This window comes from Podarcis erhardii, assembly GCF_964252035.2.
Source record: "Podarcis erhardii genome assembly, chromosome: 6".
Lineage (NCBI taxonomy): Eukaryota > Metazoa > Chordata > Lepidosauria > Squamata > Lacertidae > Podarcis > Podarcis erhardii.
The window spans coordinates 90,835,683-91,124,040 of NC_138510.1; the positions used below are offsets into that span (position 1 = coordinate 90,835,683).

General features: G+C 43.9%; 1 protein-coding gene across 3 annotated transcripts; it reads left to right on the plus strand.

Annotated features, from left to right (window-relative positions):
- Positions 1-4,451: 4,451 nt before the first annotated feature.
- Positions 4,452-223,412, plus strand: PBX1 (PBX homeobox 1). 3 transcript variants are annotated; one of them, XM_081866051.1, is made up of 9 exons: positions 4,452-4,712; positions 8,477-8,550; positions 180,635-180,879; positions 191,600-191,790; positions 193,081-193,216; positions 200,050-200,098; positions 208,170-208,282; positions 209,480-209,569; positions 221,967-223,412. In XM_081866051.1, exons 1-9 carry the CDS (start codon positions 4,522-4,524, stop codon positions 222,057-222,059), a joined length of 1,182 nt encoding a protein of 393 aa, XP_081722177.1. In that variant the 5' UTR covers positions 4,452-4,521; the 3' UTR covers positions 222,060-223,412. The 3 variants fall into 3 exon arrangements, with proteins under 3 accessions (XP_081722177.1, XP_081722176.1, XP_081722178.1); XM_081866050.1 differs by having other exon boundaries at positions 4,453-4,712; positions 200,050-200,209; XM_081866052.1 differs by lacking the exon at positions 208,170-208,282 and having other exon boundaries at positions 4,454-4,712; positions 200,050-200,209.
- The last annotated feature ends 64,946 nt before the right edge of the window (positions 223,413-288,358 follow it).

Below are 288,358 nucleotides of genomic sequence, written 5' to 3' on the forward strand. Positions count from 1 at the left end.
AGAAAGAGCTGAGTTTGGGCAATGTCAGTATTTGGGGCTTCTGGCTGTGTCTCTCTTGAGATCTGATGCAAGGCAGTAAGATTAGGCTCTGCGAAGGGAATGTTTAAGCTGTGCCTGCATCTATGCTCAACCTTTACATTTGTGAATAAATGCAAATATTACAAAATGCAAATGAGCCTCCAGTGACGCCATTCAAAAGTAAATCAAACCTGGAATTTTGCCATTCGCCGCAATAAATGTGCACAGCACCAAGAGGAGTAGCCAAAAGGAAGTCCTTCAGATGCTGCTGGGACTATAACTTCCATCATTCCTGACCCTTGGCTGTACCACCTGGGGCTGAAGGGCATTTTAATTCAGCAACAACTGAAGGATAACACATTGGCTATCCCAGAAGTAAAGGTAAAGGTAAAGGGACCCCTGACCATTAGGTCCAGTTGTGACTCTGGGGTTGCGGCGCTCATCTCGCTTTATTGGCCGAAGGAGCCGGCGTACAGCTTCCTGGTCATGTGGCCAGCGTGACTAAGCTGCTTCTGGCGAACCAGAGCAGAGCACAGAAACACCATTTACCTTCCCCGCCAGAGTGGTACCTATTTATCTACTTGCACTTTGACATGCTTTCGAACTGCTAGGTTGGCAGGAGCAGTACCGAGCAACGGGAGCTCACCCCAGTTGCAGGGATTCGAACTGCCGACCTTCTGATCGGCAAGCCCTAGGCTCTGTGGTTTAACCCACAGTTCCACCCAGAAGTAGTAGATGGCAAAGCATCACTCAGCTCGTTCTTATATTTGTCTGTTACAAAGCAAGTTCCCACCGTGCTGAGCGATACTTCCTGCCAAGTGAACATGCATTGGACGGCAGCTATAAACGTTCCTCTATAAAATAGCAAACTCTTATTATAATGGCTAATATTAAGAGAAAATAAAACAATGCTAGTATTGAATCAATCATGCTTAAAATGCTGAAAGCAAGTTTTTTTTAAAAAAAAAATTGGCAGCAGTGGGGAAAGTTGCAGGTGTGCTAAGCTCGCATTCTTATTTATCCATATTTATCCATTTATTTATTAAACATTATTATCCCTATATTCATAATTATCCATATATTATCCATTATTATCCATATAAGATTATTATCCATATATTATCCATATATTATTATCCATTTATTTATTAAACAATGCATCTTAGAACCAGTGGCAGCGCTTCATGCTCCGGCACCAGGGTTGCAGAGAGCAGGCGGGGGCATGGCTGGCGTGCATCCCAGGGGCATGGCGCGCCACCCACAGGGGCGTGGCAGGCATCCTGGGTGCGTGGGTGCACCACCTGGGGGCGTGGCGCCCAGCGTGGGTGGGGAGCCAGCAGAGATGGCACCCCACTGGGGTCGCGCTGCCGGGGGTGGTGTGCTCCCCCCGTACTCCTCTTCCTCTGCCACTGCCTAGAACTGGAGCACCTATTTTCTACTGCCACCCAGAAACTCTGCCCTGAGGAAAAGTACTGCATGCCATCTCTTTTCCAGCTTTTTAAATACTGCACAGTATTGTTGTATACCCCTCTACAACAGCAAAATCTCTTGCTGAATTCAGAGAGAGCCAGTGTGGTGTAGTGGTTAAGAGCGGTAGTCTCGTAATCTGGGGAACCGGGTTTGCTTCCCCGCTCCTCCACCTGCAGCTACTGGGTGACCTTGGGCCAGTCACACTTCTCTGAAGTCTCTCAGCCCCACTCACTGCACAGAGTGTTTGTTGTGGGGGAGGAAGGGAAAGGAGAGTGTTAGCCGCTTTGAGACTCCTTCGGGTAGTGATAAAGCGGGACATCAAATCCAAACTCTTCTTCTCTTCTTCAGTGAAATTTACTGTCACGTAAATGGACGCAGGATTGTAGCCACAGATGACATGGCAGGACCAGGTCCTAATCTTGCGCAATCACTTGGGAATGAACCCAATTAGTATGTGCAGCACAATCCCCTGAATTTTTCCACAAAGTATGTTCCACTGAGTTTAGCAGGCCTTATTTCCAACTACGAATGCACAATATCACCGTCTAATTATTATTTTGAATAATTAACAATAGTTGTTATAGTTATAGCTTTTTTAAGATAAACAACAACACCGGCAGGCGGTAAGGGTGTTCTGCTCATTCCCCTCTCTTGCCAGATGCATATATTTTAGTACTTTAGTCTTTACTTACTTAAGTCCTTTAACAAAACTTATATACCGCTGGACCGAAACAAAAACAAAAAAAAAACCCCAAGCAGTTTCACAAGCAGTAGTCGAATGATAATTCAGAATACTTCGAAACAAGCAGTTTTAAAACACTAAAAAAGCAGCAAAATTCAGGAGTGAAGAAGTAACAAGGGATCGGTTTGCCCAAAGATGCTCATAGCAGATGGCCTGGCACCTGCCCGGAGTCCGTGGGCAGGGATGGAGATGGAGAAGAACCTGGCAGATTTCTACCACCCTCTCCGTGCCACGTCCAGCCACCTGAAGGTGAGTAGGTGAGCAGGAAGGTGTGGGTAAGGCAGCCCCGTGATGGGCTGCACTGATGGCAGCCAAGAGACCACCAGCAGCAGCTTTTTCTTTTGGTGATCACTCGCAGCCGAGTAAGATTGTCTTCCATGAACACGGTTTTAACAGTGAGTCTGTAAGTGACTGTGGAGGCCAATTCTGGATCCACACGTCCTTCCACAGTGGGGACATTGGTTTCCTGGTGGGAGTTGATCATGGTGAGGGTTTGCCAAGCATGCCTTCCTCTTAGCACATTTCTCCCTTTCGTTCTGAGTTCGAGCATCTTCAAAGCCCATGACACCTTTGGTAAAGGCTGTTCTCCAATTGGAGCGCTCGCAGGCCAGTGTTTCCCAGCTGTCGGTGTTTATACTACTTTTCTTTAGATTTGCCTTGAGTCTTTCCATTTTTAAGTTGGGAATAGAGTGGTTGCTTTGGAAGATGATAATCAGGCAAACGAACAACATGACCAATCGAACGAAGTTGATGTTGAAGAATCATTGCTTTGATACTGGTGATCTTTGCTACACCTGTCTTCCCTGGTGATGTTTCAAATTTTCTGGAGACACCGTTGATGGAATCTTTGGAAGAGTTGGAGATGGCGTTTATAAGTGGTCCATGTTTCACAAGCATATAGTACAGTGGTACCTTGGGTTAAATACTTAATTTGTTCCAGAGGTCTGTACTTAACCTGAAACTGTTCTTAATCCACAATTTTAGCTAATGGGGCCTCCTACTACCACTGCACGATTTCTGTTCTAATCTTGAAGCAAAGTTCTTAACCCAAGGTAATATTTCTGGGTTAGCGGAGTCTGTAACCTGAAGCGTATGTAACCTGAAGCATCTGTAACCTGAGGTACCACTGTACTGTATTTCACGCCTACTCTGATATTGACCCTTACTTTTGCAGCCTTTCATCATCTTTCGAGGAGCTGGAGGTGGCGTTTAGGAGTGGTCCGTATTTCACAAGCATACAGTAAAGTTGGTAGCAGTGGCGTAGCGTGGGGGGTGTAGGGGGGGCCGGCCGCACTGGGCGCAACATCTGGGGGTTAGGGTTAGGGGGCGCAAATCCACGGGTTAGGGGGCGCAAATCCACGGGTTAGGGGGCGCAAATTACTTGCCTTGCCCCGGGTGCTGACAACCCACGCTAAGCCACTGGTTGGTAGTACAACAGCTTTGCAAACAATAATTTTGGTTTCTCTACGAATGTCCCGGTCCTCAAACACTCTGCACTTTAATAGCAGCAGCAGCAGCAGCAGCTCTGCCCCTGTCCAGGGAAGCCCCACGCGGCAGCCCGGACCAGCCCGGGCGGTCTCCTTGGCCCCGCCCACGCCCCCTCCCTCCGGCGGCGCCTTCCCCCGCTTGCCTCTTTCAGGGCCGGCGCCTCCCGCGCGCGCGCGCGCGGGGCCCACCTCTGAGTGACAGGCAAGCGGGTGGGCGGGGCCCGCGACGCCGAAGCGAGCGGTGGGAGGCGCCGCCGCTTTCGTCCGCCGGCCAATGAGGGCTCAGCGGGCGGGCCTTCCCCCCCTGTGGCTCCTCCCCCTCCCGGCTCCCTCCCTCCCTCCTTCCCTCGCTCGCCTGGCGGCGCCTTCCCCGTGTCAGTTGGCGGAGTCCGGAGCCGGAGCCTGAAACAAAAGCGGGAGGCGGCGGCGGCGGCGTTGGCGGCGGGGCTCCTGCGAGTTCGCCCGGCTGAGGCGCGCGAGCGGCGGCGGCGTCGTCGTCCGAGAGAGAGAGAGAGGAGCGTCCGTGAGGGAAACTTTCTCGGCGCTTCCTTCCTCCTCACGCGGAGGCTCCGTCGGCGAGGGAGCCGGACCGGCCTCCGGCTCCAGGGCGCCCGGGAGGAGGGCTCGCCTCAGCCGCCGCCGCTGCTGCTGCTTCCGGAAGGCGGCTCCGCGGGCACCGCCGCCGGAGAACCGCGCTCTTTCTTTCTTTCCCCCGGTTGCTGGGGGGTCCCCTTCTCCGAGAAGGGGGCGAAGGCGGGCGGGCGGGCAGGGGCCGCCGGCCGCGCCTCTCGGGAGCGGGGCGCGATGGATGACCAGCCCCGTCTGATGCACTCGCACGCCGGCGTGGGCATGGCCGGCCACCCGGGCCTGTCCCAGCACATGCAGGACGGGGCCGGGGGCGCCGAAGGCGAGGGGGGCCGCAAGCAAGACATCGGGGACATTTTGCAGCAGATCATGACCATCACCGACCAGAGTTTGGACGAGGCGCAGGCCAGGTGAGCCCCCTCTCGTCGCCCCCATTATCATTATCATCATCATCATCATCATTATTATTATTATTATTATTATTGCACTACATTTCTTTCCGCGGCAGGATCCTGGTCCTCTCAAAGCCTGACTCGCAGCCGAGATCTCTCTCTCTCATTGCAGCAAACAAAAAAGTATAGCTCTCCAGGAAAAACAACATCCCATTATCATTATGATCGTCATTATTATTATTATTATTATCGCACCACATTTCTTTCCGCGGCAGGATCCTGGTCCTCTAAAAAGCCTGACTCTCAGCCGAGCTCTCTCTCTCAGTGCAGCAAACAAAAAGTATAGCTCTCCAGGAAAAACAACATCCCATTATCATTATGATCATCGTTATTATTATTATTATTATCACACCACATTTCTTTCCGCGGCAGGATCCTGGTCCTCTAAAAAGCCTGACTCGCAGCCGAGCTCTCTCTCTCAGTGCAGCAAACAAAAAAGTATAGCTCTCCAGGAAAAACAACATCCCGACTGGGTGTCTTCTGTGGCGCAACATGCCAGAATGGAATATTTAAGTGTACAGTATATAGGTGTGATTTCTAGTGGCGTGCGGGTAGGTGCAAATGTTTAGAGAGAGAAGGCTGCTGCTCTTCTGATCTTTCTCTCTCTTTTTTTGCCAAGTTAGGTAGGGCTGAATTGGCTCCTTTGGTCGCCTTGTGCAGCTGCACCTTCCAATCGTGTGTTTTGTGACACCTCAAGAGCTGAAAGGCTGGAGAAGCCACTTTCTTTGGCCAAAAGACCGAAATCTTGTCCTCCTTTTAGCTGAGCTTTGGGATATTTAGGGTCTTAAATGCTCGGCTCCTCCATTCCTGTCTGCTGAGTGGGGCACTGAATGGAGCATATCGGTGAACGTCACACCAAAAATTATCTGGAAGACCTTTTAAACTTTTTAATCCTTAGTTTTATAGATCCGTTTTGAAGGGATTTGGTGACCTGAACTCTGTTTTTGAATTAGGGAAAAGGAGCAGCCATAAAAGGCCTTGTTTGCTGTACTGCAAACTTGGTTACTCCAAGTTCATTGCCACTACCGTTCTTTAACCGCAATCTAAGGAAGTTAAACTCACTTAATTCCATTTAAATGGGAAGGCTTATTCATAGACGATGCTTCTAGGATTGTGGCCCTTGTGTACAAAAAGGGCACATTTTCCTGTCCTCTTATATTGGTGAATGTTGTGCTGCAACTGGAGTCTTGTGGCCGTTGTTTGTGTGTAAAGACACAAACAGGTTTTTTGTTGCTAAAATAATGAGTTGAACATATTAGCTGAGCACAGAGGCTCGTAGAGTCTAGCCACTAAATGCCGCTTCACATATAAACATACAGATTTCATTCACAGATCGTGCTTTCCATGTTGGAAATGGCATGAAATCTATGTATGTGTGTGACAATTGCACATGAGTATTTATCATTAATCACACATATTGGAACATTTGGCAATCTACACTTATATTTTATGTTACTCATAGCAAGTATGTTTCAATTCTTGATTTTATCACAGAAGCCAACACGCCGTTTTGTGCCTCACACAGCTGAATTTTGGGGCAGGGCGTAGTATTTTAAAATAATAATAATTATTGTGGTTACACAAATTTTGAAATATATAATATTTTTAATTTCAATGATTAAATGGTCTCATTGGTCAATATTGTGTGCACATTTGAAATTGTAAATACAATGATTCTTAAAAAGAAACATGCCAGATAAATAGACTGGAACGCTGCACAACACTCTTAACATAAATCTACAAAATCATTATTGAAGTTGGAAATGAATACATGGATTTACAGAAGAGAAGAATGGACAAGAAGGAAAAATAGCAAAACAAAAGAAGAAAAAGTTGCCCAGTGACCACTAGAATTTTATTACCTGAAGAAAAGCTTCTAGCACTTCACCTGCATTTTGTATCTTGTACTTACCACCGAGATTTTCATTCTCAACTGGAGTAGGCAGCGTCTGTGTGTCCCTCAAAAGCTACACACATTACTAAATAGCTTTGCAGCTGCTATCTTGGTACTTAATCCAAAAGGCCTTAAAAAACAAAAAAACACCTAGAATGAAAAATGCCAGTTGTATAAAACGCTTTTTGTAAAACACTTGGCCTTGATGAGGAATAGCGTCTGTTGAACGATGCCTCCCAGTATTGCCATTAGACAAAGGGGAAAGAAGCTGCTTCTGAAAGTTTAAGTTTATGTTTGGTGAAATGTTTTTTGTGTGTAAAGATCTATATACTGCACTAATTAAATTGGAAATCAATACAAATGTAAGGATTCTTTTTATAGCCAGTTACTCTTTACACACTCCTTTAGCCGCTCTGCTAGCAGGTCCCTTTAGTAATGCAGCTGTAGAAAGCAGTTTGTGCATTTCAGTTTTTCCTATGATTTTTAATCCTATATCTATAAGGAACTGTAGAGATGTTGCGGTGATGGCAAGGCTGTGAAAATGTGGCTGTGATCTTTTCAATGTCCTTTTACCCATTTTTGTGCTTGGTCAAAAAATATTTTGGAGGCAGAAAGAAGGTTTTGTGCACCAGATGCTCATACAGAGGGAGCCCAACTGTGAGAAGAAGAGAGGCAGGAACCTTAGGCAGTGATATGGGGTGTCATTTAAGGGGCAGGCCCCTTAAAATGACAGGAGCTGTCCAAAGTCTTCACAAGCCTTGTGAAGGAGACTTTCCTAGTGAGTTGTGTCCCATATTAATCAGTGGAAGGAGGGGGCTTCCTTAGATTTTTCTGCCTGAGGCATCAAAACACTCACATACTTATGTAAGCTTCATTCAAAAACCCATTTTGCAACAGATGCTGGATGAAATTAGTCCTTTTGTACATGACAACAAATCTTTACAAAGTGATTGCTTCTAATATTTAAGAAATTCTATTTCTTAGACATAAAAAATCTGAGCACCTGCTAGGACATGAAACTAATCAGCCTTATAAACAACAACTTGCTGGACCTCCAAGAAAAGAGGAGACTCAGAAAGATCCATTTGCATTCTGACCACTTGTGTAAATGCTAAATTAGCAAGGTTTTTTTTGTCATTCTGATTCATGTATCGGAGTGTTTATGAGATTTCTTTTGGGAAGCCGACTGATTCTAACACCTTCAAATAAGCAAGTAGAGCATAAAGGTAATAAGAGCATGGAAGTAATTATTTTCCCTCCCTCCCCATTGCATGTGTGCTTTCTCCTGGCAGTGCATTACTGCATTTCTGTGCTCTTTTCAACTCAGTGGCTAAAATTTCTGTACATCGGCTTTCCGTGATGAAGGACCTTGTTTATACTGTGGCATCTGCACAATGAATTGAACCACATGGGTGAATAAAATAACAACGTTCCCTACACTGCCACGAGATGGTGGTTCAGAAGGTGATTAATAAATTGAGTGTAATAATAATAACAATAATATCTGAAAAAGATCTTCATTGGACTTATGAATGGCTTATACATACTCCTATCAATGACCTACTCATAGCTTGGCCAGTAAACATGGTTTATGAAAGCTACTGAAATACTGCTATCAGACAGTTCCCTAAGCGGGTGGTATTTGTATTGCCATATGCGTTGGACAATCACCAAACTGGTGTCCCGTCAATATAAAACTGTAAGCTGTTTTTCACCCTTGCATAATTTTCAGTGATGACTTAACCTTCAATATTTCTGCCTAAAACATCTTTTTTTTTGAGGCCTCTGTGGCACACTCTAAATATAAACTATTTTGATCTTGTTGCAGAAAACATGCTTTAAACTGCCACAGAATGAAGCCAGCACTTTTTAATGTTTTGTGTGAAATCAAAGAAAAAACAGGTAAGGAGAAACGCATCGTCTTGCACCTTTTTCCTCTTTTGCTGCCTTTCACATTTCATGTATTTCTAAAACAACAAAAACAAAAGAAAACTTGTTTTGGTTTAAATATTTTATTTAAAGGGGAAAGCAGCTATTTTATTCTTTGGAGAATGCATTCTCCTATCATATAAATGTCTAAACAGCACAATGAAGTCATTTGTGTGCCTACAATTCAGGGAATATTTTTTCCTGGGCATTATATGCCTCATTACTTTTTTAAATATTACATTAGTTGAAAACAACCCATAACTGGATTAATTCAGCTGCAATACTTAATTTTTTTTTTTTTAAGGGAATATTTGTCTTAAGATTTTAAGAGCTACTGTCAAATACATGGCTCCTAATGTGAAAAACACACGGAAAAGCCTTCATTTAGCATACATTGAGTCCAGGTAATGCACACATAGACACTCAAAGAGGGCAGTGTGGGTGTGTACACACACACATCTATAGATATGAGATTGTTGGCTGTTTAAGGATCTTGTTACTTTTATATCAAACAGTGGTTTTTTTGGTTACAAAGGTGCTAATGGCATGAGGTTGTTGATTTGGTCTGTGTTTCCCACTTCGCAGGCCTCCTGCCGTGCACTAATACACTTATAAAATGTCTCAGGGGGGCATTTAAATTTTAAAAGCAACAATTAAAAATAGCTGTCATCAATCAAGGGTGATCTTAAACAGCAGATGCTCAGAGAAGAGTGTTCAGTGACATGCAACACTTATTTATTTCAATTTTTGAATGGTCTTCGGAAGGGGAAATCCTGGCTTACACCTTAGCCCACAGGAAAAGGTAGCTGGGAAGGCCACTGCTGAGTTTCAGCTCTTGAGTCGGGCTGATGTGCGTTGCAAACTATCTACTACTCCACACGCCTCCCCCCCACCCCACGCTTTTTTCCTAACAAGGATGTAACAGTCAGTAATTCAGATCTCAATCATATAAGTAAGGGGTATGACATGAATGAAAGTGACAACAAATATGATTGCAAACTCACTTGATATACATTGAAAAGTGATGCATAAAAGGGAAAGCAGCTTTCAGAAAATGTCTATGTGCCTTTAAACTATGGGTGACTATGTTTCATCGTGTGAACAGCTGAGTGAAATGGGATTATTTGACTCCAGCAATCTATATAAGATGACTAAGGAGGTCCTTTGTTAAATCTTGTTTGTGCAGCTTGTAACCTAGACAAAGCACCTAGCATTGGCATTCAAGCCTCTAAAGCCCTTAAGGCTGCGAAGCCGAATGCTGACCTTCTTTAGAAGCCATTCATTATGTGGCTCTTATAATATAATGTAAAGGGGTCTCTGAGGTCTTTCTATAATGCGATGTATTGCTGCTTGAATATATAAGTTTAATAGCAAGAACATCTGAATCTTCTAATCTTTTTCTGTTACTCTATGTGTGTTTTCTCTCTCTCTTAAAAAAAATTAATACTTTACATTGTCGTCTGTTTTCATATTCTCTTATTTGGGATTTTTTGTCTCTTGTGTGGCAATCTTCTTAATTGATTTCTCCCCTGATCTGAAATTGAAGTGCTTATGAAGTGGTAGCAGATGGTTAGTGAAAACTGAACCTCTTTAGAACCCCTCTTCCCAGTCTAATATTTGGAGAGGCTGGGATTTGGAGGAAGGTGAGAAAATCCGACTTTCACTACCAGTGGGCTAATTCTGGTTGTATTACTGGCACAACCAGTGAGCAGCAGCTTGTTCAGCACAGAGGGCCACATTAGAAATATTGTCAGCTGGAGGGGTGCAACTAATTTGCATACTATTTGCATGTCATTGTTATAATCTCTGTACCATTTGAACCTTGCATAATCAGCACCTGCAGTTGAAATATCTCTTAGACTTATTCTTGCTAAGACATTTTTGCACGTACAAATGGGGAACATTTGAATGGATCATTGCCAAATAGGGAGATGCCTGGAGTCTTTGGAATCGTAAATTTTGTGTTGAATTTCTCTCTCTGTTTGTACCTGATACTTTTGCATTTTTGCCATTACGTTTTCAAAAATCATCTCTGCATACACGGGAACAGGAAGGGGGTGGGGTGGGGGGAGATCCTATAATTCTCAGTTTTAGAATAATGCTGGCTGTTCAGAAGTGTTTGGGGAGATAGGGACGGACTGCATGTTGATTGTAGATTGTAAATTGTCCACCTGACCTGCCACTCCGATGCACTGTGCGCGAGGTTGCATACAAAAAACAAGTCATATGTAGGTTTTTCTTTTTCTTAATGCTTATTGTTGTGCTGTTAGAAGTGTTTGTGTGTTTTAACCAGGCTTACTTCTGCTGGGTATACCTAGACAACCATGCATTCACACACCTATATCCATAGCATTGAGAATCGAGGTGTGAGTGGTTGCGGTTGTTCTCTTTAGCACTTTCAGCATAAGGCAATGCAGCCCAAGGGGTGGGGGTTGTCGGTTCTGGCCTCAGGAATATTCCAGGCTGACATTTGCTTGCTGGATACATTCTATGCCATTGCTTAATTCAAAGTAAACCTTCTCCTGGATTGTTTGACAGGCATCTGGGCACTTTTTATTATTTTAACAATATTTAGCTTATTGAAATTATTTTCTGTGTGAAAGGCTAGTTCCCTCCTTGTGCATTCATAATGCCAGTGCCCCATGGCAAAATCTCTGGTTACGGGTTTACTATACGTTTTGTAATTTAAAACCAAACTGTCATGCTAAATAAGTAGATGCAATTATTTGGGGGGAAGAAATTCCATAAGCTGCCGGTCAGAAAGGAAAGAAGCAGTACAGAGTAATACAACTGATTCTTCCATCTTCTTCCAACAAAGATTGAAAGGGGAAATGTACTGATAGATCAAAATCTCGCTCTGCTGAAATCATTTGCAGCTTCTATTTGGTGTCTCTGTGTTTTTTGTTCATCTCTTTTCACTCCTGGTGTTCCAGCGTTCTGAAATGGGCATTCACTTTTCTACTACTTGATTTAAGTGACTCCAGAGTCTGCTGGAGACTTTACCACCATCCCTCGCAACAGTGCGGCTAATATTTCACAGTGTTAACATTGCCAGAACAAACCTAAAGTGTCTATAAACTTGTTGTAAAAAGAGGTCATCTTTACCGGCCAATGAGATCCCCCTTGTCTGCTGATGTTTCAATTTATTTTAAAGGAAAGGATTTATGGATGCTTTTTATGTAAGCTTGAAGTAGAATACGTTGAGCTGTATGAAATCTGAGCATGTTTATTTAAAAAGATAGAAGGCAAGATTTAATTTTGAAGTAAGGAGAGGGAAACAAATTTTGTTTACATGTTTCTCTGGATTGAATATGTGCTTTTTTGGCAGGAAGTGAGTACTGTTGCGTAATGAAGAATTGAATTGTGAGGCCAGCTTATAGTGATTAATTGACTATTTAATATTTTATTTGCAAAATGTGACAGATTTCAGATTTATTGTAATTTTAACTTGGGGGTTGTTTTGTAGAGCATAGTGAGTGTGAAGTTTAAAAGTCAACTATCTGTATAATCAGAATTTCTGAGAAGGAATGAGAGCTGGTGTCCTTTAATTGCATAGTAGGTGTTAAAAAGACTTCAGTCTGTCAGTTAGCATAGGTTTCTTTCTTTGGTGTAGAAGGGCAACACAGGGTCATTACCCAGTTTTGATGCCTCATTCATTCCTTCTTGAGAACTGTCTTTATTATTTAATTTTGCTTTCCAAGATCAGTTTTGGGATATAATGATCTTCCCTAGTGTTTTTTAAAGGAAAAATCTGTTAAACTTTCCAAAAGGAAAACGGAATTGTTGCACTACAAGACTATATTAATAAAATGGAAACAAATGTACAGTTTTTAAACATGAGGATCTGAATTCAGATTTAGAATTTGAGGAAACCTGAAGATAATCTTGAGTTTTGAAATCCTGATTATGTGTATTTAATTTCATTTAATTGCTTACCCCATCCATGTTTAAGTGGTTAAAATGTGTACACTTTATTCATGTTTTCAGCATTAAGATACTATTTTTTCCTATACAGTAAAACATACTAAAAATATTTATAGGCAGCATTGACCAGTTCTTTAACTGTTAAGATAATAGTTTATTGCTCTCTTACGCTCATCACCAATATACTGGTTCACACTACAAATATCTTCTGCTCTCATTCTGTACAATTATATCTGCTGCAAAGTTAACAGATATTTTGAGGAGGAGCAGGTTCTTCCTTTCATTTTCTTTCTTTCTGTATCCCACCTCAATACTACATTCCCTATTTTCTTTATAAATTCTTAGGTTGGATTTCACTTCCGACACCTTTGTTGTTGTTTCTGCCTGTCACTTAAAATACATAGTGATTTTGAATTTTTTTTTGGTTGCAGATTTAGCTATATACAGAAATCAAATGCTTCCTGGCTGCACTCTTTTTTCCTCTTGTGTCCAACCTTTGTCTTGTGTCCAACCTTCTTGAGCTTTGCCGTTGACCTTTGTGTTGATGTTCTCTTTAAAATGATATGATGATCTAGCTAAAATTAAGCATCTAAGTCTCATTAAACTTTCATGGGAGCCATGGAACTAATTCTGTTAACAGCAGAAGCTTACACTGTGGTAGCCCAAGAAAGAAATGAAGATTTATTTGTGCCGGGAGCTGTACAAATGCATAGAAGGGAGAACCTTGCTTTTTATGCAGCTGGTGTTTTGAACTGTACCTCTAACTTTTTTTTTGCCTGGTGCCAGAAGATATGTAATGAATGTGCCTGGGGAGCCTCTTTGGAGAGAGCATTCCACAAGTGGGGAGCCACTGCGGAAAAGGCCTATTTTCATGTTGCCACCCTCTGGACCTCTCGTGGAGGAGGCATACAAAGATGTGCCTCAGATGATGATTGCAGGCTCCAGATTGGTTCAAATGGGGAGAGTTGGTCCTTGAGGTATTGCAGTCCTGAGCTGTTTAAGGCTTTATAGGTAAAACCAGCACTTTGAATGGGGCCTGGAAACTAACTGGCAGCCAGGATCCACGTAATATGCTCAAACCATCTTTCCCCAGTGAGCAACCTAGCTGTCGAATTTTGCACAGGCAATGGCAGTGCCTTCCACAGCACATGAAGGCAACTTGCTAGCTTGGTGGGTGCAGGACACGCTTTGTAGCATAGGTTGCTCTGACAGTTCCCTTCCCCTCAGTGTCTGCTGTCTGAGGCAGCCTCCTTACTCAGCCTAATGGTAGAGCCAGTCATGTTGCCAGGTGGAACATGATTAAATTAGTTGGGACTTGGCATTTTTAATGAATTGAAAGAGCCATCTCAGGCAGCAAATACCAGATTCCCTGTCTCCATATCTGTGTGCAGCCGTTAGGTGCAGAAAATGTCCGGTACTGAAATTAACACAAAAACAGGGCTAAAGGGAGGGGAGAAGTCAAATAGAGCTCATATACTTTGTTTTTGATGTGCATTCATTGATGTGTATGGTGATATGACTGACACACACCGCCAAATTTGTAGTGTGCAGGTGTAGCTTCAAAATATTCAGTTTGAATTTCGAAGGGGCTTACGGCGACAACTGCTTCAACTTTTACCCACACCCACATTGCCACACCACAAAGTAGAACTGAAAGTATGTTAGTAAGTGTGGACCAATGTCCACAATGTGCATTGTCTGATTTTCAACACTGATATATCAGCAGTTAAAACATCACAATATTATGATATATTGCCATTGGAAATTGGGTGTTCGGATGAGGGAAGGAGCAGCCACAGAGATCACACGGGTGGGGGCATGGAGATTGAGCATGTGGGTGGGCGAAGGAGTGTGGAAATCAGGTTGGGGGGGGCCACACAGGGGCCCACTCCTCTCCTCCTTTGCGCCTCTTCCCGGAGACCCCTTGTGTTGGGAAGGCGAAGTCCTTCCACTCCTCCCTAGACAGAAAAAGGGAGAAGGAAGAAGCAGCCCAACCACAATTCTTGCTTGGGGTGGAGAGTTGGAAAGTGGAGGAGTGATCCGCTGAAGCAGCCCCCTCTGCTTGGGAAGGGCGGCTGGCTGAGGGTGAGCCACAGTGAATTGGCCGGAGAGGGAAGTCATGGAGCAGGGCATCACAGTTACGGGGAGGCGCTGAGGCTGGGGTGCAGTTGTGGGGTTTGAGACATGTGCTTGTGGGGAAAGGGGTGTACAATTGCTTCACAAACCCAAGCCAAGATGTCCTACATCCCTAATCCCATCCCTCCTGGTTGGTTGTGTGCAAAAGTGCTAAGATGCCTGCAGGGGTGTTTGGGACTGGGTGTCCATGTGCTCTCCCTCCCTCCATTGTGGAGGGTGCTTAGGGTAAGTAAACCTAATTGTTTCATTTGGAACTGAACTCTTGCAAGGGCTAAGCAGGCAGGCTTCCTGCCTCTAGGGTGTCCCAGGGAAGATACTGAACCCGCTCTGCACCCTTCTTCCTTGTTCGGATGCGTTTGTTCTGCTTGTGCCATTGATTCTGAAATGACGACGAGAACAGTTTGGGAAGGAAAGAGAGACTCTATTCTAAAAATAATAATAAAAGAAACCGGGACTTTATCTAGTCCTGATGTTAAGTAAACTTGAAAGGAACAACGCTGGTTAAGGAATTCTTACCTTGGCTAACCCTCACGGCCTCCCACTTCTTTGTATCTCAAAGGAATTGAATCAATGAGATCCGACTGCTTGTCTGAATAGCAGCCACCTCAGTGTGATAAGAGCTTTCCATTTGAACAGTAGCCCCCCACCCCTCACCGCTTTAGGCTTCGCTGGTTTAATACTTCAGGGGGTATTGGTGAATGAGGGAGAGTTTGGCATGTGTGACAATGTTTCTCAAGAGTGGCCACTTTCAGATGGGCCTCAGGGCTATATCCCACCCACCCTGCCTCCGCTTCCTGGCTTGCCAGCCCAACCCACCTACCAAGCTAGAGCCTTTTAGTTAGACCAGGTTCAGAAGGAAAGGAAGCCACCCTCTTCTAAGGGAAAAGGGCCTAAAAAGAGATAATATGTTAGCATTTCCTGTCTTTATTACAGGGAATAGAAAGGAGAGGGATAAGAAAGGAAAGCTGTTATAGGAAGAAGTAGTCAATGTAAAAGGACCAGGGAGGAATGATGCATTTTTCTTAGGGTTGTGTCTGTGTTCAATCGGAGTGTGAAAAAACTGGTGAAGAAATCCATAGTTCTTACATCATTTGGTTAAAAACACTTTGAGATGGTTAAAACACTTTGAGAGGCATGCAGGAAGAAAGCTTTTTTTTTTTTTAATAGCCTTCACGTAGGGCCTCTGGGCTAAACAATTTCTGAATAAAATGAGGAGGGTGATTCATAATACAGGGAACTCTCCATTTGTGCAGGGGTTGCGTTTTGACACAGCATATGCATCGACGGGGTGAGCATTAGCCCGTCCCCTTCCAGGGCCGAAAACTGTGTGCATTGGTGATCATGTTTGTGCTGAACACACACAAAAGTTAGTATCCCCATAGCAAATGCCATCTTAAGGAAAGTTCAGCTATGGAACTCCTTGCTACAAGGAAAATGTTGTGGTTCATAATTTAGCAGTTTCAGAAAGTGTATTATGTATCAGTAGAAATTGCTGCCAATAATAAAAATTACCAGCAGAGACTGTGCCAAAATTTGTCTGCATCTCTAGCATTTTATGACTTGATTTGGCCTCCTTAATTTTCAGCCATCTCAAATGAGCTCTTTTAGTAAAAGGTTTGGTAGTCCCTGCTCTGTGGTATTTTCTTTTTTCTTTCAGTAAAATGGTAGAGTTGGAAGGGATCCCAAGGGTCATCTAGCCCAACCCCCTACAACGCAGGAATCTCAACTAAAGCATCGATGACAGATGGCTATCCAACCTCTGCTTAAAACTGTCCAGGGACAGAGACTCCCCCACCTCTCTTGGGAGTCTGTTCCACTAGAGGCATAGCGTGGTGTGTGCTGTAGGGGCTGTGTCTCCAGACGCAGATTTTTGAGGGTGCATGAAATAGGTGTGCCAATGCAGGCAGCCCGGCCCTCCTCCCTGGCATTAGAGGAATCAACACCCAAAGAGAAGAGTGCTGGGCCACTCCAGCCGTGTGAGTGATGAGGACTGGAGTTCCATGACCAGTTCCTTCGGCCATGCACTGCCATCCCAGTGTGCATGACCCCCCCCCCGTTGTGTGCATACACCCCCCCCCGTGCCTTCCCTTCCACACTGGGCACTGGAATTCCCATTCTGCTGCTGCACACCACTTTCAAACAGCTCTTGCCATCCTAAAGTTCTTCCTGATCTTTAGTCGGAATCTCCTTTCTTGTAACTTGAAGCCAGGAGAAAACAAACTTGCTCCCTCTTCAATGTGACAGACGTTTAAATAACTTGCGGGGAGGGTGCTTTTCATTGGTGAGGTTGGAGGCAGGTTCATGGAGCTTTTCAAAAATCTTTTCAGGATTGCATTAAGAGTTGACTTTTCTTGCCTGCCCAATGAACATGTGTGGATTTTGTGCAAGGGAGAGGGGTTTCCTGTTAGCCAGTTTGGAAAATAAAAATATATATCTCACCCTTTTTAGTCTTGCATGTCAGGGTTTTGTTACGTGCATTTCCATGTGTAACATGTAGTTCCACTCCTGATCTAGCTTCTGTTAGACTAGTGTCTAGATAGCCTGACACTGCTTTCCACAAACTGGCATAGCTTTAGTTATAGACATTCCGGCTGGGAGTTGGCAGCCTTTGTGTCTGGCTTGCCAGAGCTCCTGCTTTCTGCCATTAGATCTATGTTGCCCTGCAACCTTTGCCTATGGATTGCACCCATCTGTGCTTGGGGTCCAGACAGCCCCCCCCCCCACAACTTCAACAGATGATTATTTTTAGGAAGGGAGGAGGATTTAGAGAGTCAACCAGAGCCAGGGCCAAATTGCACCAGCACCTTGAATTAATTATGATTTTAACTGACTTCACAAATTAATAAATTATCAACAAATAAACTCCAAAAATGCCCATCAGGGGAAAAATGCCTCCATTGTCTCACTGCTTCCATGGCTCCTAATTCCTCTCCCCACCCATTACTGGTCTCACAACTGAAAGCTTTAATTTATTCAGCATACAATCTCTTTACTCCACTGCTTTCTGTAATTTATACCTTATACTGCCTGCTGTCTCGAATTATTTAACTCCGTAAGGCATTTAGTGAGAGACTGGGTACAAAATCGCTATGCAGAATAAGGCTTGGTTAGACAGTCTGCCTTTCACATTATTAGCTGGATTTTAAAATATGGCCCTAATCAGATACTCCCAAAGGAACAGACGACAAGAAGAATTACACACCAAGGGCCAGTTCGCACAGTTATTTGCTTCTCCACGCGAATAGCCTGTTCCCAGTCACGTGTGTGCAGAGGACCTCATGGAGAAACAGAAGCATAAACTTTGCTTTACATGGTTATAAGGCAGATCAGTTTCTGTGACTATGGCAGTTGCAAAGAATGCTGCTGTGATCATGGAAATTGTTGCAGGACACAAATAGTTTAGTTCACACTTATGTTTCTTCATATAATCATGGGCATGTTTATGTTCAAGCATGTTCCATGTTGTGATGCGTCCGCTCACATCGATTAAGAATTGCTAATATGGACTGAATGTGCTGGCCTGGGCATACTGGTCTGTAATCCTTAGCAGTTTCCAGTCACCAATCTGCAACCATTACAAGAAGTGTGCAGGGATGTTGGGGACATTCAAATGTAGCTCTGCTGTGAAGCAAGATTACATGGCCATCTCTAGTTGGTGGTGGTTTTGGATGCTGTGAATAGCGGAAGACATGTAGACCAGGGGTCAGCAAACTTTTTCAGCAGGGAGCCGGTCCACTGTCCCTCAGACCTTGTGGGGGGGGCAGATTATATTTTGAAAAATAGTAATAAATGAACGAATTCCTATGCCCCACAAAAAACCCAGAGATGCATTTTAAATAAAAGCACACATTCTACTCGTGTAAAAACACGCTGCTTCCCAGACCATCCACAGGCTGGATTCAAAAGGTGATTGGGCCGGATCTGGCCCCTGGGCCTTAGTTTGCCTACCCATGGTGTAGACTGAAGCTTTGACTCACAGAGCGCAATCCACTTGCACATTCTTGCACATTTTCCTGCACATTCCTCATTGAAATGAGTAGTAGCTGCAAGATAATAGGTTGTTGCAAGAAAGTTTTGAAAACAGAGTTTATTTCAGTATGATGGTTTGACCAATTAGCAGAGATAGGTTTGCTGGGAAATCTTAATTATTGGGATGGAGTGGTGCAAATTTGCAGGATTGCAGCATGTTATGAGAAATTGATTTCATGTTGACATCATTTGCACTGGTTTCATTGTGGCCACTATGTTGGCTTGATACATCTAAATGATTAAAAAAAGAGGATGAAGGTGGGGTGGGTGGGACACCGGGAAGGAGAGACAGAAGGGTGCTTGTGTATTTGTCTTGTGCTTTTCATTCTCGCAGGGTGGTTTGGGGATCCAACCCTGGAGCTGACATTTGGCTTCTGCTAATTTCTTGCCCATACTCTTATTCTATGAATTCTTGATCAAATACCCTGCTTGAGGCATCCGGGGAGGATTAAGAATGGGTGTATCTACCAAAGCTTTCTCCTCTCCCTTCCTCAGCTGCTTCTTGCTATTTGCAGAGCCTGTTTTTCAATGTTGCTCAACATTTCCCGAGGTGTCTGGAATTTGCTTTCTGTCTATTTGGGCCTTCCTCTAACATTTGCACACCTTGAGTGCCTTAAGCTTTGCACACAGGACAACATTGTGAAGCCCCACAGCTTTTCGCTACCTCTTCAGCTGATGCAAGGAGCAAGCTCAGTTCCTTGTGCAAGTAGAGGACCCTCTTCGTTACCTGAAAGATTTCATAGAATAGAATGGTACCACAAGGTTCATCTAGTCCAGCCCCTTGCAATGCAGGAATCTTTCACCCAGTGTGGGCTCGAACCCACAACCCTCAGATTAAAAGTCTCATTCTCTGCCAACTGAGCTATCCCAGAAGGTTTCAAAAATGGCATGAACAGGCATCCACTGGGGATGGAATTGTATGAAGAATATTCTCTTTGCAGGCAGGAGGCTGACTTGATAGATTCATGCCATCTTAAGTTTAGCCTCTTATTTTCTCTCTTTGGTTCGGTGGTGCTCATCATAAGGTGTGTATGTATTGTGTGGGGTGCACGTTAGATTGGAGAGCAAAAAGATTTCGTTCTTAACTTAACGTGAGATGACTTTGAACATTCAGTTGCTAACACAGTTTATTGGATTTTAATACTTGATCGTAGAATATCACATTACCTATTTTGTGTCTTAGTATCCATGGCCATTTGACAGTTTTCTGTGGTCCCTGTTTGGTACTATAGGGTACCGTACAGAGCTGGGAGCATGACTTAGTCCCTGGACTAAGCAGGTATCATTTTCCTGGAATCTTTCTATGCTGATTAGGAAAGAAGGCTGCCAGTCAGACTGTCCAAACCACAAAGGGTCTGGTCGGTCAAGCTGAAGCACATTTCCATGTCTGCAGCACAGGTTTCATTTGTTGAAGCCACCTATGAATGTGATTTCTGCAAAACAGAGACTTTTATTTCCTGGGACCAACCAGGCAACAAGAGTTTTTCTTAAGCTGTCCTTGTAGGCAAATCTAAAAGTGCTGCTGACTTCCTACTGAGGCTAATTTTTAAAACAGAAAATTTAAGCAAGTGTTAGCTGTAGCTCCCCATTGAGAGTGTACATGGAAACACTGAGCCAAACAGCTTTTGAATCTGCCAAGACCCGTTTGCAACTTTGTAATAATAATAATAAATTTTATTTATATCCTGCCCTCCCCAGCCGAAGCCGGGCTCAGGGCGGCTAACAACAATCAACAATCAAACAATCAGATATTCACACATTCTAAAAATATTTCATTATAAAAATCAATTAAAATCAAATTAATGGCAACTAATTAAGCAAGATTCTAAGCAGGTTGCCAGAGGAGGGAGTCAGGCTGCGCCCTGACCAAAGGCCTGGTGGAACAACTCTGTCTTGCAGGCCCTGCGGAAGGATGTCAGGTCCCGCAGGGCCCTAGTCTCTTGTGACAGAGCGTTCCACCAGATTGGAGCCGCAGCCGAGAAGGCCCTGGCTCTAGTTGAGGCCAGCCTAACCTCTCTGAGGCCTGGGACCTTGAGGATGTTATTATTTGCAGACCGTAGGTTTCTCTGTGGGGCATACCAGGAGAGGCGGTCCCGTAGGTACGAGGGTCCTAGGCCGTATAGGGCTTTAAAGGTTAAAACCAGCACCTTAAACCTGATCCTGGTATAGCACCGGATGAATGTGATCTCGCAGCGAAGACCCCATAAGGAGTCTTGCTGCGGCATTCTGCACCCGCTGGAGTTTCTGGGTCAGTCTTAAGGGCAGCCCCACATAGAGCGAGTTACAATAATCCAGTCTGGAGGTGACCGTCGCATGGATCACAGTGGCTAGGTCAGGGCGAGAGAGATAAGGGGCCAACTGCTTAGCTTGGCGGAGATGAAAAAATGCCGCCTTTGTTATAGCTGTAATCTGCGCCTCCATAGAGAGGGAGGTATCAAAGATTACACCCAAACTCTTAACGGACGGTGCTGGCACTAATTGCACCCCCCGCAAGAGATGGGAGTTGCCCCTTCAATCCCATATCGTCCCGCCCCAGCCAGAGGACCTCTGTCTTTGAAGGATTTAACTTCAACCGGCTCCCACGTAACCATCCAGTCACAGCTTCCAGACATCTCGCCAGTGTATCGGGGGCCGAGTCAGGATGGCCATCCATCAACAGATAGAGTTGGGTGTCATCAGCATATTGATGGCAGCCCAGCCCAAAACTCCGGACAAGCTGGGCGAGGGGGCGCATAAAGATGTTAAAAAGCATCGGGGAGAGAATCGCACCCTGAGGCACTCCACACACCAAGGAGTGGCGCGATGACAATTCCCCCCCAAGCGCCACCCTCTGTCCCCGACCAGAGAGAAACGAGCACAGCCATTGAAGGACTGTGCCCTGGATCCCCACGTCGGCAATAGTGATCTCCTTCCGGCCCCTGGCCTGTTCTAGGCTTCAGTAAGGAGATACATAAACATACGACCTGTGGGTCCCAAATTCAGTAGTTCTAAGGTGCTCAGCTCCATATTTTATTTCTGAATTTGCAGCATTAGTTACTTTTACATATCACTAGTATCTGAGTTTGAGAGTGGGGATATTTAGAGGTTCTAGCTCTGTACCTCCTTGATCCAGGTTTGTGGTGGTGGTGAGGCATTCCTGTGGAATGTTATCAGAATGTACTGTGAGTTCTAAGAGCTGCATTTTCCTTCTGGAAAGGAACATGCTAGCATAGTGCCATACGCCCAGAGAACCTGTCATTGTGCTATCGGTGTGGTTGAGTCCACCGAACACATTCTCTTGACTTGCCCTTCTTATGCAGAGCTTAGACAAAATTTTATAGACCCACTCCTATGTCAACTTAGTTTCCTACCCGGAGAAAACCAAGTTTTATACTTGCTGAATAATGTTACTAGAGCTATACCTTTTTTGGTGGCCAAATTTCTTTTTTTAGCCTTTAAGCGTCACAAGACCATAATTGACTGTATTGATATGGGGCTATCTGTTTAGCCCTTTTTAGTGTTGGCTAAGCTCTAAAAGCTTTCTGGATGTTTTAACTGTGTATTGACAAATGTATTTGTATTTTTTTTCTGACTGACGGTCGAATAAAAAGGTTGAGACGCATATCCAGAGCAAAGTTTGCTCTGGTGTATTCTGGGAAGAATGTCATTTGCCATGTCTTGAACCCAGTAATCCAGACTTGCCAGACCATTCTGGAAGAAAGAACAAAAAAGACCCATATTAGACAAAGAAATTTTTGACTGTAAGGGACAAATCTGGACTACTTTGTTTTAAAAAGCTAAACAATCTCATTGGAAGAAGATAATTTAGTGCATGCTTCTAGCTAATGACCTTAATTGGTCATTATCACAAATTTTGGCCTTCTCTCTTCCCTTCTCCCTTGTATTCCTGCTTCCTTTTCCTTTACTGTTTTCAAAACATCTCTGCATCCAACAGCAACAATCTGCCCTCCCAGAAATGCCTGTCCCAAGATTCAGGTTACTACCTCTTCACACTTGTTCTCTTTCTAAACCTCTTTTTCCTGCTTTCTTGCCATTCGTCTTCTTTCTCCTCACTCATCAAAGCTCTCTTCTTGTTCCTCGGTCTTGGTAGGAAAGCAGCAGCAACAACATACTAGTTTTCCTCTCCCTGGTGTGTGTGTGTGTGTGTGTAGTTGAAGCAGGGGTTGGAGGGCAAGGTTAAGGCATGAGACTGAACTGGCTAAGAGTTTTTTTTTAAAATGGGGATCAGACATTGCTTCTTCATCCCAGAATCCTAGGACTAGGCGAGTCTACAGTCCAAGGCTTCAACATCCAGCCTGTGTTTTTTGCTATCCACGCTTATTGCATATCTCTTCCCACTGAAAGCTCATGTGCCGTTTTGCTGGTTTCTACTGTTTTCATGATTTATCCTGAAACAAGCAAAAAACAAAAACAAAGCTTAACCCGCTTGCGTTATGTGGATGGGGCTAAACAGTGTGTGAAATCTGTGAAACTGAGGAAAAGGCCAATCATTTTAGTTAGTCCTAGTAAAGGTCTGGCCAGTCCAACTGTGGATTTTGTCATTTTAAAAATAAAAAAAAAATCCTCTTTGGGTTTTGCAAAATGCAGTCCCTTCTGGCTGGCCCCTAGTTCTGCTGCTGATGGATTTGTTTGAGAAAAGAGCTGTGCTGGCATCCGCCTTTACTGACCGTGCCCCCCTGGGAAGGCAGCTCTTATTGGAGCATGGTACTTCGAGGGGCTTGTTGTGCTGAAGGGGACGGAGAAGGACCCCTCCCCTCCTGATCTCTCTCTCTCTCTCTCTCTCTCTCTCTGTTTCTGGAAAGCTGCGCCTGGTGTGTTTACCCTGTTCTCTTTCCTTCCCAACAGAGTTCATTGAAAGTTCGTCTCTAACCAACGAACAAAGTGGCTCAGAACTTTTCCTGACTTCTTACCCTTTGTCCCCATCACTCCATTTAAGACAGGAATCCAACACTACCAGGGGGTGGCAGGCGGGGCATGGTTTTTGCATGAAATTATACCCCCTAAAAAGAATATAGCAGCATACTTAAAAAAAATTAAAATGCTGATTGGCACACATTACCCAACACCCTCATTCTGAAACCGTAGTGTGAGGGGTAGGATGGTTTTGCGAGTTTTCAAAATGTTAAGATGGAAGAGATTTTAAGGTTGGAGCAGGAACTGAATACTACCTGGGAACTTCAGTTGGCAATGAAGTTTGTTTATATAATGATTTATCTTGAAGCAACCAAAGAAACTTAACTTGTTTATGTGGATAGGGTTAAATAGAGGGTGAAGTCTGTTGAAACTGAGTAAGATTCCCTGGATAATTGAGAGGCTCGTGATTTTCATCTTTCGGCAAGTAGTTTGAAATTGTGTAAAGAAAACCAATCAAACACCGCATGTAACCACGATGTTGGCAGTTCATAGTAAATGCACACTTGTTAGGGGAATCTGTTGGGGTGGGTTCAGGGCTAATGGGGCAGGGGAGCAGATACTTGTTTTTATCTGTAAGCTCCCTTAATTCAAGTCGGGGGAAAGGTGGGATAGAAATAAAAATATAATAATATATAACAAACAAACAAATAGCTATCTAGCAGTCAAACTTCTTTTACCACAGTCTGTTCTAAGCACCTGACTGCTGGAAAAAGCAGAGAGTAATTATATGAAAGTCAAGCACTACTTTGAATTATTTGTCTTCTACTAGAGCCCAGGTGCAGTTTAACTAGCATGGCTGCCACATTCTCCAAATTTCCAAAGTACATCCAAAATACAGATGTAGCAATTAATGTCTGCTTATACTGTATAGCCAAGTAAAATCCTGCTCATATACAGCATCTGGTGCAAGGTTTCTATTGTTCACTTTTGGGAGGAAAGAGATCTCTTTCAAGACATCCAAGCAATGACATAGGCCTCCGTTTGTTCATAAGTATGGATATGGACGATAGTCTTTTGACTCCTAAATATGTTGTTGTGTTGTATTGCTGTAACTATATCTGCAAGCCATTATTCACTTACCTAAATGTCCCTTCTCAGCCACCACTTTGCTCTTCACCAAAAGTTTAAAAACTTTCATAAATTAGTGCCAACGTGCTTTTAATAATGTGAAAAGACACACACTGATACCTTGATCCATAAGGGCTAGGGGCCACTCCTTACTAGAAAAGAGTCCCCATTTCCTTAAGTATCTTCCTACAGTTGCAATCACCATGGTCTGATTTACATGTGGTGGAAACCACTGAAGAGCACTTGCCTACATGGTCAGCACACTTTGAAAATCAAATTGAAATATTAGGATAAAGCGGGGTGGGAAGAAAAGAACCACAGACAGTTGAGGTGTAGTGAATAAGTGGGGAGAGCTAGGTTCAAATTTCCATGTTGCTAGGGCTGAGTGCTCTTGGGCCAATCAGCATCTATCAAAAGGCCTTGGCGTTGTTGGGCACCTGTCAAAATTTACACCTCTGTCGTTTGTGGTGGTGGTGGGTAGAGACTGATACCAACCCCCTAGCCTTGTTGTTTTTCATCTTTGCTACAGTTGCCTGTTCATCTATGCTCTCCAACTAAGCAAACAGTGAAAGGAGCAAAAAGCACTATCTTAGTCCACACACCCTCATTCATAGAATTGGAAGGGACATTTCTATGCAGGAATTTCAACTAAAGCATCCATGAGAGATGGGCATCCAACCATCATGTACCGGTATGTCCTCTTCCTCACCCCCCCCCCCAAATGCTGTGATAGGTTACCTCTTCCTTAGGTGGTATATTTTGCCTTGCTTGTCTGACAGACTTGTCCATTTACGTAACCCTTCTCCCTCATTTTAAATGAGGATCAAATAAGTGGTAATGTTTCTTGTTTTCCATCTGTAAATCTGCCCCTGCTTTCTTACTTTCTGCAGATTCCACACCCACCCACCCAGCACACACATGCTGCTTTCAAACGTGAGATGTACTTTCTGCCAACATTTCACCTCTAGCAGATAACTTGCTGACTGGAATACTGAGTGCCTTGGAGCTAAATATCAAACATTTCCCACCTGCCACAATTGTGGGCAAGGGGATCGAGAGGTTTGGGACAGACTGATTTGATGGTTTTAAAATAACTCTCTGGGCATTTATATACAGTGTGGCTCAAGACTTAAGCATTGCTTCCTGTCTCTTAATCTGTTTCTTGTAGTTCTCTTTGATATTTGAGGGAGTTTTGATGTCCCCACTGTGGAAGGACGTGTGGATCCAGAATTGGCCTCCACAGTCACTTATGGACTTACTGTTAAAACCGTGTTTATGGAAGACAATCTTAATCGGCTACGAGTGATCGCCAAAGAAGAAGAAGAAGAAGAAGAAGAAGAAGAAGAAGAAGAAGGGGGTCTAAAACAATGTCCTTTCCAATGTCCTTTATAATGGCTGCATTTTTAAAAGCTGATTTTATTCTTGTTACTTTGTTGTTGGCTTTTATTTGTGAATGGCCTTGGTTTTTCTTCTCAAAATGGTGTATATAAATTCTGATGGTGATGAGATGATTTAGCAGAAGTGCTGTGATTCTGCTGCTGCTTCCTTCTCCAGTAACTAATAGCTGGGCGCTATTCTAACATTTAACTTCACGTGGCTTGAAACCCATGTCAGGAATATATGGTTTCCACAAATAGTTTACGGTCCAGTTGGAGCACTGGCCAATCTTATTGAGCCACATTGTTGCTCTGAAGCAGAGGTTCTCAACCTGTGGGTCCCCAGATGTTGTTGGACTACAACTCCCATCATCCCTGAGCTCTGGCCTTGCTAGCTAGGGTTGATGGGAGTTGTGGTCCAACAACCTCTGGGGACCCACAGGTTGAGAACTGCTGCAAGGAACTAAGAACGTGCTCTCTTGCAGCTGCACATAGTGAAAGTTTCATAGTAACGAGGAAGCTTCCTTTCAAGAAAGCATGTCTGCCTTTATTGATCTTCTCATTTAGAAACTCCTGACAAGCTTCCAAGGACATTTGCTGACAAGTAATGGAACTGAAATTTGTATTTATTATGGATTGTTGTTGAACTTGTAATGCTTAACTGTATTATGAATTGAGCAGAATTTCCCCCCAAAGTTCTTCTCTAGCTCATAATGTTAGCTGAGAGTCTGCACATCTGCAGTGAAATTTCACCCTCATTTAAACCCCTCACATACTTCTGGATATAGCGTTTGGGAGGCCATTGGATTTAGCCAAGCTATAATTCTAAGGGAACAATATGATAACATGTGCACGGTGTCAAATTGCAAGCAGAAGAGAACTCTGAGAGAACAGATGTGCCCCCCACCCCAATTAATCTACCAATAAAGCTAGTAAAAATTAAACCAATTGTGCATCAGGCCAATGGGAAGTTGGCCCATTACTATTGCAAACCTTGTGCCAAACACCCCAAATGAGAAAATGCCATATTGCAACTAGAAATATTAACTACTGCTGTTACTACTGCTGCTGCTGCTTATGACAGCAGCTAACAAATTCCTGGTACGGATGTACTAACTATCAGAGCTAAGGAAATTGGAATAGTAATGGTAGAATAGCTGCAGTGTGAACAGGACTGATCAAGTATTGTTCCATCTTTCCTTTAGGGAGCTTGTCAGGTGAGTCTTCTCCATTATCTGTTTTTGTTGCTTCAGAGCTCCTGAATTATTTCTTTGTGCATTGCTCTCCATTCAAGCCAGTTCATCTCCATTTTTCACTGCAACACTAGGTAAACCTTTGCCTGCTGTTTTTACAGCGTTCCCATCTACAGGCTTATGTACAAACTTTTAATTCTGACTCCTCCTTGGGGTGGGGTTAATAGTTCAAACTCATCATTTTTCTTTGGGGTTGAAGTTGTACAAAAGCAGCCTGCTGTGAGATTGTTCTGGCGTCTTGGCCCTTGGCAGTTTGGGGGAGTAGGGCAAACAGAAGAAATGGAATCTGAAACTCTCTAGGGAAACTTGGGAAGGGTCTTATAGGCAGTAGGCTGACCTGAGAAGTCAGAGGAAGCCTGGTTTTTCATCCAAATTGCATTCCAGCACAACCCAAATAGCTTACCTTTTTGGGACCTTGTGAGCGGGAATTGTCTGTTTCTTTAGAAAGGACAGCTAGAGCCTTTGTAAAAATTTTGGTCATATATTAAAATATTATAAATAACATCAAATGGAAAGAATGGCCAGCTTAAACCACACAATGCTTTTTTATTGTAGAAATTACATAGCAAGGAACATCTTGGATGATTCCTGTAATTAGCCCACTCTTTGCATAAAAACTATCTGTAGTGAAGAGACACTCTAATGAGAAACATCCTTATACTTCCATATTAGTATTAATGGGACATATACTTGAGCACTGATGGAACCAATACAGAGGATTTTATTTTTCAGTTTTGGACACTTGCTGAATTGCACTGTAAATTTTTAATGTGAATTGTCAGGTTAATTAGAACTTTCTTAACAAGACTGATAAGAGTTGGTTCGAACAAGGAAGAAACACTGTATTACTAGATTACGGCAACTTACGCTGCAGTCCAATGTGAGTTTCTTCAGGGGAAGACAGACACTTTTTTTAAAAAGCACAATGGGGACTCTTGGAATCACCCTCATGGCTTTAAGCCAAACTATGCCTTTCAGCTCCAGCTCTGGGGGAAATGGTTTTGTAAATGGGAAGCACTAGCTGGATCAGTGCTGATATGCTGGGCCTATATGTTGTCATCCAAAATCAACTCCATCCCCCAATTTCTGTAGCATTTTTTTATAAAGCTCCCCCCAAATTATTATTAAAATAAATAAATTATTATTTATTATTAAAATGAGAAAGGGATAAACAAATGCATTAACATTATTTTGGAACTTAGCTTAATAAAAGCACAGCCTGAAGCATGGGGGGAGGCTATTGGCTGGGCCAAAATTTGATTTTTTTGGTATGCATGTAATTTCATTTGTGAAACTGGGAAGAAGTTGGGCTAATCTTGCAGCCAAGGGACTCGCTGTTAGCTTTCTTTTTATGTTACGCCTATCTTCACTCTTCAGTACTGAGCTGACATAGAGGCTAAGGTTATGCTGATTGGTAAGTTGGTGCATCTTTATTTTTAAGTTTTGCATAGTGTATTTCTAGAAGGGCATCTCCTTTAAAAAAATCAATTCCTTAAGAATACTAGATGACTGCAGTCTTCCCAGTTTGTTTCACCATCTTGCTTGTTTGAACTTTTAACAGTGGATTGGAAAACATACTGCCCGCACATCCTTTGCCCTTCATTGTCAGCTGTTCCTCAGCCTCCACATCTGTCTGCTTCTCCTTCTGCTTTTAGGAGTGCTACCCAAAGGAGAGTGCACTCACTTGGGCACTCAGGCCAGGCCCCAGGCCTCCCACCAGCCTTGATCCTCCTTTGTAGTCTCCTCCTTGCTCAGTGCTTGGGTAATTGTCGCCTCTTGTCGGCTAATGATTATAAATTAGTAGCTGAGTGTATAAAAAGTTAATGAAGTTCTTGTGAGTGGAACCATTATGAGTTCCCAGGACGGCACGTAAAGGTTGGCTGCTCCAGTAAAAGAAGCCAGTTGAAGTTTGGCCTTTCAAGGTATAGAGTTTCAGCTTCGCTTGTTCTGGATTTCCTGGAGGAAGCCAAGCCTGCAGAACTCCAGCGAGTTTGGAGCAATGTGATGCCTGCTAGTTTTGCTGCTGAAAGAGATGCCTGAAACGAGACCTGTGCCTTGCCCCTCCTCAGTGAAATTAAATTAAGTTAACAAAGCAATGAATAATAAGAAAATGGGCTTTGTTTCTAAAGTATTGAAATAACAAAATGAATGACAGTGGAAAACTATACACTTTATTAAGTCAGTTACTACAGAGAAGGCATGGATATTACAGCATTTTTCTTTTGCTTTCGTGAATTGCATGTAAGCTTTTACAGGGCTGATTCTGTCGTCTCCTCCCTCTCCCCCTCCCCTCCCCCCTCCTTGCTGTACCCCAGCAAGGAGCCATTTCCTCTCCGTCTCCCTCAAGAAATTTTTGATGCATTACTATCATGACTTCTTACCTCCCTGCTTTTGGTGCAGTGTTCTTCGTACCTCTCTCTCCTCCTGCAGCACCAGTGAGCATGTGTGAAGTATCTTTCTCTCGCCATTTTGTGGTGGTGATACCCATCCTCATATGTGGATGTCTGCATGTTGAAATGGCTCTTCCAGGTGGCATCAACAAGCTAAGCAGTGCTCTCATCTGTTTCAGCCTCAAGGCTCCACTTTACTCTCTTTGTGATTCTGTAAAATGTGCACAGACACACTGTGCCCTGGTTCAGACATCACAATAAAATAAGCTATGGTTTTGATGTGAGCAAGCAGGCATGCTGGTGCAGTTTTGGGAACTTCTCCCCTGCTTCTGCTGGGAAACCAGCTATGGTTTGGTTTAGTGTGATCAGACCTGAGATTCATGATTTGCTTCTCTCCAAACAAACAATGAGGGATAACTGAGGTTTGTTCTTGTCTCACTGCTCATGGTTTGTTTGGGGAAAACAAACCACGAGTCTGGCATCGGACACAACACTAAGCCAAACAGAGTGTATCTGAAGAAGTGTGCATGCACACGAAAGCTCATACCAAGAACTGACTTAGTTGGTCTTTAAGGTGCTACTGGAAGGAATTTGTTTTGTTTTAAGCCAAACCATGGCGTCTTTGCTGGCGGCATGGCAGTAACTGGAGCAGGATTGGAAGCAGGGTGCCAATTGTTTCAGCAGCATGCACTGACATGTTCACATCAAACTATTCTTTATTTTAACTATGTTTTAATATGATGGGCAAACTGTCACAGCTGAGCTTCTTAAACCATTATGGATTGAAATAGAAGTCTTTTCTTTTACCAATATAGGTTTCCCAGGACCTTACTTGAGAGATGATGCTTGCACCTTTAAATTACATGAACTGTTGAGCAAAACTGCAGCAGGTCACAGTGCCTTCCTTCACTTCTGCTCATCCTTCTACCTCACTTGCTGTGCTTAACAATATTCTAATTTTGCCCCACAGCAGCCTTGATGATGGGGGAAGCCATAGCTGTCTCCATCCTGCCTCAGTGTTTTGGAGTATTTTAAAGCATAGCGGGAACCGACTGCTAAGTGAAGTGACTGTAAAGGTTGCTTCCTTTTAATCTGTGTGTATTGTATAAACTTATATTTCTTATTTTTAAGCAAGGTACCAGTCCTTACGGATTCTTGTTAACATATGGAAAATGCCATTGAGACTTGGGAAGGGCTTCTCTCATTCAGGAGCCACAGTGTTTTACTTGGTCACTTCCTTGTTTACCTTGATGTAGAAAAATAGCTAAAGAAGCTGAAAACCAAGACCAAATAAACCAAATGAAGACAACCTAAGAGATATATATAAGCCTTTTCCTCAATTTGCCTTTAGTCTGCTCTCTTTTTAATTTGATTCTCCCCTTCTTCAAATCCTTTCTTTCTTTTCTGTCAAATAAAGCATTTTTCTTTCCTCCCTGCACTGCCCATTACCCTATTTCTTCAATTTACTTTATTTTTGTAATTGTATCCATGTATTCTTTTGTAATTGTAAGCAAGTGGTTTTTTTTATAATCTGTTACGGCAAAAATCTGGGTGCGAGGCTGCTCTGCCACCCAGCTCATCGGACTAAGTCCGTGGGTCCCTGCGGAGGAAAATGAGCTCAGCCGGAGACAGGAGCAAACTGCAGAAGATCCAAGTTTATTGCGCAACAGGTTCAAGGCGAGATTAAACAGTGAGAAAGGGGTGACATGAGTTTTTGAAACTCCCTCCATGTCCCAGAATACAGTGCAAAACACGTCATGAATACATCACAGAAAGGTGGGGTTACACAGATCAGCACTTCAGGAAGGTGGGGGGGGGTTACACAGATCAGCACTTCAGGAAGGTGGAGGGGTTACACAGATCAGCACTTCAGGAAGGTGGAGGGGTTACCCCCCCCCCTTCCGTAACAAATCGTATCCAGGTAATTTTCAATTGTATCTAGTTTTGTTTTTGTTTTTTCTCTTGTAATTGTGTCTTTGCTCCTTGTAAATGTGAATCCTTACTGTGACCCTTATGCAATTGCTACATTTGGCGCTTTTGCAAATGGCATTGACCCCTTTGTATCCTTGTGCCTTATCAGTGTTTGTTCAACTTCTCAATGATTGCAACTATTTTTAGGAAAATAAGAAATGGAACCCATGTATTCAGATTGCATCACTTTATTGTAACGATGAAAGTATAAATGTTATTTTTAGCCTCAACCTAATCACTTCCGCTCAGCTCCGCTTCCTTCTTTCGTAAAGTGCCAGACAACGAGATCCATCTCATTTGCCATCCCTTCCTGGATTTCTAGGCATGACCTTACTCGTGTAGATAGGATTTGCCTCCTACTTTGTATCTTGCACCCAAACCTCCCTTTTGCACCCTGCAAACCTGTACCCCCCCCTTGTAAATTGACAAACCTGTGATGAATAACACCACCCACAATTGTGACTGTATAAAATTCTGGACTTACCTCTGGGCGGGGTTCCTCATACCTTTTGTCACCTTTGCGTTGGGAACCCAGTTGCAACCGAATAAAGGATCTTTGCTCTTAAAAAGCCGCTTGTTTCGTTCTCTCCTTGCTTGGACATCACCCGTCTTCTTCAACCGTAGCGGACCCTTTTGGGGCTCCGAACCCAAATTCTAAGTGTTTTGCATCAACCTCATGTTTATTCTTTTGTGCATGTGAGTGATTCTGCTAATATAGAATCCAGTCTATAAGAACCCTTCTGTTATTAGTCTATTTGGGAGAATCTGAAACTCAAAAACAGTAATATTGCCTTTATTAATTTACACAGTTCTAGTATATATGTACTGTATATTCTCAACTATAAGCCGACCCAAATATAAACCGAGGCACCTAATTTTACCACAAAAAACTGGGGAAACTTATTGACCCTAGTATAAGCCGGTTCACCACACCACAAACCTGGTGGTGGCGGCAGCGGCGGAGGAAGAACAAGCAGCCCGAAAGGACCCTCACTCGAGGGGAGCTTTTTCAGCATAAAAAATGTGCTGAAAAAGTCGACTTATACTCAAGTATATATGGTAAGTTGCTAACCTCCTAAATCCCCAGTAGCAGATGGGGGTGTGGCATGGTGGGACTTACCTGACCTCCTGGCTGCTTACTGGGAGGGAGGTTAGTGCTGTGCAAACACATAGCTGGGTACACCTTATTGGCTCGGGAGGTGTGTTTGCGCAGCACAGTTCTCCCCACCATCATGGCCCTCCCACTCTTCCTCCTGGTAAGCAGTAGTGACTCAACTGCTGGGAGGTCAGGTGAGTATCACTGTCCTACCGCACCGTCCACTGCTGCCTATCATAAGAGTTCAGTCTGGGCAGCTGCTTCTTCTTTTTAAATGAAATACCATATCACATTTAAAAAAACTGCAGAATTTGGAAACCTTTTAAGACGGATCACACATTGCTCTGGTCACCATCCACATTTGACTTTTCTGAGACCCCCAAATATGCAAAGAAGAGAGAAAAGGGTTCTTTCACAGCCAAATCAAAGAGGGGAGTTCCTGTGTGTGTGTGTGTGTGTGTGTGTGTGTGTAGTTAGATGAGAGAACTGAAGTGTCTTGGTCAGGCCACATCACGCTAGCCTGGCTGCTTCCTGTGTAGTTTAGGGAGCTTTTGTTGAAAGTGGGCTTGGCTATTTTTATTAAAACTCATATACCAGGGGTAGAGAACTGCTGGCCTTTAGACTGGAATTGGCCTGCCCAGCCACCTACCAAATTTACCTGTGGTAGTGTTGATTGTGGCACTATTAATGGCAGAGATGCTTTTTAGCTAAAGGAAAACACAAGACGGGTTAGTACTGGGGTGGTTTTTTCCATATTGATGCTGGAGAAAAATAAACTAAGTCCAGTTGCACAGAGTCCAGCAGAGTACCGGTTTGTTTTTTTTGCAGAGACATGTCCAACAACCCTTACAAGTACATATACTAAATACCATGCAAAATACTACACCCACCCACCCACCCACAAATACTATACTAAATATTGGTGAGCAATTTCATTTGTGTTGGGGCAGGAATGATGAGAGTGTCTGAGGGCACAGTTATGAATTCATTTGATTTTACGTTAGTTTCTTGTCCAGTTAACATAAGTGTATTTTGTTCATCAAAAAAGCAAGCAAAACCTCATCTTTAAGTTAATGGGTGTGGTGTAAGTTTGTGTGTGGAGTGAATATTGGATCTCCTAATAATGAATATAATATTGAACTTGATTATGAATGTGATTTTTCAAAATTGCAAGCTGATGAGTTTTTAATGCAACTGCATTGGTTTCTGATAGGCATAGCTTGAAAAATGCAGCTGTTGGCTTTGGCCCCACCTACTTTTGGCATGTAACCACCAGAGGGTCTGCCAGAAAAGGCTTCCCCACCTCTGACATGAATTCCTCCATCAGTTAGCAGTGCCAACATTTTAATCTGGCCATTCCACACTGGGACGGTGTGAGTGTACAGCCTTGCCTCTGAGATATTAACCAGAGCAGTGGCACTTCTGCAAAACCAATACCTTGGCCAAATGCCAACTTCAATCTCCCCAATTTACTCTGTCAGTTTCCCACTGTTGCTTTCAGGTGGTTCTCCTACAGTTGTTCTAGCAACATTGCACATAGTTACACACAGCTGTCTTGCTTCTTCCCAGAGGTGGCTACAGTTGGACTCATTTTAGGTGGTTGTGTGGCAAAGAGATGGTTATGTTTCTCCAGCCCATGGACTTAATAAGAATGTGAGTTCAATTCCACAGTTACAAAAGGCGGTTCTCACAATGTTTGTTCTGTGCTCTAGTCAATAAAATGCAAGGATGATGGATAGAGAATCTGCCTTATATGCAGATGGTTCTAGGTTCAGTTCCTGGCATCTCCAGGTAGCTTTGAGGAAAACTCCTGCCTGAAACCCTGGAGAGTAACTGCCAGCCAGTGTAGACAGTGCTGAGCTAGATGGGCCAATAGTCTTACTTCCTTTGTTCCTATGGGGGGGCCTTGCTCCCTGTTTCTCCATAGTTTCTGACAACAGGGGTATGTTTAGTTTGCAGGACTCATTTACTAGGGGAAGTGAAAGGGTAAATTAGAAGCAATATGACATGAACTCACCTGAGTTGTTCTGAACTCTGAAGACACACTCTCTGGACTACCCCAAGCCATTTTGTCACCTGAGGCAAGCCACAAAATGGTACCCCCCTCCCCACCAGGGATGAAGGGGTGAGTGAAGATCTACATCAGGAACAAGGGAGTGGAGTGAAGATCTACATGAAGAACAAAGGAGGGGGAAATCAAATCAGCCTTATCCAAAGGTTGAAGTGGAAATCAGAGGCCATCACAGTGGGGGTGGGGGGAGAAGGGGCCTGCTCTGAATCATGATTGGTGGATGCAGAGCCCAGGAGGCCACCATTTCCTTCCTAGGGGTGGGAGGAGACCAGGAGTGCCTCCTGTTCACCGAGAAGCCACTGTGGATGCAGCCTGGGAGGGCTTCCGAGGAGGCAGCAGATCTGGCCGCCAAAGAGCGCACCACGGCTGTCGCTGCAGCAGCGGTAGCAGCAGCAGGTGCTGCATTCCTTGGAGGCTGGATCTGCTGCCCCTGTGGATCCTGCTGCTGAAGGAGGTTGCTTACCTTGCCTCATGGATGGGCCGGCCCTGAGCAGTATTTTACAGTTCAGAAAGAGACAAAGAGAGTACAGGTGAATACTTCCCCTGCACATTGTTTTCCTCCTCAATCCACTCTTTAAAGCTGTCATTCTCCTAGCAGGAGTTGCTTTTGGTTGCAGAGCCCCATCAAGTGTGTGTGGGGGGGATTAAAAAAGCATTTTCAGGAAGAAAAGAATGGGTAAGCTTGGCAAGGGATGGCTTCAGTTCCTTGCCACCAACTCTGCTTTAAATTTCCACTCTGCCATGTTAGGATTTGGTGGCACCCTGCTCCTGATTGCAGGGTCTTTTATTTTGCATAGGACTTCGTTGGAAAGGAGGTGGTTCCTGACCTCAGGCCTGCACCTTTGTAATAGGGGCTGTTCGTTTTATTGCACTGGAAGCCTACCAGTGTGTCTCTCATGTCTGTGGATAATCTTGTTTCATGCTATATGAAAGGATATCTCCAGTTACCCATGGTAGGAAGTGGGGGAGTGCAGTTGAGGTACCATAGGCCCACTTAGCACAGTCCTTTAGCCACATGGTGTTACTTCCCTGAGATGCAACCCTACACAGCTGTGGTTGACTTGGAAATAATGCAACCAGGTGGGCAGAGCTGCTTGCAAAGACCTTCCCCACTCTTTTGTACTTGTCTCTTGCTAGGTAGCAAAAGCTCTTGTAATTGGTTCCACCCAAGAGTTTGCAGCATTTGCACAATGTCACTCTAGTTGGCTCTAAAACTGCTTAGTAGTCTTATCAAACTGCTGTAGAAGTAGCGAAAAATGAGAACTTGAAGGGTTACAGTTAGATCCTTGAAACCCACATTCCACTATCAATTCATTCCTTTTTCCCTGCGCCTAATTTTCTGTTAAGTGCAAGTATTTCAGGAATTTGTAAGGAATTATGATGGGGGTGGGGTGGAGGGAGTGATGTTGATGGAGAATGGGAGGTAGGGAAGACTCATCCAATACAAACCATCTGTTCTCCAGCTTCCAGAGCTGCAGCGTCTGGGATGAAGGCACTGATCTAAACCAGACGTTGTTTCAGACAATAAAACCATATTACATGTTAATGAGAGTGTACATCTCAGAAGAAAAGGTGTGAGGCTCACTGGGTGTTCTCACCCTCTTGGGCCAGGTGTGGCTCCAAAGCCAATGCATTGTCACTTCTTGTCATCAGAGGGCTTTTACGGCCAGTTAATGGAACCGACTGCTTTCTCTATCGCCCTTATGTAGAAGAGATGTCCACAAGTTTTGTTTTAGTCTTAAAAAAGAAATCACAAATGACCACCACTCAGCGGCTTTTAGCCTGACGCTTCCTTTGAACTTTATGTAGGAATCTCTTACTCCCCAATAATTCATGGATTTGAAGACTAGGTGAGGTCGCTTTGACTTTTAGCATGAGAAATATTTTACTCCTGCTCTCCCAACATGTTTTAGGTTTGATCCATGATTTCTAAATGAACACGTTAAAAAATACAAAAGCTTGTTTGTTAGACCCATCGTTAGGAATAACCTGAGCTGAAAACAGACCACTTGCTAAGCAGTTTTGTGAACTCTCTTCTGCCATGAATTTTCTGTGTAACTTTAGTCAATGCTACGTGTGGCCTGGTTCACGTCATGCTAAGCCAAATCAGAGCTAAGCATGAACAGCCAGCATGTGGGGACATGGAGCAAAAATCATGATTGCTCCACTCCTCCCCCAGGCCTGCTGCTGTTTTGTTACCCAGAGCTAAGCCAGGATTTGGCTTAGCGTTACTTGACCATGACTTTTGCTCTGTGCTTGCTCATTCATGCTTAGCACTACATGTGAACTGAGTCATTATCGCTCAGTCACCATGCCATCTGCAATATGAAATGATACTACTAACTTATATGACAGGGTTCTTGTAAGGATTTCATCAGGACAATGTATGTGAAACACTTTGGACACTGTACAGTGCAATATGAATAATAAGTAGCAGCATTAGATATTAGGTTGGGATTTGCAAGGGCCATATGTGCTTCCATGTGGGATACAAGAAACAGGTTTAATAGGGACCACACTGGGCCACTTAGCTATTCTCCCTCCCCTGTACTTTTACATTTAACATTTTGAACATAACTCTGCCCATTTTGCTTGCCTTTATAGAAGTTTAAACCTCTCTGCTACTCCCAACACTTGCCTTCTCTTTTAATGGCACTCTAATAATTGCTGCTAAGCAGAGCTATCTATCTCCAAAGCCTTTGGCATGACCTTCCCCCTATTTGTTCCTCTGTGTTCTCCCGAAGAAGAGGGGCTTATGCCCCAGACATGCCACAACTGGCATGAATAAGATACTTTCCTTGGAGGGGAGGCTGCAAGAGATCGAGCTTGCTGATAAATTTGAAGTAGTGAGGCTTTGAGAGATGTGGGCTGAAGGCACAGTTCAGTGAAGGACCCATCTCTGGAGGCAAATGGCGTGCCCCCAGAACCACCTTTCTTTGCAAGAAGGTTTAAAAGGCTACAACAGCAGACACAGGAATAACTCATCAAATGCTCACTTTACTCTTGGGTGGATGTTTGTGGACTTGAGGTTTTGGCCAGTTCACATAATACGACTGTGTGAGGTCTGGGCCGTACATTACTGGTAGAGCATATGCTTTGTATGCAGTAACCCCCAAGTTCATGTTTTGCATCTCCAGTTAGAAAAGATCCGGGATGCGGATCCTGCCTCTGAGACCTTAGAGAGCTGCTCCCAGTTGGAATGCTGAATACTAGGTAGACCCAGTAGTCTGACTTTGTAGAAGGCAGCTTCTTGCATCATTTTCTCCATGGCAAGGAGGTTATGTGCACAATTTAGAACTATACAGATGGCTGTTAAGCATTAGGGAGGTTTAAATGAAGAAGAGTCTAAAATTGTGGTTTGTGCTTAAATTAAATGATTCAGATACACACCCCCCCCTTCAAGCATGGTGCAATTCATTGTGCTTCATTTCAATGAGGTATGTGTGTGTGTGAACTTGTGGATTGTGCCCCATGACTCAGATCTGTCTCCCATTCTTCTGTCTTTAATTGCACCCATAATCTGCCTCACCTTGATTCATGGTAGGGCCACTTCTGGCTTTTCCTGGGATTTCTGGGTTCATGGTGGGTACCATCCAAGTACTTGGCACATGCCTGAATTGTTCTAGTGCCAGCAGTGCCCTGGCTTTCTTTGTTGTACTGTATTTAACTGGAGTTGCAGCCTGCCTGTCGCTGCTCAGTTGGGCTCTCATTTGTGTTTCATTTCTTCCCTGAATCTTCTCTGGCAATAAATTTGGAACCCTTTCCTCCTCCTCCTTCTTATCCTGCCAGCATTCTACTTCTTTGGTGATTTTGTGCTTTGTGTATTTCTGGAGCACTGCCTCCAAAATACAGTATTGCCTTTCTCCTATTGCCTTTCAAAACTCAAAAGTCTTATTTTAGTTTGTTTGGTTTCTTTCTGTTTGCCTTTCCATTGATTGTTGCCTTTGTTTAGGCTTTTTACCAGTTGCTGCCTTATATTCTCATTTTAATTTTCTTTCCTGCTAAGCCAGTCTCCACCATTCCTGAAGTCTATTTCTGATGCCGATTTTAAAACTGTTATCCCATTGTGCCACAGAGAGCATCAGAATGTTTTATTCACAATACATTTTTTCCTCTCAGGATCCTGAACTGATTAATATATAAGTAATTACAAGACTGATATATCTATAAGATTATTCTGTGGGGCATCAGAATATAAGTGGCTCTAACATATACCCCAGGAGGCTCTGCCTCTTAAAGTACATAAGACATCATCAGATCCCTATCAATTGCTTTGACGGTGTCATGTTTTTCTTAGACTGTTTTGGGTTTGCTGGAATTTTGCAGCTGAATAGCAGCAAAGGAGTGGAATTATTTTTCATTTCTTCTGTTTATTATGCATTGAGGGCCCTGCACTGGGTCTGGAAAGGAAAGAGGTGTGAATTAGTTTGGGGAAGCTTGAAAAGCCACACTGGGGGATCAGGCAGCATAGATCCAAGGCAAGTTTCTGTCTCCAGTCTTGCCTCCCCCTCTCTGCCCCGAAACCTCTCTACTTAAAACAAGCAAAGAGAGCTGACAACCCACAACAATGGCTCCCTTTCTTCTCTGTTGCTGGTGTTTTGATAGTTTTATGTTACACCCCCCCCCACCCTCCGTTGTGGGTTGGAGCTATGGAGGGGGGCATGTAGAGAATCTGACATGAGCGACATGATGTAATGTTTTTTTTCCAGCCTAGAAACGAGGCAATTTTTCACCCAAGGTCAGCAAAATTTATGTCAAGCCCCCAGACTCCTAGCTGGCTGAGCCTTGAGGTGGAATGGGGGGAGAAGGAAAGAGCATTTGGGAAGGCAGGCACCTAGCCTGCCCTGGCTGCACTTTTGTAGTTGGAGGGGCCAGCCTCACTCCACAGCTTCAACTAAAAGCATTGCATCTGCAGCCTATGAGTGGGGAAGACCATTTTATACCCCGCGTTTTGTTGATCAGCCTTCACATCTGTTTCCTATTGAAAGCCTATTTGGAGGAGACAGACAGAGAGAGCGCCTTTTTATAGTTTAATAATCTTGGAGGCAATACGCCAGTCCCTTGCGGATTGTCCACTAATCGCTCCCCTCCCCCATCCCTTGTGGTTTTCATTTTAACTTCCACTAAAACAAAATAATCATAATAAACCAACTTGATTGTTAGAGTTCCACCGAAATTATCCTTTTCAGCACCACCTCTTCTCTTTCTTGGGGTTCTAGAATATACAACGCACTTCTATTCAATCCCTTCCCTTTACTCTTTCCATTTTGGAGGGTTTTTTTGTGTTGGCAGTTAAAAGTTACATATGATAAGCTATGAGTTGTCAGCTCTTTTTGCTTGCTTGGGGTAGAGGAAAAATGAGGAAAAATACTAGAGGGAGAAAGGATCCACCCGCCTTATTTCCCCCTGCCCCTATACAGTGGTACCTCGGGTTAAGTACTTAATTCGTTCCGGAGGTCCGTTCTTAACCTGAAATGCCACTTTAGCTAATGGGGCCTCCTGCTGCTGCTGTGCCGCCAGAGCACGATTTCTGTTCTCATCCTGAAGCACTATTTCTGGGTTAGCAGAGTCTGTAACCTGAAGCGTATGTAACCTGAGGTACCACTGTACCAGCTTTTCAAGCCTCTCTCAAACTAACTTACACCTCTCCTTCCTAGTCGAAGCACCACAACTGGATAAGATCCCCACCACCACTGAGGACAGACTAGTGTTTCTGAAAGATGACCTGGCTTTGCTGACTCTCAACATAAGCAATGCTCAGGGGTGGGCATGTGCTTGGGGAGTGTTAATGCGGCTTGCAAAGGAGAAACATGGGTGGATCTGAGGGGTGAAAATGGGGAGGAGGAAGTACGTTCACCCCAAACCACTTACGACTTCCAGCTTACGACCCAGCTTACGACACTTACGACCCAGCACCTTGAATTGTGCTGGGGAGATTATCTAATTATGTGGGGACCAGAAGAGGCTTGGCCTGCTCTTTTGTGATGGCTTCCTTAGCTTCTGGTTTTAGAAGGCTCCAGAGGAGCTAATGTCAGAGGAGAGCTTCTGGCTGAGTTTCATGACACATGCTGAATTTCCTCTCTCATCAGCACTGCACTGGAACATTTTTCAGGTGTGTAACCTCCCAATTTTTTTTTTAAGTGGGTTTCTGGAATGAGGTTGGTTGGTTGGGGGAGTGATACAGTTTTTAATAAACATGCATCCAATATGACAGAGTAGCACTACAACAAATGAAACCTCTTGAAAAGCCTCACCTCACTACAGATGGTGCAGGAATTCACAAAAGAGCATCCGGTGATCTTAATAGTCCCGTTCTGGGGGGTAGGCAAACTGACAAGGGAGAAGGTAAGTCTCTTCAGATTCCCCTTTCTGTTCTTGTCAGGGTTCTTTGCTTGGGCACAAGACAGATATATCCAAATCTCTGGTTTGGGGAGCCCTTTGCCTCTTTTCTTGGGTCCCAATCAAACTCCCCTGTATTTTTTGCAGGCTGTTTTATTTTACTGATTCAAACATGTCAGCTGCTCCTATAATGAGGATGCTAATACCTTGACTCTTAGAGCTGCAGACAAATAATTGAAATTCCTAACTATGCAAATTTATTGCAACCTTTTTATAGCCCCATGTAAACTTTGATTCTGTAAATGGCTGCATCAACAACTTCGTTTGTCAGAATATTCTTTCTTTACTGTTCCTGCTCTGCTCAAATCCATGAATGTTGGCATTAAGTGTAGGTCTTGCAATTAAAACTGCAGCCCTAATTTCCCAATTTCCCAAGGATCATGCATGAGCAAGTCCCACGTAAGAGAATGGGAGCTGCAGAAGAGCTTTTAATGTTCAACTTTTGCTCATTTCAGTAGCACTTGTTCATGAGAAGTTCCTCCTGGTTTGTGCCTTAGACTTACAGGGCTGAAAGGTGTAATTGGTGGGATTCTTCTGGGGCAAATGGCCAGTAAAAGACAACATGATTCTTTGGTCACATATGTCTTTCCCCTCTGACTTCTGCTTCCCCAAACTGGATGCACCCCAATCCTGAAGCTGTTCACTGCTGCTTCACTTCTTTTTCCAAGTGTATTCTTTTATCTCTACCCCCCTTTCCATTTTTGTTTAGCTTCATTGCTTTTGATGTTCCGAACCTCCTATCAGCACAGCTCCCATAATGCCAGCCCTGTGCCTTTCATTATCACGTTAACAAACTTGAGTCGTGCCTAACGAGGACGCCTCATACGTTATGCTAATGATCAAGAGACATGTTAATGATATTTTAGAAGCCTAATTAGTGGAATATATAACTATATGCAATTTGGTAATGGACTGTGACAACAAGTTGTTAAGAGGGGGCTTGACAAATCCGGTTGGATGTGGCCTCAGATAAACATTTGCTGAAAATGGATGAACAGGAACTGGTTGTGGGTGAGGGAAGAGAGATTTGTTGTGCATGTGTACATGCATGCATGTGCACATGCACACATGTTATCTGCATATGAATGCTATTCCAGCAAATCAGTTAGCTTTCCTTTTTCCCTTTTGACACTCAGATGCTGTTTTATAATGAAGTAAGTCCCCAGTGATTTCAGTGGAATTTGCTTTGCCATAACTGCATTATGATGCAATCTCTGATTGGGTTTTTTGCACACATACAACTAATTTTCAGTCTTTATTCCACAAACTAGTGTAAATCTACATAGAGTTTGGACTTGATATCCCACCCTTCACTCCCCTTAAGGCAAGCATGTCCAAAGTCCGTTTCCGGGGCCTAATCCGGCCCACTGGTTGATTTAATCCAGCCCCTGTGGCAGTATATGTCCTGGGGTAAAATCCTAAAAAGCTCAACAACTTCAATCCTAAAAAAAGCTCAAAAACTTTGGTAGGCCCTCATGCATTTTCACTTCATCAAATCTGGCCCTCTTTGAAAAAAGTTTGGGCAGCCCTGCCTTAAGAAGTCTCAAAGTGGCTAACATTCTCCTTTCCCTTCCTCCCCTACAACAAGCACTCTGTGAGGTGAGTGAGGCTGGGAGACTTCAGAGAAGTGTGACTAGCCCAAGGTCACCCAGCAGCTGCTTGTGGAGGAGCGGGGAAGCAAACCCGGTTCACCAGATTACGAGTCCACCGCTCTTAACCACTACACCACTCTCTCTCTCTCTCTATATATATATATTTAAAATCGCATAGAGACAGTGTTAGACAATGTCAGTAATGTACCAGTTTCACCATGTGTAAAATGGGCATCAGATGGACTTGCCTTAAAGGTTGTGTGGTATAACAGAGAAAATTGCTCTTGCTGCATCTCTAGCAAACTTGATCTTAAAGATGGGGTTGAATCAGTCTAAATAAATATTGACCTTCCTGTGAAGCAAGACTTGTTCAGCTTGCAGGTACTTCTAAATCCATCAAGTTCCCTGAATATGCTAGTATTGACAGGGTATTCTTTTTGCCACCTTTGCCAGCTGTGACCTTTCTTGGAGAAGGTATAGCTGGCATAGGTTTTCCAGGCCCTGGCTGTTAGACTAGACTACTAGACTAGATTACTACAGTGCTTGCTATCTAGACTTGCTTTTATAAAAGCAATCTGGAAACTTTGGTGAAAAATGCTTGTTTTCTGGCACTGGAAGGTCAGATCACATTCTGATCTTATACAAATATGCAGTTGTTGTCCATTTGTATCTGGATTTAAAGTGCTGGCGATTCTCAGAAATTGCCTGCTCCCATATGAACTTGCCCAGCCTCTGCAATTTGTCTCAGAGACCAGCAATGCTGCCCCCAACTGCTCCTGAGTGTTTTAATGCTTTAACTTACCCTAGGACCTTAGGGTAAAGGGTGGGTGATAAAGAAATAAACAAGTAAATAAATCATGTCACGTTAACTGGTCTTCTCCAATTATGGCTCTGTTTAGATTTAACACACAGGGCTGGTTTAGACATCTGTGTGCATCATTTGACTGGTAGATCAGTTGCTGACATGTAGACAGAACTTGCCTCACACCTCAAATGCAGTGCTTTTCATTGGAGTTGAGTTCATGCGTTCAGCAGCTGCCAATCACCAAGTGTAAAATGAGCAAGTTTAGAGAAATAAAGTGATGGGCATGCATGTATGGGCCAACTCACGCTCTTCCAGAGGCCCTAATGGGATGGATACTCTTATCCTGGGGCTTGCCTTGCTTGCCAGGCTTTCACCTCCTCTGGAGAGAGTTCACACTTTGTCTTGTATCACTGCCCTGGGAAGTACTATCACTGCTGTAGAGTGACCTTGATAATGAATTATTAACTATATTTGGTTCTATTTGGTTAAAAAACCCCCCAAGTTTTTTGCATTTCTCCGGTGGTGTCATTGACCCCAGCTTCTTGGCAAACTACAAAACTGGATGACTTCTCTTCATCTCATAGAGTGATTGGTGTTTTGACAGGAGCACACTAGCTATGCCAACTGGAAACTCAGTAAGGATTCTCATGAAGGACTGATTGACCCTACAGAGGGGTAGAGGTTACTGTGATCCTACATATTTTATTAGGGAAACTGAGGGTGAGGGACAAACTTGCTTAGGGACACCTAGTGGATTCATGGTTGAGATGGGATTTGGAACGCAGTTCAAAAATGAAGTGGCACTGAACTTTAGATGTGATGTTGATGTCAAGTGTAGAATTTGGTGGATGTTGGGTTGTGAGCAAGTGGGAGATGATCACTGTAAGAAAGTACATAGAGAATAAGGTACCTGCATTGGCAGGGGGTTAGATTGGGTGATGTATGAGGGATCTCAAACTTCAAGATTCCATGTGTGAACACCTCTTTTGTGATCCAAGATGGTATTGTGGCTTATATGTTCTGCAGTTTGGTGGCTATCTTAAAAACGGCTATGTTTGCTTTTGTTCAAGTATGAATTCTTTGGCTTCTGCAAAACGTGTACATTGCAAGCTGTTAGTTGCTATAAATTGCAAATGTGTACAAAATGAAAACGGAAATTGGTCCTGTTGCTTTGTGTTGCTTGAAGTTACACCATACCCACTTGTCCCCTTTCCCTACGTTTGACATGAGTGAGATGCACAAAATGAGTGGGGCTTGCACTATCATATTTGACATAAACCATGTCACGATGCGGCATGAGTAAAGTTTGAAGGAAAATGGGTCGGAGCTATAACCCGCTTGGTAAAGCAACAAATTAAAGAAATCTTTGGGACCTGACCATCTGTGTGCTTCTGATGCCTGTTGTGAAGGGGCCTCAGAAAAAAACATCTGGAAGCATTGCCCAGATGCTGTGTCCTCATTACCTGTAGCCGCTTGCAGCTTTTCAGCAGCAGCAGGTCCTAGGAGAACATTGACCATGTCCCCCCTTCAACCTCAACATCTCTCCCCCCACTCCACCCCAGCATGTCTGTCCTCCCCATCATTAAACAAGAACAGTAAAGCAGAAGAATCTTTACACACTGTGATTTTATACCATGGATCAAAGATCAAAGCAGAGCACAGTGACCATAAAAATAACTGCTTTTTCAATTTTACAATGCTTTCAGTGGTAAAGAATCAAATAAATTTAATATTAATTAAACACTTAGCTTTTAACCTCCTTCTGCATCCACATTTGGCTGCCTGTTGGAGAAAAATTAATTGGGCATCTTAAATCTTGCGTTACTAAATGCTTTGACAGAGGTTTCAGAAGCACTTATAACTTAAAGCTAAAGGCAATGGGACCATTTGTCCTTGCACTCACTTAATTGAAAAGTCTGAGATTGGAAGGTGGGGGGAGGGAGGAAAGTGCCATTTTATGGTTGAGTTTCATTCTTTCTTTTTTCCTTAAAAAAAAAGCATAACTTACAGTTCCAGTATTACAACCTCCGTTTTAATTCCATCTCTGTAAGTGACACCTTGCAGAATGGAAACGATTGATCTTCTGTTACATGCGCCCTATTGATCCTGCACCATGCTGGAATTTGGAAGAAATTTGATATTTGTAGTTTTATGAGATGATAACATTTAATACCTTTTTCTAGTATTCTTCTCTCTGCTTCACAGACTTGGATATGGAAAATAAAACCAGAACATAAACATAAACAATTAAGTATTAAGAATTTGCATTACTTTGTGAAATATTGAGCATTCATTTGAAAATGTAGCTGTTTTGGGAGCAAGATGCATCATGCCTCTAGTTGCATCAGCACACACTGGATTAAGAATGCCAGTTGCTGGGGAGGCCAGGTGCTGAGAGCATTGTTGCGCTCATGTCCAGCTTTCGGACTTCCTGCTGGCAAGAAGGACACTTCACGAAGGACACTGACAAACTGGAACGTGTCCAGAGGAGGGCAAGCAAAATGGTCAAAGGCCTGGAAACGATGCCTTATGAGGAACGGCTAAGGGAGCTGGGCAGGTTTAGCCTGGAGAAGAGGAGGTTAAGGGGTGATAATGATAGCCATGTACAAATATATAAAAGGATGTCACATAGAGGAGGGAGAAAGGTTGTTTTCTGCTGCTCCAGAGAAGCGGACACGGAGCAATGGTTCCAAACTACAAGAAAGAAGATTCCACCTAACTTCCTGACAGTAAGAGCTGTTCGACAGTGGAATTTGCTGCCAAGGAGTGTGGTGGAGTCTCCTTCTTTGGAGGTCTTTAAGCAGAGGCTTGACAACCATATGTCAGGAGTGCTCTGATGGTGTTTCCTGCTTGGCAGGGGGTTGGACTCGATGGCCCTTGTGGTCTCTTCCAACTCTATGATTCTATTCTATTCTATTCTATTCTATTCTATTCTATTCTATTCTATTCTATGTTTAGTCACTGTGAGCACAGGATGCTAGACTAGATGGTTCATTGCCCTGATCTAGCATGACTCTCCTTATGTTTAAGGCAGAATGTTAAGAGGAATGGAGTGTTACACAACAGAATACTAGATAGTAACTTTTTAAAGTAGGAGAAAGCATGGGAAAGCAGAAGGAGCTACAAACCTATTTGGAGAAGTGACAGGAGCTGGAAATCAGTTGGAGTGCTGGCTTGGATTGGCTCCTTCAGTGACCTGCACCAACCTTCCTGTCACCTTGCCTCTTCCCGTCTTCTTCTCAGTAAGTGACAGCAACACACCTACCAGGAACTGAATTTAACATGGCAAAATATGAGAAACTGAGAGAAATGAAACTTGACATTTTTGTCCATCCTTACCATATGTTCACCAGCCTTTGTGAAGGAAATTGTTGGGAGAATCCTCATACCAGTTGCATCCTATATTCAGGTCGTCCAGCATGCTGTGGTTTTGTTTCCGTTTACCTGTATATTGATAGGTAGAAAAGTCACAGTGACAATCTTCTATGATTAACTTTTTTGGTTTTTCTTGCAGCAAAAGCAGAAACGTACGTGTGTGTGTGTGTGTGTGAGAGAGAGAGAGAGAGAGAGAGAGAGAGAGAGAGAGAGAGACATCCTTACTGGACATCATAGAACATTGTAGGCACAGCTGACAGTTCAGGGGAGTCAGGGAAGGGGAGACATCTCCAGAACCAGAGATGCCCCCATCTTCACAGACACAACAGTCTCTGAGGTGTCATGAACAGCGGAAAGTGCACTTGGGGCATGCAAGAGAACACAATCCAGTTTAGTAGTTGATCAGGTGAAGACTGAGTGGAATAAAAAGAGAAGCCTGTGTCTGTTCAACTTCCACCATTGATGGACCATGGCTTGACTGTTTCAGGAGCTCCACTAGACTGCAGTTTTGGAACTGACCCTATGATTCCAACTGGTTCTTTTTCAGAGATAGGAAAGTGGCCTTATGGTTTGACTTTGAAGCTATATTTGATCATTGGACTCTAGCATTGCCCTTGGGAGTGTTGTCCCAATAGCACTTTCTTCTTAGACTACGCTGTTCACTGTGTGCACTACTGGGACTTAACTCAGAGTATGCTGGGGTTCAGAACAGGGTATGAGGAGCACCCTAAGCTGCAGAGGCCCTGCCTCTTCTCCCATAGTCTGGCCTCAATGGTTCCATTGCATGGACCACCATCTCCTCATCCCTAATCTACCTTCTCCAAGATGCTTATTATACGTGGTTAAGGGCTTGAGTAGGTGAATATCTTCATCTTACTCCTCCTGTCTCTCTCTGCCCTCTTCCATATCTTGACACTTTATATATCCTGGAAGCTCACAGGTACTTACATTAAGGTGGTGGTGGGATGTTAAAATATTTTTCTTTTAATTTACAAATGTATGTACTTCTGAGTGGAATCTCCCAAGTATGTAGAAACTACTACTTTATTGTTATTATTTGCATGGACACTTTGCTTGAAACTAACAAGCACTCAACCACCTGAGTTTGCTGTTCGAAAGAATGAGGATGATAACACCTGCGATATCTTTTGTTCTGGCATTGTCAAACCGATCTTCCTCCTCTACCTCTACCAGCCCTCCCCTCCTATGTCTTGTCTTTTCAACTGTAAGCATGAGGGACGGTGTCTCATTTCCATTCATTCACTACACTCCCCAGCAGCACTTTTGTGCTGAATGTTAATTGCTGTAAGCCACATTTTTTTGCTCACATGCTCTGGAACGTATTTCCACCAAATGTTTGTTCAGACCACTTTCCGCCATGCTTGTTACCTCTGCCTTCACCCCAAACTGGCAATTGTTTTAATTCAGCGGGGCTGCTTTCTTATAGAACTGTAAAGTGCGACCTTAGAGAGAGACCTGCTCTGGTTGTAAGCTTGCAGCTTGCCACCTTTTTCCTGACAGAGGCTCTTTTAGCTGGTTTCCTTTTAACAGGCACCTGCTTACAAGACATTAAACATATATGTCCTTTCCGATCATGGGCATGTGCTGTGGTGAGAAGATGGCACCCGTGGAATGTTTTGTTTGCAGGCAGCTGTTGTAGAGGGAAGAAGGGCTACTGTAGTTCAGATGGGTGAATCGAAGTGAAGTGAGATAAAATAACCTCTGGCAGGACTCTTTTGACCTGAAGGTTTTGCAGTCTGGATGGTTGTTCTTCAAACAATAGCAGGGCTGTTAGCTCAGGAGAGGAAGTGCTAGAGTTGTTAACCAGCATTGTTTGCTCAGATTATACATTGCCTAGACTTAAAAGAAATTCCCCATTGGTTAACCTATTTACTTCTGAGTCCAGTTTAAAATGTTGGTGCTTCCCTTTAAAGCCTTAGACAGCTTGAGAGACAAGTACCTTCTCTCATACCAAGTGGATGCTCTTCTCCAAACGGGAGTAGTGGAGGTATGCCTCCTGGTATCAGCATCCTTGCTGGTTTTTTTAGGCATTGTGCAAAAACTTTTCTTTCACCCAGGCAATTTTAAACATTTTTACTTTCTTGGGTCTTTATTTGTGCTTTTTTTCTGCTGGTTGTTTTGAGTGAATTTCTTATTTTCTATTTTTGTATATCTTCTTGAAATCTTTGATAAAAAGCAGAATACACATGGTTTAAATTATTAAATGGAGCTGCCAGCTTCTTAGACAACTGTCATGACTTGTGACTCTTGAATATAATCTTTCTTATCCGGCATAACACAATTGGATTAATTGTTCATGTATACAAAGCCTGTTATTTTCAACATTAACCCAAACTTTGCCTTAACCAGCAGTGAAAGTGAATTTTGATGTTGCGTATGGAGTACTACATCCTTTAGCAGTGACATAATATACTTCTTAACATAACCCTTTCTGACAATTTTTATGGACTGTGTTCAAAGAGTGGCTGGGTTTGCACATAATGAGAAGCCAGAGTTAAACCAAACTATGACTTAACAGGGAACAAACAAATGGGTCTGGTGCATGCTACTCAAATCCTGCTTCTCCCCATCCCTGTCTTCACCATGCTGGGTGGAAACAAGCAAGAATAACCCTAAGATGAACCATGGTTTTTCTCCTGGAGTGGTACTAGGGGTGTAGAGGCATGATTACACCAAGCAGCTTATACCAGCATATTTGTAAATTCCTGGTTAAGCCATTATTTAAGTCTGGCATACGTTTATGTGCGAGCCAGGACAACATGTCAAGGAAGAAAGTTCACTGCTGCATTGCTTATAGGACATGGGCCCGGTCCATCATTGTGTTCGGATATGCTGCAGTTGTTCAGTTTGGGGAGGAGGAGGGGAGAGTCAGAGACTCTCTGTACATGGGCAGAGATGCTTCTCTTTATTATGTGCTATTACTTGGTGGGGGGGGGGGGATATAGCCTGGGGCAGACCTTGGTAATTTGCTACCCTGTGGAAAAGTGGCAGGAGGATTTCATGGCCACACCAGGGTCCTCAGACCCTCATTTCCCAAAGCAGGACAAGTGCTTACGGGACTTTGAGAAGGCTCCCTTCTTGGCTGCACACCCGGTATGACTGCACTGCTCACCCTGCCCCCAATAGAGCCAAAGATCAGCATGGTAAGGCTGTTTGCACCACAAGGGCTAAGAGCCTGAGATATTCATGAAGCAGACCATTATGTTCAGAAGCAATTGCTTGTTCACCCTCTTGGTTTATCTGCTCATATTTTCAGATTTGTGGTAGTTTCGGTTAAATGTACGGCTCAGATATGTTGTAATGTTTGGATGGAATCCTTTAGGAGGGAAATGCTCCTCCCCGCCCCTATCTCAGGTGGGTTTTTTGGTAACATGTGAACTTGCAGGGGAATATAGTTTGATACATCCCAGCACATATGCCTCTTGGTACCCAGTCATGGACTACACCCATCAGCAAATCCTTTGCTCAATGTGATTTTAAGCAGCCCCACCTCCTGCAAGGCCTCTCCATCACGCTGGCAGATAAGGCTAACTGCAGTGTTTCTGTGTACCCCTTTTCGCCCCAATCCATTTTTTCCCAACCTTTGCAAGCATGCTTTCTTTTCCTGTTATCCAAGGGAGGGGAAGCAAAAAAGAGAGAAGAACAACTGTATAAAAATGTTAATTTATTAATCATTGCCTATATAGCAGTTCATCTGAAATGCTGTTGCTATGCCAACACCCTGGGAGTTTATTTTCTTAATCCAAGTGAGGAGCTCCCGGTCTCTTGGCCCCCTGCTGTGTCATTTGAATATGGTGCTGCTGCTGCTGCCGCCACCACTGCTGTAAGGGGGGGCGGGAAGAGAGGGAGAGGGAGGGAAAGAGATGGGGGGGGGGAGAGGAGGAAAAGGAGGCTAAACCACCAAAGCAGTCAAATGCAAAGCAGTAAGAGGCCTTTCTCAGTACGACTTAGTAAAAATGACACAAATTAATATACTCTACTTAAACCAGACCAAGATTAATGGTTCTCTATCAGAGCTGCTTAGTCCAACTGTCACTCGGCAAGCACGCGTCGGACAAAATCAACACTAATCAACATTTATTCCTCTCTTGCCCTTGGGTCCGAGGAGGGAGAGAGGGCTGCGGCGTTCTCCCGCTTGTCTCGCCACGCTTTTCACCCTCTATCCAGCTTTGCCATATATCACCCTTCCTCGCTGTGCCTCTCCTTGTACAGATCCACACACTCAGCTATCAGACAACATTAGAGGCATGATAGATTTTCTGTTTTAATTTACATCTATTATATTACAACATAACAGTTCTTGATTCAGGGGAGGCTAGTGTCTCCTATAGATGGCCTCAACGGGAGGATTTCTGCATTAACTTATTAGGGCTGGTTAGAATGGGCTTTCAAATAGACTCCCCGCCCCCCACCCCTGCCTCTCTCATGCTCTTCCTTGCATGGTGAGTGAAGACACTTTGCTGCTGCCGCCCGTCCAGGAGTACTTGGACTTGTGTGCAGTGCTTTTCTTCACAAAGCTGGTTGTTGTGCTTCGGCTGCCTTTTTAAAGGAGCACAGTGCCAAAGTGGAATTTGACACACGCAAAAGTGCATATTAATATCAGGGGAAATAATTTCAGAGGGTTGTGTGCAAGTCCTGGGGAAGTTCCTGGTGCCGTGTGCCCAATGGCACTTCCTGAGGCTTACTTTTTACTTCATCACTGTGTTTATCTAGATTGATAGCCCACCCATTTTAGCGTTTTTAACCCCTCCCCCCTGGATCGTTCCAGCACCCCCCAGGGGGCGGTATCACCCACTTTGGGAAACACTGATCTAAATCATATCTGTGGTTTTATTGATACTTTCATCCTTTTTACAGTGAATTGTTTTTTGTTTTGACTGTAAGTTACCTGAAATATATACCGTATATTGTAGAAACACAGTGTATAAATTTAAAAACTAAATACAATAACTAATAAACCAGCAACTAATAAATCAAGCACAGAACGCTCTCCAGCTGAGTAAGCAAGGCCCTGCTAGGAACAGACTATTTTTCTAAATGCCAAATGTGGTTTTTCTGGCTTTCTGAAATTTCATTGACGGCCTTACTGGTACTTGCCCAAGGTGGAATACAAACCTAAAAGTACCTTAAGATAACCAGAATTTTGCACAACCGTAATAAGTATTCATGCTGGCAGTGAAGCATAATCAAAAGCAACAATGAAAAAAACCAATTTAGAAGATTTGAGAAAAGATGGATTTTTATTTTATTTTTACTAGCTTGGCATACAGGAATTTGCCTTTCCCATTTTGCCCCCTCCCCTCTGGTTTGGGTAGGAGATTTTGGCTATTTTGCAAAAACTAAGCCTTTTGAGGAATGGTTGAGAGAGTTGGGTATGTTTAGCCTGGGAAAGAAGAAACCGAGGAGATAGGATGTTCAAATATCTAAAGGGCTGTCACATGGCAAATGGACAGAAGCCTATTAATGTTTCTTCTTCGTTGTGGATTGACCCCTGAATTCACCAGCAGAGGTGGGGGTCCGAGAGGCATAATTGGCGGGTTATGTGTGACAAACAGCAGTTACTGGAAAGAAGAGAGGTTGTGCTGAGAGCACCTTTAGGTATGCAGAGGTGCCTCTCTCTGGATATCTGTCACTGGGTAGTGAATCTATTGCCTTGCAGGAACACATTCTGTTTTCTTACACTCTGCCTGTATTTGTAAAGAAGGCAAATATTACAAAGATGTCCTAAGTATCATTTTCTCTCTTCTCCAAAGAAACATAAACCTGGGAAGTGCTTTGTTGGTTTGTCCTTGGGCATGATCTAGAGAAAGGTGGAAGGCACTGCTAGGTTCAGCCCAGTTAAGAGAAGATTGAGGGGAGGGTTGGAAAGTGTTTTTCAGATATTTAGAAGAGTCTTGTGAGGATGTTTACCACTAAAGATGGAATAAAAGGAGATGGATTTAAACTACAGGAAATCTGATTCAGGCAAAATGTCTGAACTTTCCAACTACATGGACAGTCTGGCAATGGGATAAGTTGCCCTGGGAAGCGGAGAAATGTGTTTTCTTGGAGGTTCTCAAGTGAGGCTGGGCCAGAAGGAGGGGGAGAGAGAATAGTTCTTGGCTGTGGGCCACCTGGAATTTGGCACCATGGCACCAGATTTAAAAACAGTTTCCCCTTCTCTTGGGTTATATGTGACACAGTCTAGAGTAAGGTGCCTACTTTTAAGTGTTAGTCTCATTTTAGTAAGGTAAAGGTAAAGGTACCCCTGCCCATACGGGCCAGTCTTGACAGACTCTAGGGTTGTGCGCTCATCTCACTCTAGAGGCCGGGAGCCAGCGCTGTCCGCAGACACCTCCGGGTCACGTGGCCAGCGTGACAAGCTGCATCTAGCGAGCCAGCGCAGCGCACGGAATGCCGTTTACCTTCCCGCTGGTAAGCGGTCCCTATTTATCTACTTGCACCCGGGGGTGCTTTCGAACTGCTAGGTTGGCAGGCACTGGGACCTAACGACGGGAGCGCACCCCGCCGCGGGATTCGAACCACCAACCATGCCATCGGCAAGTCCTAGGCGCTGAGGTTTTACCCGCAGCGCCACCCGCGTCCCATTTTAGTACGCCTGCACAAAAAGCATTTTGGAGCATGCAGTGGCTTCAGTTTGGGAAGAGGAATACTCTCTGGGACATAGGAGCCAGCTTCAAGGGGCCGAGGAGTCTCCCCCCCCCAAAAAAAATATCTTGAGCGCCGCCCCCGCCCCAAGTTGATGGGCATTGCCATTTAAATGGTGTGCATGCACAGCATCATGTGATCGATTATGTGGGGTGGGGCTTACCTGGGCCTCTCAATATTTTATTCAAGTTGGCATCCCTGCTCTGGCACAAGCTCCCATATTCACCTGAACTGCAGGGTTTTCCATCCCTCATCTGGAGACAGCTGATGGTGGCAGTTATCAGAGCTAGGCTATTGAACAGGATGTTCCCTTTGCCCCTAGGCTGATGTGGTCTGACAGTTTCTAAATCTTGCTATTAGAAATACAAACCAGAAATGATCAAAGAGGCCCAACAAAGAAGTATAATTCTAACGCACTGGTCCCTTCCAATGCTCTTTGCGCCTTACGGTTGCCAGGCTCGAAGAAAAGTACTCCTCTCTCTTCTGATTTGGCTTTCTTCCCAGCTGAGGACTGGATGACATCATGAGCAGCACATATCACAACAGGATTCAATAAGCGACCTTCTCCCTGGGTCAATAGTTGCCAGGGTCAGTTGGCTGCTAAGCTGCATATCAGCGATGCTTTTCTGTGCTGGTAAATAAAGAAAAAAGAGCAAAAGGAAGAGACTGCAGGAAGAGTCCAAGAAGGGAGGAGGGGCAAAATTATGTGCAAGTGTTTCTCTGTGCAAGGGCTGGTTTGAATGTCAGGGATGTAGTGCTCCAGAGCGGTGTTTTAACCCTTTTTTCTCCATACTCTGCCTGCTGCAAATCTCCATTGCTCATCACAAAGCTATGCAGTAGTAGTGGGTGGGGGGTAGTGAGTGTAGGCAGTGTTAGAAACTCAAATATATAAGCTAGGCTCCAAATGGCTACTTAAACCAGGGTTACAGATGCCGAAACGGAATGCCTAGTTGCCATTTTGTGGCCAGACGGCTCAAAGCTCGGATTTTTCAATAGGACTTTTGGGTTCCTGAAATTCATTCTGCTTGTGCAGATAAAATATACTGGATAGAATTCTACAGGTTGTGTTGCTAGTGTTAAACGGTCAAGATCCAAGGATCTCCAGACGTGCACCTCTGGGTGGTGGAGACATCACTGGCGCCTGGGCATCTACACTTGGTCACAGGTGGCCAACAGCCAGATGCAGAATGTGCCTGGTGCCTAGTGAATTTCAGGCGCTGAGTGTAGGAGAGAAAACAGAAACCCTCACTTTCCCTGTTGTTTTCTCTTGAGGGACTGATAGCAACTTTTTGGAAGGAGGAGATTTACACTGGGAGAAGGGCATGGAAGGAAAAGATTAAGCACCACCTCCCAGAGCTTCACATTCCTGGTGTTCAGACCAACCCTATGGACAAAATCATGGATGTTTGTTGTTATGTTTGTTGGCTTTCAGTCTAGGAACATATTTTTAAAAGCCACAAAGGACTCTTTGTGCATGTACAGAACACTCTTGTGCATGTACAGAATGCTTTCTATCACCACTTGTGTACATGCACTTTTGCTGCGATTAGACAGTTTACATTGGCTTCAAAGTCTAAGATCAGATGTGCTCTAACCAAAGTTTAGTGTACTTAAAAAGGCAAAGGACCCCTGACAGTTAAGTCCAGTTGTGAACAACTCTCGGGTTGCGGTGCTCACCTCGCTTTACTGGCCAAGGGAGCCAACGTTTGTCTGCAGACAGTTTTTCCGGGTCATATGGCCAGCATGACTAAGCCGCTTCTGGCAAAACCAGAGCAGCGCCGTTTACCTTCCCGCCGGAGTGTTACCTATTTATCTACTTGCACTTTGACGTGCTTTCGAACTGCTAGCTTGGCAGGAGCTGGGACCGAGCAACGGGAGCTCACCCTGTCGTGGGGATTCGAACCACCGACCTTCCGATTGGCAAGCCCTAGGCCCTAGTGTACTTAAGACCTGTTAAATGAACAAATGCTTTAAGCTGTCCTTTTATGATTAACATTGGATGGTCATTCTCCTGATTTCTAAGAAAAGAATGCCAAGACATTGCTGATCTTGCTTCTCCTGTATTTTTCATGTCCACATTTTCTTTTCTGAGCTCATTATGTATTAATTAATGAACCTTAGGGAAGTTGTTTGGCTGGGATTTGGATTTTTTTTCTTGCAGAGACTGTATGCTGAAGAGCCAAATATGGCAAGAAATCTCACATAGTACATAATCATAATAATAACTTAGGATTTATAAAATATGTAATAAAAAGCTAGTGTGTAATTACAGCATTTATATCTCACTAATCCTTGATGCAGCCTTGTGTGGTTTGCCAGTGTGCTTACTGCAAGCAATAAGAGGAATCTAAACAAATCTTACAAATGTACAGCAAAATGTGCCCCCAAAATATCTGCATAGGAAAAAACTATTCTTCCACCAAATGACAATGTATTTACTTATAATTTAAAATAAGACGGTTGAATTAACTTGCTTCCATCCTGATGTACAAGAAATATTCACCATAGATTTGTTTCTGAACTCATTACACTAGAGCTGTTCAAGACCACATCAAACATGATGACTAAAAGATGCAATTTTTTTTTGTCTGAGGCAGAGCTGAGGACCCTCTGACCTTCTACACCTTGATGGACTCACAACTCCCACCAGACCCAGCCAGCATGGCCAATGGTTAGGGGTGATGGGAATTATAAATCCAGCAATAGCTGAAGGGCTGCAGGTTTCCCACTCTGGTCGAAGGAGAAATATTAGACACCCCCCACAGTTCTGAAATGGTTCTCCAAGTGCACCCCACCCCTAGCAAACCACCTGTTTCTTCACACACACCCTTCAGCCTGGTTTAAGGTCTGGTGCGATGCGGTAGAGTGACTAAAAACAGACCAAATCTTGAATTGAGAAGTGAGTGATTGGAATCCAGCCTCTCCTTTGGCAGCCTTATGGGGTTGTTTTTATGGTGCCCATTCTCCCCCAGACACGTGTGCACACCCCGGGCTTCCCCCCATCCCAGGCACCTCCCATGCATGCCGGCACCACTGCTCACTCTTGAAAGTAGTTGCTTGTGCATCCTTTTCTCAGAGTGAGGAAGTGAATCCAGGCAGAATCTGAAAGCATAATAGAACAATAAAGTTGGAAGGGACCTCAGAGATCATCACCCCTTGCTGATGCACTGGCTTCAGCCTCCTTGAGAAGGGGCCATTTGACCTCGGCTTAAAAACCTCTAATGATTTTCATGTGTATATTCTGGCTCTAGCACTGCTATTTCCTAACGCCTAAATGGGTACCTCCTTCCTGCCTGCACCTTGCCCTACAGCTGATCAGTACTAACAGGGCAAGATAATCAATGGTCAGAGGTGCTACTTGCCACATATGACTCCTCACTTATCCAGCAAATAACTCTTTTTAAGCTGGACAAGCGGCAAATGCGCGCTAAGTTTATGGCCAGAAATGAACACATACAGGGAGATTGCATCCACGATGATGATTTAACCTTGATAAAACAGTGTTTTCACGAAGGATGATGTTCCCCCATCTATCTTCATCCATCATGTTGCGGTTGAAATATGCTAATAAGGCCCATGGCCAGGAGCGCAATGCAGTTAAATGGGCCGTTGCAGCCATTTTCTGTACCCCATGACAAGGTGATGCTAATTACTGTCCCAGTTTGGTGTGGGAATCAGTGTGTGCGTATGTGGGGGGGGGGCAGTTTCAGAATAGGTAGTGGGTCAGGGGAGTGGATCATCAGCGAAACAGTTTGTGTTGAAGTTGCTCAGAAAGAGTCTGAAATGTGGATTCAGTGATAATTTTCTGTGGTACTTAGTAGTCCTGACTCCTTGGAGTTTGTGCATGAGAAATTGCAGCATCTATAGAAAGGCATCCATGAATCTTGGACCCTCCCCCTTCCGGAGTCATTTACTAGAAGTGATATACTAGCGTGATTCCAGTTCATTTCAGTGAACATTCTCCAGTGTCCAGGAGAATTTCTCTCTAGATTGTGTCTATTGGCTACCATAACAGATGTTTGTACATTATTCAATCCGTCACCCTTTCAAGGAAGGACAGAATAATCAACTAGGTAAGGGTTTCCATCAATATTTCACCAGATGTGAAACTAACAGTGAGTTCCTCAGGTGAAATTGTGGTGGAATCTGAAAGGAACAAGCAAGTTTCCATATACTTAGTGAAATTTAAGGGGTCAGGTTTCAACCTATTTTCTAGTCTACACATAGTTATCTGACTCTTGACAGCAAAGTATTAATGGAAGATTGGGAAGAGGTAGCAGGAGAGTTAGGTACTAAATTTTCTACTCCGCTCTGAACTTGCTGGGCACATTGGTAATCAACAAAGACCCACATTTTAATTCTCAGCCCATATTTTTGGTCACTGGTGACAAAGTATGGCTAGAACTTGATTGGGTCCGCAATATTTTAGTTTCTGCCAGAACTGAACTCTGTGTGTGTGTGTGTGTGTTGAAATTTGCCTCTTCGTTGCGAAAGAACTGTTAATTAAGCAACTGCTCCAATCACACTGCCCCTCCAACATCAGAAGTGTTTCTCTGCTTTATTGTGGAAGTCTTAAAAACTAATTATAGCTCAATAAAAGTGGTAAAAAGCTTCCATAGCTGGTTTTAAGGCTTCCGGGATCCGTACAGTCTCCTGAGTGCCGGGCTAAGCTGAAATAGTCCTCTTAACTTCACAGCTTTGCTTGCAGACTGTAAGGAAACCTTTGCCCATTGTATATAACAGGAGTTGCTGAGGTCAGCAAAGCTCAAACTATCCCCATCCCACTTGAAAATTGCTGGTAGACGACTAAATAATTTTTTATTGCTGTCAGATACTTTAATGACATCTGTCTTGCCTTTCAAATGCAATGGATATGTCAGTTTTTGATAGAAAAAGTTATGTGTGGAGTCATTAAGGGGGAAAATAATCAGATGCAGAGCCAAGTACAGATATACTAAATACTATTTAAATAGTAATAATTCTTAAAAACCTATGACCCAATTGCTAGTAACATGTAGTTTCAGCTTCAGATCCAGCAGCCCTGCATAATATCCTTTTTAACCCATAATGGATGTAGGGCAGCCTCGTAGCAGACAGGCAGGATCTCTGTGCTGGGGAGGGGCACTCTGCATCAGCTATGTCACCAGCTGTGCTCAACTAGCTTTTTTATGTGGGGCCGGGAAGCATTGCTTTCCCAAGAACAATATACCGTATTTTTCGCTCTATAACACGCACCTGACCATAACATGCACATCGTTTTTAGAGGAGGAAAACAAGGGAAAAAACATTCTGAACGAAACAGTGGATGTATCATTTTTGTGCTTCATGCTGTGGCCACAGACATGTGATCTGATGGTGAATTTGGGGTGACCCAATGCAAAAATCCTGAGAATCCCTGTGGATCCATGCTTTGTAACCACATTTTTGCACCATTGCAGCCCCAGGCAACAGTGGGTGCGTGATTTTTGGGGGGCAGGCTGTAGCCATGGACATGCTATGTGCTCTGATGGTGAATTTGGGCTGACCCAATGCAAAGATCCTGAGGATCCATGTGGATCCATGTTTTGTAACCATGTTTTTGCACCATTGCAGCCCCAGGCAACAGTGGGTGCGTGATTTTGGGGGGGCAGGCTGTAGCCATGGACATGCTATGTGATCTGATGGTGAATTTGGGCTGACCGAATGCAAAGATCCTGAGGATCCATGTAGATCCATGCTTTTTAACCACGTTTTTGCACCATTGCAGCCCCAGGCAACAGTGGGTGCGTGATTTTTGGGGGGCAGGCTGTAGCCATGGACATGCTATGTGATCTGATGGTGAATTTGGGCTGACCCAATGCAAAGATCCTGAGGATCCATGTGGATCCATGCTTTTTAACCACATTTTAAGTGGGGAGGGAAGGAAAAACACAGAACGGACAAGGAGCACGAGAGGGGTGTGCAGAGAAGCAGCTGGCTAAGAATGCAGGAGAGGGGTATAACGGGAGGGAGGAAAGGAAGGCAAAAGTTTTCCCTCACCTACCCACCCAAGCCAGCCAGCCAGCGCGCGCGCGCTCTCTCTCTCTCTCTCTCTCCCTCCTGCATGTTTTCAGCAGCACGGAGCACAGAGACGACACTCTGCTTTCCCCCCTGCTTGCCTGGAGGGGAGGGGCTTTCCTTGCTCTTTGTTCTGTTTGAGCAAACACAGCAAGGAAACAGAGGTGGGTGGGCAGTAAGACCCTGAGGCAGAATGCAGGAAAGCAGCCGCTTCCTCTTTTCAGGTTTCCCTTCTCCGAGACGTGCGATTTGATTTTTGCCTGATTTTTTTTGCCTCCCCTTGCGCCATTTGGCTCCAGGGACCACACATTCGCTCAATAACATGCACAGACATTTCCCCTTCCTTTTTAGGAGAAAAAATCTGCGTGTTATAGAAGGAAAAATATGGTAGTATAGTCTGAGCATTAGTAAAATGGGAAGCTGGGGAACTATGTTCAGATCCTGCACAGCAAATGGGCAACAGCTCTGTGTTTGTTGCTTGATAAGCTTATTGTCTCTGCTTGGTCTCTGCTGAAATATCACACACATTTTGATTATTAAACTTTGAGCAAGATCTTGACAGTCTGGACGGATTTCAGAGGAAAAGCTCAAAGATGAAGTGCTTAGAACATCAGACCAAAGAGAAAAGTTTTGAGACAGGAGCTGGGGGTGTGTTCAGTTCTACAGAAGAGAAGAAGGCTGGAACAGAGGAAAGCAGATAGTGATCAGACTGTTTGAACATGTAAAATGCTTCCAGAATAGATGAAAGACGATTGTTCGGTGTGCAAGACAAACTGGATTTGAACTGCAGAAAGGGAAGGATTTGGTTCATATCATAAATGGGTTTCTACCCCCAAGAATGGAGACTGTAGGAGGGAAGTTTTCAAACAGGTGAGATAAGCCTTTGTCACTTCAAGCAGAAGCACCTGATGGCTAGCTCCCCACTTTAATCTTTATTGCTCTGGCAAGCTCACTTGGTTGTCTTTGTGGCTGGTCTGTTCTTGGGAAGAGAGCATGCTGATACCTCCCCCTAGTTTCTCAGTAATTCAGTTTCAGCTACATAGCCATCCATCAGCACTTGAGTTTCGGGTTCTCCCCCCCCCCCGACATACGTACATGGAATCTCCCAACAAAATGTTGCCGCGTGGAGTGATCCTGTTTCCAACCAGTCATTATACACGTACACACAGTTTTTGTTTTTCTCTATCAACACACCATATGTTTGCTGTGGCCTCTAATTAGTTCTCATTGGACAGTTTTTGTTCCTCCATTTGGATTCCCCCCCCCCCTTAAGGTTTTATTTATTCTTCTTTTGCAGACTTTTCTCAGACCTGCAGGTGCCTCTTTCTGGTGTATGGATTGTGCTGGTTTGGCTACATAAGGATCAACTATCATACAATGAGTTTGATCCTCCTATATACAATATCTCTGTAACAATTTTGCAAAGTTTTTTTTTTTCTTCTGATAAAATTGCTCAGATTCAGAAAGAGGTAGACTCCACCATGGTAGCCTTGCCAGGGCGGGAGAGTGCCAGAGCTCTGTCTAGTCAAGTTGTATGGGATCAGTTTAAACCTGTTACAGTGGTACCTCTGTTCGTTTGTGTGTGTGCAAGAGAGAGAGTCTGTCTGTGGATAAAGGAGCCATAAAAACAAAACTTTGTTTCATTGACAGAAGCTGCCATGCTGACTTTGGTTTTACTACATGTGCGAACTCCCCTCCCCCCTATTTTATTTTGTGAACCTTTAAAATTGCACCCAGTCTGCATGCAAGTCAATGGAGCATGAGACTTATGCTAGCAATTGATGGATGGATTTGGCCTGAGAGGAGGTCCAAGGAGGTGATATAAGTAGATTGACCTTTGCGGCAACCTGAGAAGTGTGAGGAATTTTTCACTGAGAATCCAAACCAGCTTCCAAACCCACTTCTAACCTGCCATGTTAGCAGCGGACTGCAGTTTCAGGGCTGCCATGAACTGCTTTCGTAGTGCAGCCCTTCCAGTCTGTAATAGGGGTACAACAATAAGGTTGTTATATACTACTCTGTCAACTCAACATGTAACATGAGGATTAAAGCAACGGTGAACAGTTCAGGGTTGTTGTATACTTCTTTCTCAGCTTCTGCTCAACCCCAACAAGCAGTTGAGGTTTCATACCTCCAGACAATACCTGCAGGGGTATTGTAAGCCACCTAGAGCCTATCCTATGGGACACGGGTGGTGCTGTGGTCTAAACCACTGAGCCTCTTGGGCTTGCCGATCAGAAGGTTGGTGGTTCAAATTCCTGCAACGGGATGAGCTCCCGTTGCTCGGTCCCAGCTCCTACCAACCAATCAGTTCGAAAGCACATCAAAGTGCAAGTAGATTAATAGGTACCGCTCCAGCGGGAAGGTAAACGGTGTTTCCATGTGCTGTTCTGGTTTCGCCAGAAGCGGCTTAGTCATGCTGGCCACATGACCCAGAAAAACTGTCTGTGGACAAATGTCGGCTCCTTTGGGAGTAAAGCAAGATGAGTGCCGCAACCCCAGAGTCGTTTGCGACTGGACGTAACTGTCAGGGGTCCTTTACCTTTACCTTTTTTAGAGCCTATCCTGCAGTATGCAGAGTGAATGACACTGTAAGGCTAGATCTCAGCAAGAGCCTAGCTGGCAGCAATAGGGGCTGTATTTGCTTTGGAATCTGCATTTGTGGGGCTAATTTTCAGCAAATAAGGTATCAGTTAAGAAACAGCAAGATCACTCTGCTGCTGTCTCGTGGGAGTTTGGTTGTTTGTTTTTGTTTTAGCAGTCGGATGGACAACACTGGGGATTCCCAATCCTGGCTACATCAACATTTGTTTCATTGATTTCTATGGTCATTTCTCCCTTTCATCTCTGGGGATATTTAAAAATAGTTTCTCAATGCAGTCCAGGAAATGATCTGTCCAGGCACTGATAAAGTTCTGTCTCTGCTCTGCTGCTAGTTTCTCTCAGTGAAGGAAAGAGAAAGAGAACAATGGCTTCTTAAACTTCTCCATGATATTTATGGGTTGCAAGAGGGGAGCATTTTGCAAAACATTTTTGGGAGGGTTGGGGGATGTAATTATTTGAAGAAAATTCTTTCTTGAGAAATCTTGGCTCACTTAATGTTGAATAACACTCTGCTGCTACTTGTAGTTGCTATTATATTTCTTTTTGACTTGCCTTTTCCCCAGATCAGGACTCTAGGTGGTTCATATTGGTGGATGAAAGAAGTACCGTATTTTTCGCCCTATAGGACGCACCTTTTCCCCTCCAAAAATGAAGGGGAAATCTGGGTGCGTCCTATGGGGCGAATGCAGGCTTTCACTGAAGCTTGGAGAGTGAGAGGGGTCGATGCGCACCGACCCCTCTCACTCTCCAGGCTTCAGGAAGACATTCGCAGCCTAGGCAGCCCTGCGGGAGTTCCCACAGGGCTGTCTAGGCTGTGGATAGCAGCCTGCTTCCTGGAGCGTCGGGCGCCCTGAAAGCAGTTCTCCGCAGGGCTCCCCACGCTGCGGATAGCAACCTGCCGCCCGGCAGGCGGGGCGCCCAGAAGCAGAGCGCCCCGTGCGCCGGGCAGATATCCGCAGCGTGGGGAGCCCTGCAGGAGTTCCCCGCAGGGTTCCCCACGCTGCGGATAGCAGCCTGCCGCCCGGCGGGTGGGGCACCCTGAAGCAGAGCGCCCCGCGCGCCGGACAGACATCTGCAGCATGGGGAGCCCTGCAGGAGTTCCCCGCAGGTCTCCCCACGCTGCGGATAGCAGCCTGCCGCCTGAGGCAGACATCGGCCAGCCCCACAAGCTCGGGGGACAGCAGGGAGGCGCAGCGCCATTCCTCGACCTGGTTCGGTTTCCCCGACCTGCTTTTGGGCGGGAAATAAAGGAAAATTTTTTTTCCTTTATTTCCCCCCCAAAAAACTAGGTGCGTCCTATGGGACGGAGCGTCCTATGGGACGAAAAATACGGTAGTGGGTTAAGGGAGGACAAATAGAATATGGAAGCCCATGACTTCCTTAAAATATCATTAAACAATATTAAAACTGGAGCTACAGTTGCACCAAAAAAATCATGGATGGTGAAACCAGAGAGGTTATATCACCAAATATTTTCCGGGGGATGGGATTTTCCAACCATTCAGGTGGAGCTCAAAAAAGAAAATGGTACCAAGTTTCCTATCCCTTCTTAAGGTCTCAAGGATCCTCAGGCCCCAGGGGATGCTGTCTGCACTCTGCAGCATTTCCCCCTTCCATTCTCCTCTGTCCTCCACCCCCCTCAGACTTTCCTTCCATCTGTCTTTCCTTAATGCCACAATCCAGGTCCCCACTTGCCTTGCATGGGACCAGCCTCCAATGAATGCATCAATGTATCAGCAACTTCCCTTTACTCTTTCTGGAGGCTCCTTCCCCACATGTTCCCCACGGCTCCGTTTTTAGCTGACCTGGCTCACCTACCAGCCAAGCTGGTAAGTGACCATGCAGTCTCCCAACACGCCCCCCCCCCAAAATGGCTAGAAAATTATTCTCTGAGAAATTTTTGTTTGGCCCTAGATTCTCGGCCTCATTTTTCCTAGAAAAGTCCTTGCACACTTGTGCAGGGGCATAGATCAGAGGGCTTTCTCGGTGTCTGCTCCCAATCTCTGGAACTCTTTCCCTAGAGCAGGGGTGGCCAACTCTCAAGAGACTGTGATCTACAGTGGTACCTTGGGTTACATATGCTTCAGGTTACATACGCTTCAGGTTACAGACTCCGCTAACCCAGAAATAGTACCTCGGGTTAAGAACTTTGCTTCAGGATGAGAACAGAAATCATGCTCTGGCGGCGCGGCAGCAGCGGGAGGCCCCATTAGCTAAAGTGGTGCTTCAGGTTAAGAACAGTTTCAGGTTAAGAACGGACCTCCGGAACGAATTAAGTACTTAACTCGAGGTACCACTGTACTTTCATAATTAAAAACTGGCAGTGATCTACTGCGAAGTAATTCACCAAAAGATCGCTATGGATCAAGACAGCATTACAGAGAAAGCTCCATCTTCCCTTCCGGAGATCATGCGACAATGGAGGGCGGGGCGAGGGGGCGGGGCAGGAGTCAGTTTTAGCGACACTAAGGAAAGGGAGCCAGAGATAGACCGCGAACTACCAAAACCTTGCGGGGATCTACCAGTAGATCCCAATCGACCTGTTGGACATCCCTGCCCTAGAGAAGCTAGCCTGGCTCCCTCCCTGTTGTCCTTCTGCCACCAGGCTTTTGGAAACTGACTGCTTTTAATGAAAGGACTAGTGCCTCCCTGTTGTTATAGTAATTGTCTGTATGTTTTTTAATATAACTTTTATATTTATATACATCTTTAATTTTCTCAATGTTTTGCCTTGTTTTTTAATGATACTTTTCTATGCTTTTAGCTGTTCCTATTTTATCTGTAAGCCACCTTGAGTCCCTGTCAGGGCAGAAGGTGGGGTTTAAATAAGTGTATAGTATATAGTTATCAGTGGCAGAGCATGTGCTTTGTATTCATAAGATCACGGGTTCAATCCCTGATATATGCAGCTGAAAGGAACTAATTGAGGGTGAGGAAGACTATGGAGAGCCACTACCAAGTCAGGGCCACACTGAGTTAGAATGGCAAGCTCAGAAGAAACAGCTTCAGGCATTCGGACTATTAAGCACTGTCAAAGGTCATTGTCCTTGCATACCTATGTGCCTTGTCTGTGTCCATCCCATGGCTGTTTGCAACACACACAGCCCAGCCAGGGGTCGGTCCACTGTCCCTCAGACCCCCAATTATTCTTTTTTTTGGGGGGATGAAAGAATTCCTATGCCCCACAAATAATCCAGAGATAAATAAATGAAATAAAAGCACACATTCTACTCATGTAAAAACACCAGGCAGGCCCCACAAATAACCCAGAGATGCATTTTAAATAAAAGGACACATTCTGCTCATGTAAAAACACCAGGCAGGCCTCACAAATAACCCAGAGATGCATTTTAAATGAAACGACACATTCTACTCATGTAAAAACACGCTGATTCCTGGACCATCCGCAGGCCGGATTTAGAAGACGATTGGGCCGGATCTGGCCCCCGGGCCTTAGTTTTCCTACCCATGGTCTATGCAATGCCTTCCCCAGCAAGGCCCATCCTGGCACCAGGGCCGCCCAATACATTTGGGCACCTGAGTCAAACTACAAAATGCCATCATCAGGGAAGAAGTGGTGAGTGATGATCTACACCAGGAGCAAATGGGGAATAAAGATCTGCATTGGGAGCAAGGGCGGGAGGAGACAAGCAGCACCTCCTATTTGCCCAGAGGCTGATGTAGAGGGGGCATTGAGGGACGCGTGCACATGGGGGGGGGCTGCTGAGGAAATCCAGCCTCCAATGAGTGTATGGCAGCTGTTGCCACTGCTGTGGCAGCAGTGGCGGGGGATACATTCCTTGGAGTCTGGATCTGCTGTCTCTGTGGATCCTGCCACCCGAGGTGGTTAGCTCACCTTGCCTCATGGGTCGGCCAGGCACAGACATTAACTTCCGACCAGGTTAAGGCATCCCTCTTCTCCCAGCCAGGGAATATGATTATCATGCTTATCTGTGCAAAGGGCCACTCCTTCCTCACCAACGCTTGCTCTGCTGTGAAGGAGAATGGAACAGGGCTTATGGAGTATCCCTTCACCTTTCCTGTCATAACCCTTCTCTCTTCTCTCTCTCCTCTCTCTCTCTCTCTCTCTCTCTCTCTCTCTCTCTCTCTCTCTCTCTCTCTGTATGTGTGTCTCCTGCAGCAAATTCCTTGCTGCTGGCCTGGGTGAGGAAGGAGATGTTTTGTTTGTTTGCTGGCTCCTTCCTGAGATGCCTTTGCCATTCTGTTGGATTTTTAAAGCTAATCCCAAGAGAAGCTACACTGTTATTTGCAAAAGAACTCCTGTTTTTCTCTCAAATAATGTTTCCCTAAGGGAGGAGAATGGGCCTGGTTCCCGCTGACATTTAAACTGATAAATGTAATTTGTATGGTAAGATGCTGCTAATTTAATTGCATTTCCTTTCCTTCATCTCCTCTGCCCCGCACCCCCACCCCTTTCTCCCCAAGAAGAGAGGATCGCAGTGAAAGGCCTTGGCAAGGTGTCGCTTTGCATTGTGCAGAATGGGAAAGGTCTCTACCTGACTTATTTTGTCCCCTTTGCTTCAGCTGTCACTGCTGACAGCCCTCATGTTTATTTCATCTTGCGCGGTGGCTGTCTCGTTTCCCTATCCTCCGATGTCATTAACGCACAGAGAGTGGGGCCTGCAGTGCCGAGCCTAATGAAATCCACTGTGGCTCTTCATGCTCCCCACCTCGTTACCAAGGCTCAAGGTGTCAAATTAAATGCAGCCTGGAAAAGGAGAGAGAAAGTGAGGGGGAGCCTGGGGGTGGGGTGAGGGGAGGGAGAGAGAGAGAGAGAGAGTCATTAGAAGAGAAGAACTCATGAAATGCCTGCCCCTCATCTGGGATAGTGGGGTGGTCTAACCCAATACCTGACCGTCTTTGCTTTGTGCTTCCCTTTCTGACGTTCACATTGGGGAAATCTCTGCACTTACACTGAACAAGTGGAGCCTGCCTGCTCCCACACATTTACAGAACGATGGCACAGCTCCCCAGTAGATGCAACCCTCGTGTCATCTCGGTTTAGAAATTAATAGTGAGCTCCATTGCCAGCAGAGCACATTAGTAACTTTACTGCGACTATTTTCTGTTTCCCCCTGACGAGACTCAAGGCAGCTTACATATAAAATTAAGAAACGCTAAAAGCATAGGGGGAGGGGAACACGATTAAAAATTGTTAAACTATACATACATACATACATACATACATACATACATATATACAGTTTATTAAAATACATTCTGCTCCATGCAAATTTACAATTCATTTCTCATCTTTCTTTTCCCCTTTCTAACCACTCTTCTCAAAAAGGGCTTCTTTTTCACACACACACACACACACACACACACACACACAGCCTTTCTTCCTGCAGACAATTTAATTTGTGTTCAGAACCCACTGAGAATATTCCTTTGCATTCAGTTCCTAGGTGGAATCCTGGAATATGGTAATAAAAATGCCTCTGAGCACACGCAAAGTGTATTTTAGCCATCATTTAATAGCTGCCTTCTCATGCTAGAATTCAGGAGCATCATATGCTTACACAGGATTTTTGGTATAAGTGCTGAGCTGACAATCTCCCCCACCACCACTCTCAAAAAATCGCATCTATTTTTCACCTCCCACTCCTGTCTTCCAGTGGTAAGTTCTTAAAAAAAAAAAAAAAACCCCAACCCCCCCCCCCAAACACTGGAAGAAGACACTTTACATTTTTAGTAATATTCATGTTGATGTCCGACCAATAAGTTAAACAAGGAGGTAGAAGCCAAAAGTGTTTCCAAAGCTCAAATTCCCGTCCTCGGTCCTTGGTCCCCAGCATTGGAAACTTCCATTGGAGCTCCAGCAAATTCAGGGGGCTGATGAAAGCAGGAAGACAGCTCACCAGTAGCAATGGAAGCATCAAATGTTCATTTAACTCTGAAGGCTTGGGGGAGGAAAGTTCAGGGGCAGGAAAGCCAGGGAATGCAATGCAGCAGAGCCAATTTCATGTCCATTTCTTGGCTTGCCTCAGATAATAATAATAATAATAATAATAATAATAATAATAATAAATAATAATAATTTTATTTATATCCCGCCCTCCCCAGCCGAAGCCGGGCTCAGAGTGGCTAACATCAAATGCATAACACATTAACATAAAATAAGATATTGCAAGTTTAAATCTGGCATCATACATAAAGAGGTATCTATGCAGTTTGTTTGTGATACATATAATGGGCTTCAGTTCCTATTGTCAGAACCATACAAATTGCCCAAAAGTTGTGGGTGGGGAATGGGAATGTACTTGATTCCTGAAATTTTAGGGAATGTACTTGATTCCTGAAATGAATGGGAATGTACTTGATTCCTGAAATATTAGATGATTTGAGAGGTCTTCAGGATAGAGCTCTGAAAAAACATGGCAGCCTCAGCTGATAAACACACAGCTGATAAACACACAGCTGAAGAAGTGTGCATGCACACGAAAGCTCATACCTAGAACTAACTCAGTTGGTCTTTAAGGTGCTACTGGAAGGAATTTTTTTATTTTGTTTCAGCTGATAAAGGATAATTGGAGAATATAATGTAAAGGGGGGGGGGATGTAATGAAGGGGAGACAAATAAGAGCAGGAGTTTATTAAATAGTTTTTTTAAATCATAATGCAGATTTTGTTCTGTCATACTGTTTTTTTAACTCTTGTGGTAAGTTATCAAATTCTGAGATTTCTATTTTTTTAATTGCAACAATTCCCTAAGCCATGGAATGGGTACTAATACCTTAAGTGGTGGCACAAACCTGTTGCAAGATGTGTTGTTGAAATGTCTGGGAGCAATAGATATGTAAGTGGGTAGTTGAAAGAAAGTGCAACACAGTCACATATAACTTTTTTTTGGAGTGTGTAAACCATTTAAGATTTTACAATCAAGTGTATATAAATTTTATGAAATACCATAATAAAAAAGAAAACTAACGAATGAGGGAACTGGTAAAAAGGAAGTTTAAAGGAAAGTAGAGAGGGTCAAATCTCTCCAGACAGATAGGTTTGGCTTTTGTTTGTTTTAATCTCATTAATAGAAGCTCCATGATATACTGCAGAACAGTAAAGGAACCATCAGAGCCAATAAGATGCCAGCAGGGTTAATGAATCAAGGAAGCTAATTAGAGGTTAGAAGACATCTAAAAGGGATGCAGGTGACATTGTGGTCTAAACCACTGAGCCTCTTGGGCTTGCCGATCACAAGGTGGGTGGTTCGAATCTGCACAACGGGGTGAGCTCCTGTTGCTCTGTCCTAGCTCCTGCCAACCTAACAGTTAAAAAGCATACCAGTGCAAGTAGATATATAGGTACCACTGCAGTGGGAAAGTGAACGGTGTTTCCGTGCACTCTGGCACTCGTCACGGTGTCCCATTGTGCCAGAAGCGGTTTAGTCCTACTGGCCACATGACTTGGAAAGCTGTCTGTGTACAAACACCAGCTCCCTTGGCTTGAAAAACGAGATGAGCGCCACAACCCCATAGTCCCCTTTGACTGGACTTAACTATCCAGGGGTCCTTTACCTTTTACATTAGAAGATGTATTTCAGGAAATGAAAGTCTTGTCCAAATGAGGAGTGCAAAAAAGTTCAAATTTTGGCAAAGAAGTACAAGTAGACAATAAGGAATGCGAAAGGGAAAAAATAATAATTTGCCATTAACATCATTAACAAAAATTCCACACCGTGAGATGCAATAATGGGCTTTAACTTGGAGGCTGTCAAAAGCGGTTAGAGAAAACTAACAATGGCTATGTGCTCCCTCCACTGTCAGGGGCAGTATTCCAGATGGTTGTTATATTTAGTCTTCTAGTCAAACTCAGTGCTGAATTGCTGGCTAATAATGATCAGAAGCAATGCAAGGAGCAGGATTAGGGATAAAAACCTAAAGTAGGTTCTTAAAACTTTTTTCCCCCAATTGACAAATGCAGTCAGAAATATTGCCACACAATTTGTTATATTCATTTTATTTTTATATATTAGTAGATCAGCAGATTAAATTTGGATTGTGATTAACTATTATCACAATCCAATTATTAATGATTACCAATGCAGTGTCCTTAGTGCGCATTAGATTTTACAACAACAAAAATGGGTTCCCCCTCTGAGGAACTTGAAGAATAATTACCTGTATGCAACAGAAGAATGAGTGGAAGAATGATTGGCAGCAGGGCAGTGTGATGGAATGGTGAGTGAGTTGAGTGACTGACAGGTGGGGGGAGCTGGTTGAGAAGGCGACTAAGAGGAGTTAGTGAGATTAGAGAGAGATGGGAGGCCAAGGAAATAGAATAGATGGAAAAGTCAGGTATGCTGTTTAGAACAGGGAAACTCCTTTTTTTATTACCGTATTGGCTTGAATATAAGCCTCACTTTCCCCCCAAATTCCAAATGTGAAAAGTTAAAAGTGCGGCTTATATTTGCGACCTTATGGCATGCAGCCAGGAGCGCAGAGAAGCGGTGCCTGCCTCGTGCGGCTTATATTCAGGCCAATACGGTATTATTAAAAAACTATGAGTGCTATTTTCCATAAATATATATAGATACTGATTCTTAGGCTGAAGAATTCACAGTCTGGGTGAATTATAGGAATAATATGCCTCACTCTACATGCCACCTTTGCTATTCTACATGATTAAGCTTATAAAAGGAGAATCCTCTTGTTCTTCATAATACAGTGGATGATGGAAGCAGGTTCTTTGGGGGGAAGGCTGGACTCGGCTGGGTGACTGAACCTTGTGTCCTCCAGGGGCCACGGCCTTTTGGGGACCCCTGAAACAGCACACCATACATTAGCAATGATTTTGAATTGAATACGTAGCTGTAGGGACAGCTCAAAAGTTCATCTCCTCCTATGCCGCTGTGTTTTTGAGATTGGTCAGTGAGTCAGTTTTTGATCTTGTGGTTTTAAGAAGTTTATTACACCTGAATTCCATGCAATGCATGCTGCGAATCAAAAGTGGCAGATGATAAATCCAAGCCAAGGGAACCAGTGTCTTATTTCATTTCGTTTCACTTTTAATTTGTATACCACCTTTCCATATTGCTATGCACAAGGTGGCTTACAAGCTGGAGAAACAACAACAAGCACAACAAAACTATAACCATCTTATAACAATCCAATCCACTTTACCACCTGCCATTTTATCTAACTTGATAGATTACTTGAACAGGGTTTGTTTGTGTGGGTTGTTGTTTTATTAATATTGGCTGCAATAAATGATATTTTGGGCTCCTAAATCGTAGTTGCTAACGTATTTTTTCCCACCATTCTTTTATATTACTGATATATTTCTCTTCGCAATTGCCTGAGATGCCACCTGTTCTGTGTCAAGTCACTCGGGAGTTTCTAGAGTTGCTAAAGATTTACATTTCTGAGAGTTCCTCAGCTGAGTTGTCTGGTTGTGAAATGTGGGTGCAATGGGTTGAGTTTTTGTTTTTGCTTTTCTCTGCGGGCTCTGCTGTACCATGCCTTAGCTGGGAGAGATGGGAGTGCTCTCTTTTTTCATAAGGGGCACTCCTGTTGCTGCAATCTCTCCATTAATGTTGTAAAACAGATGTGTTGGAAGGTGCTTTAAAAATGACTTAAGACTAAAGGTGACGGCCCTTCCTTTTCATTCCCTGACAGTTCCCAAGCCCCCCCCCCAAAAAAAAAGTGTACTGGAGGGCTGGGGGACCCTCTGAAGCAGATTTTGAGGGTGCATGCAGATACTATAGGGAAGAGGCGAGGAAGATGAAGTGCCATCACAAATGTGGAAATGGGTTGTGCAGTCAGGTGGATGGAATTGGATATTGTCCTTAAGGTGAAGCCTTTGCTAGCAAATATTTTGAAATCCAACAGATTTTCCTGTTTCACCATTCCACTTTTGAATAAGAATTTGCACTTTGAATATATTTTAACCTCTCCATGTTATTGGCATTTCTTGGTATTGGTATTGATTTGGCAGATTCCATATATGAAACACCGTAATAAACTCTCAGCTGTCAAATACCAACCACCATTGCATGTTATCTCTCAGATGTTGTAAGTTTTTAAAATACCTTTACTGTCAAATATTGTTATTAAAAGCTATCATGCCAATCACCCAATACTATCAAATGTGATATGCCAGCAGTCTCGAAACTGTTCTCCAGGGAACTCTTGAGTTCTTTGGAAGCTTGTTGTAATTTACTCAATGAGAATATCAGTGATCATGGTCAGGTTTCTTAAAAAAAAGTCCTCTGCAATGTGCAACCTCAGAAAGCTGGTGAGCTGTGGAGAAGTGGAGAAGGAACATGGGAGTGTGTGTCTCAGAGAAGGGGTGATAGTATCAACCACCAGGGAGCAGGGTGTCAGGAGGCATAATTAACAGGCCCTCCTCGCCCTGGGGAGTGAATGAGATGCTAACAAATCTTCAAGTTTTGCTGTTGTTTGTGCTGACTTAGCATAGAGGAAGTCAGAGTTGGAAGAAGATAATCAAGCAAAGGATAGAGTATACATCTTTTCTTTATTCATGGTAGCAATTGCAGTGGTATAACTTCTGTGCAAGGTGGTTTGCATTACTAATTAAAAGCTAAAGGTTGGATTTCAGCCGGCTGAAGATCTTTTCTTAAAAGGTCCATGTGTTTTTATAACTTAAACTTATGTGGCCTAAAGCAAGCACTGCTGTGTGTTCAATGGAGCTTCATTCCCGGGAAGTATACATTCAGGATTATATCCCGTGTACTGCTCTTCTGCGGGTGCCTTGTGTGTTTAATAATGGAGCAACACTGTCACCTGTATATTTGGATTTTTTTCATGGTTGCAGGAGCTCTCCTGAAAATATCACCTGAACTTCAAATTTTAACCACACCACCACGGATGGTGAAGCCTAAAGTTGCTCACATTAGCCTAGAGAAGTGGTTCTCAGCTAAGAACTGTGCACCCCCAGTTTTTCAAAAGTCAAGCCATGAACCCCCAACCTTTGAAAATTTTAATATCTCTATGGCAGTTTTTGTTATATGAATGGTGTCACGGACCCCCTGGGTGGGTTTTGCAGACCCCCTATAGTCCATGAACCACCGATTGGGAACCATTGCCCTAGAGCATTGTGGGGCTGGAAACAGGCAGAGTCACTCATCCCCTTTGAACAGCTGTCTTTCTTACACACTCCTTTCATCACCTGGAGAAACCTTGGAAAGTCTCCAGCATTGCTTGCCTAGTAACAGAAGCAGGAGGATAGCGGGAATAATAGTACTACCAGTCTCCTGTTTCAGACAATATGTTTAAAGAAGAGTAAATGTTAGAGCAGCAAACATTGTTTGATTAATCAGTGTCATTAATGGGGTAGAAAGAGAAAAGGTTTATTCATAGTTTATAATTTTGTTTCTCGTTTAAATAGGCAAGCAAAAAATCCTGATTTAAGGAGCTATAATAGGTTGCAGAGGCGTGCCAGTTGCCTGCTCAAGGATCGAATTGGATGACCACTTCTCCAAACCCCACAGAAAAGATATTTTTTCCTTCTTGCTTGTGTCCAAAGCTAGCCGACAGTTTGCCTTTCAGGGTAGAACTGCTGTGCCTTTTCCTTCAGCTATATAAGACCCACAGGCAACTGAAGCTGACAGTTCTCAAATGAAATCAGTGTCAATACATCTTTTAGAACTGGATCTTACACAACACTGATGGGCCTTTTACTGGAATGTTTTTTGAAGCCATTTAGGCTCTCCTGTGTTAACTGCTAATAGGAAAGGAAGAGAAGCTGACCACTTTTTTCCAAGACACCTCAAAACGTACATTCATTGTGGTATTGTGATATGTTCATTTTAATAAAAACTGCAAATTTAAATTAATTCATTAAATTCAAATATTTTAATGTCTCTCTCTCTCTCTCTCTCTCTCTCTCTCTCTCTCTGTGTGTGTGTGGGGGGGGGGGGGGTTGACCAGTAAAGATTGGATAAGGGTTTAGGTCCCCTCACTCTAAGAGGCAGGAATATGGGAGAGAGAGAAGGACAAGAGAGATGTTTTCAAATTATAAATGGTTGCAGTAAGGGAAGACCCACAAGGAAGGACAAGAAACAACAGGGTTAAGTTTGCAGCAAAGAAAAGTAAGAGATTGGAAATGTTTCCTAAATGGGCAGTGGAACAACTTGCCTAGGGAAGATGTAAAATCTTCCTCTCTGGTGGTTGTAAAGAAGAAATTGTTTCAGCACTGAGCATTGATGGGAAATACTTTGAGCTGTCTAGGAAATCCAGTTGTTTCAGGACTATGTGACACTAACTGGGACTATTCTGATTCTCTCTATTATTGGTAACTTGTAGGTCATTGATGACACTTCATATCTTTTATTTATTCATCTTTACTTAGTTTATTTTCAGTTCAATTAGTGTTTCCTGATTAAATAACGAGTGGCCAGTGAGGAACAATTATGCATGTGGCCTTGCCTTGCTTTTGCATCCTTTGGACTTCCTGCATCATTTGTACTGTCTCTACTCCTTTTTGCTCCTAGACTTGCTTTACGTTAGCATTTTGCTCGATGCTTTTCTTTTATAAAAAAAGGTGAAGTTGTTGCACTGGCAGTGCCTTGCCAGTATCAGCATGACTGAGAGACCATGAGTTGAACAATCCTCCAGTTGGGTTTTCAGTTGACACTTGTTTCTGAACAGAATCCTCAGACTTGTACACTTCCGGTGTTCCTTCTCCCCCCAGTTTCATGGCTGTTTTTGTCCTTGCTGGACTTCCCTCCATCACCTACTGCCCTTTCATGAGAAGGCGATGAAAAAGAGGTGATGGATGGCTTTGTCCTGTAGGTCATGCTCAGCCCTCGGGCGTCTGCCATTCCATGGCACCACTACCCTGTGATGAGTCCCTGTCTCTGTCCGGTGGCAGAAGGACACAGCTGTGAGGCTCTGTATGAGACGCTTCCCTGTACATTTTCTGCAGCACCGGTGTCTGGGCTGCCAAGGCATAATCCGTCAAAGCGCCCTCCATGAGGAGAAAGCAGAGCAGGGGGCCTCGTGTTAAAGTCAAAGGAAGAGCTGCCTGACTTTAGCCTCCAGCTGTGTATGGGGCTCTGCTCTGGGCTTGGCAGTAAATAAATAAAAGATGGGAATTGGGAGGGGTGAGGAGAGCTGCCATGTGTAACCCACCTTTCTTGCTTGTCAGACCTCTTTGCCCATTGTTTCTGACTGAGAAAATGGTCTTAGGATCAGGCAGAGAGGCAGTGATTTGTCCAAGGCTATGGTGATGGAGCTAGGCTTTGAATTAAGGTTCTCTCAAAGTCTAGATCTCAAGCCAATGCCACTGATTAGTGTTTATAGTTGTTTTTCATTACTCCATAATAGCTAAAATCTGCTTTTATGTCAGCATCACTGATTTTTTTGGTCTGCCATCATAAACCTTTTTTTTGAGATGCGTATCTGTATGCAAAAATTCTAATTGATGAAGACTATGCTAATAAAAATAAATAAATTTATATTTACAATTAGCTGAATCTGCAGTCCTAAACACTTGCCAGGGAGTAAGTCTCATTGAACTCAGTGAGGCTTACTTCTAAGTAAAGATTTAAAGATTAACACTATAGGGTTCTAAATCCCAAAACAGTCAGATGATTTTTTTTTTCTTTTTAGACAGCTTTGAGCTAAGTTTATGCATAAGAAAGCTTAGCTTCTACCATAGAATCTTCCTTTCAAGTCTCGTTTTAAAGACCCTTACCAAAACACTAGTATTGCAATGAAAATTTTGCAACTCATGTTCATGGCATCAGTAAATTTGTTTCATCTCTGCTACCAGTTATTTGTTTTAATGCAATTTCCAACAGAGTTGGTTCCATGTTTCACCATTTTGAGGTGAGAAGTTTTGGTAGCTGGATGTTGGACCATTTCACACATTCTCTCCCCACACCAAGAGTTCCTCGCAATTGCTTGTAGCTACATTAGCAAAAATCAAACATGTTAACCAGATGGTCATAGATATCACTGGTAGCAATTCTCATGATTACAGCTGATAGAAAAATGGTGCTGTGATCCTGGGAATTGTTACTGGCCATATTTGTTTGGATACACTCCCCTTATCAGAAGATGTAAGATGGGTGTAACTGACTACTGAACAAATTCCCCTGATGAACATCAGCGAAATGAATCAGGAATTTTTGATTTTTCTATTTATATTTAAGGAAGCAAGAACATATAACTCAATAACATACAAGAATAAAGAATGACTATATGGCTCAATTAAAATTAAATGAACACACACAAACAAAAAATACAAATGAATGAATGAAAAATAAAATCTGAGCCATTTACTTCATGTTCCAGGGTGCGGGGTGTGTGTGTGTTGTTATTGGTGTTGGGGAGGGGAAAACATTTTTAAAGAATAATTTTATATATAAAAATCAGGATGTTGTCTCCAGGTTTACTTATTTACTTACTGGTGCACCTTATTGTATTTGCATGTTTCATACTTTCATATTTTGCAATTAGCAATCATTTTGCATTCGTAACCAGGATTGCTAGAAAATGTAGTGTGTGAGCTAGCTCAAGATATCTCACACAGCTGGCACCAGAAAGTGTTTTCTGCAGGTCAGATTGGTTCTCAAATATGCCTGTTCTTCTCTTTTAGTATGTAGTTTGATTCACTTGCTTGAGCCATCTATTTTGCCTATCTGTTCCATCACTCATACATTTATCCCCAGCAATGGAGCGTATTGAGAAGGAGTGATCTCTATCATGACTGATATGTGATGCACTGTAGTGGGGTTTTCCCCACTAATGGGAAAGGCGTCACAGTTCCCATTAGTGGAATAATTCGCTTGATGCTGTTAGATTGTTTAAACTGGTCAGGTTTCTGCACGGTTGGTTCCTGGATAGTCAACTGGCCGGAAGCCCCACAGGAGCTATTCTGTGATTTCCAAAGAGGTGGGGGGGGGGTGTATGATAAATATGACAGATTTATTGTGTGAGAATATGTTTGACAATCCATTGAATGATAAAATAGCACTTAGTAAAACTTCATATTTTGATAGCACTAGAGTTGCTAACCCTTTTTGGTCTTGATCAGCCTTGGGGGGGTCACATGCCCCCAGACCTGTGCAGAGCTTGTCTGAGGCCTAGGGCGGGAGTCTTGTTAGAATAAAGTTATAAACGAAAAAGCAGCTGGTCCCTGGCAGGGCCCTCAGCCAACTTAGCCCTCCAAGGCCCAGGGTAAGTACAGTGGTGCCCCGCAAGACGAACGCCTCGCAAAACGGAAAACCCGCTAGACGAAAGGGTTTTCCGTTTTGGAGGCGCTTCGCAAAATGAATTTCCCTATGGGCTTGCTTCGCAAGACGAAATGTCTTGCGAGTTCCTGCGGGTTCCCCCCCCTTCCCCCCCTTTTCCTAAGCCCTAAGCCGCTTATCAGCTGATCCGCTAAAAGCCGCAAAACCGCTAATAGCGCTAATCCGCTAAGCTGTCAGTGGGCTTGCTTCGCAAGACGAAAAAACCGCTATACGAAGAGCCTCACGGAACGGATTAATTTCGTCTTGCGAGGCACCACTGTATACCCTGCGGCAGCGTTCAAAACTCCCATTGTTCTAGGCGCATTTTGCGACAGGGAATTTCATTAGCGCGAGCAGCGTCTGAGCTCTGGGCGCAGTACTGCCCCTAAGTTTTCAGATTAAAGCTACCACTGCTGACACTGAGGGCATAGGAGGAGAAATTCCTACCCGCTCAACTTTCAAGAGATTGCTGCAGCGCCAAGGAAGCTAATAGGTTTAGCTGCAGTTCACTCATTTTCAGCTTTGTATTATTGTTATTTTAAAAAAGTGCGCCTTGACATTCCGTTGTGGCGCCCATAACCTAGGTTTAAGGTGCCATTTAGCTCCTCGCTTTCATATCTCAGTTTTTAACACTGCCCTGCTGCCCCCTCCACCTGCACGTCAGTGATGGGTGTGCCCCCCCTCTTTTGCGCTCACACACAGGCAACAGCACCCCCTCAGCTGACCCATGCAGATCAGCTGGAGAGGGAGTAAACAAAGGGTTCTTCCACAGGCAATTTGGGTTTTCTCTGGATTGACATCTGTTCTGATTTAGCACTAAAGAGCGGATTTTCTCTGGGCAAGGAGTGGGGGAAAGGGAAAACCGCTCAGACCCAAGCTTTCTAGGCACAGGACCGCCCAAAAGTTGGGTCCAAAACCTGGGATGAAATTTGGCTTTGAATTTTAAGCCCCCCCCCCCCATCGAATGATCATCAACCAACCACCTTACCTAAAACAGGGGATCGCATCAACCAGAAATTGCACTGCAATCGGAGACATGCCCAGTTAGATATGTAATACTACATGTGTGTGGAAATATGCCCACATAGGGTATTTCATGTGCCTGGCCTCACTTTCAAAAAGGACATTCATTCAGTTATTCTGGATGTGGGATTAGAAATGCACACTTGTTTCATGAATCTCTGGCATGCTGAACACTGTACATGAAGCAAGGTGTTATTTAAGGCTGCACATGAATTTCTGCATAGATAAAGGGTGGTCCCATTTAAATCAGGCCTGGGAATGGACAAAGCTCAAGACTCCAGAGAGGAGTCTCTGTGGTATTACTTGTTGATAGCAATAAGCTAATTACCTGATTAATTAGATAGTGAAAAATTCAGAAACCCCCATGGAAATCAATATCCCTTTCTTTTTCTTTAACCTCTTTACTCAATGTAGGTCACAAAACGTGGAAACCCGCCAAGTCCCAAAGAGTAAAGCTGCAAAGGGTTATTTGGGTTTATAGGCTGTCCTATAACCTTTTATTTTCCTCACATCCCTTTTAAAAATAACTTCCTCCCTACTCATTCTGTTTTAGAACTGAGACTGAACTAGGGTTGATTCTTGCTGTTTTTGTTTCCTGTATAGCACAGTTCTGGTTGGCACTGATACTTTAAGAGTAGTGGGGCTCTGGTTTTAGAATTCAGCACCCTGTAATTTCTTTAACAGGACGCAGGTGGCGCTGTTGTCTAATCCACCGAACCTCTTGGGTTTGCCAATTGGAAGGTTGGTGGTTCAAATCCTCGCAGTGGTGGTGAGCTCCTGTTGTTCTGTACCAGATTCTGCCAACCTAGCAGTTCAAAAGCAGGCCAGTGCAAGTAGATAAATAGGTACCACTGCAATGGGAAGGTAAGCAGCATTTCCATGTGCTCTGGTTTCCGTCACAGTGTCCTGTTGCACTAGAAGCGTTTTAGTCATGCTGGCCACATGACCCAGAAAGCTGTTTCTGGACAAACGCCGGCTCCCTCATCCTGAAGTGAAATGAGCGCTGCACCCCAAGGTTGCCTTTGACTGGACATCCAGGCGTCCTTTACCTTTACCTATCTTTGGCATTGCTGCTTTTGAATCCTCTGTGGAAGATTGCTGCTCAGCTTTTCTGTTTTGGAAACTAAGGCAGAGAATGAGTGGTATGCATAAGACCACACAACGAGGCAATGAGAGAAGTAGGCCTTGAACCCTTTGCTTCCAATTTCCAAGCCAGATACCATTAGCCATGTGCATGTGGTCTCTGCTTATGTTTCCAATTCTGGATGTAGACATGCAGCTAGCATTTGCCCCTCCTGGTGTGCATGGCATGGATAAGAGCTATCCAGGGGAATTCAGTGCAGTGGCTTGTCAGTAATACTTTGCTGCGGGCAGCAGGAGCACATATGGTCCGAAAGAGACGATTAAAGGAAGCTCCAAGCCCTGTGTTGCTGACAAGTGATAACTGGCTTCTTTAGCTCAGATCTGGAGGGTGCTCATGATTAGACTGGACACTATCTAAGGTTCCTAGCTTCCCAAGTCATCCCCTTTGCATTCAGCTGCCCTGCAGGGCTTCACTCTTGGGAATCACGTTGGGTTCTTTTGTGTTTCCTTGCTCCCTGCTAGTTTTTATTGGCCTGACCCACTTCTTTGGAAGTGCATCTTTTATTTCCAGTTGGAGGCTGGGCCCCTGGGGCTAAAACTGTAATTGCCTGGATTTCAAGCTCCAGATTTTCCATATCCACCTTGATGAATGCCAGGAAAAGTTCTAGCAGTGCACGTCTTACAGATCTTGAACTCCAGAACCCACTAGAAAAATTTTGATCATGGAACCCATTTTTCAAGAGGTGAGAATTTTCTTTCAAAGTTGCATTTTCATAGTTTTTCAAAAACCAAGTATTAGAAAATTGCATTTGTCCTTCTAGCATCCAGGTGAGTGACATTACCCCTGCTATACTGGGGAAGAATTTTGGTATATAACAAGCCGCAGTAAAGGCCTAGAAAAATCTGAAGCTCTTGGACATTTTGAGCAAGCATGCTGGAATCTAAAATACTTTTCCATTTATATCCAGAGCTGGCCTTAAAAAGGTCTGTTGCTGCATTTTAGGATCATGAAATATTTTTTTCGATTCCTATTACAGCAAGCCTGCCTGCCAGCAAGGGTCTTTCAACTAAGACTACTTTATCAGCTTGCAGGTTGTAAATGTCAAGCCATATTGCAGGGTACTTTCTGTTTTGCCTAGCTGACTAAGTTCAGTGGAGAAGGGTTGCCTCTGAAAACCAGTTCCTGGGAATTGCAGCTAGGCAGAGTGCTGCTGCGTTTATGTCCTGTTTTAGCTTCCAGGCTTCCCACAGACGTCTGGTTGGCCATTGATAACAGGATGCTGGACTAGATTGGCCATGGGCCTGATCCAGCAGGCTCATCTTACATTCTTAAGGGTTGTAGCTTCCTGGAAAAGTACATTCTATGTTTGCAGATGGTTCCAGACTGAATCACCAACATCACCAGTAACTGAGAACGAGACAGACCTCAGATCTGATGTTTTAGCAAATTTCTCCTGCCGGTCACAATTAACAATATTGGGCTAGATGAACCTATGATCTGATCCAGGATGAGTGTCAGGAGCTGGAGTCTGGGGAAGATCAGCAATAAAACACCTGGTGTCAGTGAAGTTAAACCAAAACATTGCAGGCCTAGCGATCACAGCAGCTCTTCCCAGTAGTTCTTGCCCCAATGAGGAAGTTGCGAGAGCTGAAGGTCTCCACCTTCCACTGCTCTTTAAGTCTCCTTCCCTGGTCCCTGGTCATCTTGTCTCTCTTTGCTCTGACCTCTTCCTTTCTCTGCATGGAGAGAGAGCAGGGGGGAGGAGAGCTGGTCACAGCAGGAGTAGGAGGTTCCCTGGCTACAAGGGGGTCTGTCCCTTGACCCCCTTCTGCTTCTGCCTATGATTCTTGACTGCTCTCTGCCACAGCCTCTTGCTGCTCACTAAACCCTGTTGCCACTTTAGCTTTTGACACCTCCTCCTCCCTCTTCTCCCTCTGGCCACTCATCGGTGTCCCACCACCAATCCCCTGGCTCTGAGCCTTCTTCCTTTGGGGGTTTCCGGGGGATTTCCCAGCTGGTGCCTCCTACCACTCTGCTGCATCCGGCCAGTCCATGATAATAAGGCAATTTAGACTGTTCAGTGGGGCAAAATGTTCCCCATCAGGATTTTACCTGGACCTAAGTGTGCAATGCTTTTCCAAGTCTTGATGGTGATGGTACGGCGTAAGCTGAACCAAGACTCAGCTCCAGAATCCTTGAGCATGTCTCTGAGCATGAGCAGTTAATTTTTCTCACTAGTGACCAGACTAATGACAGGGAGCAGCCACCAGTACGTTTCTGAGCACAATTCAAAGTGTTGGTGCTGACTTTTAATGCCCTAAGCTGAGAAAAGTGAGGCTACAAGGAACCAGGCAGAGGGCCTTCTTGGTAGTTGTGCCTGCCCCATGGAACGCCCTCCCATCAGATGTCAGGAAATAAACAACTATTTGGTCAGGAAAGTTTTTTAATGTTTGATGTCTTATTGTGTTTTAATTTGTTAGAAACCACCCAGATTGGCTGAGGGAATCCAGTCATATGGGTGGCATATAGTTGTTGTTGTTGTTGTTGTTGTTGTTGTTATTATTGTTACACAGCTCTTTTTGACAACAGGCCAATGGTGGCCATGCATTTGACATACATGTGGCATTAGTGCAAGGGCGGGGAGCTTGTGGCCCTCCAGATGCTGCTGGACTCCATTCTTGTGTCTTAGCTCCCGTGTACCACTCAGTGGTTAGGGCCTCTCCCCCACCCATGGAAAGTGGCCGAGTGTAATTATGCAGAAAGCTCCATTGGAGCTATATCAATAAGACAGACGTCTGTTGTATCATTCTCTCTCAGTAAGGCATTTCTTCTCCCCAATTGCTCATATAGAATCATAGCCTAATAGCATCCCATTAACATAATTGCCAACACAACTAGTGTTCCGTGTCTCAGAGCCATTTACTTACTTTACGATAAAAAAAAAAACCCCACGTACCAAAACCAGCCTGGAAATCACACCAAGGAGGTGCACAGTGAGGATACTTTGGCTGCTTGCCCCCCTTTTGGTGCCATTTTGTTGTTTGAGACCCGGGTGTTGAAGGATAAACATGGGAGAGGTGGGCTCAGCTGCAGGACGTGGGATGCCGAGTAGTCGGACCAGACTCGTGAGCAGACGTGTGCTAAGATCTAAACGGATTCTGCCAGGCGAAATGAAATTCCCATTATTTTTAATTAATCCTTAATTAAAATATATTACTCCGCAGATTCCGCAAATCTCTCTTAATATGCAAATGCAGCCCATTCAAGGATATTTACATATCATTAATTAAAACGGCACATTCTTTCAGTCTAACAAGCTGAGGGCCTTGGCTGCTGCCATGCTGGCACACGGCAACTGGCCCTGGCAGTGCCAAGGCCAAACAGCAGAAAGATGTTCAGTGTCAGCCACTCCACAAGGGGTTACAGCACTGCCCGTTCACCTCTAGAACCCTGGTTGCATGCTCTGCCTTGGTTCAAGTGCTGTGTTCCCCCGTCATGAGCCCAAGTGTGCCCTCCACAACATGCAGCAACTGCAGGGTGCCCAATTCATTATCTGTGGCAGCCTTCCTGTGACCTTGTACAAACAGCAGTTGCTATGTTTGTCCATTGTCTTTTTGGGGAGGAGATCTCCGTGAGCATAAATTATAGGTTGTTTTATGAAGTTACAGCTAACCCTGAACTGAGCACCCGAAAGTCACCTTACACATTATAGAAGTGACCCTGATTAAGGAAGTGGCTGACTTGGATTTCAAAAGATTATCGTGCTTCACCTTTCCCTCAAGTAGTTTACCTGGGCCATTTTTTTCTTGAGCCAGAGACTCGGGAGGAACATCATTTCTGAGAGCTATCCTACAGGTAGAAAGTTGTGGCTGGTGGTTTCATTTCCTAGTTTCACCCACCTGCTGCAGCTTGTCTCTGTGTGATGATGTCCAAGCAGACTCCAGATAGATTGGGGAGCAGAAGAGCCTGAGGGAGAGAGACATGAAGGGGATGGAGGGGCACAGCCTGATGTACATCATTAACTTTGGTGAAGCGGAAAATGAGTGGATTTCCTCCCATCCCCAAGCACCATATTTGAAAGTGTACAGAAGGGGAGGGAAGAGGCACTTGGTGTCTTCTTAGAAGTGACAAAATATAATCTGCACTTCCGACTTTCATAGTTTTGGGCAGCATGAAAAATGTGAATTTGAAAAATTCCTTACTAGCTTTTCAGCGAGCAAGTTAATTTCAGAGAGCATTTATTTGAAGTTGATGGAAATTTAAATCTGGATATTAATTCTTGACTCTCATTCTTGCCTTCGGTGATGTGGGTATGAAAAGAGTTGCTTTTTATATTTGCTTGCAGCTTACTATTATTCAGTTTTGCTTTTTGTGAATTGCTCAAAAGTGTTGCTATGGAACAGTATAAAACCTAATAACAGAACTGATAAATAACAACACTCCATAATGCATGACAAGCTGGATGAAGACTAGAGTGGCAGAAGCATTGCACCAAAACTGACCAAATGCTGGCCAGCGCTTATCATAGAGCCTTCTAGGTGGCAGTGTGGGCTGCAAAGAAAGCTCATTTTGCACTGCATCCTTGAGGAGCCCGTGGGCAGAACTATTTTGGATGGCCTGGAGGTTACTAACTCCCATTGTGGGGGAAGGATCTCTAGAACAAACTACATTGATTGTCCCATTGATTGGGCTAAGTGGAAACAGGACCCCCTTTTAATGAAACAGGGGGAAAATGCTGGCAACACACACACAAACAAACACAGCAGTCTTTGGGTGAGCATGGCAGAAATGGTGACCTTCTTAAAGGTAACTTAATGGGGGAAGTTCGCTCAGGGAGAACCTCGGTCTTCTCAGTTTTTGTTCAGCATAGATGCACATACTTTCCTGGAACGGACTGAGAATATATATGAATGTGAATGTGAGAGAAACAGAAAGAGGGGAATCATAGAATTGTAGAGTTGGAAGAGACCCAAAGGGTCATTTAGTTCAAACCACTTGCAATGCAGGAATCTCTACTAAAGCACCCAGCACAGATGGTTACCCAACCTCTGCTTAAAAACCTCAAGGAAGGAGAGTCCAGCACCTTCCATTTTTTTAAAAAATAATATTTATTAAGAATTTAAAGATTACAAAAAGAAAGAAAGAAAATTAAAACAAATCAATATAATACAATACAAAGACAAAAACAAAAACACTACGTAAAACATTGAATTAACAAAACAAAAACAATTAAAAACACTTCCAATATTTTCAATCTTAGCTTTCATTCACTTGTTTCATTGACTTCCTCACGCCTCCCTTTTTGTATTCCACTTCAATTAACTGTTTCAGCAATTCCTTTCCATCTTCCTCCGTTTTCTGTCCTGTAATTAATCTTAACATATTCTAACCTTATTTTTTTCCCTTTAATACATTAACAATCTATCTGTACCTAGTTCCTTATAACATTTCTGCCAAAGCCATATAACTTCATTCCACCATTTTTCTAAAGCTCATTAATTTTACAATATTTCTGTAAATAATCTTTAAATTTTTTCCAATCTTCTTCCACCAACTCTTCTCCCTGGTCTCGGATTCTGCCACTCATTTCCACCAATTCCATATAGTCCATCAGTTTCATCTGCCGTTCTTCCCGGGTGGGTGAATCTTGTGTCTTCCAATACTTTGCACTGAGTATTCTTGCTGCTGTTCTTGCATACATAAATAAAGTTCTGTCCTTCTTTAGCACTAATTGGCCGACCATGCCCAGGAGAAAGGCCTCTGGTTTCTTCAGAAAGGTATATTTAAATACGAGAGTCCAGCACCTTCCAAGGCAGTATGTTCCACTGTCAAACAGCTCCTATCATCAGAAAGCTATTCCTGATCTTTAATCAGAATCTCCTTTCTTGTAACTTGAAGCCATTAATTTGAGTCCTACCCTCCAGAGCAGGAGAGAACAATCTTGTTCCATCTTCCATGTGACAGCCCTTTAGCTATTTGAAGATGGCTATCCTATCTCCCCTTGGTCTCCTCTTTTCCAGGCTAAACATCCGCAGCTCCCTCAACCATTCCTCATCAGGCTTGGTTCCCAGATCCTTGATCATCTTGGTTGCCCTCCTCTACACACATTCAAGCTTGTCAATATCCTTTTTAAATCGTGGTGCCCAGAACTGGCCACAGTACTCCAAGTGTGGTTACGACCAAGGCAGAATAGAGTGGTACTATTTGAATCAAACAAGACACAATTTATTGTGTACCAGCAGCTTTGCTGCTGGTGTTGCTTGGGAATTCTAGCAAACCAAAAAATCTGTGGTTAAAATGAGTGCAGTTCGGTCTGCCATCTTTATTCTCAGTGGCATCCAAAGATGAAAAACTGCTTCTCGGTCTCAGGAACCATAATGCAAAATTTGGTTACAGTATCTTAAGAGGTTTCCAAATGCAAAACAAACATACAAACAACTTTCCAAAATACATAGTAAGTTGAATGGATGCAGAGATACATTCATATTAAAAAAGTGTCTTTGAGCCAAGGCGTCCCTGGTTGAAATGTTGCCTCAGCCATGAACTCATTTAGATAAGGTTCAAGGGTTTAGTGACATAAGCAAATTGCAAAGGGGAACCTTCGCTCATCACTGGAATGTTTCACTCGCCTGTCTCAGTTATACACTGCAGTTGCCAGACACTCCCACAACTCACATTGCCAGGCTTCCCTGGGCTCTCTCCCTCCCCATCTGATCCCCTCCTGATCAATGAGGCACCACTCTTTAGCTCCCGGGCTCTGATGCTGTGCCTCAAGGTCTGAGCCTTAGGGGATCTAGCAAGCTTCTCTCCAGTTCCCCCCTAGAAGTAGGATGGAGAGAGAGAGAGGTTGAAGTAAGCAAGCCTACTGGTAAAATATGGCGATGGGACAGTATGAGAGAAGAGAGGATCATGCAAAAGTATGCAGGAAAGGATTTGAATTATTGCTCAGGTATGAGCAACTCTATACATCTGATAAGCAAAGGATTCCCAGCTTGCATCTGCCAAAATTCATTTGCTACTATTTAACATTTAGTGTTAAATTGTACTATTCAATGGCCCCTTATCCTGGAAAGAAGTGAAGTGTCACAGGTTTCTGCCCTGGGCCCGTTGTTAGTCAACATGTTTATAATGACTTGAATGAAGGAACTGAGGGGATCCTCGTCAAATTTGCAGATGACACAAAACCATGAGGTGTACCTAATGCCACAGAAGGCAGAATTGGGATTCAAGATGACCGTAGCAGATTGGAAAACTGAACAAAATGAACAAAATGAATTTTAATAGTGACAAATGTAAGGCTCTACACCTGGGCAGGAAGAACCAGCTACATAAATGTAAGATGGGGGACACATAGCTTGGGTCACAGTAGACCACAAGCTTCAAACGAGTCAACAGTGTGATGCAGCATAAATAAATAAATAAATAAATAAATAAATAAATAAATAAATAGACATAATAGAAATAATGCTATTCTAGGCTGCATCAACAGAAGTATAGTATCCAGGTCAAGGGAAATAATAGTGCTGTACTCTTCTGTCATGGTCAGACCACACCTGGAATACTGTGTCCAGTTGTGGGCACCACATTTCTATTTTAAGAAACAATTCTATTTTATTTTTCATATTAATAAAGTTATAAAATGAAGAAAACACCCCTAGAGCAGTGTTGCACTTTAAGGAAGCATAACCAATCTCACTTTTGGTCTTACCATCTTTCTTTTTAATGCCATGTCAGTGCTACAATTTAATCCTAGATCAGTGTGCTAATCTGGTTTGCATCCCTGAAATTTGGAAGGATAAAGAGCAGTGGGGAGTGGGCATCTGTTTTCTACAGAATGAAGTAGGTATGCACCTCTAGTGATGATGAAGGAAAACTTGTAATGGGCAGGAGAAAACACAGCTAAGAGATGGTAGTTGTTCCTGGTCTGTGAAGGTGAGGGTGGTCACCATTGCCTCTACCTGAGTGAAGTTGTTCTAGGTTATGAAGGACCTGTTTCAAGTGCAACGTCAGAAAGAAATGGAGGAATGCTCAGAAGCCCTCTGTAATCAATTTCCTCAGCATTTTTCAGATAAAATGGACTTTCTCAGCAGTGATTTTGGAGGATTCTGAGGCTTCCAGTTGCCACGTTTTATGGGATAACTTTCAACTTGTTTGCCCTGAGTTTGTGGGCAGAATCCTTGGAGATGTTCGGCCAACTGCTTGTGTATTGGATCCTCTTGATAAAGGTATCTTCGGACCCCTCAGTTTTGAACAATGAACTGACAAATGCCAGATGAGAGTGAAGAGAGTGTGGATCATTGCAAAAGCTGAAAATAACTGGAGTTGCAAATGTGGTTGGCTAGAGCCATCTTTTAAAAAATAAACAAATCTTAATGATATGTAATCCAGAATGGGATGTTGAAAAATCACAAGAACATAAAAACAATGCTGATGGATCAGATCAGAGACCCATCTAGTCTAGCATTCAGCTCTCACAGTGGCCTAACTGATGGCAATAATTCTGGTCATTTGGAAATTTTGGAAATTCTGGTTTTGTATTAGTGTGTTAAATGTTGGAAGTATGGTCGAGTGGATATGTGCAATGCAAAGTCTCCCAAGATGCCATACTTGGCAGGAAGGGTCAGAGGAGCTACTGAATGAAAGGGTAATGGTGCCAAGGAAGGGTTTGTATTGTGGGGGTGGGGTTCAGGGCTGCAGTTTTACGAGCCGGACAGAGCTGAATTGCTGGAGTATTTCTGCCATTATGGTTTCACTAGGGCTAAGCAGGCAAGCAGAATAGCTAATGCAAACAGCAAAAATGCTATTTCTGGATGAAGTATCCTCTAATAAATAACCTCAGAGTATTCTCCCCTATCAGTTGGTGACATCCTGCATTCTTCTTCCCCGCTGCACCAGCCCAAGACATTTAATGATGTGGTGCATCTTATGAGATGTGATGTTCATGCTAAGTATTTCCAGCTTCACAAAATAAGAGAGGGGGATGGAAAGGCCTGTTTCATCTGTCCCCCTCCCCCCCCCCGTTTCTTTTTTCCTCTTCCAAAAAAAGGTAGTGCACTTAGCTATATTGCTAACATAATTATTGTCCACCACTGGTTTTCTTCACACCCTTACACAAATGCACCCACCACTAATTTTCTGCTGCCTTAACTGACAGAATAATCCTATTTTTACTCTATGCCAGGGATGCTGTTGTTGTGCCGAGGAAATGGCTGACACATACAAGGCATGCTCAGCCTGGGGAAAACACACAGGTAGAAAATGCAAGAATGGCACAAAAGTCACAAATACACCCATGGTTTGGGGAAGCAAAGGAACAGATTTTTAAATCCCACCCAGGGGAAATAGGATACAAGCCTATCATGGAGCATTTTGCTCCCCCCACTCATACACCCTATACTCCGACCCAGCCTTAAGTGACTCAGTCATGGACACCATGAGCACAGCGGCTGCAGAGGACCCCTATTGTATGTTTTCAGTGCTGGGGGGCCCCAGTTTGAATCCAGAGTACACCCCTAATCTGGGAAAGGGAAAAGGTCCTTCCATCCAAGGAAACCTGAGTCAATCAGGATAACTACTGCATGGATCAATGTTCTGTTTGTTCTGCTCCATAAATCTGGGCTGTGATCCTGCAAGGCTAAGTTGCTTAGCACTAGTTACAGATAGGTAGCCGTGTTGGTCTGCCATAGTCAAAACAAAACAAATTCCTTCCAGTAGCACCTTAAAGACCAACTAAGTCAGTTCTTGGTATGAGCTTTCGTGTGCATGCACACTTCTTCAGATACACATCTGAAGAAGTGTGCATGCACACGAAAGCTCATACCAAGAACTGACTTAGTTGGTCTTTAAGGTGCTACTGGAAGGAATTTGTTTTGCTTAGCACTGGTTGGAATGAGGGCCCCACCTTTGCCAGCAGAGATCTTGCCTGCACGTGGGGCTGAGTGACTCCCTCGGCATGTGGGGAAAGCACCACAGAGTTCAGACTCAGGCCAGTTGAGTATTTTTCCCCTCCTCACTTTCGCGCAGGATCAGTCGTTCTTTACAAAAATGTGTGTGTGTGAATAAGAGAATATTAAGTGAATTGTTAAGATGAGATCAGGGTTTCCTCCCCCTCTCCACCCCCCTTTTATTTACCTCTTCACTCCCCAAAAGCCTTGCTGTCCCCATTCAAGTAATGGCCTGGCCTCTATTATTGTTGTTGTTGTTGTTGTTGCTGTTGTTGTTCCTGGGGTCCCCTGGGAGCATGGCTATTGTGCCAGGAGTGTTCTGTCCCTGGAAAAGTGCCTGTGGCTGCTGAGAGCAGATCCAGCCCTTTTGCAGGTGGACCAGCTCTGCTGGTGGCGTGTCTCACTGGTGCACCCGAGGCCTTCTGTCGTGGGGATCTGTCATGGCAGCTGTGTGCCTGGCGATCCTACAGCATTTCAGGCCTTCTGCCAAATCCTATGTAGCCCCTCAGCCAGCAGCTCTTGCAATCTCGTAAGAAAAAGAACAATCAATTTCTGATATTCCCAGGGTTTGTGTTAATGGTCTCTCTAACCACTCTGATTAGCTGAGTGAGATTGAATTTTTCTTTTAAATTGCAGTGTGTGTTGACATTCAATATATGGGGAAACTTTGATGGAAGGGAGGTAGAGGGGGTGGGTGGGCCCAAGGTTCGCATTTATCCAAATGTCTTATTCATGTCCTCGTCATCATTTGCTTCATCTTTCCTGCCCTCCCTCTCCTGCCCCATCTCGGGCGGGGGGGCAGGCTGTATGTGTGCGTCCGTGTGACACTGGTTTCTGTGTTGGTACTGAGCAGTCTTTGCATTCCAAGCCTGCGTGTTTCTTCGAGGAGGACAGTTCTGTGAATTCACTAGGGAGAATCTGATCCTACCAATTGGCAAGTGGCGTGTGTGTATCTGTGTGTGTGCCTGCCTTTCTACATTCTGCTAAGGTTTGTGAGGTCTGAATTCACAGTCGTGTGGGCAATTCAGTCGGTTTGCTTTTTGTCCCATCCCCCCCCCATCCGCGAGTTCCCTTGCATTTCTAAAGGATGAATAAATTAGACTCAAAGGAGTACATGATGGATTTTCCATTATTAATTTCCTTTTTATTTATTTTTAGTCCCTTTCCCTCGCATTCCCTCTCTCTCTTTGTCTCTTTCCCACTCTGTGCAACTATATTTAGGTGTGAATTCAGCAATAGCTTTCTGTCCGTTTGTACTTTTCGTTTTGATAAACTGACATCTCCACCCCCCGCCCCCCCGCCCCAGAGCCCAGTGCGGGGATTTGATCTGAGCAATCCCTCGACCCTGTTGGAACACATTAAACACTCGCCCAGACCCCTTACTCTGTCTCCATCTCTGAACCTTTCACTCTCCTTTAATGAGAATTTCTCCTAATTATTTCAGTGGCTGCAGCACAGGGACCGCAGTGTACTTAGATCTCGATTCCGGGGACGTGACTGTTATGCTGATCAAGGCAAGGGATCAATAATTTAGGCTCCAGCTTTAATGGCAGAGCCGAGAGCTTAAGTGTCTGCAGTCAGGCTCGCTTCTGGAGATTCCTGGAGTATTAATGCTTTCCACCAGATTTTTGCTTGCCTGCTGCAACTGCACCCTATATATTTAAACATGTAAGCTCTATGTGTATCATACTTTTCAATTCCTCTTTCTGTTGCACTGGCTAATTTCAGTTTTTCCCAATTTACCCTTAAAACCTATATCTAGTTATTTTCAGGCACATCAAAAAGTGAGAAAAAATCTCTCTCTCTTTCTCTTTTTCTGACACACACACACACACACACACACACACACACACACGGAGGGAGGGAAGGAGGCAGAGTCTGCATATGCCTCAGCTGACCTGCTTTACTTGATAGGTACATATGAAAATGCATCTCTTCTTTACATTTATATGTCATGTAGAATGTGAAATATAAACAGGTGCTCTGCATTAAGGAAACCTGTCTTTGGCACTCAAGATAAATCATGCAGATATAAACCCACATCTATTTACTTTGCATAATTTCATCAGCTTTCAAGACTCCGGGTTTTTTTAAAGAAAAGAAAAGAAACTGATTTATTAATTTATTTGCATTGTCTAGGGACTGAAGATGGGAATAAAAGGAAAGGAATTTGCGGGAGGGAACGCCAGATGGAACTTGGGGGCATAAAAATAATAATGGGCACACATGAACACATATGCTTTGAATGTAATCCAAAGTAATTAGATTATTTTCCTGGCAGGGCAGCTATTTGTCCAGGATCCTAATCTGAAGGAGGTGGGGACTGTGCAGCAGCCTTCAGGGTGCAAATTAGGCTCCCCACTCCCCAACCTTGATGCTATTTCTGGAGGCAGTAGGGGCTGGTAGGTTCATTGGCTGAAGGGCATTACAGGTTTTCAGGCCCCAGTGGCTCCCTTATATTCATATGCCCAGTTGGGAAAATTGGAATTGTAGTTCCCATGGATCACAGCTATCCTGGATAGAGCATACTTGCATGCAGGGCAGGGGTCTACGGTGCTGGTGAAGCCTGCAATCTCTAAATTATGCCATAATTTGAAATGAAGGAGTTTTGCATATATATGCAAGCAGAGTTCATTTCTACCAACCCCCTTAATAGTCAGTTACTTTTTGTGATTGCCGGGACTCTGCAACTCACGAGTCTTGTCCCTGACATCACCTTGGGCTGCTGAAGTACACTGTGAGATCAGGGATGATCTTGAAGCTTGCCCATGTTGCATCATTCTTCCAAGGTGCTTGGAGCACTTTCAGAGCATAGTGTAACTGAGGCCATCTCTTTTCTCCAACTCCCAAGCTCAGAAGGTATGCTGGGGTTTGATCATTCTTCCCAAGGAGAAGATTGGTGCTCACTTTGACAAGTGAGTGGATAATTTTTGGACCATCAAAACACCATGACCTACTTGTGCACTTGAGACTCTGCCATTTAGCAGAGCATTCCTGAAGGCTGATAATTTTTTTGGGGGGGTGGTGGTGGTAGGGAATAGAAATGCATGTCTGCAGTGGTGGAAAAAAGGAATTGGGATATTGGAGCAATCTTTTTTATGATCTGGGCCTGAAGCTTGGTAGGATCTTGACACAATGCATAAAAAGGCCAGGATAGTTCACTTCTAAGTTCATGGTTACAACCTCCTTCCAGTTCCAGAGTTCAGTGCTATCAATCCCCAAGGATTCTACATTTTAAAATAAAATTGTGTGCTGGATAAAGGGCTGCTTCTATTTCCTGTCATTCTTTCGTGGAAGCACTTGAACATGCTTTGGATGTTCTGTGAATGCATAATTTGCACATTGTGATCCACTTCTAGATTCTTCTTACCACTACTAAAACTTAGCTGGGGTATCATCACATCAAAATCTATGGATACCATTATGTCCCCAATCCCAGAGAGTCTATTAAATAGGGTGGTGGTTGTGATTCAAGAACAACCTCTCAAATAATTAGTGATGATCTTAATGTGGAATTTATGTTCCAGTGGGCTTTTTGTAGGTATACAGCAAAGCACTTTCAATATTTGCAGGCAAATCCTATTGATTTCAGTGGGCCTTAGCTTGCCAGGCTTGCCTGCCTACTTATTTGTCCTGGCCTTTGGCTTAGAATTACAGATCCCCTCAGTATATTTTAATATTCCGTTCATATTAGAATATGGAAAACAACTGGTTCCTTTTTGTCTTCTTCGATTCTTCTTTCTCTTCGACCTAGGGACGACTTATCTCTTGTCCTCTGCTCACTCTGAATGGCAAAAGCCTTCCCAGGTTGGAATAATGTGATGTTGGCAGGGGGAGGGGGCAGCCCTGGGGTCTCCTGGGGGCTTTGAAGGGCTAAGCCAGGAATGAGTGATTGGCCTCGCCAAAGTGTTTAAACACCAGAATTGAAATTAATGTCCCCTCATTGCTGGCTGGGCTGATGATATGTTATAGCAAAGCACCTCACTAAAGTGAAATGAATGTTTGTTTATCCTCATGAAATATATATCAAAACATGCTGGTGGTGGAAGCCTTAATGAGCGGAAGCACTGGGTTGCGTTTGTTTCAGACCTGGGGGTGCTGTCCCACAACTTCATTTTGGAACTTTCCCCCACGCTAACCTGTCCGCAGCTGTGTTTCCTGCGCATTAATAGGACTTTAATGGAAATGCCGGCTCATCTGTCCAAAGAAATTGATGAGCATTTCACAATCATATTAATCATCTCATTGCAGAAAGAAATGAAGGGGAGGAGCCACTGGCTTAATGTCAGCTGCCACTCTTAAGTGCAGCACTGCCAAGTGGAACTGGCTGGATTCTGTAAGGAAAAGGGTGAAACTTCCACTTTAGGATGACCCTATGGACTGACCGGAGGAGGAAAATTCTGGGCTTCTATTTAACATGAAAATCATTAAGATCCTGCCAATAAATCCATTACTGTTAATTATATTGAGAGGGCTAACGATTTGTCAACAATATTCTCCCATTGATTTTCATTCATGCCAGATCAGGTCCTTGGCTTTAATCTCTGCTGGGTGTTTTTAGCTCTTTTCAGTGATGCGGTTCTCGCTTTTCTGGTGATACAGTTTCCCCCTAAGTGCTGAATGTTTCTTGATAGGGAACAAGCTACATTTCTTTATGGCTTATGGCAAACTGCCTTGATTACTTCTACTGTTGTACCCATTATGTGAATTAAATATGTATTCAGTTGCACACTGCTTGCGATGTTATTGCAGGGTGACATATGGTACCAACTCAATTAGAATGAAGCTAGCATTAGATAACCCTTCTGACTGCTTGCCTCCCGACCCATTCTTTGGGCTGGCTGCTATGGTGTCAGCTGATTTCGCATTAATGGCAGGTCACAGTTCTTCGGTGCTAGCATCCTGGCTGTGTTTGCAAGGGGCTGTGAGTGAGTGTGACAAGGGATAACCCCCCTGCTTGTGCAGCCTTCTTGTTCCATCACTTGCTCCCTATTTTACACATGACATAACTATGACTAAAAGCAAGATGCTCTTTACTAGGAGCAGGGGTGCCAGAATGCAAGGCCAATTTGGGCGCCAATGTTGGGATGTCACGAGGAGCTAGGGGTGGAGCCAAATGCGGCGGCCATGCAGCTTCAATGGCCAGCAGCTCCATCTCTGCCTCCTCCTGGTGCTGCCACCAGCAGGAAGCTGCTTTGACCACCCTTCCCCTCTGCGCCAGGAGGAAGAGGAGAAGGAGCTGGCCACTGGAGCCGAGTTGTTCTTGGCTCTGCGCTTCACGGACATAGGAGAGGCCTGGCCCCGACCCCCAAAATATTGAAGGGGCCCAAAAGGGCTCAGTCCCCAGGAGCTGGTGGCCCTGACTGGGAATAGCATTTCCAGAGGAAAATAGCGGCTGAGATATTTTGGGTGGGAAAATGGGTGGGAGTTAAACCAAATATGCCATGTTCCCAGTCTGGTTTGGTACCAGATTGGGAGATGGTATTCGTGATACCAAAAGGAAATATTTGGTATCATGAATATCAACCCATGGCAAGACCAGCTTTTATTTCCCAGCACACGCACACGCACACACACACACACACACACACACACTCCCCCCTTTGTGTGTGTGTAAACTATAGAACAAGAAATTGAATGTGTATTTTTACAATTTTTTGCACTGCATCTCCTCTCCCAAACATGAATTATGAAATGAATTACTTGGGGTGCAAATGTTTGAAAATGCACATTAATTCATACTGCGTGCACACACAAATACTCATAGCCATGGAAAATGAAAGCTGATTTTGTTAAATATTCATAATTCTTTTTCATCCTATTTCATCCTTTGAACATGTTGAAAATCAGAGGTTGAGGTGAGTTTAGAAGTTGTTTTTTTCAGATAGCCGACCCTGCAGGACGACTTGCTGCTGCTGCTGAATTAATATTGCCACCTATTGGCATGTGCTCTTCTGGTGGTTCACAGAAGGAAAAAAATAAAATATAATATTAAAAAAGATACAGTTATTAAAATACAAAAGAGGCAATAACCATACCAATGCATGGCGTTAAAAAACCCCCCTTTGCGCTAAACCTTGTCTTTGGGCCTATGCAAAGCAGGCACTACACAGGCAGTATGTAAGGAAGGAAGCCCTGCCTCCTACTGCTTGGGGCCAACTATGGAGCAGAAAGATGCCTCCTTGACAACTCAGTGTCCTCTCACAATCATTTCAACCCTTGGCAGATGGATAATTTAACAGTAGTACTGGTGATGGTCATTATGACGACGATACACTATTAGAAGAATCCACACAACCCAAAAAAACAACAACCCTAAGTGCTTTATTAAAAGTGTATCTGAAGAAGTGTGCATGCACACGAAAGCTCATACCAATAACAAACTTAGTTGGTCTCTAAGGTGCTACTGGAAGGAATTTTTTTTATTTTGATTTATTAAAAGTAAAATGAAGCCCAGGCCCTGCCAGTAGGCACACCTTCTTCCAAAAGATACACGGTACTTAAGGGAGTGTGACACATCAAAGGGTAAGGAAATGAACCCAGAACAGCAGAAGCTGCCATTGTTGTTTGACTTGGTTCCTAGGAGGAAACAGGGCACCCTGAGTTGCCTGTGAGTCCACCATACTGGCTGCAAAAAGCAAAGAGAGCAGGACAGGTGGGAAAGGGAGTATGTTGTGCAGGGAAAATGCTGTTCTTTTATCTCCCCTTGAAGTGCTTTCCAAATTCCTTTGCGTCTGTCAGGTGGTTAGGATCCTGCTCCTCCCATGCATGTAGCTTTCCCCCTTTCCTCCTTTGTGAAAAAATAAAATAAAAATATATTGAAAGCCCCAGCAGAAAGCAGGCTGTGATGCTGTCGTCCACAGCGTTGATGTTATTTATTTTCCTCAGTTGCTGCTCTGGAAGCCCGGAGTTGACAGAGCGGTTTTGTAGAATAGAAACATTATAGACTGTTACTGTCAGAGTGTTAAATGTGATGGATAGAGAAATAGAGAAGAGGGAGGGGACTTTATACTAGCCATGTCTGAGCGCCAGGGTGCTCATGGGAAAATAAACCATCCGCATATAAGAAATGAATGAGGTAATGTGGCGGGAGCTAATGGGCTCTTGCAACGCGCCAGAACAGAAATGCTTATTACAGGATGGGCTTAACCCTTGCCGTGCTCCTCGTTCCCTCGACACATTTTTATATTGCCACTAGCAAAATGCCCGTCGTTGTCATGGGCAGTCCGTGTGTGCGTGTGTTCCTGGATATTTAAGGCAGTGGGGTGGGGGACAGGGACAGTGTGCATTTCTCACCCCTTGAATATATGTTGTCAGCCACCTAATGTGCAACACACAGTTGTCCCAAAGTGCGGCATTGCATCTCAAGGGAGCAAATGGCAGCTGTCCACTTATAAGGAAGAAAACGAAGGAGAAGCAGTCAGGATCGCCAGTGGGTTCTAAGCATTCCCTTTGCTCCTGGTGACACGTCTTTGGAGCAAGTAATAAATTGATCCTCCTCCCAGTTATGGCCTGGTCAAATCCAGGTCAGCCACCAGGGGGTGCCCTTCATAAATTTTGACCTGCAGTTTCCATAACCCCTGACCATGCACCATGCTGGCTGGGTCTGATAGGAGTTGTAGCCCATAGCATCTGGACGACATTGGCTATCCCGGTGTGACTTACGCCTGTGATCACATGAGTGTGATGAAAGATGTGTGCTTCCTCCCAATGGCATGGTTCCAGTCTAGATTCCCTCAAGGCTTCTATTCACACGTGTACTTGTTTACATTATTTGAACAAATTCACATCTGTTTTGGCCCTCAGATGGATTTTTCTGAGTTTCTTAATAATTGATCCAAAGTTTGAGGGTGCTTCCAGGTGTCAATGTGTCCAGAGGTTTTTAATGTTTGATGTTTTATTATGTTGTTATATGTGTTGGAAGCCGCCCAAAGTGGCTGGGGCAACCCAGCCAGATGGGTGGGGTATAAATAAGAAAAATATTATTCTTATTCTTATTCATGTGCACATTCCAAAGCTGTGCATATTTTAAAGCACCTTCCTCTACCTGGTGCCATCTCAATGATTTGGAGCGTGACTCCCTTCTGCTCTAACCAGTAAGATCATAGGACTCTAGAGTTGGAAGAGACTCAAAAGGTAATCAGTCCAACTCCCCTCAATGCAGGAATCTCCGCTAAAGCATCCATGACACATGATGATCTCAAAGAAGGTGAGTCCACTGTTGAACAGCTCTTACTGCCAGAAAGTTCTTCCTGATGTTTAGCTGGAATTTATTTCTTCTTCTTTTTTTGTTACTTGAAGCCATTGGCTTGAGTCCCAGCCTCCAGAGCAGGAGAAAACAGTCTTGCTCCATCTTCCATGTGACAGCTGAGAAGCATTGAACTCTCAAATCAGCTATGATCTTACTAGGTAGACTTAGACAAGCGGTCGTATCTTGGATTTTTGTGTTCTCTGCATGATTTACTTGATTCTTAACTATATGCATGGCCTAATGTCCTTGAGTGATCTACTTAAGCATTTTGAATCCTCTCTATGGCTTTAGTGATCATCCTTCAAGTGTGTTCACTCACCTTTATTTTAGTTATGGACTTTTAATTCTTGCTTTCTATGCTTCTGTCACAATTGTGTTTGTCGATTTGTATTGTCCTGTTGCTGGAATGTATGTAAAGCTTTTTGACAGGAGATGGGTATTTTTTAAAATAATATCTTATTCAATAATATATATATATTTAAAAAACAAAAACCCAAACACCCAGCAATGTGCAATGGTGTGTTTTGGTTTGGGGTAGATAGGAAGAAGAGCTGGACAGTGAAGTGAACCTTGGTTTTGGAACTGGGGAGTAATATACATATCTCTAAGCATGTCTCTATGAAATGTTGGGAGAATACAGTTTAGGAATCCGGACAAGCGCAGTAACAATGCTTACTTATTTATTGCATTTCTATCCCACTTTTTCCTCCAAGGAACTCAATGTGGCATATATGGTTCTCCCCCTCCTCATTTCATCCCCCCAACAATCCTGTGATGTAGGTTAGGCTAAGAGGCAGTGACTGGCCCAAGGTCACCCAGTGATCTTCATGGCTGAGTGGGGATTCGAACCCTTGTCTCCCAGGTCCTAGGCCAACACTCTACTCACTAAACCACACTCATCACTCATTCAATGTTATAATCACTATCATTTTTCAACACTATTATTATTGCCTTTGAAGTTTTTTGGAGTTTAACAGCATTACAATCTGCTCTAACAATGTTACATTAACACACTACAGTAAAATTATTTTATTTATCATTCTGAAAAAGGGAAAAGAAAAGTGTGCCTTTTTTTAGTCTCACCTGCAAATTTGCATTTGCTCTTCAGTCCCCCTAGTCTCTGCCCTTTTCCTGCAGGGCTCAACTCTGGAACCAGATTTTATTTTTATTTTTTAAAAAATTGTCTTGAAAGACAAGTTGGTAACCATGTGACACTGCCAGGCCCCACTAAGTTTGGGATGCTGCTGACATTGCAAATTTGCCAGCATACCAGTGTCAGTTCTCTGGGCAAGTTTAAAAGTGAACATATAATCTGAAATCTTTCATAGGCCCAGTGATTAGATTTTCTGAACTCCAGATCAACATTCTCCTGTGCAAACATTTTGTGCCTTTTCTCTATACAGTGGTGCCTCGCAAGACGAAATTAATTCGTTCCGCGAGTTTTTTCATCTTGCGATTTTTTCGTCTTGCGAAGCACGGACTTTGGAAAAGCTTCAAAAATCACCAAAGTCTTCAAAAACCTCAAAAAAGGCTACCACACCGCGTGCTATGAGTTGCTCCTCGAAGTGAATGCACGGTTTTAAGAAAAAGGAAACAAACTTGCAAGACAAAGGAAACAAACTTGCAAGACGTTTTCGTCTTGCGAAGCAAGCCCATAGGGAAATCCGTCTTGCGAAGCAACTCAAAAAACGAAAAACTCTTTCGTTTTGCGAGTTTTTCATCTTACGAGGCATTCGTCTTGCGAGGTACCACTGTAGTCATAATGGCTAAATGAAAGCTAAGATTTTCTGGCCAACAATAGGTACTTTGGATAGCACACAAGAAGCCCAACTTTATGAGCTACAGCCATGCTGTAAAGGAATGTGTCCAATATAACAAGGTATCCTTGCATAATCCAGACTGGGACTTGCATTAAGAAGACTTGGGTTCAAGTGCCAGCCTAATCAAGAATTTAATATGTGGGCCTGTTCATGTCGCTGCCAATTATCCTCAGTTGCTGTCTGAAAAATGAGACTAACTATGATAAACCTCATAAAGCTGCTATGGGGACGTTTGCGCTGAAATCAGTTTCTTAGTCCTCCTGGCCCTTTGACACAGCTTTAGAAACCTGGGACCAAGGTAGAAAGCTGTTTAGTGTGCATAGCAGGAATCCAAAACCATGGCTTGTTAGCATTTATTTATTTATTTATTTATATTTTTTTGCTTTGAAAGGGTTCTTACACATCTCCAAAGATTCCAGTGTCAGCTCAACTCTGTTGTCTAATCAGATGCATCTTTAACGTTTCCTGTGGCATCTCGCAGTTATGCTTTTGTGTGCTCGAGAGAGGGCTAAGTTTCAGGGGGGTATGAAAGGAAGACCTGCCCCCACATTTGTGGCTGCTGCCCTAAAGAATTAACTTGTCTCCCCACCAACCCACTTGCAGCCTTGGGAAACATTCTTGCAAATTTGTTTTTATGACTGTCCCTGAATCACTTTTGGATCAAATGACGAGTAAATGTAATCATTTATTAATTTTTTCCCCCAAGAAAAGGCAGCTCAGACTTAGCGTTATTTGGTAAAACGTGCAATTGAAGCTTGTCACAAGTAATTTATTCTTGCTTGCTGTAATCTGAAGGAATACAGACACAAGACCTATAGGATAAAAAACAAAACAAAAAAGAGAGTAAAGTATTCTAGCTTTCGCTGACAGTACAAAGGTGTCATATACAAGAAGGATTGACACAGACCAAGGGGTCTTGTGGGAAATATGATAATAACTATAAAGAAGACAGATTATTCCCCAGTTGCCAACATTCAAACCTTTTTACAGTCAGTTCAAACATATAAAACTTTATTGCTCTAGCAGAAAGGGGAACAATTTCTAGTTGCACAGCTTTCCCTGGGCTGGCTTTATACCGTCTGTGTTATTGCTCTATAGTGGCATTTTAAAGTTTATTGAACAAGACTTTTACAATTGAAGGAAGTATATAAAACTGTAAATTTATTAGATTTTTCAGGATAAGTGCCCTTTCTAGTTGTGCTCAAGAATTCGGAGCTACGAGAAACCACTAGTTACAAGACTTATTAATATTAAAGACTGAAGGTGCGCACATTTTATACCTTAACTGATCTCAAAAATAATATTATTACATTACTGAAAGCCAGAGCTGTCACAGCACAGAGGTGTGAGGATAGTGAGTACAAGAATGCTGTGGATTTCTATGTGGCACTTGGCTTGAGCCACAAATCAGTTAAGCTGGATGACTTAAACCAGGTGGGCTTGCATGCCAGTGTAACCCAGTCTGCAGTCCAGTCAAACTGGCATTCCTGCATTTAAGCTGATAGCAGTCAATGGGTTTAAATTTAGCTCTGATCCATGTTTTAGCTGATTTGTATATGGGAACTAAACATCCCATAAAACTCTTTAAGATGCTAATGTGCGGCAGACTCATCCATAATCTATGCATATGAATGGGGCTAGATAGACATAAATCCAAGCAATTTTGCTAAAGTGGATTGTGGATTGCAACCACAGTGTCTTTTATTGTATTAAAGTTGTATCTGAGCAGAGCACAACACAGTCAAAGTCAAAGGAACTTATCTGGCACTGATTTCAATGGCAGTGTTTGGTTGCATCATAAATACTCTTTTTGTAATGGTTTGTAAATTTCGATGGGAGGTGGCTGTTAGGGATCTGTATCTGGGAGTAAATCTCATCAAACTAATCAGGGTTGATTTGCAAGTAGATATGCAGAGGATTGGGCTATTTGATCCCTGACCTCAAGCTGTGCCATTGCAGGAACTCTGAGATGATACCCTGGTTAATTTTTTTTTTTTGGGGGGGGTGTTGGAAGTCCAGCACAACTGTGAGAACAATCCTTTCCCTTTCCCTTTCCAGAGGCACTCCAAAGCAGCTTTCTCATCAGATGCCAAAGGCAAACCCTGGTCTTGGTTGGAAACTTGGGTTGCATAATTGTCACATGACCGAGACAGACAGACAAACTACAGAACGTGGGGTGTGGTTTTTTTTGAGGGGGGGGGGGTAAGCAGAAGGCAGCTATGTGGTGTTTGTCTCACTAGGGGTGAAAACCGGGCCACTGATTTTCCTACTACTGATGTGAAAATCTCATAGAATCATAGAATAGAATCATAGAATCATAGAGTTGGAAGATACCACAAGGGCCATCGAGTCCAACCCCCTGCCAAGCAGGAAACACCATCAGAGCACTCCTGACATATGGTTGTCAAGCCTCTGCTTAAAGACCTCCAAAGAAGGAGACTCCACCACACTCCTTGGCAGCAAATTCCACTGTCGAACAGCTCTTACTGTCAGGAAGTTAGGTGGAATCTTCTTTCTTGTAGTTTGGAACCATTGCTCCGTGTCCGCTTCTCTGGAGCAGCAGAAAACAACCTTTCTCCCTCCTCCATGTGACATCCTTTTATATATTTGAACATGGCTATCATATCACCCCTTAACCTCCTCTTCTCCAGGCTAAACATGCCCAGCTCCCTTAGCCGTTCCTCATAAGGCATCGTTTCCAGGCCTTTGACCATTTTGGTTGCCCTCCTCTGGACACGTTCCAGTTTGTCCGTGTCCTTCTTGAACTGTGGTGCCCAGAACTGGACACGGTACTCCAGGTGAGGTCTGACCAGAGCAGAATACAGTGGCACTATTACTTCCCTTGATCTAGATGCTATACTCCTATTGATGCAGCCCAGAATTGCATTGGCTTTTTTAGCTGCCGCGTCACACTGTTGGCTCATGTCACGTTTGTGAAATCTGCTCATTTCCTTTGAGGAGTGTGTGTATTTTTTTGTTATAATCCAGAGTCTCTGTGAATGCTGTGCTGTTAAATGGTCTTTTCTCACTGTTGTATGAAATATATTGGGGTCCCAGGGTATGGTCTGAAAGCGCAAGAGGTCACTATCTTGCTGCAGCTAAACAGGCCTATGGCTACTCAGTGCCTGGGAACCATGTACCTGTATTGGGTTCCCACAACAGAAGAAGAGTAGAATATAAATGTAATGAATATTCATATGAGCTGCATATAGAATATCAGAGATAGATGCAGATGGTGCTGTGATCTAAACCACTGAGCCTCTTGGGCTTGCCGATCGGAAGGTCAGCAGTTCGAATCCTTGCGATGAGGTGAGCTCCCATTGCTCTGTCCCAGCTTCTGCTAACCTAGCAGTTTAAAAGCACACCTGCCCAAGTAGATAAATAGGTACCGCTGCCGCAGGAAGGTAAATGGTGTTTCCATGCACTCTGGCACTCATCACAATGTCCTGTTGTGCCAGAAGCGGTTTAGTCATGCTGGCCACATGACCCGGAAAGCTGTCTGTGAACAAACACCAGCTCCCTTGGCCTGAAAAGTGAGATGAGAGCCGCACCCCATAGTCGCCTTTGACTGAACTTAACCATCCAGGGGTCCTTTACCTTTTAAATTTACCTTTTATCAGATAAAGAAGTGTCATATACTTTGTGAATATCTTCTGGATTTTCTGAGTAGGATGTTTTTGCAATGGGATTTATGGAGGAGAACTTCCAGGTGTGCTGTGACCTGGCTCATTCCTCTGTGTCGTGGGCTTTTCTGGACACTGGTTCATCATTTGCCCAGGTTAAACCACCCCTCCCGCTGCTTCAATTTCCAGCCAAGAGCTTTTTGCTTTGCCAAGCACAAACTGCCATACAGACATCTATCTATCCATATGACAAGAATGGTGATTGTGCTAGGAATTATTTATTTATTTATTTATTCAATTTGGGTATTTATTGGATAGCACCCATAGCACAATTGCAATTCAAGTTTCAAATTCAGAATGGCCAGAGGAGAAGAGTTGTTGACCTTACACTCCCTATAATCGCTCAGATTTTTCTTGATGCATCGAGCAGCTCATCCATAAGAATAAAGCCAGCTAGCTATCCTACCTAAATGAAATCCACTCCAGCTGAGAAGAGGGTTAGCTGACCTTGCGTCCCTTCGGTCCCAGTATGGCAGACGCAGGATGGGAAGGCAGGAATTCCTTCTGGGTAGCTACATTTCCTCAATGTGAAGCAAGCGTGGGTTCTTTTCTTTGAGGCTTCTGAGCAACATGAAACAGCAGCAAATGCAAGGGAGTCAATAAGGACTGAATTTTTGATGAGACCTTGGTTATTCTGATCACAGCTCTGCCGATGCTGAGATCAGAATACAGATTATGGAAAGAGAGCATTGGTGAATCAAAAACCCAGGCCTAAATCTTCCCAAGGATTTTAACTCTGCTCACTGTATGAATATCGGTTGCTGTTTTATCTAGCACTTTCCCTGCAGGGTGGTGAGCCACTCGGGTTGGGTGCTCTCCAGGAGCTGGGTGCATTTGCAGACAGAAGTGGCAGGACCATTACTGCAGCTAATGGAGCTAAGAACATTATCTTGCTGTATTTTTAATAGCAAAACAAGGCAGAGCTGCTGAACACTGTGAGCAAAAGAAAAGGAAAGCTTCCCAATCCCTTGTAATCCTACGTGGCGCAGCGCTGCAGCATTGAAAGAGCAAACTGTTCTTGCTGAATTCATTTTGGGTCTCTTGAAGAAGGGAAAATAGACGAAAGGAGACCCTTGTGCTGAGATGAATTAATGCCAAAGTGCTTGTCTCAGGAATGCAAATGTGGTTAAGAATCTCTCAACTAAGCTCCCCTTTTGGGAAGGGGGGGGGGAGGAGGAAGCTTGACATAAAAAGGGACACTGAGGGAATGTGAATGAAGGTTTACACCTCAATGAACCATCCTTCATTACAGCTGAACTGGTGCTCCTACAGAGATAACTAGCAGATCTGGGTAGTGCAGAGGGAGGGGGAGCTTCATGGATTGTGAGACAGACGGCAAGTACTTTGCCATCAATAGACTTGAAAAGGAGACCCAGAGCCCTAGCCCTAGATTGTTGTGTGTGATATAGCTATTTGTTCAATTTGGGTGTTATTCTTGAGATAACAAGCAGCAGCCTCTCATCAGTTCATACAATTACTGGATTAATCAGGGTGAGCTGAAAGCTAGAGAAAGAGCCCCTTGATAGGTGGGTTCTCTCGCATTGGTTTCATCAGTGGAATGCTGTCAGCACGAGCATGGCCATGCCATACTCGGTTTCACTTTTAAATAGGTTATTAAAATACATAGAGCTTGGTGATCACAACAACGACAACCACAAAAATCCAGATGCATGTTTGCAGAGATGAATCTACATCTGAGAAGGGAGAAGTGGTGATTTGTAGCTGTAAAACTATGAATGGAGAATAGCTACCGGTAAGTACCTTCTCCTACAGTTACTTGTGTCAGTTCAGAGCCATAGCTTCACAATCTTTTCTTCATAAAAAGCACACCTTTCAAGGCACCTGTTCCGTGCATTTGCATGGGACGTGTAGTTTCTTGCCCATGCCCCAAGAGGCAGAACAAAGGCTTGGGGGTTACAATTTTTTTGGGTTCCCACCACTACCTTTTTGTATCTCTATCTGCATGAAAAAAATAGTTCACAGAACAATGATCTTCTGCTAGTTCATTTGAGAATGTATATCGACATTAAATAAACAATATAGCACTTCACACACACACACAGTGCATTTCAGGAGTTCAAAATGCTTCACGTATATTATATCAGGGAGTCTTACAATATCTCTTTAAGGCTCTGATGAAATCAACAGTAGTTGCCATAATAGATTTGTTAATGCTTAAGGTACCACAAGACTCTTTCGTCCTTTTATTCCCCTGTAAGAAATTAGCACTGCTACCCCTCTGGAAACAATTTTTCTCATCTTGCAGATGGAAGGCTGAGGAGGATGTCTAAGCCCACCTAGTAGTGAATGATTTTGACTGGGGACTTCCTGACTCATCCTATTAGCCATTACATAATGCGAGCTCTCATACCCCTTCCTACATAAATCCATATTTTTAGAAGCTTACATGTGAAAATCATTCCCAGTAGGGATTTGAAAAAGAGGAGGCAGCTTGGATAACAGTAGTGGGGGTGGGGAGGTGCTATAAACCTCAATGACTGCAGTTGATGGGTTTTGGTGGGCAGACATGACCCTGATCCATTGAGTCTGGTGGAACTGTATTTTTATTAAAAAAAAATATATTGTATTCTGTCCTTCACCTGAAAGCCATAGTGTGGAAATATGCACAGTTCAAACCAAATATTTAACAATGAGATAGGGTTGTCATGCACCTGGGATTTCCCAAATACGTGTGGTTTTGGGGGCCCAGCACCCCCATTCAGGCAGATTTTTTTACATTTTGGATTAAATATCTGGGTTTGGGGTTTTATTTTTATGTTTTTGGTTTTTAAAAAAAATAAATTGTGGAGCATGTGCATGCTCAGAAGGCGCTGTGTCCTGGAACAGGAAGCAGGTGGCCTGCAGCGGCCTGCTGGGGGTCATGCTAGGCCTGATGTTCCCAGCTGCCACCAGGTCTTCTGCAGCCTTCCTGGGGCCCCACCAGGCCCCTCTGTGGTCCAGATGGCTGCCAGGCCTTGCGTGGCTTTCCCGGGGCTGCCCTGCCTCCCATCGTGAGCAGGAGGCTGAAGACAGCAAAGGTAAAAGAGGGGAGGGAAGAAGGGGGGAGCAGGCAGGCAAGGAAGGGGAGCAGGGAGGGGGCAAGCGAGGGAGATGCGGGATGGCGGTGCCCCAATGATGGGGGCATGTCTGGGTTTTTGAGCCCTGGAATATGGCAATCCTACAATAAGATCAAAACATCATAAAACTAACAAATAAAAAAGAATTCAATTACTAAAATCCCCCAGCAGCAGCAGCAACAAAAATCAAATGTCCTAAACTAATGGCTGTCCATTTATTTCTATGGGAGAAACAGAATGTAGCACTTAGGAATGTGAGCCCCTCCAGATACCTGAAATATTTGAGCCCCTGTCTGCTCTAATGATAAACATTTCACTCATAGAACTTAAGCAGTTTTTGTTATTTTTGCGCATTATTTCGATGTGATGGAACAGATGGTCGTTTTTAAAAGCTCATAATCAAAATGTTCTCTTATTCTGAAATGCTAATCTTCCCATTTTGCTTTTAACTTTAGATACTGTAAACAGTTCTGCAGTGACCTCTGACGCTGCCTGGAAAGGCACAAATGTAGTGGAACACATCTCGCGTCTCCTACAGCTACCTTGACTTGGTTCTGAGTTGTTCCTGTGGCAGATTCTAGAACGCACCCAGAACTTACAGAACCAGGAGCAAAATGGGTCCCCTTCAGAACTGTGTCCCCTAACCTTAGGAGCCCACTGTGAAACTGATGAGACTCACCCTGGAATGCAGAAAAAGGCTGCTTCTGATAATACTTGCCATCTTTGTAATGGTGTTGGCCAGTACAATTGCCCTGCTGTACATCAAGAGTAGATTGATATGTATTTCTCACATATGTAAAATGCCACAAGAGAGAAATTTCCCAACCTTCCTTCCAGAAAGACACACGAGTTTCAAGGTACCTGTGAATGGATTGTTACGGTTTTCTGGACGTTGGCACAGTGACACTTTTTTGTAAAAATAACTTCTGGCTCTAAATGCATTTTAATTATGATTACTACAATGTTGAATAATAAAACAAATACAAATTTAAAAATCATAAGCATTTCACAAATGCTTTTATTAGGTGTCTGTTAGTAATAATAACTGTTATTATTAATTATTTCCGAAAGGTCAGCAATCTGGTATATAAACACAATCTGTTTCCATAATATCAAAGCCCCTGTGCAAACCTTACTAAAATGTAGGATGGTGTCTCAGAATAACTTCCTGTAGGATTAGGCCCCTCCAAACAGGTCTGCCTACATTCCCCCCCCCCTCTTGTCCTCATTCTGTCCACTCCCTTTAATAGTGGCTCAGATCCACCAGCTACTTTTTTTGGGGGGGGGGCGCGTCCCTCACCTGCTCACCTCATAGCAGGAGACTAGGTGACAAAGAGACTTTGCTTCACTGATGTTTCGTTGAGCCCCTTTGGCTTATGGCCTTATTATCTGGGTGTACGTATGTGCCTCTTCCCTTGTAGAATGTGGTTTGGCTCATTTGCTTGTGTCATCAGAGGTCATTATATTTCATTCCACATATTTTGGGTCCACCTGCTTTCTCTAAAAGGGTTTGAGAATGATGAATGGAGAATGCCCTGAATTGTGTTAATTAATAGGGAGTGTACAGGTGGCGGGGGGGGGGGGGTCGGTGCATGAAAGTATTTTGCCTTTTGGGGTGGAAGAGTCCATGTGACCATCGTGATTCCTTTGAAATTTGGGATTGGACTATTCATTGAGTAGGTGAATAAGGAAGAGGAAGAAGGATTAAGAGTACCTGTCTTTTGTCTGTGAATGTTTGGGAGTTGTGATAGATTTCTCAGTCTGCAATGTGGAAATGGGAACTTGCATTTTCCTGTTGGGAGAGAGGTATGTCTTGCTATTAGAGTTGTATTAGGTAGAGCCAATATGTGTATTTTAGCATCCAAAGACAGAAAGAGAGAGAGAGAGAGAAGGAGAATAGCTGCCAACTGGGCAGTTGTGTCTGTTGTTTGCCGGCTGCTGCTACCCACTCGTTACAATTAAAATGAAGTGTCCGTCAGCGGCTATCTTCGCTGTGTGGCCCATATGTTTCTGAGCTGATACTGTCCGGATTATTCTGTTCGGGAAAACGATAACGGCTGTTTATAACCTTGGCAAAGACTGAGGCCTAATCAGGCTGGAGCACATTTTCGCAGACTGCCTGATAACAGGCTGTTAGCAGCCTTATCACTGGGGAGAGATAGGCCAAAATAAGCAGATCTGTGAGCACAGGAGCCCAACCTAGCCATGCATACTCTGGCCTGGCCTTTCTTTTGAGATGCCTTTTCCCTGGCTGATTTCAGAGAGAATTGAAGGCACACAGGGGAGGATTAATCAACAAAGGGGATGATGTATGTCTGGGTGTTTCATTCACATGTAGCTTAAATAGAAAAGAAGGGAGATGGAACTGTAGAACAGAATCAAAGGAAAGGAAGCCTTAGAGATTTCTGAAGCTGCCATCTTTCCAACATCGCTGCCAGACTAATTCCAGTACTATGGAGCCTGATGTTCCCTCTAGAAAGTCAGTTCTTGCCCTTCTCTGCTGCTGTCTCTCAGAGACCTACCCCCTTTATGGTCCTGCTTATACAAGTGGATGCTAAAAGTATAACAGTCCATTTTTTAAAAAATGTGCCAGCTACCAAGCTGTAAATTATGTACTGTGTGCTAAATAAACAAGTTTCTGATTCACTCCTTTTGCAGATATTTGATTGTATGGACATTTTCCCCTTAGCTCACCAAAAAAATGTAATTTATTTTAAACATTAACAAATCTTCCTCTTCTCTTGTTGTCCCTATTGACACCAGACATGCAGGTACCTGGAGAACATAGTATGTGTGACCCACGCTGTCCACAGTTATACCTGTAGCTGCCTGGAAACAATTATTAGGACAATGGTGGCTAAACAATGACAAAAATAGGGGAAATTATACTGGATAAGCACATATTCTGTTCAGTGGGTGCATCACATGGATAACAGCCTGTAGCCAAACACCATCCCAGTGAATTCCCAACTACCAGCCCTCTTGAAAAACAGCAGGACTACATGCCTTGGGCAATTTTTTCTGGATTTAAGCTTCACCAGGAGAACAGTGCTGGCAGTCTAGGAAAATAAACTACTTCTGGGTGGAGGAAGGCAAGCTGGAATCATCTCTTGCCTTCATGGCTGTCTCTTTGCTTCCTTTACTACGTTGGGCAAATTGCAGGAACAAAAGGGCAGGTGCCTCATGTACCATGCCTGGATTTGCACAATTGAATCCATGGAAAAGGTCCAGATTTCCCTACACAGGCCCTCCATGCTCTGTCTCTGAGTAGCAGGCAGGTGTTCAAATAAATAATGCAGCTAAAAATACCTTCTGGCAGCAACTGGGAGTTGTTCTCAGCAGCACTGGAGTGGCGAAAATGCCTCATCCGGTTTCTATGGGCAGGTGTGTGTGTGTGTGTATGTGTGTGAGAGTGTGTGTTTAGAAAGGTAGAACAAACACACTGCAGGCACAAGACCGGCACTGCCTTGCAGGCTTCTCTCTGAAGAAGGAACAAATCAGTGTTTATTCCATCCGCTCGAGCTGGGAAAAGATGCGTCGCTTCTTTGTATGCTCTTTGCTTTACAATCAACTCTGCGCTCATGCTCTCTCTCTCTCTCTCTGTGTGTGTGTGTGTGTGTGTTTAAAGGAGGTAACGTGGTGAAGCCTATCTGCTTACTGGTCATCTGTAGACATCTTTTGATGAGACCTCCCTGTTTGCATCCAGAGTTACTCCAATGGATGCATTCTTGACAGTGGGACTGTCCCTTGGGCCTTTTGATACAGTCTGCACAACAAATGTATGTTTGCAGCAAATTTGGGCTCTAGCACATTGGGGAGTTCTCTTCTGCAAGCTCCATTGAAATTAATGGAATTAGCACAGAAAACTCCCAAATACTTTTCTACAGTTTCCAATCATTTCGATGAGGCTTGTACTACTTGAGCTGCTTGCCAACTTGTAAACAACCTTGTTACAAGTGTTAGAGACCTTTGCCATCAGGGAACTGTTACCGCTGCAGGATTGTTGCATTTTGCCACCACCCAAACTAGAATCTATCGCTGCTATGAAATTTGGATCATTTTTCTCCCCTTCCCACCTCACCTCTGCCTCGGAATTAGCAAATTCATGCTGATCTGAGGTCAGTGTGGAATGTGGCTGCAAGTGATGAGCAACGATTTGATCCTGGGATTTGTCACCGCCAGTGTGGTGTAGTGGTTAAGAACGGTAGTCTCGTAATCTGGGGAACCGGCTTCGCGTCTCCGCTCCTCCACATGCAGCTGCTGGGTGACCTTGGGCTAGTCACACTTCTCTGAAGTCTCTCAGCCCCACTCACCTCACAGAGTGTTTGTTGTGGGGGAGGAAGGGAAAGGAGAATGATAGCTTTGAGACTCCTTAAAGGGAGTGAAAGGCGGGATATCAAATCCAAACTACTGCTGCTGCTCCTCCTCCTCCTCCTCCTCCTCCTCCTCTTCTTCTTCTTCTTCTTCTTCTTCTTCTTCTTCTTCTTCTTCTTCTCCCTATTCATGCTCCAGGGTGGTTATGAGACCCAACCACCAACAGGAAAGGTGCCAGGTTCGCTGAGAGAACCCGCCACTGCCACAGCCCCCTATACCTATTCCATTGTAATTTCTGGGCCCTGGCTGAGTGGAAGAAAATGGAGACACCAGATTCTTTGTGAATGCCCTTGGGCCTTGTGGGTCTATGCATCTAACACACACACAAATTTCTTGAGCTTTTGCAAGCATTCAGTTTGAAGGTCCACAGAGGCTTAGCCCCCTTTTGGAGTGAGCAGTTATGTATCCATAAGACTAGTGACACACCTACCTACCTGCCTACCTACCTACCTACCTACCTACCTGTGTCCCTGCCTTTCTTGTGAGTGCAGCTCCGACAATTAGCTGGGAATTCGCTGCCCAAGTGGCTGAAGTGAGTTGGATTCAAAGTGCTTCCACCAGCACTTTGAATCCATGTTCTTTCTCTGGAGAGAGGTGGGAGACGGGACAACAACCTCAATTTAAAAAAAAACAGAGAGAAATTCACCATACCTTACTCAGTTTTCCCCAAGCTAGACTTTTGTGAACTTTCTTTCTTTCTTTCTTTCTTTCTTTCTTTCTTTCTTTCTTTCTTTCTTTCTTATAAAATTTGTGTAACCCGCTTCATCCGATCTATCAGATGAAAACGTTTTCATCTTTTCAATCCAGATGTCCATTCCTGGACATCTTGACTGGCCTTAAAACATTTTTAGAGTATCTGCATTGTTTTAGTGGGTCTTTTATATATAATCTATAATATGTATTTATATTCTGTTTTTTGTGTGTTTTGTTTCCTTTGTAAATCACTCCAGAGCTCCTTTTGCTGTGTGGTGTGATGTATAAATTGTCTAAACTAAAGTGTATTGAACCAGAAATGGAATGCAGATTTATATTAAATGCACATACTGCATCTAAAATGGGTAAAATTATTGGTGGTTCTGCAGCTCACATGTTTGCTGGCTGGAAACCTACTCTGGGATACATGCATATAGGCATGCTTGGATATATCCAGTCTGCTTGAGATTCCTGCATTGCAGGGGGTTTGACTAGATAACTGCGAGAGTTCCTTCGCAGTCTACAATTCTATGGTTCTGTGATATGATCCTATGATTCTGTTCTGTGTGTTACTTTAATGAACCTTGTGGCCCACTGTTGGCCCCAGAAGTGTGAGAGTAATGTGGGTGCTGCAAGCAGAGGGTAAACTGACTTTTTCTGTCTCGCCCAGCAAGAAGAATGAACATCCCCAAGGTAAGCTTGCAGTCTCTCAATGACCTTTTCGTAAAGCATTATAATCAAATCGAACATTTCCAGTTGCACCATTAATGTATGCCCCCTGGAGAAATGCGCCCTGTTATTTATTATCATTACTACTATTATTATTACATATTTCTGAGACACCCTTTGAGCTGAATACAAAGTGACCACTCCAAGAACTAGCTCCAGGGTCTCTGTTGGCAAGGAGAAGAGAGGCTGGATGCCGTTCAGCTCTGTGCGATCTGTGCTGACCTCTCCCAGGACATGCTAAGTGGGGCATTTGGGTTTATCTTTTCTCCTCAGCTGCTATTCCTGTGGAAGCTTCTAGGCTAACAATGTCTTTTTTTTATCTTCCACTATAATGACTCCCCCTGTAATTGCTTCCAGATTTGTACCAGATTTGTCCTTCTAGCAGTTTCTCTAGTGAAGTAACTATGGCCTAATTCTCTCTAAGATGGTAAACCTGTATCTTGGCTGTACCACTTTCAGATTTGCAAGGCGGCATGGGGGCTCACATGGTTGAATAATCCTATCATCATCATCATCATCATCATCATCATCATCATCATCATCTACACATTTAAAACTAGTAGGGGTGCAACATGTAAATGGTTAGATCATAAATTATAAACTTTAAATTAACTAAAAGAACATAGGAAGTGCTCTAGTGCTGATCTAAATGATTCTCTGGGACCTTTGATACTGAAGTGGGGGTGCTTCCTGGTTGTGTGTGTGTGAAAGGACAGGAGAAATCAGGTGTTGAACGTAATAAGAGCCTGCTTCATCAGGCCAATGGTCCACATAGTCCAGTATCCTGTTCTCACAGTGGCCACCCAAATGCCTGCAGGAAACCCACGATTTGAGCACAACAACATTCTCCAGCAACTGGTCTTTGGCAGCATTTCTGTCTCGGCTATTGGTGGGTGGTAGCAAGGAGAAAATCATGAACTTTGGGGTGGGGTGCACACAATTTATCCATGCACACAATTTCTCCGCTCCCCCCCCCTCAGGAAAGCCCACAATTTAAAGCTCTACGTCCGAGCACCCCCCCCCCTTTTTGGCTCTGGAGCTTTTGTCGCAAAACCCCTCTCTTTAAAGCTCAAGCCGAGCAAATGGCAATCTGCGGGAAACCCAAATTGACATTTGCTGTGATTCAGCTTTAAAGAGCAAGTTCTTGCAGGGAAAGCTCGGGGCCAAGAAATAAAAACAGGCTTGGACACGGAGCGTTAAAACACGGACCTCGGCCTAGAAAGAGTGAGGCGAAAGTTAAGTGCTGATAAGCCATTACTAGTAAAAGCAACAGTGGCTACCTCTCCCCTCCCTCAACTTAAAAATGAAGCTTTTTTTCACTGGTTCGTATGGAAAATCCTCCCAGCTGTGGGCAGGGGGCCATCATGCCCCAATCGGAATGACACTGTGGCATGACATACTGTTCCAGAAACATTGTGGGGAGATATGGTTGCCTGTCTGGTTCCACTTGAAGTGGCAGGAAAGCTTTGTTTTTAAGAAGAAATGCTGTGTGTGGCCGGGGGAAGAAAAAGAAGGTGCTGCTACTTTCATTTTGCCAGCAAGTCTTTTTTTACGAGGCCTTAGCTGGATCTGGCTAAAGGTCCATGTGATCGGCATCCTGTTTCCCACTGCGGTCAACCAGAAGCCTCTGGGGAGTCCAGAACAAGGCATGAGGGATGTTGTTACCCAGCAACTGGTATTTGTGGCGTACCAACCCTAGCTCTGGATGTTTCATTTCCTGTCTTGTTGTGAAGCTGCTAACCATGGTTTCCCAGTTCAGATGAAATGGCAAGGGGCTTATCCTGGTTTCTCAAGGCATCCTTCAAAAGGAGGAGTGTTGGTGCCACAGGCATTGGCAGAAGACTTGTTCATTATCCAACTGGAACAGTAATGAAATATGAAATGGAAATGAAAGACTATTACATCTCAAATTATGGTGCACACAGAGTAGATCCCTGTACAGAAATATTATGTGTGAAGTAGCCCTCAGGCAGATGTGTTAACAACACACATGCCTGTCATTGGTTATGTGAAACTATGTGTCAGAAGAGGACACTTAAAAGGTGGATATTTAGTATTGGCCACATATAATTGCTGTTGTTGTTTGTTGATAAGCATTTATACAAGACTTTTAAAGGGTTTTATCTATAGCTTGTGTTTCTCAAGCTAAAGTTGTGATGTGAGTTTACAATCCTATTTTACAAATGAAAACTGAATTGCACTATGTCAGCGATCCTTCGACTGTGTTGTGTTGCAGATAAGTTCTTTGCTTTTTGTTGCATTATGGTTGAAGGTTTTGCGGGCTAAGCACTTGAAACGCTCAACATTTTGATTGAGTTGATTACTCAGTTTTAGTAGAATGCTGCCATTATTAAAATGAGTCCCTCATAACATTACTTATGGATTTATTAATCATATATGTATCCTATCCTTCCTCCCAAGAACTTGAGATGACATGAATGGGGTCAACCTGTCTTATTCGCAACTGCAGCTCTGTTCAGTAGGTTGTGTTGAGTAAAAGAGATTTGCCCACAGCTGCCCTTTAAGCTTTATGTGTGAGCAGGTTTTGTCCCTACATCTCTGCACTGCCAAGTCTCAAATAAGATAGGCAAATTAAGGCATAGGGAGTTCATAAATCCCATAGACAATTCATTTTTTTAATATAAATATTTATTAAAGTTTTTAAATATAAATGCACAAATAATAAACAATCTTACTTCTGTCACAAACATAGTTTCATCACTTCTTTGGACTCCCTCACGTCTCCCGCTCCCATTTACATCATTAAAAGTTTTTTCCCAAACAAATTATCAACTTGTTTACAATCTCATATCCACTCCTTCAAATATAATCTAGCAATTCTTCCAAAAAAATTTTATATTTTCTGCCCATAGACAATTCATTTTGGGGCCCATTACTGGCTTCAACCTATAAACACTTAAATGGATCAGGACTGCAATACCTCAAGGACTGCCTCTCCTCACGTAAACCATCCCGGACCTTGCCACTATCCGAGGCCATTCTTTGTGTGCCTTCTCTACAAAGATGTCCAGAGGGCGGCAGCACGAGAGAGGGCCTCTTCTGCAGTGGCTCCCCATTTGTGAGATGCTTTCCCCAGGGAGGCTTCCCTGGCACTATCATTGTATATCTTTAGGCACCAAGCAAAAACATTCCTCTTTACCCAGACCTTTGGCTGATTAAACAATTGATGGCCTTTTAAATGTGTCCGAGGGGTATTGTTTTCCTCCTCCTCCCCCCCCCTTCTTCTTCTTCTTCTTCTTCTTCTTCTTCTTCTTCTTCTTCTGTGTATTTTGTGTTTTTTTACCGTAAACCACCTTGTGATCGTCAGATGAAGGACAGTATATAAATTTAAGAAATAAATATTTAGAAAATTGGGCAGGTGAGTGGTTCTTGACTGACCTCAGTAGCCCAGGCTATCCATCCCTTGGTTGTAGGCTGGTGGCTCTTCTTTCAAGATCTAGGAGCGCTATGTCATAATGAGTCACAAATCATGTAGCGCCTTACAGGTTGGTCCCTGAGAATCTGGGAATCTGACTGAGTGGCACATAATCAGCAAAGGTTTTATAACTCTAGCTTCTTGAACTGCCCGACATGGTATCCCTCAGGGAAAAGGGAACTGTTTTTCCATACAGCATTTCTGGGTGGTGGGGAAAGAGAGGATCTGCTTGTGAACAATGGTTGGTGTGGATACAGAAACTATAGTTTGGAAAAGCCCTAAGGTGCATGTTTATGTAATTGCTTGCAGTATGGATTGCTAATGGGATAATAAGGAAAGGGATGGGGTGGGTGAATGAATGGGCAACATGTAGAATTCGCTATCTGCTAGCGCTAAAGTGCCTTTGTCATTTGAAGTGAAGTGAATGTCCACTCAAATCTACGTGGAGACATTATCTCTGGAGTGTGTGTCTGGTTAAAAGCCCTTCTGGCACAGCTGACATTTTGCTTGCAATGACTTGGAACGTTGCATATTTATGAAGAATTGGAGGCTCGCTGGGGATTCACTGGACTCGGACCTGTGACCTCCTGAGACACGGAACAGGGGATGTGGCTGGCTTATGAGGAACAGAGGCTTCCTGCTGAAACACTCTAGCCATTGCAGTTTCATCCTGTCAGCAAGGAGAGGTGAAACAGCATGTTCCCAAGGCATTATGGGAAGGGCTTTTTTAAAAAAAATTCAGCTAATATAGCTAACTCTGACTTGCAAAAAGCTGGGAGTACACCCACAGAATTGCCTGTGCAATTGATCCCCTGCTTCCCTCAGTTTAGGGGGAGGCTACGTGATCACCCATCCCTCCCCAGTCTTCTTTTATTGCTGCAACGTGTTAAGACTGCTACATTTGACTGCAGTTCTTGCAAATCTAGGTGTCAGTTTTAAATTGCCAGTATATTCTGGTAAGCTTTTCTTTCTTCCTTTTTTTTGCAAACAACTTGACAAACTACTCATTGTTTACAGAGAGAATAGCAGGAGGCTTTGACCACCTAGCTGGTTCTTAACTGGTATGACCAGGCCTTTTTTTGAATTGGCCTTTTCCTTCGAATATCTTCTATTATTTGTTGTTTTTGGTTTTAAAAATGAAACCGAGATGGTGGTACCCCTAAGCAGCAGGTCATCTGGTGATAGTGCAAAGCTCTGAGGGTTGAGAACAGTGGCCACATGTTTCCAGGTGCAGAAAACTTCACACCTGTTGATTGGTTTGTGCACTTGCATTTTTGCTCTGAAGTGGTTAAAACAAGCTGAACAAACCTGAAGGGGACACATTTGTGTGGTCCTGTTTATGTTGGAAATTGCCAGAGGCATCTTATTTTGGAACTTTGTCCATTGTCTTACTATAAATAAACCCAAATTTCCCTATCAAGGTACAAAAGGTCCTTATGTACAGATGTCTACTGGAGCCCATTCTGTCAAAAGGTTTTCACCTCAACTCCCCATGATCGTAAAATAGAAAACTTTAAAGCTCACCACCCTTTGTTGCAGTAGACCCCAGGGCAGAGTGCAAAATATAGGGTACATAAACCCCATAAAACAAAATGCATCTCTTAAAATATAATTAAACAGTAAGAGCAGCTGAACCTATAGAGTAGGTTGATGATTCCACCATCAAATTAATACACCAACTGACACATTGAAAATGCCCGGGCAAACAAAGAGGCCTATATTTGCCTTTATTTGCCTGTGAAATAACAGAAGTGTCCTCTTCTGAGGAGAGGGCATTCCACAAGCAGAGCACCATGACAGAGAAGACTCTTTGTCGTGCCACTTCATGCAGCAGCACCCCCCAATAGTGGTATCTGTCTGGGCTGAAGTCAGACTCTGGTCGGCAAGCAAGAAGCAGAGTTTGTCAGAGAAGTTAACTCTCGATTCAAACAAACGTCTTGCAACTCAGCAATGCTTCCCAGTAAGTCTTGCCCCTATGGAGCAGCTGCCAGGAGTGACCCATCTCCACCTTCAACCCCCTGTAAGGCTCTTCATCTGCCGAATGTTTCCCAAGCAGTCTCAAACTGCGCCTGGGCATCTCTAATCTCTGTTTGGCTCTATGCCCCACTCTTTGCGTCCTTGGACACAAAGGGGAAGGGGAGCCTGTCCACAGTAGGAGAGGAAGGCTCCCTGGATTCTTCTGCATTCTCTTGGCCCTCCTCCTCTGCTTTCGGAATTGCTCCCTGTCTAAGGCTCTTCCTTTTCACTAAATACTGTTGCCCCTTCAGCATCCAGCAACTCCTCCCTCTGTTCTCCCGATGACCTCTCCTCGGTGTCCCACCACCAATCCCCGGACTCTGAGCCTTCCTCCTTTGGGGGTTCCCTTGGGGGTTCCGCAGCGGGTGCCTCCCACCACTCCTCATCACCCAGCCAGTCCCTGACATCATGCAGAGAAGAGCTCCACCAGATATACTAAGACAGGGAGGTCCACCGTCTCAGATCAAGTAGGCCGCAAGAGTACTTTGACACAGAACCTGAGGGCCACGCACTGAAATAAATTTCCATACCATTGATTAAAGTGCTTACAATATAGTTAAAATTATTTAATATACAGAATTTACATATTTAATTCAATATATGTAGAATTAAATAACAATAAATAGATTTAATATACTTATTTATTAAACAAATTCAATACAGTGGTACCTCGGGTTACATACGCTTCAGGTTACATACGCTTCAGTTACAGACTCTGCTAACCCAGAAATATTACCTCGGGTTAAGAACTTTGCTTCAGGATGAGAACAGAAATCATGCAGCGGTGGCACAGCGGCAGCAGGAGGCCCCATTAGCTAAAGTGGTGCTTCAGGTTAAGAACGGTTTCAGGTTAAGAACGGATCTCCGGAATGAATTAACTTCTTAACCCGAGGTACCACTGTACACAAACAGATGAATGTACTTTCATTAACATTGCAGAAATCAGTGGAGTGTCTGAACTAGAAAATTCTTCACAAGTTGCTCTCAGCCTAACCTGCCTCACAGGATTGTTGAGGGGATTAAGTGAAGAATGGAGAGAATCAGATATGCTACCTTGTGCTCCTTGTTTCAATGTTAACTCTCTTTAGGTATGAGAAAGAAAGCCAAGAAAAAGGTAAAAGCCATTAAAAGCACACATAAAAAGCATCGGGCTTTTGTGACCCGAAAGTTGCTTCAATCCACATCCATCTTTAACTCTCAGTGGCTATGAAACAGCTGTTTCCTTCTGAAAATGGCGGAGAAGCCTATGCTTTTAAAGCTGTCCCTCTGATTGGCTGAAAAGCAATGACCTCTGTCCAATACACATCTGGGGTTAGGCTTAATGTTGGAGATATTTGGTTTTCTTGTTGTCCAGAGAGCTAGCAAGTCAATGTGCCATTTTGCAAAGAGGCGTTACCTCGCAGAGGCTGTTGAGGTGGTGATAATCCGATAGGCTTTCTGGCACATCATTCAGCGCTACCGTTGGTCTTGGGAGTTGGAACTCCTACCCACACTGTGCTCAAGCATCCACTGATTGGCTCATATCCATTTCGGTCATGCAAAGGGGTGGGCACATTGTACTGGGCCCAGCTCTTTGATAGGTGGTAGGAGGAGTCACAGCATGGAGACCCTTTTGGGATGGGTGGTGGGTGATGGCAGGCAGGATGAAGATGACCGTAGGGCCATTAAACAATGTGTGGCTCAGGTAAATGGGCAGGGATGAAGGAGGGGGTAAGCGGAGGGCCACCAAAAAAGGTCTCATGGGCCACATGTTGGATCACACTGTTTAAGTGGGCAGGGGAATACAGTGGTACCTTGGTTTATGAATTTAATCCGTTCCAGAAGTCTGTTCTTAAACCAAAGCATTCTTAAACCAAGGCGTGTTTTCCCATAGCAGCGGGAGACTCAATTTATAAATGGAACACACTCAAGAAGCAGAACATGTTCTGCTTCCAAGGCAAAGTTCACAAACCAAAACACCTACCTCCTGGTTTGCAGCGTTCCTAATCCAAGTTGTTCATAAACTAAGCTGTTCTTAAACCAAAGTACCACTGTATAGGAAGAAGTACTCCGTCAGGTACTTGAGACCCAAGCCATTGAAGGTTTTATTGGTAAGCACCAGCATCTTGAATTTGTTTTATTGAATTTTATTTAGTTTTTTCAGATTTTGAAATTTACAAACAATTATCTAACAACCAAAATAGAAATAGAATTCCGAAGAAACTTCTGGACTTCCCTCCTCCCCTTTGTGGGTCCATATATTAACCTTTTCCTCCTTCATCGTGTCTATTAACCCAAATCTATCAAATCTCCATTATAACCAAAATTTAACGTTAAACTACAAGTGTTATTCAAACCTACTAATAATTTTAATTGTTTACAATGGTTTTTAAAGTAAATTATATATTTTCCCCATTCCTTATAAAAATATTGGTCTTTCTGATTTCTGATTCTTCTGGTCATTTTTGACATTTTGGCATACTCCATCAACTTAATCTGTCATTCTTCTCTAGTAGGAACTCTGTCTTCTTTCCATCTCCAGGCTAGTAACATCCAAGCAGCAGTGGTCACGTACATAAATAGCCTTTTCTGATCTGTTGGAATTTCGGCACCTAGACTTCCTGAAAGAAAAGCTTCAGGTTTTTTTGTTTTTTTAAAGAAAAAGTTATTTTAAACATTTTTTCTAGTTCATTATAATTCATTATATTCAATGATACATAATGGAATAATGACCAGCATCTTGAATTTGACCTAGAAGCAAATATGAAGTCAATGTGATTCCTCCAGCATTAGCATCTGTCTAGCTGTTTGGGTCACATTCTGAAATAATTGACACTTCTGGGTTGTCTTCAAGGGCAGCCCCATATGCAACACATTACAGCCGTCCAAATGGGAGGTTACCAGAGCAGGGTCACCATGGCAAATCAGGTGTCTTGTTGATGGTTTTCTGTCTCTACCGGAATTAACTTTTTAATCACTTCTTTTGCTCACAAAAAGGGAATTGTTTTTGAGCCATTCTGATTACCTTCCATCAGTTTTTCAGGCATCCCTTCAGCAACTTGATATTAGGCCGTGGATATTTCTATGCCAGCAGCAGGAGCCACTCCTGCGCTGGTTTGAGTAGGCAGGGGAAAGAACTGTGAGCATTTAAGTCTCAGGTTAAATGGGATCAGAAGAAGAAGAAGAAGAAGAAGAAGAAGAAGAAGAAGGAGAGTTTGGATTTGATATCCCGCTTTATCACTACCCGAAGGAGTCTCAAAGCGGCTAACATTCTCTTTTCCCTTCCTTCCCCACAACAAACACTCTGTGAGGTGAGTGGGGCTGAGAGACTTCAGAGAAGTGTGACTAGCCTAAGGTCACCCAGCAGCTGCATGTGGAGGAGCAAGGAATCGAACCTGGTTCCCCAGATTACAAGTCTATCGCTCTTAACCACTACACCACACAGTGTTAATTGCTTGCTTGCTTGCTTGAAGTATTTTTGCAACAGGCAGGGTGGTGGTGGTGTGTAAAAGGAAGAGAGCAATTGAAATGTAAAACTGATTAGAAACTGGCCGGACAATCTTGACTGCTAGTTATACAGGCTGATATCAATCATTCAAACCAAGTATGGTTAGAGATAACTAGGATTTCCAAAACCCACCATTTGCAAATCCACTTCAACTCATAATTTCAGGGTAACCCTGGTTGGAATGAATGAATCAACCACAGTGGGGCTGTAGCAATAAACTAAATAAACAATGGTTACAGCAAACCATGACTACCTCACAAGAGAGAAACTTCATGGTGAGTACCGGCACCTATTTTTCTAGAGAGAGAAAAAGCACTGGCACAACATATTAAGAAGCGGGAGGGCATTTGGTTGGGCTGCTGTTGGGTCTGAAACAATGTCTTGCCTTCACAGGGAGGCTCCTTGGAATTCTTCACAAGAGCACAGGCATGGGGAGTTGTTTTGTCAGGATGTCCATGTAGCTTTCTCAAACGAAGATCTGATGGGTGACACAATCCGACGAAACATTTCTAGGTGCTTCTAACTGATGGGTGGGAATATTTCTTGTAGTCACTCCATGGAGGTAGAACTTTGTTTGGAGTTGGCTCTAGGCAGTATGGAATACATGCAGATCCCACCCTATGAAAATTCGTTATCCAAATACGAGGAATTAGTACCCAAACCTTGCTACACACCCCGCAGGTTCAGATATCCAAACAGCTAGACCTGTGTACAGTACTATAAACAAATAAGCAGGCATAAACTTTTAGGGAAGCTTTTAATGTTTGATGTATTACAGTATTTTAATATTTTTTTAGAAGCCGCCCAGAGTGGCTGGGGTATAAATAATATATTATTATTATTATTATTATTATTATTATTATTATTATTATTATTATTAAACAAGCCTGACTTTTTGTGTTTCGCTGGTCTGCGGCAGTTGTTTATCCAGAAACCACAGTGGGAAGAAGGGGGAGAGATTGGACAATTAGAAGAGCTTTTTTTCTTCTTTGTTTGCATTTTGCAAGATTTCAGAGGGTTTTCCTATTTTTATTTTTATTATTATTATTTGTCATTTTGGGGTCAAAATTCTGTGTTTGGGAACACATTAGAATTTCCCCCATAGAAATCAATGGGAATCATCAACTCGTTATTTGAATGCTCACCTAACAAATGATTTCCTGAGAATGTATTGTGTTCGGATAGCAGGACTTGCACGTATATATAAGAGAATTTAGCTATACAATCTAGCCAGACCATAATGGCCTGTGTGTGTGCGTGCACGCGGGCGCGCACACACACACTTTTCTCCAAGGTTCACTAGAGAGCTGTCCTCTGTCTCAGTCGTGCTTGGCTGTCAGAGGTTATATATCTCTGCTGTGCTCATGCTCATCCTCTGTAACCATTTTCTGCTACAGAATCTTCTGACTGCTCGGTGAAGCCTTAATCCCTAATGCAGCGATCAATGGATGTGCGCCTTTACCACTCGGATGCTCATTTTTTAATCCCCACTGCCTCCCTCAATGTCATCGCTTTCCATTTTTCTTTATAGAATTTCAGGTCTGCTGTACCTGCTGATTACTTAGTGGACATCTCCCTTAGTTAATTCCATCGATTTTCAAATCCCGCCAGGTTTGAGGTCCTTAGATTTTTGAAGCAGCTTAAATAGAATGTCTAAATTCCAGCATTTTCATTCTATAAATTATATGGCCAGCGAGATGCTTGGGCAGCAACACTTTACTGTTCCTTTTTTTTTTTTTTTTTTGAAGAGTGCATTATGGTGAAAAGGGCTGGTTTTGTGTGATTACACAAATACATGCAACATAAGTCTATCAGTGGTTATAATAATGGCTGTAATGTCTCCAGTATAAGTGTGCCATGCTTCTGCATACCTGTTCCTAGAGATCACGACTGGGAGAGTGCTATTGCACCCATCTCATGATTCCTGGCTTCCCATATCCATCTGCTCAGCCACTGTTAGAACAGGAAGCACGACTAGATGAAGCTTGGGCCTAATCCAGCACTGTCCTAGCCAGGCTGCAGACTGGCTTATCTCTGGGGCAGGGCAAGCAGAAATAGTATTTTGAATCTGTGTTAACTGAAGAACAGCAAAGAGGTAAAATAAGGTCAGTGTTTATGTGGCCCTTCCCGATTTCCCCTTCCCCTCCATCCTTGCTAACTTCTTTAGCAAACCCCCATCACTCCCCCTTTGTTGTGCCCACGTGACGTATTCTGTGCTCCTTGGTCTCTGAGGTGGATCTGATCCACATATCTCCTTCATCATCTGCACTGGGCGCAACTACAGTAAGCCTAGCCCCAGAGCTGCCACACTTAACAATGGTTAGTGTGGTTAGCAGCTGAAGGAGTGTTTAAATTGCACAGCCTCCCTTAACAGCATATAGGCAAATGCCTTCACACAGAGGTCCCTCCCTCGAGGATCAGCTGTTGTGGTTAAGTAGGCAGAAATCCAAATATTGTAAGTAACGCAAGCAAAAGCACACAAAACATAGGCAGGAGACTCCGCTATCTTCATGCTTAAGAATAAAACCTTACTAAGAGTGGTGGGGTTTTCTTTCAATAATACATGCAGATGATTGCATTTTTTGATTGCAAGGCTACTGAACAGACACCCCATCACCAGCCCACAGCTTGCAGCAAACGATTAGCATTCAATATACCAGTCATCTCCAATCTTTCCACAATGTGTGGAGCACAATGTCTGGGCTTACCCTTCTGCGTGCTGGATTCTTAGCGCTCCTGAGGCTGTGTATTTTGAGAATATCCCATGCAGGCTTTGAATGGGAGGATCAAGATCTTTGACAACGTGTGCTGGAATGTTTTATCTGATTGAACAGAGGCCAGGACTCTGAAAAGAGGGCAAAGCATCCCTTCGCAAGCAAGGCAACTGCCCTGAGAAAAACAAGGTGTTGGAAATGCGCTAATCTCCATCACCATCATCTGAATGGGCCTGATGAGAGACTGGAGTGCAACTGAGGAAGACTCTGTTGCTATGCACAGAGAGCTTAATTTTTTTATTACCCTCCCCTATTTAATGTCTGTCTCCCAGGCAGCTGGTGATGTTTTAATGAAGCTGGAATTGTATAGTCTGTAGCCCTGGATAATGCTAAGCTGCCGAGTCAGAATCAAATTAATAATTCATGAAATTAAAGTGTATAATTAATTCGAGCTGTGCAGATGAGGAGAGGGCTCGAGCCTTCAGCTCGAAAGAAGCTTATGTTATGGAGAGAGAGAGAGAATGTGAGTGTGGTTTAATATCAGGTGCTGCCGCAGAGTGGCTAGAAGTTTAAGCTGCCGTAAGCATTTCTTATCTCGCCCCCTAATTTTCAGTTGTGTATCTTTGAGCCTCAAAGGGTCCACATTTATGAGAAATGTTTGCAGGCAGCTGTTTTTAGAAGGCTTCAGGGAAGCCATGATTTCACTCAACGGTGGGGGGGGGTGTTCAGGAGATGGGGTTTCTGGATTTCATCAGCGTGCACACGCACACACAGCATTAATCAGACCGTTGCTCCATCTAGCCCTGCACTATGTGCTCGGACTGGCAGCAGCCTTCTAAGCTCTCAGGCTGCCAGCCCAGCTACCTGAGGTCTTTTTTCAGTTACGATGCCAGTGGTTGAAGCTTTAGAATGCAAAGAATCTATGCTGCCACCAGGCCTGCTGCTTTTTCTGTCTGATTCTTTGGCTGACACTTCCCATTCTGATACAGCTTTTAAAATATTAACTACAGTCTGTGTTTTCCTTTGCTGTGTTAAAAAAAATTGCTTGTTCATACATTTAGATTTCACAAATCTGTTTTTCTAGTTTTTCAATTTATTAGAGCACAGAAGCTGGCATTTTAAAGGGCAAACTGGCTGATTTGGAGGTTATCTTTTACTAGTAAAACAACAACAGTTCAGTACATGCCAGGAAGTGGGACACTTAGAGAGAAATTGTGAACTTCCCACACATAGTCGGTATTTGGCCCTCGTAAGCATAACGCAGGCTGAAATTGTTGAAATGTCCTGGAAAATCTGGACATATAGCAGCCCATGTAGGAAGTGTAGATTTTGGCAAATTTCATTTAAAATAGCTGAAAAACTCTTCTCTCTCTTTGAGATTTTGCCCCCCCACCCCCCAACCACTTTTGTGTCAGGATTTTCACTTTTTGAAATATTTTTTAAATATGGCAACCCTTTATTAAATATAGGCAATGTTGTGGGGAGATGCAAGGTAGCTTCTTTCACCTGGCTCCCAATGATGGCTTTTCCTCCATTTCTATACAAAGCTAGCAGATAGTTTGCCTTTTAGGATGACAGCACCAAAGGCAATTCAAAGTGATGTTGCTCAGTGGAAAATCAGTGTAAACTGCACCTATTAAACCTGGATTGCATTCAGTACTTTTGGCTGTAACATGTTACTATAATACTCTCTGTTTCTGGATTTGGTGAGAGGGTAGAACTATCCATTCCTTCTAGGACTTTCTTCAATAAACTAAAAAATTATTAAAATGAGTTTCAAAATCCTGGGTGGGGAGAGCATTTTCACAAGTTTGCAGTATGTAGATTTATTTAATTGTCATTTTATTTAATCTGCTAATCTGTTGAAGGTATGTTTGATCGAAACAGAGTTGACTTTGGCTTTGCTTGCATGATATGTTTTTTGAGTACATGAGATGCTTGTAATCTGTGTTGCTTGCACTAAACTGATGATCTAAGCATCTGTGCAAGTGTATATGAGCAGGATGCCCCTCTGCTTGAATGGTAACATTTTTAACTTCAACTTTTTATTTAATGTTTCTTTTGACAATTTATATACTGCTTAATTACATTTGTCTCTAAGCAGTGTCCAAGTGACTCAGGACAAGAAAGATAAAACAGTTAAACTATAATATAAGAATTCAGTTTAAATGCCTGCTGAAATAAAAAAGAAAAGTCTTCAGTAGGCACAGCAAGTTCAACAGTCAAGGGACCAGTCTGGCCTCAACTGGAAGACAGTTCCATAAAATAGTAGACAGCATATCCTGCCTTTCTTCCATCAAGGAACTCAAGGCAGCATGCATAAGGTTCTCAAAGTCTACCCCTAAAAACAAACAGTTTGACTGAGGCAGCATATGTTTCTCCCAGTTAATATTGGCAGGAGAAAGCAGGGCACAGGTACGAGCCTGCAGCTGGTAGAGGTTGGTACTTAGTTTGAAAGGGACACGAGCAGCTTCCCATTTTCTTCCTTTCAGCTCATGAGCCAAATGCAGCGGGGACCGGTCATTGGCCATGGAAGATGAGAGCCTGTCAGTGCATCTCCTTTGGCCCAGTACCCCCAGCAGGATCCTTTAAACTGCAGAGGCACTACTCCCTCACAGTTTAAAGGATGGGAAGGTGGGTTGCTGGCTGAGCCCCCAAGTTCCTTATTGGTCCTTTGGCCTACCAGCTCCACAGAGGCAAGAGGAGTTTGTGCCAGCTGCCAGCTAGCTTAGAGGAGAGCCCCCTGCAGCAACTGACCTTTAAAGTTGCAAGAGGGGCTACCGTTTTGCAATTTACATACCACTTTTCACCCGAGGATCACAGGCCAGCTTACAGTATAAAAACACAAAAATACAAAATGTAGTAACAAACACAAGTAAAAACCCTCCACACAAAGTTTAAAAGGCGGATTAATTGTTTAATTAACCAAAGGCCTGAAAGAAGAAGAATATGTTTGCCTGACACCTAAAGATGTGTAACAAAGGCACCAGGCAAGTCTACTTGCGGAGGGCAACCCACAGAACAGGTCCATTCTTGCATTGCCACCCTCTGGACCTCTCATGGAGGAGGCATTCAAAGGAAGGCCTCAGATGATGATCACAGGGTCTGGGTCAGTTCATATGGGGAGAAGTGGTCCTAAACTAATTTTATAATGAATGGTTTTAGAGTGTTGTTTGTGCTGTACTTTTGTACTGTTTTATTGTTGTTAGCCGCCCTGAGCCCAGCTTCGGCTGGGGAGGGCGGGATATAAATAAAATTTATTATTATTATTATTATTGAGGTTCTACAGCTTAGACAAAGGCTTTATCGGTAAAAACCAGCACTTTTAATGGGGCCCAGAACCTAATTGGCAGCCAGTGCAGTCAGGCGAGGATCGGTGTAATATGTTCAAACCACTTTGCCCCAGTGAGCAACCTGGCTGCCAAATTCTGCACCAGCTGAAGTTTCTGGCCTTCTTTGAAGGCAGCCCCACATTTAACACATTGCAGAGGTTACCAGAGCATAGACAACAGAAGTTAGGCTATCCTTGTCCAGATAGGGGCACAGCTGGGTCACCAGCTGAAGCTGATGGAAAGCACTAGTGGATTAAGGTGAGGTCGGGCTGAAATGCGCCCCACAGAATGCATGCCTTTAGACCTTCATTTTCTGTGTTCAGCTCTGTTCCCCTACAGCAGGGATGTCCAGCAGGTCGATGGTAGATTCTACTGGTAGATTCCCGCAAGGTTTTGGTAGATCACGGTTTATCTCTGGCTCCCTCTCGTTAGTGTCGCTAAAACTGACTCCTGCTCCGCCCACTCGCCCCGCCCTCCATTGTTGTTTTATCTCTGGAAGGGAAGATGGAGCTTTCTCTGTGGGGCTGTTTTCATCCATAGCAACCTTTTTGTGAGTGACTTTACCCCTTTGTCCTTTGCCTTTAATCCCCCCAAAATGGAAGTCCCCCCAAAAGTTTTTTTAAAAACCCCTAAAAAGGGGGCTTTTCTCCTTCCTAAAAAAAGAAAAACTCAGCAACTCTGAGCTGAGCCCCCCCCCCAAAAAAACAGGGGTAGATCACTGCCAGTTTTTAATTCTGAAAGTAGATTGCAGTCTCTTGAGAGTTGGCCACCCCTGCTCTACAGCATTTAATCCAGTGTAAATGGCATGTGCCTCCAAATGCATGTCGAAGTACAAATGGTCTGTCTGCACTCAGCATTGAGTGCTGAGACAATCTGTACTGAAATTATTATGTGGCTGCCTCTTCAGATATGCAATGTGAAACCTGTCTGCATGCACTACATTCCTTTCAAGATCACAATTAATGGCTTAGCTACTCTTCCTCTTGTCCTGCTGCTTTGAACTGCGGAAAACCACTCTTTAGTGCTCAACTGGAGCAAATGGTAATTTGGGTTTCCCTTGGACTGCAATTTGTTCCAATCTATCGTTAAAAAGTGTGTTTTTCCCTAGGAAAGCAGTGGGGCAAGGGGGGAACTGCTTGGACCTGGGCCTAGATAGCATAGACCAAGCAGAAAACTGCTTGGTTCCATGATCCCTAGGCGGCACAAGCGGAATTGTGGACAAGCCCACAATTTGCATCCCCACATAAACTGTGAACCATGGCCTCAATACAGGTGCTTTTTTGACACAATATAGAAAGAAGTGCAATATAATGTAAAAACTAAATAAACAAGCACTGCCGCTTCTTGTTAGAAGAAACGGCAATCACTATTTTTTTCTCTTTTGGTTCCTATTAGAATAATCCAACAAGGGCAAAAATGAACAAGGGTGACCCTCACTCACCATTTAAAATTTGCTCCATCAGTTGATAATCAATATATTGATTACATTTGCACGCTTAATTGGGAATAAGCTTCATTGAAGCCAGAGGGATTTGCTGAGTTTAGGATTGGGTGTGTTGTATAGATTATATTGTAAGCACACATTTTTGGAAGCAAGGCTCGTGGAAACCAATGTGACTTTCTGTGTGTGGATGAATATACTTTGGACTGGATGTGAAGCTTGCAGTCCTAAATAAAAATGTAAGTTACCTATACCTTGAAACATCTATTAAAACTGCAAGCCATGGGCAATAATTTTTTGCAAGAGTTCCTGGTAATTGAAGTCCATTTCCATTCATCTTGATAGTTCTCAGTACGTGTGGTGAAGATTCTGATGTGGAGGCGCTTTGACATCTTCCCCATATGTAGTTGGACAACTCTTACAAGAAAGGAGATTCCAACTAAACATCAATAAGAACTTTCTGACAGTAAGAGCTGTTTGACAATGGAATGTTCTCCCCTGGGAGGTTGTGGACTCCCTTCCTTGGAGGTTTATAAGCAGAGGTTGGATGGACATCTGTCATGGATGCTTTAGCTGAGATTCCTGCATTGCAGGGGGTTGGACTAGATGTTCCTTCCAACTCTACAATTCTATGATTCTAGGAATCTATGGTGCTGCAAAACCCGTTTCCTTCTCAGGAAAACCCGAAAACCCCTTTTCTAGCCCTAATCTCTGCTCCCTTTCCTTATCTAGTGACACTTGTGGCTCCTTTTGCTGGCATCCCAGGGCAATTTCGTTTTCTCTTTAAAGGCAAGGGAGAGGGGTCTGCAGTACAAATGCAGTTAAAAGGGTTACCAAGAAAAGCAAACAACAACAACATGCAAATGAGGCTGCAGGCAACAGGTAGTCTTAATCAGACGCTGTCAGATGAATTCAGCATCTCCCCGATTGTCGCCTGCGTTAGGCTCCCTTTCGGAAGCCCTCATCTGCTCCAGATGTGGTTTAATTTACTGCGACTTGGCTAATTACTGTAATTAAGGATTAATTACTGTTAATTACTTTCACATAAACTCAACGCCAGTCAAAGAGCGGAGCCTTATGAAGCCTGCCACATAAGTGAACACAAGCGCACCAGGCTGGGTGGGCCTGGCAGGTCGCTCTTTATTTGCCTGGATGGCTGCAGCGACACAGCATACCACTGCCAGCCTGCCATCACCTTGCTTTTCGGGGAGAAGGAGCCCCTCAGTCCTGCGACCTCAGCATTTAAGCACAGCCCCCTCCCCAGCCCCACAAGCCGTGTGGCCGCAGGAGAAGAGCCATGGAAACAGTCCAAACAGCAGAAGAAGTGGCAGGCATTTAGAACCCAGTCCCAGATATACTCCCCCCCCCCCAAAAAAAAAACCTTGCAAGGCAAATAGAAACATGTCTTGGCCAACACGGCAGACTCTTAAACACGCTGCCAAGGAGCTGAGTAAGGGACACTTGGGCCTCGGGCTTTCTTCTTTTGCGTAGCAATGAACTTGGGGCTGTGCCTTTAACAGGGATCCAAAACCAGCTCTTTGTAATAAGGGTAGCTGTAGGATACATTTGTTTTCAAGCGTGTTTTTGTTATGTTTGCATATACACAAATGTATACCCAAAATGGCGTATAGAGACTTTAAGCAAATTTTTTTCCGTAGGAGGGCAATAATTCAGGCATTATGGGGAAACAACACATGGGGGGGGGGGGCTAAAGGAATGGGCACACTGATGCCACTCCCATCACCTCTCCGCAAGTTGGAGAATGACTTCCATAAGTGGGGAGGCTGCTTCTACTCATGAAGGCTCCTAACTAAGTGACTAGACAGCTGCCCTTCATTTTGCAGAGGGTGATAGGGGTGCAAGGTGGAGAGCTGGTGTGGTCAGATCTTCAGTGCCCCCGCCCCCAGCAATATACAGTAGTACCTCTGGTTACAAACTTAATTAGTTCTGGAGGTCCGTTCTTAACTCAAAACCGTTCACACTTTTGCTAATGGGGTCTCCCGCAGTGCGAGCATCTCCTGCCTGCGATTTCCGTTCACATCCCGGAGCAAAGTTCGCTACCAGGAGCACCTACTTCCGGGTTAGCGGAATTCGTTACCCGAAGTGCTTGTAACCAGAAGCGTTCGTAACCAGAGGTACCACTGCATGTCTTTTGTCTGATTTCCAGACTGCCTGCAAAAGTCAAACGTCTCTATCATCACAAGGATACATTTTAACATTCTAACAAATGAACCAGTTCCGGCCTCTTGTTTATTTCTCCAGGCCTCTCTCTCTCTTGCTTCCACATTTGTTCTTCATTGCTGTGGATTTTTCTTCTTCTTGCAAATGATGCTCTGTAGCGAAGAGGAAGCAAGCTGCTGAGCAGTGAAATGTGTGAGATCGCCTGCAAATGCATTCTTTCCCTCTAAAGTGACACATCCACAGCCTGCTTTCCTCAGTAAGCAACAACACCAGAAAAAACACACACACAAAAACAAGAAGGGCATATAAAGGGACAGTTAAATTGTGCATGCCAGAAAAAGCATGGAACAGACTCTTGTAGTAATTAATATATCTCATAATGTGCATCATCCCTATAGTTACATTCAGTAAAGAGAGTTCCAAATATGTCGCTTGGGATATACCCTTTCAATGGGGCTAGGCCTATTTTCTACTTCCCTTAGCCCAGGGATGGGAAATCTTTTTCCAACTGAGACCAGCATTCTCGGGGCAGATATGAGTGTGTGATCTGTTGGAGGCTGCATGCTGACTGTGGGTAGGACCAGTGTGAGCAGGGACACACCTTTTGCCTCTTTCTTTCTGCCATCCCCTTCTCACACTCTCACTCCTCCTTTGGCCAGAGGTCAAAACTAATCACTTACAAAGGGCTTTCTTTCAAAATTAGGCCAACGGCCACACATTCCCACCCCTGCCTTATTTTTTTGGGCGGGGGTGTGTTTCCTATTTCAAATTGGCATGTTAGGTTTACACCCTGTATTCTTCCGTTCAGAATCAGCTAGACTTAACTCAGCCTAGGGGTCATTTACTCCCCCTGAGGAAAACATGCAAATGCAGATTCCTTTTCTGGTACCTCAGGGTAATTGTTGCTTCAAAATAGACTGGAGAGCACCTGTAATAAATATGCATTAGTCAGAACATGAGCTGTGCTGTTTGAACTGTAGAGGCTATGCTAGGAGTCGGCTTGAGTAAGATCCAGTTGTTTCTGTCTGCGAAAGAGCGAGTCAGGACATGTGGTGGTTGCATCCTATGTTTCCACTCCTTTCTTCCTTGTAGAATGATGACAATGGGAGGAGGATGACAGCAGAGCAACCCAGGTGCTTTTTAATAACTTAAGAGAGAGAGAGAGAGAGAGAAGGATCTTTCTAGTTTCTGATGAGGCGTTTGCTCTTGGCAACAGCTTTCTGTTCTGCTGACACAACAACACCGGCATGAGGTTGCCTGTTGTCTGGGCATAATGCGTGAGATGGAATTGCTTCTTCTATAAATGCGTTAAAACAATTTGTATATGCAGTGTTTTCTGTGTAGACATGCATAGCTGTACGAGAGGCACAGATTCAATGTTGTCTCTTCCTGGTGGATGAGGGATATCTGTCTGCCTTAGCTGGGGGAGAATCAGGGTGTACAAAGAGGGTGGGGGAGGAAAAGACGTGATTAAATTAGGATTGTTCTATCTGGCCTCTGTTTTCCTTGCAAGTGTTCTCCAGCATTTGAAAATGAAACATATTCATTTAGCTTTCAGAATGAATGGCTTTAATAAGGGCAGTGAGCTGGGGAAGGGAAAGCAGGACGAAGGGGGGAGGGCAAGAAAGATGCTGATGGCTTGAGAGACCCATCAAGTCTTCCCCTAAGGCCATTTCCGCAGTGACATGGACCACACAACCATTAACACACTGAGAGCAGTGCATGTTTGCTACACTGCCTGTCTATCCCTCAGCCAGGTTTGGAACTGGAGAGATGTCTATCAGTAGTAATGAGATTGTTCCCAGGGACCCATGATGTAAGCAAGAAGACAAAGAGTGCTGTGCACTTTTGTCCCTGATTTATTGCACCATAAATTTCCACAAGGAAGCCTTCACAATATACATATGTGCCTTAGATATCAATACTTGGGTACGCGACTGGACTTAACGGTCAGGGGTCCCTTTACCTTTACCTTTAGGACTGTGAGAGCTCTGCATCAGCCTGGGGTTGGGGAGGGGCCAGTGGCATCAGGAAAACAAGTCAGAAAATGTGATAATCTGCATGAGGAGAGACCATAGCTCAGAAGAAGATAATGTTTTGAAATTATTTTATTATTTTTGTTTGAGAGCTTAGGATGCTACTTGCCAGTCAGGCAATACTGAAGCTAGATGGACTGACTCATTTCGGGGAAGATTCATATGTGCAGGACTATTTTGAATGCCCAAACTGTGTAGGTTCTTTCCTCCCCTTTTTGAATGACAAAGACCGTCCTGTTTGGTTCCACATATGCTCAGCGACTATATTTGAACTACATCAGAACTATATAAATCAGAGAGATAGATAGATATAGATAGATAGATCTATGGGTTTTTTTTTAGTATTTGTGCTTATTCTAAATAGCTCTGGACTAACATTTGAAAATAAAAGCGAGATTAAAATTCGAAGGCAGATAAGTAGTTAGGGAGATACTGATTGAGAGAGAGGAGTGGTGGTCTAGTCATTCATGACACTTGTCATATTCAACAGAACAGCAGCAGCACCCTGCCATTTCACACAAGCTGCTTCATGTACCGCTGCACTGATGTCCTGTTGGTTGTACCATAGTGCCCACTGGTTATCCACTTCCTTCAAAACGTAGCCCACTTTCTCAGCTTCGTGGTCTCTTTGCTGGTCCCTTGGTGAGAGGCAGAGCAGGCTCCAGCTTCACAAGACACTCCCCACCCCCACCCCCAGTATCCTGACTGCTTCATTACAATCTGCCTCCAGGCTCAATTTGGACTTCTTAAGCCTCAAATCATTATAATTACCATTATTAGACATAGCTGCAGGGGAACCACTGCAACACCAAATGAAACGTGCGAGGGTCCGCTCAAGCCATGGTCGCAGGTTTCCAGCTCAGGGGACCATGAGAGACGAAGGAGCCACCAAAGCTGGCTGATGCAATGGCTGTCAGCTCAGCTCACCCCAACTGTCAGGCACCGAATGCAGTGGGCTTCATTTTTTTAATTGACACTTTCCTCTTGCGCTCTTGTGCTTATATACGCCTCAGCCCCCTTTGCTTTCAGCTGCTTTCTTTTCTTTGGTAGAAAATCCTTCTTCTAGTCCCTCAAATAAAGAAGCATTGAAGGGTGGGAGACTTAAAAGGAGAATCTGTGCCCCTGAAGGATCAGGAAGGGCACACACATTGTTTGCTGCAAAAATAAAGCACAGCAGCAAAGGCGAGAACCAGGAAACACACTCATTCCTTTATAAAAGGGCAGAGGAACCCAAGAAAGACTTTGGCCTCTGTATGCTTATGTCAGATTTGGGTCTGCAGTTCTTTCTGGGTTTCCCCCGAGGAGTGAATTGACTCAGATTCTTCAATTGGTCCAAAATGCGGCAGCCAGATTGCTGGCTGGGGTTCTGTTTTGAACCCGCATAGCCCCTATTTTAAAACAGCTGCACTGGTAGGCAGTTCTTTTCTTGGTTCAATTCAAGTGTTACTCTTTAAAGCCTTAAATGACATATGCCCCAAATACCCGAAGGACAGACTCTATCTCTACAGGCCTCTTTAAGTGTTAATATCAGCAGAGGGTCCCCTCTTGGTGGTTTGCCACCCTTGGAAGCTCACACAGTGGGGACGGGGGCTAGGAGAAAGCCTTCTTTGCTGTAGTCCATGGGTAGGCAAACTAAGGCCCGGGGGCTGGATTCGGCCCAATTGCCTTCTAAATCTGGCCCGCGGATGATCCAGGAATCAGCATGTTTTTACATGAGTAGAATGTGTGCTTTTATTTAAAATGCTTCTCTGGGTTATTTGTGGGGCATAGGAATTTGTTCATTTTTCTTTTAAAAATATAGTCCGGCCCCCCCACAAGGTCTGAGGGACAGTGGACCGGCCCCCTGCTGAAAAAGTTTGCTGACCCCTGCATGTAGCCCCTAAGTTATGGAATCCCCACAGAGATATCTGGCACCTTCATTGCACAGCTTTTGGCAGATGCTAGAAATGTACAACTTTATCCTGATCCTTGACACCTGAGATATATACTCCCAAGAGGCTAGAGGCCATCTTGGTTGTGAGTCCTGGAAAACCATCTCCCTGCTTTGCGGGCCTTTTCCTAGCTGGCCTAGGAGGGCAGGACCCTAATTGACTCCAGCCACAGAAGCTGAGGTTGCTGAACAGACTCTTCGCCTGGGATATTGTAGGGTTTTGTTTTGTTTTCGCTGTTGCTGACCTTATTTTTTTGTATATTTATTTTAGATCTTATTATGTTTTATGTGGAAATTGTTCAATTTGGTTGTGTGTGTTTTGATGATCCGAACCAATGGCTACAAATTACAACAAAGGAAAATCTGAGTAAGCTTCAGGAAAAGCTTTCTGACGGGAAGAGTGGAACAGTCTCCTTTGGAAGGTTGTGGACTCTGCTTCCTTGGAGGTTTTTAAGTCATGGATGCTTTAGCTGAGATTCCTGCATTGCATGTGGTTGGACTAGATGATCCTTGAAATATCTTCCTGTCAGGGAACTGCCATCAGAGCCAAGGGTGAAGGTAAGGCTCCCCAATGACGCTGGAGAGGGAACCAGCAAGGAGAGAGGGGGCGCTTCCGCTGGGGAAGGAAATAGGCATGACGCTAGGAAGAAAGGGGAGGCTGAGGGAGCTTCGGAGGGAGGGCTCCGAGACTGTTCCAGCGAGACCAGCGGGGAGAGCACAGGACCTCCCCTTGGGACGCCCACTCTGCGCAGAAAGCTTCCGCGCAGGGAGGCTAGGCAGAGACTTGGCGTCAAAGAACTTTTATGTTGGAAGAAGTTCAGGAAACGCCCACTGACAGATTCTGCCAGTGATTGAGACAGCCACGGAGTAGAGGCTGTCCAGCCGGGGGAAAGTTTTAACCAAACAACTCAGCTTGGAGCAGTTTGGGGCTTACGCACAAGCAACCCCAACCCCCATTACACTTCCAATTCTATGATTCTGTGTTTTTTATTTATTGTTGATAACAATTTTATAATTATGCCCATCAGCTGGGGGCACTGTCATACAGTGGTTCCGCTCCTTCCTCCTGGGCCGTGTTCAGAAAGTGGTGGTGGGGGATGAGTGTTCAGACCCCTGGGCTCTCACTTGTGGGGTGCCTCAGGGTTCTGTCCTCTCCCCCATGCTTTTCAACATTTACATGCAGCCGCTGGGAGAGATCATCAGGAGGTTTGGGCTGGGTGTTCATCAGTATGCGGATGATACCCAGCTCTACCTCTCTTTTAAATCAGAACCAGTGAGGGCGGTGAAGGTCCTGTGTGAGTGTCTGGAGGCGGTTGGAGGATGGATGGTGGCTAACAGATTGAGGCTGAATCCTGACAAGACAGAAGTACTGTTTTGGGGGGACAGGAGGCGGGCAGGTGTGGAGGATTCCCTGGTCCTGAATGGGGTAACTGTGCCCCTGAAGGACCAGGTGCGCAGCCTGGGAGTCATTTTTGGACTCACAGCTGTCCATGGAAGCACAGGTTAAATCTGTGTCCAGGGCAGCTGTTTACCAGCTCCATCTGGTACGTAGGCTGAGACCCTATCTATCTGCGGACTGTCTCGCCAGAGTGGTGCATGCTCTGGTTATCTCCCGCTTGGACTACTGCAATGCACTCTACGTGGGGCTACCTTTGAAGGTGACTTGGAAACTACAACTAATCCAGAATGCGGCAGCTAGACTGGTGACTGGGAGCGGCCGCCGAGACCATATAACACCGGTCTTGAAAGACCTACATTGGCTCCCAGTACGTTTCCGAGCACAATTCAAAGTGTTGGTGCTGACCTTTAAAGCCCTAAACGGCCTCGGTCCAGTATACCTGAAGGAGCGTCTCCACCCCCATCATTCTGCCTGGACGCTGAGGTCCAGCGCCAAGGGCCTTCTGGCGGTTCCCTCATTGCGAGAAGCAAAGCTACAGGGAACCAGGCAGAGGGCCTTCTCGGTAGTGGCGCCCACCCTGTGGAACACCCTTCCAGCAGATGTCAAAGCGATAAACAACTACCTGACATTCAGAAGACATCTTAAGGCAGCCCTGTTCAGGGAAGTTTTTAACGTGTGATATCTTACTGTATTTTTGGTTTTTATGGAAGCCGCCCAGAGTGGCTGGGGAGGCCCAGCCAGATGGGCGGGGTATAAATAATAAATTATTATTATTATTATTATTATTATTATTATTATTATTATCTTTTCATGCTGTATTGAACATGGTTTTAACTATGGAAAGACAGTATACAAATAAAATGATGATGATTATATTTATAGGCCCCACCACCCTCCTTTGGAATTGAAATTTGTTTTAAACCATTTGTAATGTTTTATTTTAAATGTGTATCCCATCCAACTTTTCAGTTCCACAGCTTGCCAGTTCAGGCAGGCCTCTTGTTTGTTAAAAAACAAAATAGTATATGTTAGTCACTGTGGAATACCCAGGCACAATAATAAATAAATAACACACCAATGTTGGAGTGCTTTTTAAATTGATAGACAGTTGTTGATACGTTAGATCCAGAGAACAAAAGATACAGATAAATGAATGATTTATTTCTTGGATCAACTTCTGCCATTCTTGAAGAATGCAGTATATCAGGTTTCACAGAACACTAAATTTGGCAGAATGGAAATATGGCTTACCCTCATATTTCTTATCAGTATTAATATCTATTTTTACAACAATATGTTGACCAGGTGACCAGTGCATTGGATAATAAATGTCCGAACATAATGAAGCTCTAACTGCTTTGTGAATGAGTTGATCATTATCTAACCTTTTACTCAGGCTATCTGGAACCCCATACTTGAAAACTGATCCCTGATTTTCAACCAAAATATCCAAATTCTCTGCAGTAAAAACATCTAAAAGATTACTAATGAATTATTTAATTTGTTTATTTTACACATTACAGAATTCAGTTGTCTTTTTGTCTGAATTTATATTACGTGGTTTGATTGTTTTATCCTGACCATGTATAATATCCATAAGGGCTAGAATCTTGCTGATTAAAAATGCTGAAATTCTTGCTCGGGTGGCAGGGTTCCATTTAAAAGGCCGTAATACTTCATCCTGCAAATATAATTGTGCTGCTTTCTGGAGTCCTTGATCATGTGTCTAGAAGCAGTTATTGGTAGTTTGAGGCCTTAGGATTTTAAAACCGGAGAGTAAAACAGACAACTCAGTTTGGAGATTTTAAGCTAAGCAAGTGAACATTGCAAATCAAATCAAGCACATTTGTAATCATCTTGTGTTTGGTTTTTATTTCTGCTCCTTTGGTAGCAAACAGGTAAATGCATGCCTTTTTGTAAATAAGCGTATGGAATTGCTTGGTTTTTGTCTGTTTTCTTTTCTACCGAAGCTGAGATGTGTTACCTGGCAGGCCACATAGCTTGGTTCTCTCAGCACAGCTTGGGGTAAGTGCAATTACTCTGAGATTCAATGAATAGCCACTATTCCCTAACCACCAAAACTGGTCTTTTGTTAGTGGTTATTGAGAGAATAGTCACAGCCATTGACCTACTCAATTCTCCCTCAAAAGAAAGTAGTGTTCTCCCTTCCCCTCTCATTTCTATAAGCAGATACAGCAATTTGTTTCAATTGCTGCTGTTAATAGTTTCAATGAGCATTTAAAAAATAGAATGTTCTCTTCTCCCCAAGGTTAGTATGGTATTTGCAAATTGTAGGGAACTGTGGACTCTTAAAGATTTGGATTAAAGAGCTGGCAAGGAGCATTAGATATTATGTATGGTCTCTCCAGGTGTCCTGAGCCCAGTAGCTGAAACCCAAGTCAAGCTGATCTGTGCTATGGCCCAACAGCAGGTGTCAGAAGAAGAAGGAAGGGCTGTTGTATAGATCAGCCCTAACATTTTTCTGTCCTGTTCTTTTAGGCACTGCTGAACTTTGCCTCTTTAACAGAAGGCAACACAATTATAGTACACGAGCCAAGCCTAAAATTGACACCAAGTGTTCTGAATAAGGTTGAATGCAATTATTATTATTTTACAAGATCTATATCTCAGTAGTTGGAAATTGAGTTATCCCTGTCATGTGTGTTTTTTATGAGGCTGAAGTTGCTTCCCAGTTCCTTATTCAACAAAGAAGCTGGGTGAATACCCTGTACCGCAAAATATGAATTATAATGTCCCATATCACACATCTCCATCACCAAGAAACACTCTCATTCAAGTCTTCTGCAAAATGCCCCACTTCCTTGAGCAGTTTATGAATATAAAATTATCTCATGGAATGGAGAGAGGGCCTTTTAAGGGTCTGTGTCATAGGCATTCAATGCCAATTATGTTTATTTATTATATTTAATAGTTATTTTTATTCCAAAACTACTCTGTGTGATCTTCCAGAATAAAGGAGCGTGGCACATTGTTGTGACCCTGGCTTGGCCATTTTGCTGCCAACTGCCAGATTTGCCTCTCTAAGAGATAAGGCCATGCTTCCTTCTGACCACGTGGCAGGTGCCCTTTGCCTCACGGCATTGTGCAATTTTTAGTCCTTGGTAAACGGAGGCCATCAGTGCTGCAGCTAGCAAGTTTAGGCACCATTTGATGGACGTGAAAGTTATAAGGGATGTTGGATGCTCCATAGAAAAGGAGAGCAAGGATCACTCCTGGGTCAGCACTAACTTCTCATGGATCCTAGTAAATTGGCAAAAGTATGTCTTGTCTACATTCGTAAGTTTAGGAAACTGGAGGGGTAGTGGGTGGTGACTCAGATTAATGCTTTGTCAACATGTTACACATTTCTCCACTGACACCTACCTCTGCTTGCCTGGTGCTGTAATGACAACCCATACCCTGCGTTGTCAGCCCAAATTGTTTGCGTTTTGTTTGGCCCATTGTCTTTTTCCTTGTATGGATTAGTTGTTGCCATATATTTTTAACAAAACTGACCCAATTGTTCTCCATATCAATTTTTTTAATCTCAGCAGTAGTAATTCAGAAACGGGCAGACTTGTCTTCTGAAAAGATCTTTGGTGTTCACCTTTCCCTGGCAGTTTGCAGTGGGTTTGCAGTCACTGTGTTGTTCTGCCTGCTTCTGCAGCAGCCGCTCCTCCCTCTCTACCCTTTCAGTCCCTTCTAAATCATCCCAGCCAATCACAATGTCATGCTGCTGGACAGGATGACGTAAACCACATCAAATAGCCAATCGGATCTAGCCGTGTTCAGATACCAAATTAACTGCAATTGAAGCCCAATAGAATGAGGGCAGCACTTCCTGTTACTGGTCCTAAAGACCAGGTGATTTGAGTCTTTTTTCCCAAGAATCTATTATCTCATTTTCTAAATGTCAAAAATCTTACAATGAATTTTAAAAGAGCAAATATTCTAAGAAACGTGTTGCTTAAAAAAACCTAAAAACTTTAGAGATGACGTTTGCTAAAGGATCAAAGGGCAATTTTGCCTAGGACTTGTCCACACTTCCACTTGTGCTGCACCTAGACAGCATGGGTCCAAGCAGTTTTCTGCTTGACCCACATTTTCTATGCAGTAGTCAAAGCAGATTTCCCCTGGGCCTGCTTCTTTCCAAGGGAAAACCCGCCGTTTAGCAATAGATCAGAACAAATGGCAATCTGGGGAAGCCCAAATTGCTGTTTGCTCTGACTGAGCGCTAAAAAACAGTTGTCCCCAGAGAAAAGCAGCAGGACAAGAAGGAAGATTGTGGATAAGCCCTGATTTGGGAGATAGGGTTTCTTAAACTCTGTACACTTCTCTGCTCCACTTGATAGACTAATCCCGCTTCCTGATCCCTTACTAACAGCCCTTCAATTCCATGTCTTCTTCCTTTCCACTGTTCCAACTTCTTCAACAGCATGACATGATTAGATGTCATAATACAGTGGTGCCTCGCAAGACGAAATTACTCCATTCCGTGAGGCTCTTCGTATAGCGGTTTTTTCATCTTGCGAAGCAAGCCCATTGACAGCTTAGCGGATTAGCGCTATTAGCGGTTTAGCGGCTTTTAGCGGATCAGCTGATAAGTGGCTTATCAGCGGATCAGCTGATAAGCGGTTTAGCGGCTTAGGAAAAGGGGGGGGAGGGGAAAAAACCCGCAGGAACTCGCAAGACATTTCGTCTTGCGAAGCAAGCCCATAGGGAAATTCGTTTTGCGAAGCGCCTCTAAAACGGAAAACCCTTTCGTCTAGCGGGTTTTCCGTCTTGCGAGGCGTTCATCTTGCGGGGCACCACTGTATTCCATAGTAATCGTGTGGGGGCCACTCATGCCACCAAATAAGACCAATTGCAAGGCAATGCTGTTCAATCCTTTCCTAGCGATTGGCTCAGGGCCAGGTTGGGCAAAGCCAAGTCTCACCTTGAAGGGCTGTTTTCCAGCTCAGTATCCCTGCAGGTACTGTTTGAACTTGAAGCCGCTACCTGAATATCAGACAGGAGGCACTGCTCTGTTGGCCAGGCAAAGACAGAAACTCAGGCTGTAAGCATTTATAGCAGACCTGGGCAGTCTAGAGGTTTTTCTCATATTCCTTGTCAGTGCCAGGGGCTGGGGTGGATCTGTAGCCTTTTCGGTGCCTGAAGAAAACTCCTTAGGACTGGTCAGGCCCCTGCCTCAGATCCGGAATTGCCTGGTTTAACTCCTCAATTTATACTGTAACTCAGAGCTTTCCAAACTTATGTGTCACGACACGTTAGTGTGTCGGCTGCATTGTGCATTGTTTTGTGAGCACTCCCTGCACTCCTCCCGGGGCTGGAAAGGGGTTAGTTTAACCCAGGGGTCAGCAAACCTTTTCAGCAGGGGGGCGGTCCACTGTCCCTCAGACCTTGTTGGGGACCGGACTATATTTTTTTGGGGGGGGGGGATGAATGAATTCCTATGTCCCACAAATAACCCAGAAATGCGTTTTAAATAAAAGCACACATTCTACTCATGTAAAAACACCAGGCAGGCCCCACAAATAACCCAGAGATGCATTTTAATTAAAAGGACACATTCTACTCATGTAAAAACACACTGATTCCCAGAACATCTGCAGGCCAGATTTAGAAGGCGATTGGGCCAGATCCGGCCCCCGGGCCTTAGTTTGCCTACCCATGGTTTAACCTCCGGTTTGCGAATAAAACTAAATTGCCATGTCACAAAATGATGCATGTCTCAAAAGTGTGTCACCAACATGAAAAGTTTGGAAAGCTCTGCTGTAACCTAAAACAGGAGGCTGTTCAAGGACGCATGGTGATGGAAAACAGGAGGACAAATGGTACAGGAAAGAGGGAATGTCACCAGAGCATTTGCCAATAAAAACAACTGTTTCAGGTAGAAGCCTCTGTGGGTTTCCTGGGGCCCTGGAAGTACCACATATCACCTCAGGGCAGGGCTGCTATCTGGGCTCTTGCTGCTTGCTTTGGTTGCTGGTCCCAGACTTCCTGCTTGACAGTACAATAGCATTTGAATAGCTTTTCAAATAGCATTATTCACAGTGTTTTTTTTCCCAGCTCCATTGTGTGAAAGGGCCTGCTTGCCATGCCAGGTTGGTTACAAGAGAATGTTGTTTGCATTTTCTGGATGGTGAGGAAATAAACAGAGGCCTGGATGTGCCAGAGACAGGTCATGGCGCATGGAGGGAAAGGAACCGTCACTCTTTGTATTAGTGTTCCTAAACCAGGCATGGCTTTTCCACGCCGTTGCTCCAGTGGAAGGGCCCGTCTCTGCTCACAGGGCACTTCCCAAGACTCCCGAGGTTTTCTGAATAAGTAGGTTCTACTCACACAGATCACATGCCTGTTTGCTTCCTTGGCTGCTTTGTGTGCATTTTGCTGTCATTGTTGCCATCTATACTGGAGCAAAACAGAAGTTCAGCCATCCTCGTCATCGTACTCCTCTAAGACATATAAGCAAGTTGAGAGACGTGAACTTTTGGGAGTAAGGGGATGGACTGTGTGCACCTTGTATAAACCTCTAGGATATGCAAACTGGATGAGACAGTGGGAAATCTCCTGTGTTTATTTTTTACAAGTCTATGTTGCAGAACTGGGTCAGAGCTGTGACACTAATGAATAGTTTTTTTAACGCTTTGTGGCATTTTCCATGTTAAAAAGCCCCACTGAAGCTGCTAATTGCTGCATGAAGGGAAAATATAGAGGTACCACTTATGTACGTAGCAGCCAGCTCCTAGGGGCCAATGGGTCTTCAGACCCCCCCCCCAATAATATAAATGAGGCAGCCAGCCAGCCCCCCCCCATTTATGGGCATTGCCATTCAAATGGTGTACATGCACCATGTCCTGTGATAGATTAGGCAGGGCGGGGCTTACCCCCAATATTTTATTCAAGATAGCACCCTTGCCTGTGTACCTGCATCACATGGCAAATAGCAGCAGTGGGGGAACTATTTGGATCAGAAAAAGGCATGGGTGAAGGAGTTCATCACCACGACCCATGCACATCCAAGTGCCACAGCACCTTTCCAGCTGAGGCCCCACTGAGGCTTTCAACTTCTTTGGAAAATGTAGGCAGTTCAGGATCAGATCTCCCACCCACACCTCTAGCTCTGCTCTGAGATCCACAGCAGAAACAGAACACAAGCAGGAAGTTGTGGTTCCTTTGCATACTTGTGTTGAACTATTAAGCTTAATTTTGCATATCCTCACAGTTGACAGACTCCACTTATTTATACAAGTCTGATTTAAACTGCTCTGTTTGCATTCAGTGTTGAAATCAATATATCAAGAAGTTAACTGAATTATTTTGCTCTTAGTGGAATATGTGGGAATCCACAAGTCATAGCTGTGCATGAGCATATAGCGGAATAATTGCACAAGTTAACGTTAATTTCAATAGGATGTGCAGGAAAATGTCCTGGTTTGATTGTTCTCATAAATTCCCGCACTCACTTTTTTGCATTGTGTTCGAACATTTTGCATGTTTGCATTTTGCTGCAAAATGCATAACATGTAGAACAATCAGGCATGATGTTTATTAACACAAAATGTTTGCCAAAAAAGTCACATTTTAAGTAGCCCTGAACTAGCTACTTTGATACAGGTTTGTTGTTTTCCTATCCCTGGGTTTTATACAGAACAAATTTTACAACTGCCTGTGGTGCAAGAACCTCCAAAAGCGATGTAGCAGGAAAAAGACTGGAAATAGGAGGAGTGGGATGGTTATGAATGTATCCCTTTCTCTGATTTTTTTTAACTGTCTTCCTCTATTAAAGGCAACCTGTGGATTTCAAATTCCTAAGAGATAATAGTTTCACTTTGTGTTCCTCTCTCTCTCTTTCGTTCTATTGCTTCTCTAGCTACCTTGTGTGTATATTTAAGGAGTGCACATTGTATAGCTGCTATGTGTATATATTTGTATATATGTCATAGGCATCGATATGGTATTTAAACCACATTAGCAAATGTTAAAAAAGGGAGATCCAGAAATACTGTATCATTTTATGATTATGTTACGGCTATTGTCAAAATAGCATGTTACTTTGACAGTCTCTTTGTCTTCCCGCTTGGAGCCTACAAAGAGAAACTAGTTTCTTAGCAACTAAAATGTATCCTCAAACAAGGCCATTGAAGAACAACCTTTTTATATAAAAAAGCATCAACAGCATGAAAAGCAGCTTGCGGTAACTGGCCAGCATACCCTCCTTGGAATAGATTGCAGGAAGAATGACTGGTAGCAGCATTAACCTCCTGGGCAAAGATGATTTAACTCTTGGTAAGCCTTACAAGTTTAGCGTGGAGCTTTGGAGGCTGGGTCTTTAAAGCATGCCCACTTCCCTTGGTGTTTTTATCTACATTAAGTATCATCTTAAATGCACACTGCTCATGTTCTCTCACTCTTCTCCACTCAGCCTGCCTGAAGGAGAAACAAACTATGAGGGTGGGCTTAGTGCCATGTTAAACCAGTCTTTGCGATTTGTTTCTTTCCAAACCATGAGCAGCATCCAAGGTTTGTTGTTGGCTTACCACTTGAGATTTGTTTGGCAGACACGAGACACAAGCCACAAACACTGGTTTGCATATAACACAATCCCAAATCTCGTGCTTTGTTTCTCCCAGAGGCAGACAAGATGGAGCGGAAGTGATTGAGCAGGCTACACTGTTACCCTGCTCCTTCATAACCCTGGTTTGCTTACAATTACATGTGATCAAGGCCAGTGTCTGCCAGGCCATTGCTCTTCTAATTTAACTGAAGGTGGGCAAAAGTTAAACAGACCATGACTTGCCCAAGGCCGTTCCTCAAGTTCATGGGAGAAATGTTTCCTAGATCCAACCCTGCCTCCATTCTATTAAAGGAAACTTGAATCTAGATGCACTTTTAAAACCTAGAAAGAATGAAGTGCACATTCTTCTGGTTTTAGACGTTAGTGGTGCCAGCAGCAGCTGATGTGGGGCAGAACTGCAGAGCCCACCCCTTGACAAGAGCATTGCTAGAGCTTACCTGATTGGGGCTGGCATGGGCCAAGGTGCTGTTGAACTTGAGGCTGTGATCAGCAGTGTAGCATGTGCTACCACTGCCCCGGGTGGGTGGGGCATGCCGGGACCTCTGCTGTGGCCGTGCCAGCCCTTGCCACCAATGCCGCTACTTCCCAGCTGGTTGCCCAGGAAAGTATAAAGACAAGGAGAAGTTTCTTACCGCCCTTTTTTATTTCGATATTTACAGAGAGAGGCTATAGAACCCAGCCTCTTGGATAATGACATTATCCTGAGTGAATCTCCACCTCCACCCCCATCTCTCCCACTTCCTCGTTCATCATTCTCATCGTCTCCCCTACGGGTGCTGCTACGTTCCCCCTGTCTTTGAGCTTTTTGCTCTCCTACTTTTAAGGCTCACTGGGAGCTTCTAGGAGATGGAGGGTCTGAAATACTTTCTAACGACAATGTGTCAGCCAGCTGCCACTCTGGTTCTATCAACAACAACAACTCCTCCTCCTCCTCCTCCTCCTCCTCCTCCTCCTCCTCCTCCTCCTATTATTTCCCAACTTTCCCCCTCATCTGCCTCTGAGCTTTAACCTTCCTCAAACCCCTGTTGTAATTCTGAACTGTCTTCCTCTTCTCTGGAAGGGTCAGGCCGGGGAGGCCATCTGCACCATTCCTCCTCTGTCCAGTCCCAGACACCAATGCTTCCACCCCAAGTCATGTCCTCTTCCTCCCTCCCTGTTGAGGGGGGTCTGTGCCCTTCAGCTACCTCTCGGCCAGCCCAGGGAAAGGGCACACACGGGAATCCCTTCACGGCCATAAGTAGAAGGAGGCGCCGCTGCTTCTCCAGCCCCAAAGGCCCAGTCCAGGTGCATCTTCCCTCCCCAAGGCTCCGGCCTCAACGAGGGAGCCGTCATGGGGATGCCTGATTGCGCCCCCTCAAAAAACACCACCACCTGGGGCCATGACTGCACCACGGACTGTGAGTATGTGCTGCCCAGCTCTCTTCTGGTAAGGTGTAGCATGCAAGTGTTGGGAGAGCAAAACTGCAGGTCTGCTCTGCCACACCAGATGCTACTGAGCCCAGTATTGCCTTTCCTGCCTTACTCTGTTTGTAAGAGTTTCTCAATCATACAAGTTCAGCGGGATCTGGAAAGCTAGATCTGCTTAATTTCTACTGCTATAAAATGCACAGGAGCAGGACATGAGGACAAGTTTTCCTTTGATGTGGGAAGTCTCGATAATCGGAGGGTGTGTCAAACGATTCTTGGAGTGTTGCGACAATATTTTGAAATTTTGTCCTGCCAAAGGGTCAAGTGTTAGAGCCAATTGTTGGGAAAGTTGGAAATTGTGTGTGTTGAAAATAACTCTAATCTGGTTCTTATTTGTTTTTCTTCTTTCTGGGCACAGCAGTTTGGGCCATCTGAACTGTTGCTTGTAGGTTATTTGTTAAAAACACAACAGCAGGTGGTGCTGTAGTTATGCAAGAATAATTAAGGTTTCATTATTTTTATTACTTCAATCCATCTCAAAATGTTTATTTTAAGATTTTGCATTGTATTTGGTTTTGTTTCATTTTTTTACGTGTATTGTGATTTACTACATATTATTTGTAGCTTGAATAGTTTGTCAAATTCTTCTATGCTTTTGTATGTAACTGTCTAGGGGTCTTTTACCTTCACTCTTTTTTTTAACCTTATGTTATATTGGCTTAATGCCACCTCCGTTATTGTGTATGTCACTATGGAAATTTTGATTTAGGTGTTTTGCAGCTCTTATTTTGCAAATTTGGTGTTCATTCTTCTTATTGTTAAAAAGAAAAAAAGAAAACCTTCCTTGGAAGTTATTAAACATCATCTCCTGGCAAATAAAAGGGGAAGAAACGGAGGCAGTGAGAGATTTTACTTTCTTGGGTTCCATGATCACTGCAGATGGTGACAGCAGTCACGAAATTAAAAGACGCCTGCTTTTTGGGAGAAAAGCAATGACAAACCTAGACAGCATCTTAAAAAGCAGAGACATCACCTTGCCAATAAAGGTCCGTATAGTTAAAGCTATGGTTTTCCCAGTAGTGATGTATGGAAGTGAGAGCAGGACCATAAAGAAGGCTGATCGCCAAAGAATTGATGCTTTTGAATTATGGTGCTGGAGGAGACTCTTGAGAGTCCCATGGACTGCAAGAAGATCAAACCTATCCATTCTTAAGGAAATCAGCCCTGAGTGCTCACTAGAAGGACAGATCCTGAAGCTGAGGCTCCAATCCTTTGGCCACCTCATGAGAAGAGAAGATTCCCTGGAAAAGACTCTGATGCTGGGAAAGATAGAGGGCACAAGGAGAAGGGGACAGCAGAGGACGAGATGGTGGGACAGTATTCTCGAAGGTACCAACATGAATTTGACCAAACTGTGGGAGGCATTGGAAGACAGGAGTGCCTGACGTGCTCTGGTCCATGGGGTCATGAAGAGTCGGACACGACTAAACAACGAAACAACAACAAAACAGATGTTGGATGCCCACCTGTCAGGGATACTTTAGCTGTGATTCCTGCACTACAGGGGATTGGATCAGGTGACCCTTCGAACACTACTGTTCTATCATTCTATGATTTTAATTATTCCTTTTAAAAAGAATCATCAATTGCAGGTGCAATACAAATATTATGTTCATATTATGCAACTACCGATAATCTGTTTTGTTGGCATCGGTCTGTCTCGAAAGACCATGGAGTGTGTCCCCAGAGGTAAAGTCAAACTGCGGGAGAATCAGAGCCCCTGCTGTGACTGCAGAGACTGCTAACTCATAACTGCATTGTTTTTGCTGTGCTAGCAGCACCAAAGTGGCCTCTCTAGGACGCAAGCCTGGGCAGTGTGTATGGAGGTCCTGAGCAGCCCAGACGACAAGACCACCCTCCCTCTCTGCCTCGCTGATGTGGCCCAAAGGAAAGCAGAGCAATACGTTTGGCAGCAGCTTGGCTGCAGGAATTGTTGGAAAGAGGAATACAAGGCACTATCCAACTGTCTTAGGGACCAGTCCAGATTTGTGTAGGGTTTATTCCGTAGCCTTCTCTTCTCCCGAAGTTATCCTGCAAGGCAGCAGAGGCTTAGAATCAGAGTTTTCTTTCTCCTGGGTGGGCTGCCTTCCCAGGTAAGCTAGCCCCATCTGCCACTCACTTCCCTCTACAGCACATGCAGAAGCCACCTTCTTGACCAGGCTTCCTCAACCTTGGCCCTCCAGATGTTTTGAGACTACAATTCCCATCATCCCTGACCACTGGTCCTGCTAGCTAGGGATCATGGGAGTTGTAGGCCAAAACATCTGGTGGGCCAAGGTCGAGGAAGCCTGTTCTGGACCATAGGACCCCCTATGGGTCACATCTGCTCAGTCCACCAGAGCCTGTCTTCACATGCAGGAGAAGTCCCTAACTCACTGAGGGTTTGAGACTCACTGGCTCCCCTGGTTTAGCCAGCCAGTCAATGCCATTTCCCAGGGTGTAGCTGCTGTCATATGCTGACAGCTTCTAGGAACCACAAGTGAGAGCTGAGTGCAGGGTGAGGAGCAAAGGTGAACAAAGTACCGCAGAAGGAGCACAAAGTGTCCCCCACCAGAGGTAGTACCCCTCCCCTAACACCCCATAAGCCCATACCTGTAAGCAGGCTCTGCAAAAAAAGACATTTATCCATGCCTGCCCTGAAATTATATGTACATTGCAGGTCGAGGTCCTAATTTTGAGATAATGGCCTGAAGAAATGTATGTGAGACAATCCTGTGATATGCAATGCATCTTACATTTGTAGATAGAACAACCATCTTTTAAAAACCTCCAGAGGCCACAATTCATCACAAAGTGTTTGTTTGTTTGTTTGTTTGTTTGTTTGTTTGTTTATGCCCTGCCTTCCCCCCCCCACTATGAGTCTCTATAAAAATGAAAAACACTAAAACAGAAAAAACAAAAACAAAAAAGAATTAAACATTGTTAGAGGTAAAGTACTCTAGGAAGTCAAGCTTCCTAGAGAACTTTTGCTATGGGGCAGCTATATAAATTAAGTAGATAAATAAATATGGGGAAAGCAAAATGTCAGAGAAGGATCTGAAATATTTTCATTGAAGCATGAATAATGATGATGATGATGATGATGGTGATGATGATGATGATGATGATAAACCCTAGTGGGGGCAAACATACTGTTGTGGCAATTGCAACCTAAGTTTAAGGTGCCATTTGGCAATTAGCTTAATATATCTAAGTTTCTAACACTGGGTTTAAATCCCCAGTCACTGGGGGACCATGGGCCAGTCGCAGCCTTTCAGCCTAACTTACCTCACAGGGTTGTTGTGAGGATAAAATGGGGAGGAAGAAAATGATGTGCACCATATTGAGCTCGTTGGATGGAAGATGGGATATAAATGCAATCAATCAATCAATCGGGACTAAAACTATGAATGCTACCTAGGACTGTGCTGCTGTAATGGGTGAAGAAGTCCCTTCCCAGCAAGAGTATGACAACTGGCACAGGGCTGATGCTTAGCAATCGTTTCTGATATTTTTGATCACTGTGAGTTTGTATTTATTGTTTGCTGGTTTTGTCGCTGTGATTGTCGTGAGCCAGTTTGAGCTCAACATTGCTGTTTGAAAAGTGAAATGCAAATATTAAATTTCATCATATTCATGGTTTTCTGAAATAGGCAGCTCACGCCCTAATGTGCATGTCTGTCTGCTTGTGTATGCATGTATGTTGCAGTATGACAAAATCAGTTACAAATGGATATTTCTCTTTAAATGAATTGCTTTGCATAGCTGCAAAGCTACCAATGTTTGTATATCAGTTCAAGGAAGGGAATCTCTGGATCAGATAGCTCATTTTCCTTTTTTTAAAAAAAGTTTGTGTGATCAAAGGTTTATTTGTTTTTAAATTTTTGTATATGCGAGATTCCAGTCGGGTACTGTGGCATGTATTTGAAGTTGTAAGCAGTTGTAGGTTGTTTTGCTCTTTGATAATGAATCTCATCAACATACCAGAGTCAGGTTTAAAACAACAAGCAAAGCTATAATTAAAGAATAAAAATGGAAAATGAGAGAGAGATTGGAGCTCAAGTCAACCAGGAAGCCCTTAGTTTCTCATTCTAGATTTGCATGTTTGGTTTATGATGAGACTGTGAGGAAAGAAAGCAGGCACATGCCCAGAGACAATAGCTGCATTCAGGTGTCTTGCAGTGCCCAAATTTGAGAAGGAGAAAATAGAAGCTTTTATTTCTGGTTTGTAGCAAACCATTGTTTGCCGTTGGGTCAGTTCGTTTACCCAAACCTGCCTAGGTTGCTGATGTCACTGGCTGCTGCCTCCTCATTATTGCTTTGCAGCTGAGCCTGACGGTCACGTCTGGCCCACCCACAAGACAAGGTGAGGCAACTGTCTCAGGAGCCACAAAGGCAACAAATCCTGCCTCCAAGGGATTAGCTGAGAGACCCTACCTGCCCACAGACTGTCTTGCCAGAGTGGTGCATGCTCTAGTTATCTCTCGCTTGGATTACTGCAATGCGCTCTATGTGTGGCTACCTTTGAAGGTGACCCAGAAACTACAACTAATCCAGAATGTGGCAGCTAGTCTGGTGACTGGGAGCGGCTGCCAAGACCACTAACACCGTTCTTGAAAGACCTACATTGGCTCCCAGTACATTTCCAAGCACAATTCAAAGTGTTGGTACTGAAAGCCCTAAACGGCCTCAGCCCAGTATACCTGAAGGAGCGTCTCCGCCCACATTGTTCTGCTCGGACACTGAGGTCTAGCACCGAGGGCCTTCTGGTGGCCCCCTCTCTGTAAGAGACCAAGTTACAGGGAACCGAAGACAGAGGGCCTTCTCAGTAGTGGCACCCACCCTGTGGAACACCCTACCACCAGATGTTAAAGAGATAAACAACTACCAGACTTTTAGAAGACATCTGAAGGCAGCCCTGTTTAGGGAACCTTTTAATGTTTAATAGACTATAGTATTTTAATATTTTGTTGGAAGTCGCCCAGAGTGGCTGGGGAAACCCAGCCAGATGGGTGGGGTATAAATAATAAATTGTTGTTGTTGTTGTTGTTGTTGTTATGTGTTGCTTGCTGATGCTGCTGCCACCGCCACTGCTGCAGTGTCAATGATGGCTGTGGCATGTTCCTTGGAGGCTGGATCTGCTGCCTCCTTGGCATCCCCCCAATGCAGTCTCTACAGCAGCCTCTTGGCAAATAGGAGACCCTGCTGGTCCCCGACACCCTTATTCATGATGTAGATATTTATTCCTCCCATATTCCTGGTGTAGATCTTCACTCACCTCTTCTCTCGTGGAGGGAGGCACCATGTTATGGTTCACTTCAGGCACCAAAATGTATTGGGCTGGCCCTGGATATAAATTGCAAGGCCCATAATCAGACAGATGCGATACACAGGTTCATCATATCTGCTTCTGCACATCTCTAGAATTTGAATGAGGCTTGCGCAAGAGAACTTTCTGGTGGACTATACTTTGTGACTACAGAAGATTTTACTAGATTCCGGCGTATAAGATGACTTTTTAACCCCAGAAAAGAGGTTAAAACGTCAGGGGTCGTCTTATACGCTGGGTACTCCCTCCGAGGCAGCAGTGGGCACCTGCCGGCTTCCTCCCGGCACAGAGACCGCCGCCCGCTGCTGCTTCAGAGGCTGCCGAAGCTGCCGCAGCAGTGGGCGACGGGCTCCGTGCCGCACCGGGGCGGCTTCCTCCTGCCCAGCGTATAAGACTGGGCTTATAAGACGAAACCCCAAATTGGCACTGCCAGTTTGGGGGGGTCGTCTTATATGCCCAGTCGCCTAATATGCTGGAATCTACTGTACTCTTCCTGTTATTATTTTAATGGATCTTCTGAAACAAGCAAGCGTGATTATGCTGGTATGTTGTAGGAATACATCTGCTCATTTGCCGTCTTGCGCAGGAGTGGCGTGTGCGCTTGCAAGTAGTCTGTGTACATTGAAATGGCTCCCAGAAGGTTGCTGGGAGGAGCTGCCTTCAAATTCCTTGGCAAAGGTTCCGCTGTTCTCTTTGGAGCCTTTCCTCTTTGAAGCCAGGCCTGGATCTTGTGTCTGCGCTGACGTTTGAGAACATGAAGAGGGAGCCGCAGCAGGAGCCAAGTATCTGCCAGGCTGTGTCGGGAGAACTTTTATCATTTCTGTCAGAGACATCACAACTCGCTTGTCTTACCATACATCTTCCTAAATGTGACAGAATATTCAGCTGTTATTAATTGAATACTCTCTAATTTAATGGCTTAGCAGGAGAAAGAGTGGCTGGTTTGTTTCAACATGTATTGCCATTACAATGGTGTATGTTGTGCTAGTGGAAGCCATTAGGAAGTGAAGTAACTCAATTAGGGTTAGTCATCTCAAATGGAGGAAACGCATGCACTGGCCCCAATCCTGCCTTCCTGTGTTCAGCTGTTTATGATAAGATCAAACCGGTTCTGCAGTTGCAGAAATCTCCGAAATAAATCCATCCAGCACAGAGGGGAGAGTTCAGTATTTCAAGAAACATTTAATTGAAGCCATGCTCTATGAGATAGTCTAACAGATACATATATATATATATATATATATATATATATATATATATATATTCATTCTAATTTTCTGATCACACTACTGTTTTGGCTATAAGAAGTGGTAAGACTATAGTATCTTTATAACTGAACATGAAAACCTTGTTTTACCTTAAATACAGCATCATCATTTTGTTTATGCTCACTCTCTGCTATGAAATTAAAGATAAAGGAAATGTCTCTTCCATGGTCTGTTAAGGCAGGATCAAGTTCGTGGTGTGAAATTCAACAAAATCAGGCACATCCAAGACAGTTTTGGAGAATTAGTCAAGAAGGCTCTGCTCTGAGGTGTAAGTCATAGGACACAGTATGTTAAAATATAACAGTGTTCCAAATGTCTGGAAGTGTGTGTGTGTCTGTGAGTCTGCTCACCTCTTACTGAAAAGCATGGGCAGGAGAGGTAGTATCTGAAAGGTGAGAGGGAAAAGAAGACTGTGTTAGGAGAATGACCATAGATCAATGACAGGCCATATGTTTTGCATGTACCAGAATCCAGGTTCAGACCCTGACTTCTCCAGATAAAGGATTTCAGGAAGGAGGATTGGGTAAGGCCTGAGACCTAGGAGAGGTGTTGTCTGTCAAAGTACTATCAGGGCAGTTAAATGTGATCCCAGTACTCAGTAAAATTTCAGGGCAAGCATACTGCTTGATTTCCAATCAGGGCATGTTACACAACTTTCTGTCCAAATCCTGCAACTTTTTATACCGCAAATAGCCCAAGGTTTTTGTCTTGCTTTTGTCATGCTGTAGTGCAAGAGCAGCCCTCCAGATTGAAATGGCATACAGGCAGCGACCATATTACTTGTGATCATAGCTGCTGACCCCAAAGTGCCCCCAGAATGGGGCGGGACAGGCTTATATGTGCTCTGCAAACACGCACGGGGGTCAGGAATGGAACTCCCACACAAAATGATTGCGCCCTGTAATAATAAAAATGGGAAAGAATCACAGAACAACTAATAAAGCAGAATGATGTGTGGACAGGCCAGTATTAATCCACGCGGGTGGCACTGTGGTCTAAACCACTGAGCCTCTTGGGCTTGCCAATCGGAAGGTCGGCGGTTCGAATCTCTGCAACGGAGTAAGTTTCCGTTGCTCTGTCCCAGCTCCTGCCAACCTAGCAGTTCGAAAGCACACCGGTGCAAGTGGATAAATAGGTACTGCTGTGGCGGGAAGGTAAATGGTGTTTCCGTGTACTCTGGTTTCCATCATGGTGTTCCGTTACTCCAGAAGTGGTTTAGTCATGCTGGCCACATGACCCTCCGCTGCACATTACCAAATGTGGCAATTCACTGATAAATGTAATGTAGTGGCTCAATGGGAAAACTTTTAGAAATTCATAAACAAAACACATTGTTATATCAGTCTTATTAGTTCCAGTGCCATGAGTGAGCCCACCATAATCCTTGAGATGTACAGTCAGGTCTTCAGGACCTTCCCAAGGAGTCATGACGCGTGATATGCATTTGACTTGACTTGGGGACCAAGAAACTGTAAATGCTTTCCTTTGTACGGTGATGGAAGACTGTATTTGAGTGACAGGCATGCCTGGATCTTAGGTTCTACCTGAGGCCACACCTTTTCTGTGACATATCTATGATGTCTTGATGGTGCTTCTGGAAATGTATTATGGGAAACTTTGGGAAACTTTAAAATACTGATGTAACCATTGCTCGGGGTTTCTGGCTGCTTCGTCTTTGTGGTAGTGGGAAGTTTTGTTGCAACAATAAAGATCAGGCCTAAAGGCTGCTGTTTTGCCTCTATCTCCTCTCTTGCTTGTGACCTCCAACCTGAACCTATGGGGGCCAAGGTTAGGCAACTGTGGGGTGCTCCAGTGGCTCACTTATACAGGGTCTACATTCTCTATTTACACATATATTTTACAGCACACATATACATGTGAAATAAGGTGTGAAAAAAAGCAAGTTCTGTGCTAGGGATAGTTTGGAAACAACGAAAATAAACAATTGCGTATCATAATGCATCTATATGGTATGTCCCACAGAGGAACTTACGGTCTGCAAATAAAAACATCCTGAAGATCCCAGGCCACAGAGAGGTTAGGCTGGCCTCAACTAGAGCCTGGGCTTTCTCGGCCGTGGCTCCAATCTGGTGGAACGCTCTGTCACAAGAGACTAGGGCCCTGCGGGACCTGACATCTTTCCGCAGGGCCTGCAAGACAGAGCTGTTCCACCAGGCCTTTGGTCAGGGTGCAGCCTGACTCGCTCCTCTGGCAACCTGCACAGAATTTTGCTTAATGGTTGCCATCAATTTGATTTTAATTAATTTTTATAATGAAATGTTTTTAGAATCGTTGGATTATTTTGATTGTTGTTAGCCGCCCTGAGCCCAGCTTCAGCTGGGGAGGGCGGGATATAAATAAAATTTATTATTATTATTATTATTATTGAAACAAAACTATGGGACTGCAACATTTAGAACATTGTGTACAATTTTTTCCTCACCTCACAATATTTAGGGGCTTTTTAGTTTAGAAAAAAGGCAAGTGAGTTGGGGGGGGCACGATAGAGTTAAGAACAGCATATGGAGTAAGTAGACAGGGAGCTTATCTCATAATTCTGGGACATGGAGTGAAGCTGATTTGGAAGATTCAGGATGGATAAAGGAGAGTACAGTGGTACCTTGGGTTAAGAACTTAATTCGTTCTGGAGGTCCGTTCTTAACCTGAAACTGTTCTTAACCTGAAACACCACTTTAGCTAATGGGGCCTCCCACTGCTGCTGCTCATCCTAAAGCAAAGTTCTTAACCCGAGGTACTATTTCTGGGTTAGCGGAGTCTGTAACCTGAAGCGTCTCTAACTTGAAGTACGTAACCCGAGGTACCACTGTACTTATTCACGCAGCAAATAATTAAACTATGGAATTTGCTTTCCGCCAGAGACAGCGATGGCCACCAACTTGGATAGCTTTAAAAAAGGATTTGAGACATTTATGGGGGATAAGACTATGAATGGCTACTAGCTGCAGTGGTTCTGTCTCCATAGTCGGAGGTTGCTTGCCTCTGAATGCCAGTTGCTGGGAATCACAATTGGGGAGAGCCCTCAGGTGATGCTTACAGGTTTCCTACAGGCATGTGGCTGATCACAGTGAGGTCAGAATACTGGACTAGATGGGCCATGGGTCTGGTGAAGCAAGCTTTTCATGCATGTGGCAGCCTCACCCCCATCAAAAATATCCTAGGGCGATTTTTCCTTGAGTGACTTCTGTGTCCGGGGAGGGACTTCTGCTCTGAAGGGTAGGATTTGCTGCTAGTGGTTGGGTGCTCTCTCCTTTTCCCCTCATCCCCATTCAGGCCTGCTTTACAAATAGATAGATCTTATGCACAATGCTTTTTTGAATATATCTGCTTCATCGGTTTAGGTTTGAGAGAAAATAATTTGAGAAACACTGATGAAGAATCTAAACATACTATAAATGCCAAGTTAACATATATGACATGTGCCGAAGTAGCAGCCAGAATACAGACCTGTGATCTTTTTTCTGTGGCATGCGAATCACTCCATTGCTCTCTAGGATGCTTGTTAGCAAGCCACATGTTTTTGTTGTGTTGGCTGCCTTGGGGCAATCCACTCTTTGTTTCACCCATTTAAATTGGAGCCTGAGGCTGGAGCATGGAAGGGCAAGACCAGTGCCATTGAAAGCTGGGCAGAGGATTTCTCTTGGTTGTGTTTACCCCCGTTCTGCAGCAATACTTTAAACGCAGACACTGCTGGCTTGCTGATCATTATTGCTTAAATATATCATTTCACTGTGTCATGGCTGAGGGCTAATGAAACTCCTGCACTGAGTGACTACAACCCGACTTGGTGAAAAGCAACATTGAAGACTGCAGGCGCTCCCTAAAGAGCCAGATTTTAGCTCTGTCAGATGCTGTGGATTGACCCGTATTCCACTGAGTGGAGGGTATTAGAGAGCATATGAAGTAGGGGTCATTGCCTAATGGTGTCTGCCAGAGACCAAGGGAAGGTGACTTTTTGGTGCTTGTGGCTCAGCGAACAGCTTCCTCCCTCTGTAACAGACACCATTAAGACAGATTCCAACAGCCAGGCAGCAGACAATAAGTAATGAAAAACAGGCTTAGAAATTACACCATTCTGCAGGTCTCTCTTCTCCTCTCTTTCTTTTCTCAGAACATTGCCTTCCCCTGGTGAGCTGCACCATTTGCAAGTTTAAATCTCTCTCTCTTCTTTCATGCAACATGTTCTAAATCCTTATTTGTTCTTAGTTTGATCCTCTGTGGCCAAAGAAACTAGCAGCAGCAGTTCACCTGAGGCCTAAACCACGCTGAATAGAGTGCTAGCATTTCTAACTTCTGTATGTTGCATACAATTTGCATTTGTTAATGTAAGAGTCTCAGAAGGAAGAGACCTCATTCCAATGTGGCACAGGTCAGAGTAAAGCAACCTTTTATGCACATGATTTTTGCATATCGCTCCTGTCTTGTTGAAATAATGCATATCTTGCGCTGGGTGGTTCAGACACAAGCCAGCAATCGGCAACAAGGGTGGATGATGCCATGAATGTGACGATGCTGAACTGCACATTGGGTGGCAGCAGACATGGCAATCCTATTTAAAGGAGAAAGGAGTGGCCTGAATAGTTTATATGCCTAAAATGGACATTTTAGAAATACCAAAAGTATTTGTAGTTTAGTAAATAAGAAGAAAGGTTGCATCTTCTGCCAAAAATACCCCTCGGCTCCTAGAGAAATTGCGATTGAATAACCCTGTAAATTTACAAGGTGCTGCCAACATTTAAAATAGTAATTTTTAAAAGACATTGAAGTAATAATGTCTTTCAGTTTTGGACCACAATAAAATAGGGGGCATTTGGGGGTGGGGCAACTCTCAGTCACTTCTCCTTTCTTTTTCTTTTTGTATATTGTTATTTATTTTCAAAAACAATATCCAGACACATAATAATAAAAATATTATCACTTCTCCTTTCTAATATGGGTCTTGCATTCACCTCCCGCATGTACGTCTCTAAACATGTTCAAGCATTCATAATCCTGTTTTTCCCCACAGGATTCTCCATGAGATTTTATGCTTTAACATTTTATTTAGACTGTTGCATCTTAAACCAAGTCTCCCCATTTGTCTTCGTTCAAGGTAATGTTCATTAGGGCTTAGAGTGTCATCCTATGTATGTTTACTCATAAGTAGGTCCGCCTGTGTTAGTTCTTATTGGACTGCAGCTCTAGATTTAAACACAGTAATAAAACACTCTGCCTTTGAGCATGGGCAAAGTGCTACCCTCACCACAAGTAAACTTTAATCAGCCCTAGATATTTGGTCAGCTACAGCCTAAACAACCTTCTAGAAATAATTAACCTCTTTATCTTCCCTGCTACTGTAGCTGAAGCTTCTTGTAGTATTGATTATATCAGCAGCTTTCTCACCTGTCTTGATATGATGGAGAAAGGCTGAGCACAGTGCCACAAAGTCACATCTATCTTTACATAGTCAAGTAAGGTAAAACACTTAAGCGACAGTAGTATTGCCTCCATAAACAAAGTAAGGTATGGAATTGCCTCTTTTGGTTAAAACCTCTCCAAGGACTGCTGATCAATTAAAAGAGCTAAGTGGAGCAATTCTTTTGTCTTGTACACCATTCTGGATATGTTGCAAAACCACACATCCGTGCACTGAAAGTGCCTTTTTGTTTTGTTAATTCATGCACTTGAAAATCCAACTTTCTTTTCTTCCAGTGCAATCGTCACTTACAAGTCAGTTTTTTGTAACCCTGTCATTAAAATGCGAGCTAGCCTACAGTAATTTGAATATTTCATTCCGCCGGCTGCTAGTGCGCTCTGCCTTACAGATGGTGCTTGCTCCATCCTTCTGGACTGGGTTCAATTATAAATGAAAGTGGGGAGCTTAGATTTGTCTTTTTGTCTCTGCTTAGTTGGAATAACACAATAAAGCTTGATGGGTAGGATCTCCTCACACACCCCTCCCCTCTTGCCAAGATCTTTCCCCGCTTAACTCTCTACTTGCCAGGGCTAAACTCACTTATCTCCAAATACTGACAAATGAACCCTTTGGTACTTCTTTTTTATTTTGTTTGATTTGGTTTTCAGTGTGCATCGTATGCATGATCAGTGAAGTACGGAAGACACGTATACTCCCTTCCCCAGTTGGGGCTCAATATTCTCCAATTCTCCAGTCTAGAAAACATTGCTTTTTTCCTCTCTTGTTATTCTGCGGGAGAATTTTGTGCTGAGTTCTGGAGGTCGAGTAGGGTGCTCCTTTAAATAAATGCATGAATAAATTTGTCCTACAGGCTACATCTAAGGAGCCCAATTCTGGCAAGTGGACTTCCTAGTGCCTGTTAGGTTTACTTAATATGCTGCATTGGTTTGTTCCACAATTTCTTCAGTGTTTCTAAAAAAAATCTATTAAAACAAATGGATCTCTCCCCTTAAGAGCTAAGTTGTGACGGGGAATTGTGCTGGGAATGGCAAATGGATAACATTTGGGTATAATTTCAGAGCACAGCTCCATCTGTGGGATTGGGTTAAAGGCATGATAAGGAAGAACGCAATAAGCGCTTCCTTCCTTCCTTCCTTCCTTCCTTCCTTCCTTCCTTCCTTTTTTCTTTCTTCTTTTTTCTCCCTTTTTTTGCAGGGGGGGATACATATTTGAGGAGCTTTAGTTTTGGTGAGCTTGGAATAGGTAAGCTCATACACATGTAAATTCACTTATTTATTAACACACGGACAGGGCAACTCCTAATGCATCCCAGGCAAACAAAACATTTTGCCAGGAATACTAAGGGGAGGGCTGTTAGCAACAGATTCACACTGCAGCAGAAATGATACCAACTGGATATCAGGACACAAGCACCCATACACAATGAAATAATACCAATGTCATTTAGCACTACAGGTGTTAATATTATTTGGCCATGCATGTACCCTGATCATAATTATTCTCATTGGTATACTGACAGTAATAACTATGATCTAATGAGAGGTGTTAATTATATTGTTGTAGTTAACTCCTCCTTGGTGGTAGACATGTGCAAATGGTTATTCACCTATTTTAAGAAAATGATGTGTCTATCAGTGGTCATTTTTGAAATGCAATAGCCCATCGTCGCTTATTTTGACTTCAGTAAGGCCCTGGTCCCTGCAAGCCCAGCATTGCTTTTTGAACAGCTCTGCTTTTGCAGGGAGGGCACCGGGAGGTGTTATGTCTTTCTTGCGTCCTTCTGGGCACAGGTGGGGGGTGCTCTGCTGCTGGTTGGACTGTAAAGACTGCACTTTTTGTGGAAAGACTGCAGTCTTCTGCATAGTTACCTTGGGGTAAGCTCCACTGAGCTCAGTGGTGCTCACTTCGGACTGCATCTGTTCAGCTTGCAAAACATGTGGAGCTTTAAGCAGAAGATCTTCAGCAAGCTGAAATACAACAACTTTTCTTTTTTAAATGTTGCCATTTAAACTGCTCACAGGGAGTAGGAACACCATCCAACAAAATGAAAGAAGTACCCAGCCTTTGCTGGACCTCTTCTGAGTACCGGTTCCTTTTGAGAACCAGTTGCTGGAAACCCCAGAAGGGGAGAAGGTTCAGGCATCTGGTTGGCCACTGTAAGAACAGGATGCTGGACTAGATGGGACATTGATCTGATTGTAATATTGTAATATTTATGTAAATAGTCCCAAAAAACGCTTCCATTCTTCCATAAAACAGTCATTGTTGAGTTCTCATATTTTAGCTGTTCATTTCAGCATAGTCCATCACTTTGCTTATCCATTCTTCTTTGGTAGGAACTTCTTCGTCTTTCCACAGTGGAAATATTTTAATTCTGCTTTTGGTCTGCAATTGCCAAGTGGTCCTCTGTCCTTTCTGAGTCACTCACTGCCCAACCACCCTCTTGTTCCTTGCACAACATCCCTGCTCTGTGCAGAATCCTATGAATTAGACTGGCCCGTCCCTGGATGGGAGGTCCCTTGGGAATCCTGTTTTATTTTGCTTTTAGCTCACTGAGCTCTCTAAAGGAAAGGTGGGAGAAAATAATAATTGTATTTTATTACATCATTACCTGTAGCACCATGATAATAATGATATATAAATTATGTTTTATAATGAGTGCCGAACAGAGAGTTATTGATAACACTACAGCCCAACTGTTGCAGACTCATGAAACGAAGGGAGAAGGAGGCTGTCTGCTGCAGGAGGGTGAACAAGGATCCCACGCAGTGCACAAAAACAAACCGATTGCATGCGCTGCATTTCCTTTTCCCTCTGAGAAGCAAACATAATTTCACCTGAAGGGAGGACAAGGCTCTGGTGTACTTTTAATCTTATTTTACGTTTACAAGGACCAGATGGTTTGCTGGGGTATGATTTTGATCTGGTGCACAGCAGGAGTTTTCTGCTCCCTTTTTTTCGGCCGCTGCCTGCTGATGTTGTAGGCTTTGCTCAACATAAGGCTGTCATCGTAAAAGAGGTAAAGCATATAAGAACGACCATCCGGCCAGGGACTGCCACATAGGGTCTCTGGTACCAGAGGCCGTTGGCTGTGACTACACTGCCTGGTAACAGTTCATAAGCTTCCCCATGCGCTTTTAAAAAACACAACTCAGAGGTTACTCAAAGATGGGTGTCCGTTGAAAGAAAATATGGGGGGGGGGACACGACACATGCACACCGACCATTAGGATCTCCTTGCTTCATGCATTTCATCTTTGTTTAAATGACAAAACCAATCAAAGCAGATTTGCTCAGGTACTTACAGATGTGGAAATCATCCTAACCTTAACCCTAACCCTAGGTATCTCTAGCTGGCACACCGACCATTAGGATCTCCTTGCTTCATGCATTTCATCTTTGTTTAAATGACAAAACCAATCAAAGCAGATTTGCTCAGGTACTTACAGATGTGGAAATCATCCTAACCTTAACCCTAACCCTAGGTATCTCTAGCTGTGTAAAGGCCAGAAGCCCTCAGAGAGCACCAGTTTAAGCCAGGTGACTGTTTTTGTTTTTGTTTCAGTTGGTTGGTTAAACCTTACTTTGCATGGGACTGCACACATCCAGCATTGTTTGTATACCATGTCATGGATACCTCAGGAGCAACCTTAGCATGCCAGTACAATGTAATCCACCCAGGTCCACAGATGCTAATAAAGCAAGCAGAAGTACATGGTGGTCCACAGGAAACAAAGACTTGCGAAGTGTTCCCTTCCCTCCAGCATTTAGAATTCAGATCTTTAGCGGCACAGATGAGAAAGAGGTTGCATCTCTAGGTCATGTTAGCTAATAAACAATAATGGATTTATTCTCTATCAATGTGCCTAAACATTTTTAAAACTCATTTACACAATTAGCCTTTGCCATCTTCAGCCAGTTCTTAAAGTGAATCAGTGCCTCTCTGAAAAGAAAAAAATTCTTTAGGCGAGTCTCCCTAGGGAGAGAATTCCACAAACAGCAGAAATCTCCCATGCCAGCTGAGGGCAAGCAGATGTGTATACACAACGAGGGCTATCTTTTCTGGTCTCAGATGGTGGAAAGGAAAGTTGGTAGAATGGCTAATCTTGACATATCCCTTCAAATCTGCATGTTGTTATAGCTTGCCACAAAATTATGCAATTGGTGTTCAGATGGCAGATTTGGAGCTTTTGAGGACTCACAGATGCCAGCACCTTGTTTAACAGTATTCCTCTTATTGAAGAAAAACATTGTGACTTTGGTTTACTCCTGCTCCCACTTCCACCTCCTTGAGGTACAGTTACAGTCACAAGCATTTAATGCTTATTCAGGTGCGGTGAACCAAGCCGGCAAGTAACGGTTCAGCTAAAATACACTCAGCAGTCAGACTCTGATGCTCGGGGGTGGGGGGGGCTCCTTCATGGGGAAGCTACCAGTTCCTGTGAGGTTGTTCTTCCTTTTTTTCTGCCCACCTGAGGATGTGTGTGCTGGCCTGTTGAAGGCTTGCACATTAGTGGGATGAAGCAGCCTGCAAACGGAGATGCTTTCGAGCTCAGGGTGGCCTTAGGTACAGAGACAGGATGGATTGCATTTCACTGCTGCAGCTGCAGCCTCCTAATCCCTCTCTGGTTAGGAAAGGGGAACTGCTTCATTAGATAAAGCCTCTTGCAACCTGGTGTGGGCTCCATGCTGAGCAAGGGCTCTGTTTGCATTTGGAATTAGTCCGCTTGGAGTCCATCCTCCCCTACCTTGAGTAAACTCGCCAAGAGGTCAGGGGTGTCAAAACAACCCAAAGGCTTCAAGCAAAGATATCTGAGGTCAGGTCAGGGACACCTAAAGGAGAACCTTCCCTGCAAGCACAGGAGGAGGCCCTTAAATATTTGTTTTAGTTTCTTCAAGGGGAAAAGAAGTTGACAAGATAATAGGATCCTGACAGTTTCGACCTCCTGGCTCCCAGGAGTTTGGCAGCTGGGTCAGAGATCAGCAACAAAGTAATATTGTAGGGTAATTAAGTTTCCAAGGTTTACTTGCTTGTTTAATTATACTGAGAGTTGGAAGACAGCGAGGGAGGCCTCTCGCACCATGGTGGGATCTGCCGCTGTGCAATTTTCCTTTCCTACTTGGCTGTGGGTTTGGGTTTGTTTGTTTTTTCTAAAAGGTTGTGGAGTTGGGCATTTTAAAATCTGAATATCTAGAAATGAAATCTATACTAATAAGTGGCTGCCATTTTTATTGTCCTATTCCTCCCTAGATGTGGCAATCCTTCCTAGCCACAACGAATTGGGAATATATTTTTTCATATATAAGGTTTTTCATATGTAGGTTTGCAGTCATTTGCAGCTGCTTGACTCTGCACTCTCAGTTGCCTCCAGAACATTTTTTCCCAACCTGGTGCCCTGCAGATCTTGTTGGACCACAACTCTCATTACCCCTGACCGCTGGCAATGCTATTAAGGGGGAAAGGCATCAAGTGGGCTTTCCTACATGTCGCTTGTGGTGATATCAGTGCAGCAAGGGAAGGAATTGTCCTAGGCAGGCAACAGTCTAAGCGTTCTCTGGCTGGAGTACTCTCTGCTTATGGGGCATGGGGAGGACCTGAAATGAAGCAGTGCATTCTGTACTTACATATTCATAAGCAAAGCAGCACTTTCATCTCGTTCTCTCTGTTCCTCTGTAGTGAGTGATAGCAAGGAGACGACCAGAGGGACAGGGTGCTAGATGCAGCCTTGCTCCAAGTTTTCCAATACGCTAGCACTCTATCTGGGTTGCTGTTGGATGAAATGTCCAGGTTTTGTCTTATAATTCTGTAGTTGACAACAAACATATTTGCATTTGATGCAGCATAAGAACATCAGAAGAGCCCTGCTGGGTCAGGCTGAGGCACATTTGGTCCAGTATCCTGTTCCCACAGTGGCCCGCTGGATGCCTATGGGAACCACACAAGCAGAACCTAAGTACAACACCACTGTCCCAACTTGTACAGTCATACCTCATGTTACGTTTGCTTCAGGTTGCGTCCTGAGGCGACCCGGAAGTAACGGAACGGCTAACTTCCGGGTTTCGCTGCTCGCCCATGCACAGATGCACAAAATGATGTCACGCACATGTGCAGAAGCAGCGAATCGCAACCCACGCATGCACAGTCGCGGGTTGCGTTCTTTTCAGGTTGCAAACGGGCCTTTGGAATGGCTCCCGTTCGCAGCCAGAGGTACCACTGTAATTCCCAACAACTGGTATTCAGAGGCATGCTGCCTCCAACAATGGAGTAGCTTGATAGAATCATAGAATTGTAGAGATGGAAGGCAATCCAAACCCCTGCAATGCAGGAATCTCAACTAAAACATCCCTGACAAAATGACCACCCAACCTCTGCTTGAAACTCTCCAAGGAAGGAGAGTCCTCCATCTTCTGAGGGAGTTTGTTCCACTGTCAGAAAGTTCTTCCTGATGTTTGGTCAGAATCTCATTTCTTGTAATTTGAATCCATTGCTTCAGGTCCTATTCTCCAAGCTGGAGAAAATCTTCCATGTGACAGCCCTTCAAATATTTAAAGATGGCTGTCATATATCCTTCCTGTTTCCTCTTTTCCAGGCTAACCATAACCAACTTCTTAAATCTTGGTTTCCAGACCCTTGATCATCTTGGTTGCCTTCATCTGCACACGTTCCACTTCTCAATCTCCTTCTTAAATTGTAACGCCCAGAAATGGACACAGTACTCCAGGAGTGGGCTGACCAAGGCAGGATAGAGAAGTACTATTCCTTCCCTTGATCAGGCACTATACTTCTCTTTTATTTTAGGCTGTTGATGCAGCCTAGAGCAACATTAGGTTGTTGGGGTTTTTTTGCTGCTGTTGACTCATAAAATCATAGACTCTTACCCCAAGGATCATCTAGTCCAACCTCTTGTACTTCAGGGTCTTATTTGCAGGGTCTAAAGGTCCGTATAGTTAAAGCCATGGTTTTCCCAGTAGTGATGTATGGAAGTGAGAGCTGGAGCATAAAGAAGGCTGATCGCCAAAGAATTGATGCTTTTGAATTATGGTGCTGGAGGAGACTCTTGAGAGTCCCATGGACTGCAAGAAGATCAAACGTATCCATTCTTAAGGAAATCAGTCCTGAGTGCTCACTGGAAGGACAGATCATGAAGCTGAGGCTCCAATACTTTGGCCACCTCATGAGAAGAGAAGACTCCCTGGAAAAGACCCTGATGTTGGAAAGATGAAGGGCACAAGGAGAAGGGGACGACAGAGGACGAGATGGTTGGACAGTGTTCTCGAAGCTACAAACATGAGTCTGACCAAACTGCGGGAGGCAGTGGAAGACAGGAGTGCCTGGCGTGCTCTGGTCCATGGGGTCACAAAGAGTCGGACACGACTAAACGACTAAACAACAACAACATTTGCACTGCACTTTGCAGGGTGCCCAGTTGCACTGTAAGCAAAGTATTAAAGTATTAAAATAATGGGAAGAGATCTGGGACCTAGTTACAAAAAAACCCCACCAGGGTTCAGGGGCCCTAGGCCACCTCCTAGCTACACCCCTAATTCTGAGACATTTGTCTTCACACTGCAACTGTGTGCAAACCACCTTCACCACACTGAAGACTGTGTCCGGGTCTTCCACAGGGGTGAAAATGCCCTGCGGCCATGATGATATTCTATTCCCTCCCAGCCCTAGGAGCATCTCATGCCAACCACCCTTCTGAATGAGAAATCCCTGATTCCTTTTGGACGGTGGTTGCAGGAAGCAGAGCAGTGCCACTATGGATGCAATGTTAGCGCCTCTTCCTCCTCTGGGGTGCCTTGATTTTCCCAGCACATTTTAAGCACAGTGGAGGCAGGAAAAAGCCCTTTTGAAAATCACAGACTAATCACTCCATCTGCTCCCGTGCTGCTTCTTGGAGCTGCCTGCCAGGATTCTCTCCTCAGAAACTAAGTAGCACATTATTTTCGATAAGTTGCAATCATTTACTTGAAAAACTCCTACCTGTTTAAATATCCCTCTTGGGGTGGGGGGGGGAGGAAAGCTATATGGCAAGTTGAGAAGAGAACCCTCTCAGCGTAGATTGCAATTAGAATTCCGGCATCGTGTTTGTTCTGTGTGCAAATTCATTTCATTTGAGTGGAATGGTTGCCGGGGAGGGGAGGGGCAGCTTGAGCAAAGTTCCTGTTCAAGATTTCTGTGTTTCTCTCCAGGAGCTAGAAATGGGGGGAGGGGGGGAGAAATCCTGCCAAGTAACAGAATCCTCACTTGGAGACATCAATTAAATCTGCTGTGCTGAATTTCAAGATCAAAACCACACATTTAATTAAAACAAATACCTCATTTTATTTCCTGTACTTCTGGATATACAAAGACATAGGGCATTGGAAGGGAAAGTGAGGGTCATCTAATCTAAAGCCCTGCAATGCAGGAATCTCGACTAAAGTATCCATGACACATGGCCATCTAACCCTCTGCTTGAGAGTCCACCACCTTTCAAAGGAGTCTGTTACACTGTCAAACAGCTTACTATCAAAATGTTCTTCCTGATGTTCCTTGAATCTCCTTTCTTGTAACTTGAAGCCACTGGTTTGAGTCATACCCTCCAGAGCAGCACTTTAGATATTTGAAGATAGCTATCCTATCTCCTCTCAGTCTCCTCTTTTCCAGGCTAAATATATCCTGCTCCTTCAGCCATTCCTCATAAGGCCTGGTTTCCAGACCCTTGACCATCTTGGTTGCCCTCCTCTGCACACATTCCAGCTTGTCAGTCTCCTTCTTCAATTGTGGCACCCAGAACTGATCACAGTTCCCCGGTGTAGCCTGACCAAGGCACAATAGAGCAGTACTATGACTTCCTTTGATTGGGCACTATATTTCTGTTGATGCAGCCTAGAATAACATTAGCTTTTTTTGCTGCTGCATCACACTATTGTCGCATTTGAAGCTTGTGGTCTACTGTGACCCAAGCCACGTGTCCCCCATCTTATATTTGTGCAATTGGTTCTTCCTGCCTAAGTAGAGAACCTTACATTTGTCCCTATTGAAATTCATTAGTTTGGGCCCTGTTCTCCAATCTGCTAAGGTCATCTTGAATCCTGACTCTGTCTGCGGAATTGGCTACCCCTCCCAGTTTAGTGTCATCTGCAAATTTAATGAGCATCTCTTCAATTGTTTCATCCAAGTCGCTTATAAAGACATTGAACAACAACGGGCCCGGGACAGAACCCTTCTGCACCCTACTTGTCACTTTTTTTCCGGGATGATGAGAAACCATTAATGAGCACTCTTTGGGTTTGGTCAGTCAACCAGCTACAAATCTACCTATACCTCTGCAGGAATATCATGAGGGATTTTGTCAAAACCCTTACTGAGATCAAGATACACAATGTCCACTACATTCCCCTGATCTACCCTATGTGTAACTCCATCAGAAAAGAAATGAGATTTGTCTGGCATGACTTGTTTCTGAGAAATCCATACTGGGTCTTGGTAATCACAGCATCCTTTTCTAAGTGCTCACAGGCTGCCTGCTTAATTATCTGTTCAAGGACCTTTCCTTGTATTGATGTCAAGCTCACTGGTCGGTTACCTGGATCTTCTTTTTCTCCCTTTTTGAAATTGGGGACAACATTTCCCCACCTCTGGTCCACAGGGATCTCTCCTGTTCTCCAAGAATTCTCAAAGATTCTCTGAGATTACATTCAAAAGGTCCTTGAGTACCCTTGAGTGCAGCTCATCAGGCCCTGGAGATCAGAGTTCACTGAAGGTAGTTAAATGTCCCCTTACCACCACTTTTCCTATTTGGGGCTGCCACTCCCTCCTTCCATCCTTATTTCTGTTATCACCAGGTTGGGCATTGCTTTCCTTTTGGGTAAAGACAGAGGCAAAGTAGGTGCTGAACAGTTCCACCGCCTCTCCTTCAACCAATATAATTTCTCCCTCTTCTCCACACAGAGGACCAATTACTTGCTCCCCCCCCCCCCCATCCACTTCAAACATAGCCAAAGAAAGCTTTTAAATTGTTTTGGACCTATCTTGATGCACCTCACCTCCCTGCAACTGTTGGCTACTTTTCCTTCATGGTTTCTCCTTTCTTATACATACCCTTCTTAAATTTCAGCTTGTCTATAAACTCCTTATTGCAGCCACACTGGTTTCTTTAAATGCCTCCCACTTTTCTTTCTTGTTGGAATTGTCTGCATTTGTGTCATCAATATCTCACCTTTAAGAAACTCCATCCATCTTGGACTCCTTCTCATTGAGTATTTCTGACCATGGGATTTCACCCCATAGTTCCTTAAGCTTTTTGAAATTAGCCTTCTTATAGTCCAGTGTACATGTCTGACTACACTCTGTTTTCCGTTGCCTGTATATAATGAAACCCAAGAAAACATGATAACTTTCTCCCAAGTTTCCCAGTACTTCCACTCACATCAATCAGTTCCTCCGTGTTGATGAGGACCAGGTACAAGAGAGATGATCCCACTGTTACTTCTTCCACGTTCTGGGAAGTGAAATTGCCAAAGAGACAAGGGGCACAGCCTGCCACTGGCCCAGGGCCTCACTTGATCTCTGCAGTCTTGGATCAACTAGGAATGGTGGAAAAGAAATTGCATCATGGGATTTACAAAAGGAGGGCATACCCAAATTCATGAAATATTCACACACTGCAGCTCGATTAGGACTTTCCCAACAACCCTGGAAACTGTAGTCTTGTGAGGAGGGCAAATAATCTCTAAGTGAGACTACGTAACACGCTCACCAAACTTCAGGTCCCAGGATTCTTTGGAGTTAAACCAGGTTTAAGCCAATACAAACTTGTAGCGTAGGTGTAACCTCACATATTCAGAAATCTGAGCAAGAAGCCAGAACTAAATACATGTATAATGAAGGGGCAACTGAACAATCAACTAACTGCACAGCTGTAGCAGATCTTTACTGCACTTACAATGGATGCCTTCCTACTCTGTCACCTTGATTTCATAGCACTTCTGTTCCCAAGCTCCCAGGAACAGTCCCAACACATAACAAATTATCTGTAGTTATTATTTTTATTATGGGGTTTGTTGGTTGTTAGGCAATTGGTTAGGTATGAGATGAAGATGTAATGGCTTCAGGTGTTACAAAGCCCTCAAGCAAGGATGTCTAGAAGAGCAGTCATTTTCCATTGTGGTTTCTTGGAAGAAGGGGGATCTCTCCTGACTCTCAGAAGGGCAAATGAGGTCGAGAGGCCGGACATACAGACTATCAAGGGGTATGATATTACCCTAAACAATTATGTAGTCAGTTATTAGTTATTGTTTATCATTTCTGTAACACATCTCAGTAAATAACTACTTTTGCTTTGGTTTGTCTTCATAGTAAGTGCTCAACTGCTCAAACTCAGCAGCCTTTTTTCTTTCTCTGACCTGTCTTGGGACAGGTAGATTATGTCCCGATTGCTCATTCCACAGATTGACAGAAAACAGCTCTTTGAGCCAGCTGGCAGGTGGGATGCTAATGCACTCAGCGGCTGACTCCATCAGCTCTGGAGACCTGCCCATGCCCTCCTATCAGGGATTCTAGTTCACTGGGTCAGGGCTGGATTCTTTGCTAATGAATTCCAAATGATGTATTTCGTTTCCTTGCTTTTGTCGGTAAGCAGGAAAACATCTAGATTCTTTTATTGGATTTTCATTCTTTTTATCTGAGTCCTGTAGTGATTGTACAAGATTCAGCATTGTCAAACCACTAAAATGCTGGAACCTTTTGAGAGGCAACATATGCTAGTTGTTCAGTTAAACTTTGTACTATTTAGAATTTCCACTCATAGAATCATAGAATTGTAGAGTTGGAAGGGACCCTGAGGGTCAGCTAGTCCAACTGCCTACAATGCAGAAATCTTAACTAAAGCATCCATGGCAGATAGCCATCCAACCTCTGCCCTAAAAACCTCCAAGGAAGCAGAGTCCACCACCTTCCAAGGAATCCGTTCCACTGTCAAACAGCTCTTACCATCAGAAAGTTATTCCTGATATTTAGTTAGTTATTATTACTATTTTATTTATTTCTATGCCTCCCATCATCTGAGGATCTCAGGGTGGTTCACAAGATCCCTTTTCTTGTAACTTATCCCCGTGGTTCACATCCTACCCTGTGGAGCAGGAGAAAGCAAGCTTGCTCCATCTTCCATATGACAGCCCTTTAGATATCTGAATATGGCCATGATATCTCCCCATTAGTCTCCTCTTTTCCAGGCTAAACATACCCAACCCGCTCACCTTTCCAGACCCTTGATCATCTTGGTCGCCACCCTCTGCACATGTTCCAGCTTCTCAGCCTTTTTAAATTGTGGCACCTATAACTGAAGACAGTTGTCCAAGGCAGAATTGTAGTCAGACCAAGGCAGAATAGAGCACTATGATTTCCCTTATCAGGCACTATATTTCTGTTCATGCAGTCTAGAGTAGCATTAGCTTTTTTTGCTGCTGCACCATACTGTTAACTCATGTGAAGCTTGTGGTCTACTAAGACTCCAGGATCCTTTCCACACGTACTACAGTGGTACCTCGGGTTACAGACGCTTCAGGTTACAGACTCCGCTAACCCAGAAATAGTACCTTGGGTTAAGAATTTTGCTTCAGGATGAGAACAGAAATCGTGCGGCGGCAGCGGCTGGAGGCCCCATTAGCTAAAGTGGTGCCTCAGGTTAAGAACAGTTTCAGGTTAAGAATGGACCTCCAGAACGAATGAAGTTCTTAACCTGAGGTACCATTGTACTGAAGAAGAAGAAGAAGAGTTTGGATTTGATATCCCGCCTTTCACTCCCTTTAAGGAGTCTCAAAGCGGCTAACATTCTCCTTTCCCTTCCTCCCCCACAACAAACACTCTGTGAGGTGAGTGGGGCTGAGAGACTTCAAAGAAGTGTGACTGGCCCAAGGTCACCCAGCAGCTGCATGTGGAGGAGCGGAGACGCGAACCCGGTTCCCCAGATTATGAGACTACCACTCTTAACCACTACACCACACTGGCAAGCCATGTGTCCCCCATCTTTTATTTGTGCAGCAGGTTCTTCCTGCCCAAGTGTCGAACTTTACATGTACCCATATTGAAATCCATTTTGTTATTTTTGGCCCTGTTCTCCAATCTGTTAGTCATTCTGAAGCCTGATTTTGTGTTCTGTGGCATTAACTACCCTCCCAGTTTGATGTCATCTGCGAATCTGACGAGCATCCCCTGAATTCCTTCATCCAAGTCGTTTATAAAGACACTGAACAACAACGGGCCCAGGACAGAACCTTGCGGCAGCCCAATTGTCACTTTTTTCCAGGATGATGAGAAACCATTAGTGAACACTTTTGGGGTTTGGTCAGTCAACCAGCTACAAATCCATTTAACAAGTAACCTAATCCAGCCCACATTTTACTAGTTTCTCTGCAGGAATATCCTGAGGGACTTTGTCAAAATCCTTACTGAGATCAAGATACACAATTTCCACTGCATTCCCCTGATCCACCAAGCTTGTAACACCATCAAAAAAAGAAATGGAATTTGTCTGGTATGACTTATTTTTGAGAAACCCATGCTTGGTCTTGGTAATCGCTGCATCCTATTCTAAGTGCTTGCAGACTGAGTACTTAAGAACCTTTCCTGGTATTGATGTCAAGCTGACCAGTCTGTAGCCACCTGGATCTCTCTCCCCCCCCCTTTTTTTTAAGATGGGGACAACATTTGCCTCCCTTCAGCCCATAGGGACCTCACCTGTTCACTCACATTATTCCTTGGAGGCAAAGGGATGAGACTTGCAAAATGCTTATCATGAATATAAAGGCAGGAACACAGCCATGCAGGTCTCCTTTGCTATTCACTATAAGCAATGTCCTTCCCACCCATTGGACATGCTGAATACTACTCCAGCACTCAGGGCCTCTACATGTCAGCTTCCAGTGTTGGTGGGGAGAAGTCCCCCAGTGAACTTGTTAAAGGCCATACTATTTTCCAGCGTGCAGAAAAAGCTTGATTATCAGGAGGTCATCAGGAGTAAATCGGGATCCATTCTCTCCCTCCCTTTTTGGTCGGAGAGTGTCAGATGTAGGAGAGGAGAAGACTGTAGGGAGATTGCCCTCTCTTCTTTTTTACCCTTGCTTCTGTTGTGGCAATAGCAGCCATGGAAAGTAGAGGGCGAGGGATGAAGACTTGGAGGGATAGTTTAAATTAATCAGTGGCTCAAATTTTAATCCAAGATGAAGAAAAACTTTCAGTATATACATCCATACAGTGTGTGTGTGAGAGAGAGAGTGAGAGTGAGTGAGGGTGTATGTGAACACAAAGACACACATATAAATACATGCAAACAGACACATATACCAGTGGACTGTAGGAAGGAATCTTGGGCTTATGCATGCACGCCGTTTTATGCTTGTAAAAAGTCCAGGACGACCCAGGTGCTTGTCCCACCACCATGCACCCCATTTTGCCTAGAGCGAGGGGCAGTGTAAGCCTGAGAGTTGCTCCGGTACTTCACAATAGGTGAACCCTGTTCACTAGAGGACAGCATCTGCAGGCTAAAAATTGCACATGGATGCTATCCCCCAACAGATAAGGGCTTGAGGTCAAGGCAAAATACAGACCTGGAGTGGAGAGACAGAGGAATCTAGAGAGTTCCGTACTCCCTACGTGGACCCATAGCTCTTTTGAATAGGGTTAAAAGAGGCAGCTCTTTGTCCCTGGATAGAACGAGTGAGCTAATTCTGACTTTGCCCAAGAAGACTGACTTCGGTTCCACTATGTTTCCATGACACAGTTGGATAAGAAGCAGTTGGATATTGTGTCTGGGAACAAGGAGTGTGCTCTCTTCGTGTTGTTTTTTATTATTACAATTATTTGTTCTTGAAGGTGTGCCGCTCCTTTGTGAAGAAAGGGTACCCTCTAGTGGATGTCTGAATGGCCAGCAGGTTTTCAGAGCTATCTGTGCCTGTCTTCCTGATTCTTTAATTTGTGTCCTTTTCTCTCTTCGCCCCCCCTGTCCCACCGCCTTAAATATTGAGTAATAAACGGGCACTTTGTAGAGTTAGCTTTAGGCAAGAAGAGACAGTGTGAAATGTTTTAAGTATTTACAGCACCTCTCTTGCAATGCTGCGTACAGACCGAAAATAACATGAAATTGTGCTATTATTTCTAATATCTTTTAAATTTTAACTCTTTCTGGAACTTGCCAAACAGACACTTTGGGGTGCTGTAAACCAGAAGAAGCCAGATAGGGGGAAGTCTAGTACCGGGCAGGTTGCTTGTGTGTTGCTTATGTACTGCGTTGCTGTGTGGAAGAAAGGCCGGTTGTAGTCTGATCAGGATGTTGAGCTCTGTGTGAAGAAATTACTCATAGGTTGCCATCAGCATAACAGCTTTCTGGACTGTCACATCAGTGCTGTGCTAACCGAGAAGCACAGGAAGACCTTCCCACACCAGTAAACAATAATATCTTTCTTACGTTGAGGTTTTTTGCTTGTTATTACGTTATGTGGTTTTGCGTTTTTGTATTGTAAACTGCCCTGCGATCCTCAGATGAAAAGCAGTATAGAAATTGAATAAATAAACAACTAAGTTGGAAAGGTGACCTTTGGTGGATTCCCTTCTGTTAGGTGGACTCTCAAATTCAGAAAGATGATCTTGGGACTTGGAAGCCACGGTCTTTGTCCTGCACACATCACTCATCTGCCTTTTCCAAGATTGCACCACAAGACAGAATCACTGTTGTATTTGCAAGCTCTTCTTCTAGATGGCCAGATTGGTCCCTTTCTCTTAAGCAGGTGCCTATAAATGGGGAAAGCACTTTAAAAAAAAAAGCTTTCAGCATTTTGGAGCTAAAAGGCATGCTTAGGTAAATTCAAATGAGTTCTGTGAACAAAAAAAGAAGCAACAACTGAAGTCAGAAACACACATACAGTAGGAATCTGTTTTGCTAAATTTACACCACTTTGTGCTAGCTGCGGTTCCAGCTATGTAAATGAAACATCCTCCAAATTGTCAGTTCACCAGCACTGTGCTTTGCTAAATGGCTTCCTGTTTCTACAAAATGTGTGTTATTATGCCCTACTATTATATATGTATAAAACTATATATTAGCAAACCTAAACTAGATTATCATAATGCTGTTCCATCTGAATGCGTACCTAATAGCATGGCATAATAGCATTTTCTCTATGTGAGTGTGTAAAGATTCATGTTATTTTCACAACTGTCATTTCCATCATTCTACTCCTTCCTGAAGTTCCAGGCTGGAGTTTTGCTGTCTCTGGAGGCTGCCAGCTGTGCGTTCGTGCCTTACCCTTTTAACTAACATTGTACATTTCAGGCAGAGTGAGGAAAGGACTGGGCAAGGGAGGCAGATGTCAACGAAACAGGGGCCTGATGATACGCAGTTGATGTGGCTGTTGCATTTGGAAATGGATTGTCTAAGATGAGTGTTAGATCTGTGGTGTTGTAGGTGGGGCTAATTATATTAAAGAGAGGTAAAGAAGAGCTTTAAAATATTCCCTTTGTCCTCAGTTCCCATGTAGGACTTTCAAAAATAAATGCTTGGACACATTGGCCTTCCCAACACCTTTCCAACTGCATTATTACCCAAAGAATGTGTGTAATCATAATGAAAAGGATAATGTAGGATATGCAGGATTTACTTATGCAGAGAGTGGCTGGGGAAACCCAGTCGGATGGGAAGGGTATAAATAATAAATTATTATTATTATTATTATTATTATTATTATTATTATTATTATCATCACCACCACCATCATCATCATCATCATCATCTATAAAGAGGCATGTCATATGTGTCCAATAAGTGTTTGTTTTGCATGGGTTAAAGATATATTGCTCAGTAATAATACTTAGGTTGCCCCATCATGAACTGTTTTGCAAAGATAAATTCATCATTTGTTTGTATAGACACATGGTAGTTCAGACACTGATTGCTTAGATTTTTTTATATGGACAGTATCTCCCTTCTGAAGCCTACTCCCACTTTAGTGTGATTTTTAGGCAAATGCTCTTTATGAGACAAGCAGGTATCTGATCTCTTTCACGTTTTAATCCTTAGTCTCTCTCCTGTTTTCTTTCCCCATTTCTTCAAAAGGTTTGCAACAGGGTTCACAGGGTGCGTGGTGGACAGGGAAGAGTAATCTTCCCCATTGTTATTGCTCCTTAACATCCTATTTAGAGTGTGCACAGGGTGAGCTTTCATTCTAGTACCCAGATCCCAAATATTGGCATCAGTATCATTTGCATCAGTATTTGCATGCCAGATCCACTCCAGACTAAGCCTGGGAGCAATAATGGGCCAGAGACAAGAGTGCGGGTTAAATATGGCTACCACCTTATTGGTAAATCCCTGTTTTGGTGTGGCCTTGGGCAAGTATCCACCTATCAAACAGCCTAGCTGGGGAAGTATCATGGATTGGCTGGGTGCAGAGAGTGTTGGGAGGCACCAGTTGGAGAACCCCCAAGGGAGCGCCCATGGGAAGACGGGAATGGGTGGTGGAAAGGTCATAGGCAGGGGAAGTTACAGGGCTTAGTGAGCAGGACGAGTCGGGGGCAGAGGACAGTTCAGACTCTGAGGCAGGTCATTGTACCGGTTTTATAAATAGGAGTCAAAATCCAAAGAAGTGCTTGAGACAGTTCACACCAAGGCCTTAGGCATTTCCCTCCCTTTTGAACAGATGGAGTCCATGTTGAATTCAATATTGCTTTTGAAATCCCCCTGTGTTTCAATAGTAACTTTCTGTATGAAAGCGGGTAAGGGGAGGGCAACTGTTCCAGTGAAACAAATATAAAGCCTCTTGTCCCCTATATATTACGAATTCATTAACATTATACATTTGACTAGGGTGCTCTTCTGGGTTTTTGCATTGTCATTCATTGATTTTGCTTTGTTTGCTGCCGGGCTTGACAAACTGCAGTGCACAATCACACACACTAAAATGGCATAAAGTTGAGGCATGGATCCTAGATTGCAGCAGCTCTGATTCATCAGATTTCTCACATTTATCTTTGAATCTCAACGTGGTTATCTAACTAATATCTTTTATATGCCTGGCAACATTTCTTTATTGTTGCCTTTTGCTTTATTGTCATTGCCTTTTATTTTTATTTCACGTTACCTTTCCTGTGTCGGTTTTGAGTCGCCCTCGCATAAGTGAAATTTAATCGCACAAAATAAAAGCTCAAATCTTTGAAAGGATTTGTGGCTTGACCACTATCGCTTTGAAGCAATTTAAGGTATTTAATTTTTGAGTTTTGGAATGCTTCCCCCCCCCCCACACCTTTAAATGTGCTTTCTGCCAAAAGTAATTTAATTATTCAGATTTTCTCACAGGACCAGGGGAAATAGTTCTTTGAAGCGATCTCATGATTGTGAAAGTGCTGCACTGAAATAAGTTGTCTCCATTGCTTTTCTGAGAGTGATCGGTGAGCCAGGGGTATTGAGGTTTAAACCAGAGTGCTTAGCCTTGAAAGACTGGCATGTGGGCCGCTGCTGCCGCTACTGCTCTACCTTGGCGGCTGGCTTGGTCTTTGTGCCTCTGTTGTGCATTGCTCTTTCCTTCCTATACACCAGCTGTTAGCTTCTTGTAACCCCTGTGAGCTGAAGTTGTACTGGACCAGTCTGAACTAATTTTGTGCTGAAAATTTCTGTTGTGTCTTTTCAACAATTCTGCACCAGTTCAATGCTCCCTCCACAAGACAGTATTAATCTTTCAGGAATTGGCAAACACTGATACTCTTATTTTATTTTTTAATCAATAAGTGTTTGCTCTTACTTTAACCAAATGAGCATCTGACTCGAAGCTGGAATCAGCTGTGCATTTTCATTTGGCTCATAGAACCTCTGTTGACGATAAATAAGAGTTCCGGCTGAGATGAAAATCTCCCCACATGTACGCAGAATTTTGCTGGACCATTCCCCATCCCCTATAGGGTGGAGGGTATTCAACAGCACTCAAGAAATGGGCAAAGTCTAAGAATTTTCAGAGTGCTGGTGCTTACCTTTAAATTTGATGTGGCCAGATATCTTTCTTTCCTTTGCCTTCTTTCTTACATTGAAAAAAAGAAAGGCTTACCACAGCTTCAAGCAGTTTTATGAAACAGCATTGATGTAGTGGCCAATGGGGACAGCCGTCTTTCCACTTGCCCAAGAATGTCCCTGGGAATTATTCTACGTCATGATGACATCGGGTCATTCTCAGGGGCATTCTGCTGAAAGCAGCCAAGCTGAAACAAGGCTTATTTGGGGGAGAAGAAAGAATGTGGGTGTCGTCACCAACAGTGTCTCCGATAGTTGGTCTTTGGCTGAAGGTATTGTGTGTGTGTGATGGTATAGCTTACAAAGTTGGCATTCTGACAGCACAGCAACACACCGCCACCAAGTATAAAATTGCTCTGATAAAGCAGTGAAACTCAGTTACTATTTATCCTGCTCTGCTGGGGAGGTGGTAGCAATTCCCAGAGCCTCTTCAGGCCAGAACCTGCACATCTCCTAGCTGGGGCTGCCAGCTGAACTTTGGAAGATGTTGTCTCAGCAAATGACCAGGGTCATCTGAAGGCTTAAGAAGACTGGTAAGGCCTTCTCTTCTGGTGGCTCCATCTTCTTGGGAGAGCTGCCTACAACCCTTCAAGAGCTCATAACTTATTCTGCAGTCACATGCTCCAGCACAGCCATGGAACAGGGGTAGCTACATGGGTGTCACCCCCAAAATCTGAGCATGACAAAAGAGCTGCATCTTCAGGCTGAGATGGAAGTAGAATGGCAAGGGTGTCCCATCAGAGGGGTGACTACAAGTCATCTGATTCTGCTTCCTCCTCAGAGATGCTGCTGCTGCTGATGATGATGATGATGATGATGATGATAATTTTATTATTTGTATCCCGCCCATCTGGCTGTGTTTCCCCAGCCAGTCTGGGCAGCTTACAGCACACAAAAATTAAAACATTAGACATTAAAAATTCCCCGATACAGGGCTGCCTTCAGATGTCTTCTAAAAGTCAGATAGTTGTTTATTTCCTTGACATGTGATGGGAGGGCGTTCCACAGGGCAGGCGCCACTACCAAGAATGCCTGATTCCCTGTGACCTCACTTCTCGCAGGGAGGAAACCGCCAGAAGGCCCTCAGAGCTGGAACTCAGAGTGATACTACGACCCGGCTGCAGGGGACTTGACACAACTTTAATTCAATTAATTTACCAGCTACAGTTCCTTTGTGTTTATCTTTTATGTCTCCTTGGAGAGGTATGAAAGAAAGGTGTTTGAAACAGAAACTGTAAAAAAACAACAAAAAACCTACCCACAATCTCAATTGACTGTACTGATCAGAGGTCAAAATTCTGCTTAGTGCTAATTTTCTGTTTTTATGACAGTAGAATACAACCATTCAGTGGTCAGATATGTTAGGGATGGGCAGAATGCATGACACTCTTCCAAAACTGAACAACCAACGAGAAGCAGATTGCAAAATATTGGGAATGGTTTTCATAATTCACTCCGCAGCACTTCGCTGTCTGCACCTCCGGCAGTCTGAAGTTGTATCAGATGCAGAGAAGAGAGTGGGTTGCTGTTTTACAAAAACAAAGATGCCACTTCAAGGCAGAGTGTGTATCAAGCAATTGTCCTGATTTTTCACAAAAGTTACGCGGAGGTAATGTGACGTTGTTGTCAAGTAAGTACCGGTAGTTGCTGTTCTGCACCTTCTGCTGTAGATTTCCATCGCTTTTCGTATCTCGAAAAGTCTGCCTTTTTTAAATTTAAAAAGTGCATTAGCTATTACCATTTACCAGTGGGTTGTGAAAGTGCACTTTTATGGTCGTGCAGTTCCAGCATCTAAACAAATGTGTGAGAGAGCCGTACAACAGTGTGGCAGTCTGCACTTGTGGGCACTAGGAGAGAGAGAGAGAGAGAGAGAGAGAGAGAGAGAATGCAGAGCTGTGCTGATTCAGATCTAGTTACTGACTGTTCTCACCTTGATCACCATACATTTGTGCAACTCTTGGAAATCTGAACATAAACTACTGCTCCATGATTATTTTATAACTGGGCTTCCTGCTTTGAAAATACAGCACTGAGCCTTCTTTGCCATAAATGCAGAGCATGTGTAAACAGTCTTCTTGTCTGGTCTTATCATGTGAAGAACATGATGCCCCCAATAACTAAGTGTCCCCTCGAATTGGCCTCACAACCACCTTCCCTGTCACAGCCTCATGTGGCTGACCTGCAAAAGCTGCATATGTGACCGGAATTGGCAACAGCCTACAGGGTCTGGCCAGCCGCACACACAAGGGCATGGCATTTTACTTATTTACTATTTGAATGCACTGGCTGTAGCTTAACTCTTGTTATGCCAATTGTAGACGGTTTTGCTTGTGCCAAAGTGATGGTTGCTGACCGAATCTTGCAGTTTATCTGTAGTGCAGGCATGTCTACCTGTGGGTCACTGTGAGGGGAGCAGCCACCCTGTAAATTGCTTTACCCCTTTTAGGTCTTTTTGCACCCTCCCCAAAATAGCTTCCTTTTCCCAAAAACTATTCTAAAGTGTAGTAAAGAGTTTCATTTTAAAGTAAATGCCTTTTAAAGACAATATTATGTTTGGTTGGTTGGTCGTTTGGTTTGGTCAGTAGACAGAACTATTGGCCTCCTTCAGATAGCCCGGCTTTGTCTAGACACCTTCAGTTGCTGACCGCTTTCAGATGGTTTCCCTGCACCAGAGAAGGGCAAAATAATATAATTTATCATTTTGTGCCTAAATATTAAGCCATATTCATAAAGGAAGATATTTTATTAAAATTATTTGGTACCCTGATCTTCAGCCTTTTATAACAATTTATGAGAAACAACAGCAGAAAACAATAAGATACATAAATATTGTTAAGGCAGACAAAGCAACAGTCTACATCATTTAAAAAAGTATATAGTGCAATAAAAAAACCCTTGATATATGAGAAAAACAACAATGAGAAGAAACACTTTAGAAACCAGCAGTAATTTAAAAGTGGGCAGCAAATTGGAAGAGTAAAATAAATACTAAAAACAACCGGAAACAACAAAAAGTCTTCAGCAAGTGTCTGAAGGCTAAAAGAGATGGGGAGAAAATTTAACAAAAGTTCTTTACTTGGTGCTGAATGACATCAGCTCAGTGCCAGGTGAATCTCCCTAAGGAGAAAACTCCAAAGCTCGGGGTGCCACCATCAAAACAGCCCTTTCTACGGTCGCCACCCACCTTTCGGTCAAAGTTGGGGATACACAGAGAAGGACCTCTGATGATTACGATACTCAGAAGGGACCTCACGGGAAAGGGCAGACCTTTGTAAGACTATAGAGGTTTATATCTTCATTGGAGCCTACTCCTAGATACTTAGGAAGCGGTTGCTATCATTTCGTGTTTTAATCTATGCATTTCACTTTTGTGCTTTCTCACAGTGTTGAGTATTCGAGGGGCTCAGGAGGAGGAACCAACAGACCCACAGCTAATGCGACTGGACAACATGCTTTTAGCAGAAGGGGTAGCAGGCCCTGAAAAAGGAGGGGGTTCAGCCGCTGCGGCTGCCGCAGCCGCAGCATCTGGGGGTGCCGGCTCGGACAATTCTGTGGAGCATTCGGACTACAGAGCAAAACTATCTCAAATTCGACAGATCTACCACACCGAGTTGGAGAAATATGAGCAGGTACTAATCTTGTGCGTGGCAGTTTCCCATACCACAGTAGAAGCCAACATATAATGTTGGACTGCACACACAAAAATCCATGGCCTTATGGATAAGGTGCTGGATCTGGGTTCGAATTCCACCTTATCCTTGTTCTCAGAGTTTATGCACTCAGCAGAATAAAGCAGCAAAGCCATTTTTAGAACAGTACCACTTCATGATGCAGGTGGAAGAGTTTCATACATGGGTAGGCAAACTAAGACCTGGGGGGCCAGATCCGGCCCAATCGCCTTCTAAATCCAGCCCGCAGATAGTCCAGGAATAAGCGTGTTTTTACATGAGTAGAATGTGTCCTTTTATTTAAAATGAATCTCTGGGTTATTTGTGGGGCATAGGAATTCATTAATTTTTATTTTTTTTTCAAAGTATAGTACGGCCCCCCAAAAGGTCTGAGGGACAGTGGACCGCTGAAAAAGTTTGCTGACCCCTGGTTTCATAGATCCAAATTGGGATGTTCTCTATAAACAAAGCTTAATATAGAAAAATAACATTTTGGGGAGGACTGGTTTGTTAATTTTTTAATTTATCAAATTTCTATCCTGCCCTTCCTCTCCAAGGACTTAACTGAATCCTTTTTCCGGAAATGCTGGTTTTCAACATGCAGGGGGATTTGTTTGTGGAGAGCATTCCTACAGGCTGCCTCCTCAACTAGGTCCTAAAATGATGCAGCCCAGGGAAAGCTTTGCGGCTAATCATGATAACACATCATCTCACAGGACTACTCTGATGTTGGATTTGATGGTGAAGGATTCTTAAGACAAGCTGTATATGCAAATAATGTTTAGAGAGTTCACATCCCATTAACATTACTGAGTTCGAATTCCACCTTATCCGGAATGCAATGCCGGAATCTCAACTCAAGCATCCAAGACAGATGGACGTCCAATCTCTGCTTAAAAACCTCTAAGAATGCTTCATATGAGATTCTGGCAATGCAGAGAATTGGACTAGATGACCCTTAGGTCCCTTCCAACTCTATGATTCTATGATTTCCTTTCAGTCTCTTCCTTCCCAGGCTAAACATACCCAACTCCCTCGACTGGTCTTCATAAGGCTTGGCTTACAGACCCTTGATCATCCTAGTTGCCCTCCTCCTCTGCACACATTCCAGCTTGTCAACATCCTTCTTAAATTGTGGCGCCCAGAATTGGACACAATATTCCAGGTGTGGTCTGACCAAGGCAGAATAGAGTGCGACTATGACTTCCGTTGATCAGGACACTAGACTTTTGCGGATGCAGCCTACTTAACATATGACAGAGGCCATATCCACTCAATACATTTAAAGCACATGACTTTCCGCAAAGAATGCTGGGAACTGTTGTTTGTAAAGCATGCTGGGAATTGTAGCTCTGTGAGTGGTAAACTACAGTTCCCATGATTCTTTGGGGGAAGCCATGAAAATGCTATGAATGTACTCTAAATGCATGGTATAGATGTGGCCGTCAGAGTAATATACACAATTCTTTTCTACAATGAACCTCTAGGAAATTTTTGTGGAACTTCTTACTCCAACATGTGAACTCCTTGCAGCCTTTTGTGAATTAATCTTAATACATTGTGATGTACAGAACTGTTAAATCCTGAACTGCAGCTGGGAGGGGCAGGATCAGCATGAAATCTTCCCTGCTCCCTTAACCTCCAGATCTCAGAGAAGCATGTTATCAAAATACTGTAATATCTGAATAGTACCTAAACATTCCCTTTGCAGTTTTGTCTAATATGTATAGGTGACAAACTCGTAGTTCCTAAAAGATTGATTTAAAGGTTTAAAGTACTGAATAAGACATTTCTGTATTTATAAGCTAGAAAAGTTGTGCAGTGATTCTAGTACAACACAACCTGATCTAGTGGGTTGGAGTTTTTTTTACAGACAAGGATATTCAATGCACACACCTACTCTCCATATCACAGAAATCCATGTGCGCAAGGGATTTCCATAAATTCTTTTGTGCATAAGACACTGAACAGGGGCAACATTCCTGAATTTTCTCTTGCAAAGATCACCTTCAAGCTGGTTTCATCTCAGCTGATTTTTTAAAGGATTCCCAAGATGAACTGTAGCATTTACAAGACCTATTCACTGCACCAAAGATATGCCCCAAAGCCACTGTTGTCACTTTATATGTTTAAAATGCTAATGAATTGACTAGACAGAAAAAACTCCCTCCTCTATTGAGAGTGGGTTTCTTTTAGATTTCCCTCCTTTTTCTGGAAATTACAGGATATTCACTAAAAATGCCCTTTAAGGGTGGAATTCAGTGTTGTGCTATGATGAACATTCCATTTGCACAAGCATTTCATCTTGCCAGCTGGAGCGATCACCACTAGAGCAATCTTCCCCTAGCACTCTCCCAACACACCAGGGCCAGCTCACCCATGATGCAAGGAGAGGTGACTGCCTCAGGCAGCAGTGTTCACCAGGGCATCAGATCCAGACGTCACTATTTCTTCCACCCTTGTTCCTGATGTAGAGGGAGATCTTCCCTCACCCATTCTTCCCTGGCAGGAAGAGGCTGTGCCATTTTGGGTCCACTTCAGGTGCTTTAAAATCTTCCCAGGTTTGGCCTCTGGGCTTGGCAAATTTGGGAAAAGAACTTCATTTGGGAGCAATAGGGACAAGAAACGCTTGTCATTCCCCTAGCGATAGTGAGGAAGAAATAAATATATGGAAACTAGCTTTATCTGTAAATCAGCTCCATGGTTTGCCTCTTTCTCATAAGAAAGAGTGGTGAGTAAACTTCGGTCCTATTCCAACTATACCCAGGATGGCACCCAGTTTCCTTTCTAACAAAGAGCAGGAATGTAAATAAAAGAGATCAGCAGTAATCCTACCTTTGTCTCTGGACAGGGCTAACCCTGACAGACACCCTTACCCAGCTGGGGGTTCTTGTTACCCCTACTATGCTGCTCCATAGAGCCCAGGGGTTGGCAAGGTTTTCCTTGCCTGGACCACTTCACTCCAGCTGAGATCCCTCTGTGGGCCGGATCGCGCACACGGCTGCGATTTCCGGCATCTGAGCATGTGCAGACGTGATTTCCGGCACCACAGAAGCGAGTCCCTGCACCACGCTGCACCGGTTTAGTGCAGCACGCAGGGACTCGCCACACGGGCGGCTCAGTTCGGGGGCAGCTCGTGGGCCAGTTAAATGATCCCCGTGAGACACTTCTGGCCCATGGGCCTTAGGCTGCCTACTCCTGATAGAGCCCTCATATTGTGTGAGCCTGGCTGTGGGGGTGCCCGACCAGCAACTGAATGGAAAACCATGCTCTTCCAGGTGTGGCGAGCTCTCTCCTTCAGTCTCACAGCCCTAGAAATGCAGGGGGAGAGCAGTTCAGATAGGTTGGCTTGTGCAAGGAGCCAATCTGCCTGGAGCCTTTGTAGGACTTGGGGAATAAGAATCTCTTTACTGCCCATCCGTTAGTCTTTACCTTAAGGCGATAAATGTTTGCATCACTTGCCTCCTCGTAGCGTATCCCCACCTGGCTGAGGGAAAGGAAGACTCCTTGATACGGCCGGCGAAGAAACTGACATTAAGAATCCTCTGTCAAATTAACATTGTGGTCAGTCATCAAGAACAGGGCCCTCCAGAAACTGGGTGTAGGAGCTTCTGGCAGCAAGATGCCTTTGGCACGTCTAATTTCAGTTATTACCTGTTTGCCCTTTCATGTCAGGGATCCTGATGTGCTCTACAACCCTGCTGCTTTGGCTCTAATTATTATCCTTGTTAACACACAAGCGGAAAACTTGCTGAAAGTAAGTGTCATGTTTTGTATTTGCAATGAGTTGATTCGTGTCATCCCCAAACCTGTGATAACTCACCCGCTCTTATCACCGGCTGCCAAAGTTTGGGCTGGCGTTAGTAATTGTCAGAGATTCCGTTTCTAGCAGAGGTGACCAGTGGGATTGTCAAGCAATAAATAGGCAAAGCTGCTCAGCAGCAAACCCATCCGTGCATGTTTGTCGGAGGCAACGGAGGTGCTAATGGGGGTGGGGGGGCTCTCCTCCCAGTTGCTGTCTCATAAGCCACCACTGTTTGCTGGGTGCCACCTGTCAGCTCCAGCTCCTGCCCTGGAAGGTGCATCCCTAAACCTATTGGGCTGCATCACCCCCAGTGCCCATGGCTACCAGGGTGGCAGAACAATTATTTTCTTTGGCCTGCTTCTTCAAGGATCCCTGATCTATGACTCACTACACATGAAACTGAGTACAGCGATAGGAATCATAGGTGACATTTTTTGATTTCTGGTCCATGTAAAAAGTTTCCTGCAGATATAATAATAATAATAATAATAATAATAATAATAATAATAATAATAATAATAATAATAATAATAATAATTTATTATTTATGCCCCGCCCATCTGGCTGAGTTTCCCCAGCCACTCTGGGCGGCTTCCAAGTGTTAAAAACAATACAGCGTTAAATATTAAAAACTTCCCTAAACAGGGCTGCCTTCAGATGTCTTTTAAAGATAGGATAGCTGCTTGTTTCCTTCACATCTGAAGGGAGGGCGTTCCACAGGGCGGGTGCCACTACTGAGAAGGCCCTCTGTCTGGTTCCCTGCAACCTCACTTCTCGCAATGAGTCAACCGCCAGAAGGCCCTCGGCGCTGGATCTCAGTGTCCGGGCTGAACGATGGGGGTGGAGACGCTCCTTCAGTATACAGGACCAAGGCCGTTTAGGGCTCTAAAGGTCAGCACCAACACTTTGAATTATGCTCAGAAATGTACTGGGAGATAAATAAATAAATACCCTACGCACATCACAAAGAAATGCTCTGGCCCAGCCTATCTATTTTCCAGTTTTGACACAAATACGTTCACTGAGCTTACCCTGTAGCCAGAAGATACAAATCACACTTTTTGCTCACTGACGGATGTATTAAAACTTTTATTTACAGATTTGTTTGTTGATTGTGTAAGAATTGCATACTTGTCGAGGAGCCCTGATCTGTGTTTCTGCATGAGTTGATGATATGGGAACATGTCCTGATCTGAAGGGGATTTGTAGATAGATTCAGTGGACAAGTGCCTGTTCCATTCAGGAGGAATGCCCAAAATAAGTGACTCATGCAGAGATTCAACAGGCATTTTCCCAGGCAGAAGGCAGGTAATCCCACTGTATCTCTGCACTGGGAGTGACTGAGTGATACAATCACACCCAGTCCAGAAGCACAGCCCAGTTACCAGAATCCCGCCTGGAAGATTGCCTGTTGCATCTCGGCATGAGTCAATGATCGAGAGGAGGCAAGCCCAGTGATCTGTGGAGAGACACAATAGGAAGTTTTCTCTGTATGTGAACTCATGAGATCCTTTCATTATATAATTAATCCATCTGGGATTATATATTAACTGTTTTCTCACAACCCTGGCACATTCTGAGAACCTCATTACTATTGAGAGGGAAGGGTGAATCTGCCGATTTCAGTTTCTCACAGTTTTTATTTTTTCTCAATCTGAAGTTCAGTTCTCCACACCTGTTTTGATTTTTGTTAAGTCTTCATGAAAATTAATCAACATTGTAATGTGATTTTCTCCTGATATGCACCTGCCTGTATGCAATTTTGCCCAGTATGCCCTTTTTTACAAATCGATTTCCCCTTAAATAATGCATTTTATGTGTTGTTTTCATTAATATGTTGTTGTTGTTATCACCATCATCATTTCATTTCTATACCACTTTATATTTTTAAGGGAAAAATCTAGAAGTGGTTTACAACCTACATTAAAACATCAAATAAAACCATCCAGAATTAAACAACTGAATTAAGTCACGTATAAAGTATACATTGAGCAGGAAACGAAAATACTATCTTGAACATTTAAAAAGAAAACATTATTAAAGGAAGTCAAATATAAAGCACACATATAAAAGAGCAGAATTATCAAGATAAGAGAACATTGTCATTGGCATGGAACATGGCTGCTGTTGCCGCCAGTCCTTCCAAGGTAGCCGTGGAAGTTGAGGCTCCATGACCCGGGCCCTCTTCTACAGTCTCAGCTTTTGTAGTTGGAGTCCGTCACGGCCCTGCCTTCCCAGTCCAGGTGGAAAAAGGCCCGTAAGGCACCGAGAAGATCTTCCAGGCTGAGTCACAGCCAAGATGAGTATATCCATAGTGCTGCAGAATTGTAGAGTTGGAAGTTGGAAGGGACCCCTGTGGTCATCTAGTCCACCCCCTGCAATATAGGAATCTCAACTAAAGCATCCAAGGCAGATGTCTATCCATAGAGTAGGTATTCATATGGACACTTAACCTCAGCATTTGCATTTTTTTCACATGTTAACAACAACAACAACATTAATAATACTATTTGTACTTCACCCCTCTGCCTGGCTTGCCCCATTTTTATATGTACAATTATTATTTTATGCATTTGTGTGTACAGATGCATACACACTTTTGTGCTTATTACCTGGCTGGAGAACTGCATTGCAAAATTCAGTGTGGATTTTGAAGGATGGCTGTGTTTCAAAATATACAAATTAGATAGGTAAAGGTAAAGGGACCCCTGACAGTTAAGTCCAGTCGCGAATGACTCTGGGGTTGCGGCACTCATCTCGCTTTACTGGCCGAGAGAGCCAACAGTTTTTCCGAGTCATGTGGCCAGCATGACTAAACTGCTTCTGGAGAACCAGAGCAGCGCACGGAAACGCCGTTTACCTTCCCACCGGAGCGGTACCTATTTATCTACTTGCACCTTGACGTGCTTTTGAACTGCTAGGTTGGCAGGAGCTGGGACCGAGCAATGGGAGCTCACCCCGTCGCCGGGATTCAAACCGCCGACCTTCCGATCAACAAGCCCTAGGCTTAGTGGTTTAGACCACAGCGCCACCAGCGTCCCTCCGCCATCCGCATCCCCAAATTAGATAGGCTTGCCTTTAAATGTGAACTGATTTTTTCAATTCAACACCCACCCACTCTGTAGCTTTTGTGCTGTTCATTTCCACCCTCAGTCTTTGGCCTAGTTCTCACTAAGGTTTTCAACCTGTTTCTGAGCTTGGACCACTTTAGACTTCAGACAGGGATCCCACTCCTCTGCACAAAACAATTCCCTTCAAACTAGTGTGGTAGGTAGAAGGATTCTAGCATAACTTGTTCTCCCTGATGCTCAGCTCACAGGAATCTTTCCCACTGTCCCATGGGAGAGGATCCCACTGTGTGTGCCTCTTCCCCCACCTGGTTTTGATATACGATTGTCACTTCCATAGGGTGTAATCTTCACAGCATTCACCATTGTTCTTTCAAGGTGAATGATGAAGAAAATGATCACCAACTCTCTTTGAGAACAGTTAGCTTAGGGGCTGGTGCTAAAGATGAGTTGCATGTTGTTGAAGCAGAAGTATTGGACTACGAAGGCAAGCAGATTACTGTCACTCTGGCATCCTTGAAGATGTCAGTGCAGCCTACGGTTTCATTAGGTGGCTTTGAAATCACACCACCAGTAATTCTGAGGTTGAAAAGTGACTCAGGACCAGTTTATGTCAGTGGTCAACATCTCGTAGCTTTAGAAGAAGAACCAGAATCTTCTGAAGATGAAGATGATGATAAGGTACTATACAACACAGCAAAAAGGCCTGCAGGTGTGACATTGGCTAAAGTTCCACAGAAAAAAGTAAAGCTGACAGAGGATGACGATGATGATGATGATGATGATGACGATGACGACATGGATGATGATGAGGAGGAAAGAAGAGACTAGGGCCCTGCGGGACTTGACATCTTTCCACAGGGCCTGCAAGACAGAGCTGTTTCACCAGGCCTTTGGCCAGGGCGCAGCCTGACCCCCCGCCTCTGGCAATCTGCATAGAATTTTGCTTAATGGTTGCCATCAATTTGATTTTAATTAATTTTTATAATGAAATGTTTTTAGAATCGTTGGATTATTTTGATTGTTGTTAGCCGCCCTGAGCCCAGCTTCGGCTGGGGAGGGCGGGATATAAATAAAATTTATTATTATTTATTATTATTATTCTGGAGGCCCTGCACCAACTCTCCATCAGCAAAATAAAGCCAGTTTCTTTCAAGCACTATCTGTGGCCTATTAATGCTTCCATGATGTACGGTGTCCCATATATATTTCTGCTTCTGATATCTTATGTGTGGATTCCCCCCCCCCCCCGTATTGTTGATTCCCTGTGTTACTGAAGAATATTAGCTAGCCAGAGAGTTTGTTAGCCTGACTGAAACTGAACTCGTATGAACTGGAGGTGGAATGTTAGTTTGGAACTGGATTGGTTTTATGCAGTGCAACAGACAGCAGAAAAATGTCTGATCATGTGTTCAAATAGTGTATTTTATGTCTTCTAATGGCAGGTCCATTCCAGAATCACATGGGCAGTACTTCTTATAGCCATATCAACAGAGCAAAGGCTCATCTCATCTCTGAGAGCATCTCATTAAGTAACAAAAACACTTTGCCTTCCCTAGACGATTTCTTTTCCTGTCTGCAAATAGACTCTCTCACACATCTGTGGCTCTGTAGTTGATACTTCCACTGAGTTCTGGACGTATATTTCGATTGCGCATTTGGGGAAATGATCATTCATGCACAGGAAAAAAGCTGCCTGAGGCTTTTGGTTCATTTTTTTTTTTTTTAAGGTAGGGGTGTATATTTTTAAATAAATGCAAACAAAATAAATAAGACCATTGGCTCAGCTCTGTCACAAATAAGAATAGATGAACCTGTCAAATTGAGTTTTTCATTTGTCCAATCTTAAATTCGGTTCTCCTCATTTCTGCATAAATTTGAGATTATTATTTTTTAAAAAGCATGAGAATCCATCAGCATTTTAGTTTGCATTTTTCCTAATATGGACATTTTCTATTTAATTTTACCTAATATACACATTGTTGCAAGCAGCTTTTAGTAATACAATGCATTTTCATATTATTTTCACTAATATATGCATTTATGCACACTTTTCCCTAATATATATGTTTTGTATGCATTGTCTGGCTGGAGAACTGCACGGCCAAATTGGTAGAAGTGCAAATTTTGAAGGATAGCTCTGTATTGGTAAGTGCAAATTAGGTAGGTTCACAATAAGATGTGAACCAAAGTGAATTTCTCCCCCTAGTCACAAATTTGCGCCTTCATCTGTCCATGTGTGCATGCGCATGCTCATGCTCTTTTGCATTTGCTCATGTCCTGTCATAAACTGGTGTTGGATCTTTTATTCCATAAGGGTATTAGATAGAGGTGTCACAGTAATCCGAAAGGTTCAATTTCTGACCTGCGTGAAATGGCTCCATAATCACCATATGCCTGTGTCAGGGAACTGCCATCGGAGAGTCAGGTGGTGGAGGGGCTCAAGGAGGCTAGGAGACCCTCGGATGCGGAGGAAGGAACCAGCAGGGGGAGAGAGAGAGTTCATGGAGAAACTCAGTCGGAGGGATGGCTCCAAGAGACTTTCAGTGAAAACAGCGGGGAGGTCTCAGAACCTCCTCTGGGAACACCTACTCCTCGCAGGAAACTGTCACGCCGAGAATCCCGAAGGAGAGTTTCCGTTAAGGAACTCTTATGTTGGCGCAAATTTCGGAAACGCCCACTGACAGATTCTGCCAGCGATTGAGGGAGTCATGCTTTGAGGGCTCCCGTAAAAGCAGAGCTTTGAGACCTATGCAAAGCTCTGAGGGATTCAGCTTTTACGCACAAGCAGCTCATTATCCCATCACAGCCTGCTTATAAAGAGGCGGATTTAGGGGAGTGTGACCGGCTCTCTTGCATTGGGCACCGGGCCAAGAGAGCGCCTCAGGGGGCATCACAACAGTGACAAAGAGTGGAAGGTGAGAGGCGGGGATGGCGAATTTTGGCCTTCCACAGGGTACCACTGAAATTTTAAAGCCCAAAGACTGCTACTGGGTTATATCCAATTACTTTCTACTAAGGGATTAAACCACAGAGCCTAGGACTTGCCGATCAGAAGGTCGGCGGTTCGAATCCCCCCAACGGGGTGAGCTCCCATTGCTCGGTCCCTGCTTCTGCCAACCTAGCAGTTCGAAAGCATGTCAAGGTGCGAGTAGATAAATGGGTACCACTCTGGCGGGAAGGTAAATGGTGTTTCCATGCGCTACTCTGGTTTCCCAGAAGCAGCTTAGTCATGCTGGCCTCATGACCCGGAAGCTGTACGCTGGCTCCCTCTGCCAAGTAAAGCGAGATGAGCGCCGCAACCCCAGAGTCAGACACAACTGGACTTAACTGTCAGGGGTCCCTTTACATTTAAGGGAGAGATTATCAGTACACACAAATTCTTGTGGAAGTAATGGAGGCAAAAAAATGGTGGCTGGATACAGAAACTTCTACAGAAGCTCATTGGAGGTTGAAGAATCTTTATGCACATCCAACTATGCATCCACTTGAAAGCAAAGAAGTAGGAAACGATTGAATTTAGCTGCACACCTAAATAAGGATCTGAGTGCACATCTTATGAAAAGCAAGATGTGTATTTGGATACATATTCCTACCTGCATCTTATTTTCATTGGTGGTTTCTCTAAATGAGACATTGTGTAGAGTTGCTCAGCAGATGTTCAAGACCATGGGGCAGAAAACCAGACAACGTTTGAAGGAATAAAGGGGCAGGATTCCTACATCCCTGCTGCAGCCGCCTCTTGCACAGCATGCAGTGACTCCTCCGGTCCTAAGGGATCTTCTCGCTCTTTCTCTTGTTGTCCCAGGCATGCAACGAGTTCACCACTCACGTGATGAATCTGCTGCGAGAGCAGAGCAGGACCCGGCCCATCTCACCCAAGGAGATAGAGCGGATGGTCAGCATCATCCATCGCAAGTTCAGTTCCATCCAGATGCAACTCAAACAGAGCACATGTGAAGCTGTCATGATCCTGCGCTCCCGATTTCTCGATGCACGGTGAGTTTACCCCAGGCATATCAAGAAGCACTCACTGAATCACTTTTGTGTGACTAGGAAGGAAGACTTGTAAATTGGAAGAGAGACTGTTCCTCTTCTCCTTTCTTCATCTTCTTCCAGTATGTTGGGGCCACAAATGACTCACATATGTGGGAGCATGAGCTAGTAAACATTTTTTTTTGTGGATCAGTAACTTTTGTAGACTGTTCTACCTGTTCCTTCAAGGTAGATTTTCAAGGCTGTTCTACCTCCCCCCCCCCTAAAAAATAAACAAACGAAAGCTACTATTGAACCATTTAAAGGAAATAGTTGCTTAAGCTTGCTGGGGAAGAAGATAGATGAGCTACAGGGTTATTTCTGTACAAACTGGGTTCAAACTAAATGTATAACAAATTCAATTGTCGAAGCTAGAATTGAAAAGCAAAATAAAAATAACATGGACTGTACAAGTTCAGACTACAGGGAGGAGATGCCCTCTTTGAATGCTCTCCCATGCAAAAGTTCTCTGCAGGTAGAAAATTAGCACACCGTGGAGAAAAGTTATTGGCCAGGGCTCTCACTATTATGCTGATTTTTCTACTTGTTTGCCCCCCACCCCCTTACAGAGCAGAGCACAAGCTAGTTTCCCATAGTTTGCCCATCTTTCAAGTATGTGGCCAGTGCCACGTGAAATTCTTCCAACTTGCTTTACTGCCTGTTTTCCAATAAACTGGAATTATAAAGGCCACTTGGAAGTGGGTCGATGGAAGGTGCTCAGAGTAAAAGGCAGCGAGTGATGTTTGCAGTGTAACTGACAACGTGCTCCAAACTCCTGCGAAAGATCCAGAGATCTCCCCGAATATCTAATTTGGCACAGAGCTAAACGTTACACACAAATGCAAGTTTTTCGCATTTTATTTTTTTATTAAAGAATCTTTGTGGGTGGACATAGGGAGTGACAGCACAGCAGTTGGGGTGATGGCACTTAGCCCATCTCTTGGGTGGGTCAAAATCACCTTCCACGTTTGTGAAGAGCAGTCGATGGAAGGTAATTTTCATCAGAAAACTGTCACATGAGGAAAGGGTTAAATGATTCGCTACTTTGCCAGTCAGATTTGCATCCTCCCAAGGCTGCTGTCACTTTAGGAAGGGGGGAGAAATACACCAATCTGTATGGAACATCTAGTTTGACCATTTGAGATTCGCATAGCAGGGTGTGAGGACTGATGTGTTCCTGGTGACTGTAGGCTCTTCCTTAAATACATTGCTTTTAGGTCATTGAGTACTGAGCATCCGTTTCTTTTTGACCAGGCGGAAAAGAAGAAATTTCAACAAGCAGGCTACAGAAATCCTCAATGAGTATTTCTATTCCCACCTCAGCAACCCATACCCCAGTGAGGAAGCCAAAGAGGAGCTAGCCAAGAAATGTGGCATCACAGTCTCACAGGTAAGAAACCCAGGTGCCTGTTCTGTGCTGAGAGCACCCGTCTTGCCTGTCTAGTTATCCATCCATTTATGTAATCTGGGAGAGGTGGAAAGAACCCGCACCAAAAGAAGTGTCTGCAAAGAAAAAGAGTACCATTGGGAATGAAGAATGAGCAAAGAGGGGGATGAGGGACTGGGGAGCAATAGAATTCTGAGGACATAAGAAAGGAGAAATCTGCTAAGCAAGAAATGTAGAAGTTGTCTAGGGAAGGGATTGTATTTGGGGGGGAAACAACTCTTAAAACTCATGGCTCAGAGGGTAGAGCATGGGACTCTTAATCTCAGGGTCTTGGGTTTGAGCCCCATGTTGGGCAAAAGATTACTGCATTACAGGGGATTGTTCTATGATTCTGCTGAATTGTGTGCAATGATTGTATACGGCAATTGGGTATTCAGGATTGTTTTTAGGCCCCTGATTATTTTAATCCAAAGAAGAGCACAGCCTGTGTTGCTTGCACTAAAATCATGGGCAACTATTCTGGGCAACCTCGCGACGTTTAACTGGAGTTGCTCAGTGAGAAAATCGGGAAAAGATCATGAAAGACAACTTGTTGGATGTCTGCTCAGATAGTACCCTCATCACCTGGGTCAACAATGAGGCTTCTTGGCCAGAGCTGCATGTGAACTAAGAGCTCATCCTAGAATGTGCCCAGGATTCATCTGTAGTGCTGGCAGTGGTTTCCAAGGCTGACAAAGCCATGTGGAAAGATTTCACTGAAAGCAGAACATTTGAAAACCACCACATTTAGGAAACTTTTGTGAAGACTATATTGTCATGGATGGACTGGGGGGGGGAGGGGGGAGTTTCCAGGATAATTTCCATCTTGTTAAGCAGTGTACATAGTAATTACTCTCCCATTTGCTACTGAACATAACACCTCCTTAATGTTCTTCTTTGTGCTATTTTATGTGTTCCCACATGTTTTGAGATTTCTTATTAAGGTGACAAAGGAGCTGGGTTCTCCTAGAATGGAAAGCTCAGCTATTGGCCACCAGTTATTGGCTACCCCCAAGGATGGGACTATGAATGGTGGAATTATTGCTCCTTGCAACCTTCCCAAACTCTCAATGAAGCCTTCCTTGATAAGGAAGTTGCTGAAACAGATTGAAGCTGAGCAGATTTGTGTCATCAAGAACACCATGAATTTATTACATAGGCTGAAGCATAGAATAATAGAATTGTAGAGTTGGAACATATCCTGAGGTTCATCTCGTCTGACCCCCTGCAATGCAGGAATCTCAGCTAAAGTATCCATGACAGATGACCACCCAAACTCTGCTTAAAAACCTCCAAGGAAGGAGAGACAACCACCTCTCATGGGAGTCTATTCCAGAGCCAAACACCTCTTACTGTCAGAGAGTTCTTCCTGATGTTTAGTCAGAATCTCATTTCTTGTAACTTGAAGCCAGGTCCTACCTTCTGGAGGTACCCAGTTGATTACAAGACCACTCTGGCTGATTAGAAGAATCAAAACCAGCAGACCAGAGTCCCTCGGAAGGTAGTGGACTCCTTCATTTGAGGTTTTTAAGCAGAGTTTGGATGACCATCTGTTATGGGTGCTTTAGTTAAGATTTCTGCATTGCAGAGGGGTCGGACCAGATGACCCTTAGGGTCCCTTCCAACTCTACCATTCTAGGATTCTTTGATTCTGTAATTTTATGGATGATATAGAAATTTGATTTTGCCCCCTTATGCTATTGCCTCTCAATTTTTTATAATGCTGTGGCTTTTGTAAAGGCTTTTCCCATTCAGCCAATGGGCATTCCATGATCCAGGGAGCCACCTAAAATTAAGAAGGTAGCAATGCCTAAGAGCTGTTTCCCAGTATATGCAGTTGGAGACAGCAGCAACCTTCTGAAGATTGCTTCCAACTGGGAAGTCAGGCCATACCAGTCTTTAATGAATTTCATGTTACTTTCTTGTTGACCATTTTTCCAGTTCACATATTTTTGATTCAAACTTTTTGTCATTGAAAGTGTTAACAATTCCTCCTTCTTGGTTTCACCTGCAGCTTCAAAAGTATGCTCTTCCATCACCCAAATCACTGATGAGATTATTGTGTTCCAGTAGACTCAGAGCAGAGATTATTGTGTTTCAATAGACTCAGCAGAAACTACTCTTGTTTTCTCTTGCCATTTGCATCTTGCAATGTGCATTTTTATCCAGATGTGTTCACCAGATAGAAGTTTTGTGTACTCAACCTTTCTATCTGTCTTTTGTTTCTTTCTCATGTGGGCTAGCAAATGTTTAAGTAACGACAGCTGTCAGGTTTCTCTTGTACTAGCCCCTTTGAAATGAATGAGACTTGTGCAGGAGAACTTCCTGACAGGTTGTACATCTGCATGTTTTTTATCTGCTAAATATTTTTTTTTAAGTAACGAAAGTTTACTTAGGTATGAGTTGCTCTTGACTAATTCATATAGACTATTACACAACATTCTGTCTCTGACATTTAGATTCATTTATGTTTTAGTAACTTAACCAGATACTAAATTGAATTAATTAGCATTTATGCCTCACTGCTCTTTCAAGTTATTTATTAACTAATTAATGACATTTTGGACACACGAACACACACATGCTCCTATTGTGTTTCTCTGTGAGGATTGTTCACCCCCAAGTTTCGAGATGTTGCATGCAAGCTGATGCTAGATTCCACAACTAGAGGAGCTGCTGCTTTCTTTTGGCTTGTTAGGGTAGAAACTGCCACAGCATGCAGAAGCAACTCTGAACTTTTAGTAGAAATGTTGGGTGATCTTGAGAACTCTCTTTCATATTTCAAATTTGAATCTCCTGTTACTCTAAATTTGTATTCTCAGGTTATGGCAACCTTGACTTTGCTAATTTCTTGAGCTGAAACAAAATAAAAAAATTCCTTCCAGTAGCACCTTAAAGACCAACTAAGTTAGTTCTTGGTATGAGCTTTCGTGTGCATGCACACTTCTTCAGATACCTGAAGTATCTGAAGAAGTGTGCATGCACACAAAAGCTCATACCAAGAACTAACTTAGTTGGTCTTTAAGGTGCTACTGGAAGGAATTTTTTTATTTTGTTTTGACTATGGCAGACCAACACGGCTACCTATCTGTTCTTGAGCTGACAAATTGCATCACATTGTGAGCTTGGCCCTTGCCACCTGTCCAATATGGTTTGAGGTTTAGAGGTTCTGCATGCTGACATTTTCTATCATTGTTTAGTGGCAGATATGCTCCCAAATGCAAACTTAAAAAAATATTCCAGTGCTATTCAGCACCAAGGAACTGATATGTCATCCATACCAGTCAAAGGGCAGTAGTTGTCAATAACTATATTTATCAGATATTTATCATTTCTCACTTTCCCTGTATTGAGAATGCTTTGGTCAAACCTCAATTGTTGTCCAAGTATACAATACTTCCTCCCATATGACTTCCACTGATGCATAAAATATAGGATTTCCCATTTATTTGTCTGTTTGCTTACTCATAAAACTTCTACAGCATCTTTTGTTCTGGAAAAGATATTGTGTTAATATCTACAGGACTATGTGGCAACCAGTTTTACAGTTTTACTTTCACAGTTCTAATAAGACTTTGAAACCAGGGGAGTCATGCTGTCCATTGGGACCAGTCAGTAGTCCACCAGCTATATTGTAAATTCCTGGTGAAAGATACTTTTTTTCAACCAGAACTTGCCAGAACTCAGTTCCGGCACCTCTCAGGTGGCCACCGTTGCCATTATAAGAGAACAAGGGAGGTGTTCATGGTGAGTTTCTCCACCTCTTTTCCTAGAAAAATAGCACTGGTCACTGGCCTCACTAAACTTTCACAACTGAAAGCCATATCAAGAAGCTCATGTGAGATGGGGCTTCAGTTAAGGATGGATCAGATGTCAAAGTGATAAATAACTACCTGACATTCAGAAGACATCTTAAGGCAGCCCTGTTCAGGGAAGTTTTTAATCTGTGATATTTTAGTGTGTTTTTGGTTTTTATGGAAGCCGCCCAGAGTGGCTGGGGAAACCCAGCCAGATGGGCGGGGTACAAATAAAAAATTATTATTATTATTATTATTATTATTATTATTATTATTATTATAGATGGATCAGCCAATTCTCAGGTCTGTGTCACTTTTGAATGTTTTTAGTTATAAGCCAGCTGTGTCCCATTTCCACATTAAGCTGAGAATTACTTTTTTTTTTTAAAAGATCCTCATGAAAACGTGCACTTAAATTTGTATTTAAATACAAACTTGTCTTCTCAAGAACATGTTTTGTCTCCAAAAGAAATTATTTTGATACTTGTTTTGAGCCAATAACTGCATCACACAATTTTGAGAAGTGCAAAATCTAAAGGATAGCTACATCCTCATCTGCACATTGATCCTGGTGGTATGGATCAGGTCAACTCATATCAGAATTCACAGGAATCATGTTCCTCAAGCATCTCATGCTGCAGCGTCCCAGAAGTTGGTGGAAGATTATGATCTTCCTTCTAAATCTCAGGGAAAGCATCCCACTGATGCAGCAATGTCACCTGTTTTATAGAAGTTCATTTCCACAGCAGGAAAGATGTTATCAGGCAGATTTTTGACTCTCCAAATAAACTGTATGCAAGAAACATTTTATGCGTTGATTCTATTTCAAACTTTAAACTGATTTGCTACCCGCTTCATTTCAAAAGATCCAGTGTTAGCAATGCCCTTAAATATGTGCCAAAAAAGCTTCACTATTTCCAACTTTATTCATGAATGGAAGCTTTTATGTATCTTGCTTTCAGACAGAAGAGAATGGTGCTCAACTCAGAAAGCAAATATAGCATTACTGAAAAAAGTTCATGTCAGGGTCTTTTAGAAACTGCACTGAGAAGGTTAAGCTCATCCTTCTAGCGTGGGGTGGGTGAAACATTTTTGGCCAGAAGGCCACAACACATACACACACACACACACACACACACACACCAACCAACCAACCAACCACGGGGAGCCCAGTGTTGTGTTGTGTTGTGTTGTGTTGTGTTGTGTTGTGTTGTGTTGTGTTGTGTTGTGTTGTGTTGTGTTGTGCAAAGCAATGCAATGCAATGGAGCCAACCTGCCACTCTTGTTCTTACTCACTTGTGCAATGCCAAGCTGTAAAAAAAGAGAAGCCGCTATGATGGACAGCGACGGAAGTTCTCATCTGTAAGCCATCAGTTCCAAGTGAGAAGCAAAAGCTGGCCAGCTATAGAAAGAATAAATGAGGCTGTCATCTGACTATATGTGGAATCCACACAGATATTTCAAAATCCAGAGCGTTATGCATTCATGTCTCACATTTCAGGGAAGCTGTCCGTGCAAACATACAAGGGTCAGACCAAGATGGATTTAGTTCCGCCTTCTGCTTCCATCAGCAGCAAGTTCACATGGCTCTGGGTGCTCGCAAGCATGGCATGAAGGTTTTTGCCTCTATTATCTTGTATCCAAAGGCAGACAACCTCTGAATGAGGAGGTTTCCTTCGTAGCTAGACTGTTCTCCAGGAATTTGTCTGTTCCCTTTTAAAAGCTATCTAAGCCCTGTGCTGAGGGGGTTTTACCTGCTAGCCTGGTCCCAGATTCCACAGATACAGAGTCTCATTTGCAGGCATACAGACATATACACCAATAGGCTCTGATTATCCTTTTGCAGCGTATGGATTGTACAATAAGATCCTATGCAGGTTGCAGGATACACAGGATTGGCAGACAAGATCTCCAGCTCATGGAGGCTTGGGGAAAGGCCCTCGGGTGCAATTCCACCCCAAAATGTTCATCTGTATGTTTAACAAAAACCTGCCCAGGGCTTTCTTGCATTGCCACGTGTGAATTCTGTCAAGTGAGAAATACATTTATTTTACCCTGCCTCCTTAGAAAGTAAACAGCAACGATCATCTTCTATTCTTTGAGGAGCTTCACACTAAAAGATTTGTCCAAGTTAGCATTTCCGTGATTAGTTTGAAGTAATTCCATTCCAAAGTCTTGGCTACATTTTATCTACACAAATTTTAAGCACTGTATATGACAGGATAATAATATCAAATTTATAAAAGAATGAATGGGTTAGGACATTTTTCACATATATTTGTATATTGGGGGAGCTTTTTCTCTACAAATGTTTGTGCCTTTTTATTTTTATTTTCTTCTGTTTTGCTTTGTATCACTTTATTTCTTTATAACTGAAAACTTTTCAATAAAAAAGAGCACTGTATATGACAGTTCCGTTTACGGTTGTTTATGCATTATAGCAACTGCAAGGGAGCTGTGCATGGATAAGGATGCAAAGTTTTACAGCAGTTTCAGAGTCTTGACATACCTTGTTCGTTCTCCTCTGTTTGTAGTAACAATTACATAAGTTAACTTCTTGAGGTGTGGGGCCGATTTGTGGAAGAAATGATCCCTTGGCACAGAAGATGCTCCTGATGGCTCTCTTTGTCTCTTCTATGATTCTGAGATTCCATAAATCACATCAGGAAAACATGGATTTCTATTTTAAATGGAAATGTATGGAAGCACAGTTTTAGCATGTGGCCCAAGGCCTAGCCTCTCACACCAGAAAACATAAACAAAAATCCACAGTGTGTGCTGTATATAAGCACAAAATCATATAGTTTTATGGGTCTGTCTTGTAAGTTCAGAGAGAGATTTATTCTAAACTATTAATCAGCATACTTAAACAGCATTCCCATTATTTCCTCCCTTTCCCCTGGCTTCCCACCCTGGTCATATATTTGACTTCTTATTAACAGGCTTTTTTCCCCCTCTCTCTCTCTCTCTCTCTCTCTCTCTTTTTCAAACTTGCTCTAGGTATCAAACTGGTTTGGAAATAAGCGAATCCGGTACAAGAAGAACATAGGTAAATTTCAAGAGGAAGCCAATATTTATGCTGCCAAAACGGCTGTCACTGCTACAAATGTGTCAGCCCATGGAAGCCAAGCTAACTCACCCTCAACTCCCAATTCAGCTGGTTAGTTTTTTTTTTTCTTTTGGGTTGTTATTGTTCTTTTCTTTCCGTGGGGTTTTATTTTCTTTTAGTATCAATGTGTGTTTCTCGTTTGCTTTTTAATTTGGTTTCCTCTTTGGTTCGTTCACTTTTGGGGCAATGTATTCATTTAGGATATTTTGTTCCTGTCTGTTTTTTCTGTTTCTGAAGGCAATTAAAAGTAATGTGTTGGGAATTTTGGCACGGAGAACGTTTTGCCTGAGTTGCTGGTTCTCCCAGGAGAAAGGTCGTCCGTGCACATTTGTATGTTTCAACAGGGGAGAGACGTTTATCACTGGGTGACCCTGATAAATAACCCAACACATTCAGGGGCCACAATCCACCAGGAAGTTCTCCTGTACAAGCCACATTGAAATGAATGGGAGCTGCACACGAGCACACAATGTTTCCATGGGACTTTTGCTCAGAGCATCACCCAGTCATGTTATTTGGTGTCTGTATTGCGTGAACGTTTCTCTCTGGATTATTGCTTACTTATTCCCATTACCTGTAGCTCACCTGTTTTGTGTAATTTTATTTTTCTTTGGTATCAGAATTGCTAGTGGGCTTTTTACTCCATGAAAATTCAAACATGGCTTGTCCCTCTACCTTTCCAGGATGTGATCTTGTGTTTTTTGTATTAGTTATGCAAGGGACAAATTCATTTTAGGTTCCTTGAGTACTATTGCGGAGAAAGGCAGAGTGGAAATTTGGGAAATAAATTAGCCCAATAAATAGTTTATTTGATCTTGATATTTGAGATGCATGTGGTAAAGAGCTTGGATCAGGCTTGCTGTTTCATGTTTGCATCGTGTTAGACAATTGTTTATGACAAATTGTTCATTGTAAAATGGATTGTAATTTCCTGGGCCATAGAAAACTTGGGACAATCTTTTTGGGAAAAGGTCAGCTTAAGGACCAGTTTGTGAACAAATGTGTACTGTATGGTTTTTTTGTTTTAAAAGAGGGAAAGGCCAAATACATTGGGTTGATACACTTTTTCTACGTTATGAAATTATATGGGTACAGATAAATACGAGGCATTTACGTAAAGCTGCCAACAAGCTGTGCCGAAGACGGTGTAATTTGGATGTCTTCCAAGAGAGCCTAGATATTGTTAGAAAACATGCTATGTCTCCTGCTCTGAATTTTTTAAGCTCCGAAATAATAAAGCATTAAAGTAGAGTATCTTTCTTTCAGAGGAGTGTGTGCCTAAGGTGAGCCCTTGTTCTGAGTCACTTCAGTCTTTATTCTAGCCCACAGTTCAGGTCAGTGTGACCAAGTGGCTAAAGCAAAGGGAATTAGAGCTTTGTGATCTGGAACCTCCTACCCAAGTTGTTTTGGCAATGGGAGAAACATCGTAGATAGTAACCCATAGCTGAGCAGCACCGGCAGGGCACGCATCGTGCTTTGGTCTTCTTTTGGGGGCGGGTGGGCTGGCCCTCCTCAGAACCAGAATGGACTTCATTTTCTGAGGAACTGATGGTGCCATTTCTGTGCAGTGGGGAAGAGGCTAGAACTCCTGGCAACACCATTCATCATGCCTGGAGGTGGTTCTTCCCTACATCTCTTCTGATTGAAGCTTGTTTAGTAGTGCTGGCTCTGCAGCTGACATGGGCCAGAGGCCTTGTTCCACAGGTAGGCCCTCCTCACTCAAATGAGGGAGCGATTGACAACGTGACTGTGTGTGAAGCAGGTTGCCCTGGCAGCTGCAGCCCCAGGGCTGAAGCCATTGCTGTTGGTGATCTTGGCCCCATTAAGGCAAAGTGGAGGAGTACCAGAAATCAAATCTCACAAGTAACACTATGCAGGTCACACATCACAAATTACAATCTGTTTCTCACTACTTTTGAAAATTGAGATGGTGTGTTTTGCCTTATTGGTTTATCATTTACTGTCTTGCTCAAGGCCTGTGAGTTACAAGAAGCTGCTTGGTAATGTAGCTGTTATACAAGAGAATTGACCTTTTTATGAGCTCCGCTCCCTGGCCTGTGAACAGCAGCCATAAAAAAACCCCCAAAAATCTAGACTTGCCCTTTTGCAGTGGCAAGGAGCCAAATCCGTAGTAAACTTCCGCAAGACAACATTTCGTGTTGGTTTCCCCAAGACCTCCTTGTAATAGGAGGAATGGCTCTTTAAAGCAGTGGCTTGCTGGATAAGAGAAGTGATTTTGCCTGGCCGAATTTCATAATAGCCCAGAATGGCAAAAACATTTAGGACTGCTTCACATGTTACATTTTATATATATATGTACCTGACACATTTTAACTGTGCAAGGAAAAACAAAAGTACTGTACAGTATGAATGCAGAAAGCACACGTTTGCTGAGATATATATCTTCAGGTTCTCTTGTCAGAGAGCCCAAAGTGGCTTTTTCTCCCTGTTTGAAGTGTGCATTTGGAAGCAAAACTGGAGTTGTTGCTGTGTTGTGCATGAAACGACACCCCACTGAGTGAAAGGAAGGCAGGGGACAATAAGGGATGTGAGGAAGCATTTTAGGAAAAATAAGAAATGGACATTATGTTTGGAGGATGAGCCTAACAGTAGAGGTTTGTATTGGGGCCATGCAGATGGGCGTTCACTAACTCGCAGGTTCAGATCAGAAGAATCTTTATTTGAATCCGCCACTAGCCATAGCAATAAAATAAAATAAAATGTACTGAAGACAGAGGTAAAAACTTAACTATACAAAATACACGTTGGAGGTTTACATCAATAATCAAATAATAGATATTATTCTAATTACCCCTGCTAAAAAACCTTGCAGTTTTTGCTGTCACCGGATTATTATTGTTATTATTTATTGAATTTATATACCGCCCCATACCCAGAGGTCCTGATCGTCTTGATCTGCTAAAAGAAAGGAAACAGTAACATCACTCCTCAAAGATTGCACTCCAGAAGCACATGAGCCACTGACTCAGTACTGCCGTCTCCACAGGAACATAACCGTTTTTCCAGTGCAATCTTTTGAAATTGACCCTCAAGTACAGCTGAAGGCAGTAGTATATTCAATCTTGTGAAAGTGAGAGCGCGTCTGTACTTTGGAATTGTTAAATTTTGCAAATAAGGTGACAAAATGACTAGGTGGAAAATAATCATACCATGGACAAAATTTCCTTATTGTGGCCAAATTATTGGTTAGTGGTTTCTTAGTTTGAAAAGCAGCTGCTAATTATCCTGGAGTTTGACACCCTGTGTAACACCCTCTACTCCAGGGATCCGCAAACTTTTTCAGCAGGGGGCCGGTCCACTGTCCCTCAGACCTTGTGGGGAGCTGGACTATATTTGGGGGTGGGGGTGTGAACGAATTCCTATGCCCCACAAATAACCCAGAGATGCATTATAAATAAAATCACACATTCTACTCAGGTAAAAACACCAGGCAGGCCCCACAAATAACCCAAAGATGCATTTTAAATAAAAGGACACATTCTGCTCATGTAAAAAGACGCTGATTCCCAGACTGTCCGTGGACCAGATTTAGAAGGCGATTGGTCCAGAACTGGCCCCTGGGCCTTAGTTTGCCTACCCATGCCCTACTTCCTCGGGAGTTATGCTGCTTCACAACCTTGACTGAGCCTCTTAGCCAACTGCTCTCTCCCCTTAATCCTATCCACTTGCCTACCTGTTGGGTCCATGTAAGTCAACCCTTGCTGATCTGGCCAGAGTCCCTTCCTTTCCACTGCTGTAATGCACCATTTTCTTTTCCCTCTGCACATTGCAGATTCTCCTTTCCTCATTTCCACAAAAAAAACACCTCTTTGTCTCTCCAGCTCCGACACCACCTCAGACTTTCATCCTGCTGCTGTGAATCTCCTCTGATCTTCTCCTTCTCCCCTGTGGTGTAAATCAGTCACTCTTGGCAAACTGCTGCTTTCTCTTCATGCAGCTGCAGTTAAGACAGCATCTTCCGTCTAGGCCTGAAAACAAATAATTGTTAATTTCTCAGTAATTTAAGCAAGAGTTAGCTAGACAGAACTAGGTCTCTCCCATCAACTTGCTCTAAATTTAACTAGATTTGTATTAATCACATGAAATGGGAGGGGGTCCTCTTTTCTTCCTATAACAGTTTTGGGTTGTTGTTTTTAACTTCCACAACATTTCCTTTAAGGAGCTTACAGTTACCACCAATGTGAATTATTGTAAAAGAAGGCATCACACATGCAATGGGGATATAAATGTTTCCATATTGCTTAAAAAATCATCAAAACATTTCCTTTCTATTTGATCCCTTTGTTATAAAAGTCCACATCCTAAAACAGGATAAGAATTAAATATTGAACTTCGCTTTCAATAAAATCTAAAGATCAGTGTGATTCAGAAGATCAGAGGCGAAGGAACTTTTGTAAATAAAGATGGAAGTCAGGCCTTCTGACCTGTAAATGCTGGTCCCTTTTCCCAGATAAATCAGGGGTTGGCTTTAGTGACTCATTGGATAAGAGAAAACCATTTTGCACATGTTCAAAATGTTGTTAATTAATGCTTTATTGAGATCTCCCTCAAACAAGCCACTGGTACTCAGGCGGGTATCATGGAAAAGTTCACAAGCCAAGTAACTGAAAGTCAGGAGCACATTGTCACTCAGCAGGGTGGCAGTTGTGACCAGTAGCCATTGATAAGTTTACCTTCCATTTTGGAATATAATATTTTATGAAATTGCCAACAGAATACTTCTGGAGCAAATGAGGTACTCTTGCTTCTGGCTCCAGAGATGGAAGCAGGGAGACTGTTCAGAGACAGCAGCTCACAAGCCAGTCAGGGAACCTTAGTTAGTGTTTGACCATTTCAGCATGGCAAAACATCCTTTTTCTTCATTCCACTTCTCCTACACATTGCTCAAAAATGTAAGTAATGGAAAAAATAATGTCAAACTCTGCTGAAGGGGAAATGGAATATTGTTGGGAGGAATGTATTTCTGCTTTCAAAGCTCAGTTGAATGAACTATCATCCCGAAATTCTGGAGATGCTGTTCATTGAGGGTGGTGTGTGTCTTTGTTTTGATGTCATTCCTTTCCCCCACACCATTGTATTATCCCTTGGAGATGCCTGGCCATAGTAACTCTCCTTCCTGAAGACTTTGCATTGATGCCAAGAATGCTGAAGCAGCATCACGGATGACACTAAAGGTCATCTCAGCAATTACTGTTCTGACTCTATCTGTACGGTGTAAATTCCATTGGTGTGCACATTTGCCACTTACATATGTGCATTAATCTTTGGAAGACTTTGGACACAATCCACTGGGACATTCTCAAGCACAAACCTCATAGAAATGAATGAGAGCTGTGGAAGAACACAAGTACTCTTGTACTTCCATAGGGCTTTCACAGGAGACCAACCTGATGAATTGTGCCATCTGCATCAATATCAACATATATTCACTAAATGGCATCTATCAATACCATTGTTGCTTTGAATGTAATTTTGTGACTGTTCCCTTTGCCCTGCCGATTCACCATCTGTCAAGTAAATGCCATTTCTACTTTTTGGGAGGGATATTTTAAAAAGATAGTGTGGGGTAAAATACCCACACTTTTCAAGCAAACTAACTTAAAAAGCAACCTGTGCTGTCTGCAGAAAAGGGATGGAGGCACATGGGCTTCCTAGGGCCTCTTTGCGGTGATATCATTGGCTTGCTGCACGACCTTGAAAATCCAGATCATTTATTGAGGCCATCTGTTAAGGAGAGAAAACCATACTTTTACCCAAATCCCATGGCATTCCTGTGAGACTTAAATAATTACAGTAGGCACATGTTGTATACTCAGAAGGCGGGTGTCACAGAAAGGAAAATATTGGTATAATCATGGCATTTTTTCAATCCCAAAAAGTTGGTACTCTTAGTGCTGCACAGTAATGGGAGTTCTTGAAAAGTAATCGGAACCATTTCCAGTAGATTATCTATTGTCAAAGTGTGATTAGATAGATAGATAGATAGATAGATAGATAGATAGGTATACAGATAGATTTATTCCCTGCCCTTTTAGTGACTATGCGCCATGCAGAGCAGCTTACAGCAATTTAGAATCACAATATCATAAAATACAATAAAAACACAGCATTAAGAATTCATTGAAATACAACAGAGGTAAAGATCACAGCCAAAACATGACCTTTACAGCAGATACTTAGCAGGTAAAAGCATTCTGGAATTAAAATGTTTTCCCCAACCAGTGGGAAACAGCCAGAGAGGGGGTCACCTACGCTTCATAGGACAAAGTGCTTCATGATATTGGTGCAGTCACTGAGAAGGCCCTATCTCTTGCTCTCATCAAACACTTCTCCATCCTAAGTAGAATGCAAAAAAGTCCTTCTGATCTTACGGAGTAGGCAGGATGGTATGTAAGGAGGCAATCCTTCAGTTACAGGTTTTTTTCCAAAGCCTGATGAAGTCAATTGGGATGTTTCCACCATACGCTAAAGGAGACTTTGAAGAACTTCTTAGCCCTTGCTAATTATTGTGACATTTTAGAATCTCTCCTTCAAGATGTGTTTACATTGGAGCAAAAAAAGACTTCGTGGGCAGGGGAGATGTTTGCAGGGGAACTCACCGTTGGACTGTTTCTTGTCTTCTGATGGTTGTACTCTTCAGATAACTACACCCTCCCTCCATTTGTTAAGTGTTTAGCACAGATGTTGGAAACCTCTGGCCCTCCAGATGTTAGTGAACTGCAGTACCCGTCATCCCTTGCCATTGGCCATGCTTGCTGGCACAGATGGGAGTTTTAGCAACACCTGGAGGACCAAAGGTTTTCCACACCTGGTTTAACCAAAATATTTGCAAAGAGAAAGTATAGTTCAAAGGTTCACAGAGCTTTTATCTGTATTTCACTGTTGGGCAGTTGCAAAAAACCAAGCAAACGAACCAACCCTAGACATAGTAGTTATATATCTTCCATGTGGGAAATATCGAACAGCTTGGCATTGCAAAAGTGCAATGGAATTGACCTGGGCCCCTGAAGTCTCTCCCTTCAAGCCTAATGTCATGCTTAAAACTAAACCTTGCACGTTCAGCTTTCTCATTCTTAACATCAGTTGCACGAGAGTTTCAAAATAATCCTTTCCTTCCAGTCTATCTCATGCAGTTAGGTTGCTGTGTTATAAAGTATATTTTTTTGCAGGGGACATAGGGGGAAAACTGAAAGGGAGTTACGTCTGGAATTACACTTTTCAACCCTGTGTGTGGTTGAGATTATTGAGATAACGTGATCTAGCGAGTTCCAGATTTTGCCATGAGACAAAGACAACACGGAGATCAAGAGAGCCTTACCACATTCTTGTGGCCCATTTTTCCTACACCCCAAAGTTGGCACATTATGTGCTCCTCTAGATGTGTGGGGCGTGAGGGACTAGTGGAAATCCCTGGCCTTTGCTTCTATTCTACATTTTGCTATCCTGCCAAATTGGCCAAGATAGATTCATTGCGGGCTGTGACTGGAACCTCTCACGAAACTGGCGGTGTCTTAGCATGGCACGCTCCACAAACATGTTCTATTCATCTATATTTATGGGAGTCATCTTCTAAAAACAAGATAAGACTGCTGTCCAGGCATCACAGCTGAAAATATCAAAGCTTGCTAAGACATCAGTGTGCTGTCCACAGCAACAAAGCAACCTCCCCCCCACGAAACAGGAGCTATGTGCCGCACCCTCCATCAGGAAGCACTGAATTCTGAAGGACTCATTTCTGTTGAGAAGCTGGTTGGAGGGCAAGCTTTTTTGAGATGTGATATTTATAGCTCTTACAGTGCATCCTCTATCTCTCTCTCTCTTTTAATTTTTTATATTTTTATTTTTTGCTTGCTCTGTCCTTCGTGCTACTAACCTGTTTTGTCTCCTGTTTGGGATTGCTTTGCATGCCATTTCCTTCTTCTTGGCTGACAGGCGTGTGGTTGATCCTCTTCCTTTCTATGATTCAGGTGCCTCACTCTTTCCTTTCCAGGTTCTTCCAGTTCTTTTAACATGTCAAACTCTGGAGATTTATTCATGAGCGTGCAGTCACTCAATGGGGATTCTTACCAAGGGGCCCAGGTTGGAGCCAACGTGCAGTCACAGGTAGGGATCCATCGGATGTACTGCCAGTGAATGCATCAATATCAGAATGAAGAGCCTTTGATCCTATTGGCGTTCCCCATTCCTGTCCCAAGAGAGGAAATCGAAGCTCTGTAACCAACCTAAACCAGTCAAAACAAAAACCCCAAACCAAACAATTTTATTTATTTGTTACCAAAAATTGTCTTTGGGGATGTTGCCCACGCTTTGTGAATGCATTTGGCTCTGGCTTCCTAGTTACAGTAAGAAGAAATCAGTATTTGAACGGAAAGAGTATTTCGCAAGATGCAACTTGCTTAGTGGATTTTCTAGGAGAAATGACCAGATATTTGTACCTCGGGCTTATTTTTCAAGATGTCCATATTGTCATATTCTGCTTGGTTTAATGACAAGAGAGTGGTGCTGAACTACAGAAGTTTCCCTTTCCCCCATTTCAGTGTCAAACTTCATTTAGCCATCCTATCCTAGAAGCCAGTTTGACAGGGAAGAGTGCAGGAAATAATCACTGGGGTGTAAGCCACTTCTTCCTGATGCAATGGTTGCAACAGCTTCTTAGGTATTTGCTTACCCCTTCGGGAGTCTCCTTTTACCCTTAGATAATGGTGCCAACCACTCAAACATTTCCATCTCATGTCAAGGTGCATTAAAAGCAAAGCTAGGTTACATTGCTACCCTGAATGCAGAAAAGAAGGCATGCTAGATGGCAGGCAGTCTCACGCGGTCAAGAAGGATGAATGGTCTCGAGAGGCAAGGCGTGAACCCTCGTAACGCTCATTTGTATTAAGTCAACTCTCTTCAGTTGCAAGTGGCACTGAGAAACCTTGGGTTGAATAACTGGTGTGGATAGCAGGGTTGACAGATTTGGACGGAGTAGATTTCTTACCCCCATATAGGAATTGCTAACTCAACCAAGGACCTCCAACCAACTTGCCTCCTTGTATATTTTTCTCCCCACCATTTGCTGCACTACTCAGAATCCAGCACGGGCTGCTGCTGCTGCTGCTGCTGCCACTGTTACTATCAGGGATTATAGTGGGATGTTTGGAGGGAGGGAGGCATCTTCACTTATTGCTGCTTGGAGTGAACACTGGGAAATCTTGATTATAGTCATATCATCCTATTTTAGTCACCCCCAAAATTAGTCTTGCCTTTTAATATCTGTGTTCCTAATTCTCTCTTTGTTGTTGTTGGTCTGTTTAGGTGGATACCCTTCGCCATGTTATCAGCCAGACAGGAGGATACAGTGACGGACTCGCAGCGAGTCAGATGTATAGTCCGCAGGGCATCAGTGTAAGAAAAATAGGCTTCCTTTTTTCTTTTTTTCCCTTTCTTGTTGGTTCTCTCTTTCCCAATTATTTCAAAGCCATAGGGCTCAGAATGCCACTTAGTAGGACTTGTCTTAGCTTTACGGTCACCTAGTTTATTGCTTCTGTATCGGTCGTGCCAACGGCAGAGTTCTCTCTGCGAAAAAAGTGGCGATGGGGCAGGCCTTGTGCAGGCAGCTGGCGTCTAGGACTGTCAGACGCAATCAATATTCACATGGCACCTGCGGCCACTTGCGTTCTGCTGAGAGAGCTGCTAAACAGGTGACACCTAGTACAGTGGCAGGAGGGGACCCAGACATCTCCAACGAGAAGGCCAAGGGCTGGAGTCCATTGCAGCTGAACGTACCATCTAAAATAGTGGGTGGGCCCTCTCCCATTCTAAAAGCCAAAAATGGATTATTAACAGATTGATGATAATGACGACGACGACGACGATGCTAATACAGAAATTAGAGTAAGAAAAAATGAGGGGAGGGGGTGGAGAGGAGAGGAACATCTTCTACTTGTTCTGGGTTGCGCTGGCGGCTCCTCACTAGCATGAAAATTCATAGCGACAAGCTGTGTCGTACAGAGTGAAATCGATCAGACAGACACAAGGAGAACCGAGTGTAGATTCGGGACAGCAATCCAACTTCATTTCTCAGATCAATCATCCGCCATCTCAGTGGCGGTGACAGCAAGCTGGGAGAAGAGGGGAGCCTGGAAAAGGAGGCTGCCGTACACTGTGTCGGGGGCTTCTCTTTGCCCCTTTTAGAGGTCAGGGGAAGAGTTGCGCTCGAGGATTAACCTGAAAATACTGGGAGGGCGAAGCATGGTCCTGATGTTTTGACTTTCCACTGCATGCGTGCCTCCGACGCGAGGAGTGCCCGTTGAGGGTGGTGGCAAAGGGCAGTGCAAGGTTTAGAGGCTTCTCTCCCACCCTCTTAGATAACCTTCAGGATTTCTACTGTCTGCATTGCTCACAACAGTGCTAGGCAAAGCAAGTATTTTCTTAGTGGGGAATCATACAGCATGCTGCCGTTGGACCTGCTAGGCATTCTCCATGAGCTCATGTCAAGTTGAAATGAAAGGAAGTGCCAAGGATAGGATGTGACGGAAGGGAAAGTCTTAAAACGGCTTGCCAAGACCCCCCCCCCCCTCTCTCGTACTTTTTGTTCAAGTACAAAATTTGAGGCTTTAAAAGGCAAGTGCTTAGATACCCAAAGTAAGTCGAAGCTCACGGGTTGGCAGGTTGGGTCATATGGGAGTGCATGTTGTTTTTTCTCTGGGTGTGTGTGTTAGAGGAATCACGTGCCAGACAGAGCAACTCTGAGCCATTGTATATTTTGCAAGATGGGGCAGTAGCCAAGTTAGCTGAGAACAGTCACGTGTGTTGTTCACGTTTCTGTCTGATTCGTATATAAAGTGAGAGGCGGAGGAACTAATTTAATATAAAAAGCCACAAAGTTGAGGGGGACTGTATTCTCTCCCACTTCGGTAAGATGTTCTTCCAACCTAATTACAATATTAGGGGGAACCTGATGTGACAGATTGTAAGGAGAATGAGGGCTTATTGTTTTTTATTTGACATTAAAATTAAATGCCCCTTCGAGGACATCAAATATGGCTGTGCCTGCCATTTCCAGTTTGACCTAGGGTGGTAGAATTCTGATCTGTATTCACTTCAGACACGTGAAAGGTCCCATTTTTAATGCTCTCCTGTATACTTTCAAAGCCCTTCATGGAGTAAATCACAGAGAATAACTTTGCCTGGTATGTTAGCTTACTACAGGCATGGAAGCGTTCAAAAATATGCATTTTCCTGCATTTTAAAGTGATACAATCCATAATTCTGTTACCTTGTTCTGCCAAATGTATACATGCGCTCTAGAAACCCAAGGGGGTAATATAATAGAAGGGCTTAATCCTTACTACCCTCTGAGCTATATAGTCCAACGACTACATTGCTTCAACATCTTTTCAATATTTATGTGTCCTTTTTCCAAAGCCGTAAGAAGAAACTTGGATTATTGGCAGGCTTCTTCTCATCACTAGGAGGAAGGAGGATGCTTCCTTGAAGCCATTGGTGGGCATGGTGGAGGGGCAGAAATGCTATAAAGCATGGCGTGTGACTTTGTTGTTGGAATTCTGAGCTGACTTCTTCTGAATTTAGCACAGGCATCCAAGCGCCCACGTTTGCACCGAGCCCTGACGTCACCAGGCAAAGACAGTAAAGCATTCTGAAGTAAATGCAACTGAACATGTGCAGACAATTATGTCTGATTATATAAACCCATTGCAAAAACCGGGCTTGAAAATGCCACATGAAAGAGCCTATCGTTCCACATTAATCTCTGTTAGCCGAATTCATTTCTATTCTGGCTCTTTAATACTGAGGAATAAATGAATCGGAGACTGATCATGATAAGATATGATACTTCTGTACAAATTAACCCTGCCCCCACCCCCCAAGGAGAAGCCCAGCTCACTGCAACTGAATATATATCTGAACACAGTAGTTTTCTAGGCTAAACCAAATCACCAGGGGATGCTCTGCTGAAGAAAAGAGCTAGGGAAAGGGCATGCGAGAGGAGATGAAAGCCAGCATGGATTCAGGTGCAGAACTGAAGCTAATTTGGTAGTCATTAATAAAGGGAAGCTGCAGAATGGGAATCAGCCCTAATACCAGAAGGGACATGGTGCAGTTGCCTTTATCTTCAGGCCAGTTATTTTGGAAGAGGGAAGAAAGGCCTCTCTTGAAAGGAATGGCTTGCAGAAGAGGGAGAACAATGTATTATCATGCCATTAGAAGCACTGAGTTTAAACTGCCTGAATATGCTTTTACGTTGAATAAATGTAACCTAACATGAGCAGTGGGTAGCAGGAGGATGAGTTGCCAAGGTAAGCTGTGGAATCTTCTTGCTTCTGGGTTTCCAAGAGGACACGGAGAAGGCATCAATCATAGTAGATGCTCTCCTTGGTAACCTGAGAGGTTCCTTGCAATGATATGGTCCTTTCCTGCCCTGCCCTGCCCTGTTCTATATTTAAGAATAGAAGCTGAAATGTAATTGAATTGGGGGAGGAGTTAGCAGCTAGTAGCTCTGTTAAGCTGCTTGCAGCCTCTGGGAGCTTGTGACCAGTACTTGTAAACAGGGACATTTGCCAAGCGAGGCCTGGAATGCTACTTCACAGTGTCTGTAGGACCAAGAGACATGGATGGCGAGGGAGCAGCTTCAGTGACCTGCAACACCATGTCTGTCTTTCTGCCTAAGAATGTGCAAAACTACACCTGCAGCAAGTGCAAGCTGGTTGCCTTGGTGGAACAGAAGCTACAGCAACATGAGGCCCACCTCTTCCAACTTGGAGCTATCTGGGAAAGATGAGGACTTTCTCAATAGAGAAGAGTGGACCGTCTTGGAACAGCAACATGGGTGGGGTGCCCCTAAAGAGGAGAAAGATCCCATTGCAGGAGATTAACCCCTAGAAGGAACATGACACACAGAAAGAAGCAGGACTGTCAGGAGCCATGCTGTATCAATGGAGCTGCAAATTTGATTCCAGGCCCACTATATCCCTATGTTTTTACAGGCCCACTATATCCCTATGTTCTTACTTCTTGACTTGGAGGCTTCTGGCATCCGCTTGCAAATACAAGTTGTTATATCCCACCACCACCCCTCAAATGCATTTTGCATGTGCATTTTCTCCATCAGATCTTTCTTCTCTTGAAATAACAGTCTGTTCTTCTATATGCTTGCTGTCACATTCTGTCCTATCCCATATTTAAATGACTTGGCACATTTACACTGGAAATGGCGCACATACTCAAATCAGGGAGATTAGATATGCAAACCCTGTGTGCGCGCGCCCTTCAATGGGCTAAGCCAAACCCATGTCTAGATCAATCCTCAGAATTGGTCACAAGTAGCCGCCTCTCAACTGCTTGTGTACATCCCCATCTTTAGTGAGGAAACATGGGTCAAGCTCTAGGTGCCACACAGATACAGTAAGCATACTGGCTCCCCTTAAGCATTTTGTTAGTGCTCAGAATGAATGATTGCAAAGTCCATTTTTTTTTTCCCTTTTGAGACAAAAAGGAATGTTTGCCTTCATCATCCCTGGATCCCCTTCATTGCCTCCATCATCCCATGCAGATGAGCCATTTTTAATAAGAGCCAGCTCTCACTGGCTTCCCCAAGAAATCAGTTTAAATACTGCTATGAGGCACCAGCAACCTCTCTTGTACAGAATCAGCTTTTCCCAAATGTCCCCCAGTGCCCAGCCAAAACTGAACCCTTCCTCCCAACAGCACCTTCCTCATCCCTTCATTGAGACCTCTCAGCTCTGCCTGTCGGTCTTGTGCATGCAAAAAGTAGCATTTCTGACCATACTACCCTAATAGTAGTGGACATAATATTCTGCCCAACAAACGAAATTTGGCCTCCAGGAGCTTGCAACATTGGTGCTGATGTGTGCTGGTCACTGAACTGTCCCCTGTGCAGCCTATCAGCCTATCTGTGCAATGCGTCATGTGCCCCATGTTCCCATGAGGCATGCAAGTCACATGTGTGTGGCTGGGGGAACCCATTCAGATTGGGGTATAAGAAATAAATTGCTCCTGCTGCTGCTGTTTGATGGGCAGGGTATAAGAAATAAATGGTTGTTGTTATACAGCTCAACCCATCTTTCAATGTTTCTAATGATCATGTCACACGCCCCTTCCAAGAAGTCTCAAACATGCACCTCTAGAGGCCTATTGATGCAAGAAGACTATTGTTCCTTACCATGAATCATTTACCTCTTCCTCAGTGTGACACCCTCCTATCCTAACCCTCATCCTCTGTGGTTGCAGACAAACTGGATGCTTCTACCATGTCCCGGAAATTAATGTGCAGGAATGAGTGAAATAAATGAAACAGTGTGCTATGTTTTTACATAAGCCTTCCTTCCTTCCTTCCTTCCTTCCTTCCTTCCTTCCTTCCTTCCTTCTACTTTTTTTTGGGGTGGGGGTGGGGGAACAATAATTCTAAAGCCAGATCAAGCTGAGGGAATTTCAGCAGCAGGTAATTTACCTGCTTCCACATTCATAACATTACCCCCTACTTTAAATAAATAAAGTCTGGAGAAATAAGGTACACCTGCCAAAAGGACCCCTTTGAGTATATTTGGTCAGTGTATGTACTCACAGGGACCACTTCTTGCACTGATCTGATTATTAGGAACAAAATTTTAAAAATCCTTCCAGTAGCACCTTAGAGACCAACTAAGTTTGTTATTGGGATGAGCTTTCGTGTGCATGCACACTTCTTCAGATACGCACGCACACGAAAGCTCATCCCAATAACAAACTTAGTTGGTCTCTAAGGTGCAACTGGAAAGAATTTTTTAATTTTGTTTCGACAACGGCAGACCAACACGGCTACCTACCTATATCTGATTATTAGGGTAAAGGCTCCAGAGAGTAGAGTCTGAAGCAATGGATTCAAGTGACAATCCTATGACTCTATGAATCTGGTATTGAGGATATAAGATGCAGAACAAACAAAAAAATAGGTATAAAAAAAATATTTCAAGTTACGGAGGAACACCAGTTTCTCCCTTTATTCTCTATTGCAGTGATATTGTAAAGAAAAACAAGTTTCTTGTGGGGGGAACCTTTAAATTTATTTGATTTTTCAAATTAACATTTTACACTCACATATACAACATAAATCATAAAACCAAGATTCCAAAGAATCTCCTGGACTTCCCTCCTCCCTTTTGTGGGTCCTATTGTTAGTCGTTCCTCCCGCACCTTTTATAATAATCCAAATCTTTTACATCTCCATTATATCCAGAATTCACCATTAAACCACAAGTGCTTCATTAGTGAGACATAAATTTCATGCTCTGTAGTTTTCTAGAAGAAAAAAAAAAGATTTTACCTCTGCATTTTAATTCATCACATTTGTGAAGTAGTTCCACGTGATTTCTTGTGATTGTCCATGATTGACATTAATTGTGAGGAAATTCTGATATCATAAAATCTAATGAAATCACCTATAAAATATCATGAACCAGATGCATAGTGAGTAGAGCTACAACTATATGACCTGCTTTTCATCCAAGGACCAGGGAGGGTGTGAAGTTGCCCCAACACTGTTGCTGTTGCTGTTTCATAAAAACGCAGGTGGTTCTGTGCTCCTTAGCCTGGACTCCCTGACTTCTGATTTCACTTCCATTTCTCTTCTCCAGTTACAGAGGCAGAGCTAGGAAGTGGGAGAAGCAGAAACTCCTCTCCCGCCAGCCTTCCCTTCCACTCTAGGAATTGGCAGCTCTGTTGCTACTGTTTACCTTTGCGGAGCTAAGCAGCAGTAACCTCTTGGTTGCTCCAAGCAGAGTGCAAGGAGAGGTTTGTGGGGCATTGGTGCCAACTGTAGAGAGCCCTGGGTGCTCAGGCACCCACAAAAATTTCGACACAACCTCCAAGGCCCTGCAAAGCCTCCGACGCAACTTCCGCAAGGCTCCTCTGCTGCATCAACAGCTGCCTTTTGAGCGCAGGTGTGCCCCCTTCTCCCTTCAGGTCTTTCAGATGAACTTGTGGCTCCCTCCCAGCCATGTTGGTTGTTGCCGGTGGCTACTGCTTTTGGCACCACGTTCAGTCACGGGGCCCTCCCAAGTGAAGCGTCCCAGGGCAGTTGCCCTAGTTAAGGGTAGCTTTGAGCAGAAGCCACATGCAACAGAATAACAACAACAATAATCATGATGTTGTTATTTTTACCCCACCCTCCCCAGCCAAAGCCGGGCTCAGAGTGGCTAACAACAGTAAAAATAACACAGTTTACATAAAATCACAATCAATTCATTCTAAAATCAATTCATTCTAATATCAATTCAGAGTCAAATTAATGGCAACCATTGGGCTAGAGTTCTATGAGGATTACAGAAGAAGGGGGTCAGAATGTGCCTTGGCTAAGCAGAGACAGCAGTCATATGCATATGTGGGCACAAGCACAATGTGGACCCTGTATGGTGCAGGTATGAGTGTGAGAGAGAGGGCATTTGCCCCCCACACTGCCAGCTTTGAGCATGCCCTCTTTGGCCACACAACCTTTTGTTTGACTGCATCTGCCACTGGCTTGCAGCCCCCTAGAAGATTGACCATGAGGGAATGAGGCCCTTAAGCAGACAAAACATCTTCACTCCTTGGGCGTGAATCTAGGGAAGTACAAGGGCAGGGGCCAAGACAAAGCAAATTAGCACCCGGCTGTTGGAATCACGGTCTTGTAGCAGGTTGTTGAGCAGGAACCTACCCATGCACTTCTAATTTGGGGGCTGCTTTGGTATTGTTGTGTCCATTGAGGATATAACTTCTTTTGTATTTTCAAGCGCTCCAAATCATGTCCTGTACTGTAACGTGGGAAATTATTGCAGCAGTGTGGTTTGGGCTTTTTCGTCCCATCATAGATATCCCAGCTTCTTTTCAGCATATGCATCCACCCACTAGTTGTATTGCACAGCCATTCCCACATTACAAAGTTGCCACACTTGTGGGCCTGCCTTTCCAAAAAATGCAACGGATTTTTGGAATTGCTCTTGAGTAGAGGACTCAAGCTCTGGGATCGATATTTCATGTGCAGCTGCAGCCACAAGAAATCCTAGAACCTCTCAGTGTTAGTCTAGCTCTCCTTTTAAGGCTTCAGGGCTATTCTGTACAGTGGTACCTCAGGTTAAGAACTTAATTCGTTCCAGAGGTCCGTTCTTAATCTGAAACAGTTCTTAACCTGAGGCGTGCTTTCGCTAATGGGGCCTCCTGCTGCCACTGTGCCGCTAGCGCGCAATTTCCGTTCTTATCCTGGGGCAACCACTTCCTGGTTAGCGGAGTTTGTAACCCGAAGCGTCTGTAACTCAAGGTACCACTGTATTAGGAAGGAAGCTTTTGGATGGAATCCTGGAGACATTGATACAATTTGCAGAGTATGGGGTCCTTTTCTTGCTTTGGAAATAAATCATATTCTCAAGTATGAGTGAAGTGGGGGGTGTACTGGGTTCCAGAGTATTTCTGGGCTGAGAATGGGAGAGTAAGATTCAAATAGTAAGGATCTCTGTGTTGTATAAAGATTATCTCTTTCTCTATCTTGTTTAATTGGGTGTCTGCAATAAAGCCCCTTCTAAAAATAAGTTGAGTACACAATAGGAGCCCTCCCCACTCCCCCCCCTTACATTTCCCGTTCCCTATAATGACCCGGCAAACACTAAATGTCATTTGAGTGCATTAAGCAGCAAACTCTCCTGTGACATAGCAATTACAGTTCTGAAATAGATTTGGTGTGTCACCGAAGATAAGGGTTTTGAAAGTTTCTGTTGTGATTATAGCTTGTAACTCCCACAAATAACAGGCTTCAAAATAAGAGGCTGCCAACAGGGCCATTGTGGCTTTCCCTCAGTGATGGCACGTAAATTGCTATTAATGTCCTGAGTGTACTTGAATATGCCAGTCTCCGGGCGGCAGAGTTGGCTCAGTGTCTCTCTTTACCCGGCTTGTCACTGTCGGGCTGATAATCTGTGGTAATTGCTGCCTCTTGCAGTGGTCAGGACGTGGAAATGTATGAGCTGGTTGCATCTTCTGCAGTAAACAATAAGCCTGTCTGTAGCAAAGTAGGAGGATATGCAATACAACCTCTTTAGGATGTATGAGTAGATTAAAACCTAATGCGAAAAGACTGGATCTCCCAGGAATCTTTGCTTAGTTTGTGTGTGTGTGTGTGTGTGTGTGTGTGTGTGTAACTTAGAAAGGTGAAGTAAGCCCAGCCATGCATGCAAATAGGTTGACTATGAACTGAGATTTACAATTTCTAACTGCCTAAACTTTAAATTGAAAGTTAAAATGTGTGCTAAATGTAGCTGGCAGCAAACTAGGGCTCTGGAATTTTTCCAGACATTCCGGCCACCTAGTTGATTTCATGTGTTTTTTAAAAAGAAAGATTTTAAACGGGTGTTTATTTCCGGTTTGCATCCAGAGCTAGCTGAAATTGGCTTTTTAGCATCCAATGACTATGGGTTTCCTTTCAGCAAGTGATTCCCAAACCTTTATTGCCACGGACTACTTGAAAATTGCTGAGAGTCTTAGCTGACCACATTTAATGCAAAGGATGTGCTGTCTCCAGTCTTCAATCACAAATCCACAGACCACCTGGATGAAAATCATGGACCACTGGTGGTCAGTAGACTACAGGTGGAAACCATTGCTTTAAGCAGTAAGAACTCAGTTGTATGTTTAACTGCCGTGTGGTTGGGAAATGGTCAGTATCAAACCCTGGAATAACTTCCGGAACCTTAGCATGTTTTTGTCTTGATACTGGTCATTGACTGTAATAAAATGACTACTGCTGCTACAATGGTATGTTATCATGGGACGTGGGTGGCGCTGTGATCTAAACCACTGAGCCTTTTGGGTTTGCCGATCAGAAGGTTGGCGGTTTGAATCCCTGCGACAGTTTGAGCTCCCGTTGTTCTGTCCCAGCTCCTGCCAACCTAGCAGTTTGAAAGCACGCCAGTGCAAGTAGATAAATAGCTACCACTGTGGCGGGAAGTTAAACAGTGTTTCCATGTGCTCTGGCACTCGTTGCGGTGTCCCATTGCACCAGAAGTGGTTTAGTCATGCTGACCCTATGACCCAGAAAACTGCAGACGAACACTGGCTCCCTCGGCCTGAAAGCGAGTTGAGCGCCACAACCCTAGAGTTGCCTTTGACTTGACTTAACCGTCCAGGGGTCCTTTACCTTTTTACCTATGTTATCACTGTGAGCCCTCTTGTACCTTCAGTTGCTCACATAACTCGTGTTCACATGAGTAGCATTAGACCAGAGGAAAGAACTCACAGAAAATCACAGTTAGCTTCTCACTTTCATGAGCTACCATCTTCTCCAACTGTCTTGTGCATTTAATATGTGAACAGGTCTAAGTCTTGTAAGCTGAGATCCATACACAACACTTTTTCTTGCTGTAGTTGGACGTTTGGATGAATGAGGACTTGAGAATAAGAGCAGTTTATATGTGACTTCTCTGCATGCCAACCTTGGTTTGCCACCAGTCCCCTACAATTCAGCTCATTAGGAACATGTGGTTCACATTTTTGTGTTTCTAATATGGTATGCGTTATACTGCACAAAAATTCTGGAAATACAGTTTCCTTACTTTTTTAACAGGAACTTGAGTCAATGTATCTTATTCTATATTTATACCTCATCTCTTCCTACCTTTAAGCACGTAAATGTTCCTCCTGGAAATTTGCATTTAAGGGCAGGCAGGATATTCTAGTTCCAAAAATGTCCGGGGGAGGGGAGGCTGAATTGTCAAATGACAGCATAGGAGCTAATTCCTGGGGACCAAGGGGTCTCTCCCCCAATAAAATATTTGAGGGGGCCGCCCCCAAAAAAGTTGATGGCCATTGCCATTCCAATGGTGTGTGTGCACAGCATCATGTGATCAATTATGTGGGCAGGGGCTTACCTGCAAGCCCTGCCCCATATTTTATTTATTTTATTATCCTGCCTGATATGTATCTCCAAAATGGAAGATATATTTGGAATCTGCAACTTGCATTTGAAATCTTAAAATTGTATATTTTTAAGACAAAAATGGAAAGCATGGATTTCAATATATGAAAGCCCCTGTGTATATGTGTGTGTGTGTGTGTGTGAGAGAGAGAGAGAGAGAGAGAGAGAGAGAGAGAGAAATGAATGGCTATTTTAGTGAGTTTTTCTAGATGGAAAATGAATTTGCGCCCTAGCTTATAGTGCAGGCTGCTTAACCATTTTAAAATTCTCGTGTTACAGATTTAGCATCCTTGGTTGGTTAGATATGGCTGTCATAATCCTTTGGACCACTTTTTGACACACTGAAATAATATACTTGTACACTACAATGGGGAATGAAGATGAGGCACAGATTTTGAGATCGCAAAGTCCAGAGCTTTAGGATATAACACCTCTCGCCTCCCCCATGATTTCTAATTCTTACAAAGCCCTAAACCACTAGGGCCACATGTAACTTAAGGATCATCTGATACTTCACACCCCTGAGATTTGGTTGGACTTCTGTAGTTGCTAGAGAGATGCTGGGCTCTTCCCCATGCCTTCTCTTGGGGATACTCTCGCTCTGGATTTCCGGGGGGCGGGGGCTGCATTTCAAAAATTTATGAACTAGCATTCATGGAACAGGTATATAAGATCTGAGTCAAGGAGCACCAGGCTCCTAGCCGCTCCTAGCCCCAATTGGTCAAGCTATGGGGCAGGGCCAAGACCTATTTCCTTTTCTTCAATCCATCTCCCATGTAGCAGCAGCAGCAGGCTTTAAGCTTTCCAGCCAGGGCTCTATTATTGCACACATTAGTGCAAGGGCCCTTCTGAACTGCCCTAGCCACCCATTGGAATATAAGAGAATGGGGGGGGGGCTGGGGCCCATTTATTTGACCTGCACCAGAACCAGGGGAGATGCCCAAACCAGCTAGGAAGACAGCTTGCTGTAGATTTTGGCACCTCCATGGGCAGTCAGCACAGCTGTTGTCAAACCGGCATCTGTTCAGGGCTTCCCTGAGTCGCCCGGTGACTTACTGTAACCATGGTGAGTTCCGACACCTATTTTTCTCGGGAAAAATCACTGCTTATTATGTATCTTACGCTATCATGTGCAATATGTGCTACACTCCCTCCGAAAATAAGTGAGCATTACTGAGAACCAACATTTTGTTGATGGGCTTACATTGCTTTGCGGTTCCATTTCTAGCATCTGACAAAGTAGACTAACAACGGAAGCTTATGCTCCATGAAAATGAGTTATTCTTACTTGGATCAACCTTTAAATACCGTATTTTTCGCTCTGTTAGACACACCGGACCATAAGATGCACCTCCTGCAAAAGCCAGGGATAGCCGTGCGAAGCCTCCGCAGGGTAGCAGGATGAAGGCTCCCCGTTGCCCTGTGGAGGCTTCACGCCGCTAAGGCAGACGCTAGAACAGCTAGAGGGAGCGCTGCACAGCTTGTCAGGGCTGGCGGGGGAAGCCTGGGTTTCCCCCACCAGCCCCAAAGAGCAGCTCAGGAGCGTGCCACACTCGGCAGTTAAGCTCCAGTGACCACACATTCACTCCATAAGATGCACAGACATTTCCCCTTAGTTTTTAAGAGGAAAAAAGGTGCATCTTATGGAGCAAAAAATACGGTAACTGTCATCCTTTATGCAACTGTCACCCACGACTAATGCGGCTGATCCCAGCGTAGGCATTGTGGACCTTAACAACAGCCGTCATCCCCTTAGTGAGAGGGGAGCTCTTGCTGGGAAAGCTTTGGGGGTCTTGAGCCCCTTGTTGTGAAAGTGACTGACGGCTCTCTCTCTGTTCCTTCTAGGCTAATGGAGGCTGGCAGGATGCTACAACTCCTTCGTCAGTGACCTCCCCCACAGAAGGCCCTGGCAGCGTTCACTCTGATACCTCCAACTGATCTCCCAGCAATCCGGCATCCCTGGCTGCCCCCACCCCCCTGCACCTGGCAGAAGTGGGGGCCAAGAAGGGAGGGGTTTTCTCTCCTAATGTTGACGCCATCAGGCTGGATCCAGAGCTGATCGGCAGACACAGCAAGAGTCTCCTTCTCTTCTCTTGGTTGGGATGCTTTTTTTCAGCCAATCTGGACACTACTTTATACTCTCTTCCCTTTCTTTTCTGGGTAGAAGCCACCTCTCCTTTTACTCCTTTTTACATCGCCCATTCTCTCACACCAGAATATTTTTTCAATCTGAAGGAAACAAACAGCCTCTAGAAGTATTTGTGCATTTTCATGATATTTTCTTTTTTTTTCTTTTGAGGAGTCAGCCTTTGCCTCCCTCCAGCCTATCTGGCATCCACCTCCTTCTGTTTCTCTGATGTTCTCACTACCTCTTTGCAGGAGCCACCTAAGCCCTTCCTCCTCCTCCTCCTCTTCCATGTAAGGACAATTGTCTGTTCTTTTTAAGACCTTGAACCCTTGGTGAAATTGCCTTCCAGGATATTCCCCGTTACAGTTGGATAAATGCAATTCGGGTACTGCAAAGGTATGTCCACAACATGCCACAAGGTAACCAAGATGACCAGGAGAATGTGGGCAGATCTACTTCTTACCATCCCGTTGTGCCTTGAATCAAGCCCCAGTCACGTCTCCTGCTATTGGTCACTGCCGCTGCTTCCCATTCTGCACCCCCACCCCAGAACAGTAAAATTAGGGCCGCACATGCTTTCGCACCAAGGAAATTCACGTTTGGATGCTTGGAATAAAGCAATGCAAATGAAGTCAATTTGCATAATTTATTCCAGTTCCAATATTTGTGTTTTAAAGATTTGCGGGGGGAAATGCTTAGGCGTTTTGTAGGAAAGCTTACAATAATTAGGGGAAAGTAGGGGAAACTGGATAAGAGCAGAGGGATGGGAGCCATGCACAGCACAGAGGCATCCAGCATTTTACCCTCATATTTCTGAGCCTTATCCAGCTATTGCCTACATCCTTCCTAGTGTTTGTGCACAGCCATTCTGTTTAGAATCTTGCTTTTTAAAAAACGACATCTGAACTTCTCGAGATGCCACATTCTAAGCAAGGTATCCAACTCTGGACTTGCACAGTGAAGCTGCAGAAATCGCAACATGCCCACAGCCCTGAATACACTCTTACCATTTAACTGCTTAGAGGCCATTTTTGGCCTCTAAGCAGTATTCAAATTATATATTTTAAAAAATCTGTTAATAGGGAGAGGAAAGTGAGAGCCCAGCTCCTGATGTTAAGGTCCTAGGGTGCACATTGTATTTTACTTGTGCACATAGTCAACAGGGATTGCGCTTGTGTAACTTCACACTTATAGGTTTGTGAATGGATCCTTGCTAAAATGGTTACGGTTGTCTTGATCTTGAAAAAGAGAATTATAGTTTGACTCGCCATTTTCCTAGTGGAAAAATAAATAATAATAAGGAAATAGGCAGACTAGTTTGGCCTGCATATTGGACCCACAAAAACCCTTAAAACAGATACCTCTTTGACTAGCAAATTATGAAAAAGATATTTGCATGCCAGATTTAAATTATTACCTGTTCTCAGGCAAAGCCCTCCTCCCACAGAGCAAAAAGAGGTAGTTGGCCCAGATGGCAGAGAGGGAGACAGACAGACATTTCAATGAGGCTTGCTCACAAGCATTTCCCAGTGGATTGTATGCCAGACAGCCTGTAGTATGCAAGTATTTTGGGGCTGTCCTACCTTTGATGGTACGGACGCTGTGAAAATATGTCTCAAGTGCTCTTTCACACCTCTGGAGGGATGAAGAGATACAAAACAATCTCAGCTATGGGCCATGGCATGCTAGTGACAAGTCAAAGAAGTAGGAAGCAACCAAGAGCCTCAAGAACTGCATCCTCTGGCCCAACATCTATTGGCTTATGATGGCACTTCTTCTCAAAAGAGTGGGTTGAAGCTGTGGTTTTGATGTTTTCTAGAGCGGCACGCTCACAATCACTCCATGAAGATCAAAGCTCCTTAGCACTCCCAAGTCTCCTTGCCCCTTGTAATTGGGATGGTTAATGTGCATGTGAAGTTAGGGGGCTTCTGTCTATGTTGTGATCATCTGAGAAAAGAAGACTGAGGTGGCAAATAGCCAAGATTGATCAATGCAAATTGAAAAAAGCCAAGTCTGAGATGCTCCAAAGAGCTCTGGTCCACCCACCTCAGTGCTTTGTAGCTGCTAAGGAGGGGCAAAGCTGATTTTGCTGGTGCATCTTTCTGTGCAATCCTGTGCATGCATCCTCAGGTGCAAGTCCCACTGAATTCCATAGGACTTACTCCCATGTAAGTGTGTATAGGATTGCAGGCTGTGTCAGCATTAGAACCCTACCCTTCCCTTTCTTGTGAACATTCTATGAAGCTTCCTTATATCGAGTCAGAACATTATTCCATCGAGCCCTTATTTCCCTGACGCATTTGAGATTAAAGCCAATTGAGCACTACAATTTGTTCACCCGAGGTGGTTGGTACCTCTTAGGAAGTGTGAATGCCTGTATTCAGTTTCCTGATGTAATTAGCATAGTTTTGATTAACTGCGTTTCTTGTATGCTCTTTACTCCGTATCTCTCCTTGCAATGTTCACGTGGACCATTGTATCATCGGCTGTAATGTGTGAACAAGAGGCATAATTCACTGGAAAGCAAATCTTATTCAAGCCCCATTTAAATGTGTAGGTGGATAGTCTTGTGCAGTAACATTCACTACTTTTAACCTCGTACTGGACAAGGATCTGAATTTTATCATTTCACTTGCGTGGCAGTAGAGACAGGGGAGATAAATGGATCTGCATTTATCTGCCTGTAACAACATATCTTCCTCCTTCTGGTCTGTCATGGTATATGGTACTAACTCCTTAATGGTACATACACTGGTAGTGGTTCTCTGCATATCCAGATTTACTATTTTTTATTTTTATTATTATATTGATTATTATTAATATTGGTTATTTTGATTACCTGTGAGCTGCCTTTTTCTCATACACTTTTGCTTCATTATTTTCTGCCCAGAAAACCCCGACTTCGATACCAAAAACAAAAAAAATTAAAAACTGCAGAAACTAAAAAAAAACTTAAAAATTTTAAAAAAATTAAAAAATTCAAATCTTTCAGCTTTATTAACATTTTCCATTGTTTCTTGCGATTTGTGTCTCGTTCTTTGTAGTATTGATGATAATGAACATTTGATAATGAATGTTCTTGTATATTCAGATAAAGGGAAAAAAACCAAAAAAGCAGTCTGAATTTAATAGTGTTTATAATAAAAATAAAATAAAAAGTTACCCTCATAGCACGCATCAAAGGACAGGCCCCCCATCCTGTCTTTACTGTGGCAAACAAGCTCTTCATACCTGTATAGTTTTTAACACCAAACTACCTACATTCACCCTTCCTTTGTTTCCATTTTTTTATTATTATTATTATTTCCATGCATTTGTGAATTAGTTCAAGAATGCTAGAAAAGTGTAGAGTTGTGCACATTCATTTCCTGTTACACAATGTTTTTTAAAAAAAGTGACAGTAATTCATTTTGTAAAACTTTTAAAAATGGTTGGAATAGTGAGCATAATAGGTACACCTACTACTTTATGTTTACTAACTTTGAAAGCCAGAAGTTATTTTTCTTTTCCATTCTCTGTTTTGCATTATTTGAAGGAGCTTTTATTTTAGGGCCCAATCCTCTGGGAAGTTCTTCAGGGCAAGCCCCACGGACATGAAGTGGACCTGCACCACAGAATCTCCTGCGCAGCTCCAGTTCATTTCAACAGGGCATGACCCTCGGTTCAGTTTTGTTTTTTGTCAGACTACGGCCTTGAAAAAAAACATCTTCCCTGCTTCCTCACTCCTTAAACCTTTTTACTATATTCAAAGTGATGTGAAAAGCTTCATTAGCAAAACGCAAAACAAAAAAACCATCTAATTATTTCCCCCCTGTATTTGCATGATTTGTTCTTTTAATAAAAATATTATTATTATACATCAGTTCGTTGCTTAAGCTGAAGGTGGAAGTACAAAAATGAGCATGGAATTTGAAACGTGGGACACTAGCAAAACATTTGAGAACATGCCTGAAGTTCACTTAAAACTCAGTCTGTGATTGCTGAAATGATTTGTTTAATATGATTATGAAGCAAGTTTCTTGAGGACTGCTGCATGGAACTCCCTAATGAGGATGAAATTCAGCAGTCCTGGGAAATCTAAACCCCTACCCAACAACTGGCTTTCTTTGACAGCCTTTTTGAAAAGCAAAGGTGGGCCGGTGTCTCAATCCACTGCCTGTTGGGTGAAAATGCAAATCCTTTCTTATCCATACCAGTGTTTGAAACTCCTATTGTTCTAGGCCCATTTTGCGACAGGGAATTTCATTAGCGCAAGCAGTTTCTGAGCTCTGGGTGCAGTACTGCGCCTAAGATTTCAGATTAAAACTGCAGAGTGGAAGGAAAGGAGGACCTTTTTCTGCCTCCCCACTTCCAGCTACTCTCTGAAGCTGGAGAAGAGACCCTCTCAAGAATATTAGGGGGGTGGGCAAGGGAAGGACTAGACCATGTGAAAAAAGAACATAATATTTTAGCTGCGGTTCATTCATTTCCAGCTTTCTATTCTTGTTATAAAAAAAGAAAGCGCCTAGACATTCCGTTGTTGTGCCCATAATAACCAAGGTTTAAGGTGCCATTTAGCTCCTAGATTTCATATCTCAGTTTCTAACACAGGTTAGAAACCTGACAATTTTGAACATTCCATGGATTTAAGATCCTTCTATTGCCATTTTCCATCTTCTTGGCCACCGTGAGCCTAGGTCATCTCAAGTGAGCCCTTGAAAACCTGTTTAATCCAGGGACTTAGTTCCAGAACAAACAAGTAATAATAACACAGATTACAATGTGCCTTGCCCTCACCTCTAAGTAACCTCATCTGGGATTAGTGAGCAGCACACTCAATTGAGAACCAGGCTACCCAGGCTCCTCCTCCTCCTCAAGCTGTCATGTCCCTGTGGCAATCCATGCGGTTGGGAAGAAGTCTGTATCGGGGCAGGTTGCTGAGTGCTCAGGGTTCCAGCTCATAGGGCCAACCAATGCATTTTGGTAGGCTGCCCTCTTCTAGACATCCTCCCAAACCTACAGATAGCATTGGGGTGAGGACTTGATCGTGGAGGGCATGGCAAATGTGTGCAGCCCCCCTTCTGCATCACAGAATCATAAAATTGCAGAGTTGGAAGTGACCACTAGATTCATCTCGTCCAACCCCCAGCAGTGCTGATTTTTTTTGTAGCTCAACATGGGGCTTGAACCCCCAGCCCTGAGATTAAGAGTCCCGTGCTCTACCGACTGAGCTATCATGTGCCGTTAATTGCATGTAATTGCATACCTCAATAAGGTTTCAAGGTCAGAGGTTTCTGAGATATGTGAACCCCAGTATCTCCTTTAAGCATCACTTAGCCATATTGCTTATATTAACTCCTTGAGGTCAGGGGTGATAGGCAAGCAGGTATAGAAATTTCATTAACAGTACTAATAATAATAATAATAAGCCACCCAAAGTTCCTCACTTTGATCTACTAGGGTTCACTTGAGCCTTCAAAATCCTGACTCCAAGCCACACCAACTACCCAAGGCTGAAACGCTCATGAAACAAGATAATAGATTTTAAAATACAATTAAGCAGAAATCCAGTTTTCAAATGCTCAAAGAAGCACCGAGGCTCGACATTTTTCAAGTGTTTAAGATTAAACAGCAGATTTTACATTTAGTTTCACCCTGCCTTTCTTGTAAGTACTGATCTTAATGGCTTGGCTGCAGGTCCTAGTCTTAATTCACAGCCAAGCTTTCTCCAAAAGCAGAAATAAGTAAATGTGTTCTTCGGTGTGACCTGGCAGTAAAACACTTGCAAGTTTAGCTTGTTTAGCTTAATTGCCAGGAACATAGTTTTGGGATCACAGATGAAGAAATAAACACTTTGCCGAACACGCATGACAGCCGCCATTATAATTACAATTCAGCAGATAAGGTTAAAAGCAATGTTTTATTCAGGGGGTGCTCAAGGACACGCAGTACCAGCACCATTTTTTTCTAGAAGAAAAGCACTGATTAAAACTAACTAGAGCTGAGCTGGGAAGGGCGGGGGCCTCTCAAAAAGCAGAGCCCCTCCTTCAGCGCTTTTACATAAATATATCACCAGAAGTGTCCCATTGCTAAAGACAACCAGGTTGATGCTCCCTGTTATGCCATTTAAATCCCCGCAGTACAAAACACAAACAAGAAACAGAAAGTATTGGCCCAAGTGCCTTAGCAACAAGAGCATACACAAACACACACAGACACCATTCAGAATTAAAACAAAGCAGTGGCCTTTAATTGTGCTGATTGGCATTGCAATGTAGCCAACCCTTCTGTCGACATAGCACCACGACATCATTACACTATATTTCTCGTGATGAGTTGAGATCAAAGGCAGGTCTACCTCCCCTTGTGCATAGAATTGTAGAGTTTGAAGGGTTCCCAAGTTTCATCTAGTCCAACTCCCTGCAATGCAGGAATCTCAACTCAAGCATCCATGACAACCCTCTGCTTAAAAACTAAAAAGGAAGGAGAGTCTGCCACCTTCCAAGGGAGTCTGTTCGACTGTCAAATAGCTCTTACCATCATAAAGTTCTTCCTGATGTTTAGTTGGAATCTCCTTTCTTGCAGTTTGAAGCTGTTGGTTTGGGTCCTACCCTCCAGAGCAGGAGAAAACAAGCTTGCTTTATCCTCCATGTGACAGCCCTCGAGGTACTTCTAGATGGCTATCATATCTCCTCCCAGTCTCCTCTTTTCCAGCCTAAACATACCTGACTTCCTCAGCGGTTCCTCAAAAGGCTTGGTTTCCAGACCCTTGATCATCTTGGTGGCCCTCCTCTGCACATGTTCCAGCTTGTCAATATCCTTCTTAAATTGTGGTGCCCAGAACAGGACACAGGACTCCAGATGGGTCTGATCAAGGCAGAATTGAGTCATAATATGATCAGATCCCTGTTCTTCTGTTGATGTAGCCAAGAACAGCATTGGGGGGGGGGGGTTTGCTGCTGCATCACACTGTTAACTCATGTGAAGTGTGTGGTCTACTAAGACCCCTAGATCCTTTTTGCATGTCTTAAGTGTATGATCTTAACATTTGTCCCTGTTGAAATTCATTGTTCATGATCCCATTCTCATTCTGGAAAACTGAGGGGATTTCAGCCATTTTCTCATGGGGCAGGAGAAATTCTAGGGATCTTCAGGTGATGGAAGTATTTTCCATTAAAAAATGTAATCTGAAACAATTTGCAGTCGGGGCTGCCATTTTCTCTCACGGTCTCTCATTGGAGTGACGCTACGTCATACCATTGTGGGGAGAAATGGTGCCCTGTTGGAGGTGAATAGTTGCAGAGCTGAGCAAGTATATGTAAGAGGAAACTTTTTTTCTGCTTTCTTTGTAAGCCCTTGCCCCTCAAAAGTTTGGATTTTCTTCTTAACTTTCTCATCACCCAATTCTTTTTTGGAGCAAACCCTCAGCCTTCACAGGATCACATTGTTAAATGGATCAAAAATCAATCCAGTTCAGGCACAGTATTTGCCCTATATCTGCCCGTGTGTAGACACAAGTAATTCATTCTTCTTCTCTGTCATCTCCTTATCTTCCTCCAGCTCACCTTTGATGCCCTTGCCATTCAAAGGTGCAACAGCCTCCTTAGGCAATCACTTGCTTCTAATGATTTACCTTTTTTGTTGGTCTTAATGTTCTAGTAATGCGCTCCTCAGATTGTTATTTTTAGCATTCCTTTTTGTCTGCTTGCATTTCTTTTGCCAGTTTTTGCTCCTTCTTATTCTCCTCACATGGAGAAGACTTCCGTTTTCTAAAGAAAGCTGTTTTGTCTCTAATTACTAGAGTTTAATAGCTTGTTTGACTCTGTTCGCTTACCATACATTAACCACACTGATATTATCTTTGCTCTGGTGGTACCTTTCTTAATCTGTGGTGTACAGTATAGCTGAGCTTCAAATACTGTGGTTTTAAACAACTCCCAAGCATTTTGGAGTGATTTGACCTTCTTGGCAGCCACGTTCCTTCATCCAAATTTTTGCGAAGCTTCCTATGTTGAAGTCAAATGTGACTGTGTTAGATTTTCTTGGCAATCGCACATTTGTATTGAATTCAGGGCATAGTGTGGGGGCTGTGACCCTGGGCGCAGAATCTGCGAGGGGGGCACAAGTCCCTGGATGAGTGCAGAGGGTTTTCTTCACCCTCCATGTCCCCCTGCTCCCACCCATCAGCTGACAGGCAAATGTCATGCGCTAGGTGGGGGTGGGGCATGGAGGGTTAATAGCACTCTCTGTACCCCTCTCCCATCCCATGCAACACCACTGCATGAAGGACCAGTAGCATTTCAGAGAAATCTACCTTGAAGGTCCTGGCTATCCACATCGTCACCACAACCTAAATTTCACTTCCAGGTCTTCATGGGAACATTTCCCCATGTCATTCATGCCAGACTGCACCATGAGCATTCACATTCATCAATCTGTGTTCCTAATGGTTGAATCGCCCACTGACAAGATCCCTTCACCCCACCCAGAGGAATATCCTCAGCCTGAGGGGATAACTGCTCATCTCCCAAGGAAATGGTCCCTTCTAAGGGATCATTTCTGTCTTCCTCAGAGTGGTGGCCTTCTTTCCAGAGATGCTCATTCTTCATGGCAGCAGGGATGCCGTCATCCTGGGAGAGCGACACAGGTATCATGTCCCTGAAGGCCTTGCCACCAACTGCTCTGCCCCTCTCTCTGCTCCTCCAGCTCAGCCATCTTGGCGTCAAGGGAACAAATCTAAAGGCTAGGGTTTGCTTCACCCACAACCTTTGTCCAGCAGGCAGACAGCCGTACATATAACAGACAGTGCAATCCGCTGGCGGGAAAACCACAGCACAGCTTCTGGGTTTCTAACTGCATATCTGTTCATGTTGTTTACCAATGAGTTTAGTTGGGAGTTTGAGATTGGTTGGATCAAAGGTCAGTCTGCCCTAGTCTCCTTGCCCTGCTACCAAACTCGCTTAGCTGCTTAACTCACTTGTTAGCTTGACAGTTTGTTGCTGGGGAAAAGAACGAGGTGAACTTTACAAATCCCAACATTTTTCTCCAGCTCAGATTAAAACAGGCATCCCCAACCTGCGGCCCTCCAGATGTTTTGGCCTACAACTCCCATGATCCCTAGCTAACAGGACCAGTGGTCAGGGATGATGGGAATTACAGTCCAAAACATCTGGAGGGCCGATGGTTGGGGGATGCCTGGATTAAATTCTACGCCAATTCTGGCTTCCCCAGCCCTATAACATCCTCTCTCAACTTTCCCTTTAGACTTATGGGCCACTGATGGGCCACTTCAGCACCAAGGAGAGCGAAAGCAGAGCATCTGTCCCCCTCTCCCGATCTAGTCACTTGGTCTTCTTTTGGTGTGCTTGCTGTGCAGAAGAGGGCAACCAAGATGATCTAGTGTCTGGAAACAAAAGCTATATGAGGAGCACTTGGTGGTGCTGGGTATGTTTAGCCTGAAAAAGAGGAGACTGAGAGGAGATACGATAGCCACCTTCAAATATCTTAAGGGCTCTCACATGGAAAGGGAACATGCTTGTTTTCTCCTCTGGAGGGTAGGACTCGAACCGATGGCTTCACCTTACAAGAAAGGAGATTCCAACTAAACATCAGGAATAACTTTCTGACAGTAAGAGCTGTTCAGTGGTGGAAGAGTCTCCCTTGGGAGGTTGTGGACTCCTTCCTTGGAGGTTTTTAAGCATGGCCATCTGTCATGGATGCTTTAGCTGAGATTCCTGCATTGCAGGGGGTTGGACTAGATAACCCTTGGCCCCCTTCCAACTCTGATTCTATTCAGTGGGTCACAGAACCAATGGCCCTCCGTAGCCTCTGTGAAAATTGCATTTTCCATGGACCACTGTGCTGTTCATCCTGATGCAACAACACCAAAGTATTGGGGGGGGGTAGGAAACAGACTTCCTTGCCTACTCTCCCCTCCCACTTGCACTGCCACAGCTCCTGTCACCCACTGCTGGTAATTCTTCTAAGAGTGGGGAGGATATTTGGGAGACCAAAGGGACTAGCAAGGAAGGGTCAGATTGAAGTTTTTCTTTTTCTTTGAAATAACTTCCACGGTATTTGACTTTGTAACAAAAAGCAAGCATAGCTAGGCATGCACCGACTCTGTTAGGTGAGCAAATACTGCACCTCTTGTAACTAGCCCTAACAGTGCTGATCCAGCAGATTTGCAGAATCTGGGCCCACATTTAGAAGGCAAATTCATTGAATGTATGGTAGCCTAAGCCTCACTTATCTCCAGATTTAAGGCAACCCCAAATCACTGTTACTCTACATGTGGGATGACTCTGTATATAGTCTGTCAGGATGAAATCTCAATCTGGCAAGAGTCTATGTCATCTATCTCACATGGCACAGAGAAAGTGGTGCTCAACCCATCTAAACTTTATTTGGTCAATTATGGTATCTCTCTCAAATTAGCACTAAAGCTGCCATTTATTCTTGGGGTGGGATCATGGAGTTATAGAGTCAAATGTGTTTTAGGCAGGATCAGACATTACTTTTTCTTCCAGTAAGGAAGAGCCCATAACTTGATGATACTGTGTTTTAAAGGATTTGCAGAACTAAGCTAATTTTGCAAAGGCAGTTTGAGCTACAATTTAGCACCTCAAAAATTGGCACTGTAAAATTGGCCTCCTTATTTGCCATTTATTGTGAACTTTTCACATCACACTTTGTACCAGTCCCTTATTTTCCCCATGCAACTTTACCTAAAGCTTCTTGAAAATATTATTACCCTTGCTATTATCAAAAATGTATTATAGCATACATTGTTTTTGCTTATCACGAGCCCTTTTGTTGAGTGTAAAGACACCCTGCTTTGTTCTGTTATTGCTTTGTCTTCATTCTTTTGTTTCCAGTAGGTTCCCCCTAGAAACCCTAGGAAGCATTTCCTTTGATTTACATCAAGCTTTTCTGCTCCTTTAAAAACAAAGGCCTCTGTCTTTTTAATTCCCACTGAAACTCTTCTGTTCTATAATAATACTAACAAGGTGTAGGTTTTACAGTCTCCTGATTTGTACTGGTAATGCATATTCCAAATAAATAGTTTCTTTTGTTGCAAAAGTGGTGTATTTCTTGCACACAAAATCATTTTTTCACCCTAAATTCTTAACACAATTTAATAATTGGATACTAGACAGGGACCGTATGGTTCTCCATTCCACCCAGCGCTGCAGAATAAGGGTCCGAACCAAATCGGGGGCAGCCCATCTTACCCCCAGGAGGATGGCAGCTGTTTCTAGCAATATGGAAGTTGGCTTAGTATGAGCATTAAATTAGAAAAGGAAAACATCTAAGCAAACATTAATTATAAAGCACATGATTATCACAGGGTCTAGTTTAATTTTCAGTTACCACCTGGAGAACTCCACTTCTACGTGCAAAGCACAGCCATTTGATATTTTACAGGAAACCACAATCAATTCTTACAGGAGGACCCAGAAGCCATTTTAAAACAGGCACAATTTAAAATTTGATTACAGTTGTTGAAATGCTCTGAACCTACAGGAAAGGGTGAGCTGAAAATAAAAATAAATAATCTATTTCATCACCCGAGCAAGCCAGTGTTCCAGTTTCTTTTCCAATAGTGACAATTTCTGGGAACCTTTTCAGGAGCTATTTCCATTGAAATGAAAGGACATTGCACAGAGTCCTAAGACTTTCAGAACGCTTTAACATCACCACTCTTGCAGAGCTAAGTCGCAGAACACCCAGGAAATAATGCAGTCGTAGAATTAGGGAGTGGCTAAACTTTGGGTCCTCAGCTTCAAAAGACCAGATGTTTTATGGAGGCTTGCATAGCCAGGATAAATGAATGAACCCAAGAAGAAATATGACAACATGACAACTGTTCCATACTTCTGGACTCACAAACTAACACAAAAAACCCCACCAGCCTTCAGAATTGAGGACAGTGTGGAGTCCAGGTCTCTGGAGAATGGATTGCTACAAAGGCACAAAGGTTTTCAATTCAACTTATGTCTCCCATTACCCTAAGAAGCATTTTTGCAAATAAATATATCACAAAGGTTCCAGAAATATGTGTTTTGAATCTAGGATTCCCAAGCCAGTATTTCTCCCCTGCTTACTTTAATGCCAACTTCTTTTTCTGTCAAAGAAAGTGCCTAGAGCCATTTCATGATAGCCAGGGATTTAAGAGGTGTGGTTTCTCCAAGATCTGGAGATGCAAAATAAGCAATACCTGTTGAATGGCTGTCTTTTAGGCTACAATTAAGGGTACAGAGCCTGAGGGGAAACGGCTCAGCTTTAGAAACCCTGCACCAAGCTCATTATGGCAGCAGATTTGCTCTCCGATTCTTCCCTGTTTGCAAGGCCAGTTTCCATTTGCTTAGGTAAAGGGACCCCTGACCATTAGGTCCAGTCGTGGCCGACTCTGGGGTTGCGGCGCTCATCTCGCTTTATTGGCCGAGGGAGCCGGCGTACAGCTTCCGGGTCATGTGAACCAGCGCACGGAAATGCCGTTTACCTTCCCGCTGGAGCGGTACCTATTTATCTACTTGCACTTTGATGTGCTTTCAAACTGCTAGGTGGGCAGGAGCAGGGACCGAGCAACGGCAGCTCACCCCGTGGCGGGGATTTGAACCGCCGACCTTCTGATCAGCAAGTCCATTTGTTTAGCAATGCCTTGTTTCATTCTGCACACAATAAACATGCACCTGGATAGTATTCCTGTCCCCAGCCCTTCCAGTGTCTCTCTTTTGACACCCCTCCCACTAGCTGTTCCTGATACGCAGCCTGCCCTTCTTTAAGCAGCAAACACAGGGTTAACTCGAGGATAAATTGCTGGAAGTACCAGCAAAGAAATGGTTGGTCTCGCTTTCATTGTCAGACTGAAATGCCTGATTATGGACCCTAAGAGCAAAGTGCCATTGCTGGCAGTGGAAAAGGTCAGGGCTGCTGCAAATACTTTCTGAATGCACAAGAATGTATGCATCTTAAAAGAAAGGCTTTACAATGCAAAGTGGGGAGATGGGGTCTTCTCAATCTCTGATCACTTTGGGTTTCTAAGAAGTAATCATCCGGTGCTAGAAGGATTAAAGCCTACAGGTAACATACCGTATTTTTCGCTCCATAAGATGCACCTGACCATAAGACGCACCTAGTTTGTAGAGGAGGAAAACATGAAAAAAAGTATTCTGAACGAAACAGTGGATGTATGATTTTTGTGGTTCATGCTGTGGCTACAGACATGTGATCTGATGGTGAATTTGGGGTGACCCAATGCAAAAATCCTGAGGATCCATGTGGATCCGTGCTTTGTAACCACGTTTTTGTGCCATTGCAGCCCCACGTAACAGTGGGTGCGTGATTTTTTTGGTGCACGCTGTAGCCATGGACATGCTATGTGACCTGATGGTGAATTTGGGGTGACCCAATGTAAAAATCCTGAGGATCCATGGGCTTTTACCTCCCCCCTCTCAGGCAGCCTCCACTAGCGTCCCTTATCTCTCTTCCGATCCCACCAATCAGCTGTTTCCTTTCAACACTCCCTTCCCTCTTGTTTGCCTTAGTGTAGTGTCTTTTCCTTAGCTGGAGCAGAATTTTTGCTCCTCCTCTTCTTCTAATTTCTCTTCTTATTGCTTTAGTCTTCCTTTCCTTCCCTTTGCAAGTTTGCTGTCTTTACCTCCCCCCTCCCAGGCAGTCTCCTTTATCTCTAGCGTCCCTTATCTCTCTCCCCAATCGGCAAACGATCAGTGGCTTTGTTTCAACACCCACTTCCCTCTTTCAAAAAAAACCAAGCACGATCTGCTTTTTGCCCCTGGGCAATTCGGCTCCAGGGACCACACATTCGCTCCATAAGACGCACAGACATTTCCCCTTACTTTTTAGGAAGAAAAAAGTGTGTCTTATGGAGCGAAAAACACGGTAATTAATTTCTCACTTTGCAGTAGTGTGCATTGTCCTGATAATCTGTTACATTTGTTATATCAATTGTTTATTAATTTATTTATCTATGTATTACATATATATACACCACATTTTATCTTCCAAGGATCTCAATGTGGTGTATATGGTTGTCCTCCCCATTTCACCCTCACAACAGCCATGTGAGGTAGGTTAAGCTAAGAGGCAGTGGATGGCCTATGGTCATCCTGTGAGCTTCATGGCTTATTGGGGATTCAAACCCTGCTGTCCCAGATCCTAGTCCAACACTGGATAACCATTATGGCCCACCGGCTCTCTTGTATAATTTATTTGGTTTGCCCAGTCATGTCACCAGCTGAAAATTCAGGAATGCCCCTGCAACTTTAAATTCACAGCTGAACTAGAAGATGTGTTGCAAAATACGACTCAGCAATATCAAAAGTTCTTCATCAGCCAATTAGTTCAAAAAACACTCATAAATAGAAAAATGTGTAATTTCTTCATTAACCAATCTTTTTTCGAGTTGATATATATGAGAATGAAAAATACTCTGGAACCGAAGAACTGAACGAAACAGTGGTTACTATCCGGAAACACTGTTCAGCAGAGTTCAGAGTTGGACATCAGAATTGGACATTTGCCAATTATACAAAGCTTTACAAGTAAAGTCTGGCACCGTGACTTATTCAAGGACTTTCGGAGACTTCAGTTGGATAGTTTTGATGTTTTGCATTATTCCATAAAGTTTTCTATACTGCAATTGTTTCTGGCCATCGTGTTGCTTTCAATATTGCTGAGAACTAGAAGATGAGACAACCACAGTGAGCCGGTTTGCTCCTAACGATAAGAGCAAAGTATGACTCAGAATGAATGCCTGAGCATGAGTTTTTCTGGAGAGGAAAACTCCTGGAGACAGTTTTCCTCTCTGGTCCCACTGCTGCTGTGCAGCTAAGGCACAGTTTGACTTAGTGTGTTGTCTGAAACGGAGCTTCTGGTTTGACTCCTCCTGGTGGTGGACCTTGGGGTCTCAAATTTCGGGCTCAGCCCCACCTCTCGCCTTCCATTCTTCATCATAGTTGTGATTTCCCCTGCAGTGCCCCCTAGGCTCTGTGTGACCGAACTGGTCAATCTCCCCCAAATCAGCCCCTGCTCCTCCATATGTCCCACAAACTGCAAACCTTGGTTACGATTCGTGGTTTGTCTGCAGTTATAAATTGTGGGTTGCCATCTGATTTATTCTGATTTTAATCTGATTTTAATCTGTATTTCAGTCGATTGCTGGATTTTAGGTAAAGGTAAAGGGACCCCTGACCATTAGGTCCAGTTGTGACTGACTGGGGTTGTGGCGCTCATCTCGCTTTACTGGCCGAGGGAGCCGGCGTACAGCTTCCGGGTCATGTGGCCAGCATGACTAAGCCGCTTCTGGCGAACCAGAGCAGCACACAGAAATGCCGTTTACCTTCCTGCCAGAGCGGTACCTATTTATCTACTTGCACTTTGGCGTGCTTTCGAACTGCTAGGTTGGCAGGAGCAGGAACCGAGCAACGGGAGCTCACCCCATTGCGGGGATTCGAACCGCTGACCTTCTGATCAGCAAGTCATAGGCTCTGTGGTTTAACCCACAGCACCACCCGTGTCCCTGCTGGATTTTATATTTTAATTAATGTATTATATACTTTGATGTTAGCCGCCCTGAGCCCGGTTTGGCTGGGGATGGTAGGATATAAATGAAAATGTATTATTATTATATTATTATAAACCATGATCCTGGGCTTGGACAACACGCCAAACCCTGCCTCTGCCATAGCTGCAACAAGATGACTGGAGGAGGAGCCAAGCAGCCACCATCTCCTTTCCTGGCGTCAACAAACTCACACACTAAGGCTAACTAAGCCATAGACCTTCTGTTAGGTGCAAAACCACCAGGGCTGGTGCAAGACATTTTGGCACCTGAGGCAAACCACAAAATAGTGCTCCCCCTCCCGACCAGGGAAGAAGAGGTGACTGAAGATCTACATCAGGAACAGGGGTGGGAATAAAGATCTACGTTGGGATCTTCTGCCCCCGTGGATCCTGCTGCTCAAGGCAGTCCCCTCTCCTTGCCACATGCATGGGCTGGCTCTGCAAACCACTTCATTCTCTTGCCCTGGCCTTTTTAAAAATTTTTTTATTTTTAAGATATTTATTAAAATTTTCCAATTTAATACAAAAAGAAAAACAACAGACAAAAAAGCAAAAATACACAGTTAAAACAAAACAAAACAAATATAATTCCCATGTCTTATTTCCATTACCTTATATCCCGGACCTTCTCTCACCTCCCCCTTTTGTATTCCAATTCAAATTCTTAATTCAGCAAATCCTTATTATAACTTAATATAACTTATTTTAGCTTGTTGTTCAACCTTTACATTACAGCTGGTAACCATTTAATTTCTGTCCAGCATCATTCTAACATTCATTAATTTTGCAGTATTTCTGTAAATAGTCTTTAAATTTCCTCCAATCCTCTTCCGCCGACTCTTTTCCCTGGTCTCGGATTCTGCCGGTCATTTCTGCCAATCCCATGTAATCGATCATCTTCATCTGCCATTCCTCCAGAGTGGGTAAATCTTGTGTCTTCCAATATTTTGCGATGAGAATTCTTGCTGCAGTTGTCGCGTACATAAAAAAAGTTCTGTCCTTCTTTGGTACCAATTGGCCAACCATGCCCAGGAGAAAGGCCTCTGGTTTTTTCAAGAAGGTGTACTTAAGTACCTTTTTCAATTCATTATAAATCATTTCCCAGAAGGCCTTAATCCTTGGGCACGTCCACCAAAGGTGAAAGAATGTACCTTCAGTCTCTTTACATTTCCAACATTTGTTATCGGGCAAATGATAAATTTATTTTTATTTTTTGCCTCGTCCTTTCCCTGAGCTTCTCCTGTGTGCAGGATGTAGAAGAGAAACAACAGTTGGATGGAAAGATCAGGGACAAACTGGCAGGAAAACACTATGGCTGTCTCATCTCTTGATTCAGTTTCAAAATACAGCAGGAATATTAAGCTTGGTAGCCTAGAGCTCTAGATTAAAATGCTAATAATTGAGATTTTTCAACTGGAAAGTCTTTCTTTGGGCAGGATCTCGGTAATTTTATTTACTTAAAAACCTTTATCTATAGACCACTTATAATTCAAGAATATTCAAGAAGTTCACACCAACTAAAATAGAACTTAATTAAAAGCAGCAGTAACTGATTAATTTCAATCTACCTTTCATTTATCCCTTTCAGATCATTATCACTTCCCTTAATGCCTGGAATGAACAAAGGAAGAGTCTTATTCTTGCCAAGCTGCTTGCTTCCTCTTCTCTTGACATTTTCTTGGCAAACAGTCTTCCACATCTCGTTTGCCCAGGGCAATTTCAGGTTAAAAGTTCAACTCCTATTCTCCCCTATCTTTCCATCTCACATAGCTTCCTTCCCAGTCAAGATGAAGCAAAGGAGGGGATTATCTGGAGAACTTCATGTCAGGAAACCTCTAGCTATGCAAGTTTTCAGGTGGCATCTCAAAAACTTGTAAGAACTCATGTCTAAAGCAAGTCTAAGGTATTTCTAAGAACCAGTTTGGTTCGAAAACTCTTGTTTTTCACTGCAACCTGAGATAAGTCTAGCCTTCAACTGCCTGATCCTTTGCCCATCCATAAGGCATGTAAAGAATCCCTTCTTGTCCCCTCAAAGGTGGTTAGTTTTCCTCAGCAGAAAAGGACAGAGCTTCTCGGCTTCAGAGTTGATGCCAGCCATTAACCCAGAGATACTGCGGTGAAATCCTGGCACCTCAATCTTGGCACGAAAACGAAGCCTGTGCGAAACCATGGTCAATGGCCCAGTGCTGTAGGCAAGAACAAATACTTAGCTTTGGCTCCAGTTTAAATGGTACGATACTGAAACGAACTCATGACTTTTGGCAAAAGCCATGCAACAAGGCAAGCGGTCGTCATTTTAACTGGATCTTGAATAGCAGCTTTTCAGCATGGCATGTTTTAAGCAACTTGTCCAAACACATGCAAAATCTACTGGGCCTGCAATGAATTGCTTCCAAAGTGAGTACAGAGAAAACAAAAAACAGCTCAGGGCTGTAATACCTCATGGACCACCTCTTTCTATACGAACCTACCCTGAGATCATCTTCTGAGGCCCTCCTTTGTGTGCCTCCTCTTTGAGAGGTTCGGAGGGTGGCAACATGAGAACGGGGTCTTCTCTGCAGTGGCTCCCCATCTGTGAAATGCTCTCCCCAGGGAAGTTCGCCTGGCGCCTTCATTATACACCTTTAGGCACCAGGCACAAACATTCCTTTTTAACCAGGTCTTTGGTCAACCTGATTGACATCCGATACCCTTTTGAAATGTGGCTCTTTTCGGGGTGGGGTTGTTATTGGGTTATTGTTCTGATTTTGATTTTATATATTGTGATCTTTTCTGTGAATCACCCGGAGACCTCTGGGTATAGGGTGGTATATAAATTCAATAAATAAATAAATAAATATTTGGAAAAAGACTATCATCAGCATCAAACCTTTTATTGGCATCACATACAAACATCCAAAACAAATCAACACAGAATTACCACTTCCCCAGTGGCACAAAACATTTGCTAAAAGAACAGAGGCAGAGCAGTCTATCGTCACATCTCTAGGTCTCCAGGGAGATCAGACGTCTTGTGTGTATTTCGACGACAAAAAACCAAATAGAGATATTTAGCCACTAACTTGGTGAGCTCCCCAGGAATAGAAAATGTATGACCTCCAACTCTGGTTTTCAATTAGGGATACAGAGTTGATCTAGAAATTGCTGATGGAGATCAGCATATAGTTTACAATTAAGAACCATATGTGTGAGGGTTTCCACCAGGTGGTCTTCAAATGGGCAAGTTCTTTCTCCTTCCACCCTGCATGAGAACCTTCCCCAAAGGAGGTTTGATGGATTTGAATTAAACCTGGCGAGCAAAAATGCCCTTCTTTCTTGAGGGTTAAGCAGAAATTCAAGGTAATTGTGGTTAGTTTCATGTGCCCAAGAAAGTTGAAAATGAAGAGGGGAACATGTTTTCTCTGCTGCTACTGTTAGTTCTTGGCATTCAATATCCCTTCGGTCAAGGGAAAAGACTATTAATAGTGTAGGTTTGCAATCCAGAGAAGACGCTTCAAATACTGCTCACACCTACCTTCTCCCAAGCTTTGTTGTTGTTGTTGTTTAGTCGTGTCCAACTCTTCGTGACCCCATGGACCAGAGCACGCCAGGCACTCCTGTCTTCCACAGCCTCCCGCAGTTTGGTCAAACTCATGTTAGTTGCTTCGAGAACACTATCCAACCATCTCGTCCTCTGTCGTCCCCTTCTCCTTGTGATCTTTCCCAACATCAGGGTCTTTTCCAGGGAGTCTTCTCTTCTCATGAGGTGGCTAAAGTATTGGAGCCTCAGCTTCAGGATCTGTCCTTCCAGTGAGCACTCAGGGCTGATTTCCTTCAGAATGGATCGGTTTTATCTTCTTGCAGTCCGTGAGACTCTCAAGAGTCTCCTCCAGCACCAGAATTCAGAAGCATCAATTCTTCGGTGATCAGCTTTCTTTATGGTCCAGCCAACATTTCCACAACGAAGGTGGGAAGAGGGTACACAAAAGAGCATCCACCACAAGCAGTCTCTGCTGCTGTCGCCATCTTGCAAAAACACCAGCAGCAACTCCAGGCTCAGGCTGCCATCTAAAAAGTATTCTTGGTGCCGGCAGAATTAAATTTACCCATTTTGTTCCGAAACAGAATTATGCTCCAGGCTTCTTGCTGCTTCTCTCTCGCAAGAAGATGACAAGAGTCTCCATAAGGCTTTGAGATACTGTAACTAGAAGATCTTTTAAATTCACCACAGGTCCTTTGCTTTTGGTTGGAGAGAGCTGTCCCCCGTCCCCCTCATTTTAATCTGTATAGCCTTGCCTCAAAGTCTGGAAAATGTAGGAGAAACAAGGACACATCTCTGCAGCTGAAACCTGCAATATTTTCCAGGCGAAAGGGAGTTTTGTGTTTCAAGTTTCTTGTTGCCTTCTAATACAAGAGAAACATGTGGAGGAGCAAGTTATTTGTTCTCCGCTTCAAGCGCTGCAGTTTTAAGAGTCCCCTGAGTTTTGTGGACTAGACTGACTGCCAAGAGTGTATCAAACCCCACTGCCTAAAGCTTGAAATCGTATTACTTTAATGGTTATTTAAAATTGATTCTCTGCTTGTTAATATGAAATTTACTTTGCAAGGCGATTTGGATGTCTGAATGCTATTTCGAGGGAACGCAAGGGGCTTTGGGACTTTGACTTCTGTCAAAATGATCCTCATTTGGAATTAAAGCTCCCCTTAATTCTCTTTGCCTTGTTAGCCCTTTGCGGGATTGTCTCTCCCCATCCCAGGCAGAAATCCCAAAAGGTCGCCTGCCAGAGAAAGTGGTCTCTTCCTCTGCAGGTCCACTTAACTCAGCCCAAAAAAGCTCCTACAGATTCATGTTTCTCGAACACGGATTTGCATGTTTATAGGGGTAGACTGGGTAGTTTTTAATGGAATGTGAAATGTGGATGATTTTCAAAATTCGATACTGGACACAATCCAACACAGAATTAAGCATATTTAGGCTCACTTAGTTAAAGCAGTTTTAAATACACAACTCTGTATTAGATTATGTCTGTGGATTCTGGGATGCATAGAAAACAGAGATTTAAGGACGTTTAAAGGTAAAGGGACCCCTGACCATTACGTCCAGTTGTGGCCGACTCTGAGGTTGTGCGCTCATCTCGCTTTATTAGCCGGCGTACAGCTTCCGGGTCATGTGGCCTGCATGACTAAGCCGCTTCTGGCAAACCAGAGCAGCACACGGAAACACCATTTACCTTCCCGCTGGAGTGGTACCTATTTATCTACTTGCACTTTGACGTGCTTTCGAACTGCTAGGTTGGCAGGAATAGGGACCAAGCAACAGAAGCTCACCCCGTCGCAGGGATTCGAACCACCAACCTTCTGATCGGCAAGTCAGCAAGTGGTTTAACCCACAGCGCCACCTGCGTCCCTTTAAGGACGTTTAGGTAAAGGTAAAGGTACCCCTGCCCGTACGGGCCAGTCTTGACAGACTCTGGGGTTGGTGCGCCCATCTCACTCAAGAGGCCGGGGGCCAGCACTGTCCGGAGACACTTCTGGGTCACGTTGCAAGCGTGACAAAGCTGCATCTGGCGAGCCAGCGCAGCACACGGAAACGCCGTTTACCTTCCCACCAGTAAGCGGTCCCTATTTATCTACTTGCACCCAGGGGTGCTTTCGAACTGCTAGGTTGGCAGGCGCTGGGACCGAGCAACGGGAGCACATCCCGCCGCGGGGATTCGAACCGCCGACCTTTTGATCGGCAAGCCCTAGGCGCTGAGGCTTTTACCCACAGCGCCATATTACTTAATCACACACACACATACAAACACACTTGCAAATCACTTCCGGATTGGTAAACATCTCCTGGCCCCATGAGCAAGAAAGACTCTGAATCCCACACTTTCAGAGAACTAGTAAATAAATGTGGTAATTTTTTCAAAAGATAAAGCTACAAAGCATTCATGTTAGGGCATTAAAAAATCTGATATCACCAGCAAAAGTTACTGCTGTTAGAACTGATGGGATTTTCTGACTATGGAACTGGTGGTTATTAAATCCCCTGTCTTCTCCTCCTCAACCAGCACTCCCCTAAATCTGTTCTGGGGTTTCCTCCAGCTCTGCGGAACAGATTTGGAGGGGGGCTCCTGTTTCACAGTCAGAAATTATTATGCTTATGGGATGAACTATTAGATTTAAAGCATTGGTCAGATCTGCCCTGTGTCTGCTTAAAAGCAATCTTCTAAACAGGGGTAGCCAATGTAGAGCCTTCCAGACTTTGAGACTACAACTCCCATCATCCCTAACTATTGCATATGCTGGTTGGGGCTGATGGGAGTTGTAGTTCATAACAGCTGAAAGTCACCATGTTGATTTTCGGTGCTCTACAATGAAAGAAGAAGAGTTTGGATTTGATATCCCACTTTATCGCTACCCGAAGGAGTCTCAAAGCGGGTCACAATCTCCTTTCCCTTCCTCCCCCACAACAAACACTCCGTGAGGTAAGTAAGGCTGAGAGACTTCAGAGAAGTGTGCCTAGCCCAAGGTCACCCAGCAACTGCATGTGGAGGAGCGGGGAAGTGAACCCGGTTCACCAGATTACGAGTCCATCGCTCTTAACCACTACACCACACTGGCAATAAACAGATATACTACAATAACTGCAAGATGTGAAGAATGATCTGAGAGTCAGAGAATGTGTTGCAAAACACATAATATGTTCATACGGAGAATTGTCGGGAAAAGTTTATTATTGTTTCATTCTATAATGTATATAAAACAGAGAGAACAATGATAATAGGCAAAAATTCAGACAAGAGAAACATAAACTGCAAAATGGGTACATAGAATGTGTAGTTGCACATGAGTTAAAATAACCAAGTCCAAGTAAAGACTATCAACTTTTATCAGATCATCAAGCAGAGTTCTAGGTTTGCCAGGCTTGTGACAATGGCTTTCTTGAAAGTGATAGTTTTGCTACATATTTCATAAAGGAATGCTAAATCATATAGAAAGCATCTGGAGGTTCTAGACTTTGTCAAAATATCAAATTATCTGTAATTTTCTCCGTTATACAGTGGTGCCTCGCAAGACGAAAAGAATCTGTTCCGCGATTCTCTTCGTCTAGCGGTTTTTTCGTCTTGCGAAGCAAGCCCATTGACGGCTTAGCGGATTAGCGCTATTAGCGGCTTAGCGGCTTTTAGCGGCTTAGCGGATCAGCTGATAAGCGGCTTAGTGGCTTAGAAAAAGGGGGGAAGGGGGAAAAAGTCAAAAAAACTCGCAAGACATTTTCGTCTTGTGAAGCAAGCCCATAGGAAATTCGTTTTGCGAAGCGCCTCCAAAACGGAAAACCCTTTCGTCTAGCGGGTTTTTCGTCTTGCGAGGCATTCATCTTGCGGGGCACCACTGTAGCTATATTTCAGTAAGTATCCAGTGTACGAATTTGGGCTGTTTTCCATTGTGTTGCAATTACAGTGGAACCTTGGAAGCCAAACACCTTTGAACTCGAACTTTTCAGCTCCAGAACGATTGAAACCAGGAAGTGATTGCTCTGGTTTTCAAATGATTTTTGGAAGCTGAACGTCCAGCACGGCTTCTGTGGCTTCTGATTGGCAGCAGGAAGCTCCTGCAGCCAATCAGAAGCCATGCTTTGGAAATCAAACGGACTTCTGGAATGGATTCCGTTTGACTTCCAATGTATGACTATACTGTTTGTGCTGACAAAATCATATATAAGACCAATTCTTTTGATAATATTTTTACATTGGTATCATGAAAAATATTCAGTAACATAAATTTAGTAATATTTATCATTTCTGTAAAAAATAAATTCACCAAACCTTGCACCAACCAACATTCCCACCATAAATGATAACATGTACCAAGTTTATTGCAATCTCTCCAACAATTAGGTGATGTAGAAGAAAACATTTTGATATTTGCAAAAGAGTGTGATGCCATCTGTGTAATAATTTTTCCCTACAAAAACTAGAAAGAGGTTTTAAAAAATCAATTCTTATTAAACGTTTTCTGCATAAAGTACAATAAAGGTCAAACTAATCTAGAGAAGTGAAATAAGGAAAAAGCAAGAATAAGAAAGAATAAGAAAAGGAAGAAGATAAAGGTGAAAGAAGAGAAGAGAAAGTGAATAATCACAATTCTTTTTCTTTGGTGATCACTCGTAGCCGAGTAAGATTGTCTTCCATGAACACGGTTTTAACAGTGACTGTGGAGGCCAATTCCTGATCCACATGTCCTTCCACAGTGGGGACATAGGTTTCCGGGTGGGAGTTGATCATGGTGAGTGTTTGCCAAGCGTGCCTTCCTCCTAGCATGTTTCTCCCTTGCATCCTGAGTTTGAGCGTCTTCAAAGCTCATGACACCTTTGGCAAAGGCTGTTCTCCAGTTGGAGCGCTCGCAGGCCAGTGTTTCCCAGTTGTCGGTGTTTATACTTCATTTTTAAGATTTGCCTTGGGAGAGTCTTTCAACCTCTTTTGTTGACCACCAGCATTACACTTTCCATTTTTAAGTTTGGAATAGAGCAGTTGCCTTGGAAGACGGTAATCAGGCATCCACACAACATGACCAGTCCAACGAAGTGGATGTTGAAGAATCATTGCTTCGACACTGGGGATCTTTGCTTCTTCCAGTACACTGACATTAGTGCTGCCTATACAATGCCCCCTGCTCTTGCTCTCTCTGTGTGTGTGTGTGTGTGTGTGTGTGTGTGTGCGCGCGCGCGCGCACGCATGTGTGTGCGTGCCTGCGGAAACTTGATGCTTTGGCCAACTGGTGTAATGGAGCCAATGGCTGCCTGAGCCTCAATATTCTTCAGCCAGGCTCCTCCATCAGCCTTTGACACGGTCTGAGCTGCTGCTCGCTGTGCTCTTAGCATCCCTGATGGATTCCTTGTCAATGATTATTCAATTTCCAGCTTGACCTTTCGATTCTAAATAACATGGCAATATCAGTGTGGCCCAGCCTGCAGCTCCAGCGCGAAATTAACTGTATCAGCCGCACACAGGAGACCTGTGAAATCCCGGCGGAAACTGAGCTCAGCCAGCTTTTCTAAGCTGCTCCAGGAATTATCTCCTCCTCCTGCAGCCCCTCTAATGTTCGTCTAAATATCACTGCGCTCCCAGCTGTTTAATTCTAATAAATACTCATCTATTCTCCAAACAGACAAATGTTAGGTCTCAGGTGGGGCTTGAGCTAGTCTGTAGGCAGAAGGGGAAAATAAAATGAAAGGCAGCAGCTGCTGCCAGGAAACACCAGGGAAACTGTGTGTGTGTGTGAGAGAGAGAGAGAGAGAGAGAGAGAGAGAGGGAGAGAGAGAGAGAGAGAGAGAGAGAGAGAGAGAGAGAGAGAACGAACGCACAATGCAAGGAACTAGATAGAGCAAAGAGGCTGTTCCTTTATTTGGAATTTTCAAGGTTCAACACAGATATGTTAAGCATGGTGGCAATGATCATGGCCTCCAGGCACCAGCAATTGCAGAATATGGCCTCCACTGCAAAATTCGTGTTTCCCCCCTATATGGAATACCCATCTATTCCCACCATGTAGTGAAAATCCCATTTCAAAATAACTTAGGGACAAAAAGAGACACCTTGGTAATACCACATGTCGTACAATAAGGCCAGTCCTCTGGATGCACGGAGGTATACAGAATTGTTCGTGTTCGTGTTGTGACTCAAAAAGTATTACATATCTGCTTTTTGTTGACAAGTCCCAAACCTGCAGCACCAGAGTTCACGAAGATAAAAAAACAAACCAACCACAAAAACAAGAACCTTTCGCACGCTTCTGTCTATATGATTTTGGAGAAAGGCGAAAACACACGTGATGCCACTTGGAACTTAGATTTTTATCCGAGTGGGAGGAGAATTTGCAGCTCCTCCCCCTGACATCTCCTTGTCTCCAGTCCTTGCCACACACCTTTCCCTCACAATGGCTGTGCAGGTCCAGCAGTAGCAACAGGACAAGCCAAAAGGGACCCCTTTCGCTTCCAAATTTATTTGCTGACTACAAAACCCCCAGAGAGTGGCTTGGTTTTGCAGCTCATGTTCTACCAAATTGTGATGAACATGAAGTAAGATTTAAAAAAGAAAAAGAAAAGGTAAAGGACCCCTGGATGGTTAAGTCCAGTCCAGTCCAAGGCGACTATGGGGTTGCAGTGCTCATCTCGCTTTCAGGCCGAGGTAGCCAGTGTTTGTCCACAGACAACTTTCTGGGTCATGTGGCCAGCATAACTAAACACTTCTGGCGTAACGGGACACTGTGATGGAAACCAGAGTGCACGGAAACGCCGTTTACCTTCCCAGAGTGGTACCTATTTATCTACTTGCACTGGTGTGCTTTCAAACTGCTAGGTTGGCAGGAGCAGGGACAGAGCACCGGGAGCTCACTCTGTTGCGGGGATTCGAACTGCTGATCTTCTGACCAGCAAGCCCAAGAGGCTCAGTGGTTTAGACCACAGTGCCACCCTCATCTCCATTTATCTTACAGGGGAATGTCTTATGGGGCAACAAGGAACATGCCAGGAAGCTCCGTTCATAGCAGCTGATCCTGAGGCATAGGAGCAAAGCCCTATTGGACAGGCTTGTCGGACATAGTGGTCAGTAAACAGTAAGGGAGTAAACCAGACTGATGTTAAGCCAGAAAGAGAAGTTTGCATGATATTCTGCAGCTGTCTAAGTCCCTGTGACAACTGATGTTTTAAAAATTAGAGGGGATTAAAACACTTATATCCCCCTTTCCACTGCAGAACAATGCCCAAGGGGACTTACAATTTAAAATAAAAATAGGGCAATACACATAAATAAATAATCTGATACGTCATCCTGAAAAATATGAGTGATCGTGCCTAAGCAACAGAAATCAATTGAACCCAAAGGCTCATTTAAATAAAATATGATTCATATGTATTCATTATGTTTCTTCATTTTCAGATATTAAAGCAAGCAATAAAAGATAAAATCCAGAAACAGAAAATAAAATTGTAACCATAGCGTCAAGATATTATCATGATTACAGCCCTCCCAATGTTTGAACAAAATAAAAAAATAAAAACACCTATTGGATGTTGCTTGCTTCAGTAGTTTGATGCAGGTCATTTCAATGTTTTTCCACGCTTTTCTATAACACGTGTACTTTGTGACTGCCAATCATGTTCCTTTTTAGAAATATAGCCAACAAAACTTAACCAAGTAATATGAAAGTTGTCTTTCATTTGGCGTTTTCTGAATGCTTGTACTTGTCTTCGCCACTTAACACAAAAGAAAAAAAGTTTCTAAGCAACTTACAAAAATGTCTTCATTGCTGTTTACCCCTTTAGATCACAGTCATTCATATTTGCCAGAAGGTGTTAATGTAGATCTTCCAGGATAAGGAGGTTCCAAGTCTGAGGACCACCACAGAGAAGGCTGTCCTTGAGTGCCAAGTGGGTCCTCCACTGACCTGCAACAAGGCTCACGCAGGAGATTGCACTTGTCATCTTCACCTAAGGCCCACCTCAAAGATGAGGTCAGAAAACCCAGGTTGTGTACTTATGAATATGCCTCTTCCAGATTCCTCTTATCCCATGACTGCTAAGCTTACTCAGGAGGTATTTTATCAGGAGCATTTGAAAGTCCAAGTGCACTATGGGCTCATTCCCATTTCTTCTTTTCCTGCCGCTTTCCCCCCAAAGGGAAACTACTCTTTAGTGCTCAATCGGAGCAAACAGCAATTTGGCTTTCCCCCAGATTGCCATTTGTTCCAATCAGTTGTTAAAGAGTAGGTTTTCCCTTGGAAAGGAGCTCAGACTCATGCTTTCCAGGCACAGGAAAAGCAGAAGTGTGGACAAGCCCTAGGTCAAACAAATCACTTCTATATGCTTGCTAAAAAGACTCCAACAGGTTAAAGAGACAGTCATCTTTAACAATTCTTTCCACTAGCTTTCCTGGGACAGATCCCTTTAAAAACGTAGTACGAAGGCTGATCTTAAGAGACAAGTTACATACTTTTGTTAGAAGATAAGCAATTTCACATTTGAGTTCTTTGAGAACTCTTAGGCAGATGCCATCCGGACACAGAGATTTACAAGTTTTTGTTTTGTCTCGTAGGCTTAGAACTTTTTACAGATAGGTAGCCGTGTTGGTCTGCCATAGTCAAAACAAAACAAATTCCTTCCAGTAGCACCTTAAAGACCAACTAAGTCAGTTCTTGGTATGAGCTTTCGTGTGCATGCACACGCATGTATCTGAAGAAGTGTGCATGCACACGAAAGCTCATACCAAGAACTGACTTAGTTGGTCTTTAAGGTGCTACTGGAAGGAATTTGCTTAGAACTTTGTCTCTCATCACAACTCTCTGTCTCAGTTCCTTGGACTCCAGCCCTGCAGAAGTTAGTTTAGGCACTGGGAACTGCCCTGTATCATTCGCTGTGAGGACAGATGCGAAGAATTCCTCTAGCTTCTCAGAAGCCTCCTTTAGTGCACCTTTGACTCCCTCGTCATCCAAGGGTCCAAACAAATCCAATAATAATAATAATAATAATAATAATAATTTTTATACCCTGCCCATCTGGCTGGGTTTCCCAGGCCACTCTGGGCAGCTCCCAACAGAATATTAAAAGCACAATAAAACATCAAACCTTAAAAACTTCCCTAAACAGGGCTGCTTTCAGATGTCTTCTAAAAGTCAGATAGTTATTTATTTCCTTGACATTTGATGGGAGGGTGTTCCACAGGGCGGGTGCCACAACCAAGAAGGCCCTCTGCCTGGTTTCCTGTAGCCTCACTTCTTGCAGGGAGGGAACCACCAAAAGGACCTCGGAGATGGACCTCAGTGTCTGGGCAGAACAATGGGGGTGGAGATGCTTCTTCAGGTATACTGGACCAAGGCTGTTTAGGGCTTTCAAGGTCAGCACTTTGAATTGTGCTCGGAAACATACTGGGAGCCAATGTAGGTCTTCCAGGACCAATGTTATATGGTCTCAGTGGCCACTCCCAGTCACCAGTCTAACTGCCGCATTCAGGATTAGTTGTAGTTTCCGGGTCACCTTCAGAGGTAGCCCCACATAGAGCGCATTGCAGTAGTCCAAGCAGGAGATAACCAGAGCATGCACCACTCTGGTGAGGCAGTCTGCAGGCAGATAGGGTCTCAGCCTGCGTACCAGATGGAGCTGGTAGACAGCTGCCCTGGGCACAGAATAATAACCATGTTTATTGTTTTAACCATTATTCCTTCTGAGCATAACCCACCAGGAGGCTCTCTTGTGAGTTATGCTCAGCGTGAAAGCCCCATTCAAATGAACAAGAACCAGTGCAGTTCCCACTTGTATAGGAGAACGTTGTGGTGGGTCACACCCTCTGCATCTGGGGATGTGAGATCCAAGGCTTCAGAAGTTTTGCTGAGTCAGGCTTCTTTGGCTGTCACCCTGATGAGTGTCCCTGTTTTCATGCGGTGTGCGTAGATACCTTCACGCATCGTGACCTTTCAAACCTGTTCCGTTTTGGAATCACTGAGTGATTATTTGCATTCCGGATGATCAGCATGCAGGTGGTGACGTCTTCCCTTCCCAATCCATGAGCCAATTGCCACAGAAGTTGTCAAAGAAGGGGATGCTAAGATTAGGGGACTCCAGCTGGCCTGCTGCCTCATCTCTCGCCATCCTAGCTAGCTATCAGGTCCTATGTCAACATGACCCTGCCTTTCGGAGCCAGGGATGCGTCAGGAGCAAAACCCTGCCTAATGATCTGGTGTCAGACTTGGACCTGGAGCTGATCTGCATCAACGCAATGCAACTAAAGTCCAATGACATCGTTTCCCTGGCAAGGAATTATCTGACAGGACCTGCTTTCCTCTCTCTCAGACAGCTGGCTGGAGTGACAGCTCCAGTTCCTGATGCAGGTGGCTTCCATCGCTAATGCAAAATGCCTTGCTTTTCTTTGCATTTTTCTCTTCTTTAATGTGATGCAAGGCAGAGAGCCGATCACAACTGCTGATTATGAAATGTAATAATAAAAATAATTTTATTATTGGTACCCTACCTATCTGACGGTGTTGCCCCCGTCACTCTGGGCAGCTTCCAACATGAATAAAAACACAACAAAACACTAAAACATTTGAAAACCTCCCTGTACAGGGCTGCCTTCAGATGTCTTCTAAAGGTGGTTTAGTTACTCATCAGCAATGAGAGCTAGTGCAGCGTTCTAGTGCCTGAGACAATGAGCTGGAATCGAGGAAGCTCCCTTCTCCCAGTTCAGCCATGAGTTCAGTAAGGCTATAGAGGCAAACCAGTGATTCTCAGCCTTCCCAGCTGTAAAATGAAATTAAAAGCAGTAGTCTACCTTGCAGGAGTGTTTATATGGTTACTGAGATAATTATATCAAATGCTCTGGCCATACAGAAAAAATGCCAATCCCACACACATTTTGGGTTGTTGTTGTTGTTTTTGTATTTCTTTTATTTGAATTGCTATTATTTTTTTTACCTATGTCATTTTAAACTGTGATAAAGGTAAAGATACCCCTGACCATTAGGTCCAGTCGTGGCTGACTCTGGGGTTGCGGCGCTCATCTCGCTTTATTGGCTGAGGGAGCCGGCGTACAGCTTCCGGATTGTGTGGCCAGCATGACTAAGCCGCTTCTGGCAAACCAGAGCAGCGCACAGAAATGCCGTTTACTTTCCCGCCAGTGCTTTTGAACTGCTAGGTTGGCAGGAGCAGGGACCGAGCAACAGGAGCTCACCCTGTCGCAGGGATTTGAACCGCCGACCTTCTGATCGGCAAGTCCTAGGCTCTGTGGTTTAACCCACGACACCACCCGCGTCCCTCTTAAACTGTGATGTTAATGCTGTATTCTTAGTTTTAGATTTTGATTTATGTGGAAATTGTTTTCCATTTGGTTGTGTATTTTTTTGACGTGGTTTATTTATTGTTTATGACTTTTGTAATTATGTAAATCTTGTCGTGTTGTAAGCCACCTTGAGCATTGTTGTTAACTGTGGAAAGGCGGCATACAAATAAAATGGTGATGATGACATGGGAGTTGTAGGAATAGCCTTTTTTGACACCTGGGAATTTCCTTCTGAATTATCCCCAGCAAAAGGAACTCTCATTTTTTTGAAAAGGTACTTTTAAACATTTTTTCCAATTCATTATATATCATTTCCCAATATTCTTTCCCCCCTTTTACAAGTCCACCACATATGATAAAACGTACGTTCAACCTTGTTACATCTCCAGCAGGAACGCTTTCCCAACTCTACCAATTCTCACTCGGAGATGTGCCACATATTGGATGTGCAACAATATTACAGCCACACAATGCGGCAAGCCAGATTTAACTCTGTGCTGGTTGACCAAGAGACTGAGGACTGCGGAGACTGCAAAGCAAGATGCTTCCTCTGTTGATTTTTGTAAAAATAATAATAATAATTGTGGGAGTTCTATCCAGTAAGCAATATATTGTTCAGGCAGTTTATTATGGTTGAGAGTTGCTTTAGCAAAAGGTTGCTCTTTTTCACTGCTTTCTGTGGAATATGTTAGGAAATAAAATGTAAACTATATGGAGAAGATTGCAGTTGCATGAAATCTAAGTCACTGTTGAGGCAGCAAAGATGCGCCTCTTGACACTGCGATCTTGTCTCATTCTTGGGGCATTCACATTGCAGAGGGCATCGCGCATTGGAGCCAAGGGGTTTGTCATCTCCATCAGCTGGCTGCGGACTTTTCCTCCCCGAAGGGCCCTTGCTGCTGTCAGCTGCATCCACTCACATCCAGGTGTTGGCAGCTTCCATTGTGTCAGGACGGAGAAGAGAGCGGCGTAATTGCTCATGAGTTGCCAATATGCGGTTCAGAGCTGCTTAGTGCCACGAGTGAAGGACCCGGAAGAAAGCTCCAGCCAGAACTTCAAATAGAGCCCCTGCCTTTTTTTTTCTTTTCATGGAAGTTCACACTGTTGGACAACTTCAAACAGGAAATAAAAACACACCAAGCATCAGCTCCACAAACAACATTCACCTGGCACTTGGGTTCCTTTTCCCAGCCAGCTGCAAAGCTCAGATCTGTTGTAGATGCTGTAGCTGAGATTCCTGGGGGTTGGGCTAGATCATGGATAGGCAAACTAATAAGGCCTGGGGGCTGGATCCGGCCCAATCACCTTCTAAATCCAGCCCACGGACAGTCTGGGACTCAGCGTGTTTTTTACATGAGTAGAATGTGTGCTTTTATTTAAAATGCATCTCTGGGTTATTTGTGGGGCATAGGAATTTGTTCAACCCCCCCCAAAAATAGTCCAGTCCCCCACAAGGTCTGAGGGACAGTGGATCGGCCCCCTGCTGAAAAAGTTTGCTGACCCCTGGGCTAGATGATGTCAGGGACTGCACTGAAGAGGAATGGCTGGGACCATCCCCCCTTCTCTTGAACCTTCCTGAGAACAGGAGGACAGTATAGATTGAGAACAGTGGTTTGCAGAAGGTCGTAGTACAGAGGCTGCAGAGGGGAGAAGCTGGGAAATATTGGGAAAGGAGCAGCAGGAAAATGATGCATTGGAGGAGAGATGGCTGACAGTCTCAATGTCTTTAGAAAGCATTCCTGACCCCCCTCCCAGGACCAGGCGGCATTGAGAGTAGGAGAACAGAAAGCTCAGAGGCAGAAAGCACAGATCAGCCGTCACATGGATGATGTATAATAGGAGAGACGGTGGGGGTGGGACTTTACTTGGAGCAATGCCATTATCAGAGAGTCTGCATCATCCGTCTCTCTCTCTCTCTGAAGAGTAAATAAAATACCATGGTAAGAACTTCTTGTTTTCCCATTTATGGGTGCCAGCCATGAGGGAAGGGGATTGGATTCCCCTGACAGATGACCCTGCTGGTTCCTCCCAACTCTACAATTCTGCATTTCTATGATTCTGTGATTCCCCCAGTAAAATATGTGAGAATTACCCACTCCATGCTTTCCCCTGCACTGCAAAAGTGTACAAGCAGTTTTTGCAAGGTGGAATTATAGCGATGTTGTTCTTTATGTCATTTATGCTTGCCTTAGTTTAATTGTGCAACATGCTGTCCATTCAGAAGCTTCAAACTATCAATGGAGAATGACTGTGGCATGCTTTCTGCTCGGTTGACCCCCTCAGGTGTTCTTGAGCACTCACTTTTTTGTGCATGTAGATCCACGGATCATCTTAAAGGTGTTTCTTTAGCTGTGAACAGTTGAACTAGATAACTCTTGGTGCCCCTTCCAAACCTACAATTCTATGGTCCACTGTCCCTCAGACCTTGTGGTGGGCCGGACTATATTTTGGAGGGAAAAAATGAACGAATTCCTATGCTCCACAAATAACCCAGAGATGCATTTTAAATAAAAGGACAGATTCTACTCATGTACAAACACCAGGCGGGCCCCACAAATAACCCAGAGATGCATTTTAAATAAAAGGACACCTTCTACTCATGTAAAAACACCAGGCGGGCCCCACACATAACCCAGAGATGCATTTTAAATAAAAGGACACATTCTACTCATGTAAAAACACACTTATTCCCAGACTGTCCACGGGCTGGATTTAGAAGTCAATTGGGCTGGATCCGGCCCCCGGGCCTTAGTTTGCCTACCCATGCCTTTTGGGTTACTCTCAATCTCCTTTCCCTTGGATTGCTAAACCCAAAGAAGAAGAGCATAGGGTCTACCTCTAGCTCATTACTGTATTTCCTTCAGGCAGAAGCCATTCTTCCTCCTAAGTTCCTTCAACCTCCCAAACTGCCAATCTCATGGCTGTTTCTGTTTTTAAATCCCCACCCATTCTAAACTTATACAGTGGTACCTCTGGTTACGAACTTAATTCGTTCTGGAGATCCGTCCTTAACCTGAAACCGTCCTTAGCCTGAGGCACCACTTTAGCTAATGGGGCCTCCCGCTGCCGCTGCGCAATTTCTTTTCTCATCCTGAGGTAAGGTTCTTTTTTTTTTTTTTATAAATATTTATTAAAGTTTTTAAATATAAATGCACAAATAATAAACAGTCTTACTTCTATCACAGACATAATTTCATCACTTCTTTGGACTTCCTCACGTGAGGACATCCTGAGGTAAGGTTCTTAACCAGAGGTACTACTTCCGGGTTAGCGGAGTTTGTAACCCGAAGCGTCTGTAACCCAAGGTGTTTGTAACCTGAGGTACCACTGTACTGTCTTCTGGGACCTCATGGCTGCATGCCAACCATCGTTTTGATGGTTGAGCGTTGGGAGAATTATTGCTGTGCATTCTGCCATTGCATGGGGAGGGGGCAGTGAAATCCACGGATCAGGCTGAATGTCCAGACATTACACATTTTTTTAGGGCAAGTCTCACACACCCCTTTCCCCCTCCCTCCCGCCTCCCCCAGTCCCTTGTCCGGCAACAAGCCTTACTTGGCTATGCTGGGCATTGATCCAAAGGATGCCTGGGGTACCATTGTAGCTCTTTTTCCTCCAGTTCCTGCCTGCAAAATTCTTAGGCACTGAGCATCTAAGGGAGAAAAATATAGGAAGATTCCCCCCCCCAACCCCAGATGCATGTCTTCACTCTCCCAGTAGCTCTGGATAATCTCAGCTCCCTCCCCTGTATCTCCCCATAAGGTCATGATCCACACTCTGAGAGCATCAAGACAAACGGCTAACACTCTTAAGTACAAGCGGCAGACAGAATATTTCATTGGAACAGGCACAAGGAAGTATTTGAAACCCAACCCTGTTACTCATAATCCTTCTGAAAATAATGCAGTGGTTTAGAAGTGTTAAAGTTATAGTTTGCTGTAAACCCTCGTCTGTTCCCAGGTGAGTTTAATATATTGCATGAAGTTTTACCCATAAAAGGCAATTGTTATGTTTCCTCTAGTTCACCGGGAGTGTATAACTTACGACCTCCATAAATGCAAGTGGGTCTCGCGAGTGAATCCATCAGTCTTCAGAGTAATTCTGCTTTGTAGTAAAATATTTTATGCTGTCCTCCACCTCAGACAGGATTCCCACCCACCCCTTTCCTGGAAGATGCTTTTCGGTATCTGAATCGGTGGGAAGAATGGTGCAAAAGAGAAAACAAACACACCAACTTTTCCTTCTGCCTCTTTAGAAAATGAAACCGTTAGCCCTTTGCCAGAAGCTTACAGATTATTTACAGAACAATAGGGAGGTGTGTCGCTCCATAGGCAGCAGGGCTGCTGCAATATCAAGGGCATGCTCAGAGAATACCGAAAGGGAGTTTTAAAAAAGGCATCTTTGGAAACTGCCAGTGCCCACCATTCAGGGACTATGCCAGCAATGACCCTCCTGTGCCACTCACACATGGAGCAAGCCAAGGGGCTCACATCAGGGACACGTTCTCCATCACAGAGGCCTGCATCAGTGACTTCCTTTCTTCTCCTTCCATGGTTCATTTTGCATGTCATAAATCCCTGCATATTTTACATAAACTAAACCATCAGTGCAGGTACGCAGGTGACGTGGTGGTCTAAACCATAGAGCCTAGGACTTGCCGATCAGAAGGTAAGTGGTTTGATTCCCCTCAAGGGTTTGAGCTCCTGTTGCTCAGTCCCTGCTCCTGCCAACCTAGCTGTTCAAAAGCACCTCAAAGTGCAAGTAGATAAATAGGTACCGCTCTGGTGGGAAGGTAAATGGTCTTTCCGTGCACTGCTCTGGTTCGCCAGAAGTGGCTTAGTCATGCAGGCCACGTGACCCGGAAGCTGTACGCCGGCTCCCTCGGCCAATAAAGCGAGATGAGTGCCGCAACCCCGGAGTCGGCCACGACTGGACCTGATGGTCAGGGATCCCTTTACCTTTACCTTTATACATGGGTAGTTCAGAGTGGGGAAAGGTGATTGGTTGCTGCCGCGAGTATGAGATTGTCAGTGGTGTTTTTTCTGGTGATTGGCGGCTGCGGTGAGGGCTGCTGTGGATTGGCTGTGGTGGGTGATTGGCGGGTGAATGGAGGCTGCCGGCAGCGAGCAGGCAGCTGATTTTTTGCTTCTGCGACATGTGTTATTGGCAGCGTTGACTGGCGAGTGAGCGATTTCCCCCGCCCAAAAAAGCACAACAACTCAGGGCAATCCTCCCTAAATTTTGAGTCCCCCAAAATAGGGGGCGTCTTATACGGGGGGGCGTGTTATACACAGAAAAGTACAGTAACTTTTAGAGGCGATGGTGGCGCCCTGTGCAGGAGAACCACCCCAAATCCGGCTCTACTGAATGTGACTAGAATGTATTGAGTTCCAGAGCAGTGATTTGGGGTTTTCGGCATCAGTTTCCCCAACTCCCCATTTCCCTCCTCCAGCAGGCAGAATTCAGGCTGCACCACACTGCAGCTGGGGAGCGAGTGGGTTGATTGAACATGGCATTGCCCTACATTCCAGTGAAGTGTGCATAATGCTATGCTCAAAAACATTGGGTCACCTGTATTTTAAAGATAAGGCCCTCTATACTCCATACCCAAGATATATGTATACTGTTTTTACTATGTCCTGATCTTTTTTTCTACATAAAGATACTTACAGGGATAGTAAATAGTAATAGTAATTCAAGAATTTGTAACTGAATGTATTTGTGATATATAAATATATATAAAAATATTGTGGGGAGGGGGGCATCTCCCCCCCCTTTGTGCAGTAGGTAGACCTCAAATCTATTCGGCACCTTCAATGGCGAAACTTACCGGAAGAGTAAGAAATCAAGATAACAAGCTTTTTATAAAACAATGGGAATGGTTTATTGAATATTTACGGATAAATTGTAAACAGATAAAAACGTTGGCAGGGTTATTGTAATAACCTGCAGTTTCATAAGAGTATATATTTAAAGAAGATGAATTAATGAGCAAATTAAGTTAATTAGGATATGCAGAAGATATTACAGGTAAATTTAAGGAACCACAGAAAAAGGGGGAAGGAAGTCAAGTTTTGAAATGTCAAAATGATTGTGAAATCAGTGAGATGTATAAATCTGAACAACAACAACCTATTTGGCACCTCTGATGTTTGGTGGTCTAGCATCTGGATTTTAAAATCTGATCATCTTATTTTTGAAAGCCTGAAAAAATGGTTTCCCGTATGGAGAAAGGAAGCCTTTTTCCTTTTGCTTCTGGACGTTGAAAGTATCGTGACCCTTCCACCTGTCTTACCGGTTTGCTTTGCACATAATCTAAAGTGCCAAGCAGGATATATCTTTTCGGCGACCCTACCTTGCAGTGTGATCTATGGAGAGTACAGGCTGCACCTTTTAATTATGGCTAATGAGAAAGAACTTTAATGGCTTTCTATGAAAATTGATGGGCCCTTCTGCGCCTTTGCTGCCTCTGAGAGAGCAAGACATCTTGTTAAAATAATAATCTGAATAATGAGGCAATGGATTCTCGGGTCCTAGACACCGGGTGGAATAAAGAGAAAGCAGGGGCACTGGGCCTCCCAAAGGAGGGGAAATAAGGATTTTGCAAAGGCCCCTCCTGGTGAAGAGGGAAAGGAGAAGGAATCTTGGATATCTGCAGCCTGATTAGGATTTATTGCCTATCCTGAGCTCATTTTCAGCTGAAAATGTACAGGTATAATATATTATATATCTCAGGGTGGTTCACAACATAAAACCGCAATATAAAAGCAGAAAATGCATAATAAAAATAAAATAAAGAACAATTCAATAATCCCCCAACACATTTTAAAAGGGCATCGGATGTCAGTCAGACAAAGGCCTGGTTAAAGAGGAATGTCTTCACCCATTCCAAACCACCAGAGCCAAAACCAAGCCCATCAGGGTTCCATACAGATGGAATCCATACGGACCTTGCAGGATGACATTAAAAGGGGTGATCAGCTCTTTGCTTTTCCTATCTCCACATTGAGAAGATTGTTTGCTAATCTACCCTTCAAACCGGAGACCCTGTTGGGGGGTGGTTTGCCCTTTACCAGGTCTCCTAGGGCTCAGGCTACAGGTGGGAAAGAAATCCGATTCGGTTTGCATTTAAAGGCAAAACCTCCCTAAATTGCCTTTTCCAAAACAGTAAGTGAATTGAAACACAGACATCCTTTCATAGTCACAGTTCTCTGAATTATGCAGCACAGTTCAGCAGCTAAGTATTTTGTATCGATACGCATGTTGCAGGATAACGTGTGCATAAAGATGCACATATTAGCAAAAAAACCCCAACATACAGTGGTACCTCAGGTTAAGTATTTAATTCGTTCCGGAGGTCCGTTCTTAACCTGGAACTGTTCTTAACTTGAAGCACCACTTTAGCTAATGGGGCCTCCTGCTGCTGCTGCGCCACCACTGAGCGATTTCTGTTCTCATCCTGAAGCAAAGTTCTAAACCCGAGGTATTAGTTCTGGGTTAGTGGAGTCTGTAACTTGAAGCGTCTGTAACTGAAGTGTCTGTAACCCGAGGTACCACTGTATGTATATACATACATATTAGGGAAATTACACACAAAAATGTATAGATTGGGCAAACCTGCCTACAAAAAAGTGTAGATTAGAGATACTAAAATGCTGATGGATTTTCGTGAGGATTTTTTCAAAAAATCGCGAATGGATGTGGAAATGCAGAGAACTGAACTTAAGAAGGAAAAATGAGAAATGGTGAGAACTGAGATGGATGGGTTAACTCATCCCTAGTCTAGACCATAAAGCAGGCATAGGCAAGTTCGGCCCTCCAGATGTTTTGGGACTACAACTCCCATCATCCCTAGCTAACAGGACCAGTGGTCTGGGATGATGGGAGTTGTAGTCCCAAAACATCTGGAGGGCTGAATTTGCCTATGCCTACCATAAAGCTAGGAGCGAAGGGGTAGTGTATGGCAGATCACAAAGCAGAGTTGAGGAAGAGGAGAAGGGACCCAATGGCAGTCCATCATAAATCACATGGTAAAGGCAGAGGACCAGTCAGGAGAAGAGTTTGGTGGACCTGGGGCCTTGGGATTTATCGTGAGGGGAATGAATGGGCAGAGCTAATATCAGAACTTCTCAGAGGAAATGGAAAATAGCAGCCTGCTCTTTCGTGCTTTCAGGATGAGATCTGGGCTGGATCTATACACATTAAAAAAGCGATTCAGTTAAACATGTTGTAAAAATTCATAAAGAGAAATACCGTTGGCGAAAGACGGGACTCCATGGCACCATCTGGTGTCATCGTGTTATAACTCATATAAAGCGTTTTTTCTTTACTAGTGTAGCCGAGTCCCTGGGCAAGGAATGCTGCAAGAAGCAAAAGCACAGAAGAAGGGCAATTAAGTGAGGAGGACCAAAAATTCAGGGCAAGCTTGTAGACAAGCACCTGAAAAAGCGTCTCCACCCCCATCATTCAGCCCAGACACTGAGGTCCAGCACTGATGGCCTTCTGACAGCTCCCTCACTGCAAGAAGTGAAGTTACAGGGAACCAGGCAGAGGGCCTTCTCGGTAGTGGCACCCACCCTGTGGAACGCCCTTCCATCAGATGTCACAGACATAACCAACGTTTATGATGTTTAGAAGATATCTGAAGGCAGGCCTGTTTAGGGAAGTTTTTAATGACCGATGTTTTAATGTATTTTCCATTTTTGTTGGAAGCAGCCCAGAGTGGCTGGGGAAACCCAGTCAGATGGGTGGGGTATAAATAATAAATTATTATTATTATTATTATTATTATTATTATTATTATTATTATGGCTTGGCCCTCAAGGCAGGCAGAATAGCCAGCCGGCATGTAGAAGAAGCAAGACCAGCACCACAGGACAGGCTCAAGTCTAAAGGCACAAATATCAAGATCAGGACCAGAAAGGGCTTGCAAAGCATCATACAACCTGACTTTGACAATAGAGAGAATATAAGGATTTGGGAGTAAAAACAGAATGAAGCAGACAATTGCAGTTGAGAAACAAAGGGGTCCTCCTCTCATCACCTACCATTGCCAGACAACAGAGAGGAAACATTCTGGCATGGCTTCAAATGTACCGTATCTCCTGTATGCCAAGTTCTAGGCTCAGTAGCTCCCTCCTGAGAGATGATAGTCTTAATAAATAGCTTTTTCTCTGCCGGAACTCACCGGTACCTTCCATTATAAGAGAACAAGGGAGGCTTTCATGGTGAATTCTGGCACCTCTTTTTCTAGAAAAATAGCACCAGCCTCTCAGATGCTTGTTGTTTAGGGTGCCTTAAAGCAGGGCTCAGCAAACCTTTTCAGCAGGGGGCCGGTCCACTGTCCCTCAGACCTTGTGGGTTGCCAGACTATATTTTGAAAAAAAATATGAACACATTCCTATGCCCCACAAATAACCCAGAGATGTGTTTTAAATAAAAGGGCACATGTAAAAACACACGGATTTCCAGACCATCCGCCGGCCAGATTTAGAAGGCGATTGGGCCAGATCCAGCCCCCAGACCTTAGTTTGCCTACTCATGCCTTAAAGCATATGAGTGGTTTTAAGGTACTGCATTGCTTTGTGTTTTAACCTGCTTTATTTAACTGCTTTTATTGTTGGAGAATAGCAAGATGCTTTGATGATTATCTCTTATCTTTTGTATTCCGCTGCTTTAGGTACTTTTGGTTCCACCTGTTTCTCACTTGACATTAGCCACCTTGAGACCTTAAAGGTAGGGCAGAGCAGCAATGTTTTCAAATAAACCAAGAAGTTTGGAACCAGTGATGATAATTCTCCATAGTAAGGCTGCTATCCTAATCCCGCTTAATAGGGCATGCAATGGGACTTACTCCTCCGTAGACATGGTGATTGTTGCACTGTGTGTGAGCAGTTAAGGAAGGAAGCAAACCAGAATTTCCATCCCAAAGCAGTGCAAATCCAGGGGACTTGGGACCAGGATCCGCACACAGGCTTAATGCAACTCTTGTGTGTTCATCCGCTCAATTCTACGCTTACCTGTTTGCTTTTTCAATGCAGATCTGGCAAGTTTAATGCTTTTATGCAAACAAGCTATTTATTTCCAAAATGTACGCACTGCTTTTTCTATAAATTTCAAAGCCACTAACGACCAAGTAATAAACAAAACCTACAAAAAATATCCAATCAAAATGAAAACGCAAAGCCACAGGAGAAACCAATATATTAAGAGCAAAACCCAGCATCTAACAGCAGCAGCAGAAATACAACCCTGTCAACTAAGTCTCCCTAAACAGCCATGGTTTAACCTGATGGTAGAATTGAGTTTAAGTGGGACCAGGCAAGGACATTCAGTAAGTAAACTGGTTCTGTCCCTTGAATCCCTTGTTCCTGACACACTTTTACTACTCGGATATGAAGTTAGTTATGGCTCTGAAATTAAGAACCTTGGATTGGGACTGAAAGATTACTCCAGTTCTAGTCAATGTGTTCACTCCCTACATCATGGAGAAGCACACACCTAATTGGAATTATTATTAATAATAATTTTATTATTTATACCCCGCCCATCTGGTTGTAGGGCAGCTGAGGGGGAGGAGGCAGGCAGACTCCTCAGAGGCCCTGCGGAGCGTCCTGCCCCGCCTCACCCCACCCCATGGGTGGCTGTCCGCACCCCTGGGTGCAGGACACGTGCGCCACCCCAGGTGCATGATTGGCTTGCTCCACCACTGGGTGGTGCTAACTACAGGCTTGAGCTACAGCACCCACGGGGGAACTTTTGAAGTACTTTGCATAGGACTAACTTTCCCCACTGGTCTCTGTGCTGTGAGGCCCACCGCTCCCTTGCTATCCAAAACCAGCAAAAGATGGTAACTTCAAGTTCCACTGCAGTCAGGCATCCCAGGAGGAGATTTGGGAAGGAGGATGGAAAAGAAGGTGGCATTTTGGTAAACTCATCCATGTCCTTTAAACTTTGTTGTTGTTTAGTTGTGTCCGACTCATCGTGACCCCATGGACCAGAGCACGCCAGGCACTCCTGTCTTCCACTGCCTCCCGCAGTTTGGTCAAACTCATGCTGGTAGCTTCCAGAACACTGTCCAACCATCTCGTCCTCTGCCGTCCCCTTATCCTAGTGCCCTCCATCTTTCCCAACATCAGGGTCTTTTCCAGGGAGTCTTCTCTTCTCATGAGGTGGCCAAAGTATTGGAGCCTCAGCTTCAGGATCTGTCCTTCCAGTGAGCACTCAGGGCTGATTTCCTTCAGAATGGATCGGTTTGATCTTCCTGAAGTCCATGGGACTCTCAAGAGTCTTCTCCAGCACTGTAATTCAAAAGCATCAATTATTTGGCGATCAGCCTTCTTTATGGTCCAGCTCTCACTTCCATACATCACTACTGGGAAAACCGTAGCTTTAACTATATGGACCTTTGTTGGCAAGGTGATGTCTCTGCTTTTTAAGATGCTGTCTAGGTTTGTCATTGCTTTTCTCCCAAGAAGCAGGCGTCTTTTAATTTCATGGCTGCTGTCACCATCTGCAGTGATCATGGAGCCCAAGAAAGTAAAATCTCTCACTGCCTCCATTTTTCCCCTTCTATTTGCCAGGAGGTGATGGGACCAGTGGCCATGATCTTCGTTTTTTAAAAGTCCTTTAAACTAGCGCATTTTAATTCCTCTCCCTTTTTATCACCTGTGTCTCATCTCAACTGAAAGCATATGGCTAGACATTCGGATCTGTGGGCCTCAAGAAGCAAGTGGTTAGTGACTGGGACTGTAGGTTTTGCTGAATGGAGGGCAGAATGATTAACATTTCCCAGCCCACAATAAGGAACGATCGGTGTAAAGATTGTAATGAATGAGTACAGGGTGCTCAATTAATAAAGGCCTTTGATGCTGCCAAAGGCCAATTAGCCAGTTAGTTTGCTGACGAGGCTAAATCAAACTGTCCCTGCCTCCCCTTCTTTTCTAATTAAGCTTCAGCCTCTCACCTTGTTAATGAGCTTCCTATGTATTTGCATAAAGAGAGAGTGAGAGTGAGAGAGGAGCTCATATCCGTATCACTATGTGGCTAATCCATATTAAAATATTTAGCCTTTGGTTATTGTTTAGACACATCTGTTCGTTCTTCGCAAGGAACAGGCAGATGTGATGCGTTTTTGCTGCTAACAGGATGAGAGCCAAGAAGTGTGTCACATGCACCAGCTCCATTGGTGTGCATAGAAAACAGAACAGGAGCACAATTCTTGCACCTAGAATCATAGCCAATAAGCACATGAGACGTAACCGGCTGTGTTTTTGGATATATGTTGTTGTTGTTTAGTCATTCAGTCATTCAGTCATGTCCAACTCTTTGTGACCCCATGGACCAGAGCATACCAGGCACTTCTGTCTTCCACTGCCTCCCGCAGTTTGGTCAAACTCATGCTGGTAGCTTCGAGAACACTGTCCAACCATCTCGTCCTCTGTCGTCCTCTTCTCCTTGTGCCCTCCATCTTTCCCAACATCAGGGTCTTTTCCAGGGAGTCTTCTCTTCTCACGAGGTGGCCAAAGTAATAAGATAAATAAGATATACTATTTGTAGTATCAAATTGTAAATTTCAAGAGAAGTAACTCATAAAGTTCAACAAACGAACAAAGCAGAAGACCCAGTGGATCAGATCATTCTATAGTCAGTTCATGCATAAGGTCCATCCATGTAATGGTGTCCATTCCACCTGTCTGTTCATAAAGTCCAAATCATCCACATGAAAGGTTGTTCCAATTCCACAAAATTCTTTCACGAAGTCTAAGACAAGAATTTCCGGAATATTGGCATTGTTTCACCATCCTGGGTTTCATCAGTAGTTAAAGCTCATATCTGATATTACAGGGCAGTAGATCTTAAGGCATAGTAGTAGTAGCAGCTTTAATATGTCCTGTAGACAAAGTCTGTCAGGTGTGCGTGCAGGAGCCAGGCCCTGTAACCAGTAGGGCTTCGCAGCACTGGGGCCTTCCTAAGTGTGTTCTGAAGAGGCAAGGCATGGCCTCACAGGTGAGGCCGATTGGTAACTCACAGCACCTGCTGACAAGAGCCGGGAAGGGATATAAGGTCAGCATTTCTCTTCGGCTCTTTGCCACAGCAACACGTTTCCTGCCTTGCTGCATTTGGCTTCTTGCTTCCTGATCCTCGGACCTTGGCTTCTTGACTTCCTGCTTCTTGATCCTCAGACTCTTGACTTCATGCCTCCTTGTTCCTGACCCTCGGACTCCTGGCTTCTGGACTCTCGTTCCTGCTCCCACCCCGCCATCTTGCCCCCATTCCTGACATCCTCAGCCGGGACTTTGATCGCCCGTAGAAAGGACGGTGACAAAGTCCTCGTCTTAGACTTTGTGAAAGGATTTTGTGGAACTGTAACAACCTTTCATGTGGATGGTTTGGACTTTATGAACACACCGGTGGAATGGACACCATTACAAAAAGGGACCCTATGCATGAACTGACTATAGAATGATCTGATCCACTGGGTCTTCTGCTTTGTTCCTTTGTTGAACTTTATGAGTTACTTCTCTTGAAATTTACAATTTGATACTATGAATAGTACGGTATATCTTATGTATCTAAGAACACAGCCAGTGTTTATTGAGCCATGTGTTTATTGAGTATGCTTTATGTGACCATAGGTTTGTTTGTTGTTGCTTTCCTAGAATCATAGCACCACAGAATTGTCAAATTGGAAGGGGTGCTGAGGACCATCTCGTCCAACTCCCTGCAACGCAGGAATCTCAACTAAAGAAAGCAAAGCTCTGCTTAAAAATTCTCCAATGACAGAGAGTCCGCCACCTTCTGAGGGAGTCCGTTCCCCTGTCAAACAGCTCTTACCTGTATAGCATTCCCCATTCATTTCTTCATTCCAATGGGGCTGGTTCAAGTGAGAGTCCTAATGGATTGCACCAAATAGAGTCTGAAGAAGATGATGAAACAGATTGACAGCCATGTTTAGCAGTACAATGCAAAATGTTTCTTTTTCCACATACCAAATCCCATGACTTCATGGCTCCACTGATATGTCTTGAGGAGTTCAATGCGAGTCTGTAATTACGGTGTTTTATTAATATTAATACTCAGAATGCTACCTAATTGTTAGCTGCCAAATCTGAGCTGTCTTCTGAGATCCTCGTTCTTCTGCTGAGGTTGGCTAAATGCAAAGGAGAGGGCTTTTCCAGCACCTTGAAGAGTTGTGCAGAAGAGGGAACGCTTGGTTAGTAAGAAAAATTGCGATTTGTTTTTTAGTGCAAAAAAAAAGTCTGCATATTTTCACGTGTTGTTCTCACAGTATTTCAATTTCAATGTGCAAAGTAGACTGACTCGAAATAGACTTTGATGTGTCAATAAGGTAAGATCTTAAAAGTGAGATAAAATTGGACTCTGAAGGTCAAGGGCAGGTGAGCCAGCGAATTAATGTGGCAGCTGCTCCTTGCCACTGCTGCTCATTCTGCAATAGCGTGCAAGATTTTTGGACATATTGAAGCCATGGGAAAATATCTCTCTTCCACCATAACAGTACCTCCTTCCTTCCTTCCTTCCTTCCTTCCTTCTTAGATTTAACTTCCTTTACTAATGTCGTATTATAATATACAAATAAAATTGTACTGTTTTGTATCGCTATGTAAGGTAATTCCTTAATTTTGGTGCAACAATAATTACCAATACACTCGGTATAAAAGACAAAACAGTGAGTCTGAAGATGGCAAAGGATAGCCCTTCCCTGAATGCCCCCCCCCATTTTTTTTTATTGGTTTTCACATTTATCACATAAAAAGAACATTACAATACAAAGAATAAAGAAAAACACATAAAAAAGAATTTTTACTTCCAAATCTTAATTTCATTACATTGATAACTGACTTCCTCGAATCCCCTCTAACTGAATTTCATTATATCACCTGTTTAGCAGTTCTCCAAATTCATATTTTTAATATTAACTTCTTTCATTTACTAACTTCTTTATTACTATTCTAATCTTTAATATTTATTAATATATTCTTATTCTACCCCTAAGCCTAATTATTTATTCCAAGAAAATTCTCATTATCTTATGTTACAATATTTAGCCAATATTCTTTAAACCCTGAATGTTTTCTTAAAAATAATAAAAAAGTCTTAGGAGAAAAATGGTAATTCAAGGAGGAAGGTAAAGGTAAAGGGACCCCTGGCCATTAGGTCCAGTCGTGACCGACTCTGGGGTTGCGGCGCTCAACTCGCTTTATTGGCCGAGGGAGCCAGCGTACAGCTTCCAGGTCATGTGGCCAGCATGATGAAGCCGCTTCTGGCAAACCAGAGCAGCGCATGGAAATGCCGTTTACCTTCCCGCCGGAGCGGTACCTATTTATCTACTTGCACTTTGACGTGCTTTTGAACTGTTAGGTTGGCAGGAGCAGGGACTGAGCAACGGGAGCTCACCCCCCGTCGCGGGGATTCGAACCGCCGACCTTCTGATCTGCAAGTCCTAGGCTCTGTGGTTTAACCCACAGCGCCACTCACATCCCGCTAGGGTGAAAGTAGATTTTGGCAAATCTCCTTCAAAATAGCTCAAGAACTTCTAGCTCAAGAACCCCCTCACCATCTCATCTCGCAAAGCCAAAGGAGGGGGGGAAAGGGGGGAGAGAAAGTTAATTAGACTCTTTTTGGCATATTAGTGTAGACAGGCTTATTAGAGGCATTTACAAGCTAATGATATGCATATACTCAGCCATCAAAGGGGGGAAAAGGCATTTAAATAAGTTGATTTACAGTTCAGCTGTTAACATGCCCTTAACCAGCACTCTCCCTCTCATATTATACCAACTTAATTGGCTTCGAAGCTGAGCTTTTATTTATTTATTTATTTGTATTCCCCACCCAACTCCGTTCAGATGACAACCCGCCACTAATTTAGCCTTGTCCATGAGCCCAAGATGTTCCACTGTCTGAGACAACACACCCAACAGCCCTCAATTCCTACGCCGGCTAATCTAAATACAATCCACTAAAATATTCCTCTGTAGAAGGTTCACAGAAAAGGGTTGGAGAGATCTCTGCCACAATTAATGGCAACAAAAGCAGCCTTTTAAAGCATACCGTACTTTTCTGTGTATAAGACGAGGATTTTTTTTTAAGAAAAATCATGCTAAAAAGTGAGAGTCGTCTTATAGCTGGGTAGTGCATAGGGTGGACGTTTGATTGGTTGCTGCCGTGGCTGTCAGCGGCTATTGTGCATGTTATTGGTTGCTACGTCAATGGGTGGTGTTGATTGGCCGACACTGCGGCAATTGCACGGGTGATTGGCAGCCACTGCCGGCGAGGGGACAGATGGGAGGCGGATTTTGTGACATGTGTGGGTGAGCGGTTTTCGGCATTACCCCCTAGAAAAAGCTCAACAACTCTGGCTGTTATGTACTGAAGTTCTCACCCTGGGCCAGCAGGGGGATACTGTAGATAGTTATGCAAATGAAGGATCGAAAGTGACGTTCAGTGATTGGATAGTTTTAGAAAGTTGCTACAGTTACGTTGTTCTGGAGCTCTATATAAGCAGGCTGACTGAGCTCCTCAGTTCAGTTCTGATCTGGCCTCTGAATAAAGAAGAGCTGTTTGAAGAATCACTGTGTCGTCTGATATGTTCACCCACAACTTAACACTGGCAATCCTCCCCTTAAAAAGTGCAACAAATTTGTGCCATCTCCCTCCATTTTCTTAAATTTGAGTAGGGGTGTCTTATACATGGGGGCGTCTTATACACATTAAAATACCGTAAGCACATTCAGTTCAGCCTGGCTTCCCCGTTCTTCTATCAATAGTGAAATATTTAGGTGTGGTGTTCTTGGAGTATCGGTGGGATGGTGAAGCCTACGATATTCTCAAATGCCTGTATGTCACAACATACAATTTGAGGACTGGATAAGACTTTGGAAGAGGGCCCCAGTCCTGCGAAGCCCTACTGGTCACAGGGCCCGGCTCCTGCACGCACTCCTGACGGAAAGAGCTCTGCACCCTCTTCTCCTGCTGGCTGCTTCTCTGACCCCATCCCAAAGAAGCTCAATGTGTCAGGGGCATGTCGTTCTGCCCGGGGTGGTTACTGGGAGATGAATCCTTGGAAATGGGTGCTCCGGACAGAATTGAACGCAGCGAGGACAATATATGGAGCCTCTGTTCATCGCATCAGCTGCTGCATTGCATTTGCATTACGATGTTCACAGGCACTCGCTAAAAGGACACATTGATGTTTTGGTGCCCTTGTCCACTCTGTTATAGAAAGCTCTGAGGCTCTGCCCTTTGCCCCCTTTGCCATCCTCCATTTACAGCCTGCCTTGGGATGTTTTGATGTTCAGCCTTGGTCACCACATCATTGCTGATGACTCCAACGCCTTTGCTTTTATATTTATACTTCCATAAGTGTCTTGCCAGACCATCCCCCAAAGCATTAAATGCTCTCTTTGTCCTAGCTGTGTCTATTCTCCCTCAAAGAATTCCCAAAGTTTTCTGTATTCAGGAAAAAGCACGCTTCAGAGCTGGAATTCGTAATGGAAATAAAGAATATAATTATTTTGCCAAGAGTCAGGCCTCCATTTTGGGGTGATGGGAATCATATGGATCTAGGATGGAGAGGTCAACCTAGAACCCTCCCAACTCCCACCATCCCCAACCGTTGGCCATGCTGTCTGGGGCCAATGGGAGTTGGGACTCCAATAACATCTATGAAGCACCACGAAGGGTGGATTTTGGTAATATGGTGCCTTGAGCAAGGACAAAATCCCCACCCCTACCCACCACAATATTTCTGATTTTCACAATAATTCATTCTGGTACAGTACAGTTGCTTTTTTAAATGGATCCTTTCAGTAGGCACCTGTATAAATATAGGATATTATTATTATTATTTTGCATTTCCTCGGCTTGGTGTCCTGCATGGGGGAACAATCCACACCACCCAAAATCCAGTGCTGGCATCACAATGGCTCCCCCGATCCTGGCAAACCCAATGAGGTTCGTTTGTGTCTTCCTCCAAGAGGTTCATCAGGTGTGGAGAGCCCCCAGATGTTCCTGGACTACTGAAGGAATGGGTTTCCCAAATCTAAAATCTGACTGTGCAGTCAGTCTGAAACAGGCCCCAAAATCCCATTTTTCTCCATTAGCTAAAATGCATTAACTTGAGCACTTGAGCCAAGAACCCAGCTGTATAAACAAAGCTCTCTCCTTTATCAGTCCGTGACGCCTAATGAATGGCCTTGTCCATTCCAAAGTGGAGCAGGGATGACACATCTGGGTCTTATCTTACTTCCTGACCACAATGACACACAGACCTTGTCCGGGAACAGTGCCAGGAGTGTTCTTAGAGTTGGTGACCTCCTGCCCCAAGATAAGAGTATAGGAACAGGAACAATCTTTTATGGTCAGGAATACCGGAACAGGAATACCTGTTTATGGTCATGGATGTCAATTTACGTGTATAAGCTGATGTGGTTGGATTCCTGGGGAAGGGGGGAGAGGGTGCCTGGAGGATATATATACTGCATGAATTTTTTTCATTTTTTTGGATTTGCTGTGAACTGACCGCGCACGTGCCTTCTGCTATCCGGAGAGCAGAATAAACTCTTTCTCTGAATCAACCTTGGTGTCATTTGACTCCTTCCTCCCTGTTCTGGGAGCAACACTCACCCTACCATCGGTAAAGTCTAAGAAGGCTACACTACAACTCCCAGAATTCCTTGCTATTGGCCATGCTGGCTGAGTGTTGGAGCAAAACAGCATGTGAAGCTTCTCACTGGCCTGGGCTTCTGGGGGTGCAGAGTGCTGTGGCAAGAATGTTGGTGGGGACGGACCATTGCCAGCACACAGCCCCAGGGCTCAAAGGCTTCAGCTGGCTGTCCTCATGCTGCCAGGCCAAGTTCAAGGTTCTTGTATTAATTTGCAAGGTCCTTAACAACTTGGGACCAGGGTACCTAATCCCTGATGTCTCTGCCTCATCACTGAGGTCTTTGGGGGAGCCACTACTAATCCGTTGAATGGAGACAAAGAAATGAGCTTGGAAAATCCAGCTCATCAGGGATGTAAACAATTGGAGACCATCAACATAATTTGTGTGGCTAGCCATTTTGTTGATTTGTTTTATTATCTTGACTTTTCAGAATTCTTGGAAAGTCTTACGTGGCCTTTTTGCTCGTGAAAACTTACCTCTTCCTTTGGAAAAGGGGAGAAGGTGACATTTCCCAGAGCCTGGGACGTCTTCACACACCTCGATACTCCACTCTCGAGTCCCAGCATCTCAGATTTGCTGAAACCAAGAGAAGGCATAGGATAGATGATTCATGTTTAGTCGTTTAGTTGTGTCCGACTCTTCGTGACCCCCTGGACCAGAGCACACCAGGCACTCCTGTCTTCCACTGCCTCCTGCAGTTTGGTCAAACTCATGCTGGTAGCTTCGAGAACACTGTCCCACCATCTCGTCCTCTGTCGTTCCCTTCTCCTGGTGCCCTCCATCTTTCCCAGCATCAGGGTCTTTTCCAGGGAGTCTTCTCTTGTCACGAGGTGGCCAAAGTATTGGAGCCTCAGCTTCAGGATCTGTCCTTCCAGTGAGCACTCAGGGCTGATTTCCTTCAGAATGGAGAGGTTTGATCTTCTTTCCCAGTAGTGATGTATGGAAGTGAGAGCTGGACCATAAAGAAGGCTGATCGCCGAAGAATTGATGCTTTTGAATTATGGTGTTGGAGGAGACTCTTGAGAGTCCCATGGACTGCAAGAAGATGCAAGATGATTCATAAATGCCCAATTTAAACTTAATCTTTGTTGCCCTCCTAGAAGCAGCTCCCCCGACAAATAAATCGTTCATTATTGTAATACTAGATATGTGGGGTTTGTGCAGTGCCAGACAGACAGATGACAACAGCAGATATGCAAGGCTGCCTGTGGTTACTTGACGATGAGGGGAAGTCACTCTGCACATTCTCAGGGGTACTCTTTTCAGTATTGCCATTTCGCATGTTCAAGGGATGTGTGTGAAAACTGGGAGCTGATTTCTCCTAAGAACTGTCTGAAATTAGAGCCTTTGCAAGGGGAGGTGGGGTTAAGAAGTTAAATCATGGCCCTGAATCTGTGAGGTGGGGGCTCTTGGCTCCTGCCAGAGCAGACTGAGGGCTCCCCTTTCTGTCACCGTACAGCTTCCTCGCAGGCTGTCAGCCTTTATCCGACGTCTCCCCACTCCGTGCTCACGTCCAGTCATTATTTCGAGGGCTGGGATGAGAATGCAATGGATTTTATGCGATTAGCTGCAGAGATAAACCTTAATTAGTTTTCAATTTCCATAAAGTACCCACTGACAGAAAGATTTGTGAAATCTGCTAGTGGCTGGCTGGGATGGTTCTGAAGCTGGGGAAAATGTGTAGGAAAGAGCAGAGAGAAGATTCTGTCACACTGAGGCTCAAACTACACGCTAAATGTGATTCCCCCCCCCTTTCCCTCCATGAGTTTTATTTTTAAACCCAAAGTAGGTTGTGCAGGTTGCAGCTGAGCGAGGGAAGACTGCTTGAAAAAGATCCCAGGTTCAGTGTCTGCCAGCATCTCCAGGGGTGCCTGCGAAAGACATCCCTCCCCCCCAAAAAAAACCAACTCTGGGGAGCTGCTGGCAGCCGCCTAGGAGTGAATGGGCCAGTGATCTGACTTGGTATTTGGCAGCTTCCAGTGTCCCTAAAAAAGGCAAGCAGGGACATGCTCCTTCTGGTTTTGATGCTTAGAGCCACTTCCGATGTAGAAAGGGTTGTGGGCTTCACCCTCCCACCATGCGCGGAGGGGACTGGCTCTCAGCCTCTGCGGGATTGAGGGAATCCCCGATCGCGTCATCCTCTGGCCAGCCAATCGGCTGGCCTGTGGGGCATGGCCTGCTCCATTTAACGCAGGGGCGGCCTGGGTACACTGGGCGGAATTTATGCCTCCAGTGAAATCCAGAGCCACTTTGGGAGGTCCCCTCATGCTCTGGTTATTCAGCTGAGGGGAAATGACTTGGCCTATCGGAAAGGCATGGACTTGATGTGGGACATTTACAATAACTTCAATGAACTGATTGCCTCGTTGCCAGATCCCTAATTTGGTCTCTCCACTGTTGGAGAGGTGTGTATGGAGGACTGTCGGTGCCCTATTGGAATAAACAAAGCCAGGAAGCTTTTGGAACATTTGGTGGCGCGTAGAGTGGCAGCTCTGGGGGGTTGGGTCATTGACCACCCCAAACAACTGTATATAAACTTGTGAAATAAATATTATCCCAATGCAGGTATTATTTTTGGAATGCAGAAATTGAAGCTGAGAAATAGGAGTATAGCATGTAGATCAAGGGAAGTAATAGTGCCACTGTATTCTGCTCTGGTCAGACCTCACCTGGAGTACTGTGTCCAGTTCTGGGTACCACAGTTCAAGAAGGACACGGACAAACTGGAAAGTGTCCAGAGGAGGGCAACCAAAATGGTCAAAGGCCTGGAAACGATGCCTTATGAAGAACGGCTAAGGGAGCTGGGCATGTTTAGCCTGGAGAAGAGGAGGTTAAGGAGTGATATGATAGCCATGTTCAAATATATAAAAGGATGTCACATAGAGGAGGGAGAAAGGTTGTTTTCTGCTGCTCCAGAGAAGCGGACACGGAGCAATGGATCCAAACTACAAGAAAGAAGATTCCACCTAAACATTAGGAAGAACTTCCTGACAGTAAGAGCTGTTCGACAGTGGAATTTGCTGCCAAGGAGTGTGGTGGAGTCTCCTTCTTTGGAGGTCTTTAAGCAGAGGCTTGACCACCATATGTCAGGAGTGCTCTGATGGTGTTTCCTGCTTGGCAGGGGGTTGGACTCGATGGCCCTTGTGGTCTCTTCCAACTCTATGATTCTATGATTCTATGAACATTCAGTTCAGCTAAGTGGCCCTCTACTGAGAGGATGCTGTACATCTTTCCAATGTAGGAAAGGATGTGTGGTTGGCTGATATGATGGCTGTGATTAGGGATTGGTTGCAGGTTTGAGGTATTGGCGGTGAGCTTTTGTTCGAGTGGCCGTTAGGCATTGGTATGGGTATTGTTATGTAGATGGAAGGGGGGAGGAAGCGCCATCACCTCCCCCGCATATTGAAGGGTAGTCCGATAAAGGATTCTGTGGGGCATGGCCCTGTCTGAAGCCTAGGGAGGTGAGGGCCTAAGGCACGCCCCTAAGTGCTGACCCCGGGGGAGTTCCTAGTTGATGTGCATCAGCAGGACTCCACCTACTGGTGGTTAACCCTTCCCGGACTTCAAGCGAACAGGCTGAAGCCAGATATGGTCGGTTACAACCAATGCCTAAGCCAATACCGCTCATCACCTGTAACCAATAAAGTTGTGGCCATATTTAGCCTATTAACCTGAAATATCTGTGTCATGTGTCTTTATTTCCACTGGGGGCAGGCGGGAACTCGCCATGCAACTCAGAATCACTCTCCCACAACTGCTTTTTCATTGGTAGGTGGAGAGGCACACAAAAGCTTATACCAAGAACAAACTTAGTTGGTCTCGAAGATGCTACGGGACAATTTTTTAAATTTTTTATATATTTCAACTGCGTCAGACCAACACGGCTACCTACCTGAATCTAGAACTTTTCCCTGACCTGCCTTCTGCTTTTAAGAATGGCTTTGGTTTAAGAACGGACTTCTGGGATGGAATTAGTTCGTAAACCAAGGTACCACTGTAGAATAAATCATTAAGGGAGGGATTTCTTCAGGAATTGTGGGCAGAACAATTTCCTCCATGTGATAGGAAAACACAATGCTCCCAATCCCATTCTTTTCTTTGGAAACGCAAGGGGGTGGCTGGCAGGGAAGCCTTGGTGGGGCAGGAGTTTTTCAGCCTTCTCCCACCTGACAAATGCAGATGACCCCAGGCCACCTAAAATATTTTTATCCCCAGAGAGGCTCTGAAACTAAGCCAAGTTTTACTGCCTCTGCAGCTTTTTCTGAATAATGTATGGACAAGCACATGAATCTGCCCTTTGCAGAGTTTGTAAGCAAATTGTTTTTTAACTTACCTAATGTGTGTGTTCTTTTTCTATGCTGGGGGAAGTGGGAAACTTTGGAAGGAACCTGGAGGGGCATATTTCAAAGGTTTATCCACCAACATTTCCATGCTTTACTTTGCTGCATGTTTTGTGATTTTAACTCTGCTGGGATTCTCTCACCAAAGAGTACTTGCCCCAAACTTAGATTTTGACACCCAGGAATTCTCCATTTATAGCTACCGTATTTTTCGCTCCATAAGACGCACCTAGTTTTTAGAGGAGGAAAACAAGAAAAAAAATATTCTGAATTAAACCGTGGATGTATGATTTTTGTGGTTCAAGCTGTGGCCACAGACATGCTATGTGATCTGATGGTGAATTTGGCGTGACCCAATGCAAAAATCCTGAAGATCCATGGGCTTTTACCTCCCCCCTCCCAGACAGCCTCCTTTATCGCTAGCCTCCCTTATCTCCCTCCCGGTCGCTTGCCGATCAGCTGCTTCCTTTCAACACCCCCTTCCCTCTTGTTTGTCTTTGTGTCTTTTCTTAGCTGGAGCAGTTTTTTGCTCCTCCTTTTCTTCTAATTTCTCTCCCCATTGCTTGTTTTTCGTATTCCTATCTCCTCTCCTTGCAAGTTCACTGTCTTTACCTCTCCCCCCTCCTCTGGCAGCCTCCTTTACCAGCAGCCTTATCTCCCTCCTGATCACTTGCCAATCAGCGACTTTGTATCAACACCCCCTTCCCTTTTTCTAAAAAAAGAAGAAGCATGATCTGCTTTTTGCCCCTCGGCACTTCGGCTCCAGGGACCACGCATTCGCTCCATAAAATGCACAGACATTTCCCCTTACTTTTTAGGAGGAAAAAAGTGCGTCTTATGGAGCGAAAAATACAGTATATCTTTTCCTGAACCAACAATCAAAGTATCTTAAGTATTTTAGGCAGGTCTAACAACATGTAGCCTTGTCATATATATTTATAGAAAATGCCTCATACTGAATCAGACCAATGGTCCATCTTCATTTATTTAAAATATTTCTCTCTTGCAGTGCAATCTTTGGACCACTTTCTCTAATGAAAGCAAACATGTTTATTTGTAAGTATTTGTTAAAATATTGCATGGTGTCCTCCACTTTCAAAACTTTCAGGGTGGCTCACAGCATCATAAGCAAAATCTAAATAACAATAAAAAAAATCAAAGAGTAATAAAATGTCACAGCAAAGAATTAAAATAATCCAGTGCGATAAAAAGCCAGCAGAGGACACTAAAAATTTCCAGATAAATTCCAGCTACAGCCACTTTTGCACAGAGAGGAGATTCCATATTTCTGTGCTGCTTTTGTATATTAGATACACTGCTGTTGATTTTCTCCCCCCTTCTTATATTTTTGCTGTTATGTGAATCGGCATCCTTTGAGAATCTGCATTTTATTATGTGTTTCTTCTTCTTATGATTGCGTTCATATAACTGTTTTGCTTTTTATATTGTATAGATATTATGTTACGTACTGATACCTATTTAAATTATGATGATGTTTGCGGTATGTCTTCCAATGTGCATAAAAATGTAAGGCTGTTGTCGCGTTGCAGTTTGCTTGGCTGCCATTAGGCATGACACCAACTCCAGGATGCCAAGAGGGAATTTCCGGAAGGCAGCAGTTTGTCCTGGATCTTTAGCAAGTAAACAAACAAATAAAGCCCACATTGGCGTTTTCATTTCAAAAAAGCTCATCAACTTTGGGGTGCCCTGCTTTTTACTTTTTGAGATATGGTAACCCTGAAACCTTTTCAGTGGCTCAAAATATCTGGAAACATCAGAAGGTCAGCCCACCCAAATCGTCGGCCACCTTCATTAGACACTGGCTCACCAATATCATCTTCCCAATGTTTCTCAGCCCATCATTGGTAATGTAAGGTAGCTTAGAGATAAGGCTGAGTTCTAGGACCTCCATTAGTTATTGAGAAGAGGATAAAACTCTAGGAGCTTGTTTCTTTACCACAGTAGGGTTAATAGATGGAGGAATTCATGGCTATGTATCCAGTTAAACAGAATCTCTGTTAATTTAGCTGAAAGTGCTTCACCTGTCCATTCCTTTGTATAAGGTACCATTCCTTTGTATAAGTAAAGTAATGATGCCTATTTGGGTCTTGAAGAAAAGGGTGCTCAGTGATAGGAGTCAAAGGGGAGAGATATGGGCTTAGGTAGACCTTTTTTCAGATTTGGAGACAGTGGGGTAGGAACAGGTTGGTTGCACTGGAGAAGAGCCTTTTTGACTGCGTTTTAAAAGGGTAAATCTCCCAGTATCTCCAGGCTCCACGATCAGCCATGACGTTTGACGGGTTCCATGAATCATGAGCAAAATATGCTTAAGGTGTGAAGCGCTGTGATGTGTTGTGAAGTGCCACTGGATGTGGCAAATAGCTTAGTGCCCTTTAGAAGTGTTCATTTACCTTGGCGAATTCATTTTAATATAATAATAATAATAATAATAATAATAATAATAATAATAATAATAATAATAATTGTATTTGTACCCCGCCCTCCCCAGTCGAAGCCAGGCTCAGAGTGGCTAACATCTTACAAATAACACAGTATACATAAAAACAAGCATCAATTAATTAAAATACTCCTTAAATTTAATTCAGACAAATTACAGTAAAATCTGGACAAATGGCAGTTCTTTGAGAGCGGTTAATACTTGCCAGGACCAACTGTTTTCACTGATCATATAAGGACCTGTGAACAGGCTGGGAGGCCTCCTTCATGCCTGTTCTTATACAAAGCAAAATAGGTCAGACTGCCCCCTAGCCAAAAGCCTGGCAGAACAGCTCCATCTTGCAGGCCCTGCAGAAAGATGTCAAATCCCACAGGGCCCTAGTCTCTTGTGGGAGAGCGTTCCACCAGGCCGGGGCCACGGCCGAAAAGGCCCTGGCTCTGGTCGAGGCCAGTCTAATTTCCCTTCAGAGTGTTGTTGTTTGCAGACCGTAAGGTCCTCCATGGGGCATACCAGAGGAGGCGGTCCCATAGGTACAAGGGTCCTAGGCCATATAGGGCTTTGAAGGTTAAAACCAGCACCTTAAACCTGACCCTGTACTCCACCGGGAACCAGTGCAGCTGGTATAGCACTGGCTGAATGTGATCCCATGGCAAGGACCCAGTAAGGAGTCTTGCTGCGGCATTCTGCACCCGCTGGAGATTCTGGGTCAGTTTGAAGGGCAGCCCCACGTAGAGTGAGTTACAATAGTCAAGCTGGGAGGTGACTGTCACGTGGATCACAGTGGCAAGGTCAGGGCGAGAGAGGTAAGGAACCAGCTGCTTAGCTCAGCGGAGATGGAAAAATGCCATGTTTGTTGTAGCTGTAACCTGCGCCTCCATGGAAAGGGAGGCTTCGAAGATTACACCCAAGCTCTTGACGGAAGGCGCTGGCACTAATTGCACCCCCGCAAGGGATGGGAGCTGGCCCCTCAACCCCATATCGTCCCAACCCAGCCAAAGGACCTCTGTCTTCCAAGGATTTAGCTTCAACCCTTCTGTCCGGACACTGAGGTCCAGCGCCGAGGGCCTTCTGGCGGTTCCCTCATTGCGAGAGGCCAAGTTACAGGGAACCAGGCAGAGGGCCTTCTCGGTAGTGGTGCCCGCCCTGTGGAATGCCCTCCCACCAGATGTCAAAGAGAAAAATAACTAGCAAACTTTGGGAAGACATCTAAAGGCAGCCCTGTTTAGGGAAGCTTTTAATGTTTAATAGGTTATTGTATTTTAGTGTTTTGTTGGAAGCCGCCCAGAGTGGCTGGGGGAACCCAGCCAGATGGGCGGGGTATTAATAATAATAATAATAATAATAATAATAATAATAATAATAATAGTTTTATTTTCAACCGGCTCCCACGTAACCATCCAGCCACAGCTTCCAAACATCTGATCAGTGTATCTGGGGCCGAGTCAGGATGGCCGTCCATCAACAGATAAAGTCACACGAAACGTTCCCGTTCTTCTCATATTCAGCCACCCCTACACACAAAAAAAGCATGTTGAGTAGCTGCGAAGGCCCAGGGTGCTGAGGCTCTTCAGCTTGTGCTGAGGCTCTTCAGAAGGACACGGCAGGGAAGGGGGTGTGGGAAGGAAAGGTTTGCAATTTCTGGCCGGCTGTCAGACTGAACTTTCCCGTCCCCCTTAATGACTTTGATGTTATGAGGCTGGACATCCTCACGTCTGTGTGAATCATTTTCAATGCTATTACATATTCATAATGGCCTAAATATAGTCGGAGGAATGGCGCTGGCGGGCAGAATTCTCTGGATGGTCATAGCGGCTGACTTCTCCACTGAGATGAAATGGCACAGCTCACCCCCCTCATGCTTCCCGCAGGCTGAATGAAACCATACCCTTCTCCCCCAGAAAAAAGCATGAAACTCAGCCGTTGTAGTAGTTGTTAGGTTTTTAGCCCTTTCTCCCGGTGGCTATATTCAAATGACATTCCATGAAGCCCAGGCAGTTTTGCTCTGACTTGTAGGATTTTACTGTATCTGCAGCTCCAGGCCCCAGCAGCCTTTGTCAACCTGCCCCTTTCTCTCCAATGCCCTTGTGGCTGCTCTGCAGTGCCAAAGCCCTGAAGTCATGTTTTTCATTAAATGAGAAGGTTAATGATTTCAATTATGTAAAGGGAAGCAACTAAATGATTATAAATAAACCCCTTTTCTCTCAGCTCACGAGGGGTTGGGGGGAAGAAGGGAGGGAAGCCGAGGAGAACTAAAATAATAATAATAATAATCTGGAATAGCTGGTTGGGGATCAAAATGGGGGCACAGCCAGTACTGGAGCGAGCTTTCTGGTAGATGGCAAACCTGCCTCTCTACACATGCAAATAATTACAATGAACGCATCATCTTGCAAGAGAGATTCAGCCAAGGCATAGCTGGGAGCGTGTATGAAATCTGAGAACGGTGAGCTAGTGAAAGCATTTAACTTCCGTCTGCAGTTATAGTCTCCATTGTCCAGTCAAACTCGTGCCGCACACTGTGAACATCCCAGTAGCTTCTGCTGCTTCTTCGCTCCCCAGCAGATTCCAAGAGGGACGTTTAATGGAGCCGGGCCTGTCATGCTGTCCCTGCCAGCACCATATGCTCTGCTGAGAATTCGTCCCCTGATGCAGGGCTGGAGGGGCTGGCGCAAGGAGAGATTAACAAGACTAGCAGAGCTAAACGTCGTCCGGGGATGCTCGGTAGGAACAATGCGTCACAAAGCTTACAGCTGGCCACAACCCAAAGGGCAGAGGGACCACGCCACTCGCTCCATCGGTCAAAGGTTGCCCATCTCCCCGCCCACCTCTTTGACAAGCCATTTTTTTTCAAAGGTTCGTCCTGCAGGAGTTAAACTCAGCTCCACCCCTAGAAGATATCGTCAGTGAAGGTCATTTGCATTCTTTTTCTTTTTTTAAATTTATGATTTTCAATTTTATACATTTCAATCATTTTGCAGTCATTTTTACATTTCAAAACTGGACTTCCTTCCCCCTCTTTCTGCAGTTCCTTAAATTTTTATATTTTCTGCGTATAGTGATACCTCGGGTTAAGTACTTTATTTGTTCCGGAGATCCGTTCTTAACCTTAAACTGTTCTTAACCTGAAGCCCCACTTTAGCAAATGGGGCTTCCTGCTGCCGCCGCGCTGCTGGAGCACGATTTCTGTTCTTATCCTGAAGCTAAGTTCTTAACCCAGGGTACTGTTTCTGGGTTAGCGGAGTGTGTAACCTGAAGCATATGTAACTTGAAGCATATGTAACCCGAGGACCAATGTATTCCAAATTAACTTAATTTGCTCATTTATACATCTACTTTAAATATATACAGTGGACCCTCTAGTTACGTACCACTCTGGATATGTAACTTTCGGGTTACAAACGCGTCAAACCTGGAAGTGCATATTTCCTGTTTCCGCCGCGCGGGCATGCACAGAAGCGGCGCCTCTGCCTATGGACTTTTCGGTTTGCGGATGCATCCCTGGAATGGATTTAATTCATATCCGGAGGGTCCACTGTACTCTTATAAAACTGCAGGAACAATCCTGCCAATGTTCTTCTCTGTTTACAGTTTGTTTCTAAATATTCCATAAACCTTTTCTATTCTTTTATAAAAAGTTTGTTATCTTGATTTCTTATTTTTCTGGTAAGTTTCTCCATTTCTGCATATTCCATAAGTTTTTGTATCCATTCTTCTTTTGCTGGGACGTTTTCTTCTTTCCATTTTTGGGCATGCAACATTCTTCCCACTAGATCATTTGCATTTTGCGTTTGCACTGCCTGTCGCATCTCTATAGTTTTTCAGCAGATTTGGGGTTCTGCAGGAATCTAGGCCCCCTGAAGCCTCTCCAGTATGCCCCCATACCATCTTCCCCACACCGGGATTCCCAAAGCCCTGTCTTGTCAGTTGCACCAGCTTTCTCCCCCCGGGAGATTTTAAACATAACATTAAAACATTAAAAGTAGACCCATAGTTGCGTGCAAATTCCTCAAACTGTGTGTGTGTGTGTGTGTGGTGTGTGTGTGTGTGTGTGTGTGTGTGTGTGAGAGAGAGAGAGAGAGAGAGAGAGAGAGAGAGAGAGAGACACCCTCGGACATTTCTCCAATGAAAACAGGGACGTCCTGTTCCATAATAATAATAATAATGTTAATAATGTTGTTGTTGATGATGATAGTAGTAGTAGTAGTAGTACAGTGGTACCTCGGGTTACATACGCTTCAGGTTACAGACTCCGCTAACCCAGAAATAGTACCTCGGGTTAAGAACTTTACCTCAGGATGAGAACAGAAATCGCACGGTGGCAGAGGGAGGCCCCATTAGCTAAAGTGGTGCTTCAGGTTAAGAACAGTTTCAGGTTCAGAACAGAACATTACTGTAGTAGTAATGTTATACCCTGCCCATCTGAATGGATTGCCCCAGCCTCTCTGGGTGGCTTCCAACATGTATATGTAAAAACATTAAACATTTTAAAAAAACACCCTTCCCCATACAGTGTGGTGTAGTGATTAAGAGCAGTTGGCTTGTAATTTGGTGAACCGGGTTCGATTCCCCGCTCCTCCACATGCAGCTGCTGGGTGACCTTGGGCCAGTCACACTTCTCTGAAGACTCAGCCCCACTCACCTCACAGAGTGTTTGTTGTGGGGGAGGAAGGGAAAGGAGAATGTTAGCCGCTTTGAGATTCCTTAGGGTAGTGATGAAGCAGGATATCAAATCCAAACTCCCCCCCCCCTCCTCCTCCTCCTCCTCCTCCTCCTCCTCCTCTTCTTCTTCTTCAGGGCTGCCTTCAGATGTTTTCTAAAGGCTGTATAATTACTTATCTACTTGGCCCCCCATCCTGACCCTCCCAGGGAGGTGGAAGAGGAAGACAGTATAGATTTACAACAGTGGTTTGCAGAAGGTCACAGCTCAGAGGCAGATGAGGGGGAAAGTTGGGAAATCATGGGAAAGGAGGAGGAGGAGGAGGAGGAGGAGGAGGAGGAGGAGGAGGGGAAGAAGAAGAAGAAGAAGAAGAAGAAGAAGAAGAAGAAGAAGAAGAAGAAGAAGAAGAAGAATGGCAGCTGGCTGACACATTATTAGAAACATCCCTTACCCTCCATCTCCCAGAACCCGGCGAGCCTTAAAAGTAGGAGAGCAAAAAGCTCAAAGACAGAGGTCACATAGCAGCACCCGTAGAAATGACAAATGAGGAAGAGGGAGAGACAGGGCGAGGTGGAGATTCACTCAGGACAACGCCATTATCCAAGAGGCTGGGTTCTATAGCCTCTGTGTGTGAAGACTGAAATAAAAAGGACAGTAAGAAACAGCCTGGTTCTATCTCTGAACTTATGGGAGGAAGGGTAGAGTTAATATATAAGAAATAAATAGCAAAGGCATGCCACCCTCTCGTGCTGGAGGTACGTCCCATGGCATGAATGTGGGGGTACAAAGCGTGTTCTCATTAAAAAGAGAGCACGTGTTGCGGATGGGGCCAGACAAAACACCCACGGTTGCCAGCCAGGTTGATTCAAGGGACTTGGATCAGATTGGTGGCTGGTGTTACTGGGGTAAATCAGAGTTACTGTGGGATCAGAGGTTATTTAAGCAAGGTCCACAGCATGTTCCTTTCTCTTTCGCTGTGGACACCGGATCACCCACCCGCCCTCCCTTGATTGGGCTTCCACTTTGACCTTGCTATGCCTGTCATGGGGTCGTTCGCATTGGTGCAGGGGCCTGGTAGGAATTTTTCCTTTTGGCTGATTAGCGTGTGCCAATTGGGTTTTGCCTACTGCGTAGCAAATCGTCACAACTTGTAAGGTTGGCGGTTAGGCATTGGTTAAATTGGTTGGTGGAGGGGTATGGATTGGCTGTGCCTGCCCCTCCAATGCTGCTGCTGCACGGGAATTCTGTTAAAGGAATTCTGGGGCTTACCATCCCTTCGTCCAAACCCCTGGAATCGGGTGCGGGCCGCGTAAGCTCCAAGGAGCATGCGGGGATGGAACTGAGGGTCTGTGTCGCAGCTCCAGTTGTCCCTGATCTTGTTCCTCCACACTGACTCTCGCTGGAATCCGGGAGTCAGTGCTATCCCCCAAGGCGGGGGGGGGGGGGATAGCTAGTCATAACCAATGCCTAAGCAACCACTCACAATTTGTATGATAATAAAGTTGTGGCCAAAATTATGCCAAAAACCTTAAACAAAAATTATGTGTGATGTGTGAGTTATTGGGGTAGGGGTGTTTTGGGGGACCTCAGCACACAACAGTTACCCACAGGAGGGCTTGTTTGTCAGGGACCCTCTCATACCTTGTTGTCCCAGTTTGCCACTCCCAAAGGTCCACGTGAGGACTCTGACTTTGGAAACAGATTTGTAATCTGAGGACCCCCTTTTCCAGTACAGTGGTACCTCGGGTTAAGAACTTAATTCATTCTGGAGGTCCGTTCTTAACCTGAAACTGTTCATAACCTGAGGTACCACTTTAGCTAATGGGGCCTCCTGCTGCTGCCACACCACTGCCACGCGATTTCTGTTCTCATCCTGAAGCAAAGACCTGAAGTGTCTGTAACCCAAGGTACAACTGTACCAACATGGGCCTCAGCTTAGCAGATTTATTCTTGAATGTTTGCATCTACGGAGAGAAGTGTCATTTGCTTTGACTATTCAGTTAGACTTGGAAGTCCCTTTTGCTTCCCTTGAGGAGGCTGTTGTGAAGAGATTACCGACATTTGAATAGGACGTTTTCCGCACAGGAACGGACGTGGTTTAAGGACTGTCAAAGATACATTGCAGTTTCCAGGGTCTGACAAGATACAAACAAATGGGCTGGAAACCAGTTGTCTTGGACACTGTTGGCGCGCGCACACACACACACACACACACACACACTTTCACTGCCTGCCTGCCTCTGATGCATTGCAGCTACTTTTTAATTTAGATATTATTCTTTCCCATGGAAGATCTTACTGTGTGTAAGTGGGCACAGGAGGGAAGGCCACCAGAACTTTCTCTCAACATGGTTTTTTTTTTTTTTTTTTTTAAAAAATCCTACTACTGTCAGCACATCCTCCTTTCAGATAATTTCACTGATTTCTAAATTAGTGGTCTTGGAGCCTCGTCTTGGTTAAAGCCCTCATCGGTAACCGTGGAAGGGAGATGGTTGTACTCACAGCTATCCCAGAGTAAGAGGCAGGAACTCTGCGCATATTAAAATGCGCTCGTTTTGATCCAGGAGGGGAGAGCCAGGCACTTACGGAGCCTTTCAAGTATGTCACCAAGGCATAGATGTCACATCTGCCTCCACGATGCCATGGGTAGAGCCGGGGGTGGGGATGGGGCGGAGATTGGGAGACAAGCGCTCCCTCCGACAAGTGGCTCCACATCTTGCTGAGCTGTTGTGATTTCTTGAAGGAAAGACAGGTTTATAACGGATGCACAAACCTCAAATTAAAATAAGGCTGCAATCCCAAACAGCCTTACCTGAAAGTTAATTCTCATATGCTTGAGACACAAGGTTATTATCAAGTGTAGCTGAAATATACTCAGAGTCCTGTAGTGATTTCATGCTCTTTATTTCAGCTTATAGGAACAGTGATTGAATTGCCCCCCAAATCTCAGGCTTTTATATACATTATTTACACAATGAGTCCCATTTGATGGGCTGATTCTGCTTCCCTCCTGGAGCCTGATTGGTCTTTTCCTGCAGGCCAATCAGTTGTTGCATTCTACGATCCTACCAGCCTAATAGGCTGATTAACTTCCTCCTGGAGCCTGATTGGTCTTCTCTTGCAAGCCAATCAGTTGTTGCATTCTACCTGCCTATTGATCCTACCTGCCTATTGTTCTAGGATCCAAGCTTAGTACAGTGGACGCTCGGGTTGCGAACATGATCCGTGCAGGATGCACGTTCTCAACCCACAGCGTTCACAACCCACGTCTGTGCATGTGCGGGTTGCGATTTGGCGCTTCTGCACATGTGCAAAGTGTGATTTACCGCTTCTGTGCATGCGCAACCGCCAGAACCTGGAAGTAACCCGTTCTTGTACTTCTGGGTTTTGGCAGTCCGTAACCTGAAAAAACACAACCTGAAGCGTCTGTATCCCGAGGTATGAATGTACATAACAGTAGCACTGTTTATTTTTCATGTGGGGTGCCAGTTGTAAGCAAGAATAGTGCCACTCTCGGCTACAGTTGGAATCAGGGGGCTCTCTTCTCCGCAAAGTCTCATGTTTTTGGTGTTTGGCACTGGAATTGGTGGGGGAAAGGTAGGTTCAAAATGGTGGATTTGACTCCTACAACAGCACCACGCTTCCTTTGCAGTAACGTTTTGCCAGGCACAGACGCTAGGTGTGCCCTATCCCAAACAACCGTTTTTTTCCGTGTATAACACGCCCCTGTGTAAAAGACGCCCCCTATTTTGGGGGACTCTAAATTAGGAAAATGGGAGGAGATTTCCCAGAGTTGTTGAGCTTTTTGGGGAGAGGATTGCCCATAGCTGTTGAGCATTTTTAAGGGGTAATTGATGAAAATCGCTCACCCACCGGATCACAAAAGCCACCTACCATTTGTCCCCTCACCAGCAGAAGCCGCCAATTGCCCTCCCAACTGACCATAGCTGTCAACGTTTCCCTTTTTTAAAGGAAAATTCCTTTATTCCAAATAGGATTCCTCGCAAGAAAAAGGAAAGTTGACAGCTATGCAACTGACGCAGAATTATCTTTAAAGTAAGACTGTTTGGGACTGCAGCCTTATTTTAATTTGAGGTTTGTGCATCCGTTATAAAACTGTCTTTCCTTCAAGAAATCACAGCAGCTCAGCAAGATGGGGAGCAAATCTCCAGCTCGCTGCAGCAACCAATCCAGAGTCTTCAACATGTACTACCCGTGTATAAGACGCCCCCCATTTTTTTCTCATAATTTTTTAGTAAAAAATCTCCTTGTCTTATAAACAGAAAAGTATGGTAACCCTCCTGCCCGACCATGTTCTTTCTAGAAAGTATGAAAAAGATTTTGTCGACCAAACTGCGGGAGGCAGTGGAAGACAGGAGTGCCTGGCATGCTCTGGTCCATGGGGTCATGAAGAGTCGGACACGACTAAACGACTAAACAACAACAAGGGTTTGCTGCTCTGATTTCTTTGTTAATAGATCGCTTTCACAATGCACACATTCTCCTTTGATTAGGGTGTTTCAGACGGGGCAGGGGTGTAATTTACAATTGGATCATTGCGATGTCACAAATGGGATGTTGGCAACAGGTTTTGTTTTTTCCTTATTGGATCCTCCCTGAAAATGGGCAGATTTGAAGTAAATGGGGCAGGGATACAGGCAACAATTGAATGCCATTGACCTGCATGCATGAGGAGCACCCATCTCACAATAAACACCCATCTGGTGTAAGAGCTTCATCTGAAGACTGAAAGAAACTGAAGGAAGCAGAACACCTTTTCTTCCAGGAAGATGAACATTCCAGGGATACAAATGTGCATAGCCCCTAACGGGTTGTTTGTTTTATGGGGGCGGGGGCGGGAATTGAGTACAATTAAGTGGCAGTGGGGTTTTTTTGAGAAGAGTGGTGAACAAGGTAAAGGAATGTGCCACCCTAGGTCCTGATGATGGTATCCCTCTCTCTCAAACAATTTTTGCAATACTCAGCTCAAACCATTCATTGTAGTGCAATCTAGAATACGCATTAACAGCACAATACTGTATATGTCTACTCAGAAGTTCACCCTACTTTATTTTAAAGTTGTTGTTTTTTAATTGGGTTTTATAAACAAGAATAGGGACGCGGGTGGCTCTGTGGGTTAAACCACAGAGCCTAGGACTTGCTGATCAGAAGGTCAGCGGTTCGAATTCCCACGACGGGGTGAGCTCCTGTTGCTCGGTCCCTGCTCCTGCCAACCTAGCGGTTTGAAAGCACGTCAAAGTGCAAGTAGATAAATAGGTACCGCTCCGGCGGGAAGCTAAACGGCATTTCTGTGCACTGCTCTGGTTCGCCAGAAGCAGCTTAGTCATGCTGGCCACATGACCTGGAAGCTGTACGCCGGCTCCTTTGGCCAATAAAGCGAGATGAGCGCCGCAACCCCAGAGTCGGTCACCTTTAGAATACATGTCAACAGCACAATACTCTATACTCAGAAGTTGACCCTATTTTATTTTAATGTTGTTGTTTTAAATTGGGTTTTATAAACAAGAATACAGTGGTACCTCGGGTTACAGACACTTCAGGTTACAGCTGCAACCTTATTTCTTACTAGAAAGTATGAAAAAA

Excerpts from the sequence above, each read along its gene's own strand:
- PBX1 (XM_081866050.1), top strand. The coding sequence starts at position 4,522 with ATGGATGACCAGCCCCGTCTGATGCACTCGCACGCCGGCGTGGGCATG. Across the intron at positions 4,713-8,476 it reads TTGGACGAGGCGCAGGCCAG|AAAACATGCTTTAAACTGCC; the intron begins GTGAGCCCCCTC and ends ATCTTGTTGCAG. Across the intron at positions 209,570-221,966 it reads ATAGTCCGCAGGGCATCAGT|GCTAATGGAGGCTGGCAGGA; the intron begins GTAAGAAAAATA and ends TGTTCCTTCTAG.